This window comes from Anolis sagrei, chromosome 4 (genome assembly GCF_037176765.1).
Source record: "Anolis sagrei isolate rAnoSag1 chromosome 4, rAnoSag1.mat, whole genome shotgun sequence".
NCBI classification, from domain to species: domain Eukaryota; kingdom Metazoa; phylum Chordata; class Lepidosauria; order Squamata; family Dactyloidae; genus Anolis; species Anolis sagrei.
The window spans coordinates 122,749,426-123,018,916 of NC_090024.1; the positions used below are offsets into that span (position 1 = coordinate 122,749,426).

The 269,491-nt window shown below is 41.4% G+C and overlaps 2 protein-coding genes across 3 annotated transcripts; both read right to left on the bottom strand.

Annotated features, from left to right (window-relative positions):
- Positions 1-8,300: 8,300 nt before the first annotated feature.
- LAMC2 (laminin subunit gamma 2) lies at positions 8,301-86,059 on the bottom strand. Its single transcript, XM_060774488.2, has 23 exons — positions 85,801-86,059; positions 64,634-64,822; positions 58,513-58,648; positions 53,853-53,951; positions 51,426-51,562; positions 49,504-49,623; positions 45,993-46,182; positions 42,904-43,013; positions 39,191-39,412; positions 34,391-34,573; positions 32,362-32,565; positions 31,033-31,175; positions 28,397-28,553; positions 25,824-26,029; positions 24,040-24,119; positions 21,253-21,390; positions 19,602-19,746; positions 17,277-17,426; positions 16,067-16,181; positions 12,931-13,130; positions 10,435-10,593; positions 10,248-10,347; positions 8,301-8,765 (listed from the first exon to the last, which is right to left on the bottom strand). The coding sequence occupies exons 1-23, from the start codon at positions 85,883-85,885 to the stop codon at positions 8,515-8,517; spliced, it is 3,519 nt and encodes a 1,172-aa protein (XP_060630471.2). The 5' UTR covers positions 85,886-86,059; the 3' UTR covers positions 8,301-8,514.
- Positions 86,060-105,500: 19,441 nt separating this feature from the next.
- Positions 105,501-241,524, bottom strand: LAMC1 (laminin subunit gamma 1). 2 transcript variants are annotated; one of them, XM_060774486.2, is made up of 28 exons: positions 240,940-241,524; positions 172,420-172,724; positions 167,974-168,104; positions 164,116-164,282; positions 156,479-156,667; positions 152,371-152,488; positions 151,659-151,757; positions 150,546-150,682; positions 148,526-148,648; positions 148,235-148,424; positions 147,537-147,649; positions 142,440-142,661; positions 140,771-140,959; positions 137,194-137,439; positions 135,251-135,404; positions 133,209-133,351; positions 129,358-129,536; positions 126,451-126,607; positions 124,056-124,261; positions 122,046-122,125; positions 118,895-119,032; positions 116,961-117,105; positions 116,638-116,787; positions 115,620-115,734; positions 113,033-113,232; positions 111,559-111,717; positions 111,096-111,199; positions 105,501-109,267 (listed from the first exon to the last, which is right to left on the bottom strand). In XM_060774486.2, the coding sequence occupies exons 1-28, from the start codon at positions 241,316-241,318 to the stop codon at positions 109,015-109,017; spliced, it is 4,791 nt and encodes a 1,596-aa protein (XP_060630469.2). In that variant the 5' UTR covers positions 241,319-241,524; the 3' UTR covers positions 105,501-109,014. The 2 variants fall into 2 exon arrangements, with proteins under 2 accessions (XP_060630469.2, XP_067323717.1); XM_067467616.1 differs by having other exon boundaries at positions 105,501-109,271; positions 111,100-111,199; positions 240,940-241,523.
- Between the last annotated feature and the right edge of the window lie 27,967 nt (positions 241,525-269,491).

A 269,491-nucleotide genomic window follows, 5' to 3' on the forward strand; every position in this document is an offset into this window, starting at 1 on the left:
GAATGCTCTTTGAGTGTAGGTGAACTATAAATCCCAGCAACTACAACTCACAAAGGTCAAGGTCTGTTTTCCCCAAATTCCACCAGTGGGCATATTGAGTATTCATGTAGACCCAATAAAAATTTAGGGGAAAAAAAGTATTCATGTAGAGTTTGGTCCAGATCCATCCTTGTTTGAGTCCACAGTGCTCTCTGGATGTAGGTGAACTACAATTCCCAAACTCAAGGTCATTGCCCACCAAACCCTTCCCGTGTTTTCTGTTGGCCATGGGAGTTTTGTGTGCCTAGTTTGGTTCAATTCCATCATTGCTGGAGTTCAGAATGCTCTTTGACTGAAGGTTAACTATAAATCCCAGCAACTACAACTCCCAAATGACAAAATCAATCACCCCCCCCCCAACCCCACCACTATTCAAATTTGGGCATATTGGGTATTTGTTCCAAATTTGGTCCAGTGAATGGAAATACCTCCTGCTTATCAGATAATTGCATTACAATTAACAACAGGAGTAAAATTATAGTTATGAAGTAGCAAAATGATGTTATGGTTGGGGGTCACCACAACATGAAGAAATGTATTAAGGGGTCACGGCATTAGGAAGGTTGAGAAACACTGGTTTAGGGTTTTATAGGCTATAGGTGCAGGTTATCACCTATAAAGCATTAAAACAGTTTGGGACCCACCTACCTTCGTGACCGTATCTCCCTCCATGAACCATCTCGAGCCCTCCGATCTTCTGGGGAGGCCCTTCTTTCGCCCCTGCCAGTTTCACAAGCTCGCCTAGTAAGTACAAGGAAGATTGCTTTCTCTTCTGTGGCTCCCCGACTCTGGAACTCATTGCCTGGAGAAATTAGGAAGGCCTCTACCCTAGAAACATTTTAAAAAGAACCTTAAAACCTGGCTCTTCCGCTGCGCCTTTGGTGAGTAGGCATGCAATCTCACATTATTGCATAGCCTCAACGCTGTTGTCATTGGAGTATACGTCCCCGTCCCCCCCGTCCCCCGTGGGAAAGCTTGATTCCACCACCCCCGATATAATGAGCCCTCTTCTGCAAATAACCTGCTTCTTTTTTATCTCACCCGAGTTTTTAATTAGTTTTTAATTAGTTTTTATTTTAATCATTACATGTAGCCCGCCCATTATCTCTGTGTTTGTGCTTACTTTAATTTTATATTGTTATGTATTCACATGTTTTATGTAATTATGATTTTGTTGTTGATTGTTTGCGTTTTCAGTTTACTTAGTTGTATTTGTTGTTTGGGCTTGGCCTCATGTAAGCCGCTCTGAGTCCCCATTGGGGAGATGGTGGCGGGGTATGACCGCATTTCAGTGTACGAATCCCTTCGATCATCTGGAGAGGCCTTGCTTACGATCCAACCGGCATCGCAAGCGCGATTGGTGGGGACGAGGGTTAGGGCTTTCTCGGTAGTGGCCCCTCGACTCTGGAACTCTCTCCTTAAGGACATCAGGCAGGCCCCGTCGCTAGTAATCTTTAGGAGGGGCTTGAAAACATGGATGTTCCAGTGTGCCTTTCCAGAATAAGGAAACTCCTAGCATTATGTCCCAACGCACTTTATTCAGAGATCTAGGATATCTGCACGCCCACCCCGCTTCAAACACCCCACCTGTCATGCTCAGCACTTTTTAATTTTAATTTTAATTATTACATTTGGCTCGGCCATTGCGTGTTGTTAATGTTATTGCTTGTTTTTGCTTTATTTTGCTGTATTATTGTTGTTGTTGTTTTATTGTTGTCATTTGGGGTCGGCCTCGTGTAAGCCGCACCGAGTCCTTTGGGAGATGGTAGCGGGGTACAAATAAAGGTTTATTATTATTATTATTATTATTATTATTATTAATTATATTATTATAAAGCCAGCACTTTGAATTGTGCCCGGTAGCAGACTGGTAGCCAGTGGAGCTGCGTCAACAGAGGAGTTATTTATTATTATTTATTTATTTATTTACTTCACTTATATACCGCAATTCTCAGCCCAAGGGCGACTCATTGCGGTGTACAACATAGAAAACAGGTGCAAAATACAAAACATAGTGTAAAATAATCCACAATTCATCATTATCAAAAAACATCCCATCAAACATCAACATTACTACATAAGCCATTCCGAGTCGTCTCATCGTCAAACCCACAATCCGATATCATTTCCATTGTTCCATTCCTATGGTCAAATTACCAGTCATTGCACTTCTTGTTCAAATGCCTTTTTAAACAGCCAGGTCTTTAACATCCTGCGGAATATCAACAGGGAGGGAGCTAGCCTGATGTCCACGGGAAGGGCGTTCCACAGCCGAGGAGCCACCACCGAGAAGGCCCTATCTCTCGTCTCCGCCAGCCGTGCCTGTGACGCAGGCGGGATCAAGAGCAGGGCCTCCCCGGAAGATCTCAAAGTCCTCGTGCGCTCATAGGCCGAGAGGCGGTCAGTTAGGTATCTTGGGCCGGAACCGTTTGTGCTCCCTGAGCGCCGCTCCCGTTAGCAACCTGGCTGCCACTCGTTGGATCATTTGAAGCTTCCGGGCAGTTTTCAAAGGCAACCCCACATAGAGAGCGTTGCAGTAGTCTATATGGGATGTAACCAGAGCGTGGACTACCATGGCCAAGTCAGACTTCCCAAGGTACGGGCCCAGTTGGCGCACAAGTTTTAATTGTGCAAATGCTCACTGCCGAGACCTGAAGGGGAGCAAATATAAGCTGACAATTCCTCACTCAACTTTTTCTGTAAACACAGCCTCTCTCTTTTAGTGTCAAGTGTTCATGTCATACAGTGAAGAGCTTAGGCAGCCATCTCCTCAAAAGCACTTAGAAATCAGAGTGGATGATGGGACACATAAAGACCAAATTGGCTCATTTGACAGCACCCCAAAAGCATTCAATATCCTTGGACACTCACTGTTGTCAAAGGCAGATGTACAAAAGAGGCGGTTTCTTTGATGAGAATTTTTCTACTCACGGAAGGCTTAGATATCCTACATGACTCTATAAAAATAGCTCGCTTGCTGTCCTGTCGTGCATCTCCAAAGCACTCTCTCTTTCACATGCCTCCGTTGCTGAGAGCAACCACAATCTCTTGCTGGACTCCACTATTATGTCTCAATACCAAGCTGCAAAGCGCAATGTCAACCACGTATCTGACCGTATGCGCATCTGGCAGGAACGTCGGCCATCTGAAAAGACTTGAAGGACAGCTCCATGGTGGAAACAAAAGATGAAGGCAGTTAAAAAAAAACTTTGAAGGACAAACTCTACTCTTGAACAAAAAACGGATTATCAGGCCACTATCCAATTTCATCCAGTGTAGGACAGCATGCCTTAGGAACATAGCATTGTGGTACAAATGATTATATAATATCTTACAAGTCTTCTCTTTGCCTTCATATTCTCAATTATGCTTATGGTGGGTGTGGGTGGGGGGCATGGTGTAGCATAAATTCAGAGGGGGGAGGTTGTCTTGGGAAGGGTTTGAGATGGGAGTAATCCCTAAATTCTGATGTACACAACAAAGAAATGGGTTTTGGCGGCACAGGGGAGGAGGGAGGGAGGGGAGGGAGGACAAAAGTGTTTGTTTTCCATTTCTGAACTTGCAATTTTGAACTGTAAAATTTGCTTTATTTAAAAAAAAGTTGTAAAAGGAGAAAAAAAAAAGAATTGAAGATGCCAGCTGCACTCCAATGGAATATGCTGGAGGTCGTTGTTGTTAAAAAATGGTTGTCAGGACCATAACTGAACTGGTCAAATTAATTGGCAAAGTATTTAAAATGATATAATAAAATTATGCTAATGAAATGTTTGTTAGCGTCCAAGATTATTTCCTTACTAGTTGTGCTGTCGCGTGCTGGACTCCTATAAAAGACTATAAACAGGACTTAATTTCTGTGAGCCCAACGGGACGCCGGGGTTGCCTCAGAGAGAGGTTTTTTGGGATTTCCCAGAAAAGATGGGCTTCAAAGTCTTTAAAGATGCACTTCTTTAGGTGTTGAAAGTATTTTGTCATTCAATCGCCACCTGAAGGTGATCCTTTCTTCTTTCTGATTTTGAATTTGTAGCTCTATGGGTGCGTGATCAGAGTTGATCATGGGTAGTATTGCACTTTTGGTTATATCTGGCATGATAGTGTTTGTTACCCAGGCCATGTCGATGCGTGACCACGTCGAGTGTCTGTTGGAGAAAAACGTATAATCAATCTCTTTATCGTGATGGTATCTCCATATGTCTGTTAATCCCAACTCTTCTTTTAGTTCTATAAAGGTCTTTGGGAGGGCCCCTGATTGCTTTTGATTTTTTTTTTTGATGCGTTGGTTGATTTGTCTTTAAAGATGCAACAAAATCTTTATTACTGAACAAATAACAAGGCTTCAACGATTGGATTCAAAGTTTTCTTAATAAACTGTTGGCTTTCCCGATCTTGCCCCCAAGGGCAGGCAACTGTTCCTTCACTGTTGGGAAAATCCCCGACTTCTACCCTGGGCAATCTGTCTTCTCTTCTGTTGGCGTGGGGCCCCTACACCCGGTCCAATCTGCTTTATGGTTGCCATGAAGGGCCCTTACCAAACAGAGACCTTTGCAGAACTTCCAGGAGGAGGAAGATGTTCACTTCCTAGTGATGGCTGGCTGAAGCGCTGTGGGACTGGATCCCTAGCAAGAGAGCTGAGAAGCTGTAAGTTCCTCAGCGAACTGTAAAGTCCCCAGCAAAAGCTGTGCTGAGACTGTATATCCCTGGCCAAGCTATGGGGCTATTTCTCCCCAGCCAAGCTGTAAATGATGAAGCCTTTTACAGGAGGTCCTGGTTTAAGTCCTGTTAGGAAGGCTTCTCTGTGTGGACAGACCTAAAATGGCTCCTATTCCCTCCAAAACCCAAAAAGGAGGCGGAACTAGGGAACCTAATGATAATTGACAGGTCATTGACCCAATAACTGCAAAGTAAGGAAAGCCATTTAACTGCAAATGCACAGAACCTTAAAATACATGCAACAATCCACAAATGGCAAGGTAAGCTGGAGCTCCTGGTACGGCCGTACCAGAAAACTAGTGTAAAGGATCACGGGTTTAGGGTGTGGGGTGCCTTTTTGAAGAAATCCACAGAGTCCAATAGGTTCAGGTAAGGCACCGTTTACTCAAGTTGATCAGCATGAGGTGAACAGACAGCACTTCTGCAATTGCTTCCACAGACTGCTGCGCACCTCTTTGGCTTTTTGCAAACCTTTATACTCAAGTAATACAAGGGGGTTTTTTGGTCATGGAAAGTACCTTTTGACAGTTTTTTTTTACCTTTCACTCTTTTTCACCACCCCCTCTCTTCACTTCACTTCACTTCACTTTATTTCTTAATTAGTCACTCTCCACCATGGTGCTCCGAGCGACTTACAATCTAAAATAGCATTTACACAATATAAAAACATTCAACATAAAAACATACAACAGTGACTATTTGGCAAATTAGATCTGATAACTTTACTTAAATGCACAACCAAACAGCCAAGTCTTGAGTGCCTTTACAAAAGGTCGCAACTCCGACATTGCTCTAATGTATGGAGGCAATGAGTTCCACAGAATTGGAGCACAGATTGAAAAAGCTCTACGCCGTGTAGATTCCAGGTGTACCTCCCTAGGGCCTGGTATGTATAGGAGATTTTCTTGGGTGGATCAAGGTAACCACTGATGGGAAAAAGGAATGAGGCGGTCCCTAAGATATAAAGGTCCTTGGCCATTTTGAGCTCTAAATGTCAGGATCAGTATCTTGTAAGAGATCCGATGTTCTATTGGTAGCCAATGCAGTTGTTGTAGAATCGGTGTAATATGGGAACTTATAGATGATCCCGCTAGCAGCCTGGCTGCCGCATTTTGGACCATCCGAATCTTCTGAGTTGTTGACTTCGGAAGGCCAGCATATAAGGCGTTGCAATAGTCCAACCTTGTGGTGACTGTTGCGTGGATTACTGTTGCCAATGCTTCTACTGAAAGGTAGGATGCCAATTTCCTTGCCTGGCGAAGATGAAAAAAGGCCTGCTTACTTATGGCAGTGATCTGGGCCTCCTTCGTCAGCGATGAGTCCAACACAACCCCAAGGCTTTTAACAGTGGAAGACGGAACCAGAACTTCTCCATCGAAATCAGGCAGAGACTGGATTAATTCTGGCGGCTGGCCGGGCCAGAGTATCTCAGTTTTAGCAGGGTTCACTTTTAGTCTGCTTGCTCGCAGCCAACTCATCACTGCTTCCAGACACAGCCTAAAGTTCTCAGGAATCGCGGTTATCCCAGGTTCGAGATGCAAGAGTAGCTGGGTATCATCTGCATACTGGTAGCACTCTATGACAAAGCTCCGCACCAGTCCAGCAAGTGGCCGGACGTAAATGTTAAATAACAGGGGCGAGAGGATAGCACCCTGGGGAACTCCACAGCAAAGGCAGGAGCTCTCACAGCTTTGGCCTAACCACTCCACCCTCTGTCTCCGGTCCCGGAGGAACGAATTGAACCATTTCAGGGCTAAACCTCGTACACTAGCCAGAGCCAATTGATGAATCAGCAAGTCATGGTCCACGGTGTTGAATGCAGCTGTGAGGTCCAAGAATACCAATAGCGCTGATCTGCCTCGATCTAACTGATGACGAATATCGTCAGTAATAGCTACCAAGACAGTCTCTGTCCCATGACCTGAATGAAAGGGGTCCAAACCCGCAGTCTCATCTAAGAATTGCTGTAGTTGCTCCGCCACTGTCCACTTGCCCAAAAATGGAAGGTTTGAAACTGGGCAATAGTTACTAGGTACGGCGGCGTCTAGGCTTGGTTTTTTCAAGAGAGGGTGGACCACTGCTTCTTTAAGGCAATCTGGAAAAATTCCTTGCTCCAAGGAACTGTTGATGATGCTCCTTAAGGGATCTCGCAGTCCCTCCCAGCACTCCTTAACCAACCGGGAGGGGCAAGGATCGAGGGAGCAGGTGGTTGGTCTTGCTGGTAAGTTTTTATGTTGGTAAGAATTGTTCTTCATTTTAAATATTGTATTGGTCTTTAATAATTTTTTGCACTAGGAATAAGATATTTTCAGTGTGCGTGGAAATTCCTTAAATTTTTTTGCAAACTATAGTGCAGCCCCTGCAACAGTCTGATCGACCGTGAACAGGCCCTCAGCTTTAAAATTTTGTGGATCCCTGGTTTACACCATATCTATTTGTATGGTGTCTCCTGCTGGAATTAAAACAATCATATGACAAATATTATTATACTGTATATAAATGTGTCTCAGTTAATGAAACAGAGGTTCTTGGGCGTTACTACAATCACAATCCATTTCTTGGCTACCTCCCTTTATTAAATATTCAGGTTGATTCCCCCCCCCCCCCAATTTGTCTCCATTTTCTAGAATGAGAAGCAGAACTAAGAAATAAACATGGCAGCCTTCTTGAACCATTGGAGTCCATTATTTATTCGGCTTTCCTTCTCATCAATGATAGAAAATACATAGCACCTTTAAACTTGTCTATGACACAGTCTGAAAGCAAGGAGTTGAATTACTTTTTTCAAAAGTACATTCTAGAACAATTTTTGACATACACATTGTAATGGTTGAAACCCATACTTGAAAAACTAATTAAATAACTCAGTATATCTTCCCTATAAAAAGTCTTCTCCCTCTCCCCATCCTTAGACCAAGCTGTGATGGTTTTGGCTGAACTCATGTTTGAAGACAAGATAGGTATATCTTCTTACTGCAATGCTACCTTAATCAGTCTGGGACTTGCTCCATCCTTTTAGCACTTCAGATTTGAAAAATATATGCTGGATTTGGCTCATAACTGACAATAAGTGCCCCATTCCTGCACATGGAGTATCAAAACTAGAGGAAAATGGATAAAATACCTAAGACGACTGGACGTATAAGATGACCCCCAACTTTTCATGTTAAAATATAGAGTTTGGGATATACCCGCCGTATAAGACTACCCCTCTTCCAATGCACACCAAATCAAAAAATTTAAAGCATCAGATTTAATTTCAATATGGTAATTTTCCTATTACTGTACCTCCTTCTCTGCCTCTCAGATCTCACACATGCACACCTGCACCGCTTCACTGCAGTCTTCAGGAGTGAGATCTGAGAGGCAGAGGAGGAGGGACGATAATAGGATACAAGGGCGGGCCAGACAGGTAAAAGAGGTGTGTTTGTCTGGGCCCAGAGCTATCCATCTCCAGCTTTGGAGAAAGTTAATCAGAGGTGGAAAAAAATATAGTAATTCAGCGCCTAGCTCCAACAGAGTCCACACAGTAAGTCAGGACATCTTTTATTTCTTGCTCCTCAGGACTGGATCAACTGGAATAGCTTCCAGTACTGCCCCAACTGATTAATGGCTGCATGACGGTAATGCAACTTGAAATGAGTCTATCTAGCCTTAGGAGGGATGGATCTCCTGCATCATCCCAAATCATTTCTCTGATCCAGATGCTGAGTCCAAGTATTGGCAGAAGGAATATTTGTGACTTTGCTTCCCCTACCTCGCAAATCTTCAAGGTCTCTCAATGGGTTGTACATTATAACACTTGGGAGGGAGATTATCCCGTATCTCCTCCAGGTTCTTGATATCTGCGTTGATCTCTATAATGCTCTTATACAGTGTCTGAACCTGAAGTTTCTGTCGGCTGGCTGTTTGCTCCAGTTGTAACATTAGCTCTTTCAATTGATTATGTCTTTTTCTGGCCTTATTGAGATTCATCTCAAGCGAAGTCACACCTTGATCATCCAAGGACTCAGGTTGCTCTGCAAAAGCAAGGGAAACAAAAGCTTATTAGCAAAACTTTCTAAATGTGGACTCTGCATTGCATTTTGTAGTCTAAGTCAAATGAGATGTTCAAATGTGTATTCTTGCAATTAGTACATTCTTTCTCCTCAGAATTTCTTCAGTTGTGTGTGTCTCAGCAATATAATTTGCAACTTAAGACCATATTTCTCTTCCAAAAACCAGTCATAAAACAAAACATGCCACATATAATAATAATAATAATAATAATAATAATAATAATAATAACAACAACAACAACAGAGTGTGTGCTGTGGACTCATCTTGTTCGGTTTCAAACAATAAGAAGAAGAAGAAGAAGAAGAAGAAGAAGAAGAAGAAGAAGAAGAAGAAGAACAATAATAATAGTAATAATAATAATAATAATAATACTAAAAAACCAGTACAGGTGATCCCAGTGATCATTGGCGCACTGGGTACCGTGCCAAAAGATCTCAGCCGGCATTTGGAAACAATAAACATTGACAAAATCACGATCTGTCAACTGCAAAAGGCAGCCTTACTTGGATCTGCGCGCAACATTCGAAAATACATCACACAGTCCTAGATGCTTGAGAAGTGTTCCAGTTGTGATTTTGTGATACGAAATCCAGCATATAGATCTCGTTTGCTGTGACATACTGTGCTTTTGTGTCAATAATAATAATAATAATAATAAAACAGAGTGTCTGCTGTGGACTCACCTTGTTGGCTTTCTAATAAGAATAAGACTAACAACAACAACAGCAACAACAATAAACCAGTACAGGTGGTCCCAGTGGTCATTGGCGCACTGGGTGCCATGCCAAAAGACCTCAGCCGACATTTGGAAACAATAAACATTGACAAAATCACGATCTGTCAACTACAAAAGGCTACCTTACTTGGATCTCCACGCATCATCCAAAAATACACCACACAGTCATAGACGCTTGGGAAGTGTTCGACTTGTGATTCTGAGATACGAAATCCAGCATATAGATCTCGTTTGCTGTGACATACTGTGCTTTTGTGTCAATAATAATAATAATAAATAAAAAATAAAACAGAGTGTCTGCTGCGGACTCATCTTGTTCTGTTTCAAATAATAATAATAATAATAATAATAATAATAATAATAATAATAAACAACCAGTACAGGTGATCCCAGTGGTCATTGGCACACTGGGTGCCGTGCCAAAAGATCTCAGCCGGCATTTGGAAACAATAAACATCGACAAAATCACGATCTGTCAACTGCAAAAGGCTACCTTACTTGGATCTGTGCGCATCATTCGAAAATACATCACACAGTCCTAGATGCTTGGGAAGTGTTCGACTTGTGATTTTGTGATATGAAATCCAGCATATAGATCTCGTTTGCTGTGACATACTGTGCTTTTGTGTCACTGCTCTACAGTGGTTTTCTACTGATTACTCAAGTTTTGATTGCAACCCTGATAGGAAATCAAAAGATCTCTTACCCATCATTCGTAAAACATCTTCTAATGTACTGAGCAGGTCTTGGACAGCCATCCCAGCACTGCCAGCATCTGCCTTGGCGCTCTGTGACATTTGAAGAGCCTGGTGACAATATTGAAAACTATTAGCAGGCTTTCTCACCTAAGCAGGCATCTCAAAAAGACCACTGCATGTAAAATATAAACTCACTTCCTGGGCCATGGCGGCATCCATGTCAACCTCCAGTGCCTTCTTTTGTAGCTCACTTTCCGTATCTTTGGTCTCTTTCCGCAGAGACACAATCCCTTGCTCCAGGGTTAGCACTCCATCTGCTGTCCTGTTGGCTTCCAAAGCCAATCGCCGTATTTCCTTGTGATGGGAACAAAGTAATACTGTAGTTAACATACTTACTGATTTCTGTCTTCTAACTTCACTTTCCTCCACTGAGCTCAAGGCAGCATAGATAGTTCTCCATCTACAATACCCTCACATCAATTTTGGTTTAGAGAGGGGAACTGGCCCAAACTCACCCAGTGCATTGCACAGCATTGCCCCCTCTACATTACCCTATATCCCAGGATATGATCCCAGATTATCTGCTTTAAACTGGATTATATAAATCCCCACTGCCAGATAATTGGGAATAAATCAATAATCAGGGATCGGATTCTGGGATATAGGGGCAGTGTCGAAGGGGCCTTAGTGGAGTTTAAAATTTGCATCTCACTTGTCCTGTTTTAATCAAGGTGCCACACTAGGCTTGGTTGATAAAAAATGGTTCAAAACCCGCTTCGGATGTGGGGGCGCTGGTGGTTCAATTCTAAAGTCAATTCCAATGTTCACAGAAAAAAATCAAACTTTTGGAAATTCCGAGACTTCTGAATCCTTTTGTCAATGGTTTGAAAGTGTTATTTCCTGTTTCATTGGGTGGTCTTTACATTGAAAGTAGTTGTTTTACTCCAGAAGCAGGGAAAAGCAAGCGGAGGAAATTCTTTCCTTCTCTGGTTTAAAACTGGTTTCTCTGGCTTGAGCCGAGGCCAGGAAATTCCTTCTGTCTCTGGTTTAAAACTGGCTTCTCTGGCTTTAAAACTGGCTTCTCTGGCTTGAGCCGAGGCCAGGGACCAGAAGTGGGGAAAAGCAAGCAGAGGAAATTCCTTCCTTCTCTGGTTTAAAACTGGCTTCTCTGGCTTGAGCCGAGGCCAGGAAATTCCTTCCTTCCTTCTCTGGTTTAAAACTGGCTTCTCTGGCTTGAGCCGAGGCCAGGGACCAGAAGCAGGGAAAAGCAAACGGAGGAAATTCCTTCCTTCTCTGGTTTAAAACTGGCTTCTCCGGCTTGAGCCGAGGCCAGGAAATTTCTTCTGTCTTTGGTTTAAAACTGGCTTCTCTGGCTTGAGCCGAGGCCAGGGACCAGAATCGAGGAAAAGCAAGCAGAGGAAATTCTTTCCTTCTCTGGTTTAAAACTGGCTTCTCTGGCTTGAGCCGAGGCTAGGAAATTCCTTCCTTCTCTGGTTTAAAACTGGCTTCTCTGGCTTGAGCCGAGGCCAGGGACCAGAAGTGGGGAAAAGCAAGCGGAGGAAATTCCTTCCTTCTCTGGTTTAAAACTGGCTTCTCTGGCTTGAGCCGAGGCCAGGAAATTCCTTCCTTCCTTCTCTGGTTTAAAACTGGCTTCTCTGGCTTGAGCCGAGGCCAGGGACCAGAAGCAGGGAAAAGCAAACGGAGGAAATTCCTTCCTTCTCTGGTTTAAAACTGGCTTCTTCGGCTTGAGCCGAGGCCAGGAAATTTCTTCTGTCTTTGGTTTAAAACTGGCTTCTCTGGCTTGAGCCGAGGCCAGGGACCAGAATCGAGGAAAAGCAAGCAGAGGAAATTCTTTCCTTCTCTGGTTTAAAACTGGCTTCTCTGGCTTGAGCCGAGGCTAGGAAATTCCTTCCTTCTCTGGTTTAAAACTGGCTTCTCTGGCTTGAGCCGAGGCCAGGGACCAGAAGTGGGGAAAAGCAAACGGAGGAAATTATTTCCTTCTCTGGTTTAAAACTGGCTTCTCCGGCTTGAGCCGAGGCCAGGAAATTCCTTCCTTCCTTCTCTGGTTTAAAACTGGCTTCTCTGGCTTGAGCCAAGGCCAGGGACCAGAAGCGGGGGGAAAGCAAGTGCAGGAAATTCTTTCCTTCTCTGGTTTCAAACTGGCTTCTCAAGCTTGAGCTGAGTCCAGGGACCAGAAGTGGGGAAAAGCTGAATCATTTCTGACTCACTTCCTGAGTCATAACAAAAATGGCGGAAAAAGCTTCAGAAGGGCAAAGGGATATCCGGTTTTTTAAAAAGCTTCGATATTGCTTCAAAAAAGGTGTTTTTAACGAAATTATTTTGAGCAACGAGTTATCTGACACGACTCTATCCGTGCCTATGCCACACATAGGCTTTCCCATTTGAAGAAACATTCATTGGCTGAGAAAAAAGAAAGCCATTGCAAGAGCCAGACATTATGAGAACCTGCAAATCAGAGATATTAAGAGCAGCAGGTAATGCACAAACCCAAAGACCTGGGGGCCTCTTGCAAGCTGTTACCTCCTTGCATTTGTTTATACAGTTTTCAATAACAAATTAGTTCCCAAAGTAAACCTCCTTTATAAAATAGAGTTGTGTTGAAATCCTCAGTGTTCAGTGTCAATCACCCCCCCACCCTTTTTTTTTCAATTCATCCTATTCCTCCTCTACCTGATCAATGCCGCCAATTATTTCCTTTGCTTCTCCAGCCATTCTCCTGGCTGATCCAGCTTCTGTTACGGCAGTGCCCAGGGCTGCTTCTGCACGCGTTGTCTTCTCATTGGCACTGGCAATCATACCGCTGATGAGAGGAAGCTTTCGCATGGCATCTCTGGCCTCTGCTTGCCTGTCTCCTACTCGAAGATCAAACTCTACAAGCAGAAGGAGGAGAAATGCAAATCTGAGGACTTTATCCCATGTGTGTGTGTGAGAGAGCATCATATTACCGTGGTACTTATTCGTGAGTCACATTGCTACAAAATGTATACAGGCAGTCCCCAAGTTACAAACATCCAACTTACAAATGACTGATAGTTAAGACAATAGGAGTGAGACAATAGGAAGTGAGAGGACTCTATCCCTAGGAAGAGAAATTCAGTCCCGAAAGATTTATCATGGGGAAAAGGTATCTCATCTGAAGCCTCACACCAATTCTAATTTCCACAACAAGCCACATTTTTAAAAATCCAATTTTCACAGGGATAGAAAGTGTGGTGAAATCTTCTGAACAGGGGAACAGCTTATACATGTATGTAAAGTCTTGACTCTGCCTTTTCCCTTTCCTCTGCTTTAGTTCCCCCTTTTCATAGGCTTTCCCAATAGTGTAGTTACCTACCTTTGTGTTAGTTTTGGGTGGAGCATAAACACCTCCCAGCGAATAGGCCAGCATTAGTTGATCTTTTCCATTTCCCTGTACAGAGCTCTTTGCTGGAATCTTCCCTCTTTTTACAGCAGAGCTACTGTGACTTAGGCTTGGGATTGTCTGGTAATCCCAGGCTCAAGCAATTTAAACAGGCATTCTTAGCACCTGCATTCAGCAGTATTTTTATACCACCAGTCCAAAGGACAACAGAAGCTTATAACCATCTTAAGCTTCACAGGAAAGAAGATTAAGACAGTTTATAAGCATTGCTTTGCACCAGAGGCAGGAAAGACTCCAGAAAGATGACTGCAACCAGCAAATTCTCCTTTTGTAATGTATTGTTTCAAGTTACCTTATGATGGTCCCGGGTGGAGTTAACTCTTTATTCATATTGTTTCAGTAAAATCATGTGGTTTTCTTTTCACCTTGCCGCAAAGTGCATCTGTCTGCTAAGGGCCTTAATCTTAACAGAAGGTATACAGATAGCTCCCAAGTAAAGCCAGACACTATAGTTTTCCTATAGGCTCGGACGTGCCATCACTCACTCTCTCTCTCCCCCTCCCTCTCTCTCTCTCTATATATATATATACTAGCTGTACCCGCCACGTGTTGCTGTGGCCAACCTTCCCTCTTTCTCTCATTCTTTCCCTCCTTCCTTCACTCCCTCTTTCCTTCCTGCTTTCCTGTCTTTCCTTCTCTTCCTTCTCTATCTCTTTCCTTCTTCCCCCTTTTTCTTTCTCTTCTGCTGTCTCTTTTCTTCCTTCTCTCTTTTCTTCACTCCCTCTTTCTCTACACCTTCCCCCTTCCTTCACTCCCTCTTTCCTTCCTTCTTTTCCTTTTTTCTTTCCTTCTCTCCTTCCTTCCTTCTCTAACTTTCCTTCCTTTCCCCTTTTTCTTTCCTCCCTCTTTCTCTCCTTTCTTCCTTCTCTACCTCTTTCCTTCCTTCCTTCTCTTTGCTTCCATGCTTCCTTCTCCCTTTCCTTGTTTCTTTCCCTCCCTCTTTCTTTTCTTTCTTTTCTCCCCTTCCCTCCCTCTTTCTTCCCTTTTTTCTGTATTGTCATTTAGCTTTCCGTCATTTAGATTTTTGGGGCTTTTTAAGTCTCTTCCGCTGCGTTTTGTTGTGTTTTTATGAGTGAAGGACATACATTGGGTTGTTAGGTGTCTTGTGTCCAAATTTGGTGTCAATTCGTCCAGTGGTTTTTGAGTTCTGTTAATCCCACAAATGAACATTACATTTTTATTTATATAGATAAATGCTTTGTATAGCATAAAAAGGTAAAGGTAGTCCCCTGACATTAAGTCCAGTAATGTCTGACTCTGGGGTATGGTGCTCATCTCCATTTCTAAGCCGAAGAGCCAGCGTTGTCCATAGACACCTCCAAGGTCATGTGGCCAGCATGACTGCATGGAGCGCCGTAGCATAGGGAAAGGTTAATCCCTGTTGTGTTTGCTTTGCTGTCTGCGCCCCATGTTCAGAAGATTTCACCTCACTTTCTATCACTGTGAAAATTGGATTTTGAAAAATTTGGTTTGTTGTGGAAACAAGAATTGGTGACAAGGCTTCAGTTTCCCCTTGAGATATATATAGTTACACTTAAAAATGTACATATTCCAACTTACAAAGAAATTCAACTTAAGAACAAATTAACAGAACCTTGTTTGTAACTTAGAGACTGTCTGTAGTTCTAAAAAATTCTCCACTCCATCCAAATAATCACAAATTCCTTTGGTTGCATACATCTCTATTTTTTTCTCATCCATCTTTTCTGCAAGACGCAGCCTCTCCTAAAACTGAAATGTTGCTTCTAAAAAAAGAGAATACCACATCAACTTATTTTCATCTTTTCTGGATCTACATTATTCATGTCCAGAATCTTTGTCAGAACTTAATGTTGTTGACAAAGGCATTCAAACCAATTCAACACTTGTCTTGTTTTCCATGACCAGGCTCCCAAACCCTGGTCATCCTGCCATTTTGGATTTTAGTTCCCAGAAGCACCAGTCAACTTGGCCAATGGCAAAGAATTCCAGCGACCTCATCACATGGGGCTAAAATCGGTGGCATATGCCGATCTAGCCTCTTTCACCCATGGAGCCAGGCGACTCCCATTAGACAATGTCATGCCAGCTCCATGGGTGAAGGAGGGTGGAACTGGCATGCTGCCACTACTGTGGCAACACAGGAGATTTCCTGTGTTGCCACTAACTTTAATGGGGGGAAGCTGCACACTCCATACGCCCACCACACTTTCCTCCATGGGATCAACAGCCAGAGGAGCCGGGCAATGTGGAGCATGGGGCGGTGGCTTTCCCACATCCTGCAATGAAGAGAAGCGACATCCGCCTTTTTTGGCAGCCATGTGAGGAGGTGGTAGGAGCTGAAGTCCAAAATACCTGAAAGACAAAAGTTTGGGGGTCACTGACTTAGACTTTTAAGCAACTCACCTCGCAAATTCTTTAAGATGCTATCAACTTCATCAAAAGTGGCATTGCCAGCACTCAGTGCCTGCTGGGCTTTACTCTTGGCGAGGTTGACACGGGACAACAGTTGGATTGATACCTACAGTGAGGCGGTAGGACAAGAAAAAAAATGAAAAACACAAAAAATACATCTCACTTCCAGGGTTTAGGTAATTGATATGTTTAAGGGTTTAGAATTTGTCTGTTGAACTTTGAATAGTAGGAAATGAAATAAATCTACCATCTGGTTGTTTGTTTGGTTTTTTTATTTTATTTTAAGGTACAACTTTAATCCTTGTGGAGAAGAAAAAGTTGTCATGTGTCTTCAGATTATTTCCAACTCATGGTAACCAAAAGACAAACCTATCACAGAGCTTCCTTGGTAGGATTTGGGTTTGCCTTGGCCACCCTCTGAGACTCTGAGAGTATGATTGTGGCGCAGCTGGCTGAGTGTCAGCTGCATTAAGATCACTCTAACCAAAAGGTCATGAGTTCGAAGCCAGCCCGGGTTGGAATGGGTTTCCAACCAATTGTGTGTAGCCTGTTGTCGACCTTTGCAACCCAAAAGACAGTTGCATCTGTCAAGTAGGAAAATTAGGCACCACCTTAAAGTGTGGGAAGGCTAAATTAACTGATTTATGAGGCCATAAAGAAGACTCCAGCAAAGCATTCCAGCGGGGAAGCATGCGGGGAATGCGGAAGTGCTTCATCAACGTCGCAGATGGACGATGAAAGCGACAGCTCCCCTGGCGGCCAGAAAAAGTTAAATATATGTTTGTATGTCAAAAATTGGCATTGAATGTTTGCCATATATGTGTACACTGTAATCCGCCCTGAGTCCCCTGCGGGGTGAAAAGGGCGGAATATAAAAGCTGTAAATAAATAAAATAATAAATAATAAATAAATAAGGTCCTCCAGTAGATTTTCATGGCCTAATGGGAATTTGAACTTTGGTCTCCAGAGTTCAAACACCCCCAATAAGCTGGCTCTCAGAAGAAAACAGGTTGCCCTTAAAATAAATTGATAACATTGGCAGAGAAATCCATGAATGAAATTCTCTCAAAGAGGTAAGGACTGGCAATCTATAATGCAAGCAGGAAGGCATTGAAACTGCAGCGATAGCAAGAGGTAAGTAGGAAATGAGGGTTAAGGATTTCATGGCTCACTCTGTTTATTAAAAGGGATGTACCTTACCAGTCTGTCATTTTGTCCTTTTTGCAACTGCATTTTCATCTCATCCTCCCAGTTCTTGATGTTGTCTTGTAGCCGTCTGTATTCTGCCATGTACGTTTCCACTAAGTTTGATAAGGAGTCTGCTCTCTGCCGGAGTTGAGTGGCTTCTCCCTTAAACATCAGAGGAGGATAAGAAGAGCTGTTTAGGTGCCGCTGGGGTCTTCCACTGAAGTATTGTTAGTTTCCTCTAGATTGGATTACTGCAATGTGCTCTACGTGGGGCTACCCTTGAAGACGGCCCGGAAACTACAACTTGCCCAAGGTTCGGTGGCCAGATTAATAACGGGGGCGAATTACAGGGAGCAATCAATCCCCTTGTTTAAGGAGCTCCATTGGCTGCCATTTATTTTCCAGCATACAACACAATAGCCCACTTGTACACAGAAAGAAAAATAAATCAGTTCAGCCAATAATGTGATTGGTGAAACTTATTAAGGTAAAGGTAGTCCCCTGACATTAAGTCCAGTCATGTCTGACTCTGGGGTGTGGTGCTCATCTCCATTTCTAAGCCGAAGAGCCGGCATTGTCCGCAGACACCTCCAAGGTCATGTGGCCGGCATGACTGCATGGAGCGCCGTTACCTTCCTGCCGGAGCGGTACCTATTGATCTACTCACATTTGCATGTTTTTGAACTGCTAGGTTGGCAGAAGCTAGGGCTGACAGCGGAAGCTCACGCCGCTCCCCGGAATTGAACCTGTGACCTTTCAATCAACAAGCTCAGCAGCTCAGTGCTTTAACCCACTGTGCCACCGGGGGCTCCTTATTATACAGTACCAAAACATAGCATTCACAAAACAATATTATATGTGTTTGGTACAGTCACTCAAAAAAGCCTAGGAATTTAAGGTCTTCTGGTCTTCTGGAGGGGCCCTGCTCTTGGCCCCGCCCTTGTTACAAATGAGACTGGCGGGGACGAGGGACAGGGCCTCCTTGTTGGTGGCCCCCCGCCTGTGGAATTCACTCCCCAGGAAAATTAGATCATCGTCATCCCTCCTCTCTTTTATAAAGAAATTAAAAACATGGATATGGGACCAGGCCTTTGGGTAATCTGGCAGACTGACAAGGACAATGACGACAAGAGCTTTGGAAACGGAATATGATAAGCTGAATGGACTCACTAATTACAGAACACAGCAAAACAATGGCCACCAGGCTGGCTTCTTTTCTAGTAGATTTTATTGTATTAACTCAATGTTTTAATTGTTTATAATTACTGTTTGTTGTGTATTTTATTGCATTTAATTGTAGGCAACGAATATGTGCCAGCTGGAAGCCGCCCTGAGTCCCCCTCTAGGGGGTTGAGAAGGGTGGGGTAAAAATACCCGAAATCTATATATATAAAAATGCTCTGTGCATAATGAGTACCTTAAAAACAAAAGAACCAATGAACAAAATCACACCAAATTTGGCAACAAAATGTCTCACATCACAAGGAGTGACCATCACTCAAAACATTATGATTTTGTCATTTGGGAGTTGTAGTTGTTGGGATTTATAGTTCATCTACAATCAAAGAGCATTCTGAACTTCATCAGCAATGGAATTGAACCAAACTTGGCACACAGGACTCCTCTGACAAATAGAAAACACTAGAAGGGTTTAGTGGGCATTGACCTTGTGTTTGGGAGTTGTAGTTCACCTACATCTAGAGAGCACTGTGGACTCAAACAATGATGGATCTGGACCAAACTTGGCACGAATACTCAATATGCCCAAATATGATCACAAATGGAGTTTGGGGAAAATAGACCTTGACATTTGCGAGTTGTAGTTACTGGGATTTATAGTTCACCTACAATCGGAGCATTCTGAACCCCACCAACGACACAATTGGGGCAAACTTCCCACACAGAACTCCCATGACCATCAGAAAATACTTAAGGCCACCTAGTCCAACTCCCTTCAACAGGGCAAGAAAACGTAATCAAAGCCCTCCTGACAAAGAGCCATCCAGTCATAGATATAGATAGATAGATAGATGATTGATAGATAGATAGATAGATATGATTCACACACACAGAGATCTAGTATCATAGATTTGAAAGCGACCCCTAAAGAAGGACAATTATGTGTTGCGTGTTCCAGAGTAGGCAAACATCAACACTGACAAAGAAACAGCAAGAAAAACTGTTTACCCACAACCATAAAGAAATTACATATATTAGAAACCAACACTTTCTCATTAATTTATTTTCCAGATCACCAGACTGGGCCACAGCAACGCGTGGCAGGAGGGCAGCTAGTAAATAAATAAATGTGTGCATGTACAGAGACATGGGTCTCACCTGAAAGAAGTTTATGTCAACCTTTGGTAAGCGTGCCAGAGAGCCAAGCAACAACTGGCTATCCTGATAGACCTTATCGGCATCAGACGCAGCTCTGCCAGCATCAGCTTCCAATGCACTTGATAGCAGCTTTACTTCATCATATCTGAAAAAAGAGGAGAAGATGGTTTCTAAACTTAAATGTGTGAGGCTGCTTTCCCTTAGTGACTAATGTATGCAAGCACTCTGCAATTCTTGTGAACAAACTACTGAAATTTTAAGCATCCCTGACAACTTGGCAAAGTTGTCAGCTCCAGCTTCCCATGTGTGGACATGAGAGAAGCTTCCCACAGGATGGTAAAACATCCGGGCATCTCCTGGGCAACGTTCCTACAGACAGCCAGTTCTCTCACACCAGAAGTGACTTGCAATTTCTCAAGTTGCTTCTGACACAGTAAAAAATAGTGATACATAACAAACTTCATTCATGCATTAATAACTTACTAGCAGACTATCTTGAATTTTTAGATTCCTTAGGTAATAATTAGATTTAGATAAAGATTTAAGAGAAATAATATGACAAGAATAACCAAGATGAACTTTGATAGAAGAAAGCTGGAAAAGAAAAAAAGAGCAATATCGATGTTATTCACCGCTTTGAGTCGCCTGAGTGCTGAGAAAAGCGGTATATAAATAAAGTAAATAAATAAATAATGTTTATTTATACCCCACTTTTACTCTCCACAAGGAGACTCAAAGCAGTTTACATTAAAAGCATTTCAATAAAGTTTAAAATATACAAATATAAAAACATTAAAACGGAATTAAATATCAGTGGTATTTTTAAAAATCACGGTTAAAATCCATAAAACTAAATTAAATAAATAAATACATAAATAAACAAAATAAATAAAATAATAAATAAATAAAATAAATAGTATTTTATTTATTTATATAAATAAACAAAATAATATATAAATAAACAAAATAAATAAACAAAATAAATATATAAATAAACAAAATAAACAAAATAAATAAATAAAATAAAATAAATAAAATAAATAAAATAAATAAAATAAATAAAATAAATAAAATAATAAAATAAAAACAAAAAACAAAAATAAAAATGTATTCAAAGCTAAAAGCACATCACCCCCTGACACTGGTTAGAACCTATGCTTCCTTCCCAGAGAAGGAGAACAAAGAAACCAACTAATTTTTCAAAGAAGGTGAAGCAATTTCTGCAGCTAAAAAGAAAACAAAAAGTTGAGCCAAGGCAGACCAATGAAAGATACAGAGAAGTGAAACAAATGGCAGTCATTACCTAGATCCCCCCCTTTTTGAAAATCAGTTATATAAGCATTGATATCTCTTTGCTCTCAACTCTTTTTTTGTGTAATTTAATCCATTTGTGTCATCGTCTCTAAATAAATAGAAACATTACATGTTTTCTGCTGATCAGAGTGAAAAGCATCCTTAGTTTCTTTGCTCCTAGTTTCCCAGGGCTGCCCTCTGCCTCTGTGTGCCTTACAGCAAACAAAACCTCTTTCCCCATACAAAGCTTCCATCACATTAGCAGGGACTCAAATCACAATCATGTAGTTGATGAAGAGAAAAAGAGAATGTTAATCATGTAGCCCTGAAAGTGCAGGCCAAGGACCTTTGGACATACTTTTCTTGGAGCCCATGTGCAGAGTTGGCCAGTATGGTTCCTCCACTCAAATATGGCTGCAGCAATGTTAATGCCTGTTGGGAAGCATCTTCTGCGGCACGGGATGCTTGCTCAATGGTATTTGCCAGTTGCATGTGGCTGAAAGGCAAAAAGAGAATATCTAGAAATGGGGTTAAATTGTTAGGGGGCAGGGCAAAGAGAAAGACAGAGAGGTTGATTTATGTATCTGCCATCTTTCCAATCCCCTTACATTACACAACATTAAAGTCAAAACTGTTAGGTTACTGATTTTACAAGAATTGACTTGAATGTACGAGGGATATTTTTAAAGTAAGGTCCGTTTTGTTGTAGACACTAGTAGTTTGCGCGCATACCGCAAAGAGCGCGTGCATGCCTCGGGAACAACTGTGCTCAGTTTCTGCTCTGTAGCTAACCTGTAAGGTTCTGTTCTGTGCTTTAAAAATGTTTAAGACTATCAACTCACCATCTGCATGTGAGGTTCGCTCAGTGATACGGTTTTTGTCAGCAAGGAACCTGCCTGCTGCAGAAATTCATCGACAGATGTGTGAAGTGTACGGTGATACTATTATGAGTGAAAGCAAAGTGCGTAAGTAGGTACGACAATTCAAAGATGGCCGTGACAACGTCCATGATGAGGACCGCTCTGGTCGCCCTTCTTTGATTACAGACGATTTGGTTATCGGAGCAGGCGGCAAGCTTTTCTGAAAAGGGTATTTTAAAATTGGTTCAGAGGTATGATAAGTGTTTGAACAAACTTGGCAACTATGTCGAAAAATAGAGTGAAGTGTGTACTTTCTGAAAATAAATTTACTTTTTTGAAATCAACTTTCGTTGTGTACTTACGTTCCAAAGGACCTTACTTTAAAAATACCCCTTGTATTTTTTGAGTCTGCCCAGTGATTGTAAGCCACTTTGAGTCTACTATGGGAAAGATAAAGAGGGGTATAAGTAAACATCATCATCATCATCATCATCATCATCATCATACGTAATAAGAAGAAGAAGAAGAAGAAGAAGAAGAGGAATGGTGATGATAATAATAATAATGTGGGGAACTGGGACAGTTTGGGGATTCTGCTTGTGTACCGACCCACCCAACAACACAGCAGTCTCTCTGCCGTAGCTTACAGAAGTGGTCTCTAGCTTGGTGTTGGTCTCTCAGCTACTGGTAATGTTGGGGGACTTTAATATCCATGCAGAGGCCACCCTATCTAGAGCAGCTCAAGATTTTATGGTTGCCGTGATGAGCATGGGACTGTCCCAAGTGCAATCTGGACCTACCCATCAGGCGGGACAACCTTAGACCTAGTATTTGTATTGAATGGTGTAGATGTTGGTGTGGAAGAACCATTGTCATGGACCAGCCATCATCTGGTCCGTGTTAGACTTACCATTACCTCCAACCTCCACAGGAGTGGTGGACCGATTAACATGGTCCACCCCAAGAGACTTATGGATCCAGATGGACTCCTGATGTCTCTTGGGGATCTTTCTGTCATGGCGGCTGAGGAACCTGTCGAAACCCTGGTTGATTCTCTATAACACCGAGATAGTCAGGGTGATAGACATCCCCTCTCGTTGCACAGAGTTAATCTGGCTCCTTGGTTCTCTGAGGAGCTGGCATTGATGAAGTGGTCAAGATGGAGACTGGAGTGTCTTTGGTGGAGAACTTTGAGTGTCTCCAACCAAACGTGGGCTAGAGCCTCCATTAAGGCCCATTCCGCAGCTCTGAGAGCAGCCAGGAAGGCTTTTTCAATGGCCCGCATTGCGTCTACAACTAATAGACCAGCTGAGTTGTTCCAGGTTGTTGGGGAGCTCCTTCACCCCTGTGGGTGTGAGGTGCCTCTTGACAACTTGACTACTCGATGCAGTGAGTTCACGCAGACAAAGTCGCTCGGATCCGCTCCAACTTAGATGCCAACTTTAATGCAGTACCAGGTGAGGTAAATGAGGTATCTGTTAGTCTGATCTTGTTGGATTCATTTCAGCTTGTACAGTCTGATGATGTGGACAAGGTCCTTGGTATGGTGAGAGCAACCACATGCACACTAGATCCTTGCCCATCTTTGGTTTATTAAATTTGCTAGAGGTGGATTAGCTGAGTGGATCTCGAGGATTATAAATGCCTTGCTGGATCAAGGACAAATTCCATCGTGTCTAAAACAGGCAATAGTAAGACCAATTCTGAAAAAGGCATCCCTTGATTCCACAATTTTGAACAACTACCAGTCAATTTCAAATCTTCTTTGCTTGGGGAAGGTTCTGGAGCGAGTGGTTGCTTCTCAGCTCCAGGGATTCTTGGACAAAACTGATTATCTGGATGCATCGCAGTCTGGTTCAGGCCAGGTCATGGTACTGATACGACTTTGGTCACCTTGGTGGATGACCTCCGCAGAGAACTTGAAAAGGGGAGTGTGTCCCTGTTGGTTCTCCTGGATATCTCTGCGGCTTTCGATAACGATTATGGTATCCTTCTGGGATGATTCTCTGGAATGGGGATCCTTTTCGGAGAGCCACACCCAGTCAGTGAAGCTGGGGGACACCTGCTCGAATCCCTGACCTTTGACCTGTGGGGTCCCGCAAGATTCTATTCTTTCCCCCATACTTTTCAACATCTACATGAAACTGCTAAGCAAGGTTATCTGGAGTTTTGGAGTTCAGTGCTCATTTTTATTCTGTATTGACTGTTTGTCATGTATTTTACTATGTAAGCTGCCCTGAGTCCCTTTGGGGAGATCGAGGCGAGGTACAAAAAAATTAACTCACCTATTTGCTAATTCCATTGCTTCTTGGGCCAGGTTTAAAAAACTGTTTGAACCCCCAGGGATGCCTGGAGATGGAATAACCTGAAAAGAGAGAGGAAGAGTGTCAGTATTACTCTAGATAGTATTTTCATCTTTTTTTATGGTAACTAGCTAGAATAGGGCATCAGGTACTGTGTTCTGGACCATAATGAAATTAAAATAGTCTAAGACAGTGGTTCTCAACCTGTGGGTCCCCAGGTGTTTTGGCCTACAACTCCCAGAAATCCCATCCAGTTTACCAGCTGTTAGGATTTCTGGGAGTTGAAGGCCAAAACATCTAGGGACCCACAGGTTGAGAACCACTGGTCTAGGACATGAGGGGTGTAATGAATCCGTTACCTTCGCTACCTGCCTGATAGCTAAATGGAGTTGGCCTGGTGAAGGTACGGCATCCATTTTAGAGAAGGGAAACAGGGAGATGCCATCTTAGGTTAGGTTTGCCTCGAGGGGGCGTGTTCTAGTCTTGGAGGGAAAGTTAGAAGGCTAGGATTGGTTAGAAAGATGGGGGCGGAGCCTACGTGGGCTGAAGGAAAAAAGTGACTTTTAAAACTGAGGTTTGAGTTCCCAGTTTGCCAGTTGGTGTTTGGAAAGGGTGGAGGAAAGAAGCATGGGTGTTAGTGAGAGCAGTTTAGGTTTTGAAGAAGAATTTTGGGTCAGTCTTTTGTATAGTATTTAGAACAGTTATTGAGTAAATAGCTGGAATACTGTGTGGAGCAGAACCCCGTTAGTGGTCTGTTCTTTTCCTAAGGAAGTCTAGTTCAGGGTTTTGGCTAGATTCCTAAGGGGGATTTTTGGGAGTTACTTTCAGAAATTCATTTCCTGAAGTAATTTTCTGTGTTGAAACTTTTAAACTTTTAAGACTTGTAACCCAAAAGTTTTAAGATCTTTATTCAAACGCAACCACAAGGTTTTTTTATGCCAGTATTTTACTGAAACCATTAAGCATTTGTACCTGAATATTTCAAGCCTGTTCAATAAACATTCTTGTTATTTTTATCAACTTATACAGCCTCAGTGTGAATACCTTTGTGGTCAAAGTGTTATTCAAGTCAGCTTATAGCAGCCTCTAAGAAATCTATAGTGACACAGTGTGTTACTGAACAACCTCGCAATCATACCTCAGCCTGTTTATTATTAATATGGTGGCAGTGGAAATCTTTTAAAGAATCATTTTAAGTCTCTCAGTTCTAGTGGTTCCCAGTTCCTAACTTCTAAATATTCAGTTGGTTCAACAACTATTCTCCCTCTATATTTTTGGTGAGCTAGTCTGTACACCACGTGTTCGTTATAAGGGGTCCAATGCAATTTAGTGGTTTGAGCATTGGCCTATGACTGGAAACAAAGGTTGAAATTAATGATACTCGCTGGGGGACCTTTGGTAAGTCACAGTTTCTCAGCCTCAGAGGACGCCAATGGCAAAACTCCCGTTAATACTTTTTGTCAGTAAAACACTACCATAGGGCCACCATAGGTCAGAAAAACTTTGAAGGCATATAACAACAACAAGAGCAGAGAATAGAGTATATTACAGCATGCATTTGGATAGCTACTCTTGTAAAAAAAATTCTGAAGGACTCTTTGATCTACACATATTGTTCTGTAGTGTTTGTTAAGGTGGAACAGGTACAGAAACGGTATCTTTCAGCTACACTTTCTGAGTCTAATAATGATTAAGCAGCTACACAAATTCCTCTGAAATAAATTGTATTATGTCTAAATGTGCTGTTGATTGAAGAAGATACTTGCCATGCCTTCCATTTGTGCTTTGCTTTGCTCCAAATCTGTACGCGCTCTTGCCACCAGCTTCCTGGTATCTTGCACCTGGCTTTGGTATTGTCTTTCCAAAGACTGCAGTCTGTCAGTTGTCTCGTTTATCTCATCCAAACGACTCTGGTAGGTCAAACCTTGAGCCTTCATCTTTGACAGGCGGCTCCCCAAGGTCCTGTCAGAGGCTTAAATATCAAGAGACACACAAAAAAAGTTTTCACTTGGCTAGCTCAAAGCAGGTTGAATAATAATAATAATAATAATAATAATAATAATGTTCATTCGTTCAGTTGTTTCCAACTCTTTGTGACTTCATGGACCAGTCCACGCCAGAGCTCCCTGTTGGCCGTCACCACCCCCAGCTCCTTCAAGGTCAATCCAGTCACTTCCATGATGCCATCCATCCATCTTGCCCTTGGTCAGCCCCTCTTCCTTTTTCCTTCCATTTTCCCCAGCATCATACTCTAAGCTTTCCTTTCTTCTAATAATAATAATAGTAATAGTAATAGTAATAATTCATCACATGCAATAAAATCAGGGTTTCTACACATTTAAGAAATAGCTACCTATGGAGCTCATCACATGATGTGGGTTCCAAGTATTTTGCCGTTTCTGAAGTGTGTTTCCCCCCCATGCTTCCTAAGTCGATTAGCAATTTACTTCTTTGTTAATACCCCACATAGAGACATGAAAAAACAAGAAATATAATATGTGATGGGACCACGGTGGTCCATGCTCTGGTTACATCCCGTATTGACTACTGCAACGCTCTCTATGTGGGGTTGCCTCTGAAGACTGCCCGGAAGCTACAATTAGTCCAACGTTCGGCAGCCAGATTACTAACGGGAGTGGAGTACAGGGAGCGCACAACTCCTTTGTTGCACCAGCTCCACTGGCTGCCAATTAGCTTCCGAGCACAATTCAAAGTACTGGTTTTAACCTACAAAACCCTATACGGTTCCGGCCCAGTTTACCTGTCCGAATTTATTCTCCTGTATGAACCATTAAGACAATTAAGATCTTCTGGTGGGGCCCTGCTCTCGGTCCCACCACTTTCGCAGTTGCGTCTGGTGGGGACGAGAGACAGGGCCTTTTCTGTGGTGGCCCCTCGGCTATGGAACTCTCTCCCAATTGAGATCAGATCTGCCCCCTCCCTTCTGTCCTTCAGAAGGCTGGTGAAATCCTGGCTATGGAAGGAAGCATTCCCAGAGTAATGGTTGAAACCGGCTACAGAACAAGGTTATTGACCACACATACGGACTGAGTTGGACATGATTTTATCTTGGCGATTTGGCTTAATTGTAATTTTAATCAATATGTATTTTAACTCGTTATTATATGATGTTTTTGGATTGTACTATAAGCATTGAATCCTTGCTGTAAGCCGGTCTGTGTCCCTCTACGGAGGTTGAGAAGATCGGGATATAAACGAGAGATATTGACAAGCTGGAATGCATCCAGAGGAGGGTGACTATAATGATCAAGGGTCTGGAGAACAAGCCCTATGAGGAGCGGCTTAAAGAGCTGGACATGTTTAGCCTGAAGAAGAGAAGGCTGAGAGGAGACATGATAGCCATGTATCAATATGTGAGAGGAAGTCATAGGGAAGCTTCTGAAAACTCCTGACAACAAACAGAATATAGGGGGGGCGCATGGCTCGAGGGCGGTACATGTGAAAAAAATCTTGGAGTCCTCATGGACAAAAAGTTAAACATGAGTCAACAATGTGATGCGGTTGCAAAAAAAGCCAACAGGATTTCGGCCTGTCTCAATAGGAGTATTGTGTCCGCCTTGGTTAGACCACACCTGGAATATTGTGTCCAATTCTGGGCACCGCAATTGAAGAGACATATTGACAAGCTGGAATGTGTCTAGAGGAGGGTGACTAAAATGATCAAGGGTCTGGAGAACAAGCCCTATGAGGAGTGGCTTAAAGAGCTAAGCATGTTTAGCCTGAAGAAGAGAAGGCTGAGAGGAGACATGATAGCCATGTATCAATATGTGAGAGGAAGTCATAGGGAGAAGGGAGCAAGCTTGTTTTCTGCTGCGCTGGAGACTAGGATGCGGAACAATGGCTTCAAACTACAAGAAAGGAGATTCCATCTGAACATGCGGAAGAACTTCCTGACTGTGAGAGCTGTTCAGCAGTGGAACTCTCTGCTCTGGAGTGTTGTGGAGGCTTCTTCTTTGGAGGCTTTTAAACAGAGGCAGGATGGCCATCTGTCGGGGGTGCTTTGAATGCAATTTTCCTGCTTCTTGGCAGGGGGTTGGACTGGATGGCCCATGAGGTCTCTTCCAACTCTGTGATTCTATGATTCATATCTATATACCCAAGAGCATGATCCAAAGTAAACAGTAGCGGAAAAGGAAGGGTCGCTTCAAATCAAAACCAACAATTCCTACAAGAGTCATTCTATCTGCTTCCACTACTGGTGCCTAAGACCATTCTTTTACGTAGTAAGGAAAGAATGGTTTCTACATTTATCTCAAGCATTTCTTTTCTCCAACTTCCTACTTTTCAGTCCTATCAGAGTCTGAGAGACTCAAATCACCTTGTAAGTGCTGGGCTTCTCTCAGGACTTGTTGGAGCATCTCTTCAGCCTCTCGCATCTTCCTCTCTAGTTCTGCATTATCTCCTTGGTTTCCATTGGTTTTTATCTGGTGCACAAGTGTTTCAAGTCCTTGTAGTCTCTGGAGATACTGATCTACCTGGAAACAAGATATGTTATCTATGTCACAAAGCAACAGAAAACATGTGTAGATACAGTACTATGTAAAAAGGAACATTTGCGACAAAGTCAAGAGTGTTCAAGAACCTAAAAGTGAAGGGATTCAAAACTGAGGATCCTCTTCCTGATAATTTACATTGTCCGATCTCCCAGTGTTTTAAAATTTTATCCTTGCCCAGTGAAATCTTCTGTGTTTTTAATGATTTTATATTGTTGTGTCACTTTTTATATTGGTTTTGCATTTTATGTATTTTATTTTCTGGTTTTGTTATGGTTTTTTTTGTGTTATATTATGTGTACTGTACTGATGGGCATGGCCTCACCGAGTCGCACCGAGTCCCCCTGGGGGAGATGAAGAGGGGTATAAATATTATTATTATTATTATTATTATTATTGATGTATTACAGTTTGTAGTAGTTATTTTAGTTTTTGTTCTTTACAATAGCTTGAAGCAATTTACATCTGGATCCTCATAGTATCCGACACAAATACTTTACAGAACCAACTATACTTAACTTCAAGGATTTTTTTTTTTTTGTCGTGTCAGGAACGACTTGAGAAAATGGTGTTTTTGTCATTCTTCTGGGAGGCTTCTCTCATGTTCCCACATGAGGAGCTGGAGCTGATAGAGGAAGCTCATCCGCGCTCTCCCCGGATTTGAACCTGTAACCTGTCGGTCTTCAGTCCTGCCGGCACAGGGGTTTAATCCACTGTGCCACCAGGGGCTCCAAAAGTTAATGTGTCCATATCTTTAATTTCATTTATCTTTGTTTATTGAAGAAGAACTTTCTACTACATAGAAATTGTGATTTTGGAAACTGAAGTTTCGTTATATGACATTTAACAATATTTGAGTTATTATTTTTAACGTCATGTACCTATGAAGAATGTCCTGGCATATAGTTATGGTTATCTTGGAAGCTCTAAGTTCACTGTGTTGACAAAGTATTGATAAACTATCTTCTATTTATATACAGTCTCTAATTAATCGTGTGAATGTTCTCATGTTACATTCAATGTAGAATTTCTTGGAACATAGAAATTGTGATTTGCAATCTACGGTTTTTGTAATAGTTTAATCCACTGCGACACTGGGGGCTCCTTCAAGGATAATTTCATATGAGGATTCAACTATCTTTAGAATGCAGCAGTGGTGAAAATGTGGCCTAGGGACTTCATACTTTATACTATTCACTAAAGCAGTGTTTCTCAACCTGGGGGTCGGGACCCCTGGGGGGGGTCGCAAGGGGGTGTCGGAGGGGTCGCCAAAGACCATCAGGATACACAGTATTTTCTGCTGGTCATGGGAGTTCTGTGTGGGAAGTCTGGCCCAATTCTATTTTTGGTGGGGTTCAGAATGCTCTCTGATTGTAGGTGAACTATAAATCCCAGCAACTACAACTTCCAAATGTCAAGGTCTATTTTCCCCAAACTCCACCAGAGTTCACATTTGCGCATATTGAGTATCCGTGCCAAGTTTAGTCTAGATCTAACATTGTTTGAGTCCACAGTGCTTTCTGGATATAGGTGAACTACAACTCCCAAGCTCAAGGCCAATGCTCACCTACTCCTTTCATTATTTTTTGCTGGTCATGGGCATTCTATGTGGGAAGTCTGGCCCAATTCTATCATTGGTGGGGTTCAGAATGCTCTCTGATGGTAGGTGAACTATAAATCCCAGCAACTACAACTTCCAAATGTCAAGGTCTATTTTCCCCAAACTCCACCAGTGTTCACATTTGGGCATATTGAGTATTCATGCCAAGTTTAGTCTAGATCTAACATTGAGTCCACAGTGCTTTCTGGATACAGGTGAACTACAACTCCCAAGCTCAAGGCCAATGCTCACCTACTCCTTTCATTATTTTTTGCTGGTCATTGGGCATTCTGTATGCCAAGTTTGGGTCAATTCCATCTCTGGTGGAGTTCAGAATGCTCTTTGATTGTAGGTGAACTATAAATCCCAGCAACTACAACTCCCAAGGTCCAGAGAATGAAAATACATCCTGCCTATCAGATATTTACATGTCGATTCATAACAGGAGCAAAATTCCAAGTATGAAGTAGCAATGAAAATAATTTTAGGGTTGGGGGTCACCACAACATGAGGAACTATATTAAGGGGTCGCAGCCTTAGGAAGGTTGAGAATCACTGCACTAAAGTCTTTTTAATGACCTCCATATTCTTTCAAACATTCCCAATAGCACATAATCACCCGACCCCCAATTTTAGGAAAAACACACAACTGGTAAAGGCCCAGCTGAAAAAAAATAGAGCCCAAACAGCTGAAATCAGAAACTGGAAGCTATTGTCATGTGTATTTTCAGATAGCTTTTGGTGACCTGAGGTTGATTTGTTTATCACCTACACACAGCAATGTTGGGATACAGAACTAATGTGGGCTGGATGTTGGAGTGATGCATTTGGTATGAGAACATGACAAAAGCAAAAGCCAACCTGAATCTTCACTTGACTGTAGCAGGCTGGACAGAGGAGACGGTGTTCGCAGCTTCGTCCTTCGAATCCTGGCTTACAAATGCAGCTTCCATCTCTCTGACACTGCAGGGGCTCAACAGTTCCTACTGGATTACAATTGCAAGCTGCACAAGTAAGAAAAAAGGAGTTTAGTGACAGAAAAGTCCACATATACCTCTATAAGAGACAATCCTTGCTAACTCAGGACCTATTTACAGTGCCATATAAAATCCAGATTATCTCCTTTGGACTGGATTATATGGCAGAGTAGACTCATATAATCCAGTTCAAAGCAGATAATGTGGATCATCTGCTTTGATAATCTGGATTATATGGCAGTGTAGAAGGAGCCTCAGAGAGACAAGAAACACGTCTGATCTGATCCATTACATTATTTGTTCATTAATCTACTCACAAAACCTGCACCTTGAATTGGGCCTGGAAAATAATTGGCAGTCAGTGGAGCTCCTTAAACAGGAGGGTGGCAACCAACTGCTTTACAAGCTTGCAACCAACTGCTTTTCAGACCAGATTGATGTGTTAGAGCTATCTAACCATTTCAATTGTACCTAGGTCTGGACCAGGACACCTTTTTTGCCCTTAGCAAATGACAAAATAGCCAATTTCATTTACAGGTAATCTTACTTTAGTGATTAGTAGACTGGATATCTTTAAAGGTTATGGGATAGGCCATCTGCCTCATCTGATTCTGCCCTCCAACTCTTCTCTGCCTTTTCCCCATGAGACAATCACCCCAGTTTCTCTAACGGAAGGGCTGGCCATGTTTTTCATTGGGTGGCTCTCCAAACCACACATGAAAATGCAACTACCTAGAGCCAGCCATACAGGTCAAAAGTCTGTCAGATATGTAATCTTGTCTATTAGCCTTCCAGGCAAAAGATCTGGATTTCCTTGAGGAAGTGACATGACAAACATTTGATTATAATTATTCAGTCCTTAGTTGTCCCAGTGTCTGGTTCATACTAGTTTTTATAATCTAAAATGATATGTGATTCCCTGTGATGCCCTTGATTCATTTGTTCAGGATTGAGAGACTGGACGCAGAATAATGGCTTCAAACTACAAGAAAGGAGATTCCATCTGAACATTTGGAAGAACTTCCTGACTGTGAGAGCCGTTCACCAGTGGAACTCTCTGCCCGGGAGTGTGGTGGAGGCTCCTTCTTTGGAAGCTTTTAAACAGAGGCTGTCAGGGGTGCTTTGAATGCAATTTTCCTGCTTCTTGGCAGGGGGTTGGACTGGATGGCCCATGAGGTCTCTTCCAACTCTATGATTCTATGATAGTGGTTACCTCGGCATTTTTCTGCTGGGTTAGGAGACACAGGATTTCCAAAGAACCCATCCCTGCAATGGCATTCCCCTGTCAATTGGTTGCACATCAGGGAAGCATTTGGATCAGTGTTTTGACACCGACATGGTTGGCATGGCCGTACTGGACCTTGTTCACCCAAAGGGTCTCCAAAATAGCCAGAGATACAAAACTCACAGCGAACTCCTGCAGGAGAGAAGGAAAAACATGCAGATAGTCATGACCTAGCAACACTTGGATCTCACTCTATATATCCCTCGTGACGCTAGAAAACCTAACCATAGGCCTCCCAGATTTAAGAGTATGTACTGACTCTCAGGGCCGTAGCCAGAAAAAAATTTCGGGGAGGGTTGACAATTTCGGGGGGGGGGGGGGGGGTTGAAAATTTCGGGGAGGGTTGAAAATTTTGGCGGGGGGGGGGGGGCGGGTTGAAACCTGCCTCCTAGCTCACACTGAAGCAAAGAGCACAAAGAGCAGGGGGCAGAGCAACCTTCCATAGCCTGCAGCTCCACCCCTGTCAACCACCTCCACCAAGTCTGGCCTCCTTAATGAGAGCATTCAACACACACACACCCAACTTGGTTGCTGCACTACATCGGCTATTGCTGCAAGTAATGACAGTGTGAATAAATTGTCAATATTTGCTTGAGATAGTGCTTGCAGTTCTGGAGGCACTCTTAATTTTTTGCATCTCATAGACTTAGCAGCATGGGGATTGGGTTAACCAGTTAAAACTCATGAGTAAACCAGGTTTTTTTAAAAAATCTGAAACATTTCGGGGGGGGTTGAACCCCTAAAACCACCCCCTCGCTACAGGCCTGCTGACTCTTAAATACTAGTTTTAATTCTCAGCTTCAATTCCATGACTATCTCCGGCTCCTAGCTTACTACAGCAAATAATTATGTTTGATAGGAGTCAGGAGTTGGGCATGTGGATTTCATTAAGGTGCCTTTCTCTAGTGCTTCTCTCAATAATAATAATAATAATGTCAGAGGACTGAAGTTTGCCAGCGGAAGGATTGCTAGATCAGCAGACACTGTATTAAAAATGAGGACTCTGCAAGCTTTCAGTTACAACAGAAAACTACGTTTTACTAAGTACATCTACACACGTCTATTCACAAGCTACAGACAGGAACTCCAAGGCAAAAACAACAGTCTCTGAACATCTGCTTATCTGACTTCTGGTTGAGACCAGTTCCTCCCTCTTCTTCCCAGAGAACACGTTATCTCATTTCTGTCAAGGTTACAGTTTCACAGCCTCAACACAGTATTTTCTTATACACAATAGAGCAGAATAGAATCCATCTTGAATTACATAGAAGCACATTGAAAAACACACATGCATAACTAAATAATCCTGACAAATAATAAAATAATAATAATAATAAGCCATTAGAACAAATGCCATCAGAACCAGAATTGAAAAGTTGACAACAGATCCCAAATGTAGACTCTGCAAGGAAGCACATGAAACAATAGATCACATCCTCAACTGCTGCAAGAAGATTTCACAGACAGACTATAAGCAGAGGCATAACACCGTTGCTCAGATTAATGCGGGACTGCCCAGAACGTTGTCTGACAGCTCCTCCTTTATTGAAGGAGTTCCCGCAATAAAGGCCATGTCTGGACGGGCCCTTGAAGACCTGAATGTAGAAATATGAGCTTACATGAGTAAACATCTAAAAGGGGGAGGAGTGTCATTTGAAGGAAGGTATTGTGGGAGGACCTTCACTCTTTTCTCCTGAAGCTGTTTTCACTGACAGACTTTACTCAAAACCACTGGAAGCATATGTCTGAGATCCCTGGCTAGAAGAAAAGACCTAAAAAAGATGAAACAATTTGCTAGTGGTAGTAGGAGGTCTTGCACTACTACCAGCAAATCATATCTTACTAAATGTCTAGTTTCAACGCTGATTCACATCACATAACTTTTGCTAGGCTCTTGCAATTTCTGTTGGAAATGGCAAAAAGGTAATAATTATATATCATAAAATTTAGATATTACCATCAGTGCCTGGAAGGCACTTGTTGCAAACAATTTCTCCTGTGCTCTGTCGGACCGAACAGCCATGTCCTCTTTGGCAAGGGCATGGTTGGCAGCTCTGTGGGTTCCAAGTGGGCCTGTAATAGTCAGCTGGGCAGGCAGCGTGTATGGGCTCCATGTTTTCATCTCCAGAATAACATTCTCCTAAACAAAGACAGAAAGTGGTGAAAAGAATGACAGCAGTGAAAGCAGAGTTCAATAACACATGGCTCAAAGGTTGAATTTCTCTTACGGTTCTTTGTGTACATCTAGTTACCTCTCAACAAAAGTTTGATCCAAGCACAGTCAGCCCATTGTATGCTAATCAAGGTGGTCAGTTGAAACATTCACACCTAGCTCTAGCAGACAAAAGTCCTTTGTCTCACCCTGGTCATTCCACAGATATATATATACCCTTTTTCCTAGTTCCAACAGACCTCACTACCTCTGAGGATGCTTGCCATAGATGCAGGTGAAACGTCAGGAGAGAATGCCTCTAGACCAGTGGGTCTCAACCTGGGGGTCGGGACCCCTGTGGGGGTCGTGAGGAGGTGTTAGAGGGGTCACCAAAGACCATCATAAAACATAGTATTTTCTCCTTGTCAGGGGTGTTCTGCGTGGGAAGTTTGGTCCAATTCTATCATTGGTGGGGTTCAGAATGCTATTTCATTGTGGGTGAATTGTGGTAGCAGCCAATAGTGAAAGGACCAAGGCAGAGACATCTCCAGCTCATCCTCTGTTTGGGTATCAGCCAGCACGTCAACGACTTAAATCAAGAAATAGTTTTCTAAGATCTACAGAGACACTTGCTGGAACACCTCAGCAAGCGAGAGTCCAAAAGTGGCAGGCTCAAACCCAGAACCTCAAACGATGGCTGATACCAAATGAGAGACTCCCCCCTGGGCACACAGAAGACAGGGCAACTTGGAAGGCACTGAACAGACTGCGCTCTGGCACCACGAGATGCAGAGCCAACCTTCAGAAATGGGGCTACAAAGTGGAATCCTCGACATGTGAGTGGGGAGAAGAGCAAACCACTCACCCCCTGCTGCAATGCACCCTGAGCCCTGCCACATGCACAAGGGAGGACCTTCTTGCGGCAACACCAGAGGCACTCCAAGGGGCCAGATACTGGTCAAAGGACATTTAATCAACTACCAAACTCACAAATGTTGTATTTTATCTGTTTGTTTGCTTTGTTCTGTTAGAAATGTAATATAATTGACCGGTTGATCTGATACGACAAAATAAATAAAAATAAAATTGTGGGTGAACTATGAATCCCAGCAACTACAACTCCCAAATGGCAAGGTCTATTTTCTCCAAACTCTACCAGTGTTCACATTTGGGCATATTGACTATCTGTGCCAAGTTTGATCCAGAACCATCAATGTTTGAGTCCAAGGTGTTCTATGGATGTAGATGAACTACAACTCCCAAAACTCAAGGTCAGTGTCCACCAGACTCTCCCAGTATTTCTCTTGGCCACGGGAATTCTGTGTGCCAAGTTTGATTCAATTCCATCATTGGTGGAGTTCAAAAGGCTCTTTGATTGTAGGTGAACTATAAATCCCAGCAACTCCAACATTCCCAAATTACAAAATCAATCCCCTCCAACCCCACCAGTATTCAAATTTGGGCGTATCAGGTATTTGTGCCAAATTTGGTCTAGTGACTGAAAATACATCCTGCATATCAGATATTTATATTATGATTCATAACAGCAGCAAAATTGAAAATAACGCTATGGCTGGGGGTCACCACAATGTGAGAACCTGTACTAAGGGGTCACGGCATTAGGAAGGTTGAGAACCACTGCTCTAGACCATGGCCATACAGCCCGAAAAAACCTACAACAACCCAGTGATTCTGGCCACGAAAGCCTTCGACAATACGTTCTTTGTGTAGTTGTTATTAGAACCCAAAGATCGCCAGCTTCTAAACAAAACACAAAACAGGCTTCTCCCATGGTTAAAAATAAAAATCCATAAAAATACTTATGCTATGGACTTAAAAGAAAACTTTCTAAAGATGTTTCATAGATGGTATACTACCCCAAAGAAATTAGGACTCATGTATAAAAATGCAAGTAAAACTTGTTGGAAATGCCAGGACCAGGAGGGCAGTTTCTTCCACGTGCGGTGGACTTGTAAAGAAGCCCAAAAATATTGGAAAGTGATACACGAGGAGTCCCAAAATCTACTCGGAATTACATTTGGAAGAAAACCAGAATATTATCTTCTAGGTCTTACAGACTCTGACTTAAATTTGGATCATAATAAAGATATTCTATTCACATATATCTCTACGGCGGCAAGAATTTCCTGTGCGAAGTTTTGGAAATTAAATAAAACTCCATATAAGGAAGATTAGATACGTAATTAAGAGAAATCAGAGACATGGACAAATTAACTTTTTTTTTGAAGTCGAATTCGGGAAGCCCAATAAGAAGGACAGACTGGACACTTTTTGACGTGTATGAAAAAGAAAAAAAAAATCAGAAAGATAATCTTTAGAGGTGTTTCTCCGAACAATATATATCTATAGACATATTCTTCTCTGTTATGTTTTAACTGTTCTGTTGGGCTTGGCTCCCTGTAAGCTACCCGAGTCCTTTCGGGGAGATGGAGGCAGGGCCTAAAAATAAAGTTGTTGTTATAATTATTATTATTATTAAATGTAGTAGGTGACTGGTATATGCTTCTAATGCAAGCATGGGCTAACTTCAGCCCTCCAGGTGTTTAGGACTTCAATTCCCATAATTCCTAACAGCCTGTAAACTGGCTGGGATTTCCAAAACACCCAGAGGACTGAAGTTCCCATACCTTGGGAAGTCTGACTTGGCCACGGTGGTCCACGCTCTGGTTACATCCCGTTTAGATTACTGCAATGCTCTCTACGTGGGGTTGCCTCTGAAGATTGCCCGGAAGCTCCAACTAGTCCAATGAGTGGCAGCCAGATTACTAACAGGAGCGGGGTACAGGTAGCATACTACTCCTCTGTTGTGCCAGCTCCCCTTGCTGCCAATTAGCTTCCGAGCACAATTCAAAGTGCTGGTGTTAACCTATAAATCCCTAAACGACTCCGGCCCAGTTTACCTGTCCAAACGGATTCTCCCCTATGAACCATCAAGATTGTTAAGATCATCTGGAGGGGCCCTGCTCTAGGTCCCACCAGCCTCGCAAGCGCGTCGGGTGGGGACGAGGGACAGGGCCTTCTCGGTGGTTGGAACTCCCTCCCACTGGAGATTACAACTGCCCTTTCTCTCCTGACTTTTAGAAAACAGGTGAAACCTGGCTCTGGAAACTGGCATTTCACGAGTGAGTCAATAACCCGTGGCTATATGGATGGATGGTGATGAACGATTTTATTGTGACGACTTGGCCATGATTGTATTTTTGGTATTTTAATGTGTTAGTGTATTACGGAATGTGATGTTTTTAAATGATTGCTTGAGATATTATTATTGGAAACTGGCCTAAGTCCCTCCACGGAGGTGAGAAGACCGGTATACAAAAGTTCTAAATAAATAAAATAACTTTGATTGAATGCTTCTAATGGCGAAAACAGATATTGGGAGCTAACACTTGACAACATTATTTTCTGTGTCCCATAGAGGGCAGGAGAGCTCTTTTACTGTAAAAAAAAAAAAAAAAGATAATAAGGAATAGGTCTTGGGACTGTGGAGTGGCCGTCCTAAGTGGAATAGACATAGCTTAACATGTCTGCTTGATTGAAACAAACCTTCTTCCTCAAAAAAGGAGAACATGTACTGATTGAATGAAAATCTGCCTGCATGGGCATTACTTTGTTCATAAAGTAGGAGGAAAGTGATGTCATTCCCAAGTATCCCTCATAGAATCCTGGTTAGTAGGCCTGGGTAACAACGCAAAAATTTGTTTCTAAAATCGATTTGTATTTGGGGGGTTTTTTTGTTTCGATATTTAAAATAATTACAAAATTTTCCCTTTAAAAAGTTCGGTATTTACGAAATTTCGTTAATATTTACAAAACATTTTGTAAAGATGGCGCCCTTTTTTTCCAATATTTTTTCAATATTTTTCCAATATTTTTTAATTTAATTATTAATTTAGTAGAATAGGGAGGAGAAATTATTATTAAGGAGGGAAGGCAGGCACTCACTCTGGCGGGCCCTCAAGCGCTGCCACCGAGTCGGGTCCGGCTCCTCCGAAGCAATGCGAAATTGGGAGAAGGGCTCCCAAAAGGCCATCTAGCCCAGCCCTCCGCTAAGGAATTGGGAGAACGAAGCACAGCCCTCCGCTAAGGAATTGGGAGAACGAAGCACACCCACCGCAAAGGTGAGGAAGGAGGGACGGGCCGCCTTCCCGCTGAGGGTCGCTCGCCCTCTCGCTCGCTTGCTCAGCCGGCGCCTTCCCCGCCCTCTCCTCCTCCTCCTCCTCCTCTTTCAGCTCTGCCTCTGACTGGCTAAGGAGAGGAGAGAGAGGAGAGCTCCCAGCAAGCATCTAGCCAAGCCATCTTACGTATTTCCGAAATGGACGGAAATACAAAAATTTTTGGCGCATGCCGTTTCGATATTTAAAAACACTTCCGGGTTTAAAAATAAGTTTTGTAATCGTTTTGTAATTGCTAAAATTAACGAATATTTAACGAATTACAAAATTAACGAACGAAACCGCCCAGGCCTACTGGTTAGACAATCTAGTAACAGTTTGAAGATTCACTGACTTTCTTAGTGAGTTGCCCGCACTATTAAAAACACCCGAATAACCAGAACAATAGGTTCCCTGTGAATTTCCATACCTGTGTCTGGGTCGCAGAGTCCTCCTCCCTGGCAACTGCACAGCACACAGTTGCCGAGAGCTTCACGTCTAGCAAACTCCTCTCTCTTGTATCCTGGAGCACATTTCTCACAGAATTGCCCTTGATATCCAGTCGGGCACACACATTGTTCCACCCAGGGTGCTGGTGTACCAGGTCCTGGCCGTGCCGAAACCAAATTGACGTTACTGAGGTAGCCTGTGGCTGAAAAATAGACACATAGAATGCACATTGCAGTGAATGCTTGAGAAATTAACATGATTAGTACCATTAATCCCAACTGCAAAATTTATAACAGGAACAGTTGTTTGAGCAGCAGGCCTAGCAATGACAGATCAGCTCATTTCTGGTTCATGTTCGTTCAGTCGTCTCCGACTCTTCGTGACCTCATGGACCAGCCCACGCCAGAGCTCCCTGTCGGCTGTCACCACCCCCAGCTCCTTCAAGGTCAGTCCAGTCACTTCAAGGATGCCATCCATCCATCTTGCCCTTGGTCAGGCTCTCTTCCTTTTACCTTCCATTTTCCCCAGCATAATTGTCTTCACTAGGCTTTGCTGTCTCCTCATGATGTGGCCAAAGTACTTCAACTTTGTCTCTTTGTCTCTGGTTCATGTTACTTTCATACAAATTCATTTGACAGCCTGTCCCATGCTGTTTCTAAATGATTCTGCCACTTTTCTAAAATTCACATCTTAGGATTGATTGCACTTAGTCATTATGAACTGAACCCAGCACTTTATTTGCTCAGCCATGATAGCTATTAATCGTTTTGGTTCGTGCTCTTACCTACAAGAAGCACTGCCTGAACATCAAGCAAAAAGTGGGTGCTAGAAACAATATCATACGAAAGCTGACTGGCACAACCTGGGGATCACAACCAGATACAGTGAAGACATCTGCCCTTGCGCTGTGCTACTCTGCTGCTGAGTATGCATGCCCAGTGTGGAACACATCTCACCACACTAAAACACTGGATGTGGCTCTTAATGACACATGCCGCATTATCACGGGGTGTCTGCGCCCTACACCAGTGGAGAAATTACACTGCTTAGCCGGTATTGCACCACCTGACATCCGCCGGGAAGTAGCAGCCAATAGTGAAAGGACCAAGGCAGAGACATCTCCAGCTCATCCTCTGTTTGGGTATCAGCCAGCATGTCGACTTAAATCTAGAAATAGTTTTCTAAGATCTACAGAGACACTCACTGGAACACCTCAGCAAGCAAGAGTCCAAAAGTGGCAGGCTCAAACCCAGAACCTGAACCAATGGCTGATACCAAATGAGAGACTCCCCTCTGGGAACACAGAGGACTGGGCGACTTGGAAGGCACTGAACAGACTGCGCTCTGGCATCACGAGATGCAGAGCCAACCTTCAGAGATGGGGCTACAAAGTGGAATCCTCGATATGCGAATGTGGAGAGGAGCAAACCACTGACCACCTGCTGCAATGCAACCACATGCACAATGGAGGACCTTCTTGCAGCCGCACCAGAAGCACTCCAAGTGGCCAGATATTGGTCAAAGGACATTTAACCAACTACCAAACTCACAAATGCTGTATTTTATCTGTTTGTTTGTTTGTTTGCTTTGTTCTGTTAGAAATGTAATATAATTGACTGGTTGATCTGACACGACAAATAAATAAATCATTTTTACAGTGTTGCCTGATTTTATGTTTATTGATGTTTGATATTGCTTGTTTTTTGATGCTCATTTTAACCTTTGTAAGCTGCCCCAAGTCCCTTCGGGGAGATGGAGGTGGGGTATAAAAATAAAGTAATTGTTATGATTATAATTTTAAACAAAAAAAGATGACGCCACAGCAGACTTTTGCTGTGTGCACTGTTGCATAGTATTGGTGCAATGTAACTCCACATGCAGATATTTACATTAATCTGGGAAGATTTTTTTATTTATCTAAAACATTTGTTTTCTGCCCTTCTCACCCCACAGGGGACTCAGGGCGGAGCACAACACATATACGGCAAACATTCAATGCCGGGACCAAAAACCATAAATATAAGCTTTTAAACAGAGGCTGGATGACCATCTGTCGGGGGTGCTTTGAATGCAATATTCCTGCGTCTTGGCAGGGGGTTGGACTGGATGGCCCATGAGGTCGCTTCCAACTCTATGATTCTATGATTCTATATACAAACATTAAAATAACTTATATTCAGATTAAAAGTTGCTTACAAACCATCTCAGGATACTGAATTGCAGTCAGGGATTCCTCAATGTAGAGGCCAATACAACAAAACCTCCCCTCAAATATTCATTCCCTATTACCAATGTCCCCATAGTCACTATTCCAATATGAAACCACGGGCATGTCTGGGTGAACTATATATCCTAAAATATAGTCTCAATTTCTTTAGACCATGATAAGTTGGACAAGAATTCTCCACGTGACCTTTGTTTGTTATTTAAAAATTGTACCAAAATCTTCTGGGCCATACGGAGATTTCTCTGGCAGACACACAAAGGTTCCTCAGAAAGCAAGTCAGTATATAAAATGCTCCTTAAGGATAAACATTTCTGGAACAAGAATCCAAAAGCGGACACTGAATATCTACTTTTTCAGTGAGTATTTATATTGTTTGATAGCACTGTTAAGAACTTGTAAGAACCCTTCTGAGATTAAAATAATTGAAGTTAATACTTTTTTTAAAAAAAAATTGCATACAATCAGCAAGCAAGAGTCTAGAAATGGCAGGTTAAAACCCAGAACCTCAATCAGTGGCTGATACTAAATGAGAAACTCTCTCCTGGGCACACAGAAAACTGGGCAACTTGGAAGGCGCTGAACAGACTGCGCTTTGGCACCACAAGATGCAGAGCCAACCTTAAGAAATGTGGCCACAAAGTGGAGTTCATGACATGCGAAAGTGGAGAAGACCAAACCACAGACCACCTGTTACAATGCAGTCTGAGCCCTGCCACATGCACAACGAAGGACCTTCTTAGAGCGACAACAGAGGCACTCCAAGTGGCCAGCTTCTGGTCAAAGAAAATTCAGCATAATGCCAAATTTTTGACTTTGTTTGTGGTTTTTCTATATGTTATAACTGTATTGTCAATTTGCTTCTGACACGATAAATAAAATAAATAATAGGGCTGGGCGGTTTCGTTTCGTAATTTCATAATTCGTTAAAAATTTGTTATTTTTTTGGTTACGAAGCGATAACAAACCATTCAGGAGCATCTAAAAAACGAAACGAATTTTTCAATTCGTTTCGTAATTGCTTCGTATTTGTTTCGTATTCGTTTCGAAATCGTTTCGAAATCATTTCGTTATTATTCCCGCATGTCTGGGGCAAGTTTTATAGCTGTTGTTTGTTTAATCAGTGAAAAAAAATTATAAATATCATACCAACAGTCAACAACAGAGGGAGAGGGAAGCTTCAGAAGTTCCCCCTGTCCCATTTGGAGGTTTTTTAGCGTATTGCGTGGTCGCGTCCGCCATTAACGAATCAATTCGTATTCGTTTCGTATTGCTTCGTAATTTTACGAAATTTCGTAAATATCGAACTTTTTTAAAGAAAAATTTCGGAATTCTTTTAAATATCGAAACGAAAAAAACCCCAAAAAACGAATCGAGTTTAGAAACAAATTTTTCCGTGGTTGCCCAGCCCTAATAAATAACACAATCAATTTTTAAACCATGTTCTACCATCCTAATTCCAAACTCACTGTCTCCAAAAGTAGCTCTGATTCGAAGAGTTGTCAAGTTCCCAATTAACTGGTGATATTCTGTTTTACTCAGCCTAGGATTCCAGTTACTGCTTGGGTGCTCATCCAACCTGGAGATCAGAGAAGTAGAAATAAATTGAGGTCATGTGAAAAAATATCTATGCAGCTATACTTAAGTACAACATTTCCCTTTGCATGGATACCTACGAATGATTTTTTTTTAAAAAAATGAAAAACAGCTATCTATAGATGTTTTACTACTAACAATGGTAAAAGGGTAAAATTTCTAGGAAGAAAAGGCTACCCTTCAAGTGTGTTAGAGCACAAAGACATAAACAAAAGATACCATTCTTCGGTGATCCAATGACAAGGGTAGTCATAATAGTAATAATAATAATAATAATAATAATAATAATATCATATGATGGTCCAATTCCACCTAGAGAAAGGAGGTGGTGGCCAATGGACAAAATAATAATAATAATAATAATAATAATAATAATAATAATAATCTTTATTTATATACCACTCTATCTCCCCGAGGGGACTCAGAGGGGTTCCCAGGTAACATCACAAAACACACAAAGTAAAAAACAAGATAACCATAAGATTAACAAAACAAAATATAAGCATAAAAATTGTCACCATAACACACATATATTAAAAGTGATCCTGCCTGTTCAAGGCAATTAAAAAATTTAAAAGGCTGGGCCAAGATTTGTGCAAACCCAAAAATTCTAGGGGGCCCGGGAATTAAGTGCAATGCTATGGCAGGCAACAATAATATTAAGTACGGGTCTGTGGCTGTTCATTCCGAGGCCGATTAGAGGAAAGAATCTGGGTAACTGGTAGGAAGAATAAGGCCGCATTCGACAATGTGTAAGACTGAGTTAGAACTGGTAATTTTCAAAGGCTTGTTGAAACCACCAGGTCTTCAAGCTCTTGCGAAAGGAGGGGAGGGATGGGGCCTGTCTTATTTCCCTTGGAAGGGCGTTCCAGAGGTGGGGGGCCACCACCGAGAAGGCCTTCTCTCTCATCCCCACCAACCGTGCTTGTGATGGAGGTGGGACTGAGAGGAGGGCCTCCCCGGAAGATCTTGTGCCAGTTCATAGAAGGAGATGCAATCGTGGAGATAGGTGGGGCCCGAACCGTTTAGGGCTTTATAGGTCATGACCTGCACCTTGAATTTGGCTCAGTGACTTATCAGCAGCCAATGAAGCTGTTTTAATAGGGGTGTTGTATGCTCCCTATAGTTTACTCCAGTAAGGAGCCTGGCTGCCGCCCGTTGTACCAGATGAAACTTTTGGGCTGTTTTCAAGGGCAGCCCCATGTAGAGTGCGTTGCAATAGTCCAGTTTGGATGTAACCAAGGCGTGGACCACCCTGGCCAAGTCAGACTTCATGAGGTATGGTCGCAGCTGGCGCACAAGTTTGAGTTATGCAAATGCCCTCCCGGCCACCGCTGACACCTGAGCATCAAGTGACAGCGTTGAGTCCAGGAGGACCCCCAAGCTACGGACCTGAGCCTTCAGGGGGAGCGTAATCCCATTGGAGCCAAATGGCTGTATTGCTCCTATGCACTTTACCTTTCCCCTCATCTCAACAGTCCTTCAGGAAGTTAAATTAATGTTGACATCGGTTGGGTAGCAGAGGCCAAAAAGAATGTGGAGCAAGGCAATAGATCAAATCACTTTTTGTTTGCCTTCCCTGAGGAAAGACACTTCAAAAAGGCTGAGAACTTTTCTTCTTAAGTCAATTGACTCTTCTTTGCTAAGCAATGGTCAAAGTCACTGATTTCCACATTAACCACATTTTCGACAGCAATTTTTCTGCGGATTGTGTGCCAAGAATCCATTATTCAATGCAAAAGATTGTGGTGAGCTGCATATAGGACCTTGAATGGGCGCATATGCAATTAACAGGCTACAATTACTATAAAGGAAAATCAATAGCAGTCTTTGAGTGAAGATAGATATATTTAAGGGCTTGTGAAAAACTACCCAAATGCTACATGCTTACAAAACAAAAGCTGTCATACATATGGTTTATCCATATGTATACCATTTTTAAAAAATGGTTCAAATCTAGTATTGCTGGTGGTTCGATTCTAAAGACAATTCCGATGTTCACAGAAAAAAAAGTTCAAAACTTTTCGAAACTTCCGAATCCTTCCTTAATGGTTTGAAAGCGTTATTTCCTGTTTCATTGGGTGGTCTTTACTTTGAAAGTAGTTGTTTTACTCCAGTAGCGGGAGGGAGGGGGAGGGAGCAAAGGGAGGAAATTCATCCACTCTGGTTTAAAACAGCTTTCCAGACATGAGACAGAAGTGGGAGGAAAGGAAAGGGAGGAAATTTATCCACTCTGGTTTAAAATGGCTTCCCGGGTTTGAGACAGAAGTGGAGGGAAAGGAAAGGGAGGAAATTCATCCACTCTGGTTTAAAATGGATTCCCTGGCTTGAGACAGAAGTGGGGGGGGAGGAAATGGAGGAAATTAATCCACTCTGGTTTAAAATGGCTTCTCTGGCTTGAGACAGAAGCAAGGGGGAGAGGAAAGGGAGGAAATTCATCCACTCTGGTTTAAAACGGCTTCCCAGGCTTGAGACAGAAGTGGGGGGGAGAGGAAATGGAGGAAATTAATTCACTCTGGTTTAAAATGGCTTCTCTGGCTTGAGACAGAAGTAAGGGGGAGAGGAAAGGGAGGAAATTCATTCACTCTGGTTTAAAACGGCTTCTCTGGCTTGAGCCAAGGCCAGGGACCAGAAGTGGGGAAAACCTGAATCATTTCCGACTCACACTGCTTTGTGACAGAAATGGTGGAAAAAGCTTCGGAAGGGCAAAGAGACTTCCCATTTCCTTAAAAACATCAAAATCATTCCAAAAAGCAATTATTTCCGAATTTATTCCAAATTACGACGATTCCGACTGACCCTAACCATGCCTAGTATACCACTTAGTACAGGAATTGTCAAGGGTCAGCCATCAATGTGCGTACCTACCCATGACAACTGATTCAATTACATTCCTCCCATCGTCAAGGAAGTGGCACTGTGTTATACAGACTAATGTTCCCTGGCATCCTAAGCAATTTACCTGAATGTGTATGTCTTGCTGGCTCTACAAGACAACACCCTTCCATGGGGTGCAAGAGGAGTGCTGATTTTAAAACCAGCTCCTTCCAAGACAACATCATGGTGAGAAGGGTGATGTCCAGGTCGGTTCACGCGATAATCAAAAGACAGTGTCTGTCCATAACTCAGCTGTTGGTTTCCAAGGAACTTGTCTACAAAGAAAATACGAAATAAATGACAATTCAAAATGGCACTGACAACAAAAGTGTGCTACTAGCAAGATTAATTTGATAGAGTCCATGCTATATATGTGACAATGTTCTGGCAGAAAAGATTTCAAGGAAAGCTACTAGTATCATTACACTATGTAACATTAAAAAAATCTGTTCCTAGTTTGAAAATGTTATTCCCTGTTTAATTGTGCAGTACTTACTTTGAAAGTAGATGCTATACTCCAGATTTTTTTTTTTGTTGCTGCTACACACCATATTGAATTGGTTGAGATTCTATGAGATACTAATTAAAAAACTATAATGAAATATGCTGCAGGGTGTCCCGCAAAAATGACGTTTTTGCTGTTTGATGAACTTTTCCCATGTTTTAATTATAGAGCCAATTAAGAAATCACATTTATATCCCAAGAACAAACCTATGTTACATAGTATTATCAATGGCATATATCCCACTGACATTCTTCTCCCACTGTTCAGCCAAAAAGATTTATTTATTGTGTCAGGAGCAAACCAAATAGTTGTATTACATTTTTTAACAAACAAACAAAACACAAAGTTTGCAAGCTTGGTAGTTGATTAAATGTCCTTTGACCAGTAGCTGGCCACTTGGAGTGCCTCTGGTGTTGCTGTAAGAAGGTCCTCCACTGTGCACGTGGCAGGGCTCAGGTTGCATTGCAGCAGGTGGCCTGTAGTTTGCTCTTCTCCACACTCGCATGTTGTGGATTCCACTTGGTAGCCCTATTTCTTAAGGTTGGCTCTGCATCTCGTGGTGCCAGAGCGCAGTCTGTTCAGCACCTTCCAAATTGCCCAATTTTCTGTGTGCCCAAGAGGGAGTCTCTCATTTGGTATCAGCCATTGATTGAGGTTCTGGGTTTTAGCCTGCCACTTTTGGATTCTCGCTTGCTGGGGTGTTCCAGCGAGTGTCTCTGACCATCTTAGAAAACTATTTTTTGATTTAAGTCATTGACGTGCTGGCTGATACCCAAACAGGGGATGAGCTGCCTTGGTCCTTTCACTATTGGCTGCTACTTCCCTGTGGATGTCAGGTGGTGCAATACCGGCTAAACAGTGTAATTTCTCCAGTGTTGTTGGGCGCAGACACCCCGTGATAATGCAGCATGTCTCATTAAGAGCCACATTTACTGTTTGGTCCATCTAACTTTGGTCCAAAAGCAAGGTGCTGGCTGCTGGAGTTGATGAACAACTGCACTGCATTCTGTTAGATCCTCAAAATCTGGACAAAAGAAATAGTCATAGCCAAAAAGATGATCCAAAGGAGTTCATATCAAATTCAAGATCTTCCAAATTTAATTTCAGTTCATTTTTAGCATGCCTACAGATCCTGGCCTAACCTACCTTTCACGATTCTACATCTGAATCCGGCAAAGAGGGCAGAATTGAGTGGGAAAAACATACTTTGCATACAAAGGATACGATTTTAGGGTCATGGGATTTCTGGATACGGAAATATTACTGTTTGAAATCCAAGCAGGGAACCTTTGGTCTACAAGTAAATTTGGCCAATGAGGCTACATCCTGGGCCATGAATTTCTGAAAAGCTAGAAGCATGTGATAATTCTATTTTATCCAATTTGTCATTGATCCACTTCTTTGGACTTCGCGCAAATCTACCATTTGCCAAAATATACGATTGTGTGCTTTTCTTTTCCATTTTTGGTTCATCCCATCGAGTAAGAGGTCTGCCCACAGGTCTCTTGGTATCCAATTTGCTAGTCAGCATGTCCATTGGTTGTCTTTTGTTTGTGCTATATGTCCTGCCCATCTTCTTTTTGCCTCACAGATTTCATTGACCACGTCACGTACTCCAGTTCTTTGATGCAGCTCTTTATTGCTGACTTTATCTCTTATTGTCATGCCACACATCCTTCTTTCCATTGCTCTCTGAGTCACCGCCAGTTTTTCCTCCTCTAACTTTGTTGTTGCCCATGTTTCTGATGCGTATAACATTGCCAGTAAAACTGTAGTGTTGGCAGCTTATCATCTGTTAGCATTGTCCAGTTTTGATTAAAAGCTGTCCAAGTAGCCTTATGTCTTCTTACCCATTTTCCATTTTTCAGTTTATTCGATTGTACTTGCTGTCATACACACACACACACTAGCCATCCCCTGCCATGCATTGCTGTGGCCCAGTCTGTGTATATGTGTCTTGTGTGTGTATATATTTATATATGTGGGTATATATGTGTATATATGTGGTTTTGCACATGTGTTGTAATGTATTTTTTGTTTTTTGGCTTTTAAAGTTTCCTTTGAAGACTGCTCGGAAGCTTCAAATGGTTCAGCGTTCAGCAGCCAGGTTGCTAACAGGAGCGGCACTCAGGGAGCATACAACTCCTCTGTTGCGCCAGCTCCACTGGCTGCCAGTTTGCTACCAGGCACAATTCAAAGTGCTGGCATTAGCCTAAAAGGTCCTAAACGGTTTTGGCCCTACTTACCTCTCCGAACGCATCTCCTCCTATGAACTGACTAGGACACTAAGATCATCAGGGGAGGCCATGCTCTCTGTCCCGCCTGCATCACAGGCGCACTTGGCGGGGATGAGAGACAGGGCCTTCTCAGTGGTGGGCCCTCGGCTGTGGAACGCCCTGCCTGCAGATATCAGATCAGCCCCCTCCCTGCTGGCATTTTGGAGGAAAGTGAAAACCTGGCTGTTTGAACAAGCATTTGATTAAACAGTGTAATTGAACATAGGGATGGAATAATGGATGATGAGACTGGATTCTGATTTTACTGTTGAGGCGCTAATGATTGTTATTCTGATGTTAATGATTTATGTTACAATTGTTTTTAATTGCCCTATACTTGTCTCGTGATGCTTTGTATCGATGTTGTTCACCACTTTGAGTCACCTGAGGGCTGAGAAAAGCGGTATATTAATAAAGTAAATAAATAAATTATGCTGTGTTTTTATGAGTGATGGTAACTTGTTGACCTGATAGGTGTATTGTGTCCAAATTTGGTGTCAATTTGTCCAGTGGTTTTTGAGTTATGTTAATCCCACAAATTAACATTACATACACACACACACACACACACACACACACACACACACATCTTCTTCAGTTTCATCTCTATTTATAAAGATGCAGCCCTGGACACACTGCCCATTTTAAATCCATTTCATTTTCTTCAATTTCATTTCCAGTCCTACTGATTTTGAGAGTTGAACTAATTATTGAAGATCATGTTGTGATAATATTAGAATAGATTAAGGATACAAATAGACTATCAGATCGTCCTCTGTATTGCCACCCTTCTGTAGAGTATGAATATACATACCTGGCGCCACAAAATAGATAGGACCTGATCTTCTTTTTGCCACATAAACTTCCTTATGGTAGGGAGACCAATGGAGCTGAAAAGGGGACCCATTTCCATGAGCTTGCCAGCCTTCATCTCCTGGAATACAAGAAAATCACAGTTTATTGAAAAAGCTTGGATATCAAATTGACACTCACTGACTCAGGAAATGTGACTGTGACACTTCTTATTTTACGTAGGTAAAAGAAAACTGCATATGAAGAAAGAATGATGCATGGTAAACAGTCACATTCCTATGTTTAAGGACCAAATAATCCCGTAGATGTGGGGCTACATGACCTTCCAGTGGGATGCAGTGGTTAGAAAGCTGGGTTAGGAATTCGGAATTCTAGGTCCAGGTTCCCAACAAGGCATGAAACCTACTGGATGACCTTGAGCCATTAATTAACAGTGTGACCTAACTTAGATGTTGTAGGAATAAAGTGGGGAGCAGAAATTTATTTATTTATTTATTTATTTATTTATTTATTTCGGATATGTATAGCCCGCCCTTCTCAACCCCTGGAGCGGGGGGGGGGGGGGGGGGACTCAGGGTGGCTTCTAGCCGGCACATGTTCGATGCCTACAATTCAACACAATAAAATACACAACAAAAACAGTAATTATAAATAGTTAAAAACATTGAGTTAATACAATAAAATCTACTAGAAAAGAAAGCCAGTCTGGTGGCTGTAGAGACTCCATTCAGCTTGTCAAATAATCCGTTTCCATAACTATTGTCGTCATTAGAATAATAGAATCATAGAATCAAAGAGTTGGAAGAGACCTCATGGGCCATCCAGTCCAACCCCCTGCCAAGAAGCAGGAATACTGCATTCAAATCACCCCTGACAGATGGCCATCCAGCCTCTGCTTAAAAGCTTCCAAAGAAGGAGCCTCCACCACACTCCGGGGCAGAGAGTTCCACTGCTGAACGGCTCTCACAACTGTCCTCGTCAAGTCTGCAAGATTACCCAAAGGCTTGATCCCACATCCACATTTTTAATTTCCTTCTAAAGGAGAAAAGCATAAATATGGTCTTAAACTTATTGGAGGGGACAACAACACAGATTTAAATAATAAATAAACATTACAATCAGCAGCGTGCCATTTTTTATTGTGTTGATTGTGTTGATCCTAATGTGAAACATCTATTATTTATTCATTTACTGTATTTGTATACCGCCTTTCTCAGCCAATCGGTGACTCAAGGCGGTTTCCAACAAATCAGTACACATAAAACATAGTATAAATTAAGACATTAAACAGTATAAAACATCACAAGAGCAACAAAAACAACGTCATTTGTGTCTCCTTATTATCAAGCTTTGTCCAGTTCCATTCTCAAATCATTCGATTTCCTATAATAGCTACTCTGCATCTGTGAACGCTTGCTTGAACAGTCATGTTTTTACTTGCCTACAAAACATTAAGAATCAGGGAGCAGATCTGATCACCCTAGGCAGGGTGTTCCATAGCCGAGGGGCCACCGCTGAGAAGGCCCTGTCTCTTTTTTCTGCTAGTTATCTGTCAAGATGGGTATGTTGATGGCAGCTGCAGGTGACCTTGAGCAGCAATTTCAATGAAATTGTGAATTTTTTAAAAAAAACAACACATTGTTAACAGTTACTTGTCAGAGCAGGTTTCTCAGTGGCAAATAGCAGAGATCAAAGATTGCCATTTGATCTACCAATAGTAGCCATAACATGAAATCTAGATTTTAAAAAGACACACATTCTCACCAAAGGAAAGTTGGACACTATATGGTCAATCTAACTCAGTCATTCTATTATGCAAGCTTATGATGTTTGGTATTGGCAACTGGAATTGCAACATATTCAGCACAACACCTAAAATATTGCTCATGCAAAAGAAAATGCAGATGACAGTGACATTCTTACCTTGTTGGAAAGAAGAGGCAATCTTATGCACACTATAGTTTTTTGCACTAGTACATGTAGTTGAGTGTCCAGAACAGAAGCATTGAGAGCAGCCTTCTGGATTTCCTGCATTGAGGTTATAATAGCCCTGCTTGCAACTGTGTGAAAGGCAAAATCAATACATCATGTGGTTGCTTTCTTGTGAGCTCATATATACAACAAAAGGTGGTGATCATGACATATCTCATTACGATTCCAGATACCTCAATCGCAACACATATTTGAAAGGACAATGGAATACCTAACTTGAGAATTTATTTCCACCAGGTAGCAAAAATATGATTAAACTAAAGTCATCCATCACTACATAATCTGGATCACCATTCTGAATAGTTGACAGCTTGGTATGTTTCCCTTTGCTAGACAGACAGTCCCTCATGTTTCTCAAAGTCCATGTGTTGAGATCCTAAGAGTCGATACAATGAGCATCCTTACACTGTGTAACTCTGTGTAACTCTGCACCAACTAGAATGTGTCAAGGGGATAGCGACTAAAATAATCAAACCAAGCCATATGAAGCAAGAATGAAGAAGATTGGACTAAATGGCCATTAGAGCCCCCTTCCACTTCTATTATTATTATTATTATTATTATTATTATTATTATTATTAAGGCTGGATGGCCATCTGTCAGGTATGTTTTGTCCGTGCTTTCCCTGCAGAATGAAGGGGGTTGGACCAGATGGCCTTTAGAGCTCCCTTCCATGTCCCTTATATATTTCACACACAAAGAATAGGAAGAGTAGAGGGAAAAGGGTGGGAAAGGAGGAAGAGAAAGGTAAGAAGGGGAAAGAGAATAGGAAGGGGGCAAGGAAAAGGGTGAGGAGAAAGGATGGAGAATATACAGACCCACACAAAGAGAATAGGAAGAGGGAAAAGGGTGAGGGCCCTTCCACACAGCCCTATATCCCACAATATCGGCAGAAAATCCCACAATATCTGCTTTGAATATCTGAGTCCACACTCAGATAATATGGGATTTTCTGCCTTGCTCTTCTGGGGTATAGGGCTGTGTGGAAATCCCTGAGAAAGAAGGAAGCAGAATAGATATAGATATAGACACACACACACACACACACACACATACACACACAAAGAGAATAGGAAGAGAGCAGGGGAAAAGGGTGAGAAGGAAGGAAGGTGAATATATATATATATATATATATATGGATGGCATGGACCAACTTCGGCCCTCCGTGTGTTTTGGACTTCAACTCCCACAATTCCAATCAGCCAGTAGGAAGTCCAAAATACCCGGAGGGCCAAAATTTGTTCATCCCCCCATATCTACCTACCTACCTATCTATCTATCTATCTATTCAGTAATTGGGGGGGGGGGGGGGCTAAAATATTGTTTGCTTACACTTGAAAATTACCTAGGGCCGGCTCTGAGTGGAAGCTCCTTGTTTGGAGGCTTTTAAATAGAGGCTGGGTGGCCATCTGTCAGGGTGCTTTGATTGTGCTTTTCCTGCATGGCAGGGGGTTGGACTACATGGCCCATGTGGTCTCTTCCAACTCTATGATTCTGAGATTCTATGCACGGTGTAGCCTTCGGTTTTGGTTACTGTGCACTTCAACATTTGCAATAGAGATAGAGGAAATGGGGAAAACTAGAAATGAAGATAAAAGGGACAGAGCGCTAGAAGATTTCTTTTTAGAATTATAGAATCATAGAGTTGGAAGAGACCTCATGGACCATCCAGTCCAACCCCCTGCCAAGAAGCAGGAATATTGCATTCAAATCACCCCTGACAGATGGCCATCCAGCCTCTGTTTAAAAGCTTCCAAAGAAGGAGCCTCCACCACACTCCAGGGCAGAGAGTTCCACTGCTGAACGGCTCTCACAGTCAGGAAGTTCTTCCTCATGTTCAGATGGAATCTCCTCTCTTGTAGTTTGAAGCCATTGTTCCGCGTCCTAGTCTCCAAGGAAGCAGAAAACAAGCTTGCTCCCTCCTCCCTGTGGCTTCCTTTCACATATTTATACATGGCTATCATATCTCCTCCCAGCCTTCTCTTCTTCAGGCTAAACATGCCCAGCTCCTTAAGCCGCTCCTCATAGGGCTTGTTCTCCAGACCCTTAATCATTTTAGTTGCCCTTCTCTGGACACATTCCAGCTTCTGGAAGTTCTGCTCTGCCTTAATCAGACATGTTTGGGCCTCATTGCCAAACATTTTGAAAACTCCAAATTTTACTCAGTGGAAACAGATATTTTGGCATCACATTCATAATTCGATCCTTGCACACTTAATGTGACTCACATTGTCCTGATGAATGACAAGTCAGAAAGAAATTATGCTCTTTGAAAGCAAAAAAAAACCCAAAATCCTATAGCTCACTAAATGAATTCTTTAAACAATTCTTTCACCATATAGAATTTTATACAGGTACCTGTTGCATTGTTCTCCTGTAACTGCTGTTTTGCAAATGCAGCGTCCTGACACGCATTCCCCCGTGCTTCCATCTGGATCACAATTACAGCGGGAAATCCTATGACAAACGATGAAAATGTTCAAATTAAGCTTTATACTCAACATGGAAACATGTATGCAATTCAATAAAGAAAGACACAGGTGGTGCTACGTGTTACCCCCCACCCCCACCCCCACCCCTTGAGACAACTTAGTGATATGTTGCTATTGTATACTAAAAAATGGCTAGAGTTAACCACTAATTTGCTTAACTTCTAACACTTTAATAATGTAAGAGCATTAGCCTCCTAACCCAGCCATCCATTTTGCCGCACTTGCAATTGAGCCTACGTAAGAATAATTGCATTTAGGAATCATGAGCCTCTAGCCACTTTTTGTTGTTGAACCATGACATTTGTTTATGATGTTGTCTGATTTGATCTTTTATTGTTTTTGGCTGTTTATTGTATCTCTGTGTTTGTTTTAATCTGTAATTTATTTATTTACTATTTATTTATTTACTATACTTGAATAATAATAATAATAATAATAATAATAATAAACAATTTTATTTACTGTATATATTCGAGTATAAGCCTAGTTTTTCAGCCCTTTTTTTAGGCTGAAAAAGTCCCCCTCGGCTTATACTCGAGTCAAGGTTATTTATTATTTTACTCTGTTATTATTAATATTTTATTACATTTATTATTTTACTCCATAAATTATTATTACATTTATCATTTTACTCTATTATTATACATTTATTATTTTACTGTATAATTGTTGTTATTGCTACATTCATTTTATTATTATTATTATTATTATTATTATTATTATTATTATTATCTTTATTTGTACCCCGCTAGCATCTCCCGAAGGACTCGATGTGGCTTACAAAGGCCAAGGCCTCAATACACAACATAACAATACAAAACCTAAAGCAAATTAAAAACAATTAAAGCAATATAAGCAACAAGCAATAAACAATACACTAAGACACAATAAAACTGGGCCGGGCCAGAGTAATGGGTACAGAATTAAAAGTGCGGATGTGACAGGTGGTATATAAGGATTATAGGGTAAGTGCAGTGTGCAGTGTGCGGCAATTTTAGTTCTACTAAAGTGCTTCTGGGACTTGTTATTGAAGATTCCTATTCTGGAAAGGCACATGGGAAGAGCCAGATCTTCAAGTTCTTTCTAAAGACTGCCAATGTAGAGGTCTGTCTAAGATCTTTGGGGAGGGTGTTCCAGATTCAGGGGGCCACCACAGAAAAGGCCCTGTCTCGCATCCCCACCAAACGAGCTTGGACACGGGCAGAATCACGAACAGGGCCTCTCCGGATGAACGAAGTGCACGCGTGGGTTCATAAACGGAGATTATTTTACTCTTTTTATTATTATTGTTGTTATTATTACATTTATTATGTTACTCTTTATTATAACTGGAAGGATATGTAAGCACATTAACACTGAAGAAGGTAAATAATCATTTAATCAGAGTTGGACAGTCTTATCTTAAATTACCGTTTTTGTAAATATTTAAATATATATAATCTACTGATTCCTCAATTAACGTAATTTAATTGGTATCTATTTTTATTTTGCAATTTACCAGTAGCTGCTGCATTTCCCACCCTCGGCTTATACTCGAGTCAATCTGTTTTCTCAGTTTTTTGTGGTAAAATTAGGTGCCTCGGCTTATATTTGGGTCGGCTTATACTCGAGTATATATGGTATATACTCTATCTCTCCAAGGAAACTCAGAGCGGTTCCCAGGTAACATCGCAAAACATACAAAGTAAAACAACATAACCATAAGATTAACAAAACAAAATATAAGCATAGAAATTGTCGCCATAACACACATATATTAAAAGTTATCCTGCCTGTTCAAGGCAATTTAAAAATTTAAAAGGCCGAGCTAAGATTTGTGCAAGCTCAAAAATTGTATACCGCCTTTCTCAGCCTATCGGCAACTCAAGGCAGCTTACAACAAGTCAGTGTACATAATAACAAAATACAAATTAAGCATTAAAACAACATAAAATTACAATTGAAACAATAAAACCAACATCATTATCATCAGCGTCCCCTAGTTAAAAACACTGTCCAAATTCCATTGTCAGTCATTCAATTTCCTATATCAGTTACTCTGCATTTGTAGATGCTTGCTCATATAACCATGTCTTAACTTGTCTCCAAAGTGTTAAGAGTGAGGGAACCGATCTAATCTCCTTAGGGAAGGCGTTCCATAGCTGAGGGGTCACCACAGAGAAGGCCCTGTCTCTCGTCCTTGCCAATCGTACTTGTGATGAATTCGGGATCGAGAGCAGGGCCTCCCCGGATGATCTAAAAGTCCTAGATGGTTCATAATTGCTGGGCATGTCCCTCTGTAAGCCGCCCCAAGTCTTTTCAGGGAGATTAAGGCAAGGTATAAAAATAAAATTATTATTATTATTATTATCATCATCATCATCAGAACAGGCTGCTGCCCAGAACATTGCACTTCCAGAGAATGCTGTGTGGGTTGTATTACCATATTACCATATTTTACTCCTCTCTAGCCAGCTAGTGATATGCCTTGAGAGCATTATGAACACTTACCTAGCTAAATTGTTTAGAACAGGGGTCCTCAAACTAAGGCCCGGGGGTTGAATACGGCCCTCCAAGGTCATTTACCCAGCCCTCGCTCAGGGTCAACCTACTGTATATACTCGAGTATAAGCCTAGTTTTTCAGCCCTTTTTTTAGGCTGAAAAAGTCCCCCTCAGCTTATACTTGAGTCAAGGTTATTTATTATTTTCCTCTATTATTATTTTTATTACATATATAATTTTACTCTATTATTATTACATTTATTATTCTACTCTATTATTATTACATTTATTATTTTACTCTATTATTATTATTATTATTTTTATTATTATTACATTTATTATTTTACCCTCTTTATTATTTTTGGAAGGAGACGTAAGCACATTTACATTGAAGGAGGTTAGAATAATGGGCAGTCTTATCTTAAATTTCAGTTTTATGTAAATATTTAATCTACTGATGCCTTAATTAATGTAGTTTTATTGGTATCTATTTTTATTTTGAAATTTACTAGTAGATGCTGCATTTCCCATTGTAGCGAGGGAGGGAGACTATTTCTTTATTTAAGAAAAAACTCTTTGCTCTTATAATGATTCAGTTTCTTTTATATTAGCTGGGACTTTCTGTGTGCTGTTTAACCTTTGTACAGGCAATGAGACACACTTCTGTATAACGAAGTAACACAGTTTATTTATAACTTCTAGCTCCAACGCTTGTGGTTACATTTGTGTTTTGTTGCAATCTTGAGGCTTACAGTCAGTATAATATACTTGGTTTACTTTTCTGAAATAGACTTTCAATGTTTCCCATTCACAAACATGTTACTTGCTTTACACACTCTTGACTGAAATAATATTCTGACTAAAGCACCACTGGCTTTCTTTATGTTCCTAAAACTTGAGCTCTATTTAACTAACTGTTTCTCTATATCAGTAGTCTTTAACACATCTTCATAACTGCTTATTTCTAACAAGAGTTCCTAACTCTTTTCTCTCACAGAAGTTCCTAACTGTCTCTCACAAACAGGAATCCCTAACTCTCCTCACAAACAGCAATTCCTAACTAACTCTTTTGACTCTCTAACTGCCTATTTTTTAAACTTTGGCTCCACCCCTTTGGAATGTGCAGCTCTTCTCTCTCTCCAACTGTCATTTTGGCCTAGCAACCTTTTCAAATCTTGAGCTTACACTAATCTGCATATGACCAGTCGGCTTCCATATGCAAATGAATCCAATCTCTGCTGTTGCTACCCTGTCTGTACCTATTCTTCCCTATCTGCCATATGTAAACATGGCAGATAGGGAAGAATAGAGCTATACACCAAAAATTGAACATAGAGTAGCAATTTTGCTACACCCATCCTCGGCTTATACACAAGTCAATACTTTTTCCCAGTTTTTTGTGATAAAATTAGGTGACTCGGCTTATATTCAGGTCGGCTTATACTCGAGTATATACAGTAAGTCTGAAATGACTTGAAAGCACACAGCAACAACAATCCTATCTCATCAGCCAAAAGCAGGCCCACACTTCCCACTAAAATACTAATAAGTTTATATTTGTTAAAATAGTTCTTCATTTTAATTATCGTATTGTTTTTTTGCACTACAAATAAGATATGTGCAGTGTGCATAGGAATTCATTCATGGTTTTTTTTTTCAAGTTATAATCTGGCCCTTCAACAGTTTGAGGGACTGTGACCTGGCCCTCTGTTTAAAAAGTTTGAGGACCCCTGGTTGAGAGCAAGACATTTCTATGCGACCCCAAGTTTATAGGTATATAAAATAGATATAAAAATCTAAGATTTACTGACAAGAAATCAACATTTGCAAGTTGTGCTAAACAGGCTGATTTTGCTTTTTGTCGAGTATAGCTGAAGCATCTTCTGCAGACTCCACGTAAACACTCCACAACAAATCTGAGCAAATGTCTAAAATAGCCACTATGATGTTCAGAAAACCTAGTGTTGCTTCCTAAGAACAGGATTATTTTTTAATTGAGAATTTACCAACACATAATCCTCCAGCATCTAAGAGCTCCACTTACTGTGTCTGCCCGGCAGGTAAGCAGCCAGCCTCTGAGAAGGAATGGAAATTGTGCTGGCATCTGTCACATTTATCACCTCTCACACCGGATTTGCAGTGGCATCGACCCTGGTTATCACACTGTACTCCAACAGAACCTAGGAGGAAGAAGAGGCCGTTGTATGGAAATGCAGTTTCAATTCTGATAGTTACAGAATGCATGGTTTATGAATCTTATTAGGTTACAGCATCCCAGGGGAATGTTACTTACTTAGGCGATCCCTCGTTGTCCGAGTAGGATTGTCTTCCAAGATTGGTGTACTGGCGGTGGGCTGTAGATGACTGTGAAGCTCTATTCTTGATCCGCATCTTCTCCCACAGTGAGGGCATTGGTTTCTAGGTGGAAGGTGGTCCCGGTCAGGGTTGGCTTGAAGTGCCTTCCTCTTGGCACATTTCTCTCTTTCGCCCTCCATTCATGCCTCTTCAAATTCTACAGCACTGCTGGTCACAGCTGACCTCCAGCTGGAAAGCTCAAGGGCCAGGGCTTCCCAGTTCTCAGTGTCTACGCCAGAGTTTTTAAGGTTGGCTTTGAGCCCATCATTAAATCTCTTTTCCTGTCCTACAGAACATTCCGTTTTCCGTTCTTGAGTTCAGAGTAGAGCAACTGCGTTGGGAGACGGTGGTCAGGTATCTGGACAATGTGGCCGGTCCAGCAGAGTTGTTGGCGGAGGAGCATCGCTTTAATGCTGGCGGTCTTTGCTTCTTCCAGCACGCTGATGGTTGTCCACTTGTCTTCCCAAGAGATTTGCAGGATTTTTCTGAGGCAATGCTGATGAAATCATTCCAGGAGTTGCATGTGATGTATGTAGACAGTCCAAAGGCGTATAGCAGGGTTGGGAGGACAATAGCTTTATAAACAAGCACCTTGGTATCCCTACGGATGTCCCGGTCCTCAAACACTCTCTGCTTTATTGGGAAAAAAGCTGCACTCGCAGAGCTCAAGTGGTGTTGTATTTCAGTGTCAATGTTGACTTTTGTGGAGAGGTGGCTGCCAAGGTAGCGGAAATGGAGTTGCATGTGATATCTGTAGACAGTCCACGTCTCACAGGCGTATAGCAGAGTTGGGAGGACAATAGCTGTACTCAAAGACCACTACCAGAAGATCCCTTTCCCAGAGAGACTCTGCCCCTGTGACTTGGGTCATGTAGAAACAATAGAACATGTGCTCCTTCAGTGCCCGTTCTACAGGGGTATCCGTGCCAGGTTTATCTTACCTCTGTTATGCGTATAGCAGGGTTGGGAGGACAATAGCTTTATAAATAAACACCTTGGTCTCCCTATGGATGTCCCAGTCCTCAAACACTCTGTGCTTCATTTGGAAAAAAGCTGCACTCGCAGAGCTCAGGTGTTGTTGTATTTTAGTGTCAATGTTGACTTTTGTGGAAAGGTAGCGAAAATGGTCAACATTTTCTAGTATTACACCACTAAGCTGTATCTCTGGCATTGGAGAGGGATTGGCTGGTGACTGCTGGAAGAGCACTTTGGTTTTCTCGATGTTCAATGACAGCCCGAGCTTCTTGTATGCTTCTGCGAAGGTGTTTAGAGTGGCTTGTAGGTCTTCTTCTGAATGTGCACATAGAATCATAGAATCATAGAATCAATGAGTTGGAAGAGACCTTATGTCCAACCCCCTGCCAAGAAGCAGGAATATTGCATTCAAATCACCCCTGACAGATGGCCATCCAGCCTCTGTTTAAAAGCTTCCAAAGAAGGAGCCTCCACCACACTCCGGGGCAGAGAGTTCCACTGCTGAACGGCTCTCACGGTCAGGAAGTTCTCCTCTCTTGTAGTTTGAAGCCATTGTTCCTTGTCCTACGACGTTGTCATCAGCATATTGGAGTTCTATAACCAATGTTGTTGTAACCTTGGTTTTGGCTTTCAGTCTGCTGAGGTTAAATACCATGCCATCTGTCCGATAGATGATTTCCACTCCGGTGGGAAGCTTCCCATCAACACGATGAAGTATCATAGCAATTAGATGGAAAATACGGTTGGAGCAATAACACATCCCAGGGGAATGTAGGAAAGCTGTCATAGCATAGTTATAATAAACACATCATTCCTACATGAAAAGTGGCCCTCGTAGTTCTGGGAGAGGTTGTGGCCTGAACATTGAGGCACTCTTAGGGTGGTCTTTGTCTGAAAAGCAATCTTGGAACACACACTCAGTCACACTCCCTTGCAGATTGAGATAGAGCTGGAATCTGTAACATTGCCAAAAATGAAGAGCCCGGAGAAGAGAGCTATTAAAGTTTGAAGTTGGTAAACTGCTTGATGGTACAGTTCCGAAAGGAAAGGATTTGCTTGTTCCAGACACTCAAAACTATGCCTATTCCATTTCTACAGAAACAAGTTATTTAAAATAGATCCCAAGGATCAAATGGGATATGATGTTGAACTTGCAGGGACGACAATCTTAAAATGCTTAAAATTCGTAAAATTTTGAGACTGTTTTTCTGCAGTCTCCAGCTCATCCTTTGATGAACTACACTCTTCTTTTGAATGTTTTTTCCCCTCCAGAATGCTTGTAAGTACCGTCTTCCTTATGGCATTTTTTCACATAATGTCACTCTTGAGAATACATTCAAACTACAAGAAAGGAGATTCCATCTGAACATTAGGAAGAACTTCCTAACTGTGAGAGCTGTTCAACAGTGGAACTCTCTGCCCCGGAGTGTGGTGAAGGTTCCTTTTTTGGAAGCTTTTAAACAGAGGCTGGATGGCCATCTGTCGGGGGTGCTTTGAATGCAATTTTTCTGCTTCTTGGCAGGGGGATGGACTGGATGGCCCATGAGGTCTCTTCCAACTCTTATGATTCTATGATTCCCTGGTATTTGTTATGAAGAACTTTGTTGGGCAGAGTTCTCTCCACTTTCCTGTTTCATCTAGGCTGTACAGGCATGCATGTACTTACATATTTAAACATGGTGATCATGTGTCCTTCTCTTTTGCAGGCTAAACATACCCAGCTCTTTAAGTCGCTCCTCATAGGGCTTGTTCTCCAGACCCTTGATCATTGTAGTCACCCTCCTCTGAATGTGTTTTGTTTGTCAATATCCCTTTTGAACTCTGGTACCCAGAACTGGACACAGTATTCCAAGAGGTAATTTGGGTATTTGTAATCTTACCACACTTTCCAGTCTGCTGAATTTTAGAGATTGCATTTTTTTTTATTTTAAACTTTGTCTTCTTTTCTTTCGTTCCTTTTTTACCTATACCTCAAATGGTTTTTTACAGAAATGCTTTGATATGTATCTTTTATGGAAATGCATTTTAATATGTGTGTTTGTAGAATTTTTATAGTGTTTGTGTGATTCTGACTGTGCTGTGTGACTCGCTTCGAACCATGGGGAGAGGTCGGGAAGAAATGAAATAATAATAATAATCATCATCATCATCAATACAACAGCTAGCAAAGTGATCTTGTCTGCTGTGGACTCATCTTGTTGTGTTTCAAACAACAACAACAACAACAACAACAATAATAAGAGACCATGAAAATGAACAAAATCTGGCTACCAGTATTAAAAAAAACTCTAAAACTACAACAGCAAAACAGCAGAGAGGAAACAACCAGGCACATCTTAACACCTCTCAACAAAAGATTTTCCCAGGCTCAGCCAGGCCTTCAAATGCTAATGAAGGTGGTCATGTCGCGACACAAGGAACACAGAAACATTCACACCTAGCTCCAGCAGAGAAGAGCTCTTTGCCCCACTCCAGCCATTCCACAGATATATAAACCCCTTTTTCCTAGTTCCAACAGACCTCACTACCTCTGAGGATGCTTGCCATAGATGCAGGCGAAACGTCAGGAGAGAATGCCTCTAGAACATGGCCCTATAGCCCGGAAAAACCCACAAGAACATAGTGATTCCAGCCATGAAAGCCTTCGACAATACAATAATAATAATAATAATAATAATAATAATAATGTAATACAGGTCCTTGTTTCAGTCCATTCTAATCACAAATATAAGCTCTATGTTGTCTTGAAATCCTATTTATTTTATAAAGAATCTCTCTTTTATTACATAAACATTCACATGAATGGCATCAAATGCATTGCAGAGTTTAAATTAAAGTTTTTTAGAACCACAAACAGAATCAGCTCAAGTCAACTGTAAGACAAAAAAATATATAATTTGTCTCCAGTCTTTTTCTCAGACTGCATCCCAACAAACCCAAGGGTCCAAACAGACTTTAGGGGGAATGTGAATTTCCTACAATTATGAACATTGTTGTTGTTCATTGATTCAGTCGTTTCCGACTTTTCGTGACCTCATGGACCAGCCCACGCCAGAGCTCCCTGTCGGCCGTCACCACCCCCAGCTCCTTCAAGGTCATTCCAGTCACTTCAAGGATGCCATCCATCCATCTTGCCCTTGGTCGGCCCCTCTTCCTTTTACCTTCCACTTTCCCCAGCATCATTGTCTTCTCCAGGCTTTGCTGTCTCCTCATGATGTGGCCAAAGTACTTCAGCTTTGTCTCTAGTATCCTTCTCTCCAATGAGCAGTCGGGCTTTATTTCCTGAAGTATGGACTGGTTGGATCTTCTCGCTGTCCAAGGCACTCTCATAACTTTCCTCCAGCACCACACTTCAAAAGCATCTGTCTTTCTTCGCTCAGCCTTCCCTAAGCTCTCACATCTGTAGTTGACTATGGGGAATACCATTGCTTTTACTATGTGGATCTTCGTTGCCAGTGTGATGTCTCTACTCTTCACTATTTTGTCGAGATTGGACATTAGGACATATGTTTAGTTTCTAACCATCAATGACAAAAGAAAGTATATTGAAAGTAAAATGTGTAGGTGAGAAAAATTACTTCCTCTAACAATGAACCATTTTTTATCACTTGAAGGACTCCCCTTTTGAAAATGTAATTGAACATATTGTCAAGTTTGATCCTCACTGGGAAAATGGGTACCTGCTTAAAAGGAAACTGAAGGCAATTATGGCTTCCTGACGATGCCAATTTGTATTATTAATGTGATTGTCTCAATCACAGTGGCACAGTGGGTTAAACCCCTGGCAGGACTGAAGACCGACAGGTCGCAGTTTCGAATCCGGGGAGAGGCGGATGAGCTCCCTCTATCAGCTCCAGCTCCTCATGCAGGGACATAGAATCATAGAATCATAGAATCAAAGAGTTGGAAGAGACCTCATGGGCCATCCAGTCCAACCCCCTGCCAAGAAGCAGGAATATTGCATTCAAATCACCCCTGACAAATGGCCATCCAGCCTCTGTTTAAAAGCTTCCAAAGAAGGAGCCTCCACCACACTCCGGGGCAGAGAGTTCCACTGCTGAACGGCTCTCACAGTCAGGAAGATCTTCCTAATGTTCAGATGGAATCTCCTCTCTTGTAGTTTGAAGCCATTGTTCCGCGTTCTAATCTCCAAGGAAGCAGAAAACAAGCTTGCTCCCTCCTCCCTGTGGCTTCCTCTCACATATTTATACATGGCTATCATATCTCCTCTCAGCCTTCTCTTCTTCAGGCTAAACATGCCCAGTTCCCTAAGCCGCTCCTCATAGGGCTTGTTCTCCAGACCCTTGATCATTTTAGTCGCCCTCCTCTGGACACATTCCAGCTTGTCAATATCTCTCTTGAATTGTGGTGCCCAGAATTGGACACAATATTCCAGATGTGGTCTAACCAAAGCAGAATAGAGGGGTAGCATTACTTCCCTAGATCTAGACACTATGCTCCTATTGATGCAGGCCAAAATCCCATTGGCTTTTTTTGCCGCCACATCACATTGTTGGCTCATGTTTAACTTGTTGTCCACGAGGACTCCAAGATCTTTTTCATGAGAGAAGCCTCCCACAAGGATGGTAAAACATCCAAAACATCTGGGCGTCCCCTAGGCAATGTCCTTGCAGATGGCCAATTCTCTCACACCAGAAGCGACTTGCAGTTTCTGAAGTCGCTCCTGACACGACAAAAAAAAATTCACATTTTGTGTTATATATACACCTTAAAAACATGTGGATAGCAACACAATAGCAAGCTCCAGCACCACTTCCATAGCCAATTGTTCTGCATTCAAGGTGGCTAAGGGTTCCTCCTACATTCCTGCTTACCTGTAGGGTTGCAGTTGCATGCCACACAACCATTTTGATCACGCTGCCGATAGAAGCCCTCTTTACACCGTTCGCAGTGAGGCCCCTCTGTGTTGTCAATACAATTGAGGCACACGTATCCATTTCCTGTTCGTCTGAGTAATTCAGTGTCGAACATGCACTGTCTGGATTTCCCATTGCAATCGCAAGCTGAAAACGAAAGAGAATGACTATTAGACAAAATAGACCTGCACAACATTTTTAGACCTTTGTTTGCATAATTAATTTGTCATCTGGTGTTTGAAGACTACATTCAGCTTGTATATCCAGAGTCAACCAAAACGTCATGGTATAACATGTACCTGGAGTGCCTGATACAGACTATTGGCTGGTCAGAGTCACAGGTCTCCAGACATGTTGAACTTCCTCAACAGGCTAATATGCTATATTTGAGGGGGGGAGGACTACACACCATTTCCCACCTGCAATCTGAATTAGTGTAGCATAGTCTTCCATGTTACTTGTAATTTTCACAAATTGTGTTGTGGGGCTTTCACAAGGGTTAGGCATGGGAAGTTGAAGAAGGTGCTGCCTTTCCATGACAGTGTTCAATTTCTCTATCTCTTTGTTTCATTGTTTTTCCCCCATGCATCAAATAACGATGATAGATAACAGAATGGGGTATAAGAAAGCAATACAAATCTGCTGCTACCATCTGTACCAGGAATGGGCAAACTCAGGCCCATTGGCCAGATGCAACCACTTGGGCTCTTCCCTCTGGCTCTCGTCTGCCTTGGCCTTCCTCTCAGCCTGTGAGCATGATAGCCTGTCATGGCCCCAGGTTGAGAGGAAGACCAAGGCAGAGACACAATGATGCCAAGAGCTCTCCAAAGAGCTCTTGGTAGTGGCATTTCTCCTCTGCTCATCCTTGCTTGTTACATAAAAATAAGTGCCAAGTAAATTGCCCTGGGAATAAGTTTCTACAAGGTATTACAATCATGAAGAAGGAGGAGGAGGAGGAGGAGGAGGAGGAGGAGGAGGAGGAGGACTCTGCAGGGAAGCAGATGAAACAACAACACATCCTCAGCTGCTGCAAGAAGACTGCACAGACGGACTACAAGCAGAGGCATAACACCATTGTTCAGATGATTCATTGGAACTTGTGCCACAAATACCATCTGCCTGCGACAAAGAACTGGTAGGATCACAAGCCGGAAAAAGTTACAGAAAATGAACACATCAAGCTACTCTGGGACTTCCAAATTCAGACAGACAGAGTTTTGAAGCACAATACTCCTGACCCTACGATCGTGTTGAAAAACAAAGTATGGATTGTTGATGTTGCAATCACAGGTGACAGTAGGATTGAAGAGAAACAACTGGAAAAGCTGACACAATATGAGGATTTAAAGATCGAACTGCAAAGACTCTGGCACAAGCCAGTCAAGGTGGTCCCAGTGGTGATCGGCACACTGGGTGCAGCGCCTAAAGACCTTGGCGTGCACTTAAACACAATTGGCACTGACAAAATTACCATCTGCTTATGTTATTGTTTTATTGTTTTAGTTGATTTTAATTGCTTGTATTGTTATTGTTATTGCTTGTATTGTTGTATTATGGGCTCCGCCTCATGTAAGCTGCACCGAGTCCCTTGGGGAGATGGTAGCGGGGTATAAATAAAGTTGATTGATTGATTGATCTGCCAGTTGCAGAAGGCCACCTTACTGAGATCTGCACACATTATTCGCCAATACATCACACAGTCCTAGACACAGTCCTAGACACTTGGGAAGTGTCCGACATGTGATCCAATTCAACAGCCAGCAGAGTGTCTGGTGTGGACTCATCTTGTTGTGTATCAAATAATAATAATAATAATAATAATAATAATAATAATAATAAACGTTATTTATACCCCACCACCATCTCCCCAAGGGGACTTGAGACGGCTTACATGAGGTCAAGCCCAACAATACAGCAATGTAAATTAACAACATACAATGACAGTAAAATATAAAAATTAAAGTAAAAAATAAAATACAAGAAACAATATAAATAAGCATATGAAGCAATGTAAAATCACAATAATTTAAGCACAGAAAATAAATCACAGTGGGCAGGGCCGATAGCAAGGATTAAAAGGTTTAAAAACACTGGGTGAGAAGGCAATGTATTGTATCTGGATTAAGGCATTTGCCAGGTCAGTGTAATCACAAATGAACAGATATTACAGAGTTATTAATGTGCATAAGTAGCTGATACAAAATTTGAATACATGGCAATTTTCCAGCCCAATTTTGTGGACACAACTTTTAAAGTTCTGGAGCATTTGTGAAAAGTATTGTGCCACCCTGGCCAGGGTGGTCCATGCCTTAGTCACCTCCAGATTGGACTACTGTAATGCACTCTACGTGGGGCTGCCCTTGAAGACGGCTTGGAAATTTCAGTTGGTCCAACTGGCGGTGGTCAGGATGTTAACTGGTGCTCCTTACAGGGAGAGGTCAACCCTCCTGTTTAAGGAGCTCCATTGGCTGCCATTCATTTTCCGGACCCAATTCAAGGTGCAGGTGCTTACCTACAAAGCCCTAAACGGTTTGGGACCAGCCTACCTGCGTGACCGCATTTCTGTATACGAACCCACACGATCTCTTCGATCATCTGGAGAGGCCCTGCTCGCAATCCCACCTGCATCGCAAGCGCGATTGGTGGGGACGAGGGACAGGGCCTTCTCCGTGGTAGCCCCTCGACTCTGGAACTCACTCCCTAAGGACATCAGGCATGCCCCAACACTGGCAGTCTTTAGGAGGAGCTTGAAAACATGGTTGTTCCAGTGTGCCTTCCCAGAATAAGGAAACTCCAAGCAATTTGTCCCAAATGCACTTTATTAGAGATTTAGGATCGTCTGCACGCCTCACCTATCTCCAAAATACCTATCCTATTTCACCTGGTAATGCCCAGCATTTTTAAACAGTTTTAATTATTACATTTGGCCCTGCCATAGGTTCTTTTAATGCATCGTGGTGTTATTGTTAATGTTTACTGCTTGTTTATGAGTCTATTTATTGTTGTATTGTTGTTTTTACTTATGTATTTTGGCTTGGCCTATTGTAAGCTGCACCGAGTCCTTTGGGAGATGGTAGTGGGATATAAATAAAGGATTATTATTATAATTATTATTATTATTATTACGGTTTTGCTAGACAAATTGTCCATTAACAGATAAGTCGTTAATCAACCATTTGTCTAACAAAACCATAAGACATAACAGCTAAATTTAATTTCCTACAGAAATACCACGTGGCTTATTTTAGATGCTAATTATCTTCCGAAGTCCAGATTTGCACTGAATGTTTTTTCCCCTCCAGAATGCTTGTAAGTACATGCATGCCTGTACCGCCGAGATGAAACAGAAAAGGGGAGAGAGCTCTGCCCAGGAAACATCTTCAAAACAAATACTAGCGAGAATGTATTCTTGAGAGTGACATGTCGGCCTCTTTCACATCCCAAAGAAGTCAGATGTACCAAAACCTTTTTGTTGCCTTTCCCCTAAACATGCTCTTACTCTCAAGTATGAGTCTTGGAGACCCAGAGAACAGCACCCACCAGCTGCTCAAGCTAATCCTCCAGTCGGCTGCCAACACATACGATCAGGTTCAGGCATGACACTTGCATTCCAAGCACCTGAGCGGCTCCTACGTGTCAGACCTAGGCAGGGTTTGCCACGGCTGCCAAGCCAAGTAGAGCTGATCTCATTCCCTTCAAACCTCGCTCAGCAACACCTGGAATTTAATCGGCCTGCTCCCCCAGGCAGTGCCTCCGCTCATGTGCCTGTCAGCACCGCAGCTTCATTCACTTTTTGAAACTCCCCAAGGTGCTCCTGCCAAAGCCCTCTTGTTCCTTCAGAAGTAGGTCATTTGCTGCTTCCTCAGTTGCACAGGCAAAACATGATACAAAACTCTGACGTTTCCTCCAGATCTTTTAAAAAGCCAAAATGACTAGGGTTGGCACAAAATGGAAACGAGTGAGCTGCCATCCTTATCCGTATCCACCATAGAATCATAGAGTTGGAAGAGACCTCATGGACCATACTCTTTGCCTGAGCGGATCGCTGGGGTCTTTCTTTGAGGCTCAAACCTTCTGAGTAACGGAGTCCACTTCAGGTTTAAAACAGCAAACAGGGTACTTATTAACAAAGTCCTTGTAGACTTGGCTCAGCTTATTAATGTTACCAACAGTCAATGAGTACAGATATTGAGGCAACTTTCCTCCAAAAGGTATAATGAATTGTGGAATTCTTCTACCCTAATCTTGAGCCCCAATGGTAAGAAAAAGCAGGTTTTTCTCCTATCTATAACTCAAAATCCACTTTGGAGGCAAATGCCCAATACTATCTATCTAAATACTCAATAGCTCTTCTATTGATCTATCTATAATTTCTCTAGCATAATAAACTCTATTATTATTATTATTATTATTATTATTATTATTTATTTGTACCCCGCTAGCATCTCCCAAGGGACTCGATGCGGCTTACAACAGGCCGAAGCCACAGAACAACAATACAGCAAAACAATACAAAGCAAATTAAAAACAGTTAAGCAAGTAAACAAAACAGTAACAATACATCAGACAATTATTAAAACTGGGCCGGCCAGAGTAGTGGGTACAGGATTAAAAGTGCTGATATTGTGGGAGGAATATAGGGTTATAACGTAAGTGCAGTGTGCGGTGTGCAGTGATCGTGGTTCTACTAAAGTGCATCTGGGACTTGGTGTTGAGGTTCCTAATCTGGAAAGGCACATCGGAACAGCCAGGTTTTCAAGTTCTTCCTGAAGACTGCCAGTGTGGGGGCCTGTCTAAGATCTTTCGGGAGGGCATTCCAAAGTCGGGGGGCCACTACACAAAAGGCTCTGTCTCGCGTCCCCACCAAGCGCGCTTGCGACGCAGGCAGGATCACAAGCAGGGTCTCTCCAGATGACCGGAGTGAGCGTGTAGGCTCATAGATGGAGATGCGGTCAAAGCAGGTAGGGTGGTCCCAAACCGTTCAGGGCTTTGTAAGTGATCACCTGCACCTTAAATTGGGCTCGGAAGATAAATGGCAGCCAGTGGAGCTCCTTAAACAGGAGGGTTGACCTCTCTCTGTAATGAGCCCCAGTTAACATCCTGGCTGCTGCCCGTTAGATCAGTTGGAATTTCCGAGCCGTTTTCAAGGGCAGCTCTACGTAGAACGCATTGCAGTAATCCAGTCTAGAGGTGACCAAGGCGTGAACCACCCCGGCCAGATCAGCCTTCGCGAGGTACGGTCGCAGCTGGCGCACAAGTCTCAGTTGTGCAAAAGCTCTCCCGGACACCGCTGACGCCTGAGCCTCAAGAGTAAGCGATGAGTCCAAGAGAACTCCCAAGCTGCGGACCTGTGGTTTCAGGGGGAGTGTAACCCCGTCCAACACAGGCAGCCACCCTATACCCCGATCAGGATTGCGATCAACCAGGAGGACCTCTGTCTTGTCGGGATTGATCAGCTTGTTCCTCCTCATCCAGATCGACACAGCGGCCAGGCACTCGTCCAGCACTCAAGAGGCCTCCTTGGAGTTAGGTGGAAAGGAGTAATAGAGTTGTGTATCATCTGCACAGAGGTGACATCCAACTCCAAAACTCCGGATGACCTCTCCCAGCAGTTTCATGTAGATGTTAAAAAGCATGGGAGAAAAGACAGAGCCTTGCGGGACCCCACAGGTCAAGGGCCAGGGATCCGAGCAGGCGTCTCCCAGCTTCACCAGCTGGGTTCATCCCTCCAGGAAGGACCGAAGCCACGACAGAACCGTGCCCCCGAGACCCATCCCAGCGAGACGACCCAGAAGGATACCATGATCAATGGTATCGAAAGCCGCTGAGATGTCCAAGAGAACCAACAGAGTCACACTCCCCCTGTCCAGCTCTCTACGGAGGTCATCCACCAAGGCGACCAAGGCTGTCTCGGTGCCGTGACCAGGCCTGAAACCAGACTGTGACTGATCTAGGTAGTTGATGTTATCCAAAAAGTCCTGGAGCTGAGAGGCGAGCAGGGCCTCTATCTGTATTCAATTGTTCCCTATAGCTCAATAACTCAATAAATCTATCTATCTATCTATCTATCTATCTATCTATCTATCTATCTATCTATAGGTCTCAATTACTCAATATATTTGTTTTATTTTATTTTAGTACTTGCAATGATTTCTCGGAGCTTCCTGAACAGGCCTCTAGTACATCCAATTGCTTCTTTAGAACTGAATGGGGCAGGGGAGGCTCCAAAATGGAAGTCTGACCTGGTAAAAGGGGCGGGCTCAAAAGTTACTCTCTGGGCCAATCATTGCAGAGAGCCTGCAAACTGGCCTTCCTGCCTCTGGCTGCTAACCTTTTAGGCCTTGCAAAGGCTGCAGCAGCCTGGGAGAAACACAAGGAGAGACTGTTTCCAGCAACTAAAAGGTAATGCAGAAAAAATGAAATGCAAAGATACAGAATGGGGGACAATGCCTGGCTCGAGAGCAGTAGGTGTGAAAAAGATCTTGGAGTCCTCGTGGACAACAAGTTAAACATGAGCCAACAATGTGATATGGCGGCAAAAAAAGCCAATGTGATTTTGGCCTGCATCAATAGGAGCATAGTGTCTAGATCTAAGGAAGTAATGCTACCCCTCTATTCTGCTTTGGTTAGACCACATCTGGAATATTGTGTCCAATTCTGGGCACCACAATTCAAGAGAGATATTGACAAGCTGGAATGTGTCCAGAGGAGGGCGACTAAAATGATCAAGGGTCTGGAGAACAAGCCCTATGAGGAGCGGCTTAGGGAACTGGGCATGTTTAGCCTGAAGAAGAGAAGGCTGAGAGGAGATATGATAGCCATGTATAAATATGTGAGAGGAAGCCACAGGGAGGAGGGAGCAAGCTTGTTTTCTGCTTCCTTGGAGACTAGGACGCGGAACAATGGCTTCAAACTACAAGTGAGGAAATTCCATCTGAACATTAGGAAGAACTTCCTGACTGTGAGAGCCGTTCAGCAGTGGAACTCTCTGCCCCGGAGTGTGGTGGAGGCTCCTTCTTTGGAAGCTTTTAAGCAGAGGCTGGATGGCCATCTGTCAGGGGTGATTTGAATGCAATATTCCTGCTTCTTGGCAGGGGGTTGGACTGGATGGCCCATGAAGTCTCTTCCAACCCTTTGATTCTTTGATTCTATGATTCTAATGCAAAACCCATACTCCTGGGAGACGGAACAAGTCCAACTCCCTGCCAAGAATTAGGAATATTGCATTCAAAGCACCCCTGACAGATGGCCATCCAGCCTCTGTTTAAAAGCTTCCAAAGAAGGAGCCTCCACCACACTCTGGGGCAGCGAGTTCCACTGCTGAACGGCTCTCAGTCAGGAAGTTCTTCTTAATGTTCAGATGGAATCTCCTCTCTTGTAGTTTGAAGCCATTGTTCCGCGTCCTAATCTCCAGGGAAGCAGAAAACAAGCTTGCTCCCTCCTCCCTGTGACTTCCTCTCACATATTTATACATGGCTATCATATTATTATTATTATTATTATTATTATTATTGTTAACTTTATTTGTACCCCGAAGGACTCGGTGCGGCTTACAAAGGCCAAGGCCCTCAATAAAACAACAGCATAACAAACACAACACTAAAACTCCTAAAGCAAACCAATAAACATTTAAGCAATAACAGTAAAACATCAAAAACAATAGGTCATGACACATTTAAAACTAGGGCCAGGCCAAATGTAATGAATAAATTAAAAGTGCTGGACATGACAGGTGAAATGTAAGGATTTTAGGGTAGGGTGCAGACAATCTTAAATCTCTGGTAAAGTGCGTTTGGGACATGATGCTGGGAGTTTCCTATTCTGGAAATGCACACTGCAACAGCCAGGTCTTCAAGCTCTTCCTAAAGACTGCCAACGTTGAGGCTTGTCTGATGTCCTTGGGGAGAGAGTTCCAGAGTCGGGGGGCTACCACAGTGAAGGCCCTGTCCAAACGCGCTTGTGACACACGTGGGATTGTGAGCAGGGCCTCTCCAGATGAACGGAGGGATCGCGTGGGTTCATATACGGAGATGCGGTCATGCAGGTAGGCGGGTCCCAAACCATTTAGGGCTTTGTAGGTGAGCACCTGCACCTTGAATTGGGACCAGAAAATGAACGGCAGCGAATGGAGCTCCTTAAACAGGAGGGTTGACCTCTCTCTGTAAGGAGCACCAGTTAACAACCTAGCCGCTGCCCGTTGGACCGGTTGAAATTTCCAAGCCGTTTTCAAGGGCAGCCCCACGTAGAGCCCATTACAGTAGTCCAATCATATCTCCTCTCAGCCTTCTCTTCTTCGGGCTAAACATGCCCAGCTCCTTAAGCCGCTCCTCATAGGGCTTGTTCTCCAGACCCTTGACATAGGGACCTGTCACCTCATGCCCCGCTCCATCCCGGCTTCCCCGCTGCCTCATTACATGGAGGGAAGCTTCTTAACTCCAGCTTGATCCATGTTTCCTACTGGAAAGATGGGGAGCCTCCCATTGTCTGCCACTGACGCTGGACTTAGCACGAACTCAGAGGTTCTTAGGTAGGCTTGGGCTTTGGGTCAGGGAGACTCAGAGGTTCCTAGGTAAGCTTGGGATTTGGGTCAGGGCAGGCATGTAGCTGGGGGGGGGGGGGGCTTGAGGGGCTTCAGGAGGAGCTTGAAGACGTGGTTGTTCCAGTGTGCCTTCCCGGAATAATGATCCCATAGCACTTTGTCCCTCCAAAGCACTTTGTCCCTCCAAAGCACTTTATATTTTTAGGTCTGCTCGTATGTCTTCCACAAACGCCACTATCACCTTTGCGTCCACGCCTCAGCACTATTTCCAATTTTAATTTTTTACATTTGGCCTTCCCACACTTTTAATTGTATGTTGTCTTATTGATAGTGTTATATGTTATTGTCTATGTTTTATTTTTAATTGTTTTTATTGTTGTGATTATTGCTTGTATTGTTGTGTTTGGGCTCGGCCTTATGTAAACCGCACCAACTCCCTTGGGGAGATTGTAGCGGGGTATAAATAAAGTGTTATAATATCATATTAGTAGTAGTAGTAGTATATTGCATTACATTATAATATTATCAGTTGGACCCAATATTCCAGGTGTGGTCTAACCAAGGCAGAATTAATTCCCTGGATCTAGACACTATGCTTCTATTTATGCAGGTCAAAATCCCACTGGTGTTTTTTTGCCGCCACATCACATTGTTGGCTCATGTTTAACTTGTTGTCCACGAGGACTCCAAGATCTTTTTCACACGTACTGCTCTCAAGCCAGGCATTGTCCCCCATTCTGTATCTTTCCATTTCATTTTTTCTGCCTAAGTGGAGTATCTAGTTGAACTTCATTTTGTTAGTTTTGGCCCATCTCTCTAATCTGTTCAGATCGTTTTGAATCCTTCTCCTGTCCTCTGGAGTATTGGCTATCCCTCCCAATTTGCTGTCGTCTGCAAACTTGATTATCATGCCTTCTAACCCTTCATCTAAGTCATTAATAAAGATGTTGAACAGGATTGGTCCTAGGACAGTTAATCCACTATATGCTGTAAATCAGCCTATCCCAAACGAATACTCTCTAGATATGTTGAATTATGTCCCATCGTCCCAGCTAGATTTGTTGGCTGGGAATGATGGAAGTTGTAATTCAATACAAGTTTATCAAGCTAGGGGCGGCTGCTATCATTGGCAAGCCTAACATTTGAGCCTTATTGAATCTGTGTGAGTCTTCAGTTTTACTATGAAAACCCAATGCAGCGATGGAATTGAATTCGAAATGTTCCTGCAGACATATTGTGTCCAATTCTGGGCACCACAATTGAAGAGAGATATTGACAAGCTGGAATGTGTCCAGAGGAGGGCGACAAAAATGATCAAGGGTCTGGATCATTAGGGCTTTATAGGCTAAAGCCAGCACTTTGTATTGTGTCCGGTAGCAAATTGGCAGCCAGTGAAGCTGGCACAGCAGAGGATCAAGGGTTTGGTCTCCTTAAGAGTGGCTTAAGGAGCTGGGCATGTTTAGCCTGAAGAAGAGAAGGCAGAGAGGAGATATGATAGCTATGTATAAATATTTGAGAGGAAGTCACAGGGAGGGGGGAGCAAGCTTGTTTTCTGGAGACTAGGACACGGAGCAATGGCTTCAAACTACAAGAAAGGAGATTCCATCTGGTTACATCCCGTATAGACTACTGCAACGCTCTCTACGTGGGATTGCCTCTGAAGACTGCTCAGAAGCTTCAAATGGTCCAATGCTCAGCAGCCAGGATGCTAACCGGCGCGGCACTCAGGGAGCACACAACTCCTCTGCTGTGCCAGCTTCACTGGCTCCCAATTTGCTACCGGGCACAATACAAAGTCCTGGCTTTAGCCTATAAAGCCCTAAACGGTCCTGACCCAACTTATCTGTCCGAACGCATCTCCTCCTCTGAACCAACTAGGACATTCAGGGCCTCGCTCTCAGTCCCGCCAGCATCACAAGCACGCCTGGTGGGGACGAGAGACAGGGCCTTCTCAGTTGTGGCCCCTCGGCTGTGGAACGCCCTTCCTATAGATATCAGATCGGCCCCCTCCTTATTGGCATTTCGGAGGAAAGTGAAGACCTGGCTGTTCGAACAGGCATTCGATTAGGCAGTGTAATTGATTATAGGAACATGGAATAACGGATGATGAGACTGGATTCTGATTCTATTGATGAGACGTGAAGGATTTGTCATATTGATGTTTAATTGTTGTTATGCTATTGCTTTTAAATGTTCTAATGATTTTGTAATGTGTGTATTGTAACTGTTGTTAATCGCTTTGAGTCGCCTAAGGGCTGAGAAAAGTGGTATATAAATGAAGTAAATAAATAAATAAATAAACATTAGGAGGAACTTCCTGACTGTGAGAGCTGTTCAGCAGTGGAACTCTCTGCCCCGGAGCGTGGTGGAGACTCCTTCTTTGGCAGCTTTTAAGCAGAGGCTGGATGGCCATCTGTCGGGGGTGCTTTGAATGCAATATTCCTGCTTCTTGGCAGGGGGTTGGACTGGATGGCCTATGAGGTCTCTTCCAACTCTATGATTCATGGGAAGCAACAACATTAGGAAGCAATGCGAATTTCTCTTATAAAAGCCATGCAATTACAGACATGCTTATCATGATGTAATCGCCTTCAGAAATGCTATTGACAGTTACAAAACACACACAAAAAAACCCACAGAAGATTCAAAGCATGGTTGGATGATGTCATGTAAACCAGTTGAGCTATAGGGTATGAAAATTGGTATGTGGTGCTAATTACGTGTGTCACTTAATCTGACTACTAGCAGTTCTTGCCATATAAGGTCTGTTTGCTTGGTTTGGAAAAAATGAGCTAGCTGGTTTATTTCTTACCGAGAAGGTAAACCTATTTCTAAGTGTCACTTTTTGAAGGAATGCTGAAAGTATGGTGTTAAGGAGTCACAGGACTGAATGCTCCTCCATGCAACAGAAGTCAACAGAATATACAGGTAAACTATCTACAGATCCACTAAGAAAATCCAACAAATAGGTTCTTGTGGGTTTTTTCGGGCTATAGGGCCATGTTCTAGAGGCATTTCTCCTGATGTTTCGCCTGCATCTATGGCAAGCATCCTCAGAGGTAGTGAGGTCTGTTGGAAATAGGAAAATGGGTTTATATATCTGTGGAATGACTGGGGTGGGGCAAAGAGCTCTTCCCTGCTGGAGCTAGGTGTGAATGTTTCAGCTGACCACCTTCATTAGCATTTGAAGGCCTGGCTGAGCCTGGGAAAATGTTTTGTTGAGAGGTGTTAAGATGTGCCTGGTTGTTTCCTCTCTGCTGTTTTGCAACAGAAAGGAGGAGACCATGAAAATGAACAAAATCTGGCTACCAGTATTAAAAAACTCTAAAATTACAACAGCAAAACAGCAGAGAGGAAACAACCAGGCACATCTTAACACCTCTCAACAAAACATTTTCCCAGGCTCAGCCAGGCCTTCAAATGCTAATGAAGGTGGTCAGCTGAAACATTCACACCTAGCTCCAGCAGGGAAGAGCTCTTTGCCCCACCCCAGTCATTCCACAGATATATAAACCCATTTTCCTATTTCCAACAGACCTCACTACCTCTGAGGATGCTTGCCATAGATGCAGGCGAAACGTCAGGAGAAATGCCTCTAGAACATGGCCCTATAGCCCGAATAAACCCACAAGAACCTAGTGATTCCGGCCATGAAAGCCTTCGACAAAATCCAACAAATGCTACCTTCAGCACAGGAGAAGAGGGATCCTCTCACCTTTGCAGGAGTCTACCGTATACCATGCATCTGTGGGCAAGTCTACATAGGGACCACCAAACGCAGCATTGCCCAAACACAAATCAAGGAACATGAAAGGCACTGCAGACTACTTCAACCAGAGAAGTCAGCCATAGCAGAGCACCTGATGAACCAACCTGGACACAGCATTTTATTTGAGAACACTGGACCACTCTCGCAACCACCATGTCAGACTACACAGAGAAGCCATTGAAATCCACAAGCATGTGGACAACTTCAACAGAAAGGAGGAAACCATGAAAATGAACAAAATCTGGCTACCAGTGTTAGAGACCCTTAATTGGGTCTTCTTAGGTCCACATCACGGGAACACATAAGGAAGGAGACAGTCCCAAAAAAGATAAAAAAACAAGGTTGATTTTAGTTTCTTCATGAAGAAGACGGATAGCCTGGCAGCATACGCAGATGCTACCCTTCAAGTGACTGCCGTGCCCCTCCTCTTTTTCTGCTAACTTTTATACTCAAGTAATAGGTCATGGAAAGTACTCTCTTTCCAGCCCCTCTCCCTTGACCTTTTGATGGAAAGTACTTTCTTGTACCTGCAGACTCTACGCTTAACCACAACCTTTGAACTTAACCACAACACAACTACTTCCTATGTAGGCTTGAACTTTGCATGACTTCTACATGTCACATCTTGTCTCTCAAAAATATTTTCTTCCGTGTTGCTCCTTTTCTACAGAGAAAGGGTATATTTCTCTTTTGCTGTTAATTTCATTCAAAGCCCTTTGCTTAGCATTTGCAAATTTCACTCAAAGACCCTTTCACCAGTTTTTTAAAACCTCTAATATTATTACAATAAATAGAGAACAACACTCAAACACTGGGGAACTCCAGACATGAAACAATCAGCGACAGCTAATCACCTCTCAACAAAGGATTCCCCCAGGCAATAACAAGCCACACCTAAAAACTATCAGGCCATCAAATGCTAATCAAGGTGGCCAATTGAAACATTCACACCTAGCTACAACTTCAAATATGAAGTTATTTCAACAGGAAACAAGATTGGCTCGCAACAGAATCTACTGCAGTAGAGCTTGTGGTTACTTAATGAAATTATCAGAGACTTGTTTCCTGTAGAAATATTAAGAAGAATTCATTACCTGAAGAAGGTGTTTTCATCACCAACACCGAAACAAGGAACTATACCCGGGATACCTGGTCACTGTGTAGAACTCTTCTCTGACACAACTTTGGATGCCACAAATAGTCCTTCAAAAACATCTACAAGTGACTCTTTAAACCAGGGGTCCTCAAACCATGGCCCGGGGGCCGGATGCAGCCCTCCAAGGTCATTTACCTGGCCCTCGCTCAGGGTCAACCTAAATCTGAAACGACTTGAAAGCACACAGCAACAACAACAACAACAACAATAACTATCCTATCTCATCAGCCAAAACAGGCCCACACTTCCCATTGAAATACTAATAATTTTATATTTGTTAAAAATGTTCTTCATTTAAATTATTGTATTGTTTTGGTTTTTTTTTTTTTTTTTTGCACTACAAAAAAGATGTGTGCAGTGTGCATAGGAATTCAATTTTTTTTTTCAAATTATGATCCGGCCCTCCAACGGTTTGAAGGACTGTGACCTGGCCCTCTGTTAAAAAAGTTTGAGGACCCCTGCTTTAAACCATCAGACAGACTGGACTATTATGTTTATCTAAATGAATATGGACATTTATTCATGACTAAGAGAAATTGTTCTTCTATATTGTGTTTATAAGTAATAAATCTGTCATATGACATTATACTTGAAGTTTCAACAACAATAACATAATACTTTGTGTATCTTAGTAATAGATATCTGTGTTCTATATATTGCTGACTAATTTAGATAAGCCAGAAGGCCTTACGACTGACCAGGAGTGCCTCTGTCTTGTCTGGATTTAGTTTCAATTTATTCGCCCTCATCCAGTCCATTACAGCGGCCAAGCACCGGTTCAGGACTTGAACAGCCTCTTTAGTAGCAGGTGGGAAGGAATGACAGAGTTGGACATCATCTGTGTACAAATGACACTATACCCTGAAACTCCGGATGGTCTCCCCCAATGGCTGGAATGTGTTCAGAGGAGGGCGACTAAAATGATCAAGGGTCTGGAGAACAAGCCCTATGAGGAGCGGCTTAAGGAGCTGGGCATGTTTAGCCTGAAGAAGAGAAGGCTGAGAGGAGATATGATAGCCATGTATAAATATGTGAGAGGAAGTCACAGGGAGGAGGGAGCAAGCTTGTTTTCTGCTTCCTTGGAGACTAGGACGCGGAACAATGGCTTCAAACTATAAGAGAGGAGATTCCATCTGAACATTAGGAAGAACTTCCTGACTGTGAGAGCCGTTCAGCAGTGGAACTCTCTGCCCCGGAGTGTGGTGGATGCTCTTTCTTTGGAAGCTTTTAAACAGAGGCTGAATGGCCATCTGTCAGGGGTGCTTTGAATGCAATATTCCTGCTTCTTGGCAGGGGGTTGGACTGGATGGCCCATGAGGTCTCTTCCAACTTTTTGATTCTATGATTCTAAGTCTTCCTAGGAAGGAAGTGTTTAAAAGTACAAAAGCACAAGGCACTTTCCAAGTTGTGCTGAAAATGCCCTACCTTGAAAACAACTTTCTTTTGTCTTGCTATGAAGGTGATAGGCAGCAGCTTGATTTTCGTCATGCTTTGCCAGAATATAGAAGGTAATTGATACAGGTCCATACCAAAACCGACATGTTTCTTTCCACAGGCTTCAGTGAATGGCCCCCATTCTATAAATTCTCTGTATGGTTGCTGCATAGTAATGGAATCGTGCAGTGCCACACTTGTTCAGTCTGGCGGCCTCCTCTTACATTACAAATGGGTGCAATGGGAAAGAGAATATCATGATTATGTGCCTAGCCAAAAACATCCAAAAAGCAGCTCATAAATCAAGCACATGTCCTAAATTGGTTTAATGTGTACAATTTGTGCTCAGAGAAGGGATCGGTTTTCTGGCTACAGAACAGTTTGCATTTGGCTCCTATTCAATCACAGGAAATGTAAACAGGTTATAATAAGCTTAAATATACTCACACACACTCACACACGCACAAAATGAAAACAAGGCAAGATTATGCTAAGTCTCTTATTCTGTTCCCTTGCCTGCTCTTTCCTATATTTATATACTAGCTGTACCCGCCACGCGTTGCTGTGACCAACCTTCCCTCCCTCTTTCTCTCCTTCCTTCCCTCTTTCCTTCCTTTCCTCTTTTTCTTTCCCTATTTTTCTCCTTTCTTCCATCTCCACCTGTTTCTTTCCTCCCTTTCTTTGCTCTTTGGTTACATCCTTCCTTCTCTCCTTCCTTCCTTCCTTCCTTCCTTCCTTCCTTCCTTTCTTCTCCATGTTTCGTTCCTTCTCTCCTTCCTTCCTTCCTTCCTTCCTTCCTTCCTTCCTTTCTTCTCCATGTTTCGTTCCTTCTCTCCTTCCTTCCCTCTCTTTTTCTTTTCACTTTTTTATTTTCTTCTCTCCTTCCTTGCTTCTCTACCTTTCTTTCCTTCCTTCTTTCCCTCCCTCCTTCTCTCCTTCCTTCCTTCCCCCTTTCCCTCCTTCATTCCTTCCCTCTTTCCCTCTTTCTCTCGTTACTTCTTGACTATCCCATTTAATATTGTATTTATATCTTACATAGTAAGAAGGAAAGGAATAAGGAAGGAAGGAGGGACAGGAAGGAAGGAAAAAGAAAGGGAAGGAGGGAAAGAAGGGAAGGAAAAGAAAGAAGGAGGGACAGGAAGGAAAGGAAGGAGAATGAAGGAAGAAGGAAGGAAAGGAAGGAGGGGGATGAAGAAAGGAGGGAGGGAAGGAAATGAAGGAGAAGGAAATAAAGAAAGGGGAAGAAGGAGGAAAGGAAGGGAGGGAGGAAGGTAAAGAAGGAAAGGAAGGAGGGACAGGAAGGAAGGGAAGGAGGGAAAGAAGGAAAGGAAGGAAGAAAAGGAAAGAAAGGGAGGAAGGAAAGAGAAGGAGGAAAGAAGGGAAGGAAGTGAGGAAGAGAAGGAAGTCCTTCATTCAAGCACCGTCGACCTCCCTCGCCTCCTCTTCCACCTCCTCCTCCTCCCCTTCTTCCTTGCCTGGGGACTCCGCTGCCGCCGCTGCCACTCATCCGCCCCTTCCTCTTCCAACAGGGAAAGGAGGAGGAGGAGACTGCCCTTCTGACATAGCAGGGAAAGAGAAGGGGCTCCATGCGGCAAGCCTCCACTTCCACTCCCATGGTGCCCACTCTCACTTGTGTGTGTGTGTGTGTGGCTGTGCACATGCACCTGGCTCCTCATGCTTTAATGGCGGGCTGCTTCCCCACGAGGAGGAGGGGGTGTGGCCATGGCTCTTTTTCTGGGTATGCAGTTTCTCCTTTGTGGACATGCAGTTTAGAAGTCCTTTCTGCTTCTTGTTTTTCTTGGGTGTTTTTTGAGTGAAGGACATACATTGGGTTGATAGATGTATCGTGTCCAAATTTGGTGGCAATTCCCCCAGTGGTTTTTGAGTTCTGTTAATCCCACAAACAAACAAACAAACAAACATTACATATATATATACACACACACACACACACATTCTCTGCTCATTTTGAGTGACATCATAACTCAAAATCTGCTGGACGAATTACCACCAAATTTGGTCACAAGACACCTACTAATCCAAGGAGTGACCATCACTCCAAAAAAATATGATTTTGTCATTTGGGAGCTGTAGTTGCTGGGATTTATAGTTCACCTACAATTAAAGAGCATTCTCAACCCCACCAACAATAGAATTGGCCTCAACATCTCACACAGAACCCGCATGACCAACAGAAAATACTGTGTTTTCTGGTGGTCTTTGGCGACCCTTCTGACACCCCCTCGTGACACCCCCCCAGGGGACCCAACATCCAGATAGAGAAATGCTGTCTTAAGGCCATCTGGTCCAACTCCCTTCACCAGGGCAAGAAAACATAATCAAAGCCCTCCTGACAAAGAGCCATCCAGCCATAGATAAAGGTAAAGGCTTTCCCCTGACATTTAGTCCAGACCTGTCCAACTTTGGGGCATGGTGCTCATCTCAACTTCTAAGCCAAAGAGCTGGCGTTGTCGATAGACACCTCCAAGGTCATATGGCCAGCATGACTGCATGGAGAGCTGTTACCTTCCCTATTGATCTACTCAAAATTGCATGTTTTAGAACTGCTACATTGGCAGATATAGATAGATAGATATGATTCACCCATACACACACATGTATATGACAGCTATAATATCATAGATTTGAAAGGAACCCCTGAAGAAGGACAATAATATGTTTCATGATCCAGAGTAGGCAAACCAGACAATCTCTACATCAACGCTGACAAAGAAACAACAAGAAGTACTGTTTACCTACAAGCATAAAGATAATACATATATTAGAAATTTTTCTTCACAAATCAGAGAACTAAGTCACATTATATATATATATATATATATATATATATATATATATACACACACACACACACACACACACACACAGAGAGAGAGAGAGAGAGAGGTCATTTGAAGGGAGCAAGAAGAGAACCTGGAAGAAAGAAGTGCAGAGATCCAAAGAAAACAGGATAAAGCAACACCAATAGGTATTTATGATACTGTGAACCACCGCCTCCTCCTGAGAAAAATGTATAACATCACAAAGGACTACCATCTCACCTGCCTCATAGGAAACCTGCTACAAAACAGGAGCTTTTTTGTTGAGTTCCAGGGCCAGAGAAGCAGATGGCGGAAACAGAAGAACAGCCTGCCTCAGGGGAGCGTGCTCGCTCCATCCATGTTTAACATCTACACAAATGACCAGCCACTGCCAGAAGGGACAGAAAGCTTCATCTATGCAGATGATTGTGCCATTACTGCTCAAGCAGGGAGCTTTGAGATGGTTGAACAGAAGCTCTCTGAAGCTTTAGGTGCTCTTACTGCCTATTACAGGGAAAACCAGCTGATCCCTAATCCATCTAAAACACAGACATGTGCCTTTCACCTTAAGAACAGACAAGCATCCCGAGCTCTGAGGATTACTTGGGAAGGAATCCCACTGGAACACTGCAGCACACTCAAATACCTGGGAGTCACTCTGGACCGTGCTCTGACCTACAAGAAGCACTGCCTGAATATCAAGCAAAAAGTGGGTGCTAGAAACAATATCATACGAAAGCTGACTGGCACAACCTGGGGATCACAACCAGACACAGTGAAGACATCTGCCCTTGTGCTATGCTACTCTGCTGCTGAGTATGCATGCCCAGTGTGGAACACATCTCACCACGCTAAAACAGTGGATGTGGCTCTTAATGACACATGCCTCATTATCACAGGGTGTCTGCGCTCTACACCACTGGAGAAATTACACGGTTTAGCTGGTATTGCACCACCTGACATCTGCCGGGAAGCAGCAACCAATAGTGAAAGGACCAAGGCAGTGACATCTCCAGCTCATCCCTTGTTTGGGTATCAGTCAGCACGTCAATGACTTAAACCTAGAAATAGTTTTCGAAGATCTACAGAGACACTCGCTGGAACACCTCAGCAAGCGAGAGTCCAAAAGTGGCAGGCTCCAACCCAGAACGTCAACCAATGGCTGATACCAAATGAGAAACTCCCCCCTGGGCACACAGAAGACTGGGCGACTTGGAAGGCACTGAACAGACTGCGCTCTGGCACCATGAGATGCAGAGCCGACCTTAAGAAATGGGGCTACAAAGTAGAATCCACAACATGCGAGTGCAGAGAAGAGCAAACCACTGACCACCTGCTGCAATGCAACCTGAGCCCTGCTACATGCACGATGGAGGACCTCCTTGCAGTAACACCAGAGGCACTCCAAGTGGCCAGCTACTGGTCAAAGGACATTTAATCAACTACCAAGTTTGCAAACTTTGTGTTTTTTTTAAATCTGTTTGTTTGTTCTGCTCTGTTAGAAATGTAATACAATGGTCTGGTTGCCCCTGACATGATAAATAAGTAAATAAATAGATATTTACAACGTAAAATAAAATATATGCAAAGTAGAGATGGCAACATCTAAAACAAAAACAGACAAAGACATGGTGGAGGCTCCTTCTTTGGAAGCTTTTAAACAGAGGCTGGATGGCCATCTGTCAGGGGTGATTTGAATGCAATATTCCTGCTTCTTGGCAGGGGGTTAGACTGGATGGCCCACAAGGTCTCTTCCAATTCTTTGATTCTTTGATTCTATGACATGGATAAGAAACAATTACTATTAACTGCGGGATCAACCAGAAGAGGATCCGTACCTGAGGAACTTACTCTGAAGGATATTATGAGAGAGATTCAAGGAATATATCAGGAAAACAAGATGCACATCAAGAGGAATTAAAAAGACTGTCAGATAAACAAGATACACACTAAGAAGAATTATAGAAAATGAGAAAAGAAAAAGACCTAGAGACCATAAAAAAAATGCACGCCTTACAACAAGAAGTAAAGGAGATGAAGAAGGAAAGATAAGAAATGGCAAGCAAGCAGGAGCAATACAGAAAAACTATAGACAAGCTTGAAGAAAGAAGTGCAAGGTTAGAATGGAAACAAGAGAAACTTGATTCCCAGGAATTGGAATATCAATTGAGATGTAGAAAGATAATAGAGGAAAGAAAGGAAGATGTAAGACAAATAGTAATAGCTTTAACAGTTAAACTAATGAAATGCCCAGGGGGTGAGATAGAGAACAATATGGATCGAGTGTATCGCATCTCAACAAATTATGCGAGAAGAAATAAAGTAGAAAGAGACGTCATTGTCCACTTCACAGAAAAAGGACCAGAGATGAAATTTTAAAACAAAACATTAACCAGACGGAGCCCCCAGTGGTGCAGTGGGTTAAAGCCCTGTGCCGGCAGGACTGAAGACCAACAGGTCGCAGGTTCGAATCCGGGGAGAGGCGGATGAGCTCCCTCTATCAGCTCCAGCTCCTCATGCGGGGACATGAGAGAAGCCTCCCACAAGGATGATAAAAACATCAAATCATCCAGGCATCCCCTGGGCAACGTCCTTGCAGACGGCCAATTCTCTCACACCAGAAGCAACTTGCAGTTTCTCAAGTCGCTCCTGACACGACAAAAAAATTAACCAGACAGTTTATAAAAGGGAGAAAGATTGCAATATTAAAGGAAATACCATCGACGACCCTGATGAAAAGGAGAAAATATTTATTCTTGACGGAAGAACTAAAAAGACACCAAATCAGATTTCGCTGGGAGAGAACAGGAGTGATGGGAAGAAAGATATTGGCTGACATCCGAAGAGAAAGCACGAGACGGCTAGTAGTGAATAAAGAATCATAGAATCATAGAGTGGGAAGAGACCTTGTGGGCCATCCAGTCTAACCCCCTGCTAAGAATGGGAAAATTGCATTCAAAGCACCCCTGACAGATGGCCATCTAGACAACTTTTTAAAAGCCTCCACCATAAGAATTTGGCTTGTTGTTGCTACGCAACCACACAATATGCTTCCCCATGTACTTCTAGCTTGAGGTGAGTAGATTGCAGAGAACGAGGGATTTCCAAAACTGAAGAAGGAAAATAAGTGAAGAGCCAATCCCATCACCCACATTGCCCTACTACTATTACTACTACTACTACTACTACCCACATTGCCCATTTTGAGAAACCTGGTCTGCAAATAACTATTCCTGCCCAGATGGGTATTAAAAGACAGCTCTCAAGTTACTTCTGTCTTGTCGAGAAGTTGTTCAGCAGCTTGGAGAAGGCACTTCCCTGAGAGCTAAATGGGGCAGTTGGGCCGGCAAGAGGCTTCAATGAAATCTTATGAAAACAAGATGATTTTCGGCTTGCATGCCTCACCTTCTCTTCTTCGGGTGCCAACAGCTGCAGGGAGGAGAAGAGAGGCTGCAAGGCAGCTCAAAGTGACAAGCCAACGCTGAGGCATTTCTGGAAACTCGGGAGAGCTCTGGTCCCCAGGTCCAAAAGGCACTCCAGCCCCACTCACTTCCAAGGAGGGTCTCGGGAATCAAGGGGGCAAGGCTTCCGTTGTGTCTCTTCTCGTTTCAGGTGCTTTTTATCACCTCCCTCTGCCTGAATCACTCTAGACAGGAAGAAAAGAGCTTGCTTCCAGTCTGACTCACCTAGTGAATAATTAAATTTTTGAAAAATAGAGGGCCCAGCCCATGTACAGTGCAAGGAGACACTTAACAGTTTCTTCTTAGCCATTCAGAGGGATGGGTCTTGGCAGAGCCGAGCAGCAAACGCCCCTGGCAGCCAGCCAAGAAGCAGTGGGATAGGTGGCAGGAGGGTTGCAAGACAGATCTTAATCTGGGTCTTCAAAAAGGTTATCAATGAGATCACAGAATCATAGAATCAAAGAGTTGGAAGAGACCTCATGGGCCATCCAATCCAACCCCCTGCCAAGAAGCAGGAATATTGCATTCAAATCACCCCTGACAGATGGCCATCCAGCCTCTGCTTAAAAGCTTCCAAAGAAGGAGCCTCCACCACACTCCGGGGCAGAGAGTTCCACTGCTGAACGGCTCTCACAGTCAGGAAGTTCTTCCTAATGTTCAGATAACCAGGAAGACTACGTGATTCAGAATTGTACCGACAAAAGTACGACAGATACGGAAAAACACCATCCAACTGATGGGAGAATACAAGAAGACTACAAATGTTCCCCCTCCACCACCCTTCCCCCCCCCATCTCCAGGTTTTTTTTTTTTGCCTCCCCCCCCCCCCTTTCTTCCCCTTCTCAACCTAACCTTAACCATAACCCAACTCCTTAGAATCATAGAGTTGGAAGAGACCTCATGGGCCATCCAGTCCAACCCCCTGCCAAGAAGCAGGAATATTGCATTCAAAGCACCCCTGACAGATGGCCATCCAGCCCCTGATTTGGATCCCTTGTATTGCCCGTTGTGTGTTGTCAGAAGATCTGGATGTCTAGGATGGAAGCTGTGAGAAAGTTGGAGTGGGGTGAACCAAAACTCCCTAGGCTACCAGGATGCACCTCGTTCTGCCTCTGAATTTTGGCTATCACCCTGGTGATGAGGGGAAACAGAATCATAGAATCAAAGAGTTGGAAGAGACCTCATGGGCCATCCAGTCCAACCCCCTGCCAAGAAGCAGGAATATTGCATTCAAATCACCCCTGACAGATGTCCATCCAGCCTCTGTTTAAAAGCCGCCAAAGAAGGAGCCTCCACCACACTCCGGGGCAGAGAGTTCCACTGCTGAACGGCTCTCACAGTCAGGAAGTTCTTCCTCATGTTCAGATGGAATCTCCTCTCTTGTAGTTTGAAGCCATTGTTCCGTGTCCTAGTCTCCAGGACAGCAGAAAACAAACTTGCTCCTGCCTCCCTATGACTTGCTCTCACATATTTATACATTGGCTTTCATATCTCCTCTCAGCCTTCTCTTCTTCGGGCTAACATGCCCAGCTCCTTAAGCCGCTCCTCATAGGGCTTGTTCTCCAGACCCTTGATCATGTTAGTCGCCCTCCTCTGGACACATTCCAGCTTGTCAATATCTCTCTTCAACTGTGGTGCCCAGAATTGGACAGTATTCCAGGTGTGGTCTAACCAAGGCAGAATAGAGGGGTAGCATTACTTCCCTGGATCTAGACACTATGCTCCTATTGATGCAGGCCAAAATCCCATTGGCTTTTTTTGCTGCCACATCACATGGTTGACTCGTGTTTAACTTGTTGTCCACGAGGACTCCAAGATCTTTTTCACACTTACTGCTCTTGAGCCAGGTGTCCCCCACTATGTATCTTTGTATTTTGTTTTTTCTAAGTGGAGTATCTTGCATTTGTCACTGCTGAACTTCATTTTGTTAGTTTTGGCCCATCTCTCTAATCTGTCAAGATCATTTTGAATTCTGCTCCTGTCTTCTGGAGTATTGGCTATCCCTCCCAATTTGGTGTCGTCTGCAAACTTGATGATCCTGCGTTCTAGCCCTTCATCTAAGTCATTAATAAAGATGTTGAACAGGACCGGGCCCAGGACGGAACCCTGCTTATGGCACTCCATTGGTGAGAATCACCCTCTGGGTTCGACAGCATAAAACAACGTAAAACAACATAACAATAATAGCTAGCAACAACAATAACAGCAGACTAATTTTGGAGTGGGGGAGGAAGGACCACTACATGAACTAGTTAAAGGATAAGTGGTTTAGTAAGGTGGATAATAATGTATAACGGCATAGGAAATATCGTGGAAACAGAGTAAATTAACAGGATCACTTAATATAGTATAGGACAACCTAGTTAAAGGTCGCAAGTTCAAATCTGCGAAGCGGTGTGAGCTTCCGCTGTCAGACTCAGCTTCTGCCAACCTAGCAGTTCAAAAACATGCAAATGTGAGTAGATCAATAGGTACCGCTCCAGCGGGAAGATAACAGCGCTCCATGCAGTCATGCTGGCCACATGACCTTGGAGGTGTCTACGGACAACGCTGGCTCTTCAGCTTGGAAATGGAGATGAGCACCACACCTCAGAGTCAAACACGACTGGACTTAACGTCCGGGGAAAACCTTTACCTACTTTTGGGCAGCAGTTCTCAAAGTGTGCTCCATGGAGCCCTTGCAGTTCTACAAAGCATACTGAGGGGCTCTGCACTTCCCTTCTCCTCCTCCTTTCCTCTCCTCCAAGCTTTCCCTTATGTTTTCAGCTCCTTCCCCTCTCTTGCCACTAAAAGCCTTTTTCCCACCTTCCTTTCCCCATATAGCCTCCTCTTTTTCTCCTCATCCTTCGCTCCAAAATACTTTTTTCTTCACCTTCCTTACTGCCCACATTCTTTCCTTCTCGCATTCCTTGCTTCCAAAACCCTTTCCCTCTTCCACCACTCTGACAGTGCTTTTCCTGCCTGGCTGAAGGGAGTTGAACTGGATGGCCCTGGGATTTCTATTATTATTGTTGTTGTTGTTGTTGTTGTTATTATTATTATTATTATTATTATTATTATTATTATTTGAAACATAACAAGATGAGTCCACAGCAGACACTCTGCTGGCTGTTGAATTGGATCACACGTCGGACACTTCCCAAGTGTCTAGGACTGTGTGATGTATCGGCGAATAATGTGTGCAGATTCCAGTAAGGTGGCCTTCTGCAGCTGGCAGATGGTAATTTTGTCAGCGCCGATTGTGTTTAAGTGCAGGCCAAGGTCTTTAGGCACTGCACCCAGTGTGTAGGAGCCCCCGGTGGCGCAGTGGGTTAAAGCCTGTGCTGGCAGGACTGAAGACTGACAGGTCGCAGGTTCAAATCCTGAGAGAGGCGGATGAGCTCCCTCTATCGGCTCCAGCTCCTCATGCGGGGACATGAGAAAAGCCTCCCACAAGGCTGATAAAACATCAGAAATCATCCGGGCGTCCCCTAGGCAACGTCCTTGCAGACGGCCAATTCTCTCACAACAGGAGCGGTTGCTCCTGACACGACAAAAAAAAAACTGCACCCAGTGTGCCCATCACCACTGGGACCACCTTTACTGATTTGTGCCAGAGTCTTTCCAGTTTAATCTTTAAATCCTCATATCGTGTCAGCTTTTACAGTTGTTTCTCGTTAATTATTATTATTATTATTAGTATTATTATTAGTAGTATTATTATTATTTGAAACACAACAAGATGAGTACACAGCAAACAAGATCACTCTGCAGGTTGTTGAATTGGATCACACGTCGGACACTTCCCAAGTGTCTAGGACTGTGTGATGTATCAGCAAATGATGCGTGCAGATCCCAGTAAGGTAACCTTCTGCAGCTGGCAGATGGTAATTTTGTCAGCGCCAATTGTGTTTAAGTGCAGGCCAAGGTCTTTAGGCACTGCACACAGTGGAAACAACCCTGTTTATGACATGGGAAGTGGGGAGGGTAATAACCAGTGAAATGGGGGAAATGGTTTTCCTCATTCAGCCCCCTCCCCCTGTAAAATTGACTATTTCTCTAGAGCCCTCTAATGGCTTCTGCCCAGATAATGGAACAGTACCAAAATTTGAGAACCCCTGCTTTTTTTGGGGGGCGGGGGGGGGGGTTGAATATGGGGAAAATACTATAGAAGAATGTTCATTTTCTCCTAAGGTGGAGAGAAGACCACTATAATTATTTGATTTTCCACATGAGGATGAAATGCTCAAGGATTTATGCCCCACACTCTTCATTATTTTATTAGGGACTCCTTCCTATGCCATTTAGTTGATGGAAATGCATATGGGGGGTTGTGTATAGAACCATGCTTTTTTATCCATTTCTCTTGATTTCTAAACTCACTCAAAGTTGATATTTTTATAAAGAATTTCTCTGCTCGTAGCTTGGTGATGCTGATTCTAAACTGTAATTTTAGGTAATTAATGCTCAGGTGTTTTCCATAATCTCTTGAATTGTCTGACAGCTTCCACAGCTTTAAGATGCCGCTGCTGATTCAGACAGGGTAATCTTCTGTGGTTGCAGATTGCCGAGGGGATCAGAACAGCCATTGCTACAACACTGTAAGATGAGATCACCATGCCTTGGTTTGCCTTGGTTTGCTTCATCAGGTGCTTCTTTTCTGGCTGAGTAGTAGAATGCCATGGCAACACTAGAAAATAGAAGGTACAGTCAACTTTTCATATTTGTGGGCAAATTTGATTAATATTTTTTCATTAGAAATCAAAAGGCTCTAGGTCCAACAGAGTTGACCATAAAGTCTTTTTGGAGAACCTAGAACAGGAGTCCCTAAACTAATGCCCGTGGGCCAGATGCAACCCTCCAAGGTTTTTTACCTGACCCTTACCCTAAACTTTAGACCAGGGGTTCTCAATCTTTTTAAACAGGGGGCCAGTTCACTGTCCCTCAGACCATTGGAGGGCCAGACTATAGTTTTTAAAAAAAATATGATCAAATTTCTATGCACACTTTACATATCTTATTTTGCTACTGTTATGAATCGTAATGTAAATATCTGATATGCAGGATGTATTTTCATTGTTCCAATTTACTTACTACTTAGGCGATCCCTCGTTGGACGAGTAAGATGGTCTTCCATTATGGATTTCTCTGTGGGTCCGTATGTGGCTGTGGAGCCCTATTCTTGCTCTGCATCTTCTTCCGCAGTGAGGGCATTGGTTTCCAGGTGGAAGGCGGTCCCGGTCGGGGTTGGCTTGACGCGCCTTCCTCCTGGCACGTTTCTCTCTTTCACCCTCCACTCGTGCCTCCTCAAATTCTGCAGCACTGCTGGTCACAGCTGTCCTCCAGCTGGAGCGCTCAAGGGCCAGGGCTTCCCAGTTCTCAGTGTCTATGCCAGAGTTTTTAAGGTTGGCTTTGAGCCCATCTTTAAATCTCTTTTCCTGTCCACCAACGTTTCGTTTTCCGTTCTTAAGTTCGGAGTAGAGCAACTGCTTTGGGAGACGGTTGTCAGGCATCCGGACAACGTGGCCGGCCCAGCGGAGTTGATGTTGGAGGACCATCGCTTCAATGCTGGTGGTCTTTGCTTCTTCCAGCACACTGTTCCAAACTGAACATAACGCATAGTGATTAATCACAAAAACAATATGTAATAATACATTGTGAAAGATTTATTTCTAATTACAAATAAATGAAATGTTAACTTCAAGCATGTCACAGCATGGGTAACAGTCTTAATATAACAGCAGGGTACCCATGAATATGTTTACTGATCAGCCTATCAGCCGAACTCCCATCAGCAACAGAAAATACTGGAGAGGCTTGGGGAAAATAGACCTTGGCATTTGGGAGTTGCTGGGAGGCCAACCAAGAGCATCTGAACTCCAACAATGAAATTGTACCAAACTTGGTATACAGATTTCCCATGACCAACAATAAATACTGGGAAAGCTTAGGGAAAATAAACCTTGGCATTTGGGAGTTACTGGGGTTTATAGTTTACCTGCCATTGAAGATCATTCTGGAGGGGTCCAAGCCTGGATCCGGGGGGAGGACTCTCACCCGGCCTGGCAAGCAGCGGAAGCTGCACTGTGTGGCTTGGCCTTGCGCAAAGCTCCTTGTCTGGCTCGCACCGTCCATCGGGTTGGCAGGCAGTGAAAGTGGCAAGGGACTTTGTGCAATGCCAGGCCGCGCAGTGCAGCCTCCCTCGCCTGGCATCCATGAGTTGCAGTGCAGGTAAGCTGCACCGCACAGCCTGTTCTCACGCAAAGCCCCTCGCTGCTTTCATTGCTTGCCAGGTCTGACGGGCCAAGCAAGCCAGGTGAGGGGATTCACACATCAAACTGCATGGGCCTGGTGTTGCGCGAATCCCCTCACCTGGCTTGCACCGCCTGTCGGGCCTGGCAAGCAGTGAAAGCAGCTAGGGGCTTTGTGTGAGAATAGGCCCCACGGTGCAGCTCCCCTCACCTGCCTTGCGCTGCCTGTCGGGCCCATGAGTGGTGCAAGCCTGTGTTCTCACCAGATCCAGGTTCGGACCCCTCCATAATGATCTGCAATGGCAGGTAAACTATAAATCCCAGTAACTCCCAAATCCCACTAACTCCCAAAGAAGCCCCTCGCTGCTTTCCAGGCCCAACAGGCACTGAGAAGGAGGCCTCCTTCTCAGCGGGCCAGATAAATGCCCTCTGCAGGCCGCATGTGGCCCGCGGGCCATAGTTTGAGGACCCCTGCTTTAGACTTATGGTTGCCCTAAGTCTGAAACAACTTGAAGGCACACAACAACAAGAACCCCTTTTTGCACTACAAATAAGATAAATGCACTGTGCATTAGAATTAGTTCATGTTAGGGGCCTGGAATTATTGCCTGACCCCCCAACATTCTGAGGGACTGTGAACTGGCCTTCATCTTAGATAGTTTGAGGATGCTGTATCCTTGAAAATAGAAATCCAAGGAGATAGCTCTTGTAGTTTTTTTTAATGTTGTTCATAAAAACTTTTTAAAATTCCCAAACTTCAGTGAATGTGTGAAGTGTTCTGAAACTTGGAAGAGTAACAGTGGTAAATGTGTTCTACTATTGTAGGAAGTTTCATCCTGATAGCTCTAAAAATGAGGGAGAAAGGAGGCCTGGAAGCTTTCCCGTTTGGACAATTACATAATGAAAAAGTAACGAAAAATTTGTTATATCATTATAGTTTCAATACGGACCCCTTATGATACTTTAGAAACACTTTAGAAGTGATTCATCACCCTCACTTAATTTAATAATGAGTATTAAAGCATTTTTTTCATTGATTGCACAGGCCTAGGAAGCAGCGCCTGATCACTGCACAGTATTGATAGAAGAAACCCACAAGCTGTCAGAATCTGACTCAGCCAAAGTTTTGCGGTATAGAATATGTCTTGACCACATACCTAAAATCATAATTGTAGGGGCCAGTACAATTACCTAATGTAGATTTTGAACAGTGCTTTCTAGGCTTGGGTAACCACGGAAGAATTTGGTTCTAAACTCGTTTTGTTTTTAGGGGGCCCTTGCGTTTCGTTTTTTTTTAAGAATTCCGAAATTTTCCTTTTAAAAATTTCAAAATATACGAAATTTCGTAAAATTACGAATCGATTCGTTAATGGCGGACACGATTGCGCAATATGCTAAAAAAACCTCCAAATGGGACAGGGGGAACTTTTGAAGCTTCCCTCTCCCTCTGTTGTTGACTGTTGGTGTGATAAAACAAACAACAACTATAAAACTTGCACCAGACATGCGAAAATAATTATGAAATAATTACGAAATAATTACGAAATAATTACGAAATAATTACGAAATAAATTGGAAAAATTGTTTCGATTTTTCATTACTCCTCACACTATTCCTGCATGGCTCAATATTGGATTGTAAGCTAATTTTAATACGAATTAATAACGAATTACGAAATTAACGAACGAAACCGCCCAAGCCTAGTGCTTTCCTTAAAAACATGTCTTTCAGTTAAAGGGTAGATTTTAATTTTCATTCAATAATTACCATAGCATGTATGAAAATGTAGGATTATTCTGGCCGAAGTCTGCATCTGCACTAATCTTTGCGCCTAGAAATACAAAGTCTGTCACTGCCTCCATGTTTTCTCCCTCTATTTGCCAGTCCAGATGCCATAATCTTGGGTTTTTTATGTTTAACTGCAACCCAGTTTATGCACTCAGTTCTTGTGGGTTTTTTCGGGCTATATGGCCATGTTCTAGAGGCATTTCTCCTGATGTTTCGCCTGCCTCTATGGCAGGCTTCCTCAGAGGTCTGCTGGAGCTGGGAAAAAAGGGGTTTATATATCTGTGGACTGACCAGGGTGAGACAAAGGCACACAACATACAAACAATCTACAAACCCACCAAGAAAATCCAACAAATGCTACGTTCAGCAAAGGACAAGAGGGATCCTCTCACCTCTGCAGGAGTCTACCGTATACCATGCAGCTGTGGACAAGTCTACATAGGGACCACCAAACGCAGCGCCCAAACAATAATCCAGGAACATGAAAGGCACTGCAGACTACTCCAACCAGAGAAATCAGCCATAGCAGAGCACCTGATGAACCAACCTGGACACAGCATTTTATTTGAGAACACAAAAATGCTGGACCACTCTCACAACCACCATGTCAGACTACACAGAGAAGCCATTGAAATCCACAAACATGTGGACAATTTCAACAGAAAGGAAGAAACCATGAAAATGAACAAAATCTGGCTACCAGTATTAAAAAAATTCTAAAATTAAAACAGCAGAGAGAAAAACAGGCAGGGACATCTAAGCACCTTTCATTAAGAGTTTGCTCCAGGCACAGTCAGCCCATTGTATACTAATCAAGGTGGTCAGTTGAAAAGATTCACACCTAGCCCAACTTACAAAAGCCTTTGTCTCACCCTGGTCAGTCCACAGATATATAAACCCCTTTTTTCCCAGCTCCAGCAGACCTCTGAGGAAGCCTGCCATAGATGCAGGCGAAACGTCAGGAGAAATGCCTCTAGAACATGGCCATATAGCCCGAAAAAACCCACAAGAACTGAGTGATTCCGGCCATGAAAGCCTTCGACAACACCAGTTTATGCACTTTATTCTTTCAAAAAGAAAGAACTTACTTTTGCAAATTTATGTTCATACCCTAGCACACACATGACCTGGGAAGCAGGATAACACATTTTCAGACATGTCATAAGACCATGTGGCAATCATGTGGAGGTAGTTAGAACTAAATGATGAGCATAGCATCCATCAATTCATCCCTTATGACTTACTAACATTCTAACTGTGCTGGGCAATCTGGGAGGATTATTTTAAAAATAAAAAATGTATTACTAAAAACAAAAGCATTTGTTCTGGAAAGTTTGCATGCAGACAAAAGAACCTAGAAAGCCAAAGATTCCCCACCTTGATCTACACAGACCTCCTACACTACAGAGATCCCTGGAGATATATGCACCAAGAGGCAAGAAAACATTTTACGCAATGACAACCCTTCCTTTACAAATCGGATTGTAAAATGTTTTGGTTTCAACATCTGCCAAAAGCATGTTGGGTTTGGCAATATACCAGTGCCAAAAATAACATAGGTATATCAAGATGGTTTTAGAGAAAGAGATAATGTTAAAAATTGCCAGAAGCACAGTAGAAGGAAAACAATGTTCAATGGTGCTTGGAACAACTGCCAACTAGTTAAATCTGTGGTGTTTGGAATAGTCTTCTATAACTTTTAATATCACTTTTGTTTCTCATCTGGTATCAGCCACTGATTGAGATTCTGGGTTTTTACCTGCCACATTTGAACTCTTGCTTGCTGAGGTGTTCCTGTAAGTATCTCTGTAGATCTTAGGAAGCTTGTTTCTTCATTTAAGTTGTTACCATGCTGGGTGATATCCGAACTGGAGATGTCACTGCTCATCCAGTATCAGACACTGATTGAGATTCTGGGTTTTTACCTGCCACTTTTGAACTCTTGCTTGCTGAGGTGTTCCTGTAAGTATCTCTGTAGATTGTAGGAAGCTTGTTTCTTCATTTAAGTTGTTACCATGCTGGCTGATATCCGAACTGGAGATGTCACTGCTCATCCGGTATCAGACACTGATTGAGATTCTGGGTTTTTACCTGCCACTTTTGAACTCTTGCTTGCTGAGGTGTTCCTGTAAGTATCTCTGTAGATCTTAGGAAGCTTGTTTCTTCATTTAAGTTGTTACCATGCTAGCTGATATCCGAACTGGAGATGTCACTGCTTTGGTCCTTTCATTGCTGGCTGCTACTTCCCAGTAGATATTAGGTGGTGCAATACCGGCTAAATAGTATAACTTCTCCAGAGGTGTAGGGCATAGACATCCTGTGATAATGAGGCATGTCCCATTCAAAGCCACATCCACTGCTTTAATGTGGTGAGAGTATTCCATACTGCGCACGTGTATTCAGCAGCCGAGTAACAAAGCGCAAGGGCTGATGACTTCACTGTACCTGGTTGTGATCCCCAGGTTGTGCCAGTCAGCTTTCATATGATATTATTTCTAACACCCACTTTTTGCTTGATAGCCAGGCAGTGCTTCTTGTAAGTCAGAGTGACTCCCAGGTATTTTGGTGTGCTGTAATACTCCCTCCAGTGGGATTCCTTCCCAGAACTTGGGATGCTTGTTTGTTTTTAAGGTGAAAAGAACACATCTGCATTTTAGATGGATTAGGAATCAACTGGTTTTCTCTGTAATAGGCAGTAAGAGCACCCAAAGCTTTGAAGAGCTTCTGTTCAACTATTTCAAAGCTCGATGCTTGAGCAGTGATGGCATGATTGTCAGCATAGATGAAATTCTCTGTCCCTTCTGGCAGTAGCTGATCATTTCTGTAAATGTTGGACATTGATGGAGCAAGCACGCTTCCCTGAGGCAGGCCGTTTTTCTGTTTTCATCATCTGCTTCTCTGACCCAAGAACTCAACAAAAAAGCTCCTGTTTTGTAGGAGATTTCCTATGAAGCAGGTGAGGTGGTAATCCTTTGTGATATTATACATTTTTTCTCAGGAGGAGGCGATGATTTACAGTATCATAAGCTGCTATAAAGTGGAGTCCAAGACGTGTGAGTGTAAAGAACAGCAAACCACGGACCACCTACTATAATGCAACCTGAGATCTGCCACATGCACAATGGTGGACCTTCTTACAGCTACACCAGAGGCGTTCCAAGTGACCAGCTTCTGGTCAAAGGACATTTAGCATAATGCCAAGTTTTTAACTTTGTTTGTGGTTTTTTATCTTTAAAACTATTCTCAATTTGCTTCTGACACAATCTATATAAATAAAAATGTAATGTTCGTTTGTGCTACCATCAGAACTCAAAAAACCACTGGGGGGAATTGACATCAAATTTGGACACAAGGCTCCTAACAGTCCAATTTATGTCCTCCACTCAAAAAACCCCCCAAAGAAACAGCAGAAACCTCAAAAATCCACACAAGGGAAGAGCAGCCATTACAGCACTGAGAGCCAAGCACGTGCACACGCACAGCCATAAAATAGAACTGGCACAGCGAGCGGCACACAGCTCCCCATCGTTGGTGGGGTTCAGAATGTTCTTTGATTATAGGTAAACTATAAATCCCAGCAACTACAACTCCCAAATGACAAAATCAAATTTTTTTGAGTGAAGGACATACATTGGGTTGTTAGGTGTCCAGTGGTTTTTGAGTTCTGTTAATCCCACAAACGAACATTTCATTTTTATTTATATAGATTTATTTCCTATATTTATATCCTGCCCTTCTCCCCCTGAAAGGGGACTCATGCTTACATATGCCAAAAACCACTTTCAAAATGACAGAAAATAGATTTTCTCTTCCCCTCACCAGCTTCATTCTCCTTTATTAAATCTGCAGTGTAGATGCACCCAAAGTCAACCCTTCCACACTGCCATGTAAAATCTAGATTATCTACTTAGGACTGGATTATATGGCAGTGTAGACACATGCACACACACACATATATGGATGGATGTTGGATCACTGGTTTGCAATACACACACACACACACATATATATAAATACTTCATATATTAATATTATATATATTTCTATATAATACATATATTATATATATATTATTTTTATATATACTACTATATAATATAATGTTGCTACTATACGTTACTATATTAAATAGACTCATAGAATAGAAGGGACTCTACCATGGTATTGGGGGAGAACAGACACGAAGGAAGGAGGGAAGGAAGGAGAGAAGGAAGGAAGGAGGTACCAAAAGAAGGAAAAAGAGAAAATAGGAAAGAAAAAGGAAAGGAAAGGCAGGAAAGAGATAAAGAAGGAAGGAAGGAGAAAAGGAAATAAAAAGGGAAAGAAGGAAGGAAACGGAGGGAAGAAAGGAGACAAAGAAGTAGAGAAGGGGAGGGAAGGAAGGAAAGAGAGAAGGAAGGATGAAACCAAAGAACGAAAGAAGGAATGAATGAAAGAGGTAGAGAAGGAAGAAAGGAGAGGAAAGGAAAGGGGAAGAAAAAGGGGGAAGGAATAGGTAGGTACCTCTCTTTCATAATAGTTCAGATATCTCCCTCTACTTCAAAAATTATTACTATAGGCCACAGCAACGCGTGGCAGGGCACAGCTAGTAGATAAATAAATAAATATCAGAATGTGATCAAGATGGCAAAAGATATAAAATATCTGAAGATGTAGTGTAGGGCAGTAGATCTGCTGTTTATAGACCATGCTCTACACCAGGGGTCCTCAGACATTTTAAGCAGAGGGCCAGGTCACAGTCCCTCAAACTGTTGGAGGGCCAGATTATAATTTGAAAAAAAATTGAATGAATTCCTTTGCACACTGCACATATCTTATCTGTAGTGCAAAAAACACTTTAAAACAATATAAGAATTAAAATGGAAAACAATTTTAACAAATATAAACTTATTAGTATTTAAATGGGGAGTGTGGGCCTGCTTTTGGCTGATGAGATAGGATTGTTGTTGTGTGCTTTCAAGTCATTTCAGACTTAGGTTGACCCTGAGTGAAGGCCGGGGAAATGACCTTGGAGGGCCGTATCCAGCCCTCGGGCCTTAGTTTGAGGACCCTTGCTCCACATTGATGCTCCACCAATAGGTTTTTAAATATAATCCTAAATATTACAAAAAAATCTAGGGACAGTTCTATTATCTGGGCAGAGGCCAAAAGGAGCGTTAGACAGAGAAGGATAGTCCACTTTATGGGGGGAGATGGGGGGTTTGACAGAGCAAAGCAATTTCCCCCTGTTTTCCTATTTTTCCCCCCACCCATGTTGCCGCCGTGGAAACAACCCTTGTTCATGAAATGGGAAGTTGGGAGAGGGAATAACCTGTGAAAATGGGGGAAATGGTTTTCCTCTTTCAACTCCCCCTCATAATAAAATGGACTGTTCTTCTCTGTCTAGCACCCCTTTTGGCCTCCACCCAGATAATGGAACAATACAAAAATTTCCATGCCAAGCTGAGCTGAACCTAGAAAAAAACATGCTAGAACTGTTTTTTTTCAAAGGTATACAGAACATGAGGGGATTGCTATTTCCCTAATCCGTGCAAGTTAATCCACAGTATGTGTCTGTGAATATTATGTTTTGTGATGCCTTGGTGAGTTATTTTTGATGGAAAGCCATGGTTAGTTATGACTATCGTTTTCATTCTGCAAAAGGCAAGCCTTTCTGGCCTCATTTGTTACAGTAAGTCGTAACAGGATCAAGTATGTGTGCGTTAAAGAAAACCTTATGCTATTAATCATTATGTGCAGCTGCTAATGTAGGTCAACTAGTAAGTTTGGATCACATCCAGTGGGGTATAACTGTATGGTTTTTAGAATACAGTTCAGCTTTTGTTCTGAGGAGCCTTTGCTCAAGCATTTTGCTCAACCATTTCTATGGCTCTCTCAATTGGATGGAGATGAAGAAGCCTTATTCTGTATTGCTTACAAAGACTATGTAAGTTTGTTGCACTGTTTGTAACATTGCAAGTTTATGGGTTGTTGTAGGTTTTTCCGGGCTATATGGCAATGTTCTAGAGGCATTTTCTCCTGATGTTTTGCCTGCATCTATGGCAAGCATCCTCAGAGGTAGTGAGGTCTGTTGGAAGTAGGAAAATGGGTTTATATATCTGTGGAATGACCAGGGTGAGACAAAGGACTTTTGTCTACTGGAGCTAGGTGTGAATGTTTCAACTGACCACCTTGATTAGCATTTAATGGCTTGGAAGTGCCTGGGGGGAATCTTTTTTGTTGAGAGTGATTTGATTTGCCTGATTGTTTACTCTCTGTTGTTTTGCTGTTGCAATTTTTGAGTTTTTTTTAATACTGGTAGCCAGATTTTGTTCATTTTCATGGTTTCCTCCTTTCTGTTGAAACTGTCCACATGCTTGTGGATTTCAATGGCTTCTCTGTGTAGTCCGACATGATGGTTGTAAGAGTGGTCCAGCATTTCTGTGTTCTCAAATAAAATGCTGTGTCCAGGTTGGTTCATCAGGTTCTCTGCTATGGCTGACTTCTCTGGTTGAAGTAGTCTGCAGTGCCTTTCATGTTCCTTGATTCGTGTTTGGGCAATGCTGCGTTTGGTGGTCCCTATGTCAGCCATAGCAGAGCACCTGATGAACCAACCTGGACACAGCAAATTACAACAGCAAAACAACAGAGAGTAAACAATCAGGCAAATCAAATCACTCTCAATGAAAGATTCCCCCCAGGCACTTCCAAGCCATTATATGCTAATCAAGGTGGTCAGTAGAAACATTCACACCTAGCTTCAGCAGACAAAAGTCCTTTGTCCCACCCTGGTCATTCCACAGATATATAAACCCATTTTCCTACTTCCAACAGACCTCACTACCTCTGAGGATGCTTGCCACAGATGCAGGCGAAACGTCAGGAGAAAATGCCTCTAGAACATGGCCATATAGCCCGGAAAACTTAAAACAACCCAGTGATTCCGGCCATGAAAGCCTTCGACAATACATTGAAAATTTATGTTTTAACTCTGCTGATAAAAGTTTTCCTGTTTTTTCCCTCTTTTCTGGGTGAAATGTTATTATGTCTCCTGCATTGGACTTGACTGAAATACACTTAGCGCAACATCATATACCTCAGTATTTGACAGCACAGTTGTAAGGATTACCAAGATTATGTCTGGAGTGGTAAAGTTTTGAGCACTCAAATTCTTATTTTGCAGGTTCTATGTGATTAAGTGCTTTCCATGCACAAAACCGCAAGACACTGCTAAAATGTAGATACTATAATTTTTGGTATTGAATTGAGCAGACAATTGAAGTTCTTTGGAAGCACCTTGGGCTATAGGTACCTGTAACTGGAAGCTATCATTAACTAAGAGCTGGTGACTACTTCTTTGCTCAGATAACTTTGCCTCTGGTGGTGTTTTCCTCAGGCTTCGGTTAAGGCCAAATTCCACACAAACACACACACACTACTTCTGTGGTACAGAGCCGCACCTTACTGCACAATCCCAGTGAGCAAGCAAGGTGAGGCATACCTGGCGAGACGGTGGCTGAGGTGTCCACAAAACGGGGAAGTACAGTCACGCTTGGCCTTGCCCACTCTGCACCCCCTTCCGGCAGAAAGAAAGCCCCCTCCTCCCTCCAGCTGAAGATTAAAGTCTCCATGCCTTTGACCCTTTGCAGGCATTCCAACATTTTGAAAACTAGCCTCTTTAACCTCACTGCTATAAGGGTCAGCATCAAAGGAATTCATTGACAGCATTCCTAGCATTTCCTGATTAAGCTAGAGAAGATTTTTCTGACGCTTCAGAAAGAGCATTTAACTACAAGTATGTTATATAGGCATGCACAGCTGCAGTCCTGCACACCACCAACCAGTTCCTGACAAAAGTGCTTCTCCAGACCTAAGTCCATGCAAAGCAAGCGTGTAGTCGCTGTTACTGGTAAAATGTAGCATCCAGTAACAGGCACAGATATTAACAGATATTAACAGGCACAGATATTTTTGGTAAGGCTAGAGTCATAGAATCATAGACCCTCTTTCACTCATACTCAGCGCCCCCCCCCCCCCTCCGAATCAAACTCAGCTCCCCCCGAAAAAAATCCTGGCTACGGGCCTGATATATATACACATACACACACACACACTAGTCATCCCCCGCCATGCGTTGCCGTGACCCAGTCTGGTGATCTGGAAAAAAAAGTAATGAGAAAGTGTTGGTTTCTAATATATGTAATTTCTTTATGCTTGTGGGTAAATAGTATTTGACTACGTTGCCTTAGTGAAGGGAGTTGGACTGGATGGCCTTAAGTATTTTCTATTAGTCATAGGGGTTCTGTGTGGGAAGTTTGCCCCAATTCTATCGTTTGTGGGGTTCAGAATGCTCTTTGATTGTAAGTGAACTATAAATCCCAGTAATTACAACTCCCAAATGTCAAGGTCTATTTCCCCCAAGCTCCCTCTGTGTTCCTAGTTGGGCAAATGGAATATTCTTACCAAGTTTGGTCCAGATCCATCATTGTTTGAATCCACAGTGCTCTCTGGATGTAGGTGTACTACAACTCCCAAACTCAAGGTCAGTGCCCACCAAGCCCTTCTAGTATTTTCTGTTGGTCATGGGCATCCTGTGTGTCATGTTTGGTTCAATTCCATCATTGGAGGAGTTCAGAATGCTCTTTGATTGTGGGTTAACTATAAATCCCAGCAACTACAACTCCCAAACTCAATTTTTTGAGTGATGGTCACTCTTTGGGTTAGTAGGTATCTTGTGACCAAATTTGGCATCCATTCATCCAGTGGTTTTTGAGTTCTGGTAATCCCACAAATGAACATTACATTTTTATTTATATAGATTGTTCGGACTTGAATACTAAGATTAAATTCCTAAAACATCACTAATCTGTATCTAAAAGTAACAGATTCTTTTTTTAATCATTTTCAATATAATTTCCTTTCTTTAATGTTACAAATAATTTTATTAAGCATTTCGAAAGTAACGGATTCTTGATCGAACTGCAGTATCTGAGTCATGTGGCTTCATTGAACAGTCTTCAAATTGCCGAGTGTTACACCCTTTTTTAACAGACTTGACACAGCAACATTGGTCACAGCAGGAAATGACAATGAGAACAGAGGTGGTCTGTTGAATCTTGACTAAGGAATGTAGACTTCACAAAGGTATTGGTAATTTACCTGGTTTATTAAGAGAGTTAGATACCATTTCTTGGCAGAATAATAAACACAAACCTGTGCATGCTTTTTGTCAGGCCAAGGAAGATAGCAGACAGTCAACTTATAAGTAAAGCCTCCTCTGGTTCAAACAGAAAAAAGTAGTTAATGTGTTGGTGGGGATTACTTGAATCATGATTTCATTAAGCCACTATCAAATATTTCCATCTTTTTGAGTTTAGCTGCCCTCTCCAATTGTAGTTTCTCTCCTGCTTCAATTTCATTCTCCTCAACAATATCTCACTGTACTGAGTCCAGCTCTCACATCCATAGGTGAGTACGGGGAATACCATTGCTTTTACTATGCAGATCTTTGTTGCCAGTGTGATGTCTCTACTCTTCACTATTTTATCGAGATTGGTCATCTCTCAAGAAGTAAGCGTCTCCTGATTTCCTGGCTGCAGTCTGTGTCTGCATTAATCTTTGCACCTAGAAATACAAAGTCTATCACTGCCTCCACGTTTTCTCCCTCTATTTGTCAGTTATCTATAATTCTTGTTGCCATAATCTTGGTTTTTTATGTTTAGCTGCAACCCAGCTTTTGCATTTTCTTTTTTTACCTTGATTAGAAAGCTCCTCAGCTACTCCTCGCTTTCAGCCATCAAAGCGGTATCATCTGCATATCTAACGTTGTTAATGTTTCTTCCAGCAATTTTTACCCCAGGTATATATACCTGTGGAATGTCCAGGGTGGAAGAAAGAATACATGTCTGTTTGAAGCAAGTGTGAATTCTGCAATTAGCAAGCTTGACTAGCATTGAGTAGCTTTGCAGCTGTAAAGTCAGCCAGTAGAGTAGTTGTGTAGAGGTAGTTTGGCTGTTGTGCCTGGAGGCACACTTTGTTTGGGAGGTGTTAACTGCCACTTGGTTGTTTGCTGTCTGTAATTCCCCTTTCTCTGAGCGGTGTTCTTTATTTACTCTCTTGGTTCTGGCATTTTTAATACTGATAACCAAATATTTTATATTTTCATTGTATCCTCCTTTCTGTTGAAATTGTCCATGTGCTTGTGGATTTCAATGGCTTCTCTGTGTAGTCTGACATGATGGCTGTCAGAGTGGTCCAGCATTTCTTTGTTTTCAAGTAATATTCTGTGTCCAGGTTGGTTCATCAAGTGCTGACTTCTCTGCAAATCCTTTCATGTTCTTTGATTCCTGTATGGGTGCTGTGTTTTGTGTTCCCTATGTAGACTTGTGCAGAGCTGCATGGTATATGGTAGACTCCTGCAGTAGTTTAAGGATCCCTCTTATCCTTTGTTGAATATAGTATTCGTTTAATTTTCTTAGTGGGTCTGTGGATTTTTGGTAGGTTGTGTTTTTTCATCAGCTTCCCTATACAGCCAGTGGTTCCCCTGATGTATGGTAAGAACACTTTTACTCTGGGTGGATCTTTGTCTCGTGGCTTGTTCTTGGTCTTTACCCTTGTGGCTTGCTCTTAGTCTTGCAGTTCTTCTGATGTCTGTCATGGAGTATCCACTGGCCAATTTAGGTGGTTCAGTTCACCTTGGAGGAGATTTCTGAAGCCTTTAGTGATCTGGCTCTGTCTTCAAGCAGAGCATTGTAATCACTATCATAGGGACATTGACCAGGAATTTCCTGTAAATTTGTGAAATTAAATCTTGAAGTCATTAAGTTATAGTTCAAGCTATAAAATCTTTTTTGAAGTCATTCTGCTTCCCAAGTCAAGTCTGCAAAGTGAAACTAATAACAAAATCACTTCTACTACCAGCAATGTTTGTTGGAACAAATAATACTTCTGGGTAGCAAGCATTTATACTACTCTACTCCAGTAAATACTCAAGAATCCAGGAAGGTAGGGGTTACAAATATTCTGACTTTATTATAAATAAGAAATACTGTTTTATACATAGAACTGCCAAGTGTTGCATTTTTGTTGTTTTTGTTTTGAACCCAGTTTATTCTGGTGTGTTTCCTGTAAGAAGACAACATCTGCTGCGTCCTTCTTCAGTAGGGTTTCAATCCTCCAGCCTTCCCAACCCGGCCTTCCCAAGTGGGGAGGGGGTGGTGAAATCATCCTGTGGCCCAGAATCTCCCTCCCCCGAGTGCTCATTTTTTAAAAATAAATTTTTAATTGTAGTGCTTCTAAATTTCTTCTTACAGCCCAATTCCTCCAATGGCGCCGATTATTCCCTCCAATTCTCCTTCTTTCTCTGATGTTCTTCCTCCCTCCGCTCCTTTCTCCTCCCCATCCTTTCTGTCTTGTTTCGTTATTATGCTGAGCTCCTTCAATAGTTGAAGTCCTTGTTCCAAAGAATCAATTCTGTACCTCTTGCCTCTCCATTTGAATTTGAGAAAGGCTGGGTATCCCCAGGTATACAGTATTCCGGCCTTCATTAACTGAATCGTAATTGGCTTCATTGAATATCAAATAATACTTCTGGGTAGCAAGCATTTATACTACTCTACTCCAGTAAATACTCAAGAATCCAGGAAGGTAGGGGTTACAAATATTCTGACTTTATTATAAATAAGAAATACTGTTTTATACATAGAACTGCCAAGTGTTGCATTTTTGTTGTTTTTGTTCACTGCTCCCAGACAGCAAGACCACAGATTTAAGGCAAAACCTGGAGTGAAGGCACACATAGAAGTGCTCACAGTTCAGAATAAAATGAGGGGAATTCAAGAGGTCTCTTCCTGTGGCACCTGGTTGTATGTTTCTGTGAGCAGCTGTTGCAGCTTTTCGTTATGCAAAAAAACCTCTTGGACCTATACAAATGTGATAATGGCTTGTTAACACAGTATTCGTAATTAAGAGGATTCTTATAAAGGTCTTTTTAATTTATTTATTTATTTAAAATTTAAAAATCTGTTACTTATACCAGTTTTAAAAAGAGAGAAAAAGGGAAAATACTAAAAAGGTAGCAAAAGGGCCAAAAGAAAACAACTGAGTGCATTATTGTCATCCTCTTTTTTTGCTTTTTTGGGGGAAAAGAAGGGGACAGAGAGGAGATACTGTTAAGAGTGCAGACATCTGACTCGTCAGGTCAGATGAAAAATACTGAGACCAAGTGTGACACATCAAAGTGAAATGTTACTTCTGATCACTCCAGAGTTGTATGAAGGCACCTTGGTATAATGTAAACTGATAAGTCACTTGGATAAAAGATGAGAAATGAAAATGCGGTCTCTTTTCCCTCTGGACCCAAGATATGGTCATCTCTAACTTTAAAAGAAAAGAAAAACAAGGCTCAAATGGATTTATTGTTGAAGGCTTTCATGGCCGGAATCACTGGGTTGTTGCAGGTTTTTTCGGGCTATATGGCCATGTTCTAGAGGCATTCTCTCCTGACGTTTTGCCTGCATCTAAGACAAGCATCCTCTGAGGTAGTGAGGACTCACTACCTCTGAGGATGCTTGCCATAGATGCAGGCGAAACTTCAGGAGACAATGCCTCTAGAACATGGCCATATAGCCCGAAAAAACCTACAACAACCCACCCAAATGGATTGTTTTTGCAGGAGAAATCCTGTATCACACCCAAATGGAGTGATACAGGAGAAAAGGCCACAGTTTTAAATCTACAGATCTGCTATTTGACTTTGGATAATGGTCTATTTCTCACTGGTATGTGGAAGTTTGATACCATTTCCCACTGCAAATGTTAGGCTCATACAACTCAATGCTCCTTCATTGTTCTCCATGTAAAACACTAGCATATTTGCAAGAATGCTCCCCCTAATAGAGGAGCATTCCATGTGGAAATACATTTAAGTATGATGAAACGGTATTGCCCAGATACAGGTTTACCACACCAGTGTGAACTAGGCCAGGGTAACATTTCTCCTGTAGGTCCAACAAGAAGCCTTTCACCATTCATAAAACCACAATCAGTCCAAACATAATGTCTGTAAACCAGGAACAAAGCGGAAGTTTAGATAACATTTTGCGTCTTGCCTATGGACTCTCTCTCGCTCTTCCCTCACTTCAAGTGACAGCAACAAGGGAAACTGCACATTTAATTCAGTACAGGTTCTCTGCTTACTACCTGTCATTTGCAAAAAAAAAAAGTGAGAGGAAGGAGAGTAGTACACACATTTAAGTCCTGCATAACTCTCAGGGGCAAGGTATCATTTAGAGAGGCCTAAAGAGTATTAGTTATTTTGGGGCTACACCCTTCTGAAACCTTAAGGCATCAGTGCTGGCTTTAGAAGAGATGGCAACTTGTCTCTCAGAGGAATACGAATGGTAAACCACTGGATGTTGATACCACAGAATAGTACTGACTACCATTATGGAGGTGCAACGGGATAAATTTGGACAGAGAAATTACCCAATTTCCCTTACCCCACCCTGGAGAATAAACTGTGTGTGGCGTGAAGATTAAGAGGAAGCAAAGGGGAGAGAAACAGTGGCAACTCTGGAAACAATACCAAGCATATTTACAGAGCGAGGTAAGGGAAGAGAAATAGACTTTTTCCTCACACTATAATCATGATTAAAAAGACACAAAAAACCCCACATTCACACAAAAATATAAATTTGAAATAATTAATAGCACCAGTGTGTGTCAGATAATAAATTTCTTCCCCTCTACGCAAACGTACAAAGTTGCATAGTGTTTAAGGGTAGTATACACTGATTAAAAAGGCAGGGGGGTGGAAGTATCAGGTCAGTCTGATGAGGAAACTACAGAGGGAGATTGTTTCCTCTTGTTCAGGATTTGAGGAGGGAGGAGAGAGAAGATCATAAAAGAAACTATCTGCTCTCTACAAGGAAACTCATCCAATGTGCGGGAGGAAGGGGGATTTTGAATGGGAGGGGGGCAGATTCAAACTGAGAAACAAGCAAATCAGTTTGTAAATACTGCCAACCCATGACGTTATTTGTCCTTAGAATGAGTCCTGGCCATTTAAAAATGGGTCAGCTAGTATTTGGAGTTTCAGACAAGAGCAGCTTTACAATATAATTCAACCTCTTAGGTTTTACTTCCTATCACAGAATATAATGCTGATATCAAATTTCTCAGGCAAGCCTAGCAGTTAAAACTCTCTCTAGATGGCTGGTTTCAGTCAAAAAATATTAAAATAATCTGAACTATTGCTTTTGAAGTATCAGCTTATACTGCTTATCCAGCGGCAAGATATCTCTTGGAGATGTCTAGTGACCGGCTGGTAACAGGAACAGTCATGGCCCTAAGCAGGCTCTTCCCAGCTTGAAGATATGATATCTGCCGTTCTTCTCGTAGGTTGAAGCCAGGCCAAGGCATAGCACCATGGAGATCTAACACACTACTCCTTCCTCATGACTCCTCAAAATGTTTCTGAGAAATTGTCCTCAGAACCAGGATATACACAAACATATTGCACTCTAGAAAGGTTCGTAAAATTTGGCAGCTGGCTACCAAAGGTATGCTTTGATAGATTCTAATTTACGGATATGGTCGGTTCTGTCTTCTTGTTTTAAAGAATTGTAAAGTCCACTGGTATTTCTCACACCTGGCCATTCATATTTAATACTTTGGTAGCCAAACCATTTCCTTCATAGAAGAAAGAAAAAGAGAGCTGTGGATGAGAGAGAAGGGGGAAAGGTTAAGAGACATTGGAGCGGAGAAGAGGAGGAAGACAAAGCTTGTGGTTGCCCCCCAATGATATATCTATTCCCATGGCCATTTCTGTAATTCAGTACACATCCACAGTATTTCACATTTTTGTGTAAATCAAAGGGGACTGTATACTGAGAGAGGGGAAGAAGGTGGAGTGTCTGAGCATAAAGGTGTGTTGTTATTAGCATCTTGAAACTTTGATACCCTAGAGGCTGGTACCTAATTTGCTTTGAACTCAAAAACGTGCATTTCCCACCTTTGAATTGGGAGAAAAAGAACTGAGAGCTGTACGGGAGACAAGGTAGGGGTCCTGAGGGACATAACCTAGGAATTAAGGCACTCCACAGCCAAAAGAATTGCTCCACCAGTCATTGAGGGAATGCCCCCCTGCCCTTAGCACACCCTTAGGGTTTTTCAATGGACGGGGTGTTGAAACAGCCAGTTGGTAAGGTCTTCTTGATGTCCTCTAGATTGGCAATGTCTTTCCTGATGGTGCTAATGTCCCTGTTGTATTCATTGATGGCACTGGCTTGCTTTTCCGCTGCTTTCTCTAGATCAGACACTTTTCGGTCCAGATCGTTGTCCCTCATCTGTTTTTTGGCAGCATTTAAGGTATCCTCAATATCATTCAGTTTACTTGAATCCACAGGCTCCACACTCCCTGCAAAGTGAGCAATGCATGAAATTAGAAGGGCATTAGATCAACTGCACTCCAATACTGAAACTGATGAAGAAGATTCAATGCACTGTCGAAGGCTTTCATGGCCGGAATCACTGGGTTGTTGTAGGTTTTTTTTCGGGCTATATGGCCATGTTTTAGAGGCATTCTCTCCTGACGTTTCGCCTGCATCTAGGGCAAGCATCCTCACTACCTCTGTGGATGCTTGCCATAGATGCAGGCAAAATGTCAGGAGAGAATGCCTCTAGAACAGGGGTCCTCAAACTAAGGCCCAGGGGCCGTATGCGGCCCTCCAAGGTCATTTACCCAGCCCTCACTCAGGGTCAACCTAAGTCTGAAATGACTTGAAAGCACACAACAACAACAATCTTATCTCATCAGCCAAAAGCAGGCCCACACTTCCCACTGAAATACTAAGTTTATATTTGTTAAAATTGTTCTTCATTTTAATTATTGTATTGTTTTATGTGGTTTTTTGCACTAAATATATATATATATATATATATATATATATATGTGCAGTGTGCATAAGAATTCATTCATGTTTTTTTTCAAATTATAATCTGGCCCTCTAATACTTTGATGGACTGTGACCTGGCCCTCTGTTTAAAAAGTTTGAGGACCCCTGCTCTAGAACATGGCCATATAACCCGAAAAAACCTACAACAACTCGAAGAAAATTCAGTCTACAAGAAGCATGCTTCAGCCTTCTTTCTCTGAGTTAGTCTCAAAAGTATTACAATATTTCTTTGCATACTGATCCAAACTAAATAGAAATAATTTCCACTTACCAAGAAAATGCAGAAAAATACAAATGGATTTTCTTAAAGCTAAGTAAGTCTATTATTTATTTATTTACTGTATTTGTATACCGCCTTTCTCAGCCAATTGGCGACTCAAGGCGGTTTCCAGCAAATCAGTACATATAAAAACATAATACAGATTAAAATATTAAACAATATAAAACAACACAAAAGCAATAAAAACACCATTAGCATCTCATTATTATCAAGCATTGTCCAGTTCCATTGTCAAATCGTGCTATTTCCTATATTAGCTACTCTGCATTTGTAAACGCTTGCTCGAACAGCCATGTTTTAACTTGCCTCTGAAACATTAAGAGGGAGGGAGCAGATCTAATCTCCCTAGGGAGGGTGTTCCATAGCCGAGGGGCCACCACTGAGAAGGCTCTGTCTCTCGTCCCCGCCAAACGTACTTGAGACGAAGGCGGGACAGAGAGCAGTGCCTCCCCAGATGATCTTAGAGTCCTCGATGGTTCATATGGGGAGATACGTTTGGACAGGTAAGTTGGGCCAGAACCGTTTAGGGCTTTATAGGCCAAAGCCAGCACTTTGAATTGGGCCCGGTAGCAAACTGGCAGCCAGTGGAGCTGGTGCAAGAAAGTTAAATAGCCTCTGTGTATGTCTGTATATGTTTGTATGTCAAAAATGGCATTGAATGTTTGCCATATATGTGTACACTGTAATCCACCCTGAGTCCCCTGCAGGGTGAGAAGGGTGGAATATAAATGCTGTAAATAAATAGTAAATTTTACATGTCCACCCACGCAAAACTATGTCAGCCACTTGCAGCACAGCAATGGTCTGCAGTCTTTCCTAGCTTACTGTTGTGGCATACAACTTCCACCATTCCTTAATCACTGGCCATGGCAGGTAAGACTGAAGAGGACTATGGGCAAAAACACTTAGAAAGTGTCAGCTGGGGTAAGGGTACAAAGGCTGAATACCCCATCATTAAGGTTGTCAAGGCAGAACTCTCTTTTTCATCAACTGAATAAGAAAATACGTGCCTAACTTCTCGAGGAGGTCATTGATTGTGCTGAGTAAGCTGTTAACAGAGTTCTTTGCTTTCCTTGCATTGTCTTCTGCTTCCTGAGCTGCTTGTGAAGCCTGTGGAATAACAGAAGAGATATATCATAACTCAGTGCATGCATGTAACTCAATTCATTCAATTACTTGCAACTAAACCTGATACTTTGTCCATTTGTAATGCTGTATTGATTCAGCGTGACATATAGCAACATCACATTATACAAAGCCATTTCCAGAGGAAGATCAGGGAGAAATGAAAACAGAGAAAAAGAAAAAAAGTGGTCTTTGGAGAAGCTTTTTCTGTTTCTTTCTGTTAAAGGAACGTATGTGCTGACAAAAGACATATTTTCCCTTGCATTTTTAACAACCAATTGCAACTTACATTGGATGAAACTTTCATAAATAAACTTTTTTAAAAAATAGGTCAATTTACTCACCATTCCTGCCATCATCATATCTTGATCTGCACTTTCTTGTTTCCTCTTTAGCTCTTTTTCAGCATCTTCCAGTTGCTGCAGCATGTCATCCACTTCTTTGTCCAGGTCAGCAACAGTGGAGAAGGTCTTGTCAGCATCAGCCTTGGTCTCAGCAGCGTTCTAAGATGGGCAGAAACCAAAGTATTAAAGAACAGAATGAGCCTAAAAACAAATTAAGTACCAATGTTCAATTGATCCAATCATAGATTCTGGAACTGATGAAGCTCCAGCAAGTTTGAGCTGAATGACAGGTTATCAAAACAACCAAATAATGGATAACCAAACATCACTACATAAGGAGACCCTTTTCTCTTCCTCTGCATACCAGACCTGCATAGGAATACAGCCTTTGAACACCCACTTCCTTCCTCCTAAGAGCCTGGTCAACTAACATCTATATGCGACCGCTTGCCCGACTGATGCGGAGCTTTGGGCTTGAGTGCCACCAGTATGCTGATGACACTCAGCTCATTCTGAGGATGGAGGGCCAGCCGGACTCTGTACCCGAAAATTTCCATCAGTGCCTTGAGGCCGTTACTGGATGGTTGCGTGCCAGCAGGTTGAGGGTGAACCCAGCGAAGACGGAGATCCTTTGGCTGGGCCGTCCGGGTGGGAGGGAGATCCAGCTGCCTACCCTGGATGACGAGACACTACGTCCGTCATTTTCTGTAAAAAGCTTTGGTGACCTGCCAGAAGATGCCCAATAGCTAAACCAGCTGGTGGAATTTAAAACACACCTGAAGGCCTATCTTATCCGGCAGGCCTGCCCAGTCAATTTTAACTTGTGAACTTTAACCTTCATATAACAATATACACACATACAATGTATGTATGTATGTATGTATGTATGTATGTATGTATGTTGTGTGTGTGGTGTTTTATCTCTCTGTTTTGACCCAATTGTACATTTCTTCAAGCCACAAGAAGAGGCAGGTAATACATTTATTATTATTATTACTATTATTACTGTTGTTCCAGAATTTACTAGTACTAAACTTTTATTCTATTTCGACTTCTAGAAGAAGACAACCTTGTCTATTATGTGTTATGCCAAATACATGTAGAAGAAACATGTAATGAAGATTTTTCTAGACAGTACCATGCTAGAATCATAAATGGAAGAGACCTTGTGGGCTATCCAGTCTAACTTCCTGCCAAGAAGCAGGAAAATCGCACTCAAGGCACCCCGGGCAGATAGCCATCCAGCTAGGCTGCAGGCTAGAGGAATCAATTCAGGAAAAACTGTGTTGTGGGATTGTTTTGTTTATGGACAGCTGCACTTGGTCTCTAGAACCAGCCTAGCAATAAACTAACCAACCGAAACATCTGCATAATGCAGACAGTTATAAGCATTGCATTTGGTCACTGCATCCATCCATGTAAATGACTGGTTCAGAATGATGGATGCAGGTTCATGGCTCCTGCCAAGACTCACTTTCTGAACAGAACTAGCAATTTTCTCAGCATCACCAGCTTTGTTCTTTGCTTCCCTGGCATCGGCAGCAGCGCTCCCCAATGCTGCTTCTGCTTGACGGGTCTTATTGTTGGCCTCCAAAATAGTACGGGTAATAGCAGGAATTTTCTTCAGAGCATCCTCAGCAGCAGTCTTGTTATCATTCACACGCTTATCAAAATCTGGAAAGGGGAAAAAAACACAATAAGAGCAGAGCTCCTCTGCATCCAACGAAAATGTATTTAGCTGAGCCTTCTGTTGCCAATGGATGCTGCTGAAGTGCCCGAAAGTGAGGTAGGGACACTCTGTCTTCTAAACAGAGCTTACAGATTTTTTTTTTTTTTACTTTTCTTCAATCACAACTCCAAGAATACCTCAGTCAACATGGCTAGTAGCTAGCAGCCATATTGGCTGGGGAATTCTGAAAACTGTATCCTCAAATGTATTCTTGCAAGCTCTGTTCTTAAAATGGTTTTAATTTATTTGGCGATCTCACAATCAATAGCCACCAACAAACCTCTACCTGCCTACACATCCAGACCTTGATTTGTAGGAACGTTTTTACAGGACCAGACAAATTCTCAAGCAAATACACCTACCCACAAGATGAGCAGAACTGGATTTGTTTTATTATCTTCATCAATATGGACACTCATAGGCTTAACTATCACGGAGGTAGGAAATAAGAGTGACTTGCACCTGGGTTCAGACTAAAATAAAAGTTTTATTGTAATACTAGCTGTCCCCTGCCATGTGTTGCTGTGGCCCACATGGGGGTTCTGTGTTTGGCCCAATTCTATCGTTGATGGGATTCAGAATGCTCTGTGATTGTAGGTGAACTATAAATCCCAGAAACTACAACTCCCAAATGTCAAGATTCTATTTTCCCCAAACTCTACCAGTGTTCACATTTGGACATATTGAGTATTCGTGTAGAGTTTGGTCCAGATCCATCATTGTTTGAGTCCACAGTGATCTCTGGATGTAGGTGAACTACAACTCCAAAACCAAAGGTCAATGCCTACTAAACCCTTCCAGTATTTTCTGTTGGTCATGGGAGAACTGTCTGCCAAGTTTGGTTCAATTCCATCATTGGTGGGGTTCAGAATGCTCTTTGATTGTAGGTGAACTATAAATCCCAGCAACTACAACTCCCAAATGACAAAATCAATTTTTTGAGTGAAGGACATACATTGGGTTGTTAGGTGTATCGTGTCTAAATTTGGTGTCAATTCCCCCAGTGGTTTTCGAGTTCTGTGAATACCACAAACGAACATTACATTTTTATTTATATAAATAAAATATAAAACTGAAATAAAGTTTTATTGTAATATATACTCAGGCAAGCCATGGTGGATGTCCAGATTTTCAGACAGACTGTCTTTCTCAAGTCTGCCTGAGAAATCCTGCAACTTCCTGCATATACTCTACATACAGTCATGCTCCACTAGGAAATGTTCAGATCTCAAATGAATGAATAACATTCTCTACAAAAAAAACAAAAATCCATCTACACAGCAAATAACCACCTCAGAGGCAAGAGCCTATGTTAATTAGCTTTATATCCAAAAGAGCAGATATAAAGCGAAACCTTACTATAGCTCAGGCATGAATTTATTGCTACAGTGTGAACTGGTCCAGAGCCTGAGTCCGTTGAAAGCAAATAAAACTATTCATCAACCAAAGTGAGTGCCACCATTGGGAGTATCTGTGATCAGTTGATTTCAGTTACAGAGTCCTTAAGCTGGCAGTGCTAACTTGGTGAACTGTTTTCAAATGTATATTTATTATCATTATCTATATATATAAAAATGTTCTGTGCATAGTGAGTACCTTAAAAACAAAAGAACCAAAGAACGAAATCACATCAAATTTGGCAACAAAACGTCTCACTACACAAGGAGTGACCATCACTCAAAAAATTATGATTTTGTTATTTGGGAGTTGTAGTTGCTGAGATTTATAGTTCACCAATAATGAAAGAGCATTTTATGTAATTGTGTATTTTATTGGTATTTTTATATTGTTGAAAGCCGCCCTGAGTCCCTCTTCGGAGGTCAAGAATCAGACAGGATAATAATGTTCTAAATAAATAAATAATGACAAGTGCCTGGGCTGTCTACTTGTATTCTGTCTCAGATGTCTAGTGAATTCTGGATCTCTGCATGATCCAGACAATGCAAGATACCTACAGTAAATTACACGTGTAGAGTAGATGTGTAAAGAGGGTTTTTACATGTGTATTTTAAAAACCCTCTTCAAGCAAATGACTTTCTGCATAAATATAAACTTTCACCAGGAGCAAAGCTTGGCAAACTCCTACAGCCAAGATGTTCAGTGACCATGCCCACTGAAGGGATTCTGGAAGCAGTAGTCTAAATAAAAATCTATCAAGATGATGCATACATTCTTGAAAGACTAACAGTACTTCAGATGGTAGTACTGGGACAACATATTCCACTGAACCATATCTCTCCTCCTGCCACCAAAGAGAGGCCTGAACCTGGTGGAGAAGTCATCCTTCTCCAACATCCTATCAAATCATCCACCAGGAAGTCATACTCCCTACCATTCAGATTGTTGAGAATGTCGTTGGCCTCCTGGAGAGTGTCCTTCCCCTTCTTGGCAGCTTCTTCAGCCAGAGCTTTTGCAGCATCTGCTCGAGCCAAGAGCTGATCAGCAGTCTAAGAAAACACAAAGGTACAGAGTAGCTACGAAATCAGCACACATGGCATTTCTGGCAAGGTTCTTAGCAAATATTCAAAACATTTGAAATACTTATGAACAGATTCAGAAAATATGTTGTCGAAGGCTTTCATGGCTGGAATCACTGGGTTGTTGTAGGTTTTTTTGGGCTATATGGCCATGGTCTAGAGGCATTCTCTCCTGATGTTTCGCCTGCATCTATGGCAAGCATCCTCAGAGACGGGGAGCCACAGCAGAAAAGGCCTTCTCCCTTGTACTCACTAGGTGAGCTTGAGAAACTGGCAGGGGCGAGAGAAGGACCTCCCCGGTGGATCGGAGGGCCCGAGATGGTTCATGGCGGGAGATACGGTCACAAAGGTAGGTGGGTAGTACATGAGTTAGTTCAGCTGAAAACACATGGTAGAAAGTAATGTGAAAGAGATCCAAAAGCCTTTAGTGGCAAATGGAAAAAAGTGAAGAGATTGGCAATGAATAGGCATATTCATATTTATGTCTGGAAGAAAGGAGGGCAGGGTTACCGTCAAAATTTGAATGCTAGAAGGTTTGCACAGATCTATTAGGGTCTGCACAGGCACAGTATAACTCATTTGTGTGATTTACGGAGACTATGAAGAAGAAACAAACTTTTGGCCTTCAAGAACATTTGCCAAATGTTCTAATCATCAAATAGGTCCCAGTTGTGGAAGAAAGGCAGGACACACTTCAAAGAAATGCATTAACAAATACAGATAGATCTAGCTGCATGGCCATGAGAATTCTCTAGAGTATGTTTTTTAACATAAGCTCTCAGAAGAGTAAGAACAGTGGAATGAATTGTTTCTGTTCAAACATGTGTTCAGAGCTTCCCACGTGGGCCACTGATTTGCAGAAATGTAACTGACCTGCTGTTCAGTTTTGCCTTTCTCCAAAAGGTTTTGCACCTCCAGCTCCTTCCCTTTCATGTCTTCTCTCAGATCTTCATAATCTTTCAACTTTCTGTTGATTAGCTGATCCAGATCTCTGGCTTCTTTCTTGATCTTGTTTGCCTCATTCTGAGCAGGCAGAAAATGTGAGACGAGAAATGAATGTATACTGTACAATGTATATTTTTAAATACCAGCAAATTATAAGACCTATATTTGACTGGGTGGATCACAGATACTCTTTAAAGCTTTACCAGCCATAATGCTTAAACGTACTCTAGAAGAAACTCAATTTCACATACCTCGAGTTTCTCCGTGTCTATCGATGGCAGACTAGTGAGATTAGCATAGATCTGCAACGCTTTGTTCCCAGCTTCCTCTGCTTCCGCATGGACCTTGTTTGCCTGTCTTTCCAAATCTCGGGAGATGTTCTTTGCTTGGTTATACCTAAAGAACAAGAAAACTCTCTGAATTCTGCCAATTATCCTACAGCAGTGCTTCTCAACCTTGGGTCCCCAGATGTTTTTGGCCTACAACTCCCAGAAATCCCAGCGAGTTTACCAGCTGTTAGGATTTCTGGAAATTGTAGGCCAAAAACATCTGGGGACCCCAGGTTGAGAACCACTGTCCTACAGGAATGCACAATGCATGGCTATCCAAGGTCTATGGCTCTAGCCCAGGGATCCTCAAACTTTTTAAACAGAGGGCCAGGTCATAGTCCCTCAAACTGTTGGAGGGCCGGATTATAATTTGGAAAAAAAAAGAATGAATTCCTATGCACATTGCACATATCTTATTTGTACTGCAAAAAACACTTTAAAACAATACAGTAATTAAAATGAAGAATAATTTTAACAAATATAAACTTATTAGTATTTCAGTGGGAAGTGTGGGCCTGCTTTTGGCTGATGAGATAGGGTTGTTGTTGTTGTTGTTGTTGTTGTTGTTGTGTGTGTTCAAGTCATTTCAGACTGTTGTTGTTGTGTGTGTTCAAGTCATTTCAGACTGTGCAGACCCTGAGCAAGGGCCGGATAAATCACCTTGTAGGGCCGTATCCTGCCCCCGGGCCTTAGTTTGAGGACAATTACAAAAACTGTAGATTGCAAATCACAATTTCTATGTTCCAAAAAAATCTACATTGAATGTAACATGAGAACAATAACACGATTAATTAGAAACTGTTTATAAATAGAAGATAGTTTATCAATAGTTTGTCAACACAGTGAAACTAGAGCTTCCAAAATAACAATTATTATATACCAGGAGATTCTTTATAGGTACATGACGTTAGAAATAGTAACTCAAATATAGTTGAATGTCATATAATGAAAATGCAGCTTCCAAAATCACAATTTCTAAATTGTAGAAAGTTCTTCTTCAATTATTGTTATTGTTCTCATGTTACATTCAATGTAGAATTTTTTGGAATATAGAAATTGTAATTTGCAATCTACAGTTTTTGTAATTGTTGTTATAGATATCTGTGCATGTTACACTTAGTTTGAGGACTCCTGCTCTAGAGGTTTCCTGCTACTGTCTATCCTCAGCCTTTGGCCCTGAAAAAAATGAGAATTTGGCCTCCTTAAGTCCTCCTGAAGCATCTCCCCAACACAACTATCGTAGTGTTTTTGCATAAAATTGCTGACAATTAAGTAAAAACCTATTTCCTCCATTGAATATGTCTGTATATGTGTATGGCAAATATGTACTCTGTGTGCCTATAAGGATTGAAAGCATGCACACATCCGCATACTGCACTGTACACATATTGCAGTCTCCAAGTTCACTAATAATAATAGAAAATACTGATGGTTAATTTTATTTCTATCCTGCCTTTGTCCCCATAGGGACTCAAGGCAGTACGCAATAACATGCCCCTGGCATATAGGTATCATTCTTAGTTTGAGTGCAAAGGGTTCAAGCTCTGCCCCCAAAGGGTTGCATATGTTGGCTGTACTAACTGAAGATACGTTACAACCTAATGGCAGAGTCTGCACTTTTGCACACCAAAGACATCTTGTGCAAACCCCATTTCAAAAGGAATCTGACTAGTAGGGCTGAGAGAAAACAGCACCTGACTTAAAGAAATAGACCTCAACCAAAAGGAAAAATCTATATTCAGCTCAACCTAAGGGAGACAAATCTAGAAGGTAAGGTATTTTAAAAGAAGAGCAAGATCACAGCAGATTATTTTGGAGTTAGAGCATCCCCACTTCTATTTTCATTTCACACTTACTTTCTGTTAAGGTCATTGATGTCATCCATTGTTTGATTCTCTCCTGACAGTGTGTCCAAGAGCAACTGGTATGCTTGGGAGGATGTATCATTTGCTTCCTTAGCTATACGTACAATGTCATCAGCTTCTTCTTTGTGTCTGTAGCAATAATTACAGAAGTAACGAAAGAGGTTAGAAAGCTATGACTATTACCTCTTTTACTCTCTGAAAGCTATAATTGGCATTAAAACAAGGCACAAATTCTAAAGTTAACAACATGCCAAAATACCTTAGTTTGAAATACGCATTCTTGAATTGTCACTGATTACATAGTCTTAAAATGAAACTAGTATTTTTGGCATGTTGGCTGCAAGGCAAATCCAATGAATTGGTAATAATAATAATAATAATAATAATGATAATAAAATTTATTTGTATTCCGCCCTATCTCCCCAAGGGGACTCAGGGTGGATTCCAACATAACAATGGCAAACATTCAATGCCTACATAAACACATGATACTGACATAAAATCCTAGAAAAACCCCACATATAAATGTAGCATTAAAACCTAATATCAAATTAAAACCTAGCATCAGTAAATTAAATTTGACATTAATAAATTAAACTACACATAGTCAAGCAAAATTCCATAACAACATATATCTAAACAAAATATCCACACGAGTGTAAAACAGATAGCAAGGGTTCACCGAACAGTGTGGGTTGGTTATGGCTTGTTAGGCTGGTGTGGACCAGAGAAGCCTAAATAAAAATAATTCTTAACCAGAGGCCCGGCAATGATTTCTCAACCATCTAATCCTCCTCCTCTCCATATCACAGTGTGCAGAAGTAGGTCTTTAGTTCTTTTTTAAAGGAGAGGAGGGAAGGAACCAGTTTTGTTTCTTTAGGGAGGGAGTTTCAGAGGTGGGGTGAGACCACGGAGAAGGCCCTCTCTCTTGTTCCCACCAGCCATGCTTGGGATGGGGTTGGAACCGAGAGCTCCTCCGATGACTGCAGTGCCCGCGCTGGTTTGTAAGAGGAGATGCGGTCAGTCAAACATCCTGGACCCGAGCCGTTTAGGGCTTTAAAGGTAATGACCAGTATTTTGTATTTAGCTCGGAAGCAGACTGGCAGCCAGCGGAGCTGCTGCAACATGGGAATGGATCTCTTCCTGTATGGAGCTCCTACTAGCAATCTGGCCGCCGATTACTGAGCCAGCTGAAGTTTCTGAACTATCTTCAAAGGCAGCCCCACGTAGAAAGCGTTGCAGTAGTCCACGTGGGATGTGACTAAGGCATGGACTTCCATGGCCAGATCTGGCATCTCAAGGTATGGGTACAGCTGTCGCACAAGTTTTAATGGTGCAAAGGTGCTCTTGGCCACCAGCAACACCTGGGGTTCCAGGGTCAGCGATGAATCCAGGAGCACTCCCAGACTGTGAATGTAATGTAATTTAGTTACATTATACTGTGTGCTAATGCACAAAAACAATTGTTTGTGTCAGGGTGGGCAATGCTGAGGAGAAGGCTAGGGGATCGCAATAGACCCGCATCAGATCTTGAAGGGCTACACCCCCACCATCCCCCAAACCAAAAATCTCAAATGCTGCCAATACCTTCTGGGTATTTTGACATTTTTAGAATGCCTGGTCCTTAAAAATAATAATAAAAGAATTGACTGAAAGTCGCTATCAATTTATCTCCAATTAAAAATAAACAAATGCCTCCCCAGGCCTAAAATACTCCCCAAACCCCCTAAAAGGCATTTTGGGGTTAAAAAAACCCTTTTGTTTTGAGAAAGAGATTGACAAAATACATTTTTGAATGCAAATAGAATCATAGAATCAAAGAGTTGGAAGAGACCTCATGGGCCATCCAGTCCAACCCCCTGCCAAGAAGCAGGAATATTGCATTCAAATCACCCCTGACAAATGGCCATCCAGCCTCTGTTTAAAAGCTTCCAAAGAAGGAGCCTCCACCACACTCCGGGGCAGAGAGTTCCACTGCTGAACGGCTCTCACAGTCAGGAAGTTCTTCCTCATGTTCAGATGGAATCTCCTCTCTTGTAGTTTGAAGCCATTGTTCCGTGTCCTAGTCTCCAAGGAAGCAGAAAACAAGCTTGCTCCCTCCTCCCTGTGGCTTCCTCTCACATATTTATACATGGCTATCATATCTCCTCTCAGCCTTCTCTTCTTCAGGCTAAACATGCCCAGTTCCCTAAGCCGCTCCTCATAGGGCTTGTTCTCCAGACCCTTGATCATTTTAGTCGCCCTCCTCTGGACACACTCCAGCTTGTCAATATCTCTCTTGAATTGTGGCGCCCAGAATTGGACACAATATTCCAGGTGTGGTCCAACCAATAGCCACAAACACTGCTGTGGGAGCCACTTGGGCTGCACTTTGTGTTATCAGATCAGGAGAAAAGGGATAGGCTAATAATATACTCTCTTTGAATAGTTTAGTCATCCATGTTTACCTGGATCACTGGGGTTAGAATAAAGTCATACTGCAGATTAGGTCTGTGTTCTTGATGCCTTCAGGGCAATTTTTTCCTTTGACATTTGGAGTTTATATTTGGCTTTATTTAGAGCACAAAATGCATGTGTAATGGTTGACTTATGTAGCTTAGAGGTATTTCTAAGTCACGAGTGTTCCCCTTTAAAAATAAAATAAAATGGAAACGGGGTTCTTTCTTGTTTGGTATTCACCATGCATTTTAATGGGAAAAGCTTCTAATTGTTTAAGCATCTGCCCTTCATAACAGTGCATTTAGGTATGCACTGTGCATTCTATTCTGCAGTGGGCCATGGTCATCTTCAAATGATTTGCAAGGAATACAATTCAGTACCAGGGATTTGCTTTGTAGCTGTTTCATTGCTGGACCCCCCCCCCCCCCCCAACTGTTATGGCAACAATGAGGAGAAGGAAAAATAGTGCAGAATGGAAAAAGGCACAAGAAGAGGTGACAAATAGGTGGTGGTGATGTAAATAGTGGAGATGGTAAGGAGTGGACAAAACTACAGTGTGTGGCTCAAAATATGTTGGAAAGGGTAGAACTTAGAAAGAAGGACCACGGTCTTCGATTTCTTGATAATGCCTTGAATGCACATGGACATTATTACAGGTCAAGTCATTGTTGCAGGTTGTACATAATGATCTACTGAGTCTCACCGTGTAGCTAGTTGGCGGGCTTCTTCTGCCAGGACTGTCATATTGTTGGGGTCTCCAGTTGATTGTGGTGGAGTAATAGACTAAAGAAAAAAAAAACCAAACACACTATCAGGAGACATCTCTTACGACATATTTATATATATGAGCAGCAAGCATTCACTGTCTATTTACCTACTGAACTATATCAGCTGTAACCAAAAGACATCTTTATTAATGACTTAGATGAAGGGCTAGAGGCATGATCATCAAGTTTGCAGACGACACCAAATTGGGAGGGATAGCCAATACTCCAGAGGACAGGAGCAGGATTCAAAAAGATCTTGACAGATTAGAGGGATGGGCCAAAACTAACAAAATGAAGTTCAACAGGGACAAATGCAAGATACTCCACTTTGGCAGAAAAAATGAAATGCAAAGATACAGAATGGGGGACGATGCCTGGCTCGAGAGCAGTACGTGTGAAAAAGATCTTGGAGTCCTCGTGGACAACAAGTTAAACATGAGCCAACAATGTGATGTGGCGGCAAAAAAAGCCAATGGGATTTTGGCCTGCATCAATAGGAGCCTAGTGTCTAGATCTAGGGAAGTCATGCTACCCCTCTATTCTGCTTTGGTTAGACCACACCTGGAATATTGTGTCCAATTCTGGGCACCACAATTCAAGAGAGATATTGACAAGCTGGAATGTGTCCAGAGGAGGGCGACTAAAATGATCAAAGGTCTGGAGAACAAGCCTTACGAGGAGTAGCTTAAGGAGCTGGGCATGTTTAGCCTGAAGAAGAGAAGGATGAGAGGAGATACGATAGCCATGTATAAATATGTGAGAGGAAGCCACAGGGAGGTGGGAGCAAGCTTGTTTACTTCTTCCATGGAGATTAGGACAAGGAACAATGGCTTCAAACTACAAGAAAGGAGATTCCATCTGAACGTGAGGAAGAACTTCCTGACTATGAGAGCCATTCAGCAGTGGAACTCTCTGCCCCGGAGTGTGGTAGAGGCTCCTTTTTTGGAAGCTTTTAAACAGAGGCTGGATGGCCATCTGTCAGGGGTGATTTGAATGCAATATTCCTGCTTCTTGGCAGAATGGGGTTGGACTGGTTGGCCCAATTCTTGATTCTATGATTCTATGACATAAGGAACAAGAGGTTGCAACTTAACTACACACTACATGTCCCTCAAATGTGCAGATATGAAGTATGCAATATAATGTTCCTCTCACACAAGTAAAAACTGGTAAGAACAAAGAAAGACAAGATGGGCCGACACATGAGGGAGAAGAGGCGGAGCTTGGCACACAGTCGCTACGTATTAAGACAGCTGATGTGTGACAGCTTTTCAAATGGCCAGTAGCTTATAGTATTTGACACTTGACATGTTTAAACATGAGAATTTCAGCTCCACCAAAGTACCTGTAGTGGCAATGGGCAGCTCAAGGCCTCTAGGTTAAATCCAGCCCGAGAAGTATAAACTAAGAGGTAACAACCTAAGCATTAACTTCTAAGATGAGACAATGTGAAATATATGTAGCAACAGGTCTTGGCAGCAGACAATTTGTGCAGACAAAAATGAATCCTGGTCTTTTGCATGAACTCCACTCAAAAAGCACATTATAGGAAAGCTAGTTTATTGTCTGAAACAACTATTTATTTGCAACTTCACACTCAACTTTTCAAACAGTTAATAGAAACTTGGAGAAGGGAAGGCATGGGAACAAAAGATAAAAGCTAGGGAAGGAAATAAATGCCACTGGTTTCAGTCAGATACGCACCTCCAAATTAAACAAGCACTTTAGCCCTAGCAATGTCAAAGTTTGTAATCTATCTTTAGCTTTAACAACATAGTGCTTTATACATATTATACCTTGGTTAGCATAACTTCAGAAGTTGCATTAGATATTGCATAATGATTTGAAACTCATTTTTAAAATGAAAGCTAATTTTCCATAAAAAGAGGAAACAACCACAGTTCTGAGTTGTGAAATTTCAAAGAAAACATTTAAAAAGCACTCACCACATTGGCAACAGCCATCCTTGCTCTCTGTAGCATATTGGAAGCTGTTTCAATGAGCTCTTGTGTGTTGTCAACCCGGGTTTGGGCCTGCCCTGCAAGGTTTTCTGTTTCATCCACTGTGTTTTGAATATTCCTCAACCGACCAAGCTGACTGGACAGGGTTCTGTTGATCTCATGCAGGCGATCCATCAAACCCTGATCTACATCTAGAAAAGGAAAAATAACCAGGAAAATCTGAATCAATCACACAAAAAGATGGGCAAGCATAACTATAAAGAATTCCCTCGTGCCTTTACTGAGCAGAGAAGTAATATATTATCTGTTTGGTGCCTTTTGGTTCCAACCCTTTAAAAGGGAGGCTTTTAAATTTTGATATCTCACATAGTTTCAGAGATGACTGCAAAGTGTTTGACTATATAGACATGGAAAATGATGAGCTATTCTAAAAGAAACAGGATTGACTCATCTGAATGCTTTGACTGTAACTTGTATCTGGACAAGAGGCGTTGGTCAGAAGAGAGAACAGAGAAACCAAATGTTTTCTGACTGTCAAGGTGCATTTTAACACCAACCTGTTCCATTCATATGGAGAAGAATCATACAAAAAGTGGAGGATAGAGGTGTGAAAACATCAATAATTTAAGATCTGAACATTGGAAAAAACTTGGAACAACTACTTAATAAAGTTAAGGAACAAGGAGCAAATGAAGAGTTACAGAAAATTATTATGAAAGCAAATACAATGACTGCAAAAATTTTACATAACTTTAGATCAGTGGTTCTCAACCTGTGGGTCCCCATGTGTTTTGGCCTACAATTCCCAGAAATCCTATTCAGCTTACCAACTGTTAGAATTTCTGGGAGTTGAATGCCAAAACATCTGGGGACCCACAGGTTGAAAACCACTGCTTTAGATGATGAATAAATCAATATTGTAATAGATTTTTTGCATTATGAAAACTGAGGCTGTAGTCAAGAAGTCAGAAGAAGACTAAGGCTTGGAAGGGCAGCTTTGAAGGAACTATAAAAAATATGCAAGTTATCATATTATCTCTGTCTTCTATGTATATCTGTAAAAACTGGACAGTGAAAAAAGCTGATAAGAGAAAATCATCTTGTTTGAAAAGTGGTGCTGGAGAAGAGTAGTATGGATCACCCCCTTCTACCAAAAAAAAAAAGGGGGGGGGAGAAAGAAAAGAAAAGAAAAGAGAATCCAACAGCAGACCAAGTCTGATTTCTCCCTAGAAATCAAAACTGCACTGACGCTATCATACTTTGGACATATATGAGATAACATGATTCACTGGAACAGGTGATACTGTCTGAAATTTTGTTGGCGATCACACCATGATAAACCCATTCAATCAATGATTGAATGAGTAAACACCAATGTAAATCTAATGAATTCAACACAACGCCTCCACTCAGGACTAATAAGAGGATGTAAACTAATACTTATTGATGTTCAAAACAATAAGAAAAGACAAAAGGAGGTGAAACCCTGTAAATAACAGAGCCTCTTGGAGATCTCTCATTCATAGTGCTACCATACACCAATGCCGACTTGATGGCACACCACAACAACAAACAATCCAGCACAGATGGCCATCTATCAGATATGCTTCACTTATTGACTCCTATGGCAGAAGGAACAATTAGGAGCCAGGTGAGAGTTGTTTCCATCATAAAAGCATATACTATTACTATGATTATTACTACCACTACCACAAACTTTACTCTCCAAAATAGAGGCATAGTTCTTCAAATGTTACTTTAGAAATTTTCACCTCTGCTAAAGTGTATTAATAATAATAATAATAATAATAATAATAATAATCTTTATTTATACCCTGCCACCATCTCCCCGATGGGGACTCGGAGCGGCTTACATGGGGCCAAGCTTGAACAACATATTACATCAAAATAAAACCAAAAAATGAACATCATCATCAAAAGAAAAAAAACATATGAATACAATAACAAAATAACATTACAATAAACAAAAAACACAGTTGCAGTAACAGTGGGCGGGCCACATGTATAGCATAAAAAGTTATGAGATGAAAATAGGAGCAAGTTATTTGCAGGGAGCTCATAAAGACACAGGGTTGTGAAACTAAACTTCCCATTTGGGGAGGAGGCATTAAGAGCTCAAAGCAGAATTATTTATTGTTTATCTATTTATTTATTTAAAACTTTTATATCCCAATCTTCTCTCGTCTGTAGAGGGACTCAGACCAGCTAACAGCAAAGATCCAATGCCAAAATACAGTCTAAAATATCATACCACAATAAAAGATTAAAATAGATATAGAGTAAAAATACATATAAGCCAGAAGGCACTCCTAGGGCAACAGGAACAGAAGGATTGGTCACTTCCATGGCAATAACCTACCTTTGATGCTTTGAGCATCTCGGAGCAAGTCCATGACATCCCTCTCTGCATCTTTCAGCCTGTCTTCAAAAGCCTGGTCTGTAATGGTTTCATCACCAGTTCCTATGTTGGCTATAAGGTTTTCCAGTTCCTGCAATCTCTCCCTTTGTTCTGCCACCTGAACAAAAAGGGAGAAAAGGTAAGGGTAAAAAGTGAATAGATGAATGACAAGCATTTAGAACTACAGTAGGAGTCACCCAGTCCTCATGTATTGATCTCTCTCTACAAAAAGGGATTGCACATGAAAAGGGGAATTCAACATGATTATGATATTTGTGCCTTCAAGCTAGGTTTCTTATCAAGTCAGAAATCTCAAAGATGTCCTACTTCCATGCTTAAAATGTTAAAAAGTAAAGGTAAAGGTTTCCCCTTGACATTAAGTCTAGTTGTGTCTGACTCTGGGGGGTGGTGCTTATCTCCATTTGTAAGCCAAAGAGCTGGCATTGTCTGTAGATAACTCCAAGGTCATGTGGCTGGCATGACTGCATGGAGTGCCATTACCTTCCCACCAGAGAGGTACCTATTGATCTACTCACATTTGCATGATTTCTAACTGCTAGGTTGATAGAATCTGGAGTTAACAGTGGGAACTCACTCTGCTGCCTGGATTTGAACTACCGACCTTTCAGTCAGCAAGTTCGGCAGTTCAGTGGTTTAACCCACTAGGAGCGCCATGTTTTAAATACTTTGCAATAAAAAGATCAGAAACATTTTGACAATTTCAACTAAACATGTAGGAATTATAATGGGCAGGGCATACCAGTAAAATATTGATATAATAATAATAATAATAATAATAATAATAATAATGGGGACCAAGCCCAGCATAAACAAAATTTACAAGCTAAAACCCAATTTAGAAGCATAATAACATATAAACAATCAAAATTAAAACAAATAAAAGCAGCAAAGTATAAAAACATCACAGAACGTATCAAAACCAACCTCAACCACCAGTAACCAGAGAATTGTGGGCATAATCAGATTAGAGCGGGCGGAGCAAAGATTTGTGCAAAACACAGACAATAGGGCCGAGACTGTGGATAAAGTGCTGGATAAACCTTATCAGTAAATTAGGGCTGGGCAGTCATGATCAGAGGCTAAGCCATCATTCAAAAACACACTGGAACATCCAGGTTTTCAAGTCCCAGTGGAAGGCAGACAGCATGGGGGCTAATATAATCTCCCTGGAGAGAAAATTCCAGAGGGGGGGGGGCACCACCGAGAAGCTCCTCTCTCTCCACCAACCATGCTTGTGACAGTGGTGGAAGTGAGAGGAAGGCCTTCCGGGCAGATCTTAGAGCCCGTGCCAATTCATAGGGGAAGATGCGGTTGCAAAGATAGGCACTGCCCGAACCCTTTAGGGTTTTGTAGATAATAACCTACACTTTGAATTAGGACTGGAAACTTATTGGCAATCAGTGGAGCTGCTTCAGTAGAGGCATAATCCGCTCCCTATAACTAGCTCCAGTTAGCAACCTGGCTGTCGACCTCTGCACCAGTTGTAGTTTCCTGGCCGTCTTCAAAGGCAGCCCACATAGAGTGATTTACAGTAATCCAATCTAGATGTAATGTGGTAGAGCTTCTAGTGCTTTGCAGTTACCTTACCTTATTGACAAATTACTCTTCCTTTTTCATTTACCCCATTCCTTATTTTCAAACCAGTCTACAACAACAACAACATTCCAAATTCCTTCCTACCATCCCTAGTTTGTGCAACTTTGCAGAATCTATTCATTTTAGAAAAGTGTAAGATTTCCAGGAGCCCCCGGTGGCGCAGTGAGTTAAAGCGCTGAGCTGCTGAGCTTGTTGACCGAAAGATTGCATGTTCGAAACCGGGGAGCAGCATGAGCTTCCACTGTCAGCCCCAGCTTCTGCCAACCTAGCAGTAGATTAATAGGTACCACTCCGGAGGGAAGGTAACGGCGCTCCATGCAGTCATGCCGGCCACATTACCTTGGAGGTGTCTACGCAAAGTGCAGGCTCTTTGGCTTAGAAATGGAGATGAACACCACACCCCAGAGTCGGACACGACTGGACTTCATGTCAGGGGAAAATCTAATCTTTGTCCATGTAAATGTGTTTACGTATCCTTCCAATAATAATGAGGGTAAAATAATAAATTAATAAAATATTAATAGAGTAAATAATGGAAATTTAATAATAACTGTAATAAGAGAGTAAAATAATAAATGTAATAATAATAATAATAAAGTAAAATAATTAATGTAATAAAAATAATACTAATAACAATAATACTAAAAACAGAGTAAAATAATAAATAACATTGACTCAAGTATAAGCCGAGGTGAACTTTTTCAGACAAAAAAGGGGCTGAAAAACTAGGCTTATCATAGAATCATAGAATCAAAGAGCTGGAAGAGACCTCATGGGCCATCCAGTCCAACCCCCTGCCAAGAAGCAGGAATACTGCATTCAAATCACCCCTGACAGATGGTCATCCAGTCTCTGTTTAAAAGCTTCCAAAGAAGGAGCCTCCCCCACACTCCGGGGCAGAGAGTTCCACTGCTGAACGGCTCTCACAGTCAGGAAGTTCTTCCTCGTGTTCAGATGGAATCTCCTTTCTTGTAGTTTGAAGCCATTGTTCCGCGTCCTAGTCTCCAAGGAAGCAGAAAACAAGTTTGCTCCCTTCTCCCTGTGGCTATACTTGAGTATATAGAGTATACCTTTATGGACATGTGGTAATGAGATTGAAACATCTGAAATGTTTTCAAGCATACAAATCCCTATCATCACTTGGTCTGTTTTGTGACTCAGCACTACACCAACACACATGATACCCTGATGATTCCCCTATCTACAAAAGCATGTAAAGCCTAAACACACAAATTCTCTCATGAGTCCAACCTTATCTTTCACCAGTCTATAACAGGCAGGGCACTCTTGACAGCCAGGCCAGGATCGGTTATAAAAATAGTTCTCTTCACATTGGTCACAGCGATTTCCCACAAATCCTTCTTTGCATTCGCACCGACCATCTTCTTTGCATTGAAGAGAGCGAGAACCCTCAGGGTCACAATCACAGGCTGCGGAAACAAAGTTTAAAAGTGATAATGGGGAAGAGAGACATAAGGAAAAAGTAGACTTGAATTAATATTTTTCAGGACATAAACAGAGAACATTATGAAAATCTATGAGCTAACGTCTCTAAAGTGATACTCTCATCTACTAAATCTTTTTAAAAGCATGTACTACTCGGCCTGTCCCAGAGCCTGTATGGCATGTTACTCAAAATTATTATTTTTGCTATCACATTGTTATTGCAAATGGTAGGTAAAGGGTTTTGTTATCACATTGTTATTGCAAATGGCATAGATGTGGAAATTCGAATGCCACCTGGGGACACAATCCAGATTGTGTCCCCAGTGAGACACAAGTGAGACTCATTTAAGCCAATGGGACTTTCTATAAGTACATTTGTATAGTAGAAACTTTTTTTTAAAGAATCTTCTTAGCATTTCTTTTGTTTTGATCCCACCTTTTTCCTGATATAGGGACTCAAGGCAACAGCAAACATGACACAACACAATTAAAATGCATTAAATATGAATATAAAAACTAAAAGAATTAAATATTTTGTCTCATGGAGCATAAAATAATTAAAATACAATTAAAATTACATTTTAAAACCACAGTCCTCCAAAATGACACTCGCATTATCCATAGCAGCAGCATCCCCTTTAAAGAATGATGATTTTACAAGAAGCTTTTGCTGCACTAGCTGATGGGATCTTGATGCTATCACTACCACAGACATTATTCATGGGACTGCTGACACTAAGTACAAAATGCACAACTCCCTATCACTGGCCTCCATATAGTACAATACCTAGTACTCTGATTTCCCTGTTTGGGAAAGCATATAAGGGCAAAAATGTAAACCCTCCAAACACACACACAACCTTTCATCCTAGGTCTTCATAAGAGCTAAGCTGTCTTAATGGTAGTGAGAGGCGGTGCCCACTATTCCATATGCAATCCCACTGGGAAAATAATTGATCTTGGAATCAAAAATTAATTTTGGGGGAGAATGGATTTAAAAAATATCCCATATTTGATGTGTCCTTTACTATGAAGACACAACTATGAAAACATACTAACAAGTAGTTCTATTGACTTCAGTGAGTCTTATTCATGTAGGCTGTATGAGGGTATCTCTATGGATGGTTTGCAAATTCATAAACACTTACAACTGCCATTTGCAATGTGCTACTGCCAGTAAGAAATGCGTAATTGTGTGTGTGAGTCTTAACAATTAGTACCACCTCAACAGCTGTATAATTCCCATCGACTCAGAGGGTGTACTTTACTTGGTACAAGTGTTTCAATGTAAGCCTATAAATGAGACTGTGGACGCTGCTGTTCAAATTCTTATAACGGGTATCTTGTTTTCTATATGTAAGCATTTGTTGGTATAGAACTGCATTCACTAATAAAAATTCGGATTTACTAATTCATCTAATGCCTAAAATCAGGGGTCCTCAAACTAAGGCCCGGGGGCCGGATACGACCCTCCAAGGTCATTTAACCGGCCCTCGCTCAGGATCAACCTAAGTCTGAAATGACTTGAAAGCACACAACAACAATAACAACAGCAATCCTATCTCATCAGCCAAAAGCAGGCCCACACTTTCCATTGAAATACTAATAAGTTTATATCTGTTAACAATGTTCTTCATTTTAATTATTTTATTGTTTTTAAGTGTTTTCTTTTTTGCATTACAAATAAGATATGTGCGATGTGCATAGGAATTCATTTATCTTATCTTTTCAAATTATAATCTGCCCCTCCAATAGTTTGAGGGACTGTGACCTGGCCCTCTGTACAAAATATTTGAGGACTCCTGCCTAAAATCTAAGGGAAGCTTGTCATGTCTTCTACCGTATTTTTTCAATTAGTAGACGCCACTGAATGTAAAACGCACCCTAGCTTCAGTACCACCAACAACAAAAAATCATGATACACCTACGATTCTAAGATGCATCCCATTTTTAAAGATGTTTATCTAGGGAAAAAAGTGAGTCTTAGTATTAAGGAAACACAGCATTAAAGAGATGAAACCTTGGGAAGTCTGACTTGGCCACGGTGGTCCACGCTCTGGTTACATCCCATATAGAGTACTGCAATGCTCTCTACATGGGGTTGCCTCTGAAGACTGCCCGGAAGTTTCAACTAGTCCAACGAGCGGCAGCCAGATTACTAACAGGAGCGGGGTACAGGGAGCATACTACTCCTTTGTTGCGCCAGCTCCACTGGCTGCCAATTAGCTTCCGAGCACAATTCAAAGTGCTGGTGTTGACCTATAAATCCCTAAACGACTCCGGCCCAGTTTACCTGTCTGAACGGATTCTCCCCTATGAACCATCAAGGTTATTAAGATCTTCCGGAGGGGCCCTGCTCTCGGTCCCACCATCCTCGCAGGTGCGTCTGGTGGGGACGAGGGACAGGGCCTTCTTGGTGGTGGCCCCTCGGCTCTGGAACTCTCTCCCACTGGAGATTAGAACTGCCCCTTCCCTCCTGACTTTTAGAAAATTGGTGAAAACTTGGCTCTGGAATTTAGCATTTGATGAGTGAGTCAAGAACTTCTGGTCACACGGACGGATGGTAATGAATTGTGATTTCTTTTGGACGACTTGGCTTTATGTAATTATATGATTGCTTTTAATGTATTTTATGTATTAATGTGTTTTATGGTGTGATGTTTTAAACTACTGTTTTTGAACCATGTTGTAAACCAGCCTGAGTCCCTCGCTAGAGGTCGAGGAGACCGGTATATAAAAGTTCTAAATAAACAAACAAATAAATCTATTTGTGTGAGGTCACACTAGTGTTCATAATGTAACACACTCACACACATAAAGCTTTGCTTAAAATATATTGGCATTTTTCTGGCATTCACACTTCCATTTATGCTTGCCATAATAGTAATGTGTGATTACTTGCTTCAGTTTCTAACTTGAGGGGAAAAACTTGTTCTCTATCCTCCTGTCACCACAATAAGTGATTACACGAATACCTCACTAAACAAGGCATCAAAATATATTTTTGCCTCAAACAGTAGGAAAGGAAGTGATAACATAGCTTGGAGAGGGAAGAAGTTTAACAGGCTAGGTATTCCTGAGCCCAGCCTTTGATCTGCTTGCTGCAATTTGCCAGGACTTCATTTGCATCCATACTCGTCCAACTCAAGGGTTACACTTAACGTATTCTTGAAGTATTAGGGAAACAGATGGGAGGATTTAGATAAATAGGAATGTATGTCCAAATTTTACACACTTTGTATGTTCTCAAGCTTGGGTTAGCAGCTAAAGGCCACATTCCAGAAGAGACGCGTAGGAGTGTAACAGCCAGAAAACAGGTCAGTTCTGGGACAAAATTCAGAGCATGTGTTTATGACAAGAAGCAGCAGATGGTCTAGAAGTCTATGCAATCAAATGCCCTAGAGGGAGAAAATAAGATTTGTACAACTGCAAAAACATTCTCACTGGACTTGAAACACACAACAGGAAGGAAACAGACAAGGGGAGAAAAGAAGAAAAAAGTATCCCGCGATGATTAAGTCCTTAAACAAACTAACAGTGACAAGTAATGGAGCAGACTTTCCATATGAGAAGATTCTCAACACATGGGGAAAGGCTCAGTAAACAAAGGGAAAAGATGATGAGCCAAAAACATTGTGTTCCCCATTCCCCCTTACGTTTGCAGCCTTCAGGACCGAATCCAAAATGGTTGGCTTCACACCTCTCACAACGCTGGCCAGTGATGCCTAGCTGGCATTCACACTGTCCAGTCTGTATGTCACAGTGGCCGTTCGTGGAACCCAGTGGATGGCAGTCACACCTGGTGGAGTAAGAGTGGCAATGCTATGAACACAGGGTATCAAGGTTTCATAGACTGGATATGTTCGATTTGGGGATGCTTGAATGAGATTGATTTTCCCATGAGAGACTTGTAACAATACTAGATTTAAAACTTGGGTGTGGAATAAAAAGCAAGGACATTTGCCTGTAAGATGGATGTGCATTCAGTCAAAAGGAATTTAAGCAAACTCAAGATTAAAGACACCTAAATTTCATGAATCAGATTAGCTCCTTAACTCAATTTTCTGTTCTGTTATTTGAGGAGCAATGGTGCCTATTCTTAAACAACAGAAGAATTACCAATAATCTTAACAGTTAAACTGACCTAAAATGACTATAAAATACATCTTTGAATGTTTTAGTGCCTTAGAGCAGCGTTTCTCAATCTGGGGGTCAGGACCCTGGAGGGGTCGCGAGAGAGTGTCAGAGGGGTCGCCAAAGACCATCAGAAAACACAGCATTTTCTGTTGGTCATCTGGGTTCTGTGTGGTGGGGTTCAGAATGCTCTTTGATTGTAGGTGAACTATAAATCCCAGCAACTACAACTCCCAAATGTCAAGGCCTATTTTCCCCAAACTCTACCAGTGTTCACATTTGGGCATATTGAGTATTTATTCCAAGTTTGGTCCAGATAATTGTTTGAGTCCACAGTGCTCTCTGGATGTAGATGAACTACAACTCCAAAACTCAAGGTCAATGCCCACCAAGCCCTTCCAGTATTTTCTGTTGGTCATGGTTCAGTTCCATCATTGGTGGGATTCAGAATGTTCTTTGATTGTAGATGAACTATAAATCCCAGCAACTACAACTCTCAAATTACAAAACCAATACCTCCCCACAACAACCCCACCAGTATTCAAATTTGGGCATATTGGGTATTTGTGCCAAATTTGGTCCAGTGAATGAAAATACATCCTGCATATCAGATAGTTACATTACGATTCATAACAGTAGCAAAATTAGTTATGAAGTAACAATGAAAATAATTTTATGGTTGGGGGTCACCACAACATGAGGAACTGTATTAAGGGGTCGCGGCATTAGGAAGGTTGAGAACCACTGCCTTAGAGAAATATAAATCATTGGCAAGAGCTTGCAAAACTGCTTTCATAAATGTAGTATTAATATCTAAATTTCTTCCCTAGCCTCCTTTTCAGTGTAAAGATAATATTTCAAAACATTACTGTCAAATTTACTCTCTCCATATGTATCTAATCAAACATTGTCTTATTATAACTATGGGAACGTAATATGCAATAATGCACCCTGGTGGTAAAATAACATATTTGGAATGACAATAAGTTTGGGTCCGGTTTCTTTGTAGAGCTAAGCAAATAATATAAATTGTTTATATTATCTTAATTAAATGTAAAACAGTAGCCAACATATACATCTATCCAGTATGTTACTATCTTGATTAATAGTACTGTACAAAATAGCACAACCAAAACAAAGATTTCTGTCCTGTGCAGATTACAATCTAAAAGTTCAATAATAGAGATAGAGGTAAATGTAACAGGAGAATATTACACACATGTGCAATCACATTAAGGCTTATTTTCAGATGGGGGCAAAAACTAAGAGATTAAATCTAGTATTTCACTAAAAAAGTTGGGTCGGGACAGGGATTCTAAAGGTGGTCCATGTGTTTATGCCAGGCATAAATGCAGCAAAGACAACTGGAAGCATCCATTTTGTGGACATGGCTCTGCTTGACATTCTGTTTGTAACTGTTCAGAGCGGGCTTTAGCATAGTCCATAACACTCCACATCTCAGACTACTATGCATTAAATTACTTCTGCCAACTGGTAAGAGAGGTGCCATCCCACAATGAGAATGAGTCCCTATGCCGAATTCAGAGGAGGGTGACCAGCTCACCTTTCACAGCCACGTCCGCTCTGCAAGTTGTAAAATCCAGGCTCACAGGAGCTGCAGTCCCGCTCTGTCACATGAGGGAGGCACTCACACTGGCCGGTCACTTGACTGCAGCTTGTCTGCACATTCATGGTTCCATAAGGATTGCAGTTGCAAGCTGCAAGGCAAAAGGAAATGTATCAGAAATGTATCATTTCTGAGAAGCAACGTTCCAGAGAACACTGCTGAGATGGTCACGGTTACTGGGAGCTTAGATGCTTTGTGCTTCCTACCTTCATGCTACTCTGTTATGTCAGAAACATTTTTTTGGATATGGGAGTCAGTGGGTTAGAGAACTGCAAAAGCTTTATTTAAATGTTTTATTATTCAAAAAAAGCCATTAATACAGATTTACTGTTATGCTTCAATTAATGGGCCGGAGGTTTAGCATAGCTGGTAAATCATCAGATTATAAGATCTAACAACCAAAAAAGGTTGCAAGTACAAACCCTGGGTTGGCATGAGCTGCCAACTATCACCCTAACCTAGCTCATTGTTTATCTAACCAATTCGAAAACAGCTTTAGTTGTAATTAGAAAAATTAGGTACTGCTAAAAAGCAGGGGAGGTGTTTTACGACGCCATAAAGAAAGAAGATCAGAAAATGCTGGGCGGCCAAAAGGAAGGAGGAAGTCCTGACGGCTCTTCGTCAATCCCTGGACTCAAGCCCAACCTTCCATGGCACCAAAAACAGCTGAAACAAACCACCTCCTGTTCTGTCTGTCTGTGTGCATTGTCTATACAAAACGGCATTGAATGTTTGCCGAGCATATGTACTGTGATCCGCCCTGAGTCGCCTTTAGGGTGAGAAGGGCGGAATATAAATAGATTATTATTATTATTATTATTATTATTATTATTATTATTACAAACAACAACAACAACAGGAAAGATATTGTGGATATCTTCTAGACCACTGCTTCCTAAACTGTCAGTCCCAACCCCAAATAAATTCCCCTTTGCTGAATGTTGGGGTCACAAAATATTTACCAAAAATAAAGCATTTCTGAACACCACCCAATTACACAAATATTAATGAACTCTGCAGAAAATGCTTCAGCTGTTCTCCACAAAAAGAAAAATCACCCTGTTTAACAAGCCTTGCAAATGTTAAGTTGTTTTCATTAAATGTTTGAATTTTTAAATCTATTATATACACCTGGGGTCATGTAAACAATTCTCAGGTGGAAAGGAGTAGCATATGGAAAAAGTTTAAGAAGCACTGTGCTGTGGCAAAATTTACAGCTGACCATTTTCAATCAAGCAAATTAAATACAAATGAAGATATTTTGCAAAATATCCTGAGAGAAGAGTTTTAAGTGTATCCTATTGAAATTATGGCATCTGCAGTTTTATATCTCTAAATATATTACTTTTATCCACACTAAGTCAGATTGTTCACTATTGATAGAAAGGTGATTTGTAGACTAGCTAGATCTGATAAACACTTCAAAGTTAATGACGTATAAGAAATGGAAAAAGCTCATGATATTCACATGACATATGACAAACTTCTGTGAAGCCAACTCTCCCAATGATTGAAAATGTATGCATCCCCAAAGGCTGTAGCCATTTCATAGTCAGAAGGCTCTGTTTTTTCAATGCTGGAAAATGCACTCAAGTGATAACAGCTATGGTGGGAAGAGAGGAGAGGCAGAAGTAGGAGATGCCTCCAACATAATACTCTGTACAGATCTTTCTTCTGGAAAAAAAAGACCATCTCCTACTGGATGAAGGGGACGGCACTTGGATTGAGGTCTTGTTGGCTAATCCCATCCAGACCCACTGAATCAGCTCTTGATTGGTGACTCAATTCAATTGATATGCTCTAGTCAGGACTATTTCAGCCTTGATATTCTAGACTACTGAACTGTATAACAAAGAGCATATGAACACATGCAAACTTACCTTTGCACTTGTCCTCTGGATTCTGAGCTAAAGGATTCCCATAGAATCCATCTTTGCACCGGTCACAATAGAAACCAGCTGTATTGTAGATGCATTTCAGACATTCCCCTGTCAAGCGGTTGCAATTCCCAACAGCATTAGGGTCAATGTTGTCGCTGCACTGACAGAGGCGACAAAGCCTGGCAGGACCGCTTGTGCCAAGTGGGTCTCCAAAATATCCATCGTCACACAGTTCACACCTTTTGCCTATAGGGACAAAAAATTTATGGACATCAGAATGCAAGCAGGATGTGTTTCCTCTAAAACGCAAGGAAATATCATGGTGGTTTCTATGTAAATATACCTTATATGTAAACATTCACTGTAACTCAGCAATCCCCAACTTACAAACATATCATTCCTCGTTACAAATGGAGGTGTGACAACAGGAAGTGAGAGAAAGTCTACCCCCTAGGAAGGAAACATCAATCCTGTAAGAGTTATCATGGAAGAATGTGTCTCTACTGAAGCTTTATTACGAATAACAACCCCGAATAACAACCCCGGGGTTGTTCCGATAACAACCCCGAATTTTCAAAATCACAGGGACAGAATGTGAGGTGAAATCTTGTGAACAGGGGCACAGACAGCAAAACAAACACCACAGGGGTATTAACCCTTCCCTATGCTATCCAAAATACAAAAAAAGGGGGGTTTGGCCCAAAGTTCTTGATTTGTTCCATCCGTAGATCATCCAGGCCAGCTGCTTTGCGATTTTTACATTTATTGAGAGCCATGTCCAATTCAGTAGATGTAAAGGATTAATGAAGGTTGTTGTTCTCAATCTCTGGTTCTCTGGCTATTGGTTTCTTTTCTACTTTGGTGGCAAGGTTGAGTTTCCCATTCTTTAAGAGTTGGTGTGCTATCTGATCTGCCTTTATGTTGGCATGGGTATTAGTTTGTGAGGGGTCATTGCTCAACCGTCTTAGCAGCCCCCACGCCTTCTGGCTGCTCCTGCCCATGTCGACCTCTGTGATCAGCTTTATCCACTGTAATGGCTGGCTGAATCTTGAAGAAGGATAAACTGCCAAACAAAGGAGGATAAACTGCAACATGCTGTTGGCAGTCTCACCTGTCCATTACATTTGCATCCTTTTTCCCCCAAAGTGTTTCCTTTTTTTGTGTACAAACTTTTAATTTTGTTGTACACAAGTGACAAGCAATATTTTTTTACAATGACTAGCAACGCTTTCCCTCCTTCCTCTCACCCATGAACCCTCCACCTATGACTTCCGTTACTACTTCCTGTGAATCATATATAGTTTAATAACCTTTATCTCCAATCCTTTTTAGATAGTTCTTTTTCACCTTTTCAAGATTTTGCTGTTACTCTGAGACGCTGGTTAGGTCAAGAGAAAATGACTTCTCTAAACTCAAATGGTGAGCCTTGGGGAAAATGAACCAACACTTTCCATGCCCAAGACCTTTGTTTGAATCACAGCGTCCCACTCTCTGAATGCAGCCCCTTTTTATTTAAAACACGATAGCTTGTCAAGCACTTGTAACATGCTAGGTGTTTGATAGAGATAAACACAAACCAGATAAAAAGAAAAGGGAAAACTAAATAGAAAAAGAAGACAAACTCTAAGACACCATTCAAAATTTCAAAAGATACAAAAGAATAGTTAGGGGATTGTTCACAGACAAGCAAACTCAAAGGACTCAAACAACAGACAAACTTTATGCCCGTTTTAATAGTTCTGACAAGACTATATCTGACAGCAAATTCCAAACATAAGGGACATTTGGGGGGGGGGGGGAATAAAAATGTGTATGTTATCTAATCCAAAGCAAATCAGAAGTGTGGGAAGATCAAAGTGTATAGAGAGATGACAGAAAAGAAAAACTTGAAACAAGGTTTAGATAAGTGAACAAAAAGCAACAACAGAACTTAATTATGATCAAAACTCCAAGATTAAGATTTATAATACAGAAATTTACACACACACACACAAGTGCAAGGAAGAGGCTTTTTAAAACCACAACTGGATATATCTAATCAATAGAAAATTGTGTACAAAATCCAGAGTCAAGATAAATTAAACTACAAGAGAAATAAGGATCAGTAGAAGGGTACATTCACATGCTGCAGATTGAAAGCACTCCGTCACTACTTGAATTGCTATGGCTCAATAGTATGAATCCATGGGAGTTGTAATTAAACAAGGTTTTTTGCCTTCTATGACCAAAGGTGCTGCTGCCTCACCAAATTATAACTCCAAAGATTCCATACCATTGAACCAAGACAATTCAAGTGGTGTCAAGATGGACCCAAAGGCATGTTTTGTTTTCTTGTGTTTCAGTACTTGTTTTGCAAAGAAATTACAAGGACAGTATGAGATGGTCAGATTTAAAGAGTCCATCTTCAAAAGGAAGGGGGAGTTTCCTTCCTCTTTTCTACACAATATTCATTTCTAAGACTGTCAAATTTCTACAAAGCCTCACAGACACTGAATTAATTAGTTTCCAAAATTGTCATTTATCCATCAAATAAAATAAAAAACAAACAAAACCTGAACTTCAGAGAAATAGGAATGCAGATAGGTACCATAGCTAGCCAGATTAACAACAACAACAACAACAACAACAACAACAACAACAGCAGCAGCAACAACTTTATTTTTATAACCCGCCTCTATCTCCCCAAAGGGACTCGGGGCGGCTTACATGGGGCCAAGTCCAATCACACAGACTGAAAACATAGCATATAAAATATAACAATACAAAACAGCATAAAACAAAAGTATAACAATAATAAAACAACCATCATAAGCAACAACCAAGAACATATTTCAAGACTCAGTGTGGGAGGAGGGCTGGAGTGTAACCAGGATTAAGAAACACAAAGGAATAACTAATATACATCTGAAATAAATCCAGCATACAGACATGCTATGCAGTGTTCCTTGCACAACTCTGATATGCTGTCTCATGGACACAGACAAGTTGTGCAATCATTGGAGGCTCCTTTCCTCTAGGATGATTCATGAGGCAAGAATGGCAAATCCTTCTCTTTTGTCCAGGAAGTCATAAAAGCTGGAAAGTAGATAGTCTGCATGTGTGTGAGCTCTTTTGCCAGGTTCTAAAGCTGTTGCTGACAACAACCAAATGGGACAATTCCATATTTTTCATAACACTTTTCAATGCTTCCATGGGTACTTCCCTCCCATGTTCCTAAAGAGGTGCTAGGTCATCTAAATGGCACTATTGGTTCTTTTATGCAACGGATACCCAAGGACTCTGACACAGAAAAGGAGGGAGCAGCTTGGAATTAATAAAAGCATCCAGATCATTTTAGTTGATTGTTTAAAGCAAAGATAGGAAACGTTTGGATTCTGGATGTTTTGAGCTACAGAATTCCGCCAACCCATTCTGCTAGCTATGCTGCTTTGGGCCTCTGGAAAATGTATTATTTATTTGTTTACTTAAGGGCCAAAGACAGTCATTTTCCCCTCATCCTCCTACTATTCATTACAATTGCTCTCTGGCAAGCAGCATGTGCCTGTGCACAAGAACAACTTCACCTAAAGCAGCATACCTGTAGTACCAGCTGGGCAATTAGTGCACACCACCTCCTTTGTTTTTGGTACGATGGCACAACTTGATCCTCCTGGACACGGACATGGCTGGCAATCCGAAGAAGTTCCTGTGGTTGCATCTCCATAATAGCCGTCACTGCACTTCTCGCAATGAGGACCTGCTGTGTTATCCCTGCAGTTACAGGCTCCTGGATTAAGTGGGGAAAATAAGAGGTTTGCTCCTCAGCATGATGCAGTCATGTGGGCAAAGCTGTTCTACAGAAATCATTCCTGATCCAATATAATTGTTAGCATATAGTGTGATCAAGAAATATTACACATGCCTTGGGCACTGAGAGAGGGCAGAACTTTAAATGAAAAAAAAAACTTGATTTATACCCCGCCACCATCTCCCTAAGGAGGGGCTTACATGGGGCCAAGCCTGACAACACATCAATAAACAAAAAAGCAATAAACAAAAAACAATACAGTTAAAATAAGTCACATACAAACAGCACAAAAAATTAAAAACCTATGGCCGACTGAATGTAATAGTTTAAGATTAAAAAAATAAACGCTGGGCATAAACAAAGGTAAGATATATCTGGAAGGAGGGTTTTGAAAGAAGTGAATGGAGGCAATCCGACAAATAGTTAAAGTGCTTCTGAGGACATTTTGCTCGGAATTTTTTTTCCTATTCTGGGAAGGCACACTGGAACAGCCACGTTTTCAGGTTCCTCCTATAGACTGCCAATATGGGGGCTTGCCTGATATCCTTGGGAAGTGAGTTCCAGAGACGGGGGGCCACCACCGAGAAGGCCCTCTCCCTTGTCCCCACCAATCGCGTCTGCGAAGGGGGTGGGAGTGTGTGGATTCGTACACAGAAATGCAGTCATGCAGGTAGGCAGGTCCCAAACCGTTCAGGGCTTTGTAGGTAAGAGCCTGCACCGTGAACTGGGACCGGAAAATGAACGGCAGCCTGTAAGTCGCCCCAATTAGTAACCTGGCTGCTGCCCATTGTACCAATTGGAATTTCCGGGCCATCTTCAAGGGCAGCCCCACGTAGAGTGCATTACAGTAATCCAATTTGGAGGTGACTAAGGCATGGACCACCCTGGCCAGATCCGACTTCACGAGGTACAGTCGCAGCTGGCGCATGAGTCTTAATTGTGCGAAGGCCCTCCCAGCCACTGCTGACGCCTGAGCTTCAAGAGTAAGTGATGAGTCCAGGAGGACACCCAAGCTTTCCTAATGTGTTTCATGCTTTGTCTTTTAGATGACTTTAACTCGTCAAAAACAATACTAGATGACAAGAAGCACCTATATATTTAATGAAAAAATTAATTAATTATCAGGATGGGTAAATCCTACGTACAAATAATCTTAAGTCTGAAATCTTGGTTGCTTGGCTTCATCCAGGAGGATGATGGAGACCAGACCAAGCACCATCCTCTCTGTGTCACTGTGGCAGGTTGCCAGGAGAGGGAGCTACTGGCTTGTTTTCTGCTGTGGATAGGTGCTACCAGTGCAACAGAGAAGGAAAACACAATAACATCTATTGCAGGCGTCATTAATGATGATAAGAGGGGGTAAAGACTGAGATGCAAGGAGATCTGGCATACAGACGTCACATTTGAGTACCTAATAACCAATTTGAAACAGATTGAAACACCACTCTTTCTTCCTTACCAGTTTCAGGGTTGCAGGTTTCACTATGTCCATTGCAGAAACATGGCACACATGGACTGTAGGGCCCAAGACTGGGAGTCTCTCTCCTGTAGCCATCAGCACATCGTTCACAGAACTGCCCCAAATAGCCTGTGGGACAAGTACAACTTTCCACCCATGTTGCTGTGATTCCAGGCCCAGGCCGAGCACTTACAATAGTGACATCGTCCAAATATCCAGCATCTGGAGGAAATGTAAAATATATGCATATTAATAAGTTGAAGAATAATCTTCATAGCATTATCAGGAGAGCAGAATGCTTTGATCAAATAAAAATTAAAAACAAAAGAATCCATACACACAGGGCTGGATATATTTATAATTTACAATTTTCTCATTTCTCAATATGCTTTATTTCACCTCTCTAAGCTCTACACTTGTTTTCCAATAAGGTCAAGTGTGGGATGAGACAGAAAAAATAATGATAAGCCTTTCAAATGTCATTTCCAAGCTGCCAGAGCAGATTCTACTGCCACTTGCACCACTTATCCTATAACTATAAGGTCTGCCTCATGCACCTCAATGTTGTCAACTACTAATATCTAGCTAATTTTCCTCCCTTTTCCATAACATATTGGAAATCACTATAGCAAATAAAATGCTGTGTCTCTGGTTGAAGTAGTCTGCAGTGCCTTTCATGTTCCTTGATTTGTGTTTGGGCAATGCTGCGTTTGGTGGTCCCTTTGTAGACTTGTCCACAGCTGCATGGTACACGGTAGACTCCTGCAGAGGGGAGAGGATCTTGGTGGGTCTGTAGATAGTTTGAAAGGCACTGCAGACTACTTGAACCAGAGAAGTCAGCCATAGCAGAGCACCTGATGAACCAACCTGGACACATCATTTTATTTGAGAACACAGAAATGCTGGACCACTCTCACAACCACCATGTCAGACTACACGGAGAAGCCAATGAAATACACAAGCATGTGGACAATTTCAACAGAAAGGAGGAAACCATGAAAATGGTTATATAAATGATTATATGCTAATCAAGGTGGTCAGCTGAAACATTCACACCTAGCTCCAGCAGACAAGAGTCCTTTGTCCCACCTTGGTCATTCCACAGATATATAAACCCTTTTTCCTAGTTCCAAAAGACCTCACCACCTCTGAGGATGCTTGCCATAGATGCAGGCAAAATGTCAGGAGAGAATGCCTCTAGACCACGGCCATATAGCCCGAAAAAACATACAACAACCCAGTGATTCCGGCCATGAAAGCCTTCGACAATTCTTCTTCCAGTTGTGCTTAGCTAACAATTACAAGAATAAGTACCTATCTAAACAGTACACTGCTTTAGTCATTTAAATACATCTTACTTAATTCTTTGCCCACATGAAAGGAGGATGATGAATGGGATTGTGATGGTGTCGGACGATTTGGCTCTTTTAACGGTGATGATAATGTTTTAATGTGTATAGTGCTGATATTTTAATCGTGTTATGAAGTGGCATTGTGTTGTTATTGTATATTCTTTGTATGTTAACACATGTTGTGAACCGGTCCGAATCCCTCTTTGAAGGTGAGAGGGTCGGTATATAAAACCTCGAAATAAATAAATAAATACTTTATTTATTTATTTATTTATTTAGGGCTTTTATATCCCATCCTTTCTCAACCTCCGCAGAGGGACTCAGGACGGCTAACAAAGCGGCACCCTATGACTGCAGTACACTAGATAACTGCAGCTAGATGATTCTCAGCAACACTTAGCCATTGTGCCACACATTCACCCTGATAAAGGCTGCTCTCTATGGGACCCATGTTTGTTCAAGAGATTCACTGGAGAGCAGGAGGAGGTTATGTTCTGCCAACTGCTCTAAAAATGGTACTTTAGCTTGATTAGGAGGTGGCTGGGAAAGATGAGCAATTGAGCCAAAGGGACACTGAAGGCACCTCTCACTCCAAACCGTTTCCCTCTCCTCTGGCCTTTTTGCAACCCAACACTCTTAACAGCCAGATTACTAGGTTTTCCCCTGGGTGTCCTGTTATTTCTGTTCTCCAGAGTGCTCCATTGTCTTTCACTGTCTTTTTTGTTAAAAAGTGAAGTGCTTTGGGTTGTGTGTACCCAGTACACATGTCTAAATTGTTAATTCAGAAATGAAACCAGGGCACAGGGAGAAGTCAGACATTGTATGTCCCTCCCTCCAGTTGTTTTACAAGGTATTTTGCTCCCCACTGTGTTAGTTACTGTTTAATCTTAGCAATATACCGAAGAAAGCCATAATAATATGGAAACCAGTTTCTTTCACAATTCCAAATCCATTTCAAACATCTGTAGTGGTGTTTGCTTTCTGAGGTTGGCAATAGCTTGTCTTCAAACTACAAGAGAGGAAATTCCATCTGAACATTAGAAAGAACTTCCTGACTGTGAGAGCTGTTCAGCAGTGGAACTCTCTGCCCCGGAGTGTGGTGGAGGCTCCTTCTTTGGAAGCTTTTAAGCAGAGGCTGGATGGCCATCTGTCAGGGGTGATTTGAATGCAATATTCCTGCTTCTTGGCAGGGGGTTGGACTGGATGGCCCATGAGGTCTCTTCCAACTCTTTGATTTTATGATTCAATGTTCACATGATATGCATTTTAACCTTGCCAATACTGTGCAGAGAAGTGAATAGGAGGGGATGAGTACTTCTTAAGCTGATTACCGAAGAGCAAACCAGGTTTGTAGGGAAATTGTGTCATATCTGCACCCAGATCTGCATAGAATGCCCACATACCAAAGTGGCAAATATTGTGCTTTTGCCCAGAAAAGGCTATCAGGCATGCAGGGATGGCAACAAGCCAAGCATGTTCCCAGCGTGGATAAAGAATGCAGTTGATAACTACCATAACATTTATTTACACACATCGTTCCTTTTGCATATGTCATCAGAAAAGGAAGTGGAACTGTTCCCAATTTTTGCAGATGGATAAGTAGAACTTTTGGTCTAACTTGGACTTTTGAATCCATAACTTATTAATACAATAAGCCCCTCCAGGAAAAAAAAAACACGTGATCCAAGAAAAGAGGGGAATATTCTGTTCAGCCCCCCACCTGGCTTCTCCTCCACCTGATCTTGTTTCTTGACAGCTAAGCCTGAGTAATTGCTCTCAGGAAGGGTTCTGCCTCATATATACAATAATTTTTATGGGGTTATATGTTGATGTAAGGATGTTTACATTTTGAGTAGCAACTCTGACGCCAACTTCAGCCCTAAACACTTCAAGTTAGCAATGAGCGGAATGTTAATTGCACCAGTATCTTTCTCCATCACTTCTCCTTCAGTAAATACATTTTTCTTAAATATACTTAACTTCTCAGTCCTCCCAAAATTCCATACATTTTAGACATAGTTAACATGAAGGATTCTGCATTACACCAATGTGATATTGAGGGCAACTTCCTGGTTATTCTCATATTAATAAACAATTAATAATTCCTGTATCCTTAATAGAGAGCCAGTGTCTGTAGGAAATATATGAGTCACTGAATTGAAAATATATGAGTCACTGATTCAAATCCCACTCATTATGGACCCATTAGGAGGCTACAGGGAAGTTACTGATCTCATATCTTAGCTTTTGACTCAAAATTGCCATTGTTGTCGTTGTGTTAATCTCCCAAAGGCAAACCTCTAACAGGGTTTTCTGGAGCTGAGAATGTGTGATTTGTTCAAAGTCACCTATGGGCTTCAATGGCAAAGTGGGGTATTGAACCTTGGTATTCAGAGTCATAGTCTAAACACAAACCACTAGATCACACTGGTCATATATGAATGGTATTATTGGCAAATTTTACATGTCAGGTTTTGACCATAACTCAAGATAATCCTTAGGAAGTTCTATAAAGACCCAAAGGTGACATAAAAGGGCTAGTTTGTTCAGCATTGTGATCCACCCAAAACTTATGCCAAGATGTGTTTACACTATTATTTCACATATCACCAGAATATCCTCCACAAAGAATGAAGCAGAATAGTTTCCAAGCCAGAATCTGCCCCCCCCCCCAATCCCTGCCTCTAATCTCATTCTATTTCTGAATTACAGTAATACTGATGCCACTCATTTGCTGTAGCTTGTCTTTCACTCAAAATTCTGGGAAGAAGAGTATCTGATTCCTGTTTTTAAAAAAGAAAATCAAGTAATTGTATTCACGTGGATTCCAGAGAATTCTGACATATTTTGATGGTGCATACAGTTTTCTTGCTCTCAAATTGCTCCTCTCTCATCATATTTCGGGTCAGTCTTCTGAAACAATTTTTTCCCAAATTTAAGACAGAATTTGTTGACCAAGAACAGGTCATGGCTTATGATCCTGGCCTGCAAAAGCAATGACAAAGCAAGCTCCTTTTTTGAATGATATACTAAAAAATACCCCAAAGCCCTTTTAGTGCTTAACTGAGAATAACTACAGTGAACTACAACTATGTTTTTCCTACCAATTACCCAGATTATTTCCTCTAATTGGCCCCGGAATGAACAGCCACAGACCCGTATCTAATATTATTGTTGCCTGCCATAGCATTGCACTTAATTCCCGGGCCCCCTAGAATTTCTGGGCTTGCGCAAATCTTGGCCCGGCCTTTTAAATGTTTTAATTGCCTTGAACAGGAAGGATTACTTTTAATATATGTGTGTTATGGCAACCATTTGTATGCTTATATTTTGTTTTGTTAATCTTATGGTTTTGTTGTTTTTTACTTTGTATGTTTTGTGATGTCTCCTCGGGGAGATGGAGCGGTATATAAATAAATTATTATTATTATTATTATTATTATTATTATTATTATTATTATTATTATGAACTACAAAATACAATGGCTCCCATTTTTTTAAAAAAGCATAAAAAACAAGAGTTTCAGCAGGTAAGACAGAAGAATAAGATTTTTAAAGAAATCTACCTAAAAAATTAAGACTACTAAAGCAGAAATGTTTTTGCCCCATTGAAATGTCATAAGATTTGGGCACAGAGTTCAGTTTCTCAGAGAAAAGCTTTTCTTCATCTAAGTACAGACGCAAAAGCAGAGAAGGCTGCTTTTCCTTGCTATTCATTCAGTTTCAGCTATTATCATCAACTTACTCCTCTCACTGTAAGTCCCACGAATCTTGACAGCAGTTAAGTTGCGGAGCAGCTTCTGGAACTCAAATGGGGTTAGCGAAGGCCTCCAGGGATAATCTGTTGCTTCATGGAGCCTAATGGGAAGAGTATATCACTTTTAAATCTTAAATGTATTTGGTTTTACAATGATCACACACAGAACTTAACCTCCTGATCTTGTTCTGTTGTAGAACCACCCACTGACAGAGTTCAGGGAAGGGGTCTACATGCTGGCTTGTTTCTGTTCTCTCTCTCTCTCTCTCTCTCTCTCTCTCTCTCTCTCTCTCTTCTTCCCCTCCAGCCAAGGGACAACTTCCCAATCACCATTCTCTTCACTGTTCCAGCATTTTCCTTCCTGGCCTAAGTACTAGAGTCTGACAATCTTTTAATGGGGTTATCATTGCTAAAGACTTCTTTGTAGAGCTATAGGCTTCCTAGACATGCTTTTCAGAAAAATCTTCCAAAAGCTACTTGGGCCACAAGTACCACAACAATGGCTAAACATTCTGTCCACTACCTGATTCCTGAAAGCACTATCAATAACAGGAGGGGGTTTCAAAGTCTGTTACCATGTGAGTTCATAGCAATCCCAGTTGTGCTTTGTTTATGTGTTAAACTGTGCTTGATTTTTTTTCTCCAACAATTTATCTCTCTCAAAACACACACACACACCTCCATACCTGAAAGTGTACTTTAGTATGTTCTCACTGGGATAGGAGTTGCCTTGAGCAATCAGAGGCACTGATACTCTCAGTCCAGCACCTTCAAGGACTATATCCTCAGCAGAAAGGCGTGTGTCCCGCCTATCGACCCGAAAAGAGAATGTCAGGTTTTGACCATAACTCAAGATTTGATTTCCAAGGAACTTGCCTGTAAGGAGAAAACAAGGTTTATACTCAAATAATGGTAAAAGCAAACAATTAATTTGCAAGTACTACCCATGAATGAAAATAACTTGTCTCATAACATACCTGGTGCAATGAAATATATAGGAAAAGGTGTATCTGAGATTACAGATATTTCCTGAGTCTCAGCAATCCACTGGACAGAGATTTCAGAACCATCTCGCTGTTCTGCATGCCACTCTTCCTCTCCTAATTATCATAGAAGGAAAACAATTTTAAGCTAAGGATGAATTGCTTCACTGTCAATGCGGTGGGGGAAAAACACTAATAGCATTTTATATATTTGCATGCCAACCTAGCTTGTAATAGCTATAAAATGAGAAAGGATTAGGCTTAATTGGTTGGACCACAATGGAAGGGCTCATGCACAATGATAAGCCAGAATTGTTGCATTAACTTTGGTTTACTGGAAATTGATGTAATGGTAGTGTATAGAGATCATCTTGCTCTAATTTATCCCTCCATTCTAATGGACTGATAAAAACAAAATATAATGGAAAATCTTAGTATGAGGATCTAAGCCATGGGTGGGTATCCTAGTTCCCAAACAAGTCAAAAGCCTGGGGTCTGGCTATCCCTCAGAGCTTTTTTTATTATTTGTTTTACCATTTTCTGCAAAGCAGAAGTAAATGAGCTGTGTACAGCAGAGGCTAATCATTTGAAGGAAACCATGCTTATATTATCTGCAAATATGCTATAGTTGTAAAATAACTAAACTATTAATATCAACCAAACAGCAACAACAATCCTGGTTTATGATCAGAAAGAAAATTAGTTATGAAAAACGTTGGTGTACCAAATTTAGGATAACTTTTGCACTATGATGCATAAGACAAGGGGTCACAATGCTTGTTCTCAGTCCAAGAAGCTATAGCTTATACAATTCAGGAATTAGGACCAGAACACAGAGCAGAAACAAGAATGCCTGTTTTTCCCCCACAAAGTGCTGTGGTCTCCAAATACTAATTTTTGGAGCCAATATTATCGAATGCCCATATAAATGGTCAGCTTTATAATAAATTTGCTGCCACCTAGCAGCAGGCATTTTCAAGTGGAATGGAGCCTGTATGATTGTATGTCATAACATTTATAATTACAGTGGGAAAGGTCTGAGAATGAACACATGGTTCCTAACAGATTATCTCCAAAGGATTTTTTTTTTTGTCGTGTCAAGAGCGTCCTGTTGTGAGAGAATTGGCCGTCTGCAAGGACATTGCCCAGGAGACCCCTGGATGATTTTTATGTTTTTATAATCCTTGTGGGAGGCTTCTCTCATGTCCATGCATGAGGAGCTGGAGCTGATAGAGGGAGCTCATCCGCCTCTCCCCGGATTCGAACCTGCGACCTGTCGGTCTTCAGTCCTGCTGGCACAAGGGCTTTAACCCACTGCACCACCGGGGGGCTCCAAAGGATGAAGCTTCCCCTTCTTAGAAGTATATGAGAGGAACACTGGAAAGGAAAGCACAGGTTAAGTGCTTCTCTATCATACAAAAATATATACTCTGCTTTGGACAAACCTGGAAGTGCCACTGGGGAGCAAATACAGTTGTCAGGAGCGGGAAATGATCCAACATGTATGCCAGTGAACCCAGAGCTATACTTCTAAAGAAATTTAAATCAAAGACCAGAAGACTGCAACATTTCATCCATTTTATGGTAACTTCCACCCAGCCCCAAGAGCATCTCATTACGGCATATAGTTACAAGGCATATCCTCCCAACTGCTTAACTAATTTAGCTAACTGGAAATTATTACTACAGATTGATTTCTGCATATCCTAATCTTGTCTTGTTTTCATTTCTCAATTTACAGTATCTATGATTTCATGACTTGCATGACCAGAACATGAATAATAATAATAATAATAATAATAATAATAATAATAATAATAACCTTTATTTATACCCCGCTCCATCTCCTCCAGGGGGACTCGGGGCGGCTTACATGAGGCCACACCCATCAATACAACAAACACAGTATTACAGGTGTGTTATACCTTTAGCGTTGACATTAAATGAAGATAAATTAAAGATTTATGGTAAGGATAGGTATGCTTTGGGTCTTATTAAAAGTTCTTGATCTTACCAATCTGGAAACTTGAGGTAATTCTGTAGATGCTGTATCCATTAGCATTCGTACAGACAGAAGAATGCCCAAAACAGAAGCAAGGAGTACATCCCCTAGGGTTGCTGGAATCCAGGTTGAAAAAGCCAGGTTTACACCTAAAAAGAAAAGGAAACACTGAAATATCGAATCCAGATTATTCTTCTCCCACATTCCTCTTCTGCCTCTGCACTTCTATATCCATAGCATAAGAACAGGAAATACCCACAATACATCATACAATCACACTAGACGATTATTGGAGAGAGCCCCACACTAGTTTCTTTCTCTTCATGTACAACAATCGCTAGTACCTTGAAAATATGCTCTGAGAATGAAGTAACATAAAGTCAAAGTTGTCCTGTTCACAAGGACAATGGATACTTTACAGGAAAACCTGGATTCAAATTCTTACTTAAAATTGCTCCTCGTTGATTACTGTGCTTGTTTTGCCTAATGTTAAGTTGGGCAAGAAAACAAAACCAACGCAAGGAAAATATTGTGACTAGTATCAGCAATGAAACCTTCTCTCAACTCATCAGTTTTTTGCCCCATGTCTCCACATGGGCAAGATGGTATTTTGTTTCAGGGCCCAAATTTCTGCTTCCCCACAAACACGGGGCAGATGTCTCTTCTGAAAACTTCTATCAGAGGGTTGTTGTGTGTTTTCCGGGCTGTATGGCCAGGTTGTGAGACCTCACAACCTCTGAAGATGCCTGCCATAGTTGCAGGTGAAATGTCAAGAGAGAATGCTTCTGGAACATGGCCATACTGCCCGAAAAACACACAACAGCCCAGTGATTCCGGCCACAAAAGCCTTCGACAATACTTCTATCAGAGTTATCTAACTCAATTAAAAATCAGAAAGATCGCCAGCTGCTTGTGAGAAGGAGGCCGAAGTGGGTTTCCTTTCAATCAAGAAATTCACTAGATGGCCTTGGATAAATCACCATCTCTCATTTTACAAGTTTTTTCAAAATAACATAGTATTGGTCCAATCCGTGTAGCTCCGTGCACTTTGAAACAATGGGAAAAATAAGCAAATCAACCAAAGCCCCATGTTAAAAATCCTGACATGAAATATGGCAACCTTACCTCTCACAATTGAATCCCTCCACATTGTCCTTACAAGTGCAACGCCCAGTTTCCATGTTGCACTCATCTGTGCTGCCAGCAGGATCACAGGAACACCGCCTGAAAGAAAATAAAAGTACCATATATACTCGAGTATAAGCCAACCTGAATATAAGCTGAGGCACCTAATTTTAGCACAACAAACTGGGGAAATGGATTGACTTGAATATAAGCCAAGGGTGGGAAATGCAGCATTTACATTAATTGAGGCATCAGTTGGTTAAATGTTTTTGAATACTTAAACAAAACTGTAATTCAACATAAGACTGTCCAACTCTGATTCAACCATTATTCTAACCTTCTTCAATGTAAATATGCCTATGTATCTTTCCAATAATAATAAATAGAGTAAAATAATAACAATAGTAATAATAATAGAGTAAAATAATAAATCTAACAATAATAAATAGAGTAAAATAATGTAATAACAACAATAATAAAGTAAAACAACAACAACAACGTAAAATAATAAATAACCTTGACTCGAGTATAAGCCAGGGGATACCTTTTCAGCCTAAAAAAGGACTGAAAAACTAGGCTTATACTTGATTATATACAGTAATCAGAATTACTGGGGAAATTTAAAAAAAATCTAAATTCAGGACTACAGATTTGACACTGGATACAGCTATTCTCCTCTTTGTTATGACCTATTAGACTATGTAGCTTTTACCTGCAACCAGCTTCTGTGAGAGAGTGGAAACCAGGCTGACATCTGTCACATTTGTCACCCATCACGCCAGGTTTACAACTGCAGCGCCCATAGTTGTCACACTGTGTGCTGAGGGAGCCTGTAAAAACAAAGTGAGATTGGTACTGTTCAAAACATATGCACAAAAAACCAGAACTGTTTTCTGTAATTCTACAGGATGAACATGATAATTCAGACTAAGCAATCTGAAGTCAAACATGCAAATATGTGCTATATACACAAAGTTTAATAGCTTTAACATTTCCAATTTAGGCTGCAAGACTTAGGCCAGCTGCTGATTCATACTGCACTAAGACAATGTTAAAGTGCTCAGATACAGTGGCTTTGACAAAAATGCCACAAACATCTAAACAATTAGTGCTGGCTGTCTACTGGTCTTCTCAAACTCCATTTTATCACTAGTGTCTTCCTGTTTTGCATTTCAGTTGGCAGAGGTAACTGATACACAGAAAGACAACCACTGCACTATTTGAATTTCTTTGGTTTACCTTCTGTCTCGATGCGTAGAGGGATTTCCCTGCTACACTTCAGAAATTTTACAAAGCAACTCTTAATTCACTCACAGGAGGCTGAAGCTTGGCTGCAGCAAGCCCCTTCCCACAATAACCTTCAAAATGGCTCTCCATTACCTCATCATGAGCTATAACTTTGACAATAAATTGTGGCAACAAGATCACAGAAGCCAAGAAATGCACAAAACAAATCCTTTGTTCTCACTGAAGTAGCAGCTTGAGTTTACACCACAACAGTTCAAATGGGGATTCAAGTAACCAAGTGCCTTATATCCAAACAAACACATTTCCTTATGGCAAGAGCTATTTGAATATGCTGTCTCAGAATGTAGTGCAGTCTCCTCTGGAGGCTGGATGGCCATTTGTTGGGAGTGCATCTGCTCTGAGTCCCTTTGGGGAGATAGGGTGGAATACAAATAAATTATTATTATTATCATTATCATTATCATTATCATTATCATTATCATTATATACACAGAAAGATTAGTATACAGCAAACAAGATCACCATGCTGGCCTTTGTATTCAATCACACGTTGGACACTTCCCAAGTGTCAAGGACTGTGTGATGTATCGGCAAATAATATGTGCAGTTCTGAGTATAGTGGACTTTTGCCGCTGATATGATTTTGTCAGTGCCAATTGTGTTTAAGTGCAGACCAAGGTCTTTAGGCACTGCACCCAGTGTGCTGATCACCACTGGGACCACCTTTACTGGCTTGTGCCAGAGTCTTTGAAGTTTGATCTTTAAATTCTCATATCGTATAAACATTTCCAGTTGCTTCTCGTCAATTCTGCTGTTGCCTGGGATTGCAACATTGATTATCCAAACTTTGTTTTTTTCCATGATCGTGAAGACAGGAGTATTGTGCTCCAAAACACTGTCAGTCTGAATTTGGAAGTTTGACATGTTCATTTTGTGTAAATTTTTCAGGCTTGTGATCTCACCAGTTTTTTTTGTCTCAGGCAGATGATATTTGTGGCACAAGTTCCAGCGGATCATCTGAGCAACAGTATTATGCTTGTGTTGTTGTTGTTTGTGTGTGTGTGTGTGTTCCTGTATGGCAGGGGATTCTAATTCTGTAGTCTCTTCCAGTTCTACGATTCTATGAACCTTGCGTACTGCTAGTAAGCTCTGTGGCCACATATGCCATTGTCTTCTCCACATCATTTTCATTTCTGGTTTCATGACTGGGAACCAGGCATCAGCAGATTTGAAGCAGATATGACCTGGAGACAGTCCCATGTGCTAACTGCTATGTTATAGTCTTAACCAGCAATGAGCTGGTATAAGATTTACCAATGTACATTTGATCCTTTACACCAGTGGTCCTCAAACTACGGCCCACGGGTCACATGCGGCCCGCCAAGGGCATTTAGCCAGCCTGCAAAGCCCCGGTGCAATTTACCTGCCTCGCGCTGCCCCTCGTGCAAGCCAGGCAAGGGAGGGGCTTCGTGCGAGAACAGGCCATGCGGTGCAGCCTCCCTTGCTAGGCCCGATGGGCAGTGCGAGGCGGGCAAGGGGATTGGGCCTTGCAAGCGGTGAGGGATTTTGTGCGAGGCCAGGCTGCATGGTGCAGCCTCCCTTGCCCGGCTCGCACGATGGGAAGCAAGGTAGGTAAGTTGCACTGTGTGGCCTGCCCTTGCACAAAGCCCCTTGCTGCTTGCCAGGCCCAATCCCCTCGCCTGCCTCGCACCGCCCGCCGGGCCTGGCAAGCAATGTAAGCAGTGAGAGCTTCGCTCGAGGCCAGGGCGAACAGTGCAACTTACCTGCCTTGCGCTGCCCCTCATGCGAGCCAGGCAAATGAGGCTAAAGAAACTATAGTCCGGCCCTCCAACGGTCTGAGGGACAGTAATCTGCCCCCCCCCCCTTTTAAAAAGTTTGAGGACCCCTGCTTTACACCATGGATTCTGTGTGCATGGGTTCAACCATCTATAACTTGATTTTTTTAAAAAAATCTGTTTTCTTCCTTTCTATATAAGGGACACCACTTTACTACATTGTTGTATATAATGGGACTTGAGGTTCAATGGTTTTAGATTTCACCCAGAGTGGGGGGTGGGGTTGGAATCAAACCTCAGTGGATAGCAAGGGTGTGCTGTATACTGCAGAAACACTTCTAAAAGTTGTTCATTTGGTACATTCAAACTTGTTCATGTGCTTTCAAAGTATTATTTACTTGGAGAAATTTCTATACAACTTTTCATTTGCTAAAGTTTTCCTTTTAAGAAAGGAGCCACATCCTCACCTTCAGGCTAAACAAAAGAACAAACCTCACAGTTTGAAGAAGGATTAAAGAAAACAGAGGCATTTAGCAACAAAGACCTCACAAAAGCCTTTACCATATACAGTCAGCATTCTTCTGTCTGGCCTATAATTATTTCGAAACAATTACTCAGACAAAAATACCACCTTACATCAACACACTTTAAATACGTTCTGGTTGGCTATGTGTCCTGGAATATACTGCAAGATTTTAATGCTCTTTATCAGACTTTCTATATTTGCCTTCGAATTACTGAGCTATCAGCCTTCACGTTACAGTGTTCATAAAGGAAAAAGTCTTATCACAGCCTTACTTTGGTAGAGAAACACAGCTCAAAATTTATATAGATTTCTAAGTTTGGATACCTTAATTGAGAGGCAGAAATTATTCTGTGAACTTGGTTGTCAAAAACAATTAATATTTTGTAATAATGTTCTAAGCTAACAGATCCATACACACATACCCAAACTTTCTCTCTCCTCTCCTCTACACAAATGCAAACTTAATTAACACCGAAATCCAAAATTCTATTTATTTACCACATTTCTAGAACACAAAATAATTTAGGAAACAACACAGAAGGGATACACCTGCCCTGTCTGCCAAACACAGGAGCAGTAAAAAGTTTAAACAGTCAGTGCTATAGCTTTAAAAATATGGCACCCTCTGCTCCTTACACTAGGCAAGCTAGCCCTGCTAGCTCTCTTTCTCATATATACCAAATCTCATATATACCATATGTTCAGAACCATCTTGCTTCTACTTTTAATAACAATGACCTAAGAATAAAGCTTGGACAGTTACTTATTGCTGTGTTTGACAGATAACCTATTATCATTATTTGAAACAGTACTTTAAAGATAACTTGTATTGCTTCTTGCACTGATTATATTTTTATATCTTCCCAGAGTGAGGGGGAAACCCTTTTGGATCATCAAAAGAATGGCATGAAACCTTCATACTTTTTCTCTTTCAAAATGTCTGTAAAATGTCTTTAAGGAAGAGAAATTATTACTCTTAATTCCACAAAAATAAGTTTCCTTTTTCCATTAACAACCAGTAGTTACTTTTTAATTCAATAATTCTGAGCTCTGCTTATAGCTCACATACATTATTATTTCAATTACACACACTATCATCATTGTACAGAAACTGCAGTTATGCTGTGAATTCCCACTCTCTGCCTTTAAAATGATGACGACAACGACGAGGAGGAGGAGAATGATGTCATATTGTACTGCCATACATGTCACCTAATAACTAAAAAGCACCCAGGATCCCGGCTACTTACCAACAGGATTGCAATTGCATGGTAGACATGATTCTTCACTGCCAAGACGGTAGAAATTCTCCCGGCACCTTTGACAGTTTGGTCCATCTGTGTTACCAAAGCAGCCAGTGCAGTGGCCTCCATGACCCGTGGAACGGTACAGCTCCGGATCAAAATAACACTCTTGCGATCGTCCATTGCAGTTACAGGCTACATGAAAGGCAGAAAAATGTATTTGTTCAATAGGTAATAAAGAAGATTTCCTTTCAATCCTTTCTACTTCCACTCTGCTCCAAACCAGGCTCCAAGGCAATAGGTCCTGAAACGAACACTAGCAAGTCTCTAACGTTTTACGTCCAAAAATGCAGACTATTGAAAAAGAAATAAATGGAGCAAAAATTAAAAGGGGTCAGGATGTGGGTAAAGAAAGGCACCAGAAACATAGGAAATTATTTCTTTATGTTCAGAGATGACAAGCGAGCATTTGCTCCTTCAGAGAAGACTCTGCTTCAACCATATAGAAAACAAAGATTCATTATATACAGTATTATACACAAAACAAGGAATCATTCTATATTACTCTCTTTTAGAGTTCATCATGTTTTGTTTTTTTAAATCAGAACACTGTGGTTTCCTTTCTTGTAGTTTATGGGGTCACCACAAATACCACAGGCAGAGTATCAGTAATGCTTCTGTATTGCAGAAGGCGAGCCTTTAGCTATAGCTACGTCAGAAAACTTTGGGTGGCTTATTTAGGGGTAGAAGGATATATTTATTTTGAACTAAGCAAGAACCTCACAACCTCTGAGGATGCCTCCCATAGATGCAGGCTAAATGTCAGGAAAGAATGCTTCTGGAACATGGCCATACAACCCAAAAAACTTAACAGCAACTAAGATAAGATGAAAGGACAGCTTCCCACACCAATTCCCATATGAGCTGAAGCAAAGCTAAATGACTCTTCAATCAATCACTCTTTGCCTATATGCAAAGCAAAGCAAACATGCCTCCTTTGAATGAATCAAGTTATCAGCTCCCATTTTTGAGCACATGGGAGGCAACATTTTGAGTGCATAAGCCAGAATGATGCCAATGTTTCCCAGACCAGGAGGATGGAGGGTATTAATTTTATATAGTATACTAGCTGTCCCCTGCCACACGTTACTGTTGCCTAGTCTGGTGATCTGGAAAATAAAGTTATGAGAAAGTGTTGGTTTCTAACATATGTAATTTCTTTATGTTTGTGGGTAAACAGTATTTCTTGCTGTTTCTTTGTCAGTGTTGATGTGGAGATTGTCTGGTTTGCCTACTCTGGAACATGCAACATATAATTGTCATTATTTAGGGGTCCCTTTCAAGTCTATGATACTATATCTGTCATATGCATGTGTGTGTGTGAATCATATATATCTATGGCTGGATAGCTCTTTGTCAGGAAGGCTTTGATTACGTTTTCTTGCCCTTGTGAAGGGAGTTGGACAGGATGGCCTTAAGTATGGGGGTTCTGTGTGGGAAGTTTGCCCCAGTTCTGTCGTTGGTGGGGTTCAGCATGCTCTTTGATTGTAGGTGAACAATAAATCCCAGTAACTACAACTCCCAAATGTCAAGGTCTATTTCCCCCCCAAACTCCACCTATGTTCATATTTAGGCATATGGAATATTCGTGACAAGTTTGGTCCAGATCCATTATTGTTTGAGTCCACAGTGCTCTCTAGATGTAGGTGAACTACAACTCCCAAGGTCAATGCCCACCAAACCCTTCTAGTCTTTTCTCTTGGTCATGGGAGTTCTGTGTGCCACGTTTGGTTCAATTTCAGCATTGATGGAGTTCAGCATGCTCTTTGATTGTAAGTAAACAATAAATCCCAACAACTACAACTCTCAAATGGCAAAATAATTTTTCTGAGTGATGGTCACTTCTTGGGTTAGTAGGTGTCTTGTGGCCAAATTTGGCAGCAATTCGTCCAGTGGTTTGGAGTTATATTACTCCCACAAATGAACATTACATTTTTATTGATATAGATTGAGAGCCCTTCAAGGTCAGTCCTTTCTCCTTCTCTTTGTGAATTATTTATTTATTTATTAACTTCCTTTCCCCCTCTTCTTTTTGGGTTAAATTTGTAATAAATTTTCTCTTTCTTTATGTTAAGTTCGCCCTGGATTTCACCCATAAATCCGATCCAATATCATTCACTGTGTTTTTAAGTAATTGTTTGTTTGTTGGTTGACTAATTAGTTATCAATGCCTTAGGGGTCTTCCTTCTTAACTCCATCCACTATCATCTCTTGATTTCTTCCTCCATAGGCAGTTCCTCTTTTCTCTATTTTTCTTTCCTTCCTTCTTGGAAGGAGTATTCCACCCTCCTCTCAGGACCCCCTATCTTACTTACTTACTTTTCCTCTTAAGTTCTTGTTCTTTTCCATTTAAAATGCACATGGTCAGGGATAATTCAGGTTTCATCCTGACTGTTAGCTTACCGGGGGGGGGGGGGGCAAGGTACAGAACAAGGGAGGTTATTTGGAAAGAGGGAATGGTAATCAAAGCCTGAGCTGAGCTCCCAGGCCAACTGTCAGCCCTACATTTCAGCCTCATGTCTTCCCAGTGTCATGAAATGCTTAGGAAAGCTACCAGTACGTCGGCTGAGAGATTCTGGGTGTTATGGTAAAAAAAGCAGTATTCCAAGCTCCCAGTGTCACACTGCTCCCAATTCAGCCAGACTGAGGACAAAGCCAGGGCAGGAAATGGCAGAGGGAGCTGCACATGAATGAAACCACAAACCAGGAATTATTTTACAAAGCACACATGCCCTAAGAACGTCATACTCTACTCTAGGAAGAAGCCATTTACTTTGATAGAAAAGCTAGTTCATAGAGAGTGTTGCAATGGGAAAATGCTGGTGGATGTACTGAATTTTCCACCCGGTTGCCTTTCCAGCTGCGCTAAAGTTCTTTCCCTTCCCACAGCCCTCCCACACAGTTACACTGTTCTCTGGCATTCACACTGCAATGAAGATAACGGTGAAACCAGCCGCCCCCAGCTGCATCCTGTGATGGAGCGAAATTTCAGCTTTCCTTAGTACAGACAGATCTAATTGCTCATGTCTAGGATACTATGAAGAACAAGAGCCATCAGACATGAGTTTTGCCAGACTTTCAAGTCAAGTCACGGGTTCACTGTGTTGACTGGAGAATTCTGGCATCTAAAAAGGTAACTTCTCCAAGCAATACAATACAATTCTGTATTCTACAGAACTCTCTTCCTTCTCTCCATACAGGAGCAGAGTAGTGTACATTAAGATCAGATTGGTGAAACTGTGCCTTCAGAAAGATTTGAGCAGTTGCATCATTGCAAAGGAAGGAAACTGGGAAGCACCAAGGTTTTCTAAAACAATGATATAATTAACAATCAAAGCGGCAGGACAGGAGCTCCCAGATGAATCACTAAAATGCAAAAAGTAAGCATCTCATCCTGAACTAACTTGACAAAGGAAAGTGAACGATGTTGCATGGTGGTATTATCTGGGATAGTCTGCTGCGATGAGAACACCAACTCACCATTCTCACAACCGTATGAAATTAAAAAGTAGCATGACTGATGAATTAAAAGCCTCCTCTGCCATCCATACTGTAATAATGATAGCAGAAGTTCAGGAAAAATGAGTTGTATATCCAGTAAGATTTGAACACAGCATCACAGCATACCCTACCAGTGTTTTTAAACAGTTTCTTTCTGTATAAGGTTTATACTTGACCTTTTCAGTGATATTGCCTCACAATCTCCACATCTGAGTCTCTTTCCATTGTCTAGTACATGTCCCTACTCCACCCCATCAACCATCTGTTTTGCAATGTATACATGGAAGTACTTGCACGCTGTGGCATGCTTCCTGCAACTTCAAGGGAAAATGGTGAATGGACATGGAAGGTAATTTTACCAGAAGTGCTGTTCCTTTTGTCTTTCTTCTGCTCTTCCCACCTGGCAAAAAACCGTGCCAGGTATCAACCTGATGGGCAGGTACTGAAAGCTCAATTTTTCTGCACTTTCTGAAGTTTCTGTTCTGTATTTCAGAAGAGCAAACCCTTATTTTCTGCTTGTCTGTCAGAAGCAATTAAATGTAGCTGAAACCCAAGATTTTAATCCCTACACTCTCCTGTTCCCTCCACTTTTAGAAACCTTGAAAGTCTTAAAGACAGAGTTATATGATGTAAAGAGTCAGTACTGTGTGGTGGTTTTAGTGTTGGACAAGGACAATGTTGAGATCAGGGCTCCAATCCTGGCTCAAATGACTTGAGGGCAAACAACAAAGGAAAAGAGTGTTTCTCAAAGACAGCCCTTCATTGTTGCCAATCTATCCTTAAATTACTAATACAGGTGTGCTTTCTGCCTTGAAAGAGCCAATAACAGAGCCAATAAATGCACCAGTATTATGTAGGAGGAGCCTGAAAACATGGTTGTTCCAGTGTGCCTTCCCAGAATAAGGAAAATGCTCAGCAACATGCCCTCAAATGCACTTTACTTCTGGTTTAGGATTGATTGTGTTCCCTCATCTCCGTTTTATATCCTACCTTGTTCATGCCCAGCATTTATGTTTTATTTTTTAAACTGTTACATTTGGCCCGGCCATAGGTTTTTTTAAATCCTTGTGTGTTACTGTTTATTAGTTATTGTTTATATGTGATTTATATTAATTTTATTGTATTTATTGTTTTTGTTTATTACTTTTGTTTATTGATGTGCTGTTGGGTTTGGCCTCATGTAAGCCGCACCGAGTCCCTTGGGGAGATGGTGGCGGGGTATAAATAAAGTTATTGTTATTGTTATTGTTATTGTTGTTGTTGTTATTATTATTATTATTATTATTATTATTATTATTACGTCAGTGCATAAAATGAGATATATTCTGTACAGACTATGGCTCTTCACTGTTATTCTTTTGATTCTCCCCAAAGATAAGGGAAGACATTTCAGTCCAATAAGTATTTCTAAGTCACTAGTATTCAGATCCTAAGGGCTAAACAAAATAATTAATCACTTAAAAGATGTTTTTATCAAGAATTCATGCCTCATTTTAGGAAGAAGAGTTTTTTATATGATTATTTCAGAAAATTGATTCTCAAGGAAGGGATGGAAGAAATAATCATTGGACGTAAGTTTTTTTTTTAAACAGTTGCCTTAAAACAGGCCTCCCACACTTACGATCGCTCTATTCTACTACACAATAAGGATAGATGTGGATAACCTTTAACCCTACAGATGCTGGCCTACAATTTGAATCTGTCCCAATCAGTGTGGCCGATGGTAATAAATGGTGGAACTGCAGTTCAAAACCTATGGAAGGCAGAGTTTCTTGCTCTGGAAAGAGAAACTGTCATGCTGCAGTCCTGAACTCGAGTGAACTCAAGCGGAAGCCATCTGTGAACACTTTATAGCATTATCAATCCTCCTCTCACAGAAAAGGAGTCATTCTGGAACTTTTGAAATAGCACAGATGTAAGAAGCTTTGGAGGAAGCAGTCCCGTCTTGTATCATACAGGATGTTGTAAAGTTCTGCATACCAAGGCTAATTTTGATGGGCATATCTCTCATTAATGTCTCTTTGATTCGTCTCTTCAGCCTTGTGACTAGGGAAAGCTTTTCTAGCGCAGGGCTCAGAGCAGTTCCATGAGAACAGGAGTACCGTGTACGTTTTAATTGAACCTTTCAATGCTTCACTCAGGAGAAAGACAACAAATTCAAATTACTGTCCATTTTGCAAATAACCTCACACTCAATATTCTGGATGCTTCGAAGCCATAATCAGTATAGTGTAAATGTCACATTCTTTCAAATGTTGAGAACAAGCACAGGTTTCCTGACTGGTTTTTTTTTAACTCAAAGACACTATTCTAGCAATAACATATGCAAAGATGTGCTTTAAAAATATGCAACTGATCTTTTTTTTTTTTTTTTTTTGGTCAGGAGCGACTTGAGAAACTGCAAGGGAGGGAGGGAGCCCCCGGTGGCGCAGTGGGTTAAACCCCTTCGCCGGCAGGATTGAAGACCGACAGGTCGCAGGTTCGAATCTGGGGAAAGGCAGATGAGCTCCCTCTATCAGCTCCAGCTCCTCATGCGGGGACATGAGAGAAGTCTCCCACAAGGATGATAAAAACATCAACTCATCCGGGCGTCCCCTGGGCAACGTCCTTGCAGGCGGCCAATTCTCTCACACCAGAAGTGACATCTTAAATGAAGTGTCAGAAGCCACAGGGGATTTCTAATAAGAATTTCAGATACTTAGGAAAGACTTTAATTACTGGTCTAGCCCTTTGCCCCACCTCCAGAGCAAATTCAGGCAGTCCCCAAGCTACAAACAAGATAGGTTCTGTAGGTTTGTTCTATAGAAGTGATTCCCAAAGTGGGTGTTACTGCCCCCTGGTGGGCGCTGCAGCGATCCGGGGGGGGGGCGTAATGGCCACAGGTGCATTTGGGGCCGATTAATAACTCTAAGGGGCCGGTGAAAGCATAAAAGAAATAAGAGAAGATTTAGAAAAATTGATTTCCAGGAGGTAGGCCAAATATGTTTGGGAACCACTGTTCTATAGTTTAATTTGTTTGTAAGTTAGAACAGGTACATTTCCAAAGTGTAACTCAAGACTATGTGTATGTGTGTGTGTATACATGTGCAAGCTTTGGGCAGCATAGGGAAGGGTTAACACCACTGTGGTATTTGTTTTGATGTCTGTGCCCCCTGTTAAGAAGATTTCAATTCACTTTCTGTCCCTGTGATAACTGGATTTTGAAAAAAATGACTTGTGAAAGTAAGAATTGGTGATAAAGCTTCAGTGGAGACACCTTTTCCCCATGGTAACTCTTCCAAGAGTAAATTTCCCTTCTAAGGGGTAGATTTCTCTCACTTCCTATTGTCTCACTCCCACTCTTGACTGTGAATTGTTCTTTAAGTCAGATGTTTGGAAACTTGGGGACTGCTTGTAGTTGCCATGTAATATGTGCAAAAGGAGGGGAGTTACACATTTCTGCTTTAGGCAAACTAAGCAGAAATGCATGACCCCTCCTATTGTAACTACATTGTTACAATCTTCATGACTACTAGTAGTCATGAAGAGTGCAGTTTTTTATGCTTATGGTTTCAGGATTTGGTTCACCTTGAAACAGATTACTTATCTATTTATTTTGGCATGTAGAATACAAGTTCTATTTGATAATTGGTTGAGCCTAGGGAGTTATAATAAATCAACAAGAAATGAAGGAGAAATACATTTTCCATTTTGCAATTTGGACAAATATCTAGGTGAGCCAACAATAACTACAGATAATGAACCAGCAGTAGCTAGTGTGGTCTAGATTTGTGGGATTCAGAGAATTACCCAACACTCTGAAGGGCCAAAGAAATTTCTACTGCATATTATGTGCCAAGAGATAACATAAAACAAAGATATTAGGGGTTAGAGTTTTAAATATATTAACCTGCTGCATTAATACAGAATGAGAGAGAAAGCAACCAGAATCTATCAGGAGGAAAAAGGAAGAGAACACACTGGAGAGTCTTAAAATTGGCTACCGCCTACTTGACAGTAGGAGGTGGTGAAATAACTGGCAGGAAGATTTTTCTTCTTAGACAGAGCCAGATTATTTAAGAACAACCCCAACGCATACTTACGCAAACATTCATTGGCGCTCTCTGCAGTTGCTCTTCGCCAAGGCCGGTCATTGTAAAAAGGGAGGCACTTTTCACAGTCATCCCCGAAGGTATTGTGTTTGCAATTGCAGGAAAGTTTTCCATATTCATTCTTCACACACTCACTTGCATGGCCATTGCACTTGCATCTGAAAGATAAGAACAAGCTTCAGAGGGGAAAGCCAGCAACATATATGACTTGTGTTAAAGCAAGACCCTACTGCTCAAGCAACCACGCAGATTCTGATTTCAGGGATCCCTAGACCCCAGCCAAGAAATACGACATGTATGTGAACACCTGCAACAGCTGTGGAATATTTGTGTCCTTGCCTTGGGAAGTGCAAGTTAGTGGGCTTCTTGGAAGATAAGTTCAACCACTTTGAGGCCCATGTATCCATACTCCAACATATTAGGTAGGGAGTGGTTGCCTTGAACTCAGCAAAGCAGAGGATTTTGCAGGAGAAACACACACGGAATATCTCTGAGGAGGAGGTTACTCCCCAAATACAGGAGGTCGATACTTGGAAGAATGTTACACAAAGAAGTAGAAGGACCAGGAAATTTTGAGCTGCAGAATTAATTTAAAGGTCTCTCCAGAAATTAGTGATGACACAGACAGCCAGGCATACAACAGAATTTGTCCTCAGGGAAAGTCCTCCTGAAAGAGGCAGTATATGGAATGGCCCCTGCAAAACTTCCAGGAAAGTTGGTGGTGGGGGATTCCTTGCTGAGGGAAGCAGAAGCAATGGTTTGAAGGACCAAGAGAATGACTTGAGAGATGTGCTGTTTCCCCCTTGGGCAAAAATCTGAGACGTAACAGAAAGGCTTACAAAGCATGTCAAGACCACAAACCACCGTGCCTTCCTTTTTGGACCATGTGGGAACCAATGGCACTGCAAGGCATAATCTTCAGGAGATCGCACAAGATTACCAAGCTATGAGTAGGAAGCTGATGCATAGTAGGCCTTGATGCATATGTTGTCATTTCGTCTCCTCCAAGTGCAAGGACACAACCCAGGAAGGGAGAGAAGGATAATAGAAGTGAATATCTGGCTTCAAAGATAGTGCCATAAAGAACAATTTGGCTTCCTGGAACATGGCCTGAAGTTTAATGAAGTTGGACTTCTGGCAGCAGATAGTTTGACTCTCTTGGCAGTTGCCAGGAACATTTTTGCTAAGATTCTCACAAGCCTGATCTTTAAAGTGTGAATTTTCTGTGGGAGGGAGACAGTATTCATGTAAGCAGGAGTTTATCAGAAAAAAATACCCCAATTGTTATAGAGAGAACTGGGCGAAAAAGTAAGCTAGGTTTAACAGTCGGGTGCTCAATCCAACTTGGGCTTCAAACTTGCTACCTTCCAGTCGGCAGTGATCTATTGTTACTGGTGATTAACCAGCTGTGCTACAGCCCGGTTGGAGTAACACTGTATTCTAAGAACGTTTACATCCGTGAGGAAGTCCATGATGTAAGTTGACTTAATATCCAAATTGAAGCTATCTGGGTAAAAATGATAGAATCATAGCGTTGGAAGAGACTGCATAGATCATCTAATCCAACCTCCAGCCATGTAGGAAAAAGCGGAAAAGAAACAACAGTGATGAAAGAAACTACAGACCTCCAAACCAGACTAAGGACCTGGATGATGCCTTCAAAGAACAGATCACACATTCAAAAAGGAGAGATGTAGTAGTAACAAAAGATTTCAACTATCCTGTTGCATATCTGCCTGTTCAGCCTGGGATTGTGTCTGGTGTTCACGCTGATGTTCATGAAGGATGTTGATCTGGTTCCTGGCCAGGGTTTGGGGATGAGGGGTTGCTTGGGCCTAAATGGGGTTTAAAAGAGAGGCCAGAAGGGCCTGAGTTGCTGCAAAAGGATTCTTAAGGTTGGGAAAGGCCTTTTGCCACAGTTCCCTGGTCAATTATCTGAGAAGCGGGAAGTTGATTTTGAGGTGCCAGGTGCAGGAGTTAATGATGGGAGCAAGAACTTGAACAGGAAAAGAAGTTTTAGTAAACAGAGACAGTCTGTGCAACAATTAAGAAGCTAGGCTTCAACAGAAGAGAGATAGTAAACTGAAACTGAGAAAGAATGAGTTTCTAGCAGTTTTTAGAGTCAGGGAAGAGATTATAAATGATTTGTGAGGGACGATTGTTTCAGCTGAAGCAACGTCGGAATAACTTAGCGGTCAAGTTTCAAGCACCATGGTCTGCCTAACTCATGTTTTGCCTTTGGGATATGCTTTTGTTTTGTTCATGGATTCAAGTGCCTAGTTTCATGGATTTTCTTGGACTCTTTGTTCCTGTCTTTCTTTGTATCAATTGGATTACTTTTTACTGAGGATTACTTTTTACTGTTTCGGCTACATATATTCCTCAATAAACTGCTTGCTGTTTTTTCCCACCTGGTGTGGTGTTTAAAGTCAGAGGTGATTCTGCTCTAGGGTACGACATATCCTAATATCTGTTGGAAGACACACTCTGCCAAGATTATAAGGGCCAACAAACTCCTCACTTGTCTTGCAGACAATTTCATTTTCCAGAAGATAGAAGAGGCAATAAGGGGATCAAAACTTTACATAGATGCAGTAGTCACAAATCTTTACAAAAGAACTATGACTCTCCTTATACAATCAGCGAACAGGGGGGAGAGTGCCATACGCAGATCCCCCAATGAACTTTGAAATTAAAATGACTCAACTAATTCCTATGGTGACATAGCACACTACATGTTGGGAACATTGATAATAATACAATAAAGAAACACATACAATCAGTTCTTGTGGGTTTTTTCGGGCTATATGGCCATGTTCTAGAGGCATTTCTCCTGACGTTTCGCCTGCATCTATGGCAAGCATCTGAGAACATGGCCATATAGCCCGAAAAAAACCCCACAAGAACTGAGTGATTCCAGCCATGAAAGCCTTCGACAATACATTAAACACATACAATGTTCATGAATTTCTCTGAGCAATTTAGAAGAGAACATCTTAACCAGGGGTCCTCAAACTATGGCCCAGGGGCCAGATGTGGCCCTCCAAGGTCATTTACCCGGACTTCACTCAGGATCAACCTTAAGTCTGAAATGACTTGAAAGCACACAACAACAACAACAACAACAACAACAATCCTATCTCATCAGTCAAAAGTAGGAAAGTAGGCCCACAATTCCCAATGAAATACTAATAATTTTATATTTGTTGAAACTGTTCTTCATTTTAATTATTGTATTGTTTTAAAGTGGTTTTTGCACTACAAATAAGAAATGTACAGCGTGCATAGGAATTAATTCATGGGGTGTTTTTTTTCCAAATTATAATCCGGCCCTCCAACAGTTTGAGGGACTGTGACCTGGCCCTCTGTTTTAAAAGTTTGAGGACCCCTGATCTTAACAATAAGCTTCTATGGCAGGAAATTGGAGTAGATGACTAACAAAGTCCTTTAGCTCTATAATTCAATGATTCTATAAAATGATCTCAACCCTTTTGACTACTGGTTTGATAACATCTGATTTATGATAACACCATTGTGAATGAACATACATTAAAATATCTTGCTATGGACAAAAGATGCCATAAAAATGTTGTCGGAGGCCAAAGCAAATAATTTGGTTTTTTGAAACTTGCATCAAGTTGACTGAGTTATGGCAATTAAGTACTTACCATACATGTTCATGTATAAGTTGACTTCACTTTTTAAAGGGAAAATTTGGAGGCCAAAAGTATGGATTTTGATATGGTAAGTGAGCATGATTTTGTAGAGAAGGGAAAGCACCAATGCCAAGACTTTTACATGAGTATATTGGGCAAGCTAAAAGATAATTGAGTAGTGATTACTACTTACCTGCCACCCACAGCAAAGTCAGAAATTGCATAATAATAGGACTTGAGAACTTTGGGATCATTAAAAACTTCATCTCCAAAGGTGTTCAAGCGATTGAGAGTCACTCTGATATCAGTGGCAGTTACCCAGTCCTAGAAGAGAAAACAAATGTAACAGACAAGCCACAGAAACTCTAAATATACACAAATATACACATTTTAAGGAACTAGAGGCATTTAAAGGAAATTTGAGCGAAGTATGAGGTGTAAGAAACACAGACATGAAGAAAATGAAGAAGGAGAAGGAGATTAGTAGAATGATACCTTAGAGGGGAGGAAAAGGAAAAAGGTACACAGAGGTTTAAGGCACACGGTGTTATTTAAACAAGGAATTTCCCTGATGCTAAACTCATTCCCGGAATAACAGACGAAAGCAGAAGCGTTCTCTCATGCCCAAACAGAGAAAACTGGAGAGAAAAGTAAAAGACTCTCATTAGGTTCATATGTTTTAGCAAGTGAACAAGACCCAATTTAGATCTCAACATCTAAATTGTACAGATAAATGCCTTCAAGTTGTCTGTTGATTTATGGCAACCTCATGAATTCCTCAAGGTTTTCTTAGGAAATATGAGATATGGCCCATAACACCTGGTATTCTTTGGAAGTCCCACATTTAGGTACTAGGTACAGAGACTCTCTCATTGCTAAACTATAACTCTAATAACTCACAGTCATTTATACAACAAGCTAGTGAACAGAACCACTGGAAGAAGTTTTTTTTAAAATCAGAATTACAATGATAAATTTTAAATACTAACAGGAGAACAGTAGGAAAAAATACCACCAATAATGCTAGAAAAACTAAGCAAAATGCAGACCAAAGTCCTGTTTTGCAGATATGTGAAAATGATACCAGAAAAAGAGCATATGGATCTGACAAGACAGGAAGGTCCAGAAGATGGGCACCACAACTGAGTAACTCTCATACTGTTTGTTTGTTTGTTTGTTTGTTTATTACAGCCTTTGTTCTCTAGACAAAGGCTGTAATTACAAAAAGTTCACTTCTAATGACTTTTGTGGGTAGAGGACAAAATAAGAAGAAATAGTATCCAAGCTTGTCAAAAGCTTTCATGGCTGTAATCACTGGGTTGTTGTAGGTTTTCCAGGCTGTATGGCCATGTTCTAGAAGCATTTTTTCCCGACGTTTCACCTGCATCTATGGCAGGCATCCTCACAACCTCTGAGGATGCCTGCCATACATGTAGGTGAAACATCAGGAGAAAATGCTTCTAGAACAGGGGTCCTCAAACTAAGGCCCAAGGGCCGAATGCAGCTCTCCAAGGTCATTTACCCAGCCCTTGCTCAGGGTCAACCTAAGTCTGAAATGACTTGAAAGCAAACAAAAACAACAACAACATAGAACTTCATTCATTTTTTTCAAATTATAATCTGGCCCTCCAACAGTTTGAGGGACTGTGACCTGGCCCTTTGTTTAAGAAGTTTGAGGACCCCTGTTCTAGAACATGGCCACACAGCCCGAAAAACCTACAACAACCCATTATCCAGGCTGCAAATCATTTAGAAGTCTAAAGTTGGTAGCAACCATTTCAATCATGTCCAGAAGTGGATCAACAGCCAGTACAACTGATGTTAATGGGATGTCCATGCATCAATAACAAAAATAAATGGCAATGAACCCCAACTAAGCAGACTGCCATTTCTGGACTGTTTTCAAATGTAACCTGATCACTAAACATGTCAAGCATGTTACACCAGCCTAATGTTTATGAGTAAGAAACGTATAACTGTACAGATTGACTTTCTTCAAAACCAAACATTTTCAGCACACTAACAAAGGCTCAACAAACGGAGTTCCAGGGTACATGTTCTCAACTAATTTATGTGTCATGTATGAGTCTCCACTCCACCCTCCACTGTACTAGATCAGCATAACCAAACTGTGGATGCTGTACCTTAGATTTTAAATGTGTCACCGTGTCATTGTTTTTACTGTTTTATTGTTTGCTTGATGTTTTTATTTGCTTATGAGTTTTATTGTGTATTTGTATGTTATTGTTTGTTGGCGGCCCTGGCCTTTGTAAGCCACATCGAGTCCTTCGGGAGATTTTGCGAGGTATAAATAAAGTTAAAAAATAATAATAATAATAATAATAATAATAATAACAATAATAATAATAATAATACCAAAAAGCTAATCTCAGCCAGTTATGTATTTATCTATACTGCATTGTCCAGTGAACAATTCAGTATATTCATTTAGATGTCCTGTCAAATTATGATTGGCACTATCCCTTCTCCCTCTATACCCAAATGCAAACACCCTATCTCCTTATATCTCTTTTCTGTTGTCCTAGTTTGAGGGAAAATGACAAATTACAGTTTTCTCCAAGGTGGGAAATTCCACTTGCCACACATACAGGGCAAGGGAGCCTGGGGGCCCGACTGTACTAAGGGATATAATTATGGTTTAGTTATATATTTCAACCAATCCAGTAGCACAACTATTTTTCATTAAAGTAATCAGCCTATGAAAATGCAGCCTACCTTGGAATTCCAAAGTCCTACAACTATTTTCTTTCCTTCCAAATGATTTGCAATGTTTTATAGAACTGAATTCAGGAGGTTTGGAAGAAGATAAAAAACCGAAGCTAATGCATACATATGGACCTGGTTTGCTAGAAGTTTTCCAGTCTATGTAGAACACACATACTGTAGCATACTTATGTGAATGCTTCATTGACATTTCCAGCTTACTGTTTGAATGGGCTTATCAACACACAAGAGAAATGGACATTAAATGGTCCACCTGTAATATTCCCTATTCTTTAAAGCAAAGAGCCAAAACTGGAACTCTTCTTTCAATATTTGGAGTCTTCATTCAGACACATATCAAATAGTAATTTGCACAGCCTTTGTGTTTAAAGAACTCAAATATGTGTGCACACATTTAATGTAAAAGTAGCTTTAAATATGTTGACTTCAATATGAAAAGGAAACAGGTGGGTCCAAAGACAAACACAGTAACAATGCAGTGCAGCAGCTTTATTTCCCTTAAAAGGAAGATGCCTCATTTCCTTATTAAAGAGGTGTGAGTCAATATAAATCTTGACTGGATAAAAATCAGCAATGATTTCTAACGTGGAACAACTTGCACAGTGAAACACAAAAGAAACCAAAGAAACAAATTCTCAAGAGTCCCTCACTTACTACTTACTCTTCCTTATGTACCCTATTCTATCCATCAGATTATTATCTCACAGTTCATGTTCCAAGAGAGGAGGAACGGGAGACTGGTGAGTATCTTGAACTGGGAGTCTAGATCTGAGTCTGTTCCCAACCTGCCTGCCAGGCCAGAAACTGCTTTAAGTGTCCCACTTTCATACTCTGCATGTGTCCATACACATGCCTTCCTACATACAGTCTTTCTCTATATTCAGTATTTCATCTCTCATTCTCACCATAGCTTTTACCCCATTCGCATAGTATCTAGAGCACACACATCAATGCAGTTCATCTCCACATTCACGTAGCCCATGCCTTTTACCCATCCAGATTATATTTTCTTGAAGGACTATTATGCAAGAAGACCAAGCTTAACTCTCCTCTTCCCAAGTACTTCCTCCCATGTAAACTGCATTCCCCCAGCTGACTGAAAAGTTGTTGAATGTGGGTTGTTGTAGGTTTTTTCGGGCTATATGGCCATGTTCTAGAGGCATTTTCTCCAGACGTTTCGCCTGCATCTATGGCAAGCATCCTCAGAGGTAGTGAGGTCTGTTGGAACTAGGAAATTGGGTTTCCTAGTGATTCTGGCCATGAAAGTCTTCGATGATACGTTGTTGAATGTGTTTTAGGAAAAATTATTTACATAGTGAGAACAGTATCCAGGGACTAGCAGAGGTATCTTCATCATCACAAATGTTTTCTACTGGCCTGACAAGCGGTTTCCAAATGGATTTGGCATACCAGAAGTTAGGGGCAGAGGAGGGAAGGAGTGACACCCATGAACACTAAACACCTTCATAAGGCTGCCTACAGGCCACAGGTCAATCAGATGTGCGCTAAGAAAAACTCATGCATTTTGGGATCCAATCATTCAGAGAAAGAAGAACAGAGAAATGCAGTTCCCATTGTACTTACTGTGGTGGGAATTAGGAAATGATGATGATGATGATGATTACTATTATTATTTATACCCCGCCCCATATCCCAATACGGGACTTGGAGTGGTTAACAACATAAAAGGCAAATATTATTTACTACATTTAAATCCCGCTCTTCTCACCCCAGCAGGGGGACAAGTACAAACATACAGATGTAACTTAATAAAAAGCATTTAAAACCCAACCGCATTTGATAATAAAAAATCATAAGAATACAACAAAATCTGGATTCTCAAGAAGTGGTATATGCCAGCTACAACCTCTGATCCCATTTGAGTCTTCCTTACCTGCAAGACAGGGCTGTTGTCAAAGTTATAAGCACTGGGCCTCCCTTCCAACGTTGAAAAAGCCACATTGCCTCCTGTCAACGGAGAGATGTCGCTGAATTCATCTGTGCAAAGTGCCTGCTGTTCATCTTCCCCAGTCCTGATGAAGCCTCGATTTGATTTGTGGTAGGTGTTCTCACAGGATCCACTGTAATACTGATAAGGTACCCATGGGCCATCTTCCCGGGTCCGTTTGTAAATGGCAAAGCTCTCTGGGCGGCTGGTGTGGAACTTCAGGCGTACATAGGTAATATCAAAGGCCTTTCCTATAAGGAAGAGGGAAATGTAGCTGATTAGACAAAAACAGATGAGTACAAAGAGAGACAGAGATGTTTCTTCAGTTTTTCCAAAGCCATTTGAAGGCTTGGATTCTTTAAAATGTTTCTGTATTATGCTCTGTGAAATATATTATGGATAATTTATGTTTTATTGACCTTCCAGAATCCTCTAATTAGCCAGTAGCCCTTCAGGTTGAAGCTCAAATCCAAATGAGACCTTTCCTGGCCTCTGAGTCTGTAAAGCCAGAATGAACACTTTTATTCACCATACTGCAAATATGTATACAATCACCCTCCTTCCTGAAAGTGAAAACTAAAGGAATTACTGGATATGAAGGAGCACCTCCCCTTTCATTCTTGCCATATATTCAAGATCTCTGGGGAATATTTTTTTTCTGAGGGACTCACTTAGGGATTTACAAAACCAAGGGCCGTTTCAGTGATGTCATCTTGGCGTTAGTGTCAACTTTGATCTTTCCAGTACCAAATTAAAATATGGCATTCGAAAGACTGAAATGAAAAATTAACAGACTAAATTGATGGTGTTTTCAACATCCTCCAGGTGTTTCTATGCTACAGTATGCTTCTGCCAGAAGTTATCATACAGTCAAGGTGGAGGGCTGAGCAAATTCCTAAAGAGGCTCCCTCTAGAGAAATTTTCTAGGTCCTCCAGTGGGACGCCGTGGCAATTTCAGGCAGAAGTTACTCATTTCAACAGGGTTTGCTATTATCCACGGGTTCCTGCTTCCATGGTTGTCCACACACATATCCACAGCAATATGGAGGTTGTATTGTAGATTTCATCAAAATTCATTCTTATGTACTGTCTTAGAATTAATGCAGGGAAATGCATCTAACACATTTGAACCCAAAGTTTCCTCCAGCTACGTTTATACAGAGATGACTCCTTCTGTCCTAATGACAACTCAGTGCTGGTGGATCTGTAATATATTTGAATAGTTTGTCTATCCAAGGGGTCATCAAACTAAGACCCGGGGGCGGATATGGTCCTCCAAGGTCATTTCCCGGCCCTTGCTCAGGGTCAACCTAAGTCTGAAACGACTTAAAAACACACAACAACAACAACAACAACAACAACAACAATCCTATCTCATCAGGCAAAAGCAGGCCCACTGAAATACTAATAATACTTCCCACTGAAATACTAATAAATTTATATTTGTTAAAATATAACAAATATAAACTTATACAGAGGCAAGCATGTAGCCGGGGGGGGGGGGGGGGCTTGAAGGGCTTCAGCCGCCCCCAAAATTCTCATGGTGGTTCGCGAAAAGGCCTTACTGGTGCATTATTTAAACTGTTATGTTTATTCATATCATGATCTGATCACCATACTCAATATATCCCATATGCATGGGGGTATTGGGGTAACGATACAAAAGGTTTGCTAGGGTAGACCCTCTTTCACTCAGATTCAGCCTCCCCCCCTGAAACTCAGCCCCCCCCCGAACCCTCCCCCTGAAAAAAACTCACCCCCCCCCCCCCGAATCGAATTCCTGGCTACGGGTCTGTACATTGGTGACTCCTTCTGTCCTCATGACAACTCAGTGCTGGTTGATCTGTAATATATTTGGAATCAAATGACAGCAAAAGAAGTTCCACATAAACATTAGGAACTTCCTGATGGAAAGAGTTGTTCCATAGTGAAATATGCAGCCTCTGAGTGTGGTAGAGTTTGTACCAGAGTTTGTGGTAGAGTTTGTATGGTAGAGATAAGTGCAGTGTGCATAGGAATTCATTCATTTTTTTCAAATTATAATCTGGCCCTCCAACAGTTTGAGAGACTGTGACCTGGCCCTCTGTTTAAACAGTTTGAGGACCCCTGGTCTATCTAGTGAGCTTCATGTACCAAGCAGGGATTTAAGCTCATAATTCCCCAGTCCTGATGTATAGAACTCTGCCCATAGCAATTATGAATCATGAACAGGGCATGCAAGTGTGATTTTTCTTCTGACCACACAGTAAGAACCATGCAAATTTATTTTGTGAATTGTATGTAAAATGAAGTACTTTTTTTTTAAAAAAAAGGTAAGTTCTAACTATGACCAATTTTATTCAGAATGCACCACATCTTTAGTATATTCATCGGTTTGTACACTGAGTGGAAAACTTATTGAGGCTATATTCAGTACTGCAAACAAAGACCAATTAATGGTTATATTGTTATCAATTCATCTGAAAACAGTTCCTAAAATTATATGAAACATGTCGGGATCTTGGACCCTAACTCATTCATCTTTTCCCATGTGTTTTAAGACCTTCAAATGAGTTACAGAGAAAAGCTTGAAATCAAAATCTTAACACAGTTTCAAATAGTCTTGCATGGAACTGAAGCAAAGAGCAGACAATTTTAGGATGAATTTTGGAGTAGTCTTTGAGCACGTAAACGGACATTTTCTACCATGCAGCCATTTTTAGGAGTCCCTTAAATAATTTATATTTAAGTAGCCATCCCCTGCCATGCGTTGCTGTGGCCCAGTCTGTGTATATGTGTTGTGTATTTGTGTATATATGTGGTTTTGCACATGTGTTATAATGTATTTTTATTTTTTGGCTTTTTAAGACATTTCCCCTGTGTTTTTCAGTGTTTTATGAGTGATGGTCACTCGTTGGTCTGATCGGTGTATTGTGCCCAAATTTGGTGTCAATTCATCCAGTAGTTTTTAAGATGTTAATCCCACAAACGAACATTACATTTTTATTTATATAGATGGGTGGCAAAAATAAAGAAACTGACAGAACTTTTGGTATAACCCAAATTAACTTGAGCATTTTAAGTCCAACTGATTTAAAACTTTTCCCCAGAAAACCAAGATAATTTTGAGAGTCAAGTGGATTGGGTATGAGTTAGCCTACTCAGATATCTTGCCCGCTTAGTGGACTGGGGGTAGACTATTCCTCATGCTATCTCAAATAGCTATGCCTCTCAGACCAAGACCATTAAAATGGGCAGTTGATGGAGGTGAATTTCATATGTTATGTGTTTCCAGAAAGTATCTCAAAAGAAGACCACTGGTGAGAAGACTAGCAGCAATAACTTATCCCAGCCCTGGGGTAAAGTAGATGCAAACAACTTTTCCCAGAAAAGCCAAAAAATGGAACACTCAAAATTTTGAGGAATACTGTTTATAGTAAAAGAGGCACACAATGCAGAGGTGGCAGGAATGGGAAGCATGGGGCTGTGAAAGCAGCACATTAAAAAGGACTCAAGTTTTCATTCCTTCAGCCACAGCATTCTGCCGAAGTCCCTTGATATGGACAAACAATTTTAACAGCTTCAAGATCTGCATGTGGGTGTGGGGTGTAAAAAAAAAGGATGAAGAAGAAAGCTTTTCTGAATTGGAAATGAAACAAGCAGCTCTGAAACTTCACTGTTTAGGAACACTGGCACTTCTGTTAGGGAGACGCTTCAAGGAATTTTCAGCAGGGACGAGCTAGACAGCCTTCCAGCCAAGTGTAGCAACGGGGGACAGTGCTCATTGTTTTCAAGTTTTACAATGATGCAGAAGGCTGAAATGGCTGTCATTCCTCAGCAGGGATGTAAAACTGGGAAATGTTTTTTGTCAATGGCCTCCCTAAGATTCAAAACAAATAGTTTCTGGGATGCACAGCCCAGCTGGGTGCTCATCTACATGGTGGCTCCCTAATGGTTATATCTTGGTGTCATGAAGAAGAATGGCCCTTTAAAGCAGCAAAGGAAGAACGAGAGGGGGAGAGAGATGCCCCTGGGGTGGCAGAAACAGTTAACAAGAATTACAACTGTGGGAAGAGTTGTTTTTTTTTTAATCACCTTCCTCTCAAGACTTCTTGGCTGTGAGAAAAGTTCCCAGGTTGAGGTGTACAGCTGTGCGGCAGCTGTTATTGTTTCATCTCAGTGGGTATGCACACACAATCTTGCTATAATCAACACATCCTGCAGCCAGGCAACAAACATACATACAGAAGAATGGCTTTCACATCAAACCACAGTGGATAGGGTGGCTGTTCTTTTTGCACTACTTCAACCCAAAAGAACACACAGTTGTTCATGGAATCACTGTCATCTCAAAGCTTCATGGATTCCTCATGCTTTGACCAGCAATTGCAGCTCCTATACTGCCACTATTCAAGTGGCTTCTTTTCTTATGCTCTTCATCCACTGAGGAAAGACAGAGGCCTATTGCTAGCTGGAAAACAGCATATTCAGAAATAACTGCAATGCCTATACTGAGCAAAGAAGTTAAGAAAATATTTCCAAGTTCTGAGCATTCTACTTCAACTCCAGATGACATTTTTTTTCAAGCTCTCATTTCCAACAACAGCAGCAGTTATTGTTGTTGTTCAACTTAGCACCACTTGTAAATTAGTTTCCAGAACAGAACTCAATGAAACACATCTTCATGCACTAGATCTGCCAGTGACTACAGTAAATACATTAATACTTTTGTATCTGACTTAAAACTATGGGTTGACAACATAGCATACACAGGCTTTTCAAGAGGTTTTTTTTGTTTGTTTCTTGATTCACACTGAGTATTTACAGTTCATTTACAAGGGTTTTGAACCTACAGCCCCCAAGCAACCCTTTATTCCTTCTGTGGAAGATGATCCTGGAAACACATTAGAGCCAGAACAGGAAACGTGTGCTTTTCTATTAACTGCTTGTCTGCAGCTCCCACCATTCCTCACTACTAGTGATCCTAGTAATGTATGACCAAAGCTGGAAGTCATATCTAGAAGCCAAAGTTGCCCATCTAGCTCAAGGGTTCATAAACAAATCACATTGAGTTTGTAAAAGGCCTACCAGGTCTCTCTCTCACTTTTCAGAAACACAATTCATTGTAGCTAGTCATAGCATGGCCTTCAAAGCTCCTCCACTAATACTGCGGGATCCCCAAAAGCTTATTATCTGAAACACAGTAGAGAAAACCTCTGATTTAACATACACAGAAAGTCCCTGACTTACAAATAACTCATAGTTATGAATGGGGGCAAGACAACAGGAAGTGAGAGAACTCTACCCCTTGGAAGAGAAATTCGCTCCTGGAAGAGTTATATTTGGAAAGGGATGTCTTCACTGAAGCTTTATCACCAATCCTTGTTTCCATAACAAGCCATTTTTTTCACAATCCAATTATCCCAGGGACAGAAAGTGAGGTGAAATCTTCTGAACAGGGGCACAGACAGCAAAACAAACACCACAGGGGTGTCTTCTCCATGCAATGCTATATATAGATAGAGGAGGGAAAAATGTACCTGTTCTGACTTACATGCAAATTCAACTTGAGAATAAACCTACAGAACCCATCTTGTTCATAACTTGGGGACTTTCTGTATCCTTCTATGGCTTTTCTAGTTATTAGAATGATAAAGCTGAAATGAAAGAGGAAGAAGAATCTTGCAAAATGCAAGGTGTAAGAGGAATCTTGCATCTTGATAACAAGAAGAGTACAGAAAAAAAAAACAGGTGATACTGAAAGAAGGGCCAAGAGACCTCTTCTTTCTCTCTTGTTGTTCTCTACGTTTGCCATCTCTCTCCAAACAATTCTGCAATGTCACCTCTAGTTTCCTTTCAGCACCTTCTCAAAGTACACCTTTTCCACACCTAGTTCTAAACCATTATAAATATTAAGTAAGCTTTTTTGTATTCATGCATGATAAACAAATATTCCAGTTTCTCTTAATGTTCATTTCCCTTCCCATCTCCATTGTTTTTCCTTAAAGTACCCTGTATTTGGTTGATGCCATGCAAAAGCATAGTTATCTATATAAATAAAAATGTAATGTTCGTTTGTGTGATTAACATAACTCAAAAACCACTGGACAAATTGCCGCCAAATTTGGCCACAAGAAACCTAGTTCACCTACATCCAGAGAGCACTGTGGACTCAAACAATGATGGATCTGGACCAAACTTGGCACAAATATTCCATATGCCCAAATACGAATACAGATGGAGTTTGGGGGAAACAGACCTTGACATTTGTGAGCTGCAGTTACTGGGATTTATAGTAACTATATAGCATTCTGAACCTCACGAACAACAGAATTGGGGCAAACTTCCCACACAGAACCCCCATGACCAACAGAAAATACTTAAGGCCATCCAGTCCCACTCCCTTCACCAGGGTAAGAAAACAAAATCAAAGCCCTCCTGACAAAGAGCCAGACAGTCATAGATATAGATAGATATGACTCACACAGAGAGAGATATAGTATCATTGATTTGAAAGGGACCCCTAAAGAAGGACAATGATATGTTGCATATTCCAGAGCAGGCAAACCAGACAATCTCCACATCAACGATGAGAAAGAAACAACAAGAAATACTGTTTACCCACAAGCATAAAAAATTACATATATTAGAAACCTACACTTTTTCATTACTTTATTTTCCAGATCACCAAACTGAGCCACAGCAACATGTGGCAGAGGACGGCTAGTTATAAATAATAAGGTATTTCTGAAAGTCTGAATAGGACCAGTCTGTGGGGATTTTCACAGTAACAAAAATTTAGCAGAGCAAGGAAGCTGCTAATAACTGTAACCACAGTCATTTTATGAGGCAGTTAAAATGCATGAGTGTGTGCAAAAAGTCTACAAAATAAAAACATTCAATTTTAGCCATGACATTAAGAAATTCTTTGCATTTCTGAACTCTGAGAAATGAATTACCCTGAGTTAAGCTCTCATTTAAATGTTAGTTCACACAGTTGTCTCTTTGGGAAGGAACGCAGATAGAGTAACAGAAAAGAGTAGCAAATACTTGTTGTTAATTGCCCTATAAATAAGAGACCTCTAAGTCTACCCTACTCAGATTTTTAGTCTCATGGACATGGCATCCTTGATCTGTAGATCTGTAATGCCCATTGTATTACTGGTTACTGGTTTTGTTGAGCATCGTTTTGAGTTTCAACATTGCTGGTTTATATTTTGCTTTTATGTTTTGTGGGCATTCCCAATATCTACTCAATCCTCCTTTGCCGGAAGTAGTCACTTCCGTGACTTAGGTGGAGAAAGATAAATTAGGTGCTTCTGGAGGAGGATGACCCACATACAAGCTGCACTGAGTCCCTTCGAGGAGACAGTGATGGGGTATAAGAATAAATAAGTTGTTGTTGTTGTTGTTCTGCATATTTTTCCCTCTCTGTATTTATAGTTTCAAGGATGCAGCACTTTCCTTAGAATTGCAGATATTTAAACTCCCATCCATTTGTTTTGATGAATTTCCAGCCTGTATAGTCAAGAACCAAGGACAGTGGAAGCTGAAACCTCTGGAAGGCCAAAATATGTGTTTGAAAAAGATAGTAATTAAACTGCTTCTGGCTCACAGGGTTTCAAACTAGAATTCCCTGAACAGTTCTATCTAAAAGCTTCTAACAGCTTTGCCATGGAGTAGCTTTTAAAAGGAAGTGGGCACCCACAGCAATGTCTGCTAGACTGAAATGGTGGCGAGGGGGGGATGTTACAGAGGCTGCAAACCAAATTAATCCCTCTGCATAAATACCAGCAATGCTAAAGGAAGTACTGCAGCCTTGAATCTATAAATACAGAGAGGGAAAAAGTATGCAGAGATGCCATTTAAGTCGATAAAGGAAAAAGTCCCCTCCCTTGTCCTCAGAGCACAAAAGCCCCCTTGTCCCTCTGCTCTTCAGAACGGATGGATAATTTATATCACCATATATCCCTGCCAGCTGGCACTCTGACTACAAATGACAGATTGTGAGAAGATTGACTCCGTGAGATAAACATGAGCTGGAATTCTGCCATTCTTGCTCCCTGAATCTTAATTTTTTCAGAGTTCCTCTTCATACCCAGTGCAAATATCTTAATGTCAGTTAACTTCTAAGGTAAGAAAGGGAAGCTGAGGTACTCAGTTGAGGTTGTAGCTACACAAGATGTTTTTGTTTGTGACTATGCATGCTGTTTCTGTTCACTTGATGCAATGTAACCAAATCTTGATAAAAGTGTTCTTGTTAAAAAATAAACAATGTCTTTTCTCTCCTCCTTATTACTGAAAAGTTTTCTGCACAGTTTCTACCACCTATAATGCTATCAGCAACCACATCACCAACGGGGATCAACATGACTTGTAGCCTAGTTTGTGGCAAACAAGGATAGACAAATCTGTCAATTTCACTATCTAGGATATTTGCTTTTCATCAAGCACAAGTTTATTCTGCCATTTCTACATCAGCTTGCAAATGCATTTTTAAAAAAATAGCATAAAATTGTATATGCATTTTTGCACACTTTCCCCTAACACATTTGATGTGAGAACTGCATCTCAAAATCTGGAAAAGACGCAACCAGCACTTACAAAGTGGTTTACACATTCATTTAAAAAATACAAGCAGCTCCACATTTTGTTGTGTGTTTTAGGGCTATATGGCCATGTTCTAGAGGCATTCTCTCCTGACGTTTCGCCTGCATCTATGGCAAGCATCCTCAGAGGTAGTGAGGTCTGTTGGAACTAGGAAAATGGGTTTATATATCTGTGGAATGACCACGGTGGGAGAAAGAGCTCTTTTATTTAAAAGCCCCACATTTTATTTAAATAAGGATCAGACAGATATTCTTCCCATTCCTAGGAGGAAGCAGGACTCGTTTGGATCTAAAAAGGAATACTCTTCCTCAAATACCAACATTACTGCCCCAGAGTTAACAGTTCATCATGCAAGATTGTTAATAGGAATAACACACATAGCACAAACTGACAGTAAAGCAGAAAGACGTATATTGTCCAAGGCTAAACTCCAAAAGCCTAATGAAATAAAAGTCACTTGAAAATTCATTCTCCTTAATTAGCTGACAATTCTTACATGGTAGAAACGAGTCACAAAGAATCCAAGACAGACGTTTAAAAGCACACCAGTTTTTAACATGGAGATCTGCAAGTGATGTACATGAGACTCCCTTTAATCAGTTGGTATTCTGATAGAGAGAGGGTATGTATGTGTATGTACACAGGTGCACACATACATATATACTTAAAGAGCTTTACGCATAAAAGTTTCCACATACTGGTTGTCAAAACATCAATATGTGCACCTGTAATTGCCAGCAGCCCAGTGCAAACAACACAACAACTCTGGTCCAGTGGTTCTTCTGCACAGTTCTAATATACATGTTCCCAATATATCATTTAAATTAAGACTCTAGACAGATTAGGGATGGGCAATGTATGTTGGGCAAAGGCAACTACCAGCATTGGGATGTTGTAGGTTTTTTCGGGCTATATGGCCATGTTCTAGAGCAGGGGTCCTCAAACTAAGGCCCGGGGGCCGGATACAGCCCCCCAAGCTCATTTACCCAGCCCTCGCTCAGGGTCAACCAAAGTCTGAAATTATTTGAAAGCGCACAACAACAACAACAACAACAACAACAACAACAATCCTATCTCATCAGCCAAAAGCAGGCCCACACTTCCCATTGAAATACCAGTAAGTTTATATTTGTCAAAACTGTTATTCATTTTAATTATTGTATTGTTTTTAAGTGTTTTTTGCATTGCAAATAAGATATGTGCAGTGTGCATAGGAATTCATTTATGTTTTTTTCAAATTATAATCCGGCCCTCCAACAGTTTGAGAGACTGTGACCTGGCCCTCTGTTTAAAAAGTTTGTGGGCCCCTGTTCTAGAGGCATTCTCTCCTGACGTTTCGCCTGCATCTATGGCAAGCATCCTCAGAGGTACCTCTATTTTATTTATTTATCGTGTCAGGAGCAGACCAAACAGTTGGAGGTACTTCTGTAAACCTACAACAGTTGCAGGTACCTCTGAAAACCTACAACAACCCAGTGATTCCGGCCATGAAAGCCTTCGACAAACAGCCAGCATTCCTTATCACAGGCTTTGCTTGTTTAGGTTGAGAGGAGTTGGAGTATGGTACCATTCAGAGAGCCCCAATTCACTCACCTCCTGGATGAGATGCAAGAGGTCTGAACAGAGGTGACTGTTGCATAAACCATGTATTCGAATGGTTATTTCAATTTTGAGAGTGGTATAAATAAGCAGGATACAGGAGGTTGCAGAACCTCTCTATTCAACCACCCACCCCATTCTTCCTTCTCTCATATCCTGGAGATTTCACACATCCTCTCCCCTTCCCCATCTCCAAAGTACCCATATCTGGTGGAGTTGTTGGAAGTTAAGAAAACAGAAGAACAGGATACATCCAAACACACAACTGCATCCAGAGAGGGTCAAACAAGATAATGAACTGCCTGGAAATCAAGTATGATGAACAACTGAGAGAGTATGGCATCTGAGTATCTGAAAGGATTTCAAATGGAAGATGGAACGATCCTGTTTTCTGCTTTTCCAGAGAAATAAAGCCTGAACCAATGGATTCAAATGACAAGGTATGAGATATCAATTAAACATTAGGAAGTACTTGTGACAGTAAGAGCAGTTTGACAGTGATATGGATTGCCTTGGAAGGTGGTGGATTCCCCTTCACTGGTAGTTTCTAAACAAAGGTTGAACAGTCATCTCTCAAAGACATAATGCACCAGCACAAGGTTGGACTAGATGCTCCTCGGGATCCCTTTCTATTCTATGAGACTTAAACTAGACCATAGAAAGAAGAGAGATCAAGATGTAGGCTCTGAAAAAGTTGTGGAACCATGCCATAACATTTGGGGATATGACTGCTTACAAGACCACCTTCTAACTGGAATCCACTGAGTCAATAAAAAAGTCTCCCTCCCACCCCCCTCTCTTTTAAATAGGTCATATCACATCCTTTCATGCTCTGAAAATTGGTTTGTTCTCAGGCCCCTGTGAACGTTTTTGCCTGAAGCAACAGGATGCATTTTACCACTTTATGTTTCTTTATTTTTCTGGAAGAACAGCCAAAGTAGTTTGCCTCCTTCCTTTCATCTGCTTCCAACGATCAAAAATGTCCACCTACTCAGGCAGGAATCCCCTTGGGAGCCAAATCTATCTGGGAAATTAAGGAGAATTTGGGGGTTCAAACAAGGTTCAAATTAAAAGTTATGCTGTTGTTATTGTTATTGCTATTATTATTTCCTTCTTTTTCTCTCCACAGGGAGTCTCAAAGCAGCTTAAGTTGCATTTAAGTCACCATCAAGCCCCATTTAAATTGAACATCCTCCCAATCCTGGTGTCTGAGCACATACACACTACACTCATAATCAGAGCCAATGGTACAACAGCATAATTGCAGCCACATTTGAGTTCATATGCCTACTTCAGCTCCAGAAATGTACTTTCAAATTTCAGGGAAATGAACCCTGATGCTATTTTAATCACTAGTAGAACTTAAGGTACATCACACCTCTAGACATCTCAAAGCCTCTAGACATCTCAAATCAACTAGAAGAAGTTGATTCATATCTTACTTGTTCTGAGTTTTTGACTTAGATGGTAGTCACAGCAAGATATTATCCCTCAGGTTCACATCCTCCTTAACTCTGTAGGGTGGTTGGGGTAATCACTGAAAATAGTAGTGTATTAAATAGTTAAAATAGCCTACATTTAAGGAAATACGTTTACTTTTGATTTTTACAGATATACCAATGTCTTCTCTTATTTATTCTCCTGATGCTGGCTCTCTCCCATTTCCTACTGTAAGCCACTCAGCTCAGCCATCCATATCACATTTCCTGAAGAGCATTTCTGAACATCTCATTCTATATCACTGACAGATAGCACTGAAGAGTGGGACTGATCCATATTATTTCTTAAACTGGCTGCCTTTATTTTGTTTCATTTAGCTAATGCTGTTTCGACTTTAAATTTTGCAAGGCTCTCACTCCATCTTACATACCTTCCTGTTTGTGTATTTTCCTTCCTATATGCTTCTGACTCAGCTAATTAGCTTTCCTTATACATTTTCTTAGCTGTCTCGTTTCACTAGGACACTTTTGTATCAATTCTACATCAAAGACTTTCACCATCATATGGAGCAAGAAATTCCACATGTCCAAGCTGGGTTCAGGAAAAGAAGGGGCACTAGGGATATGTTTTATTGATTAGTCCATCAGCCATATCAAAACATTAGGCACTAGGGATTATATTGCAAACATATGTTGGATAACATCAAAAGATTACAGAATAAAATCAGCTAGTGCTTTACAAATTATAGAAAACACTTTGATTATACAGATCATGAAAAACTATAGATCGCTCTTTAAAAAAAATGAGTGTGCCACAATGTTGGATGGTCCTGATATGTAACTGTACTCAGGATAAAATTCTACTGTCAAGACAGAAAACAGAGAAATGGCATTGTTTCCAATTAACAAGTCAAGGCTTCATTTTTTTTCATCTTATCTGTCTTACTGATATGCTGAAGATATCATATGTAAAGCAAGATTAGAGTGATGAAAGCAGCATGAAAATTTAAGGAAGGAACATCAGCAATTTAAGATATGCAGATGACACTACAAAAGACATTAATCTTTTATAGTAAGGCACAAGGCATAGAAAAAGAGGAAGACCACATTCCAGGTGGATAGACTCAATCAAAAAAGCCATGGCTCAGAGTCTGCAAAACCTAAGCTGGGCAGTTGATAGATCTCCAAGTTATCCTCCCATTTAAGTTGAAGGTAACACAGCAGAAGTTAAGAATGGCAAGAAATCAATTCCCTCAGATTCATATGGAAACTAGAGCTTTTTTGTTCAAAACTGATAATGAAATCTATACAATCAAATAGACTTCCTTAAGTCTATTTTTCATTTAGAGCTGCCTCTCGATCAAATAAATCCTAGTTAGTTAACCTCATAAGTCATGCTAAATTACTTATCTATAAACAATAAGAACAAACCAAAATTATCGCTTTTCCGATGGCACACATCCCAGCAAACATCCCCTCAGTGGAGATAATCTCCCAATCCATATCCACCACCAATAAGAAAGTGTCGGCCAAAAAGTGATTTTTAAGTATCGCTGCTACAACAAAACGTAATAAATTTAAAACATTTGTAGACCTATTAGGGCACTTTTAAAAATGGATAAGCTAGTCTAAAGCCTTTTTACATGTTCATAAAATATGATGTTCTGCGAAAATGCTGAATAAGAGACAGTATGGGCAACTTCTTAAGACATTTGAAGGGGATTGGTCAGCTAATAACCACCCTATTTATAGGAGCAGCATAAATCCATGATCCAGGTATGAGTGACACAAAATGGGCAGAAACATTTCAACAGCTGCTCTGGAACATCTGTAAAACTATAATTGATCAAACATGCAGTTCACTTGTACATGAAGTACTGTTCCCAAAGAATGCCAACCACCCACAAAGGACAATCAGTACAAATTCACTGAGCATCTTTCAAATTATAATAAAGTTCTGTTTTCTAGCACCAATGCAAGGCTCTGTGTTTTGGGGGCTGGGGGGGGGGGGTGAGTAAATTTTAATGCTGAACCATTATTTCTTCAGCTAACTGCCCTTTCTCTCCAAATCTCTGATTATATTCTTACGTTACCTTACATTTGTCTTAATAAGTCAAACATTAGATAAATTCAAGGCAGTATTACATGTATTTTTTATCTGCTAACAAGGTGATGGAAAATGCAATGAACACTGGTTCCATACATTAGTCACAGTATTTAATAGATAGTAAAAGTTCACAAATACAGAAATATAAATAGCTTTCTGGGGAGCGGGGTGGAGGTCAGAGAGTAGCTATTACTCTTGAATAAGATGTTTTTGAATGTCTAAGTAGAAGAAAATGCTAGATTTTAAGAGGTCAGGTCATCAGCAGAGGTCACTGCTGGTTACTGGCAATAGCAACAAACATCATGCAATGGACACTTGTGCACCAAGTATACAAATGGAGTTCCAAATGATATCATTAAAGATACAAATTTCTGTAACATAGCCTTATTTAATCGCTAGAACTCAAGACTTATGCATCGTTGGTTGATCAGATGAGCAGCTATTTCCAAGTTAACAAAAACATTCTTCAAACTAGCAAAAGCCAGAAGCAATTCCCCATTTGTTTCCAGGCACAACAATGTCTACCCCTTTAAGATCTAACTGCTTGGGGCCTGTTCTTTCAAGATCCAATGGGACCCACTACTAGAAACCAACAAAAGACTGTGCTGTGTCTACTTATGCAACTGAACTCAAGCTTAACAGAGATTCAGCTTCTGATATATTTAGATAGGACAGAAAAATGGTACCTTGAATATAATAGCATACAAAGAAAAGCTAGAAATCTTAAAACAAGAACCAGAACACATAGTCATAGCTATACTTTGTGTGAGCAAGTCCAAGTGGACAGGAATGTGAAATTTGCAATCAGATAGTGTTTAACTGGTTACTGGCAATAGCAGGGCATGTAATACATATCTGTTTCAACAGGCCTTTGATCTCTGATATTGTTGTTTTTAAATTGTTTTTAAATTGTGTTAGATTTTAGCCTGTTCCTGTAAGCCGCTTCGAGCCCCAGGGGAGTGGCGGCATATAAGTTTGAATTATAAATAAATAAATAAACAAACAAACAAACAAACTAACTCTGGAAATGATAAGAAACAGCATGTCATTAATAGTGAGACAAGATGTTGTAAAACAAATCAGCAGAACTCTGAGAGAGAGAGAAACCATATAACTGTGTTTCAACCACAGAGGCGTATGAGGAAGAAATAAAAAGATTCCATGCAGGCCTGCAAGGAAGAAATTAATAATACAATAAAATAAGACATGTTGATCATCACAGCCAATTAGAACGTAAAAGTTGGAAAGAGTAGGAGATTTTGTCCTCAGATCAGAAAATGAAACAAAATAGTGGCTTATCAAATGATGTAAGGCCAATACTTTTCTCACTATAAAGAAATCATCAGAAAACTAAAGATGACTAAAGTTGATGCTATCAGATGGCCAATATTGAAATCAAATAATCAATATAACTGGTAGCTGAGGATACTCCATTATCTCTGCAAAACCAAGCCAGGAACAGATCATGGTACAGACCATGGGTGGTTTATAGCAAAAAATAAAAAATAAAAAATAGAGCCAAACTAAAGGAGTCAACCATTGTGCCAAATTACAACCTGAAAATATTTAAACACAACTCTAAGCTTAATTGACAGGGAATCAGAAGAACTTTGACTCAAGGAACAATCAAGGAGGAATGCAAAAAGATACTGTATCCAGTCACTATAATATATTTGGGTATATTTGATCTGTTGATTTCAAAAATTATGTCGGTTTTCCCCTATCAGCTCTAGTTTTTGAGATACAAAACATACATCATATACCAGTTTTCATCTGGTCGCCCATAGAAATATATTGGATACCCATATAAGAAACAGAGCTGAAGTGACCTATCCAATGTAATTTTCTGAATCAGCACCCCAAATAACCCCAGGAACAGGACACCAAGAAAATGTTTTTGGTTGGGCTGTGTAATCAATGCAAAGAACTAGAAAGCAACAGAAAGAGTAGTACAAAAACCTTCTACAGAAAAATCTGAGAAATTAAAGCGAAATTCAAACCAAGAGCAGGGGCACTATACGATCAATAGAAAGGCACATTATATGCTCATGACCAAATAAAAAGACAATGAAAGCAATGCACTCAGATGAAATGATAACACATTTCTTCAGGGAATAATCATTGAAGATGAGAAAATGATTTGAAAAAGATGAAAAAGCTCTCAGAACACTTTGAAACACGTGCCATAACGATTCTGATTCTAAATATTAGAAATTGGAAAATTTGATGTGTTCATTTGTTTTGTTAATATTCTAAAAATCTGCCTATAAATATGGAAAACAAGACAATGGTCCATAGATTGGGGGTGCATTCCAATCAGGGTTAAGCTGAAATATAAGAAAACAAATGAACACATCAAAATTTTCAATTTCTATATATGGTTGTGAAATCTGGATAGTGAGGACAGAGTAAAGGAAGACAGTCAACACATTTGAAATGTGGTGCTGGAGGAATTCTACAGATACTATGAACTGTTGAAAAGAAAAAAAGAAATGAGTCTGAGTGCAAATTAAGGATGAACACTTCCCTAGAAAGCAAAACAGCTAAGCTGAGGCTACTGTACTTTGGAGACGAGATGACTCATTGAAAAGGCAACAACTCTTGGTAAAGTGAAAGATACAAGTAAAGAGGAGGACTTCATTATGAATGGACTGATTCAATCAATCAAGGAGGCCATCTCTATGAGTTTACAAGCAGGACAACTGTTGATCTTGGAAAGATCTCATTCATAGGACCAGCATAAGTCTAAGTTGTCTTAATAGCAAATCATGTTATTCTGTTTCCTATGTGTTAGCTGTTGAAGTTGTGCAGCTAAGAAGAAAAATTCTAACGGTTGGTCAACTCTTTATTGAAAGAGTGGAGCGTGTATGTTGGAGAGGAAAGAAACGGGCACATGCATCTAGACAAGGAATCTTTATGGTTATCTGCAATATTCATTCTTCAGCAGGGAAGGATGCAGGAAATACCAAGACCCTCTGGGAAATTCAACAAAGCCTCTAAGACTCTGGAACTAAGCTAAACTCCCACAACTCCATTAGCTCATGCATTCTTCTAAAGTGGCCCAGAACAAACAAAGGCCCCATTGACTACAGCATGTAGGCGGTAGGAAGGCACATAGGGTTAACTTACTATTCCGTGATAATTTACTGTAGGGTTTGAGGCCACATTTTCTCACAACCACTTCTCACTACTCTACACAAAAAAGCAATTACTTTTCTGCCTCGCTGTATTCATGGAAATCACATTCTGCTTCTTTTCCAAACAGCAATATAAAAAAAACCCAAAGTAACCACTCAGGAGGGACATAAGAAGCAACAGAAAGATCAACTAATCCTTGTACTGCTGTGGTCTTTGAAAACCTTCTACAATAGATGCAAAGGACATTTCTAGAAAGTCAACCATGTTTATCATCCACTGACTGGAAAGATGATATGTAGTCCATCACAAGGAATCTTTTTAACAAAAATAAACTGATCAATCACACAACAATCTCAAAAGACAAATGTTTTCACTTCAATGGAGTTTGTGAGTAGACAGAAATCAATCAGGAATATGGAAAAGGACAAGCAAAAAGGGAAATAATTACATTTGCATATGTATAAGGCATGGAGATTAAGTTTGCTGCATGGCTGTAAATGCATCCCATCAGTGACAGGCATCTTAATATAAAATAGAGATCTCTGTTCTTCCTAAGGCATTGTATATGTTTCCAAAATACAGATATTATCTTCCTGCTTTGGAAACTGAAATCTTTGAAGTGGTTTTGAGATAAGGAGCAGGAGGAGAGATGAAATGGTTTAACCTTCTTTGCATATCTAAACTACGAGAAAAGAAAAGAAATATGTCATTTATTATTTATTAATAGCAGTGCTACAATGTCCAAACAATGTTCTGTTGTTGTTTATTTGTTCAGTCATTTCCGACTCTTCGTGACTTCATGGACCAGCGCACGCTAGAGCTCCCTGTCGGCCGTGGCCAACCCCAGCTCCTTCAAGGTCAAAGCAGTCACTTCAAGGATACTATCCATCCATCTTGCCCTTGGTCGGCCCCTCTTCCTTTTTCCTTCCATTTCCCCCAGAATCACTGTCTTCTCTAAACTTTCCTGTTTTCAAACAATGTTCTACAAACTGCTTAAAAGAATGATCATATTCAAGATCAGGGCTATAAAATTTAATTGACTACAGAGAGACTGGAGAATAAAATTAATGTAGAACTGCCAATGTTTTGATAGTTAAAACTTCCAAAAATATAAAAGATTTAAGTGACTAAACATGAAATCCGTAGAAAGCCTTAGAATATGAAATAAAAAGACCACAGAACAAGTGTGTAGATTTTGTATAAGATGTTGTAATTTACACATTTTATGTACCTCTACATGTAATTGAATTGAAAATTCCCAGCATTTTTCATCACTAGTTTATGTTAACTCAGGCTGCTGGAAGTTGCAGTCTAAGAACCTCTGGGTGTTGAGATCAAAGCAATGAGAATATGTGGTTTTCCAAATACTGGACTACAAACCCCCAGAATCCTAGCCAGTACAGCCAATGTGGAAGACTATACGAATTCCTGTTTTAAACAGTAGGGTTGTACCAATCTGATCCCATTTTACTTTTTTTTTCCAAAGGGAAAATGTGCTTACGGAAAGGGTATCTGCTGAAAAACAATGGCCAGTGTGGTTACCTTTTAAAAGAAACAACAAACCCTATTTGCTGCCATTTTTTTTCTTATTTGCCGTTACTACTGAGCCATTTTACCTTCTAGTCAATGGGCAAATCCAGCAATTGGCAATGTCATAGTAAACAGGGCTTCACACCAATACAGTAGCAATCAACTGTGTCACATGCTAACATCACTAAGAGCAAATGGAACTAATCTCAAGTGATGTTAGTAGTCAAGGACAAAAGAGAAGAACTGCCTTATACTGCTTTCAAAGTTGCCCACAACAATCAGAAATTTGCTCTGGTTTTGGATCACTGGTGGCAGTATGGCTCAAAAGTGTGAGCTGCAAATCAGAAAGTCGCCTGTTCAAGAGCAAAGATATGAACTCATTCAATGTATTTTGGCAAGTCATTATCTTCTCATCAACCAAGCCCTTCCCTGCTACATGATCACACTTGAGTAACGTAAAGGAGGATTGTAAGAACCAGTGAGTATATTAGCTGAAGTACTGTAAAGTGTTACATAAATAATTATTACCAATGTTATTTCAGGATATAAAATAAGTGCTTGAATTAAAGTTATATAAAATACAAAATGCATATGTACACGAGACAAATTTAAAGAATGAAGTAGTGGAGTTCAAGTTAATGAACAAACAGAAGGTTGTCCACACACAACGCTAATAGCTAACTTCATGCCCCACGTATATAATTGGTTTTTAAAAAAGATGAAGGGGGAGCACACTTTTCATTAAATAATTTAAGTTCATATTGATTTGGTATCTACATGCTTCTACTCCTGTTTCACCACAAATCTACTAATTTTAAATATAATCCCAATTTAAATTAACTAAAACTGCCTCTTATTAAATATGGGTTCAATTTAAACGCTTTAAAAATCCTTATTTTTCATAGTTCAGTGAAGAAAATAGCAACATCTTCTACCTAGATTTCCCAGCTATAACAATCACCATGTTCCTCCCATATTCCTCCAAGCCAATGCAGTGTTCTTATGAATCGAGCTATGCTAAAATAAAAACAATAAAGCATTTGCTCACTCAACAAAGTAGATATGTAGATGGAGCCTCCTACTGAGAGTAGGTTTACCTGATGTTACCATCCCAAATAAATATGCAAATATTACATGCCTTATTAATCCTGTCAGGCAACTGGAATCCTTAAAATGAGAAAAGAAAACCACATCTCTTTTCATTTGCAAATATTTCCCTTTCTTGTTTCACATGTAATATTCCCTACCATGTACCTAAAGGATTGTTCTGTTCTCATATGAGTCAAAGTCATGTGATCTTCTGCAAAAGAGGCTATAGAAGGAGAGAAGGAAAGCAGAGTCACTAAGCCTCATTGAGAGGCCATCTTTGTCAGGTTTCACCACCCCGCTTGGTCTTTAGCCAAGTCAAACTAAAGACGTATTACTGAGTTTTCTATTTTTCCTTTCCCTCTTCTCCATTCCCTTCTTTTTTGGTATGCCATGTCTTTAGGCTTTAAGTCTGGAGTCAGAAAATATTCTATGATTTTTAAATGCATTGATACCTAAACTACTCAGATAACTTTCAGTTGTAGAGCTGGGTGTCAATCTTACAAATAATTATAAACAAGTAGAGCAAAACTTTCTCATTAGGTGTAGGCTGATAGTGATCAATGGCCTTTTCAGCTCTGGCACCCCAGTTTTTTAGATCACAGCCACAAGAGGCTCTCCTGGTACCTCCTCTTCTACTTTGGATGCCGTGTAAAACTTTTTTTTAGCAAGGTCTTCCATTTCATGCTGTTTTAAATTTGAAATATTATTTTATTACAACCACCACTGTTAACGATCAATATTAATGATGCAAGTTACAGGAATGCTTATTTAGATGTTTCAATAGAGAATTACTAGCCTGCCTTGTGTATTCTGATAAACCATCCCATTATTGATATTAACTCTATTAACTCTAGCTACATTTCGTCAGAAATACAGTGGGTCCTTGATATATGCTGAGGTTTGGTTCCAGTACCCTCTGTGGGTGCACAAGTCCCATTATATGCAATCGTGTAGTAATGTAGGGCCCCTTATATAAATTGGCAAAATAAAGGTTTTGGGGGATTTAAAAAATATTTTCAAGCTGGGGATGGTTGAATCTGTGGATATGGAAGACCGACCGTAAATACCTCTCAGATTCCACAGTGAGTTGCAGGTGGCTGATTTTCAAGCAAATCTACAACAAAATTAAATGATGCAGTTCTTTCCTAAGTATACTTTCCAGTTTTGATTATACATGTGATTTGAGGATATGAGATAATTTTACTGCACCAGTATACCAATGACTTTTCCAGAAATATATGACGGTAGTTGTCTTGTTCCATTGAAAACACAATAGGATATATGCAATTATGAGTTGCATCATGCTGTTTGGAGCTAACAGGCATCTCCAGGTCACAATTAACCACACCTGAAATAAAAACAAAGTGTGGCTAGAAATGTTATGTTATTCTTGATCCCAATCCAAAATTAAAGCTGGTGAGGGAAACTGAGTGCCTACAGGCATCTCCACTTTCAAGATGCCATTTAAAGGTGCTCGCAAGGAGCTGATATGGCTGCCAAGATATGTCTGATCTTTCAGAGGGCATGCCTGTCTGAAAGCAACATCAGACACAGTTGTTAGATGCTATCCAAAAACCACACCATAACAAGAAATTCTACCTGTGCACTGACATAACCCCATTCTGCTACATTTCCAAGAGAAAGTTCATAGCCATCAAAGTAACCTGTAATGAGGAACACTATTGAACAGGATGGACCACGTTGGGGTTTCACTCTCTGATATGTTGGATACTCTATGGCTCTGGACAGATTGTACTCATATAAGTATGGTATCTTTCAAATCCCAGGAGTTTAAGAAAAAGGACTGTTTCTTTAAGAAGTATCAGTTTCCTGGTCACAGAAGGTAAAGGGAATGTGTACTTTAATTTAAAATGCATGAAATAATTATCTTGAGCAACTGATATCACCTTGCAGTATCTAAAGCAAACACGTTGCTATTGAAAGACTAGACCTGACAGGCAACATGTCTGGAGTATTTCATTTTGAAAGCAAAGAATGAATTCCCAGTATATTAAGGCACCATCAATACCCTCATTCCTGTTTTAGCACTGGAATCAAAAGAACTTTTAACAAGGTCATAACACCTGAAGATACATGACTTGACAGAGCATTAAGCACGCAAACACCCAACTACTTTGTTGTCTTAATAAAATTTCAATGTCAAGTAAGCTTGTTGACTACAAAACTGAATTTTAATCAGACACTTAAAAAAATACAAACTGTGAAGATACTGAGTTGCTGTAAGTTTTTTGGGCTGCATGGCCTTGCTTCCACTTCTTCTGGAACTTCTGGAACATGGCCATACAGCCCAAAAAACTTACAACAACCCAGTGATTTCGGCCATGAAAGCCTTCGACAACACATGTGAAGGGACAACTTCACTACAAGATAGAACAATCACACTTTCCAAATTTATTCAAAGGAAATGCATTTGAAAAAAATTGGGAAGCAAGAGGTGAAAACTATTGCTAAGACAGCAGAATAGCCACCAAATCAACACATCCAAACAGTACATTAAGAATTCAGGAAAGTTACTTTTGGGAATTACAGCTCCCAGACTCTTCCAGACAGAGTGGTTCAAAATTGCTCTTGTGACACATGGAGCTCTGAATGATTTGGGGAAGAAAGGAAAATTGTTTCTTTCTGCCCTTGCTTTGTTAACCTTGCTTTGGGGATACTCCATGATAACTCTTTCAAGGGTAAATTTCTTTTCCTAAGGAAATTACTGCTGTCTCACCCCTGTTTTGAACTATGAGTTATTTCTAAGTCAGTAAATGTAAAACTCACAATATTGTAGCTTCAAGTATGACATACATCCATTTCTTTAAAGTTAAAATATTTGTCTTCCCTGACGTTAAAAACTATATGATAACACATTAGGAATTACTCAATTAAAACTGTGTAGAACTGTAATGTTCAGAAAGAAAATGCTTTGGGGACTGGAGACATCTTGTAGCACAATAATTCTCAATTTCTTCTTTTCTACAGTGCCTGATATAGTCTTAATTTTTTAAAATACTACTGCTTTCATTTATATATTTACATTCCCCTGCCCATGAGTCTTTCTCTTCTCCTCTTTGAATGTGTTCCTGTTTGGGCTTTCATCTGGTTTCTCCTCCACTTACCACTCCCAATGAATGTCAAATATTTTATCTACTTTAACTTCTGGTCTTTTCATTAGTTGCCCATCCCTGGAAACAATTATCCACTCATGTTTGAACTGTTGAATACTTCCCACAGTTTAAGCAAATAATTTAAAGCTTGTTTTTAGGGAAAAAATGTCTTAATGTCGATGTTATTACACAGTTTGAGCCTATGAACAGGGTTGAGCAAAGTGTTTTTGGTGTACAGCACCAAATTGAAGGCAATCAATAAAAGTAGATACATCTTGTCATCATTCTCTTCTCTGGGCATAGCTAGCTTCTTTCTTCTCTTGACTACAAGAGAAAATGCAGATTGAACAACTTCAGCAAGATTATATAGGTGCATATGGTCAATAAATTACTCAGCAGAGAAAAAATGATGGATCCTTAAAAATGTCCCATATTTTCCACAGTATATTGGAAAGAGGGAAATGTTAGTAAGAAAAGAGAAAGGAAAGGTAACCTGCATAAATAATAAGAAGATAATTTGGATGTAAGACAACTTGTATCTCAGATATACATATCCCCAGTCCCCACCTTTGCCTCAAATGGATAAGAACAATTTACTTTTTTTTCTGGAAGCAGGTGACTGCAACTGATAGGGGAGCTTCCTTTTCAATTCAAGGTAAATTATATTACGTTGTAGGATTGAAAAGAGGCATCTTATAAGCAAAAAGACATCTATTATAGTACTATATTACCCTGTTCAACTTGGAAGTCCCTGAACAGACTCAGAAGTGGAGTGGGCAGATCAAAAGACAACCTGGCAAAATGGACCTACCTAAAGAATCCCACACCTTGTGTGACTGTGGAGCCAAACAGACAACTATGCCCTGCCTCATGTACAGAGGAAGAATTGTTGGAGGCTACAGACAATGCCATTGCTGTTGCAAAGATATTTAGCCACCTGCGCTCCTTCTATTTTTATCAGTTTTATACTAATGTATGCAATGCTTTTGATACAAAATAAATAACCCTGTTCAATGTGCCTTTAATAGGTTTTTAAATTGCTGGCACTGGGTGATCTGGGAGGGTTTAATAACAGGAAGGAGGTAGGCATGTTAGGAGGTGTTAATACTATCTGATATTACTGCTACTATTATTGAACCATCTACACTGCTAAATCTTGGTCCCTACATTGAATCATCCTTGCTGCTAAGACTGGTCCCTTGCTGGCATTGTATTTAATGAAATGCCCAAATTGTAGTATCAAATAACCTGCCTTGCACTTTATAGATTTTTTTAGACCTATCCATCCATGCTTCTTCTGAACTTTATATTTGCAACTGCACTTTATGAGGGTGGGGGGGGGGGGTGTTGGGGGAGGCTGGAGGAAATCAGAGATTGCCGGGGGGGGGGGGGGGGAGAGAGAGAATGTGGAACAAAGCTACCTAGTAATGCAGAGCTATTACAATGTTGCAACCTGGACTAAAATTGTTGAATTGTATGATTTTAATGTTTATATTGATATGTTTTAATTCCATGTTTTAATGTTAAATCATGTAGTGTTTTATGATTCAATTGATAATTGTATATTATTATCGTTATGCTAGGTTTCTGTATGTGAGGCATTAAATTTTGCCATAATTATGTTGAAAATATTGAGTCCCCCGCTGGTGAGAGAAAAGCGGTATACAAGTGAAGTAAATAAATAAATAAATAAATACCTTCCGAAAAGGAGAAAAAGAAATGTGCTGATAGGCTCAGACATATTTCCAGGGAATATAAGTTAGTGTTAAGGAATCCACATTGGAAAGATAAAAACACTGTGAATATTTTATTCCTTATCAAAATACTACACAGTATTAATTATGACTCATTCATTTGTGAAAACAAATGTTGTCTGTTTTGTAATGTAAATCTATCAGTTCAGTATCAAACATTAACATCTCACACATTTTTATCAACTGTTGACTGCCATTATTTCCTCAATACTGAACAGAGAAAAATATCAGTCTCATATTTCCTGTATATTTTCCTCCATTTTCTCTGTACTATAGGATGTATGTCAAGAATTAAGAACTTTGCTCTTTGTTGTAAACCTTGTGGGCCTAATTTTCTATATACAGGGTTAGTCAAAATGCATAGGCCATTTTGACTAACCCTGTATTCAATCAGGCATGTAGCCGGGGGAGGGGGGGTGCTTGAGGGGCTTCAGCCCCCCCCCCCCCCCGAAATTCTCATGGTGGTCTGCGAGAAGGCCTTACTGGTACATGATTTAAACTGTTATGTTTATTCATATCATGATCTGATCACCATGCTCAATATATCCCATATGCATGGGGGTATTGGGATAACGATACAAAAGATTTGCTAGGGTAGACAATCTTTCACTCAGACTCAGCCCCCCACCCCACCCTCCGAATCAAACTCAGCACCTTCCAAATCAAAATCCTGGCTACGGGCCTGTATTCAATGTAAAGAGCCCTTTTTTCAATACATATAGTACTATGAAGAAACACATCTCACTTTCCTGTAAATACGTTGAGCTACAACTTCCATCATTTCCAACCAATATTAACACTGGGGTTGTAATAACATTTATATGCTGCCCTTCTCACCCCAAAGGGGACTCAGAGTGGCTTACATGTTATATGTAAATATATTGTATTATTAGCATAGCACAATATTAGTACCATACATTCCCATATTGTACTATATCACTATACTGTAATATTATTAGTAATTATTAATTATTTGTAGAGAACAGATTGTTAATACTATCACAAATGTGAGACAGTAGCAAAGTTTGCAATCTGATATTATTTCTTCTGCACATGTTAAGATACTACCAACCTGAGAACTGAGTGTTTTGTTTTCAGTATGAAATCTCTGTTGCAAAGACCCTGACTTGAACAACTGGCAAACAAGTCATACCAAGATAGATAAGCAAGATAGACTGGACATATCAGTTTTCAAACATGGAAGAGTAAGGCACATTGCAGCTCCATCTGTGCTGTGCCTCAATCTGCCTTTTGAAAATCCAGGGACCCAAGTACTATGGGAACTGTATAAGTTTGTGACCATGGTGTTTAGCGGGTTTTGTTGTTGCTTTTTAAAAATCTAAACAGTAACTGCAGACACATAGTCATCAAAAACTAGTGGTATCATCCGTGCAACATTCAGACAGCAAGGACACAGAAAACAAGCCTCTGGTGATGGCCATTTATTTATTTATTTACTACACTTCTATACCGCCATTCTCAGCCCGAGGGCGACTCATGGCGGTTTACAAAACGGTACAATTTGATGCCCACAACAGTACAAAAATAGTTTAAACATTAAAAACATTTAACATAGATAAAAAATTCATTACAATTAACATCAATAAACATAATAAAAAACCTTAAGTCCTCTGCATTTCATTAATCAGTCATTGTCCAGTCACATTCTCCAACTGTTCCGAAATCAGAGTTTCATAGCTACACTGAGTTTGGGAAGGCCTGCTCATATAGCCAGGTTTTAACTTTTTTGCAAAACATTAAGAGGGTGGGGGCTGATCTTATGTCCCTGGGGAGGGCATTCCACAACCGAGGGGCCACCGCTGAAAAGGCCCGGCCCTATCTCTCATACCCACCAATTGGGCCTGTGAAGATGGCAGAGCCAAGAGCAGGGCCTCCCCAGAAGATCTTAAATTCCTAGAGGGTTTTTAAGGAGAGATACGTTCGGACAGGTAAGCAGGGCCAGAACCGTTTAGGGCTTTATAGGCTAAAGCCAGCACTTTGAATTGTGCTCGGTAGCAGATTGGCAGCCAGTGGAACTGGCGCAACAGAGGAGTTGTATGCTCCCTGGACGCTGTTCCTGTTAGCAACCTGGCTGCCACCCATTGGACCACTTGAAGCTTCTGAACAGTCTTCAAAGGCAACCCCACGTAGAGAGCGTTACAGTAGTCTATACAGGATGTAACCAGAGCATGGACCACCGTGGCCAAGTCAGACTTCCCAGCTGGCGCACAAGTTTTAATTGTGCAAAAGCTCTCTCGGCCACCACCGAGACCGGGGGTTCCAGGCTCAGTGATGAGTCCAGGATTACTCCCAAACTGCGAACCTGCGTCTTCAGGGGGAGTGTGACCCCATCCAACACAGGTTGTAACCCTATCCCCTGTTCGGCCTTTCGACTGACCAGGAGGACCTCTGTCTTGTCTGGATTCAATTTCAATTTGTTCACCCTCATCCAGACCCTCACAGCGGCCAAGCACCGGTTCAGGACCTGCATTTTGGATTTTCTCCCACTGAGAAAATATTACCATGCAATGCCAAAATTTGTAAATCAGAATTGTAATGTGAATGATCTTCAGATGTTCCCACATGAATTACAACATTATGGTTTCAGATGTTCTTAGCTGAGCTATCTTTTAGTGGATGGAGCCAAAATAACAACAGCTATGGCATCGGAGCCAGAACTGAATTTCACTCCCTCATCCAACTCCCTGTTTTAAATTTATATCGACAAACACAGATGCTTGTATTCAAGATTATTCTTCCGCTAAACTTCCACTGAACTTCAGGTACAAACAAGAAGCTTCTTTTTATAAACTTACATTCAACTTCTAAAGGCTCTTAAGGAACACACTAATTCCACTTATTCTCTGGTCCATTTGCTAGTCACTAGACCAGATAACAAGACTCAATCATCTTAAAACCACAAATAATTCTCAACCAAAGCCTCTTCTACCATTTCATGTTTGAAGAGTTCACTTCCTCTAAAAATTCTCACGCAGCTCATCTTCAAACAGATACATGGGAATGCAACCCAATCCTCTTCCCAGATACCTTTGCAAGCAAACAAGGAACTCTGGAAAGAGGAAGCGCCCCAATAGGGGGGTAATGTCCCCACTGCCTTGGAATGTGCAAAGCAAGCTTGTTTTAGTGCCTAAAGCAAGCCATTTAAATGGTTTAAAGAGCTGGACAGGCAACCAGCTGCAGCTCTTACTCCAAAGGGGGTATACACATTCAGGATATGAGACTAGATATGGGACTGCCCATTCAGAGTATGGGACTGTTAGCCACAGCACAATGTTATGTGAATTATTGGAACAAATGAGCCCCTTTATACATTTATTTAATAATCAAAGTATTTGATTGACAACTGAGAGAAAATAAAATGTAATGTCTATTTTCCAAAACTATTTTGAATTAATGTCTTAATTGGAGGTCTAAACTAGACTACAGTTTATTTTCTTTTAAACTTTTGTACTATTGTTTTTATTATTTCTTTTAGCCTACCTGTAAAGTGCTTTGAGTTCTATAGAGAGAGAAAAGTAGGACAAACAACACATTGAAAGAGATAATGTCCCACATCATCTTTCTTCCCACAATATAAGAAGGACACACTAGGTTTCTGAAGCTAGTTCTTCTTGCCCTCAAGTCAAATTTTGGTAGAAACAGAAAGAGGGAAACCAGAGGTGACACTGCCCACAGCTACTGTGTTAGGATATTAAGGCTTTCCATCTTTTTCTCATTTTGAGGCAGGGCAGTATTTCAAGAACGCAGTTCACAAAACAAATATGGGCCAACCTCTTGGCCCTCTCATAAAAACGAGTTGGACTGGGGCTGATCAGGAACTTCCCTCTCTTCTTATGGAAGGCTTAAAGAGCTGGGTCTTAGCCTGTAGAAGAGAAGGCTGAGAGGAGGCATGATGGCCATTGTGAGGGGAAATCGCAGGAACTAAGGAACAAGCTTGTTTTCTGCTGCCCTGGAGACTAGGACTTGGAAAATGGATTCAAATTACAGGAAAGGAGAGTCCACCTGAAAATTAGGAAGAACTTCCTGACCATAAGAGCTGTTCAGCAGTGGAACTCTGCCTTGGGAGTGTGATGGAGATTCCTTCTTTGGAGGCTTTTAAACTGATGCTGAATGGCCATCTGTCAGGGTGCCTTGATTGTGCTTTTCCTGCACGGCAGGGAGTTGGACTAGATAGCCTATGCAGTCTCTTCCAACTCTGTAATTCTATGAATAGCTTGTTTATCAGAGAGGTTCCTGACACTAACTCTTTGATGGCCATTAAGCCATACTACTATGTAAGTTTAACTGCATGTTAAAACAAAGTATTCAAGAGTTCAAATGTAAAATTTCAAAACTAATTTTATAGTACTGTGCATGTAAGTTAATATTTTAAGGATACTGAAAATGATAAATGTTTAATTTTCAGAGGTGCACAGACCATGGGTGAGACTCTTACAAAGAAGAACAGCCAAAATCGCACTCATGATCAAATCTGCGACATCTGTTTGCTGTCCTAGTGTTTGAACATCCAATGAAGCACAAGTTGTCCTGTTATTTTACTTTTTATTTTTATTTTCACATGTTGTTTTAGAATATCACAGCTGCAGTACGGAAATACTCTCTCATTGGAGAGGTCCCAGTGGGCCTTGCACTAAGGAACACCATGGAAAGTGCGTATTATTGTTCACCACACCTCAGACAAATGGTCACATGTGCTTATTGCAAAACAGTTCTTACCCTACCATGAACTTTTTAAAAAACCCCAAAAGTTGTGTGGTGGGTGGTAAGGCAAGGAAGAGGATCCATGCTTCTTGGCATGGAAATGTTAATTCAGATTCCAAAAGCAGCAGGCAACTTGCTGAGCGAAAAAATAATTTTGACTCAGGTTTTACAGCTAACAGAATTAATACATACTTAGCCTTTGAACACTGGTTTTCACAGCATACACTCCCATAAGTGGTCCGTACAACAGATTGTCTGGACTGAATAATGCATTTAAAACATGACAGAAATAATTATGGTGAATGAACAATTCTAACAATAATCCTTCACTAAATCATATTAAGACTCCACTGATATCGTGTTGACCTTGTATAAATATGTGAGAGGAAGCCACAGGGAGGAGGGAGCAAGTTTGTTTTCTGCTTCCTTAGAGACTAGGACGCGGAACAATGGCTTCAAACTACAAGAGAGGAGATTCCATCTGAACATGAGGAAGAACTTCCTGACTGTGAGAGCCGTTCAGCAGTGGAACGCTCTGCCCCGGAGTGTGGTGGAGGCTCCTTCTTTGGAAGCTTTTAAACAGAGGCTGGATGGCCAGCTGTCAGGGGTGCTTTGAATGCAATATTCCTGCTTCTTGGCAGGGGGTTGGACTGGGTGGCCCATGAGGTCTCTTCCAACTCTTTGATTCTATGATTCTATGATATGGGACAATCTTTTAAAAGAAAAAGCAGAACTGATGTTTGATCAAATCCATTTCCAGTCCTTAACTGCTAGCAAATCTAAAATTAAGTTTCCTTTGTTCTTTTTAAAATATATAAATGCATCTATAAATCAGGCTAGAAAGCTCTGTTTAAATAATATATGCCATTGCAAGTAGTTCTAGTAGTGGGGAACATGGTACTATCCTCTGAGGAATATTTACAAGGAAAACTTGAATAAAGCAGTAATATAAGGAAAATACAGAAATAGTAACAACTACTGCTACAGTAATGGTTATTATTTCTTATCCATTCTTCTCAATGGCAGAGTTGGGGACAACAACACATCAATACACAGTGCATTAAGACATAAACCCAATTTCAGAGAGGGATGGTTGATCACATACAGCTATTTTTGCAGGCAGAAAAACTATGGAGGGAGCACAAATTAAGCAGAACAGAATTCCATTCCAAACTGAGACCAAAAAAGGCAGAAGAAATGTTTTGCTTATGTGCCAGCAAACAAACCCAAATGTTATAGTGATTCTGCCCTGAGGAATCAGCAATGTCACAACAGCTCACCCAACTTCTTCTACCTTGGCAGCTCTACTTAACACATATTTTTAAAAAAGATAAATAAAACTTTGCTCAAAGTATTTATTCTAATGGTTGTACACAGAAGTAAAACAAAATCACTGGTCCTTTCAAAGAGTCATTTCTAAAATTATTTCATGAGTACAGACCCTTACACATACCACTGAATACTGTATCTTCTTTATAGGCTAACTATGAACACACCACCCTGTGAGCTATTTCCATATTTTCTCTATCCCAAAGTTTCCCCTTTCCCCCAACATCAAAAGTAGAAGTGTAATAATAACCAAAAGATTTCATTCTGGCCCTTACTTGGAAAATAGTTCAATTTGGCTTGGAATGATTCACATAAGATCTGATTTGACAAGAGCCTAAATCCTGCTTCAGAAATCTGGGACTTAATTCTCCCTAAGCTTTGGCTAAAGAACCCCCTTTGAATCTAAATATCATTAGCATTCTCTTATTTATTTATTTATTTATTTATTAATTTAATTAGTAACTATTTAAAAACTCAGTTTTGAAATTCTAACTAAATTAATTGCTTTAGTTAAAATAAATTTAATTAATTTTCCTGTTTTCATTCTAAAATTAAGTGATAACTGATTTTAAGTAGTTTTTTAAATCTCTACTTGTGATATATTACTTCAATATCCCTTCCACAAAGCAATGCAGCTGGAGAATGCAATATTGGCTGCAAAGAAAAGAAAAGAAAAGAAAAAAAGAAAGATTTTTGTGCAGCTTTTACTGCCACGGTGTATGCCTTTAGGTAGGCACATAGCCGTGTTCGGTTTGATTTGCTAGGCTTTGTACGCCACACGCACTCTCCTCGTCGTTTGCTTCATTGCTGCCAGCTCCTCATTAAACCAAGGCGAAGGTGTAGCTCTGCTACTCGAAACAGGACTTCCGGAGTAATCGTGTCTATTGCTCTAGCCATCTCCCTATTCCAGAGAGTGATCAGAGCATCGACAGGATCACCTACTGAGGTGGTAGGAAATTCCCCATGAGCTGTTAGGAATCCACCAGAATCCATAAGCCTCCTGGGGCGGACCATGTTAATGGGCCCTTCACCCCTACAGAGGTTAGGGGGTGCAGTAAGCCTAAACTAGATCAGGTAGTAGTCAGTCCATGGCAATGGAAAGATGATCAATTCCTCTACACTGACACCCTCCCATCCCATTTAAACATTAAAACAAGAAATTAAAAAATATGCTAATATAAACCTTAAAATCACATGATCCAAAAGCATGGAGTCATAATTTTACAGTATTTTTCCAAATCAGCCTGCTTTGGTCTCAGATTAAGATTGCAAATGGAAAGTGACTATGCTGATAGGCCTTCCAAGGCAATCTCCATTTTCTCGCATTAGGAAAACATGCAGTAACAACTACCAATTGTGCTCAGTGGGCCCCATATGTCAGTGAGGTGGTGTATCCACTCTGAGTTTGGATAACTTTAAAGGAGCTAGCCATGGTGCTCAACCAATTTTAGGAAGATGGTTCAGCACTCTGGATAATGCCTTTGAAGTATCAAGCAAAAGCTTCATTTGCCACTACTGGCAAATACCATTCCTCTAAAGAAATACTGCAGATCAACAACTATTGTGCTCTAGAGCAGGGGTCCTCAAACTAAGGCCCGGGGCCCGGATACGGCCCTCCAAGGTCATTTACTCGGCCCTCGCTCAGGGTCAACCTAAGTCTGAAACGACTTGAAAGCACACAACAACAACAACAACAACAACAACAACAACAATCCTATCTCATCAGCCAAAAGCAGGCCCATTGAAATACTAATAAGCTTATATTTATTAAAATTGTTCTTCATTTTAATTATTGTATTGTTTTAAAGTGTTTTTTGGACTACAAATAAGATCTGTGCAGTGTGCATAGGAATTCATTCATTTTTTTTAAAATTATAATCCAGCCCTCCAACAGTTTGAGAGACTGTTACCTGGCCCTCTGTTTAAAAAGTTTTTGGACCCCTGCTCTAGAGTGTCAAACCATGCTATACAATCCATTTTCACTATAAATATCTCAAGTGCATCCAGCATGTTTCATCTTCAAGCCATATGCTTTCCCTGTCTCCTTCCTCTTTCTGCTCAAATCACTGACATATTCATTATGTAGCCCACAAAACCACAAGCAAGATTGAACAGAATGCACAACAGAGTTAGTGCACCACAGAATAGATGCTATCATTCAAACAAAAATTAGCCCAACATCATAGAATCATAGAATCAAAGAGTTGGAAGAGACCTCATGGGCCATCCAGTCCAACCCCGTCAAGAAGCAGGAATATTGCATTCAAATCACCCCCGACAGATGGCCATCCAGCCTCTGTTTAAAAGCTTCCAAAGAAGGAGCCTCCACCACACTCCGGGGCAGAGAGTTCCACTGCTGATTTTAAAAAAATCAATTTTTAGCACACACATGACTATGGAAGCAGATACAGTTGGCTTGCTACAGATTTCGCACCTACGGCTTGGAAGTATATTTTTAAAAATCAATAAGCAAATTCTGATTTAACCATTTTATATAAAAGGCATTATTATATACACAATTGTATGTAATGGGACTTGAGCATCCGTTGTATATGTGTGTCCTGGAATTTAGATACAAAGTGCACACTGCATTGTATCTCCAACCCAGTTCTATCACAAATGCAAACAAGCCTTCTGTTTTCTCTGGGATTATAAAGATTGCTATACCAGAAGGAAGAGGGGCCGACCAAGGGCAAGATGGATGGATGGCATCCTTGAAGTGACTGGACTGACCTTGAAGGAGCTGGGGGTGGTGACAGCCGACAGGGAGATCTGGCGTGGGCTGGTCCATGAGGTCACGAAGAGTCGGAGATGACTGAATGAATGAACAACAACATACCAGAAGAAACTAGTTAAAAACCCACCTTTGAATAAGCAATTTCTATCCTGAATTTTTCTGCACTGCTAAAGTGGAATGATGTGGGACCATTTCATTATATTAGCAAATCGAAAGCAATGCATTTTGAATGTCTTTTACACCATTTGGAAAATTAAACTAGGATGACCTTTCATAATTGGATGGATGCCATCTTAATAAGAACATTGTCTCTTGAGCAATTCCTCTCAACTGAACGTGGTACTTAGCAGAATGAACATGATGCAAACCACTGAATTGAGTTTGGGCAGTAAAATTATAGCTAGAAAGGATATTATGAACAAAATGGGGAGAGTAATTTCAGTTCACTTATAGAATGAAATAATTAAACAATCAAGTCCCAGATATGGAGGATAGCTAGATATGGAGGAAGAGAAGAGGCAAGCATGGCTTCATCATGCCTGTGAACAGAAGCCAATGAAAGAGCTATGCTGTCAGATATCCAAAATCTGTTCTGTAACACAGCACCTTAACTAAGGACTGCCAAATCTTGTCAACTCATGAAAGTAAGACTGCTTTTGTGGCTGCAACTAATTTGCAACCCTTGTAGGAATCAGTGCACACCTGGCAAGGAAGGAAACAATCTCTGCCTAGCAGTTGCTTCTATAGTATTCCTCCTCTTTCCTCCTAGTGAACTCACACTAACCATATGCCATAGCTTTCAACAGGAATATAGAATTTAGAGAGGCACCAAATACATGAAAGTTGAGTTAATATTATTCCTGTATGGTCCTTACTGGAACTATTTGTACAAAACTGAAATTCCTTTCAATGAACTTCTGACTTCCAATGTGTTGTTTTATTACTTGTAGTCCTTTCTTTTCCTCTCTCCTTTGCACCAGTATTCCTGTGTCTTTATGATTATGATGCCCAGGAGTCAGGTTACTATTAACTTCTGCCTTTGTGTTATCGATTGTAAGACTTTACTCTGGACTATGGAAAGGCACCAGAACCTGTCTGATCTTCAAAGCTAAGACAAGTCAGCCCTGGTTAGTGCTTCGATGGGAGACTGCCAGGAAATGCTAGGTACTGTGCAATATATATTTTAGAGGAAGAAACTAGGAAACCACCTCTGAAGACTTCTTGCCTAAGAAAACCCTATGGAATTCAAGGGGTCACCGTAAGTTGACAGGTGAACTGAAGGCATGTATGTATGCATGCATGGAAACATCTGGAGTTCGTTTTATTTTCTTAACTACTGCCTTAATATTGGTCATTCCACAGATATATAAACCCATTTTTCCTAGTTTCAACAGACCTCACAACCTCTCAGGATGCTTGCCATAGATGCAGGCAAAACGTCAGGAGAGAATGCCTCTAGAACATGGCCATATAGCCCAAAAAAACCTACAACAACCCTGTCTTAATATTATTTGCAACAATATTTGAATAAACCTATAAAATCCTAGTCCTGGCAAAAATGTTTAACTCTCTGCCTATTCACTCTGATCTCCCTAATCTTGTAGCTAGAACATTCTTCACAATAAGACCTCAGAAGAGAGAGAAAGATCCAATTGGCACCAGTGTTTTCAGTTGTGCAATATGTTTCAATGAGAATACTGAATCACTTAAAACTATTATCCATGTTTGCACGCACATTTTTTTAAAAAAATGGGAAATGAGAATCAGGATTGAAAGATCTAAAATACTGAACAAGTAAACAACTGACAGGGAAAGAAACACTGAAAGAAATTACTTCTGAGGAAATAATGGGATTGTTATCCACCATCTGCAGGAAGCTATATACAGAAACACAGAGCCATGAGTAGAATTATATAGGCCTATGTTTTAATAATTATATGCAATGGAGAATTGAAGAAATACAGTTAGTTTTAATAATATGATGGAGATCAACATTCACAGTACAAGACAAAATTAGTGAGCAATTTTTAGGAACACTATTTCTAATACTGTATTTATTTAAAGTGAATGACGTCACTCCTGAAACACTACCCTCTGTCACACAACACTCAAAGTATTCCACGCTGCTGCTTCAGGCATACATTCCTTTGCAGCGTCACAGCCTCAAGCACGCAGCCCAAAACTGTAAGCCCAGTAGCTGGAGAGTAAAGGAATACATAGCAAAGGCAACATTTGAGTACTCATTAAGTTACAAAGGAAATGTGGTTCTAGGTATAACCCAGTCTGCCCTTCTGTTTACAGGATACAGAAGTACAAAGGTACCCTCACATCTTCGTTTGATGATACAGAGTGAATGGCACAGAAAATACAGTCTAAATATACAGCTATAAAAAGCACAAAGATATTATTTTGTCATATTTTCAATTCACACTAAATCAGATGCCCTATATAATTACTATTTATCGTATCAGAAGCAAACCGAGGCTACAGTTGTAACATTTAAGAAAAAAACAGAGTTTAAACTTCACATTATACTAAATGTCCTTTGACCAGTAGCTGGCTACTTGGAGTGTCCCTGGTGCTGCTGTAAGAAGGTCCTCCATCATGTATGTGGCAGGGCTCAGACTGCACTGTAACAGGTGGTCTGTGGTTTGCTCTTCTCCATATTCACATGTTGTGGACTCCACTTTCTGGTCCCATTTCTTAAGGTTGGCTCTGCATCTCATGGTGCCAGAGCGCAGTCTGTTCAGCACCTTATATAACTACTGCATGAGTGGAATAATGTTCTGCGCATTTGATTTATTGTAAAATGGAAATATAGCAAAATACACCCTCTGTGCTTTTTAATAGTTTATATATCTTACTGTTCTGAGAGTGCCTTGGACCACGAGAAGATCGAACTAGTCCATACTTCAGGAAATAAAGGCCAACTGCTCAGTGGAGGGAAGGATAGTAGAGGCAAAGATGAAGTACTTTGGCCACATCATGAGGAGACAGGAAAGCTTTGAGAAGACAATCATGCTGGGGGAAATGGAAGGAAAAAGGAAGAGGGGACAACCAAGGCCAAGATGGATGAATGGCATCCTTGAAGTGACTGGCTTGACTCTGAAGGAGCTGGGGGAGGTAACGGTCGACAGGAAGCTCTGGTGTGGGCTGGTCCATGAGGTCACGAAGAGTCGGAAACGACTGAACGAATGAACAACAACATATCTTACTATATTTATAGGGGAATTTGCTCTGTATCGCCAAAAAGTAACATCCAGTTAAACTGTGATACAAAACTGCTTTAGAAGATATGGCACAAGTTTTTAATTGGTGTATTACAGGGTAATTATACTATGATTATATTTTTAGATATGTTTTACTTTCAGGTTTTCTGACAAATGGAGGGAGAAGGGTTATTCTTAGAAGGTCTTTTCAAATTTCACGGTTGTACATTATATTACTATTATTACCCTGACAGATTGGGACTTAAAGGGACCTAAAATTAAATTAATTACAATATAATATATTATAATACTCTTAGATCACAAGTATTATTACTGCCATCATATTTTCTCTATTTGAGATGCAAAGCAGTTCACAACAATAAAAAAGCAATGTAATTAAAAAATCTACAATATATAAATATTAAAATAGAATTAAACATACAAATCAGTTAAAATAACTCATAACACGTAAAAACAGGTAAATTAATTAAAATACCATACAGTACCCCCTAGCTTGCTCTTTAAAACTATATACATAGAATCACTATCATCATTAATTTATTTAGCACCATCACTGTTCAAGGAAAGGAACAACAGAACAGTTCCTTGCCCTCAGACTTGCAAACCAATAGTAGATCATAATGGACACCATTTGAATCCTAGGATTTGGGGATTCTCTACCAGAGAGCAACTCTACAGCCTCACCAAACTACCAATCACAGGATGCCATGGGATGCAGTCATAGATTCTAAGCTGAAATCACAATGCCATAATTGTGCAGTGTAAAAGGACTTCAGAATTCATTTCAAGTATGACTATAGGAGAGACTTTGTGCTACCTTTATCTTACAGGAGCTGGTTGTACACACCCATACTTTTCTTTGGTTTTGACACATACATATGTGAAGTTCCAGGTAGCTCTAAGCCTAAACCACTATATTATCTGAATCCCCCTCACAAGATTAGTAATAATATCCTGGCAATCTCTAAAATTCAGCAGGCAGGGTGATTATGATTAATTATGTCAGCACATTTGTATCCAAAACAAATTGTTCTCTTTTTTTCCAGCTGGTCACTAGCCCAAACAGGATAACACACAAGCAAGCTAATAGAGTTATATATTTGTGAACCAAGGATAAATCTATTTTTCAAGTTTGTATTCCCACATGTAACAGAATCACATACAACTCTGTCCAGTGGGCAGCATTTCAGCAATTAAGCTATATAACAAAATTTTAAAAAGTGTTCTGTTCCTGGTTTGAAAATGTAATTTCCTGTTTAATTGTGAGGTCCTTATTTTGAAAGTAGCTTTTATACTCCAGTAATTTTGTTTTTGTGGCGCCACAAACTATGTTGAATTGGTTGAGACTCTATGAGATATTCACTGAAAAACTGTAGCAAAATGTGCTGCAGGATGTCCCACAAAAACAAAGTTTTTGCAGTTCAATAAATTTTGTCAATGTTTTTATGATACAACCAATTAGGAAATGGCATTTATAACCAAGGAACAAAAATTGTGTTAGATAGTGTTATTATGTCATGGTCATTTGCTGAAAGCATGAAAGTTGCTAGTAACTTATGTGGCAAGTACTAGAAACTAACCAAATTCAGAAAATTACCATTAATTACCTAGAATATGTGTCCCACAAAAATGACCCTCCTGTATAATTAACAGACAATAGTTTATCTTTCACTTTAAAATTAGTGCAAGTTCTGATCTGATCACTTACAGACAACAAGAAAAGACTAATTAAAAGATGTGGACTTTCAAGAAAACAGTAAAATGACAACAAAGGAAGTACCTAGAGCCTGAAAAACTTGATTTTTATTCTGCAAAAAGAGAAGCTTATAGTGTTATGGATGAAGAATTGCACGGAAGTATCTGAAGATGAATGGAAAGCTGTAGTGACATTGCCAGACTTCAAATAGTCAGAGACTTCAGTATCTTGTATATTCATTGCAGACGCTTATGACAGACAAAACGTGCAGTATTTCCGAAGGCCTGGGCTCTTGTGCATTACAGCCATACCTCAGCCCCTGGCTAACAACTCGCATCAGTGTGAACATCTTACTACTGGCGTGGGAGAGGGTAGCCTAGCTGAACAATTCAGGAATCCATTTCTCTATTTCATTGTTGATTTTCACAACTAACAGAAGTGATACACTAGCATTTAAAATTAGTTCAGAGCTCAGTTTTTCTATAATGCAGAATTCTGCATTACATTTAATTATGATTTTTTAAATGCAGAACACACAAACCTTTGTCATCATTTGGGCACATCCACACTGACCCTTATGTGGATTGAAGGCATCTCAAAATGAGGTGTTCAAATGACACACAGTAGGAACATGTTTCAGTGGTCTTAAATCAGGACACACAAAATCTCTGGATAATTCAAATTAGGTCTTGTAATGTAGACCAATAGATATAAACCACATCATACAGTGAAATTGATTAAGGACCAGATGCTTTGGTGATCCAAACTCCAATCCTCCATGGCCTTGAAGCCACAGATCCTGGATTCAGGTTGAAGTCAACCTCTTCCATTAATCCAAGCACCGCCCAGGCCTGGACTGATTCCAGGGCTTTATGTGAGATCAGGTGCACTTTGCTCTGTTTCAACCTCTGCTTCTTTTGTCCTGCTTTACTTGGGCTGTGTAGATGGGCCCATCTGACATTGTAATCTCAGAGTAATTTTTGATTTCTGTAGTTTCAGCCATCTTAACCTCTCGTTGTAGGCATTTCCACGTGTTCAAATTGCTGCAAGAAGCTATGCAGATGTTTCCTGCAGTAATGTGTTACATATAGACATTGCAAATCAACACGTATTCCTCTCTGAACTCTTATGAGATAAAATCAAATGAAACTGGTCTCCCTGAGAGAGGTACATTTGACATTCAAAATACCTGTTCATTCATGTACAACATCTACATATTATACAATTACTCTGGTAAACACCAGTGCTTCAGCAACAATCACAGTACATAGACAAGTCCTAAGTACTCCCTCATTGCTGGGTGGAGGGCACAGTAATTTCTGTACTGAAAGAATTCCCAGCATTTAAATTAACTGAATTGGTAATTATGTATTTATGCTTTAAGAACACAATGGATATCTGTTCTGCATTATACAATAGATGCATCAAAAAGACTGCATGTATATATTTTCAATTTACTTCTCATCATGGTATGCATGGCAAGATTTAACAAATTCCAGATGAGAGATCTGCCAAAGAATAAACTAACATAGGATATATTGCTTTTGAAAATTAATATGTTGGGTTTTTTCCCCTTTACTGTACTCTGAAACCATTTAAAAGCCAATCAGTAAGCAATCTGAAATTGGGATGAATTGATTATTTGGGAGTTTCATATAAAACAAAAGCGTTTTTTGAAAGTCCAGAGAGAGGAGGAAAGAAGACCCATTTACCAGCTAATTTTAAATACAGCACTTTTGCATCTGAAAGATAGCTCATAAATGAAACCCAGGGACAGCTAGGATTGTTAACTCTCAAACTTGAGGGTTTTTTTTGTACATTTCTGTAAAAGAAAAAAGTCACATGATTATATGACCGCCAGCAAGAGTTCATCAGTCATTGCAGTTTCAGCTCCACATTCCCATTCATCTTTGAGAGTCTCCCTCCTTCCAAAGTAAAGCAACATAAAGGTACATATTGTACCTGCCACCCTCGCTGCAGCCGCAGCCCACAGTCACGGAGTCACGTAATGAGTACCAGCAGCCAGGCAGAAATGCTCACTGAAGCACTGGATTCCTTTCATGAACAGTCACTTGAACTGGAATTCCTGCCCTGCTGCCTACTCTGCAGAAAAATGTATAGCTCAGGGCCTTTCTTTTTCATTTCCCATCATTATGTAGACAGAAAGGGGTGCACAGGGAAGAGTAGGTATGGCGGAGGGTGCCTCAGGTGTTCTCTTCCTACTTTTCTATGCCTCAAAGGCAGGCAACAAATTAGTTACAACTTCCACAGAACTGCTCATAAAACTTTAATAGGTTGAAAAGAGAGAGAAAATATATGGTCAAAGAGAACTTTAGGAACCAGAGATAAACAGGATTTTAGTTGTTGTTGTTATTATTATTATTATTATTATTATTATTATTATTAACTTTATTTATACCCCACAAAATCTCCTGAAGGACTCAATGCGGCTTACAAAGGCCAAGGCCGCCAACAACAATAACATACACATACACAATAAAAGTCATAAGCAAATAAAACATCAAGCAAAGCATTAGAACAATAAAAAACAATGACACAGTGACGCATTTAAAACCAAGGGCCAGGCCAAGTGTAATAGACAAAATTTAAAAGTGCTGGACTTGACAAGTGATATGTAGAGGTAGAGGTAGGTGCAATGTGCAAACAATCCTGAATCTCTAACAAAGTGCATTTGGGACTTGATGCCAGGAGTTTCCTATTCTGGAAAGGCACACTGGAACAGCCAGGTCTTCAGAGTCTTCCTAAAGACAGCCAGCGTTGGGGCTTGTCTGATGTCCTTAAGGAGAGAGTTCCAGAGTCGGGGGGCCACCACAGAGAAGGCCCTGTCCCTCGTCCCCACCAGATGGGCCTGTGATGCAGGTGGGATCGTGAGCAGGGCCTCTCCAGATGATCGAAGGGAACGCGTGGGTTCATATATGGAGATGTGGTCACGCAGGTAGGCGGGTCCCAAACCGTTTAGGGCTTTGTAGTTGAATACAATTTTATTTATTTTATTACAAGCTACGCATTTTGACCGGGACTGAGCCTATTAGATGCTAGCTGGCTGTGCCCCTCCCTTACTACTTCCATGAAGTCCATACCATTCACATGTCTATGGGGAGGGTGGGGTTGCCTTGGGGAAGTATTCCCTTCTTTCCAGTGGGAGAACCGGAACCTGCGACTGCAGTGCCTCAGTTGGGAAGCTAAAGCTAATCCGACTACTTTCCTTTGGAAGATTGGAAAATCTTTCTCCCGGAACAGGCAAATTGAGCTGGCTGTAGCAGGGAGAGGAGAGAAGGGTCACTTTCCCACCCCCAACCCCTTTTCACTCTGCTAATGGTGGAAGTGTGACCCATCTGCTCAACACCACTAGCCTCCTAAGTTATTACAGCTTGTAGTCATGCCATTTGGTTGGGCTGGGGTTCCATGTGTGTGTTTTTCAGGGCTGCCTCTGCCTTTCTGTCCTCTACCAGAAGACACACGAAGAATGACAACCATTCAAAGCAGCAGAAGTTATAGGTTAAAATGAACTAGCACAAGCTTCACCTGTGAGTCTGAGTGAGTCCAATACTATTTGTTACACAACACAATAAGTGCGGTATCTCTGGTCAATAAAACTTTGGTCTCTTCTGCCTTCATGGGAATGAAAAAACAAACAAACATATAATGATCAAGCACATGGTAGATAATAACCCACATTAAGTGGGCTCCATTGAGGTTTCATTAGATCAGAATGTGCTTACCTTGACTAGGGACAGCTAAATTTCCTAACTGGTCCTCACAAATTCAGTGCTTATGAGTATAAGCCACAAAGCCCAAACAAACTTTGTAAGCTAAGACACACAGTCCAAGAGAGTTAAATTTTAAAGGAGAATAGCAATGCCCCAAGGACAAATCCAGGAAAAAAATATTTATCTTCTCCAAAGGGTCGGCAAAGGGTGCCCTTCCAGTGTTTTGGACTACAATTCCTGTAAGCAATAGTCAGAATAGCCAATAATAAGGGATTAGATGAACATTTGGGCTATACCTGGTTGTCTTCACATGGATTGTCTGTGTCTGAGAATAGCAACTTCTAATAACAGCAACATTTGTTTGATTTGTTTATTTGTTTTTTGTAACAAGGCTGCAGACGATTTCAAAAGACAGATGGAGAACATACAGGAGAATATTACTCATCCTCAACAGAGAATGCCACCTATGTTTCTGAAATCACAATTCCAGACACATACACACAAAGAAGGAAGCAAAGCCAGGGGAATGACATGCCAAGAAGCAATGCAAAACCCTTTTAAAACATTTCAGTATGTTGGATTTCCAGTTCAGAAAATCCCCGCGCAACTCCTGGGAATGCAAAAAATAACTCAGGGAAAAAAAAGCTTTGAAAGGTTGATAACAAGAAGCCAAATCTATACGAGTTCATCATTCTATATGTAGGAAGCCTCCTTGGGTGTATTTAGGATTGTTATTATTCAGCTTAATAACAGTCTAGTTATAATAGCAGTCTGATTAGGACACATGGTGAATTATTACCACAGTAAGAGAGCAAGGTAGGTTTCAGGGATGGAAAAATGTTCAGAAATATTTGAAAAAAGAGTAAAATGAACATTTTTCTCTAATTTGTAAACAACTCCAGGTATTCTTGAGAGACACGGATTATCTGGATTCGGCACAGTCTGGTTTCAGACCGGGACATGGTACCGAGACGGTCTTGGTCGCCTTAGTGGATGATCTGCGCCAGGAGCTAGACAGGGGGAGTGTGTCCCTGTTGGTGCTCCTGGACCTCTCAGCGGCCTTCGATACCGTCGACCACGGTATTCTTCTGGGGCGCCTTGCAGAGATGGGTCTTGGGGGCACTGCTTTGCAGTGGCTCCAGTCATTTCTGGAGGGCCGTACCCAGAAGGTGTTACTGGGGGACTCCTGTTCAACACCACAGCCTTTGACCTGTGGGGTTCCTCAGGGCTCTATACTGTCCCCCATGCTGTTTAACATCTACATGAAGCCGCTGGGTGAGATCATCCGGAGTTTCGGAGTGCGGTGTCATCTGTACGCAGATGATGTCCAACTCTGTCACTCCTTCCCACCTGCTACTAAGGAGGCTGTCGAGGTCCTGAACCGGTGCCTGGCCGCTGTAATGGTCTGGATGAGGGCGAACAAACTGAAACTAAATCCAGACAAGACGAAGGTACTCCTGGTCAGTCGCAAGGCCGAGCAGGGTATAGGGTTACAGCCTGTGCTGGATGGGGTCGCACTCCCCTTGAAGGCGCAGGTTCGCAGCTTGGGTGTGATCCTGGATTCATCGTTGAGCCTGGATCCCCAGGTTTCAGCGGTGACCAGGGGAGCATTTGCACAGCTTAGGCTCGTGCGCCAGCTGCGCCCGTACCTTGGGAAGTCTGACTTGGCCACGGTGGTACACGCTCTGGTCACATCCCGCCTCGACTACTGCAACGCTCTCTACGTGGGGCTGCCCTTGAAGACGGCCCGGAAGCTTCAGCTAGTCCAGCGCGCGGCAGCCATGTTACTAACAGGAGCAGGACACAGGGAGCATACAACGCCCTTGTTGTTCCAGCTCCACTGGCTGCCGATTTGCTACCGGGCCTAATTTAAGGTGCTGGTGTTATCCTACAAAGCCCTAAACGGTTCCGGCCCAAAATACCTTCCGGACCGCATCTCGGCCTATGAGCCCACGAGGACCCTGAGATCATCTGGGGAGGCCCTTCTATCGATCCCGCCTGCCTCACAGGCACGCCTGGCGGGGACGAGGGAGAGGGCCTTCTCAGTGGTGGCCCCCTGGCTATGGAACACCCTCCCTGTTGACATCAGACAGGCGCCCTCCCTTATGTCCTTCCGAAAGAGCCTGAAAACATGGCTATTCGAGAAGGCATTTAATTAAATGCTACAGTAACTGGAAATGACAACTGGAACGGAATGTAGACTACGAGACTGGTTATGATTCTATGATAAGACGAAGCGGATTATTTTAGTGTAATTAGATAATAATGTATTAGTGATTTGTTGTTTTTGTAGTTGTAGTTTATTGTGAAGTATGTTTTTTATATGTTGTACACCGCCGCGAGTCGCCCTAGGGCTGAGAGCGGCGGTTAATAAATGCACCAAATAAATAAATAAATAAATAATGTCGGGAATACCTGTTGAGGAGTACCTGGACTGATGAGAATCTTCCTATTTTCAAACTTATTGTATGCAAAATTTGTACATGAAATAAACAAACATTTCCACACAGCAAAAATTTCAATTATGCAGAAAATGCTGGTTTTCTGTGCCAAAAAGCATGCATGTTGTCCAGGATACTTAGATGCTCACTTAAATACTTATTGTACTTTATGCATTGTACTCAATCAAAATCAAATTTCTACCTGAAATTTTAAAATGTGGGATACTTTGAGATACTCATACATGGTTAAGATTTTAAAATGATGTGATTCTATTTCTAAAAAGCTGAATGCACTAAAAAAAATAAACTGGCTGGTTTTATGTTATCTGAACATAAATGCGCATCCAAAAGGACAGTTACCTAAAAGATAGTTTACTGCAACTTTGATTACAAATGTGACTTAATTGGCCAGTTTGACTAACACTGTCGCATTTTGTTGTTTTTAAAAATGAAAAACTTTTTGCAGAGAAATATACCGAAGAAGAACACTTAACATGTAACAACAGAGTCTCTTTGCAAATACAGATACAACATGTCAATGTCCTCTTGCAAACTATTTCAAATCTTCATTAGAAAAGCAGAAACAAGTTGCAAAATGGTTTTGTAAGATTTGTAAACAAACATTGAGTTTCCAATAGCAATTGTAATGCCAGAACCATAATATTCCTGCAGCTGCATCACAGCTGTTCCAAGTAGCTGTTAGGCATCATGTATTACAACGAGAACACAAACTTCCTTCACAAATATCTGTACTTTGAATACAGCAGTGCAGGTAGCCCCAAGCTTCCTCTCTATTCATCTGCTTTCCATTGACCTGTCAGTGAACCATTATATGACAGCCCTCTTTTTGGCAAGACTAGATTTCAGGAGGGCAAAACTGTTCACTGAACAAAAACGGACTATACAGTCTAAGCCCATGGCAAATTGCCCCTACTACTAAGCTGGTGTGTATGCAATCTACTATTACATTACAAATAAAGATAAACAGCAATGTTATCTTTACTTAGCAAATGAGAAAGGAAATCTGGTAAGCCAACAGATCTCTAAAGGAGTGTGGCATTCAACCAACTCAGTTGCTTCCGAGAATTTCGCAATCTCTTGAAACAACAAAGATGTAAGTTGCTAATAGAGCAGCTACAAACCAGCTTTGAATAACATGTCTTTATTAAGCCCATTCAACTGTAGATGTAGTAATCTCCTCATTGTCTTACATTGTCTTACAATGTTCTTCTCATTAAGAGAAGGAAAAATTGAAATATGACAATTTGTTGAAAGTTCACAGAGCATGTCTGTGTACATTATATCTCAATGTAATTCAAGTTATATAGAACTCTGCAACCACCATAAGTTATGAAAAGTAGCCATCACTTTTTGTATTTTGTGTAATTTCCACAGTATGTTCTTGTTTTCATAGATTCATAGTATTCAAAGGTGGGTAAACATCTGATTTCCAACCGATACTGGAAATGTACTACTGCAGCATCCATGATAGATGGCTATCCAAATTCCATTAAAACCCCCTCAAGTGACAGAATGGAATTACAGAAGTTACTTTTTTTTTCATCAGCTCCTTATTTCTGTGTGTCCCTCATGACTAGAACTGAATTACTGCCAAATTCAATTTTCCCTTCAAGCTCACACAAAATCAGAATACCCACACAATCCTGATAATGTTCATAAACACCCTTTAACTACAGGATGAAAAAGTACTGAAAAGTACTCCAGAAATCACAAAATTTTAACATCATTGATATGATAAACCTTTATCTGAACTTACATGATGGAATCCACTCTCTCTCTCATTCTCTCATATATATATGGATGGATATATCCATATATATGAATGTATACTACACACCACACAAAAATAGAAAAACCAGGTAAGAGGTTCTAGCCTTGTATTTCCCCTGAATTTCTATTTTTTCAAGAGAAGGATATTTTTCAATTTTTGTTTAAAGAGGAACATTCTATCACGCAAGCACCCACCTGTAGATAGAAGTTCTATAACTACATGTCTACACGTTTGTCTTGGTGATAACTACATTGATGGAGGAACCACCATTTACTCACAAAGATTGCTTGTCAACAGAAAAGTAGTAAAACGTTGTTGCTCTCAATGGGGCAAACTTTTTCTCCAGTGTAAGATCATCCACTAGTCTTTACTGTGCAAACATTCACAGGACACAGTCATCACTCACAACACTGAGCACATCTGCACTAACCATTTAATGCTGTTTCAAACCAGTATTGAAGAAAGTGGTTTTGCTGTGCAGATGTTTACACATGAGGTCTAGATGATGATTACACAAACCACAGAGTACTCATGCACATTAAGAACACTCTTTGCATGCTTTTGTGGGAGTTTGTTTGGCTACCACAAACTGACTCTAGCTTCAAACTACGTTAAATGCTCAGTGTAGATAGTTCTGCTGTTAGCCATATAAGGATTCAATAACATGCTAAATCTCACCAACCCTCAAGAAACTGCATTTCATATCGAATACATTCATTTTATTTTAAGAATGGGAACAAGGAGTCTCTAAAATAGTGGTGAAGAGGGCTGTGTAGTGTTTCATGCTCAAATATTCTCTGCAAAAAGAGGGACATGCCTGTCCATTATTAAACTGTTCCTAGTGATCAGTGGGGAGTTAATCACAAGGTAAAGGGTCATGGAGAGGGTTTAAGTTTTCAGTCACACATGACCCTCCCACATTACTTAGATGAAAACAAGGAGAATAATGAAAGGACATGAAATTTAATCATTCCATGAGGTTTTCTTCAGCAAGGAATATTGAAAAGCCGTTTACCACTGCCATCCTTCGCTATATAGCTTACAGCACCTGATATTCCTTGGTGATCTTTTATTGAAGTACTAACCAGGTCAATATCAGAAGGTGGAAGTGCTAGGATCGTTTTACAGGGCTTGTTTACTACCACACCAGGAATGTGACTGGGTCTAGGGATGGATGGGATGTGCTTAAAGAATCTTGTATGAAGTTCATCTATTGAATTATAATGCTTATTTATTCCAGCTTCCTTTCAAAGGGCTTAAGTCAATATATATTCCTCCTACACTCCCATTTTACCACCCAAAGGACTCCACAAGGCAAAGAAAATACCATCTTGGCACCAGGCACTGGCCAGGAATCAAGCAGAAGTAGAACGCTCCTTTACCTTCATTCTCAGAAGGAATCTTGCTCTAATTGTTAATGACTGCAGGGATGAGAACAGTCTCATTCAGGCCTCTCTTCCATCTGACAGAAGACCAAGGGCTACTGAATGGTTGCTCCAACTCCATCTCAGATAGATGGAACAAATCAGTTCAGCTCTTGGTTCTAACACTTGGTTCTAACACTATTGAACAAACTTTCCATTTATCTCCGCTATAGTACATAGGAGGCTACAATTGCCAAATCCACTTTCTGGGTAAAATTAGAAACTGAAATGTGGAACTCCCAATCTGTAGTCATAACAAATAAGCACACAACACATAACAAATACTGGAACTGCATTACCTGAATATCAGTGAAAAGGGTAATGGTATTCTACATGGCTGAGCCATTGTGTTTTACATTTGCTAAGCAATAACACAAAGGTGAGTACATTCACTCCCTTGTATCCATGGACTGAACCACCCGTGGTTTGAAAAAATAATAATCAAAAAGGCAAACTTTGATTTTACCATTTTATGCAGAGACACCATTTCACTACACCAATAATCGGATGTGAGCATCCACAGATTTTAAGATCCATGGCTGTCCTGCTACCAAACCCTAGTGCAGTGGTTCTCAACCTGGGGTCCCCAGATATTTTTGGCCTTCAACTCCCAGAAATCCTAACAGCTGGTAAACTTGCTGGGATTTCTGGGAGTTGTAGGCCAAAACCATCTGGGGACCCCAGGTTGAGAACCACTGTGGATACCAAGGGCTCAGTTATTTGAATCCACCATTTACATAAGCAACCACTTAGTGTTAACTTCATCACGTTTACAATGATGGACACTGTTTGGTAGAAAATAATGTATTTGATGCAGCTTATAACATCAATTCCAGATCTGCTTTTGGTGTTTGCTAAAACTTAAAAGGTAAGATTACATATAACAGAATATGCTTCCAGTATCTAATATTTGAAATGCTTAAAATCACAGGGGTCTTTTCTCAAAAATGGCACACTTTTTAACATAGCATACTACAAGCTTCTAGATGTATTTAATGAATGAAGCCTAAAAATACTTCCTCCTAGAAGAATACACAGTACGTAAGGAGTCTGACCATGAGAGAAAAAGGCCATGCGGGGTGTGAGAAAGTAGCCTTATGTACAGATGTATGTATAACCAGCCTGCTTAAAAAGCAGAGGAGCACTGATTCGTGTAATGTAATTTAATCAGTTAACTCATGCCTGCAGAGAGCGCTCAGGGTGGGTTGGGGGGGGGGGGTGTCATTTTCGAAAGCTCCAGACCTCAAGTGTGACTGAACTACCACAGTCTCCAAAAACAGCAATAATCTCAATTTGTCTATTCTGGTTATGCACTAAATTGTAAAGCTAATTTGACATATTATAAAAAGCTGCCAGCAGTTAGTAGGTTTTTGTTGTTGGATTTTTTGTTGTTGTTTTTTTGTTTTGTCGTGTCAGGAGCAACTTGAGAAACTGCAAGTTGCTTCTGGTGTGAGAGAATTGGCTGGATGTTGCCCAGGGGATGCCCGGAGGCTTCTCTCATGTCCCCAGTTAGTAGGTTAACTGTCTGTTTTACATCAATCTTATCTCTATGTAGGCAGCTGATACTGTAATTTGATTTTTTTTAATGTATGATTTAAAAAATCAAGAGTAAGCAGCCTCCATCTTGGAAGAGGCTTACTGCACTGCCTCCTAGGTGGGAGGGGTTGTATCTTCCAATTTCTGCAAACGCCTTTATCTAGAAAACGGGTTTTATCTAGAAAACAAAGGATAAGCTGCATTCTTGTAAATTTTTGTATGCATGTGTGAATCTGTGTGGGATTCAACTGAATGCCATATAGTTAAATAAGATGTCCTTAGTTGAGCAAAACATTAAAATAATCATGAACACTAGTTGCAAAAAAGAGATGTCACACTTGTAGGGAACTGGAGGGCCAGATAAATCACCCTGAAATTGCTTGGGGGGTCCACACACAGAATTATTCATTGAAATATCAATTATCAATACCAATTTAGACATTCAGAATAGCTATTGCAGATACTTGCTTTGGTTTCTCTAACTGACAGAAACAAAGAAGTACCTTTACTTCCCCAAAGCCATTAAATAAACAACGAATGACATTTAAATCACATCAGTGGTTACGACTGCACCACCACACTGTAGCAAATTCCAACAAAGGCATTTTCCCTCTAAAATGGGCACCTGCTTCCTGTACTGAAGAGAGTTCAATAAAAGTGTGACATGTGTATTTTAGTAAACATGTGCTAGGGAGCACACTGGAAACCCAAAGAGCAAGGTTTCTCAAGCTGATGTTGGGATTTGGTGGGATTTTTTTTTTTTTACTCCAGGTGCCAGGGCACCATCCGTAAGCCCAGTGACTACAGCTGTTTCATTCTTTGCTGGAAACTCTCCACAGGCCAGCAGCCAATACTCATAGACTGGCACCAGTCCACATGCCACAATTTGCGTAGCACTGCCTTAGAAGGCTTGATTCAGACACTAAGCCTGATTCTAGTATTCCCAGCTGTACACACATCTCTTTTCAGCAGGGCTGTGTAGCATGTGGCCCTCCAGATGCTTCCATCTGAAAGTCACATCATCACTTACCCTTGTGAGATATTGGCTGAGGCTTTGGGGAGAAGCTCAAATCATCTGGAGAGCCAAAGGCTTCCCAGCTCTGCAAAACCAAAAAGTACTCAAAGGATTATTGTAATGTGGGAACCAAAAATTCACAGAAATTGTTTTATTTCCCTGTCACCAAGCATATTATTGGTCCTAAGTCATTCTAGTAAACGGCATGAACTGGGAAGACCTTATTTTAAAACTGTGCCTTGGCAAAAGTGGATAAGTACTCATTATCTAGATACGCAAGCAGACTAATCCACACTTTATTACTGTGATAGAATCACTAGTGAGCTAAAGAGTTGCCCAGCTGTAAAGGGCATTTTGCTGCATTGAGAACAGACGTCAAATGACAGAGCAGATATCATAAACTGTTCTCCAACTTAAATGACACATTCCAAACTCTAACAAGCTAAAGTAAACAGAATTTCAAAGGGCCATTATATAGCATACCAAAGAAAGGTGCAGGTTTTGACCTACAAAGCCCTGAACGGTTTGGGACCCACCTATCTGCGTGACCGCATTTCTGTGTACGAACCCACACAATCTCTTCGATCATCTGGAGAGGCCCTGCTCACGCTCCCACCTCCCTCGCAGGCACAATTGGTGGGGACGAGGGAGAGGGCCTTCCCAGTGGTGGCCCCTCGACTCTGGAACTCACTTCCCAGGGACATTAGACATGCCCCAACTTTGGCAGTCTTTAGGAGGAGCCTGAAAATGTGGTTGTTCCAGTGTGCCTTCCCAGAATAAGGAAACTCTCAGCAATATGCCCTCAAAATGCATTTTACCATTAATTTAGGACTGACTACATTCCCTCAATTCTCTCTGAAAATGTTCATGTCATGTCAGCAGTATTTTAATTTTAAGCTATTACATTTGGCCCGGCCATTGGTTTTTAACATGTTTGTATGTAACTGTTGATTGTTTGTTGCTTATTTTTGTTATGTTTTATATGAATTGTATTGTATTGACTGTTTTGTTTGATGTTTTTTGTTTATTGATGTATTGTGGGCTTGGCCTCATGTAAGCCGCACCGAGTCCCTTGGGGAGATGGTAGCGGGGTACAAATAAAGTTTTATTATTATTATTATTATTATTATTAATTTTTTTAAAAATTCAACTGCATTGTGAGCTGTTTTTTGAAAGAAACATCAAATTTAACACTGCAGGTGCTTCAGTATACAGTATCTACATAAATATGCGAGGGGGAGCTACACATACCTGATGCTTTAAAGAAAGCATGTGGTCCTCCAGATTTTTGGGACTCCAACTCCCAGAAGCCCTAGCCATCTTGTCCAATCATCAGGAATTCTGAGAGCTGAAATTCAAAAAAACTGTAGGGCCACAGGTTGTGCAGGCCTGCTTTAAAGCCATAAACAAATACAAATATACCTCCCACCTAAAACTACCCATTTATGTTGTTGTCCACTTCTTCCCTCACTCTGCCACACCTTTGAAATATGGGGATGGCTCACAGCACCTGAAGCTGGCCAAAAAGGTAGCATTGTTCTGAGGATCACCTGCTATAAATTTACCGTCTCATATAGTTTAAATCTGAAACTTATTGGAGTTCTAGATTTTTCTCCTCAACAAGAAATAACTTATAAAATGCAGAATAATCGCGACATACGGTTGTAATAAAGTTATAGAACTCAACAATTAATTTTCAGCAGATTAAAGAAATAATCCAAGTCTTATAACAAAGCCTCTGTTAAACTTTAGAAGAGGAATTCCTTTTGTTTCACACAGGATGGTATGCTTCTAAGATTTCACCTACTGTAACATGTGCAAACAGCAAAGTTGTGAGGTCTTTCTCTTCATAATTTTTTTCTATTTCCATGTAAATCTAGTTTTAATCCACTAAAACTCAGGTCACATCTCCAAAAGAGGGGGAAAAAACAAATAAGACAGATTCTCTTATTTCCATTTTAGTAGAGTTTATACTTTTTTTCTATTTCCATGTAAATCTAGTTTTAATCCACTAAAACTCAGGTCACATCTCCAAATGAGAAGAAAACCCAAATAAGACAGATTCTCTTATTTCCATCTTAGTAGAGTTTATACTTTTTTTTTCTATTTCCATGTAAATCTAGTTTTAATCCACTAAAACTCAGATCACACCTCCCAAAATGAGAAAAAAAGCAAATAAGACAGATTCTTGTATTTCCATTTTAGTAGAGTTTTTATACAATTGGACTTTTCTGCTCTTCTTTATGGAATATATCTGCACTGAGAAAGATCACATTATAGATCCTGAAAATGATTTTAATCAAGACAATTACAGTAGCATATTGCTGAGTGTCAAAACAGAACTTGTAAGTTTGATTTTCTGGACCACAAAATCCAGAACACCACATCCAGCACAGCATTAGTAAGATAGGTGTAATCCAAAGAACATTTACATTCTGAAAGCATTCTCTTTCTCTCTTGTTCAAATCTGGCCTCAGCCATACATTTGCCAAATCCCATACAGAAAAATCTCGTGTTTGTATTATGCCCAGACCAGAGTTAGACTGTCATTAAACCAAGTATAACAAGTGGCAGTAACATTACCTAGATTTCAGCCATGACAGTCATGTTTCTTCTGAAACCTACAGCCCCTCAGTCCAACAACCACAAAACTGCTCCTTCAGAAGTCCATATGCCAAGCGTATATTAATTATCCTACACTGTTGTTACAAAGATTATCAAGAATCATGTGAATATAGTATGTGAAGTGCTATATCTAATCTAAATTACTTTGATGACACAATTATGTCAATATTCTTCTCTTCTCTATACCGTAATAGTATAAAAAGTAAAAACACTGAAAAATATAAATTGGGTTAAGCTGCAATTTCATCATGGCCTTTCAAATGTGGCAGAACAAAACCACAGTACAGCAAACCCAGAATTTTACTGCTTTCAGCAAACCACAAGTGTACAAGTAACACTTGTCACCACCTATTTAAAATGCTCTACAGGGCCAAAGAAGAACATTTATCACTCCAACCGATACCTTAGTAGCATCCAGGCACTAAATACAATTGAATACCACCAGAGTTTTGTAGTGCACTGCAGCAAGCAGTAATTGGGGATCCAGGTGTTTTAACTGAAAAAATGGTACTCTCATGACCAGGAATTTAATGCACTCAATTATTATTGTGCTGCAAATAGACATTCACCTAAAATGAGTCATAATCCCCTCCAAGCAACCGCGGAGGGCAGTTTTCATCAATTAGGAGAAAGCTGAAGCACCTGCCCTCCTCACCCTTTTGGGGCATTGATATGATACAAATGACTGACATAGGAATGTCTTAGTAGGCAGAATAGCAAAGACATTTCTGCTCTAGTAGCTTTTGTGGACTTGTAAACAAGGCTTTTTTTGACTGATAGATTTAAGCGTTGTTATAGGAGCCTGCCAAAATAAACTTTACCCATAGACTTCAGGAAGCAGAAAGATCAATAGGAGAGACACACTCCATCTCTTAACTATGGTTAGGGAATTTGTTCATTTTGTTTCAATTAAGGTGCCACTCCAATACTTAACTATAGCCTAGTGTGATGCCTTTACTGACCTATAACTTCTGGCACATACTTTCTGATAGGGCTTTGCAAACAGTTATTGATGCCAACAATAGTTTGGCATGTAGTCTGATAGTTATAACCACTCAGCAGTGAATAATCAGCAAAACCCAAGCCAATGTGCCGTTCTGTAGCTTTTCCATATGTTTAGAACAGGGGTCCACAAACAGAGGGCCAGGTCATAGTCCCTCAAACTGTTGGAGGGCTGGATTATAATTTGAAAAAAAAATTGAATGAATTTCTATGCACAGTGCACGTATCTTATTTGTAGTGCAAAATAACACTTTAGAACAATATAATAATTAAAATGAAGAACAACTTTAACAATATAATGTTATTAGTATTTCATTGGGAAGTGTGGGCCTGCTTTTGGCTGATGAGATAGGTTGACCCCGAGCGAGGGCTGGGTAAATGACCTTGGAGGGCCGTATTCGGCCCCCGGGCCATAGTTTGAGGACCCCTGGTTTAGAAGCTCAAACCATGCCTAGGTGTGATATGCAATTTGAGCCTTTGGAAATCCCATGAAGTGTCATATCCACAATAAATTCTACCCACTCAAAACCTCTATATAATTAGAGAAGCATGAAGAGCAGAAAGCTAAATCCTCTAAACTAGGGGTCCCCAAACTAAGGCCCACAGGCTGGATGTAGCCCTCCAAGGTCATTTACCCAGCCCCCACCCTAAACTTTAGATTTAGGGTCACGGTAAGTCCGAAACGAAGGCACACAACAAAAACCCTAGTTAACTTGACTACCTCATCAGGCAAAAGAAGGCCCACACATCCCATTGAAATGCTGGCAGATTTATGTTTGTTAAAACCGTTCTTAAATATTGTATTGTTCTTTCATGTTTTTTACACAAATACAGTAAGATATGTGCAGTGTGCATGGGAATTCGTTCATGATTTTTTTTTCAAACTATAATCTAGCCCCCCCCCCCCCCCCCCCAACAGTCTGAAGGACTAGGAACTGGCCCTCTGCTTAAAATGCTCGAGGACCCCTGCTATAAACTGAGGATGACTGCTAGAAAGCGTCTGCACTGGCGACAAATCCCTCTATAGGAAGTTGGTCAGTGACTGCAAATAGCAGCTATTTTGTACTGCAAAATGCCTTACAATCCCCGACTTCTTCATCCCTTAAAATAAATGCTCAGCCATGTATAATATTCCAAAGTGTCTCCTACAGTGGCACCAGTGCTGCAGGAAGAGATGTAGGAAGAAAGGAATTAGAGAAAACCCTAAGCGTTTAAAGGGTGCAGGGTGGAGATAAAGAGCTTTAGAGCAACTTTATATAACTGTGCTGAACAACTGCTGGCCATTTAAAAAAGACTGATCTCTCAACTACTCAAGTTGAAACCTGCAAAATGTAAATCAAGCCTTTGTGAGACTAACTAAAATAGAGTCCCCTCAGGGCTCCACAAATACCACAGTGAAGTCACTGAAGTGCTCAGCAAGCAGTTTCCAGACCTTGATTTAACGAAGTCTCCAAAGGATTTCTGGAGAAACTGCACAGCCGGGACTATTCTGGGGCAAGAGATTTCTTCCAAATTATTTAATCTTCATTTCTAGGATATTTTTTTAAAAAGTAATTTAAAATTATAGACAACATCTTGTAAAGAACAGAGGTAGATATTCTATGTATTGGTGGACTCATGTATGGTACACATCTACTGACAAAGTAAGCCCAAGTGAGTTCAATGGGACCTACTTCCAGAATACATGTTTGACATTAATGTATCAAGTAAAAAGGTGATCCTCACCTAGATTTCCACAAGTGCAAAGAATGATTTTAGTTCAAGAGAGCTACAGCTTAGTCTCTAAGTCTCATGATTACAGGCACACAATTATACATGGGTTTGGTGTTTGAAGTTATATGTTTCAATGCTATACATGGCTAGTTCCTCCCCTTCTATAACAACTCAATTTCCTTCTGCTCCCAAACCCTCCCTTTCTTTCTTTTGCCCTGAAGCCACAATGTAGTCTTGCAAACTGGACAAGGAGAATGGAGGAGTTTCTAAATGACCAATTCTTTCTCTTTCTGAGTGGATCTAAACCCAAGAAGAGATAGGAAAGTAGAAGACAGGGTGCAATGGGGAAAGGAAGCTGAAACAGCCTGAAAAAGTTTTAGGTCTAAAGGTGGTGTAAGAAACAGTCCATATTAATCAAAATGAACCAGGTGAGCAGAAGAAAGACTAAAGAGTATGAAGGGAGGCAGAACAGGGAGAAAATAATTATGAGTAGATAAACAGAACATAGAAATGTGATAAGAGCAGAAGTTTAAATTGATCTGAAAGAATCAGCCACATCTTTGGCAACAGCCCTGCGGTTTATTTTCAGTATACAAAAAAAGAGTTCCCATGCATTTATAAAAAGACATGCACACACATCATAGAAAGGAACAGTTAGTAACTTGTAACCAGACTTAACAGTCACTTTCAGTCTTGTGTCATTATGTGACAGTCTACCCATTTACAGGAAGGGAGGTGACACTAGTTTAAGCCCCGGCATTTCAAGATTCCTACCCCAATGTGATTATAAGTAGCTTAACCCTTCACAGCGGGGCATTTTTAGAAGTTAAATTGAAAAATTAGAACTTAAAAGCTCCTCCACTCCAACAAAAACAAAAAATCCTCTCAACCCAGGACTTATGGAGAAAAGGGTCCTTAATTACAAAGGAACCTTGAATGATTTTCACAATTGGTGGCTGAAGTGACGTAATTTTAAAAAGAACAAACAAGAAATAGAAAAGATTACTGCTCATTAAGCATCATATCAATTTTAAATAGCAACTGTCATATAATGTAAAACTTCAATTGTGATGCTCTGTGTTAAAGGCTTATTGCTTGCTTACGGTTAACTGAATATAACTCCAATGTTATCTTTAACTTTTTCCTGAAATGAAAATGATGAAATTATTTCAACTTTTTATCACGATCAAAGTTACCTGGAGAAAAGGGAGCACGATAATAAATATAAATACTTAATATAATCTCTACTGATCTTTACAATACAGCATAATGAAACTAAGGAGTTATTTTCAATCTATCATTGGAGAGCTGAGGAAATGGGTTCTCTTAACACCATGCCTCAGAAACTTAAAATTCAATTTATTGTTTAGAAACTGAAAATTAATATAGAGACACAATATTTGGAAACTAAATGCTCAGAAATCATCCAACAATTTCATAGCACCAGAATTCTAACCATACACATAACCCACATAAAACTACCATGTCACATACCCTAAATACCCTATAAGACACTATTTCACTATTCACTCTTCTGCAAAAGTAATTGCTTCCAATATACATGGCAACATTCCAAAAATCAGGTGTTGCCAATGCAGCATATACACATATTTTGTGGAGCAACACCATGAATCTTGATTATTCAGACATGTCATATATATTTGGGACAAGAGGCCACTGTTAGGAAAGAATAATGAGAATCAGAATGGGATCCTACAGAATGGCAAGGGAGCATGGCAAGGCTACATTGATGGAGATGCAGATCCGTACATGGCATAATGAATTAATGCCACCCCTACCCACACACACACATGTTCTGAGAAATATTGACAATTTAAACAATAAAACATCAGACAACTTCTTAATTATGGCTTGTACTTATATTTGTTGAAGACCAGATGAACACAGACTATTAAACATACTTAAGGGTAGCCATTTATGCAGCAAATTATGACAAAATACAAAGTTCACAAAACAGTGACATCTTTATTGTGAATTGATGCTAATGTACTAGAGAAATAATATTATGCACTTCTCAGCCCATCAATATTACAAGAAAAGCTGGCTTATGCCTTACATGTTAAACAATTCATCTCTCAATCTCTGTGTGTGTGTGGGGGGGGGGGGGGGTACTTTGAATGTGTTTTTCCTGCTTCTTAGCAGGGAATTGGACTGGGTGGCTCACAAGGTGTCTTCCAACTCTACGATTCTATGAAGGACTTGTTTTTCACTTTCACTACTTAAACAGAGTGCAAACATGCTATTTATAGTAAGTTAAATGGAAGAATGGAAATATAGGTGGAACAAGTAAGAGGCCTCTAGTTTTGGTTTTACATTTTTTTATAAACCACCCCGAGTCCCCTCGGGGAGATAGTGTGGAATACAAATAAAGTTGTTGTTTTTGTTGTAATGATGATGATAATAATAATAATAATAATAATAATTATTATTATTATTATTATTATGCCTTTTCTAATCATATGTATCTGTGGGCAAATGTGTGTTCAATTGGGTTCTTATCTGCTTAGATTACAAGAACACGATGGTGAGTTGTTTTCTACATAATCTTGGAAGCAAATAAAAAAGGAGGGCCAGCAGCAGTCATGTGAAAGACTTAGCTTTGTGAGCACTGAAGTAAAATTTGAAGCCAATCTAAAAATGTCTTTAACTCTAACCTGGCACAGTAGCCACACTAATAGAAAGCGGTTTCCAGGCAACACTAAGCTCATTCAGAACAGCTCTGCCTCCACTGGTCAGTTCCAACCGAGGCTAAAGCATCAATGTAAGTTTTATAGATATAGTAAAGGTCAAAAAGAGCAGTGAAGTTCAATTAAACATTTGTTTTACTTATTCGTGGTATTTTTTTCTCATGTTTTTAATACGAAAACAAATGTTTATTACTGTGGGATAGGTAAAGTCAAAACATGACAAGTTCATAAAATTAATCTTTATATTCTAAGTGTGTTGACACTAACGTGGTAATATAAATAGCTCATAACAATATGGCACACCCCTTTCTTCAGGTTAGCTTTGTTACAGTACATTTCAAGAGTACATTGACCATTTCAGAGAGAGATACACAGAAAATTGTAAGTATTCCAAGAACAATTTATTTAAACCTTTGCTGCTTATCCAGCCAGAAACATGTAGACAACAAAGAAACTGTCTAAAATCCATGACATGATTGTATACCTTAATAATTAGAAAAAGAAACATGGACCTTAGTAGACTCTGCAGTGTAAAAACCCTTGAAAACTAAAGTACAGGGTTAGTCAAAATGCATAGGCCAATAAGCCATTCAATTGAATGGCTTATTGGCCTATGCATTTTGACTAACCCTGTATTTTAATACCCGAAACCCCCAATAAAACCTTATATGAGAAAGAATTCCATGAAGTAGATACCATAACAGAGATCAGCTTGGTTTACATCTCTGTTCTCATTACAAGTAGCATTTAGAGCATTCCTGCATTAATTTAAAAGAATGAGGCAATGAATTGGAAGAAAGCACTTCCAATGTTAGGAGGCCATTCAGACCCTCAAAATTAAGATCAAGAACCTGAAATAGCAACCAATGTAACCATACCAGAATTTGACATAGCTTTGCTTGGGCAGCAAATGAAACCACTTTCTGTTATTATATAAAACGTCTTCAAGGAAAACCCCAAGTTCATCTGTCATTACATTATAGATTTCAAAGTACACACTTTAAATAAAGGAATATTGAACCACATGCTATTTATATTCCATCTCCTGTTATAGTTCACAAACCATGACTCTATTCAAGATATATGCTGGTCTAAATTAAAGTTTGGATGAGTCTGAACTTGGATGTATACATTTATTCCATGCTGAGTGAACTATCGTTCTATAAATTCACAATTCAAATGTTCTTCTTTTCCATTACTCTACAGTATCTTCACTCCTTTTATCACATAGACATTTCCAAGTCTTAAACATCTCACTCTATTAAGAATGTTTTAGCAATGCTAACCAATTTAAAGAAGCTTTAAAATAATGCACTGTCCCTGCAAAAATGCCCAGACGATGCAGTAGCAATAAACATTTAATAAAGTATAAAGCCATTACAATATAGATTCAACAAAAACATGCTACATTAGCTACAACTGTGAAGCTGCATTCTATTTCCATATACTCTTTCAAGCAATGAATAGAGTGTTCCTTGGCAAAACAAGTACCGTAAGTTTATTTCTACTGGATTGTTTGCTTCTGCTTCCCTTCACTATAGTGTTTCTATACTTGCTCGAAAGTTCATATGTAAACAGCAAGTAGCAAAACAAAGCAACAGGCCTTCTGCACTTTCACATGTAAACTACAGTTTCCCATTCTTTGTATGTTTTAGTTTCTGGAAAGCAGGAAGCCAAGCATCCTTCTTCAAAACCTAAAATGCACACAGGCAGCCCCCCCCCCACACACACACACACAAAACCCACAAGGCACATGCCAAATACATCACTACAGTTTCTTTGTTGTCATTTACTGTTGCATACAAAAGCCCCCATATTTACACCTACCACATATCAGGTGTCCAAACACTGGATCACTTGCAGTTAGAAAGTGCCAAAAGCTCACCCTCTTTCTACAAAAAAATAATTACTTTGTCATTAGAGACACCAGTTCATTTTTTTGTTAACATGCCCATTCAGACTTCAAAATCTAAGCTCTACCACACACATTGTTCAAAGCAAACCAAAGAAAAGCCAAATCCAGCGATACTATAGAAATCAACCTCCACAATTTATTACCACTCTGAGACAGCCCATTTCCTTTCTGCTTTTCATGTCATGGGATTGTGAAACTACTTTGTAACCTATTTAAATTATGTTTGGCCACCCCAATGCAACAGTTTAACCCAGAGAGGGAAAAGTTCTTTGAAGTGTTATTTCAAGTCACCAGATATACAAAGGGATATGGAATTGTATACTGTGCACATTCTCCGCTGTCTGCTCCCTGCAAAGCTTTCAATCTTTGACTATAACTTTAAGTTCTTTCCCTTAACTACATGCTAACCTGTTGTTTAGTGGACTGACTCAGTCAGTATTTAACCTTGCAATCAATTGCCTCTACTCAGGAAGACACAGGAATATTCTTTCTTAAAATAGCAACTATTTAAAGAGGAACGCTACAGGAAGGGAAGAAAAGATTAATTCTACATTTATGAGGAGTGGTGGTGAGAATGATGAAAAGAAATTGAGTTCTTGTATGGAGAAAGGAAGGATGTATTTGACAATACTACAGAAAGTGAAATGAGGGAGGAAACACTTTGCGGAAAACATATAGAAACAAAACAAAGACTGTTGTAAGGCATGCGAGAAATTACCAAGGAAAATATTATGAAAGGAAGGGAGGGGCAACAACCAAGTCCCTTATCTCATCAGTAAACCTACCAGTTCATTTGGGCACAGGGCTCCAATTACCTATAAACACATGCAGGTGGCATGGGAAGCATTGCCTGCAGCTGTCCTTTTAACCAGAAAAGGATAAAAGGCTGGTGATCTTCAATTTAAAGAAGTGGGAGGGAAGGTGAACTATTTCAGATATTGTCAAACTTTCTCACCATAGGCTATTCTGGTTTGAGGTCTGCTGGGGGTTGCAATTCTACAACATCTGAAGGGCCATGCTCTTCCCACTTACCTACTCAGCCCTTAATATGACTGTAAGAGCAGAAGGACTCATAAATATCAGGTACATATTAGAACCCAAACACTTCCATATGGCAATAATGCTGACCACAATCCCATGGGAGCAAACCCCAAACCATTATAATGATACTAAAGGTTGAGTAAATAATGCACAGAATTGGACTGAAAGTGTTGTGAATTTTGCACCTTTATTTGAACCTGGTGTCAACATACTCAATTTTTATCTGAATTATTTAAAACATTTTATTCAGCTTTTCAGCTAAAGATGGCTCTGTGACACCATCTACACCAGGGGTCCTCAAACTAAGGTCCGGGGGCTGGATACGGCTGCCCAAGGTCATTTACCCGGCCCTTGCTCAGGGTCATCCTAAGTTTGAAATTACTTGAAAGCACACAACAACAACAACAACAATCCTATCTAATCAGCCAAAAGCAGACCCACACTTCCCACTGAAATACTAATAAGTTTATATATGTTAAAATTGTTCTTCATTTTACTTTTTGTATTGTTTTTAAGTGGTTTTTGCACTACAAATAAGATATGTGCAGTGTACGTACAATTTCATTTTTTTTTTCAAATTATAATTCAGCCCTCCAACAGGTTGAGGGACTGTGTCCTGGCCCTCTGTTTCAAAGGTTTGAGGACCCCTGCTCTATACAGTGGAAAAGGAGTCTGTTACAGGACAAAACCATGAGAGTGAGGATACTATCACAGGACAGTTGCAAAATTGGGATTACCAAATCCCCTTTATCTCATGCAATAGCAAAAGAAACCACAACAAATCAATGGGCAGGCCATTTGAGTTATCTGAGCTCAGGCACAGATTCACCAGGCAGCTTTATTGTTACCTCTTGCTTTCAATGAGTTCTTTCAAGCAGTGTGAAGACAAATTTTACAACAGTAAATTTTTGAAATTGAGAACCAGACTAGAACAATGTGGTATAATAACCAATTTCTTAAATTAATGAATAGTCATAGGACAGTGAGCTGGGAAAATGTGATGTAAGAGTTTACCACAGTGATTTCAAACCTTGATCCTTCAATTGTTTTGGGCCTCACTTCCCAGAAGCGAAGCCAACTGTCAAAAATTCTGGGAGCTGAAACCCAGAATATCCAGAGGGCTAAAGTCTGGGAACCTCTGTTTAACATGCTTGCTTCCTCTAAGGCAGTGGTTCTCAACCTGTGGGTCTCCAGTTGTTTTGGCCCACAACTCCCAGAAATCCCAATCACTTTACCAGCTGTTAGGATTTATGGGAGTTGAAGGCCAAAACATCTGGGGACCCACAGGTTGAGGACCACTGATCTAGGGTAACCTCCCATTCAACGCTAGCTTGTGGTTCCCATGCTAGCAAAACAGCAAATGTTTTGAATTTCATTCCAGACTTTAAAGGAATTCTCCATAGTGCTGAACTTAGTTGAAGAACCAACATCCAAACCTTGAATAACTCCTCTATAATTTAGATGAAAATCCACCACTAATTCACTGTCCCTATGACATAGAAATCACAAGCCACCAAAGTTAACATCCCTAATTAGCCATGAAGTTCTCTGAGCTAAGTCAGTATCTGAGGGCCCTTCCAGACAGGCCGTATATCCCAGGATCTGGTCCCAGATTTTCTGTTTATCCCAGATTATCTGGCAATGGAGACTCATATAAGTCAGTTTAAAGCAGATAACCTGTGATAGGGCCTGTCTGGAAGGGCCTTTATCTATGTCTCAGGGCTATAATGAAGATAAAATGGGATAAACTTTTCTCTCATGTGCCATCCTGAGCTCAATGGAGAAAGATTGAGAAACAAATACAAACTGTGCAAAAGTGTGATGAAGTACACTGTCAGTCATTTTTCATGCTCCTGGGGGTGGGGTGGGGAGGTATTATTCTGAATAGGAACACAATGAAGATTGTAGTCTCTGTCATAGCTTCTCAATGACTACATAGTATGGAACGTTTTCTTAAAGACACACATAAAAATAACCTCATAGCTCTTCTGCAAGATAATATCACTCCTCCACTAAAAGTTCTAGAACCAAGGTCCTCATTCTTCCTCCAGTATAAACAACAACAATTATTGATTAGCCAATTGGCCTTATCAAAAACAAACAATGCAGACATAACATACAACATACATCTAGTCCTCTTAAAATAAAGTACAAATATACAGGTAGCCATAGATATATGCATCAACTATCCTCGTCTCCCCTACACTGCACCCCAATCTGATCTATGTACTCTTCCTCCAGTACATCACTAGCAATATCTACCATGAATAGTTGAGTGTAAAGACAAGGAAACGTAGCCAAACAATGTACACAAACTCATTATATTATAGCAGGGGCCAGCTGCGGATATTGGGCAATCACCAGTTATCTCTCAGGCCTGGAAATTACTACGGCTGCCATTTACATTAGTAATTTCTTCAACTGGACAAAACAAGTCAGAACATGTCCATATGAGTATTTGAACTAAGCAAGTGGAAGCTATTTCAATGCATACAAGCTATGCAGCATACATGCTACAGCAAAACTTTGGCTGGTTCCATACCTATTATGTCAGTGACAGGAAGAGGAACACACACCAATAACAATCTGAACAGTTGACCTTCTGTCAGGATGGGCCGTGTGGAAATAATGTCCTCCAAGCAAATCAAGATCACAGAAAGTTGTTGTGCAGACATCTAACATTCAACTGGGCCAGTTCAAAGAGATGTGAATCAGATCAAACTTTGTTATTTGCTCTAGGGAACACCATCACAATAACTCCTTTATATATATGGGGAATTCAATTTTGCAGCCCTGAGAGGTGGGAGTGGGGGTGAAACAATTTTGCAAAAGGAAAGAGAAGAGCAATATGTACAGCCAAAGGAAATGTCAGAGGTGCTCATCGAGTTAAATTTCAGAAGAAAGCAGTTTTTGAAAGAATTGTCTCTGATGAGAAGAAAGAAAATCAGGGCAGCATGCCAGGGCGAGTTGTGGCAAAAAGCCTTTGAACTTGGTCAGGGGCATCCTCTTTTTCATGAGTGCTATGCACATTCCTCACTTGAACCCCAGGACTAATGAAACATATAACAGGCCATCCTGAACTTTTATCTAGCTGAATCAAGATCCTAAAGGGAAAAGCAGGCAAGATGTGGGTCCCCCCTGTCACAATGACAGAGGACTCCCATTATTAACTTAGGCCAAGATTTAGCCCGGAAATCTGTTCCAGGACCACATAGCATGTTTGAGCATGCACACAACAAATTTTCCCTCAACAATGAATAACTGTTCCACGCACATCTGGAATTGGCAAGCAAACCTTCCAGGCAGGCATCCAAGAGAACAGTGAATAATTTACTGAGGCAAGATATGATAATGTCCATTGTAGATAGCTTTTTTATTGTACACAAATGTGAATGAAATGGTAATTGACAGTTTGCCATAACAGCGCCTTGGAAGGCCCGTGCTCAGAAGCAATGCATCCCAACAGAGATGCATCACCTTCACAACCTCAAAAAAAGGTAAAGGTTGTCCCCTGACATTAAGTCCAGTCATGTCTGACTCTGGAGTGTGGTGCTCATCTCCATTTCTAAGCCGAAGAGCCGGCGTTGTCCATAGACACTTCCAAGGTCATGTGGCCGGCATGACTGCATAGAGCGCCGTTACCTTCCTGCCAGAGTGGTACCTATTGATCTACTCACATTTGCATGTTTTCGAACTGCTAGGTTGGCAGAAGCTAGGGCTGACAGCGGAAGCTCACACCACTCCCCAGAATCAGCAGCTCAGCACTTTAACCCACTGTGCCACCGGGGGCTCCACAATCTCAAAGCAAATTGAATCCAGCAAATTGAATCCAGCAAAATAAATAACCACACAGTGATCATCATCATTATTGATGCAGTTGAAAAAGCATAAGTGCAGAACTTTCCAAGGTGTGTGCCATGACACAGTAGCATGTCAGCTGCCATGGGTAAGTGCATTGCATAAATATAACGGGAAAACTCTGAGTCTATGTGAGATAAGCAATAAGTCAATTTTTCAAGAATATAATTGAAAGGTTTTAATGAAGTATGTTGTGTCCCCATACATTTTGTTATCACAATTTATGTATATGTCCATATCACCTATAAAGTTCTTTTGTAGAACTGTACTACTGTGTCACGAAATTATACATGCCTAAAACGTATCTCACCAACATGCAATGTTTGGAAAGCTCTGCTCTATGGGGTAAACATGCTTTGTGGAGAGCCAGGGCAAGCCGCCCACAAAATATGCCCATAGCCATGGGAAAAGGAAACTTAAAATAGGTGTGAAACATAGTGCACACTTAATGAAATGTTTGGAAAGCTCTCCGTTAGTGGCATCTCCAGCACTTCAGAGTCAAGAGAACAAAGCAAACAACTTGCAACTATAACACAGAAAGAAAGACATTTTCTAAACCAGGTGTGGCCCTCCAAGGTTATTTACCCGGCCCTAAACTTTAGACTTACAGTCACCTTAAGTCTAAAATGCCTTGAAGTCACACAACAACAACAATCCCAATTAACCTGACTATATCACCAGCCAAAATCAGGCGAACACTTCCCACTGAATTACTGGTAAGTTTATGTTGGCAAAAATTGTTATTGGAATCATAGAATAATAGGAAAAGCATTCAGGAAAAGCTCAAAGTATCCCTGACAGATGGCCATCCAGTTTCTGTTTAAAGATTTGCAAGGAAGGAGCTTCACCACACTTTGAGGCAGAGAGTTCCACTGCTGAACAGCTCTCATAGTCAGGAAGAACTTCAGGAAGAACATTAGGAAGAACTTCCTGACCACAAGAATGCAGAATAATAAGAGTTGGAAGAGACCATGTGAGCCAATCCCCTGCCATTCAGGAAAAGCACAAAGTATTCCTGACAGATGGCCATGCAGCCTCTGTTTAAAAGCTTCTAAGGAAGGAGCTTCCACCATTCTCTGAGGCAGAAAGTTCACTATTGAACCTTGGAGGGCCATGTCTGACCTGCGGGTCTTAGTTTGGGGATCCCTGGCGTGGAGGATTTTTTCCTTTCTGTGTTATAGTTGCAAGTTGTTTATTTTGTTCTCTTAAGTCAGAAGTGCTGGAGATGCCACTAATGTAGAGCTTTCCAAATATTTAAATAAGCATGCATGGTGTCCCATGCCTATTTGGGATATTGAGTCCAATCCCCTGCCTTTCAGGAACACAGAATGAAAGCACTCTTGACAGATGGCCATTAGAGAAAGAGCCTTCTGACAGAAAAGGGTGATTATCTCATAGAATCATAAACTAGAGTTGGGAGAGACTACATGAGTCATCTAGTAACCCCCTCCCATGCAGGAAAAGCACAATCAAAGTGCCCCTGGCAGATATTGCCAAACTACAAAGTTATAGGGGAGTCCAGGTGCTGTATATGGACCCTTCCACACAGCCATACAACCCAGAATATCAAGGCAGATGATCCACAATATGTGCTTTGAAGTGGACTATCTGAGTCCATACTGCCATATAATCCAGTTCAATGTGGATTTTATACAGCTGTGTGGAAGGGGCCTATGAGACTGCCCACACTGCAGAATGATAGCAGTTTGACACCACTGTTAGTTGCCATAGTTCTACCTATCCCACGTAATCCTGTGGTTTGTAGTTTGTCATAGCATCCTAGAGTTGGGCCATGCAGTCCAAACCCCTGCCTTGGAGGAACACAGAATCAAAGCACCCCTGACAGATAGCCATCCAAGCAAGTCCTCTGATGGAGGAAGGGTGACTATCATAGAGTTGGAAGAGACCTCATGGGTGATCCAGTCCAACCCCCTGCCAAGAAGCAGGAATATTGCATTCAAATCACCCCCAACAGATGGCCATCCAGCCTCTGTTTAAAAGCTTCCAAAGAAGGAGCCTCCCTCCACCACACTCCGGGGCAGAGAGTTCCAATGCTGAACAGCTCTCACAGTCAGGAAGTTCTTCCTCATGTTCAGATGGAATCTCCTTTCTTGTAGTTTGAAGCCATTGTTCCACGTCCTAGTCTCCAGGGAAGCAGAAAACAAGCTTGCTCTCTCCTCCATGTGGCTTCCTCTCACATATTTATACATGGCTATCATATCTCCTCTGGATCACAACCAGACACAGTGAAGACATCTGCCCTTGCGCTATGCTACTCTTCTGCTGAGTATGCATGCCCAGTATGGAACACATCTCACCACACTAAAACAGTAGACGTGGCTCTTAATGAGACATGCCGCATTATCACAGGGTGTCTGTACCCTACACCACTGGAGAAATTACACTGCTTAGCCGGTATTGCACCACCTGACATCCGCCAGGAAGTAGCAGCCAATAGTGAAAGGACCAAGGCAGAGACATCTCCAGCTCTTCCCCTGTTTGGGTATCAGCCAGCACGTCAATGACTTAAATCAAGACATAGTTTTCTTAGATCTACTGAGACACTCGCTGGAACACTCCAGCAAGCGAGAGTCCAAACCCAGCACCTCAATCCATGTGTGATACCAGATGAGAGACTCCCCCCTGGGCACAGAGAAGACTGGGCGACTTGGAAAGCGCTGAACAGACTGCGCTCTGGCACCACGAGATGCAGAGCCAGTCTTCAGAAATGGGGCCACAAAGTGGAATCCATGGCATGCGAGTGTGGAGAAGAGCAAACCACTGACCACCTGCTGCAATGCAACCTGAGCCCTGCCACATGCACAAGGGAGGACCTTCTTGCGGCAACACCAGAGGCACTCCAAGTGGCCAGATACTGGTCAAAGGACATTTAACCAACTACCAAGTTTGCAAAATCTGTGTTTTCTTTTTCTTTTTAATCTGTGTGTTTGTTTTGTTCTGTTCGAATTGTAATACAATGGTATGGTTGCTGACGACACGATACATAAATAAATAAATATCTCCTCTCAGTCTTCTCTTCTTCAGGCTAAACATGCCCAGCTCCTTAAGCCGCTCCTCATAGGGCTTGTTCTCCAGACCCTTGATCATTTTAGTTGCCCTCCTTTCTCTGGACACATTCCAGTTTGTCAGTATCTCTCTCTTCAATTGTGGTGCCCTATTGAATCCGCAGATGTTTTGGCCTTCAACTCCCGGAAATCCTAACAGCTGGTAAACTGGCTGGGATTTCTGGGAGTTGTAGGCCAAAACACCTGGGGACCCACAGGTTGAGAACCACTGTCCTAACACCTGGTAAACAGCTGGGATTTGTGGGAGTTGTAGGCCAAAACACCTGGGGACCCACAGGTTGAGAACCACTGTCCTAACACCGGGTAAACAGCTGGGATTTGTGGGAGTTGTAGGCCAAAACACCTGGGGACCCACAGGTTGAGGACCACTGATGTAGTCCAACCCCCTTCCATGCAGGAAAAGCACCATCAAAGCGCCCCTGACAGATCTCTCCAAAGTGCCACCCCCAGCCAATGGGGCGGACCTGCAGAGCCCCCCCCCCCCCCCCGGTTCTCTCATTCACTCACCGAGGTGGAGGGTGAGGTTGATGGCGCTGGGGTGCTGGATGCCGGCCAGCATGGTCTGGCTCTGCCACCAGGTGGCGTCGGCCTGGTTGTTGTAGTCGGTGAGGAAGGCGGCGCCGTGGCGCAGGTGGGGCTGAGCGGCGTCGCACAGGTGGCACGACTTGGTGACCCCCGTGACGCCCGTCTGCACGCAGTACTCCTCAGGGGGGCTGCCACACGTGTTGGTGGCCACCACCGTGGCGTTGAAGGCCGCGTTCACGAACTCCGGCATGCACCGCTGCGCCCGCCCGTCGCCCTCCTCCGCGCACTCGTCCATGGCGCCCGCGGAACGCCTCACCGCCACCACAAGCACCGCCACCAGCACCGCCAACGCCGGCCTCATCTTCTCTTGTCCGCCCGGCTGAGGGAAAGCGACGAAGAGGAGGAGGAGGAGGAGAAGCGCCTCGAGTGTGGCCCGCCCGCGCGCGCGCCCCCGCCTAGCCTCGCCTCACGGCTCTTCCTTCCCAAGGAGTCGCGCGCAGCAACTAGGCATGCCACTCACTCTCTTTCCCTCTTGCGCGCGCGCTCCCTCCTTCTCGCGCTCTCCCTCCTTCCCCGCCTTCGTCCCAAAAGGGTGGGGGCGCCCGCGGTGCATGCTGGGAGAGGCGGAGAGAGAGAGGGAGGGAGGGAAGGAGGGGAGGGGTCCCGCGCGCGCTCTGTCCCAACTTCGCCGACGCAAAGGGCTCTGAATGGGAAGGCATCATTCCCGCCTGAGAACGCGAGGGGAGGGGAGGGGGAGGGAGAAAGAAGGCCCTCAGGCAAAAAAAGAGGGAGCAAAGACAGAGCTTCCTCCAGCGATGCCAGAATTCATTCTCTCATAGAATCAAAGAGTTGGGCGAGACCTCATGGGCCATCCAGTCCAACCCCCTGCCAAGAAGCAGGAATATTGCATTCAAATCACCCCTGACAGATGGCCATCCAGCCTCTGTTTAAAAGCTTCCAAAGAAGGAGCCTCCCCCCCCCCTCTCTCTCTCTCTCTTCTTTCTTTTTCACCTTCTCCTTGAGGGATGCCTCCAAAGTTTCTATCCCCTGTGTTGTCGAAGGCTTTCACGGCCAGAATCACTAGGTTGTTGTAGGTTTTTTCGGGCTATATGGCCATAGTCTAGAGCAGAGGTCCTCAAACTAAGGCCCGGGGGCCGAATACGGCCCTCCAAGATCATTTACCCGGCCCTCGCTCAGGGTCAATCTAAGTCTAACGACTTGAAAGCACACAATAACAACAACAATAATCCTATCGCATTGGCCAAAAGCAGGTCCACACTTCCCATTGAAATACTAATACGTTTATATTTGTTAAAATTGTTCTTCAATTTAATTATTGTATTACTTTTAAGTGTTTTTTGCACTACAAATACTATATGTGCAGTGTGCACACGAATTCACTCATGTTTTTTCAAATTATAATCTGGCCCTCCAACAGTTTGAGGGACTGTGACCTGGCCCTCTGTTTAAAAAGTTTGTGCACCCCTGGTCTAGAGGCATTCTCTCCTGACGTTTCGCCTGCATCTATGGCAAGCATCCTCAGAGGTAGTGAGGTCTGTTGGAACTAGGAAAGTGGGTTTATATATCTGTGGAATGACCAGGGTGGGACAAAGGACTCTTGTCTGCTGGAGCTATTATTATTATTATTGTTAACTTTATTTATACCCTGCTAACATCTCCTGAAGGACTCGGTGCGGCTTACAAAGGCCAAGGCCCTCAATAAAACAACAGCATAACAAATACAACAATAAAACTCAGAAAGCAAACCAATAAACATTAAAGCAATAACAGTAAAACATCAAAACAATACATTATGACATTTAAAACTAGGGCCAGGCCATATGTAATGAATAAATGAAAAGTGCTGGACATGACAGGTGAAATGTAAGGATTTTAGGGTAGGTGCAATGTGCAGGCAATCTTAAATCACTAATAAAGTGCGTTTGGGACATGATGCTGGGAGTTTCCTATTCTGGAAACAGCCAGGTCTTCAAACTCTTCCTAAAGACTGCCAACGTTGGGGCTTGTCTGATGTCTTTGGGGGGAGAGTTCCAGAGTCGGGGGGCTACCACAGAGAAGGCCTTGTCCCTCGTCCCCACCAAACGCGCTTGCGATGCTGGTGGGATCGTGAGCAGGGCCTCTCCAGGTGAACAGAGGGATCGTGTGGGTTCATATACGAAGATGCGGTCACGCAGGTAGGCAGGTCCCAAACCGTTTAGGGCTTTGTAGGTGGGGACCTGCACCTTGAATTGGGACCGGAAAATGAACGGCAGCCAATGGAGCTCCTCAAACAGGAGGGTTGACCTCTCTCTGTAAGGAGCGCCAGTTAACAACCTGGCCGCCACCCGTTGGACCAGTTGAAATTTCCAAGCTGTTTTCAGGGGCAGCCCCACGTAGAGCGCATTACAGTAGTCCAATCTAGAGGTGACCAAGGCATGGACCACCCCGGCCAGATCAGCCTTTACGAGGTACGGTCGCAGTTGGCGCACGAGTCTCAATTGTGCAAAAGCCCTCCCTGCCACCTCCAACGCCTGAGCCTCAAGCGTAAGTGATGAGTCCAAGAGGACTCCCAAACTGCGGACCTGTGACTTCAGAGGGAGTGCAACCCTGTCCAGCACAGGTTGCCACCCTATACCCCGATCCGGTGTGAATGTTTCAGCTGACCACCTTGATTAGCATTTGATGGCCTGGCAGTGCCTGGGGCAATCTTTTGAGAGGTGATTAGATGTCCTTGATTGTTTCCCCTCTGTTTCAATGTTTCAAGGTGGTCAGTTGAAACATTCACACCTAGCTCCAACAGACAGGACTCCTTTGTCCCAAGGCATACAGCAGGGTTGTATACTCTCCCCCAACCTATTCAACTTCTTTGCAGAACACATCATGCCATGTGCGGGGCTTGAGGAATGCAAGGCTGGGGTGAAAATTTCTGGAAGAAATATTAACAACCTTAGATATGCAGATGATACCACTTTGATGTCCGAAAGTAAGGAGGAGCTGAGGAGCCTTCTAATCAAGGTGAAAGAAGAAAGTGCAAAAGCTGGGTTGCAGTCAGAGGCGGCCCTAGGTAATTTTCAAAGGTAAGCAAACAGTATTTCCCCCTCCCCCCCCCCCCCCACGCAACCAATCACTGATATATATTTTCTGTTCGTCGTGGGAGTTCTGTGTGCCATATTTGGTTCAATTCCATCATTGGTGGAGTTCAGAATGCTCTTTGATTGTAGGTGAACTATACATCCCAGTAACTACAACTCGCATATGTTAAGGTCTATTTTCCCCTAAAAGCACCTCAAGAGTGCCCCTAGGCAAAATCAACTATATTGCAAATGCTTACCTTGCGTAATGGGTTGAGCCGCCCCTGGTTGCAGTTAAAAGTAAAAAAAACCAAGATTATGGCAATAAGAATGATTGACAACTGGCAAATAGAGGGAGAAAATGTGGAGGCAGTGACAGACTTTGTATTTCTAGGTGCAAAGATTAGTGCAGACTGCAGCCAGGAAATCAGGAGACGCTTACTTCTTGGGAGGAGAGCAATATCCAATCTCGATAAAATAGTAAAGAGTAGAGACATAACACTGGCAACAAAGATCCACATAGTCAAACCAATGGTATTCCCCATAGCAACCTATGGATGTGAGAGCTGGACGATAGGGAAGGCTGAGCGAAGGAAAATAGATGCTTTTGAACTGTGGTGTTGGAGGAAAGTTCTGAGAGTGCCTTGGACTGCGAGAAGATCCAACCAGTCCATACTTCAGGAAATAAAGCCCGACTGCTCATTGCAGGGAGGATAGTAGAGGCAAAGATGAAGTATTTTGGCCACATCATGAGAAGAAAGGAAAGCTTAGAGAAGACAATTATGCTGGGGAAAATGGAAAGAAAAAGGAAGAGGGGCCAACCAAGGGCAAGATGGATGGATGGCATCCTTGAAGTGACTGGCTTGACCTTGAAGGAGCTGGGGGAGGTGACGGCCGATAGGGAGCTCTGGCGTGGGCTGGTCCATGAGGTCACGAAGAGTCAAAAAGAACTGAACAAAAGAACAACATCATGATCTAAAAAACGTATCTTTTTCAGAATATGCACTTGGTCAAACTAAAACTCCTATTTGTCATCTTATACTTTATCAAGTTTCTAAAAATTTAAATTGTAATACAATTCATATTTTACAGAGTAAGGTTAAATTTGTTTTTAGACACTTGACAGGAAAGCATATTTCAAAATGTAGAGATGATCAGGTATGAGTAAATTTGGAAGTTAGTAATCCTTTTGAGGAGCAACTGGAAAATAGTGCATTAACTCATTTAATGTGGATTAACTGAAATGCAGGTAGCAATAAAACTTCTTAACTGCCTATTCTGTGTGTCTAATTTTTCAATACTGTACATCAGGGTCCTCAAACTAAGGCCCAAGGGCCAGATATGGCCCTCCAAGGTAATTTACTCGGCCCACAGTTCAGGGTCAACCGAAGTCTGAAACTTAGGCACAAATCTTTACATCAGGTTACTTTACTCTTAATCTTCTTCCTCCTCTTCTTCCTCGTCATCCTCGTCCTCCTCTGGCTCTGCTTTCTTTATGTTAGCGCATAACAACAACAACAATCCTATCTCATCAGCCAAAAGCAGGCCCACACTTCCCATTAAAATATTAATAAATTTATATTTGTTAAAATTGTTATTCATTTTAATTATTGTATTGTTTTTAAGTGTTTTTTCCATTACAAATAAGATATGTGCAGTCCTTCTCTCTCTATCACCACCTTGTGGCCTCTGTCCAGATAATGGAATAGTACGTATTAGGTAGGTAAGTAGGTAGTTAGACAGACAGACTTGGCCATGAGTGATAGCTTATGATAAAGGTTGATTTGGCCGGGGTGGTCCATGCCTTGGTCATCTCTAGATTGGATTACGTCCCCTCTCAAGTAACCGAGCTAAACCAGCTCCTTGGTTCACTGAGGAGCTGGCAGCGATGAAGCGAAGGAAGAGGGAACTAGAGAGCGTGTGGCGCTCGGACCCAAGCGAGCCAAATCGAGCACGGTTTGTGTCCTTTTTAAGGGCATATGCCGCGGCAATAAAAGCCGCAAAGAAAACTTTCTTTGCGGCTACTATTGCGTCTGCAAAAAACCGTCCGGCGGAGTTGTTTCAGATTGTCAGAGGTCTTTTAACTCCCCCTACTTCAGGTGGGAGCCCTGACAACTCGGACACGCGCTGTGAAGCATTTGCTCGGTTCTTTGCAGACAAAGTCGCTTTGATCCGTTCTGGACTGGACGCCACATTAAATGCAGTCTCTGTGGATGTGACACAAGCACCTGCTTGTCCTATTTTGATGGATTCTTTTCAGTTTGTGAAACCCGAGGATGTGGACAAGATACTTGGAGGAATGAGGCCTACCACGTCCATCCTAGACCCCTGCCCATCCTGGCTTCTGAAAGAGGCCAGAGGGGGATTGGCTGAGTGGGTAACGGTGGTGGTTAATGCCTCCCTTCGGGAAGGCACGATTCCAGCGAGCCTAAAACAGGCTATTATAAAGCCGCTGTTGAAGAAACCATCACTGGACCCCACTAAATTTGACAACTTTCGGCCTGTTTCCAATCTTCCCTTCTTGGGCAAAGTCATGGAAAGCGTGGTGGCCTCACAACTCCAGGTATTCTTGAGAGACACGGATTATCTGGATCCGGCACAGTCTGGCTTCAGACCGGGACATGGTACCGAGACGGTCTTGGTCGCCTTAGTGGATGATCTCCGCCGGGAGCTAGACAGGGGGAGTGTGTCCCTGTTGGTGCTTCTGGACCTCTCAGCGGCCTTCGATACCGTCGACCACGGTATTCTTCTGGGACGCCTTGCAGAGATGGGCCTTGGGGGCACCGCTTTGCGGTGGCTCCAGTCATTTCTGGAGGGTCGTACCCAGAAGGTGTTATTGGGGGACTCCTGTTCAACACCACAGCCTTTGACCTGTGGTGTTCCTCAGGGCTCCATACTGTCCCCCATGCTGTTTAACATCTACATGAAGCCGCTGGGTGAGATCATCCGGAGTTTCGGGGTGCGGTGTCACCTGTACGCAGATGACGTCCAACTCTGTCACTCCTTCCCACCTGCTACTAAGGAGGCTGTCGAAGTCCTGAACCGGTGCCTGGCCGCTGTGACGGTCTGGATGAGGGCGAACAAACTGAAATTAAATCCAGACAAGACAGAGGTACTCCTGGTCAGTCGCAAGGCCGAACAGGGTATAGGGTTACAGCCTGTGCTGGACGGGGTCGCACTCCCCTTGAAGGCGCAGGTTCGCAGCTTGGGTGTGACCCTGGACTCATCGCTGAGCCTGGATCCCCAGGTTTCAGCGGTGACCAGGGGAGCATTTGCACAGCTTCGGCTCGTGCGCCAGCTGCGCCCGTATCTTGGGAAGTCTGACTTGGCCACGGTGGTACACGCTTTGGTCACATCCCGCCTCGACTACTGCAACGCTCTCTACGTGGGGCTGCCCTTGAAGACAGCCCGGAAGCTCCAGCTAGTCCAGCGCGCGGCAGCCATGTTGTTAACCGGAGCGGGACGCAGGGAGCGCACAACGCCCTTGCTGTCCCAGCTCCACTGGCTGCCGATCAGCTACCGGGCCCAATTCAAGGTGCTGGTGCTAACCTACAAAGCCCTAAACGGTTCCGGCCCAAAATACCTTGAGTACCGCATCTCGGCCTACGAGCCCACGAGGACCTTGAGATCATCCGGGGAGGCCCTTCTCTCGGTCCCGCCTGCCTCACAGGCACGCTTGGCGGGGACTAGAGAGCGGGCCTTCTCGGTGGTGGCCCCCCGGCTGTGGAACTCCCTCCCTGCTGAAATTAGACAGGCGCCTTCCCTCATGGCCTTCCGCAAGGGCCTGAAAACCTGGCTCTTCGAAAAGGCCTTCAATTAAGTGCTATGTTTTGGAATGACCACCGGAATGGACTATGACTACGAGATTGATTACGACCCAAACAAGACGAAGCGGATTTTTAGTTTAATTAGCTGTGTGTTAGTAAGATGTGTGTTATGGTCCTGAATTTACTGTAACTGTTGTCTTTATGTTCTATGTTCTGTACACCGCCACGAGTCGCCTTCGGGCTGAGAGTGGCGGTTAACAAGTGCAAATAATAAATAAATAAATAAATAAATTACTGTAATGCGCTCTACGTGGGGCTGCCCTTGAAAACGGCTCGGAAATTCCAACTGGTCCAACGGGTGGCGGCCAGGATGTTAACTGGTGCTGCTACAGAGAGAGGTCAACCCTCCTGTTTATGGGGGCTCCATTGGCTGCCGTTTACCTACCGAACCCAATTCAAGGTACAGGTGCTTACCTACAAAGCCCTAAACGGTTTGGGACCTGCCTACCTGCGTGACCGCATCTCCGTTTATGAACCCACGTGCTCCCTTCGTTCATCCGGAGAGGCCCTGCTCGCGATCCCACCTGCACCGCAGGCGCGTTTGGTGGGGACGAGGGACAGGGCCTTCTCTGTGGTAGCTTCCCGACTCTGGAACATCCTCCCCAAAAACATCAGACTAGCACCCACGTTGGCAGTCTTTAGGAAGGATCTGAATACCTGGCTATTCCGATGTGACTTTCTGGAATAGGATAACCTCCAGCAGTACGTCCCAGAAGCACTTTATTAGAGTTTAAGACTCTCTGCACATTGCACTTGCCCAGAAATCCAACATACCACCTGCCACACCCGGCACTTTTAACCTGTACCCATCACTGGCCCGTCCCTGGTTTTTATTGCATAATGATGTAATGTTTTGTTATTGCTTATGTTTTTAATTTGCTTTAAATTGCATTGTTTTGTTTTGCTGTGGTTGGATGCATTCACCCTGTGGAATTAATGTATTTTGACCCCATGCTATGGAATCCTAGGGTGTGTAGTTTGATGACAGAGGTGGCCCTAGGTAATTTCCAATGGTAAGCGAACAGTATTTTGCCCCCCCCCCCCCAACCAATCACTGATATATATTTTCTGTTCGTCATGGGAGTTCTGTGTGCCATATTTGGTTCAATTCCGTCATTGGTGGAGTTCAGAATGCTCTTTAATTGTAGATGAACTATACATCCTAGTAACTACAACTCGCATATGTCAAGGTCTATTTTCCCCCAAGAGCGCCTCAAGAGCGCCCCTGGGCAAAATCAACTATACTGCAAATGCTTACTTTGCGTAATGGGTTGAGCCGCCCCTGTTTGGTGAGGTGCTACCACTCCTTGGCAGAGAAAGCTGCAAACCTTGTAGAACTTTAACTCTCATGAATCTGTAGTATTGAACCAGGGAAGTGCAAGTGGGGTCAACCTACATTCAGTGTAGATGCCTGTAAAGATTGGTCAGGAGAAAAGATATAGGGAGCATCTTTTATTCTTCTTCTAGGACCAGGAAACCAAATTATGGGAACTGAAAAGCAAGTTAAGAGAAGTAGCCCTTCCTCACTCATCAGCACATAGTTGAAATTGTGGAATTTTTAGTGCCAGCAAATGTCAGGGAGACCACCAACCTGGCTAGGCTTTTAAAGGGGATTACACACATTTGTGAAGGATAAGGCTATCAGTCATTTCCAGTCACTGGCAATGTATGACTTCCAGCCCCAGAGGAAGTAACTTTCTCAGCACCGGTTACTTGGAAACAGGAGCAGGAAAGCAGTGGGCTTCCTAAAGGCATTTTGGGGTCCCTTTTCATGGGAAAGTAATGCAGCACTGAAGCCTGAGGGTTGATCCAGTACTTTTGCCCTTAGGTTTGTCATAAGGCATGGAAAGATCTGCAGCCTTAGTTTGGATATCAGTTTTGGTTTTGTGTCTCAGGAGGTTTGTAGATTCGTAGCCATATAATTTCTATAATAAGCATAAATATGTATTTTTAAGTGTCCTCAAAAGAAAGCTGATGCTCTCAAAGAAATCCAAGGAGAAGAAAGCTTGGAAGCAGTGCATTTGGATCATCCTCCTCTCCTAAAGGGCCTGGTCTAGGGGATGCTGAGAGCTGTAGTTCAGAAGTGAGTGTGGATATGCTATTGTGTGTTTTGTTTGCTAAGGGGAGTCATTTTGTGCATGCACTGTAGCATCTTTTTGCTTTTTTGGCTTTTTAAATCCCTTTCGCTGTTGTTTTTCAGTGTTTAATGAGTGATGGTCACTTGTTGGCCTGATAGGTGTATTGTGTCCAAATTTGGGGTCAATTCATCCAGTGGTTTTTGAGTTATGTTAATCCCATTAATAATAATAATAATAATAATAATAATAATAATAATAATAATAATAAATAAAACTTTATTTAAACCCCACCACTATCTCCCCAAGGGACTCGGAGTGGCTTACATGAGGCCAAGCCCAACAACACATCAATAAAACAAAAAAGTAGTAAACAAACACAATACAAATTAATATAAATCACATATAAACAATAACACACAAAGATTTAAAAACCTATGGCGGGCCAAATGTAATAGTTTAAAATTAAAAATATAAATACTGGGCATGAACAAAGGTAGGAGGGTTTTAAAAGAACTGAAGGGAGCGCAATCCAACAAATAATTAAAGTGCTTCTGAGGACATCTGGGAATTATTTCTCTATTCTGGGAAGGCACACTGGAAAAGCCATGTTTTCAGGCTCCTCCTAAAGACTGCCAATGTGGGGGCATGCCTGATATCCTTGGGAGGTAAGTTCCAGAGTTGGGGGGCCACCACCGAGAAGGCCCTCTCCCTCGTCCCCACCAATCACGCCTGCGAGGGGGGCGGGAGCGAGAGCAGGGCCTCTCCAGATGATCAAAGAGATCGTGTGGGCTTGTACACAGAAATGCAGTCACGTAGGTAGGCGGGTCCCAAACCGTTCAGGGCTTTGTAGGTAAGAACCTGCAGCTTGAATTGGGACCGGAAAATGAACGGTAGCCAATCGAGCTCCTTAAACAGGGAGGTTGACCGCTCCCTGTAAGTCACACTAGTTAGTAACCTGACTGCTGCCTATTGTACCAATTGGAATTTCCGGGCTGTCTTCAAGGGCAGCCCCACGTAGAGTGCATTACAGTAATCCAATCTGGAGGTGACTAAGGCATGGGCCACCTCACAAACGAACATTACATTTTTATTTATATAGATACATGCTGGGGCAGGGGGAGGGGGGTTGACAAATCTCATAGTTTGGAAAAATTCAATAGAATTCTGAAATGTATAAAATCACAGAATTCTGATTGTACAGGAAAGTCCCCTATTTCCTGAAGGCCATATAACCAGTTTTTGCTCCTATCATTACTTGACCTTAGCTATGCAGTTCAGCAACATCTGGAATACCAAGTGTTTTCCATCCCTGCACTAAATACTGGATGTGACTTCTTTGGAGAGGAGTGAGTACATTTTTCTTCCACACATGTGCTTTAAAGACCTTTCTTTCTCATACATTTCATTTGTGTAACACAGAGAGTGTGTACTTTCTTTTACTTGCTGCAAATCCTCAAGAGATTTGAGGAATCTGGAATCACATCCAGTCCATTCAGAAGACGGTCTTATGGCACCAGTTCTAGAGGCAGCTGCTCCCATTTATATTAGGATTAGATTTGGAGCAACATATTTCCTGCTGGACCAGAATCCCTTTGTTTTTGCAACAGCTTCTCTGCTGCTTATCTCTGTTCTAGGGGAAGACTCATAATGGCTATGTGTGTTTAAGTTTTCAGAAGCTTCTACGCAGGGATTTAATACATTTTAATAAGTTTTTCTGGCCAACAGAAAACCCACAGGTCTATGTTTTAGAAGATTTGGCTGCTTTCAAATGCATTTGAGCAATTTCCTGTGGTTAACCTCTTAGTACTTTAGAGTAGAATTGTTTGAGAAATAACAAGGCAGCTGAGAATAGAGAGCCTTATTTTCAGTGTAAATTATTATAAATTGCATATTTTCCAATCCTCAGAAGCAACCAGAAGTGTCTATTATATTTGTTGTATATCTATTATAGATCTCATATGACAATCATCTGTAATGGTTGTTTTATTTTTGTAAGGATGATATGTTTTGTGAATTTTATCTTTCTGTTTATGTCTTTGTTTGATTGTAGATTTGTTTCTTTGAATAAAAATTAGTTGTAAAAATGTAATAATTCCAACATACTGAGTTGGTTTAAACACATTGGTATACTACATTATACAACCACCTGCTCCCTCGATCCTTGCCCCTCCCGGTTGGTTAAGGAGTGCTGGGAGGGACTATGAGATCCCTTAAGGAGCATCATCAACAGTTCCTTGGAGCAAGGAATTTTTCCAGATTGCCTCAAAGAAGCAGTGGTCCACCCTCTCTTGAAAAAACCAAGCCTAGACGCCGCCATACCTAGTAACTATCGCCCAGTTTCAAACCTTCAATTTTTGGGCAAGTTGATTGAATGGACAGTGGCGGGGCAGCTACAGCAATTCTTAGATGAGACTGCGGGTTTGGACCCCTTTCAATCAGGCTTTCGCTCAGGTCATGGGACAGAGACTGTCTTGGTAGCTATTACTGATGAAATTCGTCGTCAGTTACACCGAGGTGGATCAGCGCTATTGGTACTCTTGGACCTCACACCTGCATTCGACACAGTGGACCATGACTTGTTGATTCATCGATTGGCTCTGTCTGGTGTACGAGGTTTAGCCCTGAAATGGTTCAATTCATTCCTCTGGGACCGGAGACAGAGGGTGGTCAGGCCAAAGCTCTGAGAGCTCCTGCCTTTGCTGTGGAGTTCCCCAGGGTGCTATCCTCTCGCTCCTGTTATTTAACATCTACGTCCGGCCACTTGCTGGACTGGTGAGGAGCTTTGGCATAGAGTGTTACCAGTATGCAGATGATACCCAGCTACTCTTGCGTCTCGAACCTGGGACAACCGCGATTCCTGAGAACTTTAGGCTGTGTTTGGAAGCAGTGATGAGTTGGCTGCGAGCGAGCAGACTAAAAGTGAATCCTGCAAAAACTGAGATACTCTGGCCCGACCAGCCACCAAAATTAATCCAGTCTCTGCCTGATTTCGATGGGGAAGCTCTGGTTCCGTCTGCCACTGTTAAAAGCCTTGGGGTTGTGTTGGACTCATCGCTGATGATGGAGGCCCAGATCACTGCCATAAGTAAGCAGGCCTTTTTTCATCTTCAGCAGGCAAGAAAATTGGCATCTTACCTTTCGGTAGAAGCATTGGCAACAGTAATCCACGCAACAGTCACCACGAGGTTGGACTATTTCTACGCCTTATATGCCGGCCTTCCGAAGTCAACAACCCAGAAGATTCGGATGGTCCAAAATGCAGCGGCCAGGCTGCTAGCAGGATCATCTATAAGATCCCATATTACACCGATTCTGCAACAACTGCATGGGCTACCAATAGAACATCGAATCTCTTACAAGATACTGATCCTGACATTTAGAGCTCAAAATGGTCAAGGACCTTTATATCTTCGGGACCAGCTCATTCCTCTTCTCCATCAGTGGTCACCTCGATCCACTCAGGAAAATCTCCTATACATACCGGGCCCTAGGGAGGTACACCTGGAAGCTACAAGGCGTAGAGCTTTTTCGATCTATGCTCCAATTCTGTGGAACTCATTGCCTCCATACATTAGAGCAATGTCGGAGTTGCGACCTTTTGTAAAGGCGCTCAAGACTTGGCTGTTTGGTTGTGCATTTAAGTAGTCAGATCTAATTTGCCAAATAGTCACTGTTGAATGTTTTTATGTTGAATGTTTTTATATTGTGTAAATGCTATTTTAGATTGTAAGTCGCTCGGAGCACCTTGGTGGTGAGCGACTAATTAAGAAGTGAAGTGAATAAATGAAATTTTGGCAAACAGAGATGGGCTTGCACTCAAGGATACTATTGGACTAGGAGATGGCTTTGTATTCTGTCTCTGGCAACTAGTCATTATCTATATATATAAAAATGCTCTGTGCATAATGAGTACCTTAAAAACAAAAGAACCAATGAACGAAATCACACCAAATTTGGCAACAAAACATCACACAGCACAAGGAGTGACCATCACTCAAAAATTATGATTTTTTTTCATTTGGGAGTTGTAGTTGCTGGGATTTATAGTTCACCTACAATCAAAGAGCATTCTGAACCCCACCGACGATGGAATTGAACCAAACTTGGCACACAGTTTTCCCATGACCAACAGAACATACTGGAAGGGTTTAGTGGGCAGTGTCCTTTGGTTTTGGAGTTGTAGTTCACCTACATCCAGAGATCACTGTGGACTCAAACAATGATGGATCTAGACAAACTCTAAAAAAATACTCCATATGCCCAAATGTGAACACTGGTGGAGATTGAGGAAAATAGAATCCTGACATTTTGGAGTTGTAGTTGCTGGGATTTATAGTTCACCTAAAATCAAAGAGCATTCTGAACCCCACCAGCGATGGAATTGAACCAAACTTGGCACACAGATCTCCCACGACCAACAGAAAATACTGGAAGGGTTTGGTGGTAGTTCACCTACATCTAGAGATCACTGTGGACTCAAACAATGATGGATCTGGACCAAACTTGGCACAAGTACTCAATATGCCCAAATGCCCAATATGCCCACTGGTGGAGTTTGGGGAAAATAGAATCTTGACATTTGGGAGTTGTAGTTGCTGGGATTTATAGAGCAACCTGAACACCACCAATGATAGAATTGGGCCAAACCTCACACAAAGAACCCCCATGTGGGCCACAGCAATGCGTGGCAGGGGACAGCTAGTTACTAATAAAGTTTTCTTATACTTTCCTAACTCATCCATATTTCACAATATCTTAGTCACACAAGAAATAAAGTGGGGAACTTTAACCTTCCAGGTCTTTTGGCCTACAACTCTCTTCATTCCCACCTACTACTGTCAATATTAAATGAGTTGTCACCCTAAATTTCTAGAGGACCAGAAGTTTCCCAGTCTTGCACTAGTGTGTAATAAAAAGTTAAGAAACTGGCTTTTTATTTTGATCGCATTTCATGTTGTTTTCATTCCCTTCCCCCCTACAAACACTGCTTCCAGGAGTGAACAGGACATTTTCAAATGAGCAATAAACATGGAATGTGTCTGTTGATATCGTGAGAGTCTGTTGGAGAGAAATGATTAAAAAGTTACCTTTCTGTCTTTCCTAATCAGCTCTTCCTCCCGGGCACGATCTGGTCTGAATCATGTCATTGTCATTGCTGTCCTGATCAGCCAGACACAGCCAGGGGCTATTTGTGATTTATTGTCCCTAAGAATGAGACCACTATCACCATGGGATCTCCCTGGGTTTTTTGAGATTCAGGAATGCAAACAGAGATTGGGTTTGCTCTTGTGTAAGACCTGGTTCCCTTTTAGTAAGGACTTGCTGGAAAGGAAAGGCTAGCTTATTTTTACACAAGTCTTTGTTCAACTAACAATAACGGAGGTACAAATTGGTGTGGGAAGGAAGGAAATGCAGTCAATTTGTCAGTTCTTTGCAATTGTATCACATGAGGCAATTCTTTCCACTGGCAAATCTGAATTAATTCATAGAATCACTAGTATGAAGCAGTATGCTTGATATGCTTCAATACCAGTGAAACATAGGGATTTTTAAAAGTATTTTATTTGTTTTTAAACTTTACACTGACGAAAAGTGAAGATTAAAATAATATTGTAGAAAATTCAGAGAGGAGAAGATTAATGGATATTACTGGACTTTTTTATTTCACCATTACAAAGAAGAATAGAAGTACAACCTCTGCCCATATTACCCTATTCCTTCCCTCCCCGTTTCCCAGTCAACTTCTACCCCCCCCCCCATCTTCCCTAAGATTTACCCTATGTGATGTTTTTAAGATTAAGATTAAAATCTTCCGGGGAGGCCCTGCTTTCCGTCCCACCACTGTCTTGGTGTCTTATTGGACCCTCTGTTCACAATGGAGACCCCGGTCTCTGCTGTTTTTCCATCTGCATTAGGCTAGGCAACTGGCTCCCTTCCTATCTAGGAACGACCTGGCTACAGTGATCCAGGCGATGGTCATCTCGAGGCTTGACTACTGTAATGCCCTCTACATTGCCCTTCCTTTGTCAGTGATCCAGAAACTGAAGCTGGTGCAAAATGCGGTGGCTCGTCTTCTCGTCGGGGTGCCAGCGAGGTGTCATATTACCCCAATTCTACAACAGCTGCACTGGCTACCGATTGAGTACCGGATTACTTTCAAGGTGCTGGTACTAACCTTTAAGGCCTTATATGATCTGGGACTGGCATACTTGAGGCCCACTTATCCCCCTACCAACCCCAGAGATTACTTCGGTCCGAAGACCAAAATTTGCTTGAAGTCCCCAACATCCGGACTTATCACCTGTCCTCTACTAGGCAGAGGGCCTTCTTGAATTTAGCCCCTTATTTATGGAATGCCTTGCCAGTTGAAACCCGATCTATCCGAGACCTATTCAAATCATTTATTTCGATCATTGACACAATTTTCAAAATTTCATTATAAATGGCAGTTTCTAATAGGTTCTGTCATAAAAATCACCAATAATGAAATAATACTGAAATTTTGAAAGTTTTGTTAGAGTTCTGAAATTTTCACCACCAGAACTTTAGCAACATTGTAGAAGCAAAGCACCAGCGCCCCCTAGTTTTCACCACCAGAACTTTAGTTTTGTAAGTACCTTAAAACCATTTAGAACCATGGATTGCACATGCCTACTAGTTATGAATGATCCCTCAATGGATTGCCACCTTGATGTAGTGAAGGGGTTAGTGTGTTCCAGTGAGCCTGCGGGTGAAGCCATTGGAGTCATGTGCTCCCAGGGGTACATGTTAAAATGGCTATGAAGACAGAAGAAGGCAGCAACAGATGAGATGCCACGTCATCACGTTAACCACAATCTGAACCTCTTTCTATGAAAACTATGTGTTGATTGAAAAGAAAACCAGCAAAAGTCCCATGGCGATCAGCCACAGACTGACATATGGGCGGTGGATATTAGGCTTGGTTGATCCCTCCCAAAAAAGGTTCAAAACTCGTTTCGGATGTAGGGGGTACTGGTGGTTCAATTCGGAATTGAATTCCGAATTTTTCCGAAAAAAAATCAGAACTTTCCGAAATTTCCGAATGGCTTCGTTAATGGAGGACACCATTGCGCAATAGGCGAAAAACAGCATAGGCATGAAAATATGGGATTTCTAGTGTCTTCTTAGGCAACTCACAGCAAACAAAGAAAATAACAAACAGCCCTGCCCTTTTAGCCTTGGAAACTGATTCCACTACTTGGGGAAGGAGAGTTTGTGTTCAAAGAGTGGCTTGAATTGATGGGAGATCTAGTTCTCTTGAGGCAATGTGCAACACAAACTAAAAAACACCGAGGCCAGAGAGACCAGCTACAGTGTTGGCTTTTAAAAATGTTGGAGTGAGTGCTTTGGTTCCTCCATGTTGCTCCTTCCACCCACACCACTCACCCGCACACTACTCTTTCGGTGCCCACTCGACCTAAACCCCAACAGCAACAACACACAAGCAGCAAGACAGGCTGTCCACTGCCCAGCCAGCCAGGCATGGCTGGCAACAGCCCTTCTCCTAGCCCTTCTTCCTTTCTGCTTGCTTGCTCACCCGCCGTGTTCTTCTTCCAACCTCCCTTCAACACAACCTCCCTTCCCTTAGTCTTTGCCTTTGTCTTTCCCCTTCTCCCTTCTCGGCTCCGAATGAGCCTCTGAGCCATGTGCTCCCCTTTATATACAGCAATGGCTGGCAGTGCCGAAACCCCTCCCCTTCCCAAAACTCCTCCCCTGATTGGCTGGGAGGGGAGGCAAGGAGCCTACCAGCCGGCTAGAAGGCTGAAAATACTCTGAATCATTTCCGACTCACTTCCCGAGTCATAACAAAAATGGCAAAAAAGGCTTTGGAAGGGTAAAGGGACTTCTGGGTTTTTTAAATGCTTCGAAATTGCTTCAAAAAGGTAACTTTAATGAAATTATTACGAGTAACAAGTGATCCGACAAGGCTCTATCTATGCCTAGTGGATATGGATTCAGTTATTTTACCTCGAGGTCAGAGGCAGTTGAGTAGTGTGGCAGCTGTGTTCACGACTAACAAGCTGTATTTAAGACCACTGAGAAAAACAAAGTGCTGTACCAGCAGGCACCAGCCAATCCCTCTGCAATGCCAGAAATTCATCTTTAAAACATGCAGATCCAGAATAGGTCTCTACAGTCACCTACAGACCCACCACCAAGATCCTACACTTGTAAGGCTACCATACTTGGCTGCAAATGATATCCTGTGATTATGAATGACCTAGGGAATCAACTCTCAATAACTAACTTAAACATTAAGAAGTTACTCTGAGTGACAGAGGTAAGCAACATGGTTGACTGAGATGCCTCAGGTGGGTGCAGATAGCCCCCTCCAGACTAAGTTGAGAAGGGCTTTTATGATGTTTATTTATCATGTCATCAGCAACCATACCAATGTGTTACATTTCTAACAGAACAAAACAAACAAACAGATTAAAAAAAACACAGATTTTGCAAACTTGGTAGTTGATTAAATGTCACTTGACCAGTATCTGGCCACTTGGAGTGCCTCTGGTGTTGCCACAAGGAGGTCCTCCATTGTGCATGTAGCAGGGCTCAGGTTGCATTGCAGCAGGTGGTCAGTGGTTTGCTCTTCTCCGCACTCGCATGTCGTGGATTCCACTTTGTAGCCCCATTTCTTAAGATTGGCTCTGCATCTCGTGGTGCCAGAAGGCAGTCTGTTCTGCGCCTTCCAAGTCTTCTGTGTGCCCAGGGGGGAGTCTCTCACCTGGTATCACCCACGGATTGAGGTTCTGGGTTTGAGCCTGCCACTTTTGGACTCTCATTTGCTGAGGTGTTCCAGCGAGTGTCTCTATAGTTCTAAGAAAACTATTCCTTGATTTAGGTTGTTGACGTGCTGATTAACAGTGGTGGGATTAACAGTGCTGAAATAGTCATTCTGTTCTACAGGACAAGCTGTAATTGTGTCTTGCCTGCCAATAACAAACCACAAGCTAAAGGTGTGAAGCAGCGGTAGAAAGTCTTTTGGGATAGATTTCCTCGGGTTCCCTAGCAATCTCTTTTTAATTGAAAAGAACTCCAACAAAAGTTTTCATTTCTCTTTCTATATACAGTGCAAGGTTTCAAAAATGGACCTCGAACTCAAACTGAGAGTACTTTGGATGCTGCATTAGTGGCTTCCTCCTGAGATACTGTAGTAACAATTGGTGGGTCTGGGAAATCCTATTCCAAGGGATTTCCATGTAATACCAATGCATAAAGTTTTTAATCCTTCCAGAAAGGCACTGACAACAGCCCTACCACAGAGACATTCCTCTCATTCTTCTGTTTGCGTCAAGGGATGCTGAGATTCTGCCCGCAAAAGACCCAGATTACATTCAAAAGAATGGCTTCTCTTTTCAATGATAAATACATACAGCAATGTTACCTCTTCCTTTTTTTATTTTTATTTTTACTAGCCACCCCCTGCCACACATTGTTGTGGCCCAGTCTGGTGATTTGGAAAATAAAGTAATGAGAAAGTGCTGGTTTCTAATATATGTTATTTATTTATGCTTGTGGGTAAACAGTACTTCTTGTTGTTTCTTTGTTAGTGTTGATATAGAGATTGTCTGGTTTGCCTACTCTGGAACATGCAACATATCATTGTACTTCTTAAGGGGTCCCTTTCAAATCTATGATATTATATCTGTCATATCCATATATTTGTGTGTGTGTGAATCATATCTATCTATCTACATCTATGGCTGAATGGTTCTTTGTCAGGAGGGCTTTGATTACATTTTCTTGTCCTTGGAAAGGGAGTTGGACTGGATGGCCTTAAGGCAGCATTTCTCAATCTGGGGGTTGGGACTCCGGGGGGGGGGTCACGAGGGGGTGTATGAAAGGTTGCCAAAGACCACCAGAAATCACAGTATTATCTGTTGGTTGTGGGGGTTCTGTGTGGGGGTTTGGCCCAATTCTATCGTTAGTGGGGTTCAGAATGCTTTTTGATTGTTGGTGAATTAGAAATCCCAGGAACTACAACTCCCAAATGTCAAGGTCTTTTTTCCCCAAACTCCATCTGTGTTCACATTTGGGCATATAGAGTATTCGTGCCAAGTTTGGTCCAGATCCGTGATTGTTTGAGTTCACAGTGCTCTCTGGATGTAGGTGAACTACAACTCCAAAACCCATCATCTCTAATCGTAACCCAATCCATCTCTATTGACCCTATAAATCCACCTGTGCAGAGGACAACAGGAATCTCGGGCAAGGTCCGCCTGTCCTTTATGCAGCTGTTTGGACATTACAAAAGACATTCATCACCTGGCAGGACCATCTCAATGCTGAGAATGTCGTGTCCTGCTTTCCAAAATGACATATCCTCTTTTCCCAGGACTGGATTGCTAATCCCATCACTTTTGACAATACTCCGCAGGTAACACAATGGACATGGGCAACACAGGAGACAGATCCACCTTGATAGGTTACTCATGAACACAAAGATATTCCACAAAATGCATGGGACTTGATAACTCCTCTTTGTTCTGTTCCTCATTGGGACAAAAGTGATTTATTCAGACTACTTTGCAATCCTTTGTCTCCTGAACCTGCTTGCCCCGTCAGCCACTGGAGAACGGGAATCTGCATCGAGAGTGGGGAATGCTTTCTGATTGGCTGGCGGGTGCTGCAGTCCCACCTTGCAAGGGAATCCCACCCCACTTGATTGTGACATCAATGGGTTCCGCCAATCACAGCGAAGCCAGGAAATTCAAAGGTTTTGACTGTATAAAAAAGTATGTTTTGCGATGGGCCTCTTCAAGGAGAAGATGGGGCAATGCTGACAGGGGACAGGGAAAAGGCAGAACTACTTAATGCCTTCTTTGCCTTGGTCTTCTCACAAAAAGAAAGTCATTTTTAACCTCAGCAAGATGGAGTGGGTGAGGGATTAGAGGACATCCAACCCCAAATTGGGAAACAAGTCGTCCAGGAATACCTGGCCGCTCTAAATGAGTTCAAGTCCCTAGGGCCAGATCAACTACACCCCAGAGTATTGAAGGAACTAGCGGAAGTCATTTCGGAACCATTGGCAATCATCTTTGAGAGTTCTTGGAGAACGGGAGAAGTTCCAGCAGATTGGAGGAGGGCCAATGTGGTCCCAATCTTCAAGAAGGGAAAAAAGGATGACCCAAACAACTACCGTCCGGTCAGCCTCACGTCGATACCGGGCAAGATTCTGGAAAAGATTATTAAGGAAGTGGTCTGCAAACACTTAGAAACAAATGCGGTCATCGCTAATAGTCAAAATGGAGTTATCAAAAACAAGTAATGTCAGACTAATCTGATCTCTTTTTTCAATAGAGTTACAAGCTGGGTAGATGCAGGGAATGTCGTGGATGTGGCGTACCTGGATTTCAGTAAGGCCTTCGACAAGGTCCCCCATGACCTTCTGGCAAACAAACTAGTCCAATGTAGGCTAGGAAAAACTATAGTGAGGTGGATCTGTAATTGGTTAAATGGACGAACCCAGAGGGTGCTCACCAATGCTTCCTCTTCATCTTGGAAAGAAGTGACAAGTGGAGTGCCGCAGGGTTCCGTCCTGGGCCCGGTCCTGTTCAACATCCTTATTAATGACTTTGATGAAGGGCTAGAAGGCAGGATCATCAAGTTTGCAGACGACACCAAATTGGGAGGGATAGCCAATAGTCCAGAGGACAGGAACAGAATTCAAAACGATCTTGACAGATTAGAGAGAGGGGCCAAAACTAACAAAATGAAGTTCAACAGTGACAAATGCAAGATACTCCACTTGGGCAGAAAAAGCAAAGATACAGAATGGGGGACGCCTGGCTCGAGAGCAGTACATGTGAAAAAGATCTTGGGGTCCTCGTTAAACATGAGCCAACAATGTCATGTGGCGGCAAAAAAGGCCAATGGGATTTTGGCCTGCATCAATAGGAGCATAGTGTCTAGATCTAGGGAAGTAATGCTACCCATGCTCTATTCTGCCTTGGTTAGACCACACCTGGAATATTGTGTCCAGTTCTGGGCCCCACAATTGAAGAGAGATATCGACAGACTGGAATGTGTCCAGAGAAGGGCGACTAAAATGATCAAGGGTCTGGAGAACAAGCCCTATGAGGAGCGGCTTAAAGAGCTGGGCATGTTTAGCCTGAAGAAGAGAAGGCTGAGAGGAGATATGATAGCCATGTATAAATATGTGAGAAAAAGTCACAGGGAGGAGGGAGCAAGCTTGTTTTCTGCTTCCCTGGAGACTAGGATGTGAAACAATGGCTTCAAACTACAAGAAAGGAGATTCCATCTGAACATGAGTAGGAACTTCCTGAGTGTGAGAGCCGTTCAGCAGTGGAACTCTCTGCCCTGGAGTGTGGTGGAGGCTCCTTCTTTGGAAGCTTTTAAACAGAGGCTGGATGGCCATCTGTCAGGGGTGATTTGAATGCAATATTCCTGCTTCTTGGCAGGGGGTTGAACTGGATGGCCCATGAGGTCTCTTCCAACTCTATGATTTTATCCACAGGTGGCCTGCTGCTGCTATAAGCCACTCACTTAGTATCTGTACTTTGGGTTTCACTATCCGCGACCAGGATCTCACTAATCATGGCTGCCTTAAAATTGCTCTATTTCAGTATTTGGTCACATTATACTGGAGACTGTGAGAGCCATAACAGAGAAAACATTTTAGGTTTTAGTGGAATTGGAGACAAAAGCAGAAGTAAAAATGTGCACCTTCAACTTAATTTCTGGTTAAATTCACTGATGTTTAAAGTTGTTACCTACTTGCAATGTTTACTTGTAAATTTTACCATTGCAAATGTATAAAAAATGCTTTAAAATTCTTTTGATTTAATCAGCAATTCAGTTCTGCTTCATGTTGGAAGAAAGGTTCTGTTCATGTCTTGTTGTAATGACTTGCAAACCCTTTGAAGATATAAGGATGGAATATTGTTATAGATATGGGACCATTTTGCTACTTTTTCCATTTGATGAGATTATAAAGGAAGGAACTGTTATTTTTAAATGCTGAAGCAGACATTGCCAACGGTGGAAACTACTATATCATTGTTTTTTTAAAACAGCCAGTTTCCACACAAGTGTCAAGAACCTATTCCCTGCCTTTTACATGCCAGAGAGAATCAGACATTTAAATGAACTCTTCTGGCAGAATATGCCAAATAAATAGTTCAGAAGTGATTGTTTCCTTTTCTCAAATAGACAAATTCTAGAATGTGGAGCATTTTTAATAATATAATGCTTATTTTCTTCTGTTAGTAAAATACCAACCTAACTCCAAATAACTAGTTATTTGCAATTATTTCATTCCCATGGTAACGAAGACATAGCTATAATTATTTTTATTCATATCTTTACTCCACATAACTGGGACTCAATAAATGAAACCACGATAATACACACACACACACACACACACACTTTTCAAAATCAACAAAAGATCATAGTTACACTGTAATTTATTTTTAAATCTAAAATATCTATTAATTATTTTAAGTGATTTTAAGAGCATTATATTTATTTATTTATTTATTTTATTTAAAGCATTTATATTCCGCCCTTCTCACCTTGCAGGGGACTCAGGGCAGAGCGCAACATATATACGGCAAACATTCAATGCCGGGACATAAAACCATAAATATATACAAACATTAAACTCACTTATATTCACATTAAAAGTTCCTATATCACATTATTATGGAGCTTCCAGTGGTACAGCAGATTAAACCACTGAGCTGCTGAACTTGCTGATTGAAAGATCAGCAGTTAGAATCTCATGAGTGGGGTGAGCTCCCGATGTTAGTTACTACCAGTTCTAGCAGTTTGAAAACATGCAAATGTGAGTAGATCAATAGGTATCGCTCCTGCGGGAAGGTAATGGCACTCCATGCAGTTATGCTGGCCACATGACCTTGAATGCGTCTACGGACAATGCTGGCTCTTCAGCTTAGAAGTGGAGATGAGCACCACCCTCCAGAGTCCGACACAACTAGACTTAATGTCAAGGGGGAAACCTTTACCTTTACTAACACATTACTTAATGCAGCCAGTTTGTGAAAATCTGTCAGAACAAATTTTTAATGCTGAAGAAAGGACAAGGATTGGGCTTGTCTAGCCCTCTGGTTCTTAAACTGTGGGTCCCTGCCCCGAATGGGGTCCCTTTAGCACAATTTGGCATCGGTTAAAGGTTTGGATGGATGGTATCCTTGAAGTGACTGGCTTGACTCTGAAGGAGCTGGGGGTGGTGACAGCCGACATGGAGCTCTGGCGTGGGCTGGTCCATGAGGCCATGAAGAGTTGGAAGCGACTGAATGGATAAACAACAACAAAAGGTTTCTGAAACACTCCCTAGTGGCTGTTTTATACATTTACACATGCAATGCAGTGTTTGCTGTGGACTTTGCGGAAAATGCTTCAGCTGTACGTCACAAAAAAGGAAAATCAGCCTGCTTAGCAAGCCTTGCGAATGCTGATTTATTATCAGTAAGTGTTTGATTTTAATATCTATTTTGGTGTAGCTCTGCTTTCTGGGCGGAGGCCACAAGGGAGTGCTAGAATCATAGAATCATAGAATCAAAGAGTTGGAAGAGACCTCATGGGCCATCCAGTCCAACCCCCTGCCAAGAAGCAGGAATATTGCATTCAGATCACCCCTGACAGATGGCCATCCAGCCTCTGTTTAAAAGCTTCCAAAGAAGGAGCCTCCACCACACTCCGGGGCAGAGAGTTCCACTGCTGAACGGCTCTCAGTCAGGAAATTCTTCCTCATGTTCAGATGGAATCTCCTTTCTTGTAGTTTGAAGCCATTGTTTCACGTCCTAGTCTCAAGGGAAGCAGAAAACAAGCTTGCTCCCTCCTCCCTGTGGCTTCCTCTCACATATTTATACATGGCTATCATGTCTCTTCTCAGCCTTCTCTTCTTCAGGCTAAACATGCCCAGCTCTTTTACCCACTCCTCATAGGGCTTGTTCATTTTAGTCGCCCTCCTCTGGACACCTTCCAGCTTGTCAATATCTCTCTTGAATTGTGGTGCCCAGAATTGGACACAATATTCCAGGTGTGGTCTAACCAAAGCAGAATAGAGGGGTAGCATTACTTCCCTAGACATTATGCTCCTATTGATGCAGGCCAAAATCCCATTGGCTTTTTTTGCCGCCACATCACATTGTTGGCTCATGTTTAACTTGTTGTCCACGAGGACTCCAAGATCTTTTTCACATGTACTGCTCTCGAGCCAGGCATTGTCCCCCATTTTGTATCTTTGCATTTCGTTTTTTCTGCCCAAGTGGAGTATCTTGCATTTGTCACTGTTGAGAGAGAACCACTCCATTTTCTAAGGGGGGAGGGGGATTGGAGGAAGGAAACAATTTCCCCCTGTTTTCCTGTTATTCCCTCCACTCATGTCACCCTCGTGGAAATAACCCTCATTTATTAAATGGGAAATGGAGAGGAGGAATAACCAGCGAAAATGAGGGGAATGGTTTTCCTCCTTAACCCCCCCCCCCCATAAAATGGGCTATCCTTCTCTCTCTAGAGGCCCAAACTCTCTAACACAGGGTTTCTCAACCTGGGGGTCAGGACCCCTGGGGGAATCGTGAGGGGGTGTCAGAGGGGTCTCCATAGACCATCAGAAAACACAGTATTTTCTGTTAGTCATGGAGATTCCGTATGGGAAGTTTGCCGCAAGTCTGTTGTTGGTGGGGTTCAAAATGCTCTTAGATTGTAGGCGAATTATAAATCCCAGCAACTACAACTCCCAAATATCAAGGTCTATTTTCCCCAAACTCCACCAGTGTTCACATTTCAGCATATGGAGTATTTGTGCCAAGTTTGGTCCAGATCCATCATTGTTTGATTCCACAGTGCTCCCTAGATGTAGGTGAACTACAACTCCAAAACTCAAGGTCAATGCCCATGGAACCTTTCCATTGGTCATGGGAATTCTGTGTGCCAAGTTTGGTTCAATTCCATCATTGGTGGAGTTCAGAATGCTCTTTGATTGAAGGTGAACTATAAATCCCAGCAACTACAACTCCTAAATGACAAAATCAACCCGCCACCCCAAACCCCACCAGTATTCAAATTTGGGCGTTTTGGGTCTTTGTGCCTAATTTGGTCCAGTGAATGAAAATACATCCTGTATCCCAGATATTTACATTACGATTCATAAGTAGCAAAATGACAGTTATGAAGTAGCAACGAAAATAATGTTACGGTTGGGGGTCACCACGACACGAGGAACTGTATTAAAGGGTCACAGCATTAGGAAGGTTGAGAAACACTGCTCTAACGCATTCCTCTTGGGGAAAGTGTTCCAATCCCTTGATCAGCTCAGTTGTTGTTGTTTTTTAAGCTAAGAAGAGGGTGAAAGCTTCCAGGCCTCTTCTTCCAATTGCCAGATGCTATCAAGGGTGTCAGACCTTTTCTTGCAATCTTATCAGTGATCATTATTTATTTAAAACAAAAGCTATCAGTTTCTCAATCCCAGGACTAAACCCGGAGAACAAGGTTTATCCACAACTGCAAAAAAAGAAAGGAGAATTTGGGTCCATGATTTTAAAGTAACTTTGAGGCTATCATCTGGAAACAAAACTTATTAAACCATGCTTCCCTATGTATCGTATTCCTATTTAGGATTAGCCTTGATCTATAAGTGGCTGTTATTTCCCTATTTCTAGCAATTTCCAATATATCAATGTATTACAGCAAATGCAAGGGAAATCCTTACTGTTCTGTTGCGTGCTGGGCCTGTAAAGATTTTCCTTTAGAACAGGACGTGCAACCTTTGTCCAGCGGGAAGCCAGGGGGCCCAAGGAGAAGTTCTTAGAGGTTTTCCACCACAAATTATCTTTAGATGGCTTGTGAAATATAACGAAGTCTTTTATTGAGGAACAATCAAACAGAAACTTCTCTTGTCTTCAAAAGGTTAAACAAATGCTTCCAGGCTTTTGTGCAACTGGTGGCTACTAACTGTTACTTTACTTTAAAGGAAAATCCCTTTCTAACTTCTCCCAGGCTGACTGTGAACCTAAACCTAACTGATGTGGGCTCCACTACAGGGTTGAACTGCGTCTCAAAACACCGAGCGGACCTACCAGCAAGGCTTGTAGTCTCTTCAGCTGGAGTTCTTTGATATTCATAGCTGTTTTTCCCTCTGAAATTCCTCAGAGCTTTAAGGCTGTTTTCCTGGGAATCTTTGGATGCTCTTAACACTGTTTCCCCCTGGAAAGTCTTAAGGGTTGAAGCCTTTGTACAGGGGAAGCTTGCACACATCCTGTACATTAGCTTTCCTTGCTGAGACTAACTAAAAAATGGCTCCCTTCCCTTCCCAATTGCCCTGAGCAAGGGGTGGGACCAAAACTTAACAATGATGGACAGGTGACTTGCCCTATGACTGCAACCAAAGGAAGCCACCTATCTGCAGAGTCCCCAAAACCTAGGACTGCAAACAAACATTTAATACAAAGCAAATAAAGTTGTAGTTCCTGGTACAGCCAAACCAGAACACTTACAGTTTTCCATTCAGAAATTACCTTTGGCTTGAGTTTTGTCCAAAAAGCTTATGACATAGAATCATATTATCATAGAGTTGGACGAGACCTCAGGGGTCATCCAGTCCAACTCCCTGCCAAGAAGCAGGAAAATTGCATTCAAAGCACCCCTGGCAGATGGCCATTCAGCCTCTGTTTAAAAGCTTCCAAAGAAGGAGCCTCCACCACACTCCAGGGCAGAGAGTTCCACTGCTAAACAGCTCTCACAGTCAGGAAGTTCTTCCTCATATTCAGATGGAATCTCCTTTTTTGTAGTTTAAGCTATTGTTCCGTGTCCTAGTCTCCAGGGCAGCAGAAAGCAAGCTTGCTCCCTCCTCCCTATGACTTCCTCTCACATATTTATACATGGCTATCATATCTCCTCTCAGCCTTCTCTTCTTCAGGTAAAATATGCCCAGCTCCTTAAGCCGCTCCTCATAGAGTTGGACAAGACCTCATGGGTCATCCAGTCCAACTCCCTGCCAAGAAGCAGGAAAATTGCATTCAAAGCACCCCCGACAGATGGCCATCCAGCCTCCATTTAAAAGCTTCCAAAGAAGGAGCCTCTACCACACTCCGGGGCAGAGTGAACAGCTCGCACAGTCAGGAAGTTCTTCCTAATGTTCAGATGGAATCTCCTTTCTTGTAGTTTGAAGCCATTGTTCCACGTCCTAGTCTCCAGGGAAGGAGAAAACAAGTTTGCTCCCTCCTCCCTATGACTTCCACTCACATGTCTATCATGTCTCCTCTCAGCTGTTGCACCTCAGAATAGATTCACCTTGCTAAAATCACCAGAACTGCACACAGACAGAAGTCTTTGTAGTTTATTAAAAAGTAAAAGATGAAAAGTTTAAAAAGCAAATAGTATTCCAAAGATCAATAAAACATAGCACTGTAAAGCAGAATTCCAAATGACACCAATGAAACAAAGTCATCATCATCATCATCACCATCACTTTATTTCTTAATTAGTCGCTCTCCACCAAAGTGCTCCGAGCGACTTACAAGTCCTATGAGAACATCACAAAATCCCAAGACCATGGACACAGGAAAAACAAGCGCAAGTTACTTGGTTGAGTGAGAAGTTGCTCTGACAAAGGTTTGTTTTCAAACACACTGCTTAATACCCTTTGCAATACATGAAAGTATTTCTTTGGCCTCTGACCTCCTTCTTGTTGGCTATTCTCACACTCCTTTGAACTCTGAATTCCAAACGGTCAGCCTAAGATTCCCGTTTCATCAAGGTCAGGCTGCTTGTTAGTGTCAGCCTAGTTGCCTTCCTGCCTACTATCAGGCTGAGAATTGTCCTCCTTTTTTGAGTCAATTTGCACAGATATCTATAACAACAAATACAAGAAACTGCAGATTGCAATTCACAATTTCTATATTACAGGAAATTCTTCATTTTGTGTTTGTCTATTGCTTTAATTCCTACTAGCCGTCCCCTGCCACGCATTGCTGTGGCCCAGTCTGATTATCTAGAAAAGAAAATAATGAGAAAGTGTTGGTTTCTAATATGTGTAATTTCTCTATGCTTGTGGGTAAACAGTTCGTGGGGGTCATAATGCTCATTGATTGTAGGTGAACTGTAAATCCCAGTAACTACAACTCCCAAATGTCAAAGTCTATTTCCCCCAAACTCCATCTGTGTTCATATTTGGGCATATTGAGTGCTTGTGCCAAGTTTGGTCCAGAGCCATCATTGTTTGAGTCCACAGTGCTCTCTGGATGTAGGCGAACTACAACTCCCAAACTCAAGGTCAATGGAGAACAAGCCCTATGAGGAGCAGCTTGTTACACCAATGAGGAAAAGGCCTAGCACAAGAAGAACTGATTTTGCATTTGTCAGGGGACATCCCCAAGTCTCAACAGATTCACTGACTTTGCAGTTGTGCTTTAAACAATGTCCTACCTGCTACGTAAATCTCTTTTCTTGTGCCAAGGCTTTCCCCTTACTTTATCTCTGTGCCAAGACAATCTTCACAAGGTCAGTTTTTAAATGTCAAGTGGTTTTGACAGGAACCAGGCCAGGA

Excerpts from the sequence above, each read along its gene's own strand:
- LAMC2 (XM_060774488.2), bottom strand. The coding sequence starts at position 85,885 with ATGCCTCAGCGTTGGCTTGTCACTTTGAGCTGCCTTGCAGCCTCTCTT. Across the intron at positions 16,182-17,276 it reads AAGGACAAAATGACAGACTG|GTATCAATCCAACTGTTGTC; the intron begins GTAAGGTACATC and ends GCCTCACTGTAG. Across the intron at positions 13,131-16,066 it reads CATCTTAAAGAATTTGCGAG|AGTTTGATCTTCGAGTAGGA; the intron begins GTGAGTTGCTTA and ends TTCTGCTTGTAG.
- LAMC1 (XM_060774486.2), bottom strand. The coding sequence starts at position 241,318 with ATGAGGCCGGCGTTGGCGGTGCTGGTGGCGGTGCTTGTGGTGGCGGTG. Across the intron at positions 164,283-167,973 it reads GACTTTGCTGTGGGTGGCAG|ATGCAAGTGCAATGGCCATG; the intron begins GTAAGTAGTAAT and ends CTTATCTTTCAG. Across the intron at positions 151,758-152,370 it reads CTCACAGAAGCTGGTTGCAG|GCGGTGTTCCTGTGATCCTG; the intron begins GTAAAAGCTACA and ends ATTTTCTTTCAG.